At 57.0% G+C, this 279,336-nt stretch overlaps 4 protein-coding genes and 3 long non-coding RNA genes across 13 annotated transcripts; 2 read left to right on the top strand and 5 right to left on the bottom strand.

Moving 5' to 3' along the window:
• Positions 1 to 10,429: 10,429 nt before the first annotated feature.
• LOC137165375 (uncharacterized) lies at positions 10,430 to 12,178 on the bottom strand. Its single transcript, XR_010923353.1, has 2 exons — positions 12,053 to 12,178; positions 10,430 to 10,835 (listed from the first exon to the last, which is right to left on the bottom strand). It is a non-coding gene; the product is annotated as an uncharacterized lncRNA (long non-coding RNA).
• A 5,493-nt stretch (positions 12,179 to 17,671) lies between these two features.
• On the top strand, positions 17,672 to 18,543 carry LOC137165374 (uncharacterized). The gene is made up of 2 exons (XR_010923352.1): positions 17,672 to 17,848; positions 17,960 to 18,543. It is a non-coding gene; the product is annotated as an uncharacterized lncRNA (long non-coding RNA).
• A 28,123-nt stretch (positions 18,544 to 46,666) lies between these two features.
• On the bottom strand, positions 46,667 to 55,798 carry LOC137165373 (proproteinase E-like). Its single transcript, XM_067566622.1, has 8 exons — positions 55,759 to 55,798; positions 55,241 to 55,326; positions 53,611 to 53,708; positions 52,205 to 52,339; positions 51,302 to 51,438; positions 50,424 to 50,569; positions 49,083 to 49,235; positions 46,667 to 46,754 (listed from the first exon to the last, which is right to left on the bottom strand). Exons 1-8 carry the CDS (start codon positions 55,796 to 55,798, stop codon positions 46,734 to 46,736), a joined length of 816 nt encoding a protein of 271 aa, XP_067422723.1. The 3' UTR covers positions 46,667 to 46,733.
• A 7,924-nt stretch (positions 55,799 to 63,722) lies between these two features.
• Positions 63,723 to 69,323, bottom strand: LOC137165372 (proproteinase E-like). Its single transcript, XM_067566621.1, has 8 exons — positions 69,284 to 69,323; positions 68,313 to 68,398; positions 67,841 to 67,938; positions 67,106 to 67,240; positions 65,876 to 66,012; positions 65,037 to 65,179; positions 64,584 to 64,736; positions 63,723 to 63,809 (listed from the first exon to the last, which is right to left on the bottom strand). Exons 1-8 carry the CDS (start codon positions 69,321 to 69,323, stop codon positions 63,792 to 63,794), a joined length of 810 nt encoding a protein of 269 aa, XP_067422722.1. The 3' UTR covers positions 63,723 to 63,791.
• Positions 69,324 to 100,297: 30,974 nt separating this feature from the next.
• Positions 100,298 to 104,861, bottom strand: LOC137165443 (uncharacterized). Its single transcript, XR_010923369.1, has 3 exons — positions 103,877 to 104,861; positions 102,775 to 102,952; positions 100,298 to 100,760 (listed from the first exon to the last, which is right to left on the bottom strand). It is a non-coding gene; the product is annotated as an uncharacterized lncRNA (long non-coding RNA).
• Positions 104,862 to 106,568: 1,707 nt separating this feature from the next.
• HSPG2 (heparan sulfate proteoglycan 2) lies at positions 106,569 to 250,825 on the top strand. Of its 7 annotated transcripts, XM_067567004.1 has the most exons (98): positions 106,569 to 106,928; positions 142,598 to 142,736; positions 143,271 to 143,363; positions 153,204 to 153,313; positions 153,710 to 153,768; positions 154,310 to 154,470; positions 155,214 to 155,252; positions 156,730 to 156,855; positions 157,778 to 157,885; positions 158,498 to 158,788; positions 159,381 to 159,500; positions 160,823 to 160,954; positions 161,243 to 161,387; positions 161,629 to 161,780; positions 162,203 to 162,349; positions 163,052 to 163,215; positions 163,719 to 163,898; positions 164,650 to 164,846; positions 165,470 to 165,617; positions 165,992 to 166,119; positions 166,322 to 166,408; positions 166,783 to 166,841; positions 167,609 to 167,676; positions 170,647 to 170,787; positions 171,128 to 171,304; positions 171,786 to 171,965; positions 172,359 to 172,477; positions 173,666 to 173,777; positions 174,487 to 174,600; positions 175,290 to 175,417; positions 175,573 to 175,659; positions 176,559 to 176,608; positions 176,995 to 177,083; positions 178,777 to 178,917; positions 179,010 to 179,201; positions 188,341 to 188,433; positions 190,167 to 190,247; positions 191,209 to 191,439; positions 191,556 to 191,669; positions 192,073 to 192,200; positions 193,235 to 193,321; positions 193,948 to 194,006; positions 195,325 to 195,489; positions 196,440 to 196,550; positions 197,250 to 197,350; positions 199,548 to 199,728; positions 201,569 to 201,628; positions 202,124 to 202,246; positions 202,931 to 203,083; positions 203,976 to 204,118; positions 205,701 to 205,836; positions 207,085 to 207,236; positions 207,622 to 207,760; positions 208,450 to 208,589; positions 209,320 to 209,458; positions 210,401 to 210,552; positions 214,663 to 214,801; positions 215,760 to 215,911; positions 216,367 to 216,493; positions 216,860 to 217,011; positions 217,437 to 217,575; positions 217,771 to 217,922; positions 218,327 to 218,465; positions 219,169 to 219,320; positions 220,441 to 220,579; positions 222,011 to 222,162; positions 222,522 to 222,660; positions 223,118 to 223,261; positions 224,922 to 225,056; positions 225,623 to 225,804; positions 226,730 to 226,922; positions 229,069 to 229,248; positions 230,053 to 230,313; positions 231,653 to 231,830; positions 232,266 to 232,363; positions 232,681 to 232,947; positions 233,191 to 233,303; positions 233,837 to 233,984; positions 235,346 to 235,462; positions 235,804 to 235,821; positions 237,347 to 237,431; positions 237,843 to 237,987; positions 238,238 to 238,337; positions 238,602 to 238,711; positions 238,982 to 239,090; positions 239,481 to 239,579; positions 239,669 to 239,890; positions 240,518 to 240,762; positions 241,197 to 241,368; positions 241,724 to 241,846; positions 243,902 to 243,958; positions 244,308 to 244,383; positions 244,765 to 244,843; positions 245,817 to 245,858; positions 246,331 to 246,401; positions 246,913 to 246,996; positions 247,291 to 247,394; positions 248,076 to 250,825. In XM_067567004.1, the coding sequence occupies exons 1-98, from the start codon at positions 106,854 to 106,856 to the stop codon at positions 248,246 to 248,248; spliced, it is 12,858 nt and encodes a 4,285-aa protein (XP_067423105.1). In that variant the 5' UTR covers positions 106,569 to 106,853; the 3' UTR covers positions 248,249 to 250,825. The 7 variants fall into 7 exon arrangements, with proteins under 7 accessions (XP_067423105.1, XP_067423107.1, XP_067423106.1 ...); XM_067567006.1 differs by lacking the exon at positions 155,214 to 155,252; XM_067567005.1 differs by lacking the exon at positions 235,804 to 235,821.
• A 383-nt stretch (positions 250,826 to 251,208) lies between these two features.
• On the bottom strand, positions 251,209 to 268,553 carry LDLRAD2 (low density lipoprotein receptor class A domain containing 2). The gene is made up of 5 exons (XM_067566398.1): positions 268,487 to 268,553; positions 255,737 to 255,961; positions 255,441 to 255,667; positions 253,939 to 254,062; positions 251,209 to 251,312 (listed from the first exon to the last, which is right to left on the bottom strand). Exons 1-5 carry the CDS (start codon positions 268,551 to 268,553, stop codon positions 251,209 to 251,211), a joined length of 747 nt encoding a protein of 248 aa, XP_067422499.1.
• Between the last annotated feature and the right edge of the window lie 10,783 nt (positions 268,554 to 279,336).

Raw genomic sequence — 279,336 nt, 5'->3', positions numbered from 1 at the left:
AGTTGGAACAAAAACCTGGATGGTTGGAGATCCCTGAGGACATGAATTTGTCCAGTGTGGTTTAAAATTTAAACTGTATTTTACAGAACCTGCAAACGTTTGCTCAAGTCTTGCTTGGTTTTTGGGCAAACTCATATTTTTTGACTGTCAAGTATTCACACATACACAAACCCCGTGTAGCCTCCCTCTCTGCTCTTGCATGCACATATGGAACGCAGGCCTGTGTCTCCATGGTTAACACAGCACACAAGCTTGGAAAGTGGCTTTCCAAATTCTAAGCCCTCTGCCTGAGGCCCCACATGTTTATTGTTGTCTCTTTCAGCACCGGAGTGAAAACATTTTAAATCTTTATATATTTACTCAAAATGACTGAGCTGAGCTTAGGAATGGATGTGAAAGTGAGACAGCCCATTAAGGAGCGAATCTCACACCCCGTGAGTGAGATGTCTGTGCTGCCATGCTATTGTTGGCATGCTAGCTCCATTAAAGCTAGAGCACACGTCTACCTGAGCTGGAAATGACACCCCCAACCACCGCATAGAGATACCCAGAGTGTCAGGGAAACAATGGACGTTGAAAGTCCAGGAGAGAACACGGCATCGAGGTTTCCTTTGTAACATGCTGCACCAGCTCTGCCTCACACAATGGCTACTCCTACTGCAGACGATAGGCCGAGTCCTCAGAAGTGAAAGCTGCAGTACAGAGAACACTTAAGTCACACTGGTTACCTATGAAATGCTCAAGGTATTTGTGCAATTCTGTAGTAACGTTTCTTGTTGAATTTTCCAGGCCAGTCAGATATAGAGTCTCACAAGCTCAGATCTGGCTCAGGCAGAAAATACAGGGCAGAATTCACTTCACTGGTGTGGAAGGAACAGTTTTATATATTTTATTTTTTGTATTCTACTTTTATACCTAGTTATATATTCTTTTAAGACTCCATCTTGTATGCTAAAGATTCCATCTTGGATTTTTAGTAGCTTTCTCAGCCTTGAAACAGATACATTTTGCAGATGTTGCAGGTTTTTGCAGCTGACAGTAGATAACGGGACATTGCTAGCTAGCTTCAGAAGATAGTTGTTATGGTAATCAGGGGCCCTGTTCAATTAGCAATATGGAGGAATTTCTTAGTATATCTTAGTGTAGAAAAGGTTGAGCTAATGGAAAGGTACTGCAATACATCATCTTTTTCTTTGTTCTCTTTGTCTGAATACTGTATAAAACTTAGTGATGTGAATCTGTAAGATAGAAGTCCTCGGGAGCCTTAGGGTGACCGACACTTCTCCAAGCTGCTCGTAATAAACTGCTTCAAAGAACTATGCACTCAAGTCTTTATTTAGGAGGGCCCTGAGCTTTCCTACGACACTAGCCACTGGCATGCATGCTCAAGAATGCTATAGCTGCCAGAAGGCTCCAGTGTCTCCGTGCTCACAGAACCAGTGTGCCAAGCAAAGCAATCAGACCAGCAGCACATCGGAGTGATGCAGTTACAGCAGCAGAATGAGATGAGCTAAATTCCTATGGCTCTTTGTTCCCCCCTCCCCTCCACCAACGTGACCCCTGGAGTGCCAACTCTCCGATAATGCCTTTCACATTCAGCCCTTTCTTCACAAGCCATTGGGCAGCCAACACTTTGCTGTCCTGCTCTATTGCTCAGCAGCAGCAACAGGATGTGGTTCGCATTGTCTGAGCTTTGCCATGTTTAGGAGCCCTCGGCCAGGGTCCACCGGAACCCTCCAGTCTGAGGTCAGGGTCTGACAGAGGGCGTAGATGGCCTCTCTGTATCTTTTTTCGTCTTTCCCAGGATCTCCATGTCAGGGACAGCCAAGAATTATTGTTCCCCACCTCCTTTTGGCAGAAAGAGCGGTGCCTTGCTGCCCCTCCCCCACCACCCTCCCCCCCCCCAAAAGGACTGAAGCAGCCCAGAGTGGCGTGAAGTGGGTTTGCAGTGGTGATTACATAAAGAAAAAGCTGGTTGCTGAATAAAAGAAGAAATGCCTGCAGGTCTAGTGATGCAAGCAAGTCAGAACAGGGATGGGCCCAGGCCGCAGCTCCTTGCATGACATTCAGATGTCTCACAAGCTAATTACAGGCCTCTTCCAGAGCCAGCACCATGCAAGGGGAAGCCAATTGGAGCCAGGGAGCAATCTGTGCATGAACCTCGAGTCAGAACTGTGACACTAGGCCCAAAACAGCTAAGCAACTTTGCAAGTTGCATGGCCCAACTCTGACCTTTCAAGATATATTATAGGAAAATACAATGGTAGCGAGGGTCATTCCTTATAAGTGGAATAGAGCTTTGTTATGCAAGTGGATTGTTCGTAATTATTTGATGTTATTTATGGATCTCTTGTTAGAGGTTAGCAATGTAGATAAACTGCTTTCTGTCTTCACTGTTCTATTAATAGATTAGGAGTTCAAAAAGAACATATGAACATTTAGATGGAATTTTGAATGTAACAATACTATTGTTTGTATTTCTTTTTAAAGTTTAAGTAGTGAATACCTGTGAATGGTTGTAAATGGCCAGTTACCTTGTGCTAATGTAACTAGTTACCGGTATGCTCAGGACATGGGAGATGGTATTTCAGAGTCCCAAGTAATCATCTATTAATTGTTCAAGGAGATACTTGCTGTCAAGAAAGTATCGGTCAGCCTGCATGGATCTATAAGGACTGATCCTTTTATCTCAAATCTGTCCAAGCTTGTCAGGGAAAGTTTGGATCACAAGATTGAGATCCCAGCACCAGCCTGGAATCACCCTGCTAATTCTCATGGACGGTTTAAGTCTTCATTCCTCTGGATCGAATCATAGAATCATAGAGTTGGAAGGGACCTCAGGAGGTCATCTAGTCCAACCCCCTGCTCAAAGCAGGACTAACCTCAGCCAAATCATCTCAGCCAGGGCTTTGTCAAACCGTAGTTAAAAACTGCTAAAGATGGAGATTCCACCACCCCCTTAGGTAACCCATTCCAGTGCTTCACCACCCTCCTAGTGAAAAACTTTTTCCTAATATCCAACCTAGACCGCCCCCACTGCAACTTGAGACCATTGCTCCTTGTTCTGTCATCTACTACCATTGAGAACAGCCTAGCTCCATCCTCCCTGGAACCCCCTTTCAGGTAGTTAAAGGCTGCTATCAAATCCCCCCTCATTCTTCTCTTCTGCAGACTAAGCAAGCCTAGTTCCCTCAGCCTCTCCTCATAAGTCTGTGCTCCAGCCCCCTAATCATTTTTGTTGCCCTCCACTGGACTCTCTCCAACTTGTCCACATCTGTTTCGCAATGGGGGGCCCAAAACTGGACCCAAAACTCCAAATGTGGCCTCACCAGTTCCAAATAGAGGGAAATAATCACTTCCCTTGATCTGCTGGCAATGCTGCTACTAATGCAGCCCAATATGCTATTAGCCTTCTTGGCAACCAGGGCACACTGCTGACTCATATCCAGCTTCTTATACACTGTAACCCACAGGTCCTTTTCTGTAGAACTGCTACCTAGTCCGTCGGTCCCCAGTCTGTAGCTGTGCATGGGATTCTCCCGTCCTAAGTGCAGGAATCTGCACTTGTCCTTGTTGAACCTCATCAGATTTCTTTTGGCCCAATCTTCCTATTTATCTAGGTCACTCTGTATCCTATCCCTACCTGCCAGGGTATCTACCACTCCCCCTAGCTTAGTGTCATCTGCAAACTTGCTGAGAGTGCAATCCACACCATCCTCCAGATCATTAATGAAGATGTTCAACAAAACTGGCCCCAGGACCGACCTCTGGGGCACTTCGCTTGTTACCGGCTGCCATCTAGACATCGAGCCATTGATCACTACCCAATGAGCCCAATGATCTAGCCAGCTCTATCCATTTTATAGTCCATTCATCCAACCCCTACTTGTATTTGGCAAAAGCACATTCCAGGAAGCCAGGCTGGAGTGGACGCACTCAAGAGATGGAGAATCTGCCATGTCCCTTGGGATTTCGTCCCAGTGGTTCAGCGGTAGGGGGCTACTGACATCACGGAGACATCTCACATTTTTAGCGGGGTTGGTCACAGGTATCCAGGAAATTTGCTATATATAGGCACAAAAGGAACATGCCACCCTGACTTCTCTGCTGCTGCTGGCAGCGCCGCTGCCTTCAGAGCTGAGCACCTGGCCAGCAGCCACTGCTCTCTGCTCTGCCTTCATAGCTGTGCAGCGAGAGACCAAACTTCATGGGCCGTGACGCGATTTTCATGGCGGCGAATTTGGCCGACTCCTATTAATCACTTTCAGTGGTGAACATTTGGGCCTAATTTATAACTTGACTTTGTATGGCTTCAGCTTACAGCCCTTGGTTCTTTTTCTGCCTCTCTCCTCTCAGTTAAAGGCCTCATTAGTCCTCGGTGTTTTCTTCCAGTGCAGGTCCTTATACCCTGGTAATCGAACCACCTCTCAGGCTTTTTGATAAACTAAGCAGATTGAGCTCTTTGAGTCTCTCACTAGCAGCCATCAAATCATGTTTCTGGATCTTTTTTTGCACCCTGCCCAACTTTTCAATACCCCTTTAAAAATGCAGACCCCACAACTGTCTGTAGTGTTCCAGTCCTGCTCTCACCACTGCCTCCCTGCTCCCCTATCTATACAGCCAAAGATCGTCGCATTAACCTTTTTTGCCACAACAGGTTGAGTTGATACCCCTTTATGACCCCGAAATCCTTTCCAGGATACAGTCCCCTGTGCTGTAGGTCTGAGCTGCATTCTTTCTCCCTAGCTGTATAACTTTGCATGTGGCTGTACTAAACACTGTTTGAATAGACTCGGCTTACCAAGCGATCCAGCTCAACTCTGTATGACCGCCCTGTCCTCATCATTAGTTACCACTCTGCTGGTCTTTGTGGCCTCTGCAAATGTTATCAGCAGCTGTTTTGTATTTACCTCGAGATCACTGCTGGAAACGCTGAATAGTATTGGGTTTAGTACTTATTCCCATGGAACAGCACCAGTCACATCCCCATTTGACAATGATTCTCTATCAACAACTGCTCTGAGACCTGTCAGCCAGTTCTTAATGCATTTAATATGTGCTTTGCTGATATCGCATACTGTTCATCTTTTTAAGTCATAATGTCATGCAGCACTAAGTCAAATGCCTTCAAAAGTCTAAATATAGTACATCTACCACGTTACCTTTATCAACCACCTTTGTAACCTCAAAGAAGGTGTGTTTGGCAAGGTCTATTTTAATGCCATGTTGATTGGCATTAATTATATTCCTATTCTTTATTAATTCACAGATTCCCAGGCCAGAAGGGACCACTGTAGTCATCTAGTCTGACCTGGATAACACACGCCTTAGAACTTCCCCGAAAATAATCCCTAGAGAAGATCTTTTACAAAAAACATCCAATCTCAATTTAAAAATTGCCAGTGATGGAGAATCCACCACAACCCTTGGTAAATTGTCCCAATGGTGAGTTGCCCTCATTGTTAAAAATGTACACCTTATTTCTAGCCTGACTTTCAACTTGCAGCGACTGGATCATGTTAGACCTTTCTCGGCTGGATTGAAGAGCCCATTATTAAATATTTGTTCTCCATGTAGGTACTTGTAGGCTGTGATCAAGTCACCCCTTAACCTTCTCTTTGTTAAGCTAAATAGATGGAGCTCCTTGAGTCTATCACTATGAGACAGCTTTTCTAATCCTTTAATCTTCCTCTCTGAAACCTCTCCAATTTAGCAACGTCCTTCAATTGTCGACACCAGAACTGGACACAGCATTCCAGCAGCAGTTATCCTGGTGCCAAATACAAAGGTAAAATACCTCTCCACACCAACTTGAGTTTCCCTTGTTTATGCATCCTGGGCTCACATTAGCTTTTTTGGCCATAGCATCGCACTGGGAGCTCACTTTCAGCTGATTATCCAACATGACCCCTAACTCTTTTTCACAGTCCCTGCTTCCCACGATAACGTCCCCCCTCCTGTAAATATAGCCGACATTCTCTGTTCCTCAATTATACATTTACATTTATCCAAATTAAAACCAATATTGTTTATTTGCACCCAGTTTACCAAGCAATCTAGTCCTGAATCTCCTATCAGCTTTTCTATTATTTTGCCCAGGACTGATGTCAGGCTAACTGGCCTCTAGTTACCCTGGTTGGGTCAGGTCATAATTGAGAACCTGATACTGCTGTAATCATAAGCGGTACAATCTGTATTGGTCAATGCAGAGAGCTGGGCAGTTAATTACCCCAATACCCTCAGGAAGTGCCAACAGCTTTGGGCAGATGAACACCTAAGGATGGTAGTGCAAGAAATGCGATCAAAAGGCAGATGAGCAAATTCACAGTGTATTTGCCAACGACATCCACACAGGACAGATTGGGCCTTTCAGCTGATAACCAATCCAGGAGTGGAGCCCAGGGGGCAGGCAGATGGAAGGCCTCATCTGCACTGGCAGCTCCTGCAGCATAGCTGGTTCCAAACGTATCGACTCTTGTCCTTCCTTTGATCCAAACCAGTGAAGCCCAGAGGGAGACGCTGACACATGGGCAAAGCAGTGCCTTCATATTAATTGTCCAGACTATTGCAGCTATAGTACATGGAGAGGACACTCCATCCTTGCTGACAACATGGACACAACACAGCAGGTGGCAATTACGGGTTATAAACTCTCATTTGATTGGCGTAGAGGAGGGCACCAATGGTCACCTTCAATGGTGGGAGAATCATTGCATTCCACTGGGGTGAGCCACTGCCTGCCATGAGGCAGCCCCGGACAGTCAGATGCTGACCCGCCATGGTCTGTCTGCCCCAGGAGGTGCGTGGGGCTAGACCAAAAGTTGAAAGGCAGACAGAAATCTTGCACCAGAAAAAATAAGAAACCAAGAACTTTCCAGTTTGGAAGCTGGAATATTCGGACCGTGTCCCTGGGATGGACAGATGATGACAACCTACAATACACAAGCATCATACAGAAGTCAGATTTTAGACACAGAGTTGTACAAACTCAATGTTGACACTGCAGCACTTCAGGAAACAAGACTTGCAGATGCTGGTTCTGGCCAAGAGGCCAATTATACCTTTTTTTGGCAGGGTACAAGCAGTGAAGAAAATAGAATGCACGCTGTCGGTTTTGCTGTGAGAAGTAAGTGCGTAAAGCTCATTTCACGACAACATGAGAGCAATTGTCCAGTTTGATGCGTCTACTTTGGACAGCTTTGTGATTAAAAGCACAGTGAAGCAAGGATTAATGGTCTCAAGTTGCAGTGGGGGAGGTCTAGGTTGGATATTAGGAAAAACTTTTTCACTGGGAGGATGGTTAAGCACTGCAATGGGTTACCTAGGGAGGTGGTGGAATGTCTATCCTTCGAGGCTTGCCAAAGCCCTGGCTGGGATGATTTAGTTGGGGTTGGTCCTGCTTTGAGCAGGGGGTTGGACTAGATGACCTCCTGGGGTCCCTTCCATCCCTAATCTTCTATGATTCTATGATGTGTTCTTGCCCCTACACTCTTTGGAATCTTCTCTGTATTCCTGAACTATGCGTTAAGAATGTGAAAGATGGAGTGTATCTCCACACAAGATTGGATGGGAAACTCTTCAATCTCTCATGATTTACGGCAAAGACTAAAGTAAAAAAGGTGCTAATCAGGTAACTTCTATTTGCTGATGATGCTGCCCTTATAGCCCATGATAAAGATCTACTACAAGAACTCATGGACCGCCTTTCACATGCTTGTCAGGCATTTGCTCTCCCCATCATCATTAAGAAAATGGTTGTATTAGGACAGGGGGTTCCACAAGATCATTTAATCCCATTAAATGCAAACCAGCTAGAAGTAGTCCAAAAGTTCATGTATTTAGGTTCTATAGTGACTACCAACCTCTCACTGGATGAAGAACTAAATGTTCACATAGGAAAGGCTGCCACCACCTTTAGAAGACTAATTAAAAGAGCATGGAATAACTCAAAGCTTACCATCAAGCCCAAAATGCTAGTGTACCAAGCTGGCATCTTCAGCACACTCATGTATGGTGGGGAAACATGGACAACTTGCACTCATCAGGAGGAAAGGTTAAAACAATTTCCACTTACATTGCTCATGCTGTATACTCAACATCAAATGGCAAGAAAAAGTCACCAACACAGAGGTTCTTCAAAGGGCAAATGTATCCAGTCTGACAGCCCTGCTCAAGCAAAGATGACTGTGCTGACTGGGCCATCTGAGCAGGTTGGAAAATGGACACATACCTAAGGACATACTATATGGGGAGCTGTCAGAGGGAACAAGAACAACAGGACGTCCCAAGCTTTGCTATAAAGACACATGCAAGCGAGACATGAAAGAATTTGGAATCGATCCTGACGGATGGGAAACCTTGGCAAGTGATCGCAACAAGTGGCACCATCTCCATCAGGGCATTAAAGTCCATGACAGGAGCTGGCTCCTACAGCTTGAAGAGAAAAGAGCTTGTAGGAAGCAAGCAGCTCCCATCCAAAACACACATATTTGCAATAACTGCCAAAGATTATGCAAATCTCAGATTGGACTATTTAGTCACAGGAGACATTGCAAACCATCTACATCATAGGCTGCAATTTCCACTATCTCTCGCAGACAAAAGGATGCCAATCAATCCAATCCAGTTACCCAGGTCATCGCACTTGTCCTTTTTGACCATTATCACAATGTTAGCACGCTGCCAGAGTTTCCCCAGCATCTGATGATGGAAAATGAACATGGGAGAGGGGGATTCAGGTCCTAGCTTTCTGCAGAGCCCAGGCTGGCAGCAGCCGGCTGCACGAAGGAGGCAATCCACTCTGCTCCTGGAGGAAAAGGACATGGCCACCATCACTCAGCATTGGAGCCTCCAAGTGATTAAAGGAGCAATGCTATCAGCCTGTGCAAGGATGTCCCAGTAGTTAGGGCATTAGCTTAGGACTTAGAAGATCCAGGTTTAATTCCCTTCTCTACCCAGGCTTCATATGTGAGCTTGAGAAAGTTGTTCAGTTGCTCTGTGCCTCAATTTCCCATCCAGAAAAGGGGCTGTAAGGAGAAAGACTGGGAGGTGCTCGGATACTGCAGGCAATGGAAGCAGCTGAGACAGCTAGGAGAAAGTGAGGCTCTACAGGTTAGCTACAGTGATTATCAGACCACAAAGCAAGCAGGTGAAGGAGAGCTGCTGAGAGAGTGGGGCAAGGGGCATCACTGAACTCTGTGCACTTATGATGGCTTCTGCCAGCTGAGGTGGGTGTAACCAAATGCTCCGGGAAGAGCTGTCAGAGCAAAACATGGAGGGTCTCCTGCTCTGAGGTTTGAAAGGGGCGCCCAGTCCCAGGAACACTCCTGGCCATGGCAGAGGTGCTATTTGTAGTTGTGAGCACAGCATGCAGCAGGAGGTGTTTTGCAGGAATGGGCCTGTGTCACTCCCTCTCAGAAGGGTCTGCAAAAATACCCTAGATCTTCCCCTTGGGGCTTCAGTTAGGTCCCTGGTCAGAGTAAGTGCTAGACTGCCAGAACACGGGAGTATTTTGTCCACTATATTCCACAGATTTGTCATTTTGCAGCCCCCAGTTTCACTTTGAGGGATTTTTGTTAAAAGGCCCTTTCCACACTGACGTGTGTAGGGCAAGACTGCCCCAGTCAGGTCAGCACTTACACCTGTGCAGTGTGAATGGAGTAGAAAGTGGTGCCACTCTACTTTAGGAGTCTGTTACCCACTTCGTACTGCTCTTGATGATGACACTGGGTGCGGAGGGTGGGGTGGGGAATCAAGGCACTGGTGAAAGGGTGACTATTAGTGGTTTATTTGGCCTTGTCTATACTAGAAAAGGTTTGCTGGGATAGCTAGTGTAGACACAACTTATACTGGGAAATGTTACCAATTCCCCAAATGAAATAAGCTATACTGGCAGAAGGAGTTTGTGTAACTGTGTCTACAGTAGGGTTTTTTCCAGCACAGCTAGGATGGTAAAAAAATTCACACACACCCTGACCAAAATAGCTACGCCAGCAAAAAGTTTTAAGGGTAGAGCAGACCTGTGTGTGCACTGAGGGTTTGTATCTGTGTGCTTACAGTCATGCCTAGAATTGGGGCCAAACCCCGCTGTACACAGGGCTTGGAGAGCTGGTCAAAAATTGTCCATTTTTTTAAAAAATGGAGACTTGAGAGTTCAGCTAAATAAAAGTTTTCCTGCAGACAGTGTCTCCTTTCCCTGCACCTTTTCATTTTTTTTAAATCAAAAACCCCAAACCTGAAAATTTTTGTCTAAAACCTGACAATTATTCAGTTTGTGGCTCAAAGGTTTCCAAAAAAACCCCCAAAAAAACACTTTTTCCAGCAAACTTGAAATTTTCTGCTGAATGTCCCTGCGTGTGATCCTTTCCCCCTTCATATGTCACAATTTTCCCCACCAGCTCTTAAAACATGTCAAGGTTTTTACTGAAGATTCACATACCATCTGTGTGGAAACAGTCCCGTTGCTATACTCAAACCTGACCCAAAGCGGCAAAATGTCAGGGCTTTTTTTTTTTTTTTTTAAACTGGACCAAATTTCTCAACAAACATTAAAATAAAACTAGAAAGCCCCAAGTGTTGAACTTCTTGAACGTGGTGGCAAAATATTCCATGCAGTCCTGCCAGCCTCTCCAGCTGTCCCCAGTCCTGTTCCCATTGCAGTCAATGGGCCCAGTTCTATTCCCCAGCCCCTTTTGTCACACCAGTGCCAGCCTGGCAGAATGGCAGTGCTCTACATCCACTGTGTATATGGCACGAGCTGGGGAGCTCAACAACAGAGAATCCGGCCTAGTGTCTTGCCGTGGCTTCAGTGCAGCGCAGAGTTCACAGGCCGCCCCCTGTACGTGACACAAGCACATAATAGATTGCTCTGTGGACGGCTGGGAGTAATAAAGCTGTATTCCCAGCTCCCAGGTAAATACCACAACCAGTGTCAAATCCAGCTGAGCCTAGCACGCATTGATTCATGCTTTATGGGGGGAAATAAACCCGCCCGGCATGCACATTGCAACAGAACGCTTTGTCCTTGGTTTTTAAACAGCCCTTTGGCAGGAGGTTCCTGGCAGAGGATACTTGTCATCCACCCCCGGCCGCATTTGTTGAGCTGATGCTCCTCTGTGTACTCAGGCTTTAGCCTGAATGAGATACCAGGGGAGTTTGCAAGGCAGCGTCTAACTTCCAGCAACTATGTAAGCAGTAGTGTCAGCCCAGTGCAGGCATTGCAGCTGCTGTTTCACAGACTGTTCACAGCTATTCTGGGGGGATAAAATGGCTGAGCCCTGTCTCTGCTAGTGCTTAGGCCCCTGCTGCCAGCCACTGAAGCAGAGAAATAATGTTGGTGTTGCAGGCCAGGCCTGCCCTGGGAAAGCTGGAACCCAGAATCCTTGACTACTGCAGCTGCCCCAGTGCTAGCAAACAGGAAAGCTGTCCTTTGCATGTCCGCTCTGTGGGGCGTTCCATGTTTGTACAGCATCCGGCACAGCGGCGGCGTGGCCTGGCCCGTGACTGGGTTGCCTCCGTGCTCTGGTGTCGGTGATGTAAACAATAACAGAGTGAACACAGTCCTCGAACCATGCCTGAGCCCTGGCCACATTAACACTTCCCCCAGGGCAGCTGCACCAGTGGAGAGCCATGGGTTTTGTGTGGCACTAGTGCAGACATCATTGTATGCCTGGTGCCATGGGGGGGGCCAACCCCTGGCCTAGATCCACAGGCACAACCCCCTACTGCAGATGACATTAAGTGTTCTAAGACCAGATTAGCTCTTCCCAGAAATGGGATAAACGGCACGGGTGCAAATCACAGCTCAGCAGTTTAACACCAGGGGCTACAGTCAGGACAAATCCACAGTGTAGGCAAGAGGCTGGAGGTCATGTGTCAAGTGCTGCTGCCTATCGCAGAGTCTGTTCTCTGACATTAGTTGTATTATTGATTGTGTCAATGTGCCCAAAGGTCTGGGTGACGGGCACACTCTAGAAAATGAAAGCAAGCACGATAGCTAAGGCTGCTGAGCAGTTTCAGTTATTAACCTGCTTTAACTCACTGCGACATTCACCTTTTCAAATGAAGCTCTCTATGCCCCAGCTCCTCTCCTCTCCTCACTTGCTCATCAGCCAGCTCCGGGCAGCGTACGTGTCTAGCAGGCTTAACAGCCACTGAGGCATGGCTTGGCTAACTCCCCGTCCTCAGTTCCAGCAGGCCAATAGCAGCTGAAGTGTCATGCAGCTGCCCTCTGCTCTGCTGAGAGTGTTCCAGCAACAGGCCTGACACGCTAATGACCAGTAATAATACGAACAAAGGACAATCCAGCAGTGCACAAAAACAGGAAGACAAGTCTGGCTGGAGTAACTCGGCTCCCCTAAAACAAACGCGGAGAGGAAAAAACATCAGTGGATAATTTATCACTTAAAAACCATATAAGGCTCTTACTAGGCCTACCCCACAAAGTGATTGTACCTCCTTGGGCACGGCGCAGTGCTAGCACCTCAGCCTGGCACTGGGGGAACAGCATCTCCGAGGTGTCGGAACTCTGCAAAAGGAAAGAAGGAGGGCAAAGCATTAATGAATTTTAAAATTACAGTGAAAATACAGGCAGAGCAATCGCCGCCATGTGGGATTCCAGTAGGAATCAGTATAGAAAATCTCCAGCATTCAAAAATCATGAGTCAGGCTTCCAAAATCATGAGATTTTTTTAAAAAAAAAAGAGAATCAGTGTTGGATTCTCTTTATTTACCTTCTGTTTTGAAGCCACTAGGAATCACATTTTCAAGCTTTTCTCACAGCTATGTGAGCTAGCAACTTACTTTAAAGAAAAAGAAAAAAGCTGAGATTCTGACCTATTCACGTGACTCCAGGAGCTTGGGCTTTAAGAAAAACACCAAATATTATGATGTGTTTAAAAAAAATTAAAGAAAGAAAATCACAAGAGCTGGGCACTGTCATGGATCCACAGGATTGGAACAGTCTCTAGGAGGAACCATTGAGTGGGCCAGACCCCCACGGGGTCTCACTCTTCCTCCAGGGCAGCCTCCCCACCTCCTAAACTGGACCTCTGGGTTGACAGCACTCTGCTTCACTCCGTGATCTCTGTGCAGCGAGTCCAAGTGAGACAGACCCTGGGCTAGACGTGCCCACTCTGCAGGGATTGACGCACCCCGCCAGCGTTTGCGGTGATGCTCACACAGCGCTGGCACAGCAGTGGGGTTTATTTGCCAGCTGGAGCCCACCATGGGGAGTCCCAGGTTAGCACAGAGACCTGCAGGTTAAAGTAGAGCCCAAGTCCTGGGTCAGCCCAGACCCAGCCACTGTGCAGTGACCCCAGTGTTCAAGCTCCATCTGAGGCCTAGTCTGCACTAGAAAATTAGGTCGGTTTAGCCTACGTTGTCAGGGATGTGAGACCCTCCTCCCCTCCCCCAAGTGGCATAGTTAAGACTCCCTAAGGCCCCACATAGACAGCGCTAGGGAGGGAGAATTTTAAGTGTAAATAAATACTCAGGGCAAGTCTACACTACAAAATTGCACCGTCAGCGTGAGGCATTGAGGGATGGCCTCTGGAAGGCAGCAACAGTCGATGTGAGCAAGACAGCGCCTGCACTGACACTGCGTCGACCTACCTACATCGACAGAGCGTGGCGCCGCTCGCGGAGGCAGAGTTATTGTCAGCGTGGTGGGCGAGTTCCCTTGGTTAGAGCTGCATCTTAGTAGACACTGACAGAGTCAGATCGACCTCACTATGTAGCATAGAGCAGGGCTGAGTCTGACCTCTGTGGTCAGTTCTCAGGAGAGAGCCCTAACTCCTTCCAGCAACCAGCTCCTATCCCACACCTCATCTCTCCCAAAGTGGGGAGCTGAGAGCCCTGGGTGTCTCCTTTGCCCACTCTCAGCCGGGAACCAGGTTGCAGCAGCCTTGTCAATTTCATGGTTGAGCTGCCTGGGTTCCCTGCAGGGAACTGAGGGAGACCAGCTGCTCAGCTCTCCTGGGGGCTTGCTTATGAATTTCACTGCTCCAGCAGAGAGGTGAAATTGACAAGAATGACAGCCCCACCACAAACAATGTAAGGGACGCAGTGTCTACATTGACATGGCATCACCCTAACTAAACCGACATAAGCCCTGCACCTCTCCCTGAGGTGGTTTTATGATGTCGGCACAGCAGAGGAGTTACATCAGTGAGAGGAGCAGCTCCAGTGTAGAGCAGCCCTAAGTATCAATGTCCTGGTGACTGGATTTACCATTGTCTTCTCAGATGCTCGCTTGATATGGGGACTAAGGCCCAGACAGCTAGGTGATATCCATAGCCATGTCTTCTAGCCTGCCCTGAGAGCAAACAGTCCCTTTCCCCCACTGAGTAATAATGCAACATATAGGGGAAACTGAGGCACACCTAGGATTCATAAAAATATTGCAGAAAATTCCCACTTCAGTGCAGGCAGTAATGGGGAAATGGACCCAGGGCCTTTATTGTCAACGCACTTTTCCAGCACTTGGGCTTAAAAGGAACAATGCTGCTAGTAGTAGGCGCTTATCGTTTTTTGTAGATCAGCCACTAGAAGGGAACAACATGGTTGGCCAATGTATTCCCGACAGAAACATGCACTTGACTGAACTCAGATGATTGACTTGAACGGGAGTGAATCACACCCACCCACCTACCACCTTGCCTTCTTCCCCCTTTCGCAAGCCCCCCAGACAACCACTTCCTTTGAGCTGCGGTAGCTGGTCCAGCTGCCAGTGGAAGGTTGCTTAGAGGCTTTGCTTGTGCCTATTTGGCTCGCGTGTGCCCAGGCACGGCCAGTACAGCTCTGAAAACAGGTCTGTGCCCCATCCCTGGAAGCCACACCCACCACCCTGCCTTTGAGAATGACCTTCCTGAAACTCAGAGATCTATGGGTGAAAAGTTATAGAGGAGCCAGGGATTGCAACAAGGTTGGATACCACCCAAGTGCTCCCTCATGCCTAGCAGTGCTCTGCCCTGTTGTCTGCTTCCCAGGATTCGTTACACTCAACAGTCCAAAGGAAGTTAAAACATTCCCCACCTGGGGTCCAATTTATTAATTATTCGAGTACACACTGGGCTCCTGAACCCAGTTCAGTGTCTCTCCCCCCCTTTGCCAGGGAGCTCCCCAGCCCTCTTTCCTGGAGTGGGGCACATTTCAAAGTTTCCGTAAGAGCTACTCTTCCTCCTCTCTCTCCAGCCAGCCTCTCAGACCTCTGCTACGTGAATGAGCAACTCTCCTTCAGTCATCAGGCTTGCCCAGCCCTAGGCCCTCCAGCCATTAAGGGGGTGAGCAGCCTGTTACAGGGATTATTGATTATTTTCTTTAGCGCTCACTCACTCTGGATGAAATTCACCCAGCTGCATCCTAGTCTGCACAAGGGTTCATTTAATCTTTTGCGAGCAATTAGCCAGCCCCGCCCCCCCACACACACATACCTCCTGCTTGTGCCCTGGAATAACCGCACCTCTGGGAACATGCATCACTGCAAGATCGAAAACCCCTACTGCTGTATACATCTTAAGGTAGCCACGTGGTGCTGGAACTCTATGTGATCTCAGCCCTTGAACCTATCATGCCTATACCTGGTCCACAGATCTGCTATATTGTTCTGGCCCCGGTCCAGCATTCCATATATCAAGTCTTGGACCCGGTTCCAAGGTAATTTTCAAAGCCTGATAAAGAAAAGAATCCGCATTACCTTCCCTTAGCGCTTCTCACGTTCTTGATAGCACTTGGAGGGTAAGTGAGGCAAAAGCCAAGGATAAACACATGATCAGCTGTGCCAGCTGGATGAACTCCACCTCCTGAGTTGACAGAGGTGCCCTGCTTCCATTGCCCAGGGCTACACCAGCCTCTGTGGCTACTGTGCATCCAGTCCAGCCATGGGGTGGCATTTCAGCTTGCATAGTGGCAGATCCACCAGCAATACCCCCAGCACTGCCATAGAAGAAACATGCCCATCCTCCACCTGGCTGCAGATTTTCCACCTTTTCCCCTCCTCCATTCAATGGAACTGCACTGTTCCTGCTGCCAGCTGGGCCTGAAATCCCTGCAGAATGGGTAGGCTGTGTCCCTGTGGTGCTCTGCTGTGGCATAGCTGCAAGAGCCCTGGCCAGCCTGGAGGAGCAGAGCCTAAGCAGTATAAACCAATGACTTAGTGCTGTGTCCCTAGGCCAGTGACAGAGCCCAGAACAGAACGGCCCCCTCCTCAGCCCCACTCCAGGGCACTATCCTCTAGTGGATGCTGTTGCTCCATCCCTCAGGGGAATCACTTGGGCTGCATCCACCCACAGAGGAGGGCAAAGGGGTGTTTGGCTCAGTACCATGAATCACCAAATCACTGCAGCTGGCTCACGGTGAATCCATACACCGGGTCTCTCATGGGCTGGTTCATGTCCTCAGAGAGATGCCTCTGGTGTGAACGGAGTAGAGATGGAAACAGAGTGTAGATTCTACTTTCCCTGAAGGAAGGGTCCTTGACAAGAGTCTAGCACCTGGTAGGTTGGCTTGGTTTGTCTGGTGCTACCCATCCCCTCCATTTGTAATCAATGTCTAATGTGTAAGCTGAAGGCAAACCACACCTTTATCCTTATAGTGCCCCCAAGGATTGCGCACCAAGCAGCGGGAGGGGGAAGATTTCTGATTTTCCTTTCTGACCTTGGCTGATAAGCAATTTACTTCCCGAACCAGGAGTTTTCATTCTCCTTATCCTTATCTCCGCTTACATAACTGCTGCATCTAATAACAGTAAATGTGACCCACGTATTAGTGATGTGGAGACTGTGGGACATAGCAGCATTTGTTTTATCATTGTTACCCTGACTGATTAGCCAAAGCCTTGGGCCCTGCAGGTTGTTTCTGTTAAGAGGAGAAACTGAGGATGGGGTCAGGTATCTTTGACGCAATCCTGTGTCTCTTACAATGAATGTAGCAAGTCCTGTTCCCCTGAGCACAGAAGGAACCAAGCAACAGGAGACAGTTTCTTTGCTCACAGTTTCAAAGCCCCTTCAGCCAGCTCTCTGCCCAAAAGACCATAGAATATTAGGGTTGGAAGGGACCTCAGGAGGTATCTAGTCCAATCCCCTGACTAACCTCAGCTATATCATCCCAGCCAGGGCTTTGTCAAGTCGCAGCTTAAAAACTTCTAAAGATCTCTCTCTAGGCTTCTGATAAGGGCCATACTATCCGTGCTTGTTCTGCTGTCTGGCTTTCTGCTATCACTCTTGTGTTTCTTCTCTTCTCTCACACAGACACAAACACCCACAACAAAAAATACCCAGTCAAAGCCAGCTGCCCACACAGCCTCTTTCCCAAGCACACTATGACATATGCCTGTGTTTTTGTTTTAAGGCCCAATTATTTCTTACATGTCTCCCAAATGAAGAACTGCACTCACTCACTGCAGTGATTTTTTGCCCAACCCACACCAAAATATATTATTGTGGGTTTGGTGGTTATTGTGTGGCTGGCTAAAAGATAACAAAGGGTTAATTCTGTCCCAATTAGCTTTGGTCAGCAGGGACCCAAAGACAATTGCAGCTACTCTAACTGACAATAGGTGCTCATTTCTTTGAAAGCTACCTCCACTAATGTAGGGTCAGGAATCTGATTGGTCCCATGGTGAGCAGGGAAAGACCCCATCTTGAAACCTTGGCCTTTTAGGCAAGAACTGCCATAAACAAAGAGCTGAAAAGCAGTTAAAAGCTGAGATTCTGACTGAAGGGCCAGAGATTGAGACAGAGCAATTGCAGGGGTGCAGCCACAGCTAGCTCCATGCTGGGGATGTGTGACTGGGACAAAGTGGAGAACTACCTAAACTTTCAAGGAAAGGCTAAGTCATGGAGATGAGAATGTGCGTACAGGCCTTGTTGTTGTTTTAACCCATTTCCTCTCTGTCTGTTATATTCCTATGGATAAATAAATCATACTTGGTTTGGAGCAAGCTCTTTCTCTATCACTGCAGTTTCATACTGGTCCCAGGCACGCAGAGAGAAGTCTAAGCAGGAACCAAAACCCAGGTGGAGCTGATGAGGTACTAAGGATGATTAACAAGGATATTCTGACCTGGTAACCCCGGTGAATTGCAGGATTCCACCCTGAGAGAAGTACAGGCGTGGGCCCATCACTTGGCAAAGGGACAGAGTGAGAGGTCAGTGACACAGCTTGTCCTCAACTGCAACAACTGGTGATAAAATTATACAGCCCTGCTGTTTACCTGCATGATCTCTGGCAGTAAATTTCCACCACGGTAATAATATGCAACATAGCCCATGGTTTATCTTGGTCCTGCTCTCTAATCAAACCGACTCCTCCATGATCTGATGTCAGGGCACAGAATGAACAGGAGGGACTCATCAGTCTTTTCAAATTTGGAATAATTTGATCAATTCCCCTTTAACTCTGCTTCTTCCCCAATTGTAGACTCATAGGGCCTGATTCTCAGCTATGGCATTCCTGGAGCAGGGGTTGGATGGGTCTGGGAAAAATAGCCTTAAACCACCTTTGCACTTCCTATAGTCTGGGACCTGTCCCTCTCCCCAGTATAAATTGGAGAAACCTCAGGGCTATTCTAATTTGTGGTCTGCATCCTGTGGTCCTGCAAACCAGAAAACACCTATAATGGAGTGCACTCTGGCCACACCCCTCCTATGCAGCAGGGCAGCCCTTTCACCAGTCAGTGAGGTATTCTCAGGGGTGTCATTGGCCTGGTTCAGACCCCCAGGATGGACATTCACCAGGCTGCTGTGTTTGGGTCTTACACACTGAGCCTCTGGTCTTTAAGCTTCCTTGAGTCTGAGCAGAGTCCAAGCTCTGGATTTCTAAGCACACGTTTGGGATGCAGATTCTCTTTCTAGTATCCCCTTTGGAGAGCCGAGACCCCACAGTGCAACTGCCTAGGTCCTTAAACTACTTCTGGCTCCCTCAGACTTCCCAGTTGCTTAAGCACACTGTTCCCCAGAGCTCCAGGCTCAGGGCACTCTGGTTTATGGCTCGTTTCTTCAGAAACACTTGCTAGTTGAAGCAAACAAACCCAGGCTTTGCAGATAGTCTCTATAAGTGATCACTCTAGTTTAGACAGCACAAGAGATATACAGAGCCGTGGAAAATAAGAAACACCTGTACCCCATTCCCTGCCTCTGCTTCCTCACCAGCCTAAGCATTCTTGGGGGTTGGGAGGAGTCCAAGATCCCCCCCTCCTGCATTCACATGGCTTCTCCTCCCAACCATAGAGTTTCTCTCTGACCTCTGCAGTCAGTGTTCCCTTCAGCTTGGCTGGTCCTCTAACGTCCTGCCTAATAAACTCCTCCCTTTGGTTCGCCTACATCCCTCCATGTTTTTAAAAGGCTGGCCCAACACCTCAGCCTCTTTGTGCCCCTTCTGAGGAAATTCCACTGCTCCAAAGCCCCCTCCCTGCAGACACCTGGTGTAACTGGATCCTTCCATCTCTAGCATTCTCCTAAGCACCTTCATTGTCCTGCCAGAGCAGAGTCATTAAAACATTCATGATTCCTTTTGTTTGTTCTGTAGCTCCTTCCAGACAGCAGGGTGTGTGACAGGGCCCTGGCTGGTCAGCAGCTCATGGCTGGGTCACTCCATATACAGGGCTGGAGCTGGAAACAGAGTTCATAAAATGCATCAGAATTCAAAGCTGTATATAGAAAGATCATCATAGGAGGGCATTTCCACCCACACTGAGACTTCTGGAGGCTGCCAGTGTAAATGAACCTCAGGCCCCTAGATCTGCAATCTCTTCTCACTGCACGTCTCACCCATTCTCCTAACCCTCTTCCTCGTCCTTCTCTTCAGATTCTTATGCCCTGTCCCTCATGTGGCATCCAAGCACCATGTAGAATTAGGAAATTAACATCTCTGCAGCATCACCAACCTCAAGCGCTTAAAAATCATGAGTCAAATCATCTCCCCCATCATCAGACTAGCTTAAAATCAGGAGATTTGAAATATACTAAATTCTGGTTTCTTTTTCTTTGCCTTTTTTGTTGTGGGGCGCTCAGGGGTCAGGTTTTCAAGCTTTTCTCCAAACAAGGAGGGCTCATAATGTTTTTTCTTTATTAAGTGAAAGCTGAGAATTTCAGATAACCATGTGACTCCAGGAGCTAGGCTGGAAGGGATAGCTTAACAATTGGCTACACTGTTTCTGGACATTTTTGATCTTACCTAAAAGACAAGGCAACCTAAACTGGATAGATCACAGGCAGGAATGGTGTATCTGGTAGTGCAGGCCCCTCCAACCACCCCAGCTCAAAGAAGCTCCCCAAGTTTCTGTCCCTGTTGACTGTGTACTTCAGCTGGGAGATTCAGACTTCTGTGTAGCGACTCCATTCTCCCATGCAGTTGGGCTGGTGACTAAGAGGAAGCAAAGCTGATGGCCCTGGATTGCTCTGCCAGGATGTCTGAGCCATCATCAGGTCATTCAGCTCCAGGTCAAACCCCTGTGTCACATGGAGGTTCCACTATGAAATGCAAGTCACAGTCCAAATGAATTCACAGCTGGGTGCAGGCATATCCTACTTTGCCATATCCTTATTCAAGCAAACTGTGGTATATTGAGGATGGTATGGGAACTGCAGGCCAGGGGACTCTATAGCAAAGTCTGAGATCAGACCCAGTCTGGAAAGAGCCATCCTTTAAAGCAGGGTGGAATTAGTTGTGTCTCGCTGTCTTAGGGAGCAGCCTGTTTTCTCTGTGTGTGTGTGTGTGTACTTGGGTTCTTGTGTGTTCTGAATTCTAAGAAATACAGTCATGTTAGGTTGCAACCTTCCAGCGAGAGTGTTTATGTGTTTATCCAACTTCTTGGTGTGTATGTCATGAACATAACACAAACTCCTCCTTCTCCACTGCCCTGCCCCTCAGAGAGGAGGCAGGGGAAGAACAGGGTGTGCTGGTGAAGGGGAGGAGAAATGGGGGGACAGGCAGGAGAGAGAGAATGGTGGCAGGGCAGCTGGCAGAGAGAGGGGAGGCAAGGTATCCTGTGTAGCTTAAATCAGAAGGAGCAGGGCGAAGGACCTGGGGACCTGGTACATTCACTAACACATATGCTACTAGCCTGGGGAAATGGTGATTGAACCTGCAGTCCAGGTGCAGCTGGGAGCTACATGGAGTGTGAGCAGAGGGGAAAGGAGAGTGCGGCGGGAAAGCACTGCAGCCCCCAGTGGAAAAGGGACACCTAACCTGGCCTGGCACCTGTTCCCTGCACGGGGAGGGGCCAGCCCATGCGCCTTAGTGAGGCCTCTTCCTTCGCCTGCCTGGCAGAGTGAAGCAGCATGGACTATGCGACGCTCTCCCTCAGCCCAGCAGTGAAAACCGGAAGTAATTCCATCCCCACCAGCTGGGGACGCAGCAGGGCCCTGGTAACACACAGAGCCAGCGGCGCTCCTGGTGTGGAACAGTGATACTAACCTCCCTCCCCGGTCAGTTCCGGAGCAGCGCAGGGCCCAGGCCCTCTCTCCAAATATTCCTTTGATCCTCCCGCTCCCCTTGCCCAGAGGAATTCCAGGGCCAATGAGCAGCAGCACCCTGAGCTCCCCAGCCTATTGTTGGGTCGGGGCCTTTCCTCCCCCTTGCTAAAGGTTTTGCATTTCGTGAGCAGCGCGTCACCACGGGGCCCACTCTTTTTCTGACGCTGTGGGCACACCCAGCCCCGTGTCAGCCCCACGTGCCATCCAGCCATGGACACTGGGGGCCAAAGCATCGCGGAGCTTGTTTTGAAGGCTCAAGAAAGCAGCCTTTGTTCTCTCGTCACACGTAATAGGCCAGGCGCAGGTTGCGTGGAAACACACAGGGAGAGATTAACATTAAATGAGGAACAAAAGCAAGAGGCATTTGAGAAGTGCTCGGGCTGCCCAGCTGAGCCTGGCTCACTACCCAGCCGGGAAGGTGGGAATTTTCCACCCCATGTTCTGAGCGGGGGATGGGGATTGCCAAGAGCCCAAGAACATCCCCAGTGTTCCTCCAAAGCCAGCACAGCTCAGCCTGGTGAACCCTCCCACACACCGGCAAGAGGCAAGTGGTTATTGCTATTGCTGTTATGGTAGCAGCTAGGGACCCCAGGCAAGGATCAGGGCCCCATTGTGCTAGGCTGTGTACAGAGTAGTGACAGAGAGATAGTCCCTGCCTTGGAGAGCTCATCCATGACACACAGGACCCTGCAGGTGGGTGGGGGTTGGAAGGATAACAGTAATACAAAGTGAGGTTTGCAATCAAAGCTGTGCAGGGGCTGTTCCAATGAGGCAGTGAGCACAGTCAAGTGGCTGCTGGCCTGGAAATCGGCATCCCTGGGCTCTGTTCCCAGCTGTCCCGCTCATTTGCTCTATGACCTTGGGGCCAAGTCATGGCCCTGCTCTGTGCCTCAGTTTCCCCATCAGCAAAGTGATGAAGTAGGGCTGCTTCCCCACCAATGAGATCGACGGCTGAGAAATGTTGCTGAAGCATTATCATAAAAAGTGGGAGCCACAGCCCATCTCCCTGCCGGGGGAGGGGGGGGGAAGGAGGGGCACAACTTCCTGTTGTATTAACTTAGGTCAGTGTTTCTTTTAAGTAGCACGTACCCCCTAACTTCTGAAAATTTTAATAAGTACCCAACACTCAATTTTCCATGGAATTTTATATTTACAGACTAATGTGTGCCATATGTTGGAAGAAGGACTGAGTAGATAAGTATATGAGTCTGACAGATGTCAGATCTAGTGGGGGTAGGTTTGCCACCTTTACACCAGGGGTGCACAACTCAAGTATGTTCCTGGGCTAGAGGTGATGTTGGCCAAAGCTAGGAGGCTTTGAGTGGCATGCCAATGCTGGGGAATATAAAACACCCTGCAATGCGCAGCGTGCCAAATTTTTTGCCATAGATTTGAGAGGAGGAAAGGGTGAGCGAGAGACAGGAAAGAAGGGCAAGAGAGAAGATTGTGGTTGCTCTTTTTCTAAAAAGGGTATGTCTGCAGGAGTACTGTGGCGGCAGTGGGTGAAGGGAGTGTTTGGACCTGTAATTCAGAGATAAAAAGACACAAGGACATAGTCAGGCACATGCAGCGACATGCTGAGACACACGCACATGCAGGCAGACATGGAGGCACACACACACATAAATAGATATACAATCATTCCGAATATAAGATTTATTCTTTATTGAATTTTACAACAGTTTTTGAAACAAAATAACATGAATCAGAAAAATTATAGAATAGTAAAAACAATATAACTCAAACATTTGTATTAATAAAACTCTAACTATAGATATCTTTGTGACTGGAACTGATACTCCCCCTCTAGAATTGTTCTACAAATCAGGGACTGGACTGGACTTTTTGCTAGTTTTAACAAAATAACATAAAAATTAGTTCTTGTCAGAGTTGGATTTCATGAGAAACTTGGGCCTGTTTGGATAACATAAGCATTCCAAATCTCGGTTTTAAACTTCCTGCTATTATAAGATCATTTTCCTGGCACAAACGATTTCTTATTTTACTTTTTAGCCCAGTCAAGTGTGAGAAATTGGTCTCACACAAATATGTTGAGGCAAATGGGAGAAGCTCTGAGAGCCGTGTTCCTCAGCTGTAGGTATTCCCGTTTCATTTTCTGCCAAAAGCAGGGATGTCACCCAGTCCCATGCTCTGCATCCTCTGCAACATACTGTCCATGAAAAGCTCAAAAGATTTCCCTTCATGCTCTCTGGAATCCCTGCTTCTTCAATAGCGCTGTCATTAAATGGATTCAAAATCCACAGTTTCTGTGGCTCTTCATGCTCTTCAACATTAGGGAAAAAATGTTCAAAGTTTGACTCCAAATGTACCAGGTGTTCTTTAATATTTTCTTTCACACTTTCATTCAGAGTGATTTCGTTTTCTTCACAGAACTCTGAGAGCTGTGGAAATGAAACAAAGTTTCCACATAAAACTCGATTTTTTTCAAGAACCTCAGTTTTTTCTAAAAGCTCTTATTTTGTCATGCAAGATAAGTATATTTGTGTAGTATCCCTGAAGCTGAAGGTGCAAGTCCTTGATTTATCAAAAATGTCACAAAGATATGGATTTGCAAGTTCTACTTCATCTTCAAAATACTTTCAGATTTCATATCTCTGAGAAAGACAGAAATTTCATATCTCAACTCGAACAGGCGATTCAACAACCTCCCATGTGACAACCACCGAACTTCAGTGTGAAGAAGTACAGTAATATATTCAGATCCCATGTCACGGCAGAGCAATCAGAAAAGACGTGAATTCAGAGCCTGCGCTTTTATGAAGTTTACTGTTTTCACAGCCGTTCCTATCACGCTGTTTAAATCTTCATTCAGTCGCTTTGCAGCCAATGCTTGTCTATGGATAATACAATGGTTCCATTTGATTGAAGGATTTATAGCTTTTAAGTGAGTAACAAGACTACTTCATCGACTTACCATTGCTGCTGCTCTGTCTGTGCACACAGACACACACCACTCCCATGACAATCCATTTTTTACAATGTGTTCATTTAAGATCTTAAAAATGTCCTCTCCTGCTGTTTTGGTGTCCAATTCTTTGCAGCCATATATTTGTTCCTGTATTCCTTGTTTGTCTTCATCATCAATGTATCTGACAAAAATCATCAATTGTGCATAGTTAAATACATCTGGAGATTTTCAAATCTGTAAAACGAACTGTTTTTTTTCTGGATGATTTTTTTCTGAAATTTGTTTAATTATGTCTTCTGCCATGTCATCAGTTCTTCTTGTCATGGGGTCATTTGAATGTGGGATGGTTTTAATTTTATCTACTTCTGTCTTGCCAAACATGATTTCAGCAATTCTGATAGCAGCAGGAATGACAAGGTTATCAGGAATGGAATGTGGCTTCTTTGTTTTTGCCACCATGTGTGTGATTTCAAATTATGCTTGTAGAGCCTGGTTAGGGATCGCACAGTACAATTTCATAGCAGGATTTGATTTGTTCAAACTTCCACATTTTCTTGTGGAAAAATCTATTGATTTGTCCTTCAGATCAGGATGTTTAGTTTGAAGGTGCCTTTTCAAAAGGGAAGGCTTCATGCAGTGATTAGACAGATCACACAAAGTGGTGATGGAGGTATACCTCTATTTGCTGTAAACCTGAAAGCCAGATAACTGGGATCGTAGCTATGTGCTTTATGAACCTATGAAGATTTTGTACTTTCACTACCGATGCTTTTTTTTCTAAACATGATACTCTGGCGCCAACACTTGTTGCATATTTGTATGGGAACTGCTTTCTTCTAAATCTGAAGTCTTTCTTTTTACAAGAAAACGATTCATTTTAACACCCTCACAATCAGTAAAATTGAAACAGTAACACAAGTCCAGTTACATTCAAACACTAAAAGTGGAAACTACAGCAGACTGGCACGTGCTTAAACCCTGAGAAACACAATCTTTTTCCTTTTTACCGCTGGACGACTATATTTCTTATAAAGCAGGAGAGTTCTGACTTCTGCAGTGCTGTGTGTCTGTGGCAGATCACAAACCCCCTGATCTTTCTCCCCTCCTTCCTCCTCCCCATTCCTCCATATAGCAGCAAAGGTCAGCGACATCCAGTCACTATGGCTTGATGGCGGGGTCACGTGGTGTTCTCCTCACACAGGCAGGATCTTGTGAGGTCTGAGCAGGCACTAGTGGCCCAGAGTGGATAGCAGAGCTCCCATGGCCGTCGCTAGGGGGGTTTGGGCCTGAGGCAAATCACACTGTGTGGGTCCCTTTTAACATTTTTATATTGCTAAAATCTGGGGCTGTCACAGAGCAATGAAATTGACAAGTAAGCCTGTGGACAGAGCCAGGCTCCAGGACTGGGCAAGCCGCTGGGCTGTCAGCCTGGCTTTCTGGACACCGGGCTTCAAGCCGGGGAAGGAGGCTGCCACCTGGGCAAGTTGCAGGTGGCTGCTGCCCGTCTGCCAGCCCAGGAGGTGGGCAACTGCCACCTACTCTGAGCTGGGGCAGAGGAGGCTTCCGTGCAGGCTGGGACCTGGGGATGTGTGCAGGCACCTGCTGCCCATCTTCAAGCTGGGGCATGGGAAGCTGTCCCTCAGCTCCAAGCCGGGGCGCCGGTGGTTGCCACCCAGCTGCAAGCCCAGCTCACAGGACACAGGAGGCTGCCACTGGGCTCCTACCTGGTAGCTGGGACCGCAACTGCCACCCACTGTCCCAGAACTGAGGCAGCTGCCGCCCGGCTTTCCCAGAAGTCAGCAGCTTCCACCTGCCTCCCTTCACTGTGTAGCCTGCATACCCCAGGGGGTACGCATACCATGGGTTGAGAAACTATGATTGAGATGGAATATAGGAGCACAAAGATGTTACATAACCCAGCCACTGGCCAGCATTAAACAAGGTCCCGGGGTTGGTAGACAAAGCCTCAGCCTGCTTGGTCCAATAGAAAACATCATTAAACAGCCACTTCACCTGTCATTAAAGACAAAGAAAAAAAAGGAAAAGCATCTGCCATGTAAAGTATTCAATAGTATTTCCCTGGAAAGAGTTTTTAATGTTTGCAACACTTGTTTTAATGTTTGTTTAATGTTTGCAAGTCCCTGAGTTGGCGTCACAGATTTTGGTGATATCTGTCCTTATGGGGAAGGGAAGAAGTTCGCTGAGATGGGCTGAGCAGTTATTGTTACAGTCCAATTCCGTTTCATCCCAGGTGGTGGTTGGGATTCAGCTGGATCCGGCAGAGGTAGCGATGTTGTCCAGGTCCCTCTCTCTCGCTCGCTCTGGTCAGGACATCTCTCAGAAGCAGAATGACAAAGGCCTGGGGTCCATGGAGACAGTGGGGGGTGGGAGCCATAATGGTGACTGTGACGGGCTGTAGCCTGGAAACTGTGGGACCGTTGTGCACCTTCACCTTCCAGCCTGGGCTGTCCCTCGCAGTGCCTTGCTAGTGACAAGCAACAACGCCCCCTGGGCACTATTATCACTCAGCACAACAGCAGATGGAACCCCGCACCCAACTAGATTGCATGAATGTTTACCTGAGCTCCCTCTCACACTGTGATGCTGTCAGCAAGCTACAAACTTCTAGCAGGCACTGCAGTTACACAGGAATCCACAGCCAGGGACACACCCAACTGAGTTACATGAAGACTTTCCCCAGCAACTCATGAACCACAATAGAGAAGCACCAGCCAGCTTCTCCAGCACTGCACCCCAGAATTATACTGCCTTGACCTGGTCAGAAGCTTGGCCAGGATCAGTTCATTATCCAGTTCACCCCTCCCTCAGTATGGAGAGGATATACACCAGCCTTTGTTAACTGAGCTGAGATTTCTCAAACACTTTAATCAAAAAACACTGTTTTAGGTAAAATATAAAACAGATTTATTAACTACAGAAAGATAGATTGTAAGTGACTATAAGCGGTAGGCAGAAAAGAACAGAGTTAGTTACTCTGAGAAATAAAAGTACATTCGCAGCCTAACTTCTACAAACTGAACAGGATTTAAATCAAGCAGTGTCTCACCCTGATACTACAAACAGATCACAGATCTTCAATACACAGTCTGGAACACCTCTCCAGCCCGGGACCCCCCTCCCCCAGTTCAAAGTCCTTTGTTCTCCAGACTTGTTTCCAGGTGTTGAGTTGTGAGGGGAGTGAAGCCAAGTGATGATGTCACTTCCACTTTTTTATAACTTCTTCCAGCTTGCTGGAAAGGTCTCTGGCCATGATGTAGGGGTCCGTCCCCATTGGTCAAGCAGAACCCAATGCCTACGTGATCTCCCTGTGAAGTCTTCATTGTACACAGTTGCTGAGATAGTGGATTCTTCCCTTGTTGGGTGTTGCTAGGCCATTAAAGCTGTCTGGCTATTACATTGTTGTACCTGAAAGGCTGGTTGTGGGTGTTTCCCACCCCACAATAGATCTTAATAACATAGAATCACAGGGCTGGAGGGAGCTCAAGAGGTCATCTAGTGCAGTCCCCTGCACCCATGACAGGACTAAGTAATATCTAGACCATCCCTAACAGATGTTTGTCTAACGTGCTCTTAAAAATCTCCAATGATGGAGATGCCACAACCTCCTTAGGCAATTTATTCCAGTGATTAACGACCCTGACAGTTAGGAAGTTTTTCCTAATGTCCAACCTAAACCTCTCTTGCTGCAGTTTAAGCCCATTGCTTCATGTCCTGTCCTCAGAGGCCAAGAAGAACAATTTTTTTCCCTCCTCCTTGTAACAACCTTTTATGTACTTGAAAGCTGTTATGTCATAGAATCATAGAATCACAGAGTTGGAAGGGACCCCAGGAGGTCACCTAATCCAACCCCCTGCTCAAAGCAGGACTAACCTCAGCTAAATAATCCCAGCCAGGGTTTTGTCAAGCCGCAGCTTAAAAACCTCTAAAGATGGAGATTCCGCCACCTCCCTAGGTAACCCATTCCAGTGCTTCACCACCCTCCTAGTGAAAAACTTTTTCCTAATGTCCAACCTAGACCTCCCCACTGCAACTTGAGACCGTTGCTCCTTGTTCTGTCATCTGCCACCACTGAGAACAGCCTAGCTCCATCCTCCCTGGAACCCCCTTTTAGGTAGTTAAAGGCTGCTATCAAATTCCCCCTCATTCTTCTCTTCTGCAGACTAAACAAGCCTAGTTTCCTCAGCCTCTCCTCATAAGTCTTGTGCTTCAGTCCCCTAATCATTTTTGTTGCCTTCTGCTGGACTCTTTCCAACTTCTCCTTTTTGTAGTGGGGGGCCCAAAACTGGACACAGAACTCCAAATGTGGCCTCACCAATGCCGAATAGAGGGGAATAATCACTTCCTGCGATCTGCTGGCAATGCTCCTACTAATTCAGCCCAATATGCTATTAGCCTTCTTGGCAACCAGAGCACACTCCTGACTCATATCCAGCTTCTTACCCCCAGGTCCTTTTCTGCAGAACTGCTGCCTAGCTCGTCGGTCCCCAGTCTGTAGCTGTGCATGGGATTCTTCTGTCCTAAGTGCAGGACTCTGCACTTGTCTTTGTTGAACCTCACCAGATTTCTTTTGGCCCAATCCTCCAATTTGTCTAGATCACTCTGTATCCTATCCCTACCTTCAGGGTATCTACCACTCCCCCCAGCTTAGTGTCAGCTGCAAACTTGCTGAGGGTTCAATCGACTCCATCCTCCGGATCATTAATGAAGATGTTGAACAAAACCGGCCACAGGACCGACCCCTGGGGCACTCCGCTTGTGACCGGCTGCCAGCTAGACATAGAGCCATTGATCACTACTCATTGAGCCCTATGCTCTAGCCAGTTCTCTATCCATTTTATAGTCCATTCATCCAACCCATACTTCTTTAACTTGCTGATAAGAATACTGTGAGAGAGCGTATCAAAAGCTTTGCTAAAGTCAAGGTATATCATGTCCACCACTTTCCCACATCCACAGAGCCATTCACCTCTTCATAGAAAGTAATCAGGTTGGGCAGGCATGACTTGCCCTTGGTGAATCCATGTTGACTGTTCCTGATAACCTTCCTCTCTTCCAAGTGCCTTAAAATGGATTCCTTGAGGACCTGCTCCATGATTTTTCCAGGGATTGAGGTGAGGCTGACCGGTCTGTAGTTGCCACTCAGTATTCTCTTCTCCAGGCTAAACAAACCCAGTTCTTTCAGTCTTGCCTCATAGGTCATATTTTCTAGACATTTAATCATTTTTGTTGCTCTTCTCTGGACTTTCTCCAATTTGTCCACATCTTTTCTGAAATGTGGTGCCCAGAACTGGACACAATACTCCAACTGAGGCCTAATCAGTGCTGAGTAGAGTGGAAGAATTACTGCTCGTGTCTTACTTACAACACTCCTGCTAATACATCCCAGAATCATGTTCACTTTTTTTGCAACAGCATTACACTGTTGACTCATATTTAGCTTGTGGTCCCACTGTGACCCCCAGATCCCTTTTTGCAGTACTCCTTCCTAGGCAATCATTTCCCATTTTGTACGTGTGCAACTGATTGTTCCTTCCCAAGTGGAGTATTTTACATTTGTCCTTATTGAATTTCATCCTATTTACCTTAGACCAATTCTCCAGTTTGTAGAGATCATTCTGAATTATAATCCTATCCTCCAAAGCACTTGCAACCCTTCCCAGTTTGGTATCGTCTGCAAACTTTATAAGTGTACTCTCTATGCCATTATCTAAATCATTGATGAAAATATTGAACAGACCCGGACCCAGAACTGATCCCTGCAGAATCCCACTCGTTCTACCCTTCCAGCATGACTGTGAACCATTGATAACTACTGTCTGGGAACGGTTTTCCAACCAGTTTTGCACCCACCTTATAGTAGCTCCATCTAGGTTGTATTTCCCTAGTTTGTTTTAGAGAAGGTCATGCAGGACAGTAGCAAAAGCCTTACTAAAGTCAAGATATACCACATCTACTGCCTCCCCCTTATCCACAAGACTTGTTACCCTGACAAAGAAAGCTATCAGGTTGGTTTTACATGATTTGTTCTTCATAAATCCATGCTGACTGTTACTTATTACCTTATTATCTTCTAGATGTTTGCAAATTGATTGCTTAATTATTTGATCCATTATCTTTCCAGGTACAGAAGTTAAGCTGACTGGTCTGTAATTCCCCGGGTTGTCCTTATTTTCCTTTCTGTAGATAGGCACTATATTTGTAATTGACCAGTTTCTGGAATATCTCCTGTCTTCTAAGACTTTTCGAAGATAATTGCTAATGGCTCATATATCTCCTCAGTCAGCTCCTTGAGTATTCTAGGATGCATTTCATAAGGTCCTGGTGACTTGAAGACATCTAACCTGCCATTTCTGCATTTTCTGTGATTATTATTTCCCCCTCACTGAGTAATGGGCCTACCCTGTCCTTGGTCTTCCTCTTGCTTCTAATGGATTTGTAGAATGTTTTTTGTTACCCTTTATGTCTCTAGCTAGTTTAATATCGTTTTGTCCCTGGGCCTTTCTATTTTTGTCCCTGCATACTTATGTTATTTGTTTATATTCATCTTTTCTAATTTGAGCTAGTTTCCACTTTTTGTAGGATTCTTTTTTGACTTTTAGATCACTTAAGATCTCCTGGTTAAGCCAGGGTGGCCTCTTGCCATACATCCTATCTTTCTTATGCAATGGGATAGTCTGCTCTTGTGCCCTTAATAATGTCTCTTTGAAAAACTGCCGATTGTCTTCAGTTGTTTTTCTCTTAGACTTGCTTCCTATGGGATCTTACCTACCAACTCCCTGAGTTTGCTATAGTCTGTCTTCCTGAAATCCATTATCTTTATTATTATTGTTCTGTTCTCCCTCCTACCATTCCTTAGAATCATGAACTCTAACATTTCATGATCACTTTCACCCAAGCTGCCTTCCACTTTCAAATTCTCAACCAGTTCCTCCCTATTTGTCAAAATCAAATCTCGAACAGCCTCTTCCTAGTAGCTTTCTCCCCTTCTGAAATAAAAAATTGTTTCCAATAATTCCAAGAACTTGTTGGATAATCTCTGCCCTGCTGTGTTATTTTCCAAACAGATGTCTGGACAGCTGAAGTCCCCCATCACCGCCAAGTCTTGTGCTTTGGATGGTTTTGTTAGTTTTGTTGTTTTATAAAAAGCCTTATGCATCTCTTCTTCCTGGTTAGGTGATCTGTAGTAGATCCCTACCATGACATCACCCTTGTTTTTTACCCCTTTCATCCTTACCCAGAGTCTTTCAACAAGTTTGTCTCCTATTTCCATCTTAACCTCAGTCCAAGTGTATATATTTTTAATATATAAGGCAACAGCCTCTCCCTTTTTCCCTGCCTGTTCCTCCTGAGCAAGCTGTACCCTTCTATACCAATATTCCAGTCATGCGTATTATCCCACCAAGTCTCTGGGATGCCAACTGTGTCATAGTTGTGTTTATTTACTAGCATTTCAAGTTCTTCCTGCTTATTTCCTATACTTCTTGCATTTGTATACAAACATCTAAGATACTGTCTCTCCCCTGCTATAACAGCCTGTGCTCCCCCCAAATTCCAGCCCTTTTCCCAGGTCTTTCTTACTTACCTGTGGGCTTTGGTCACCTACCGCCCTTTGAACCTAGTTTAAAGTTCTCCTCACTAGGTTAGCCAGTCTGTATCCCAATATGCTCTTCCGCTTCCTCGATAGGTGGACCCCATCTCTGCTTAGCAGTCCTTCTTCCTGGAACAGCATCCCATGGTCAAGGAAGCCGAAGCTCTCCTGGCGACACCATCCTCGCAGCCAGGTATTTACCTCCAGGATGCATCTGTCTCTGCCTGGGCCCCTATCCTTGACTGGAAGGATTGAAGAGAACACCACCTGCACTCCCAACTCCCTCACCCTCGCTTCCAGAGCCCTGTAGTCACTTTTGATCTGCTGAGGGTCATGCCTCACAGCATCATTTGTGCTCACATGGATGAGTAGCATGAGGCAGTAGTCAGAGGGCTGGATGATCCTTGACAATCTCTCCGTAATGTCTTGGATATGGGCCCCTGGCAGGCAGCATACCTCCCGGGATGCCATGTCAGGGCAACAGATGTGTGCCTCCATCTCCCTCAGAAGACAGTCGCTAACCACTACTACCCTGTTTCCTCCTGGGAGTGGTGGCTGCGATCGTCCCAGCCTTGGGGGTACATGGTTTCTCCTCCTCCGTCTTTGGGGGGATTCCTCGTTGCTCGTTGCCAGGGCAGCATAGTGGTTCTCCATGGTGGGTGGGTTGGGAGTAGGGGTGGAGCACTGCCTGCTGCCAGAAGTAACCAGCAGCCAGTGTCCTCCCTGTGACAGAGCCACATCCTCCTCCCCACGTGGTGTGACAGCAGTCCTCTGTAGCTGCATAGCTGCCTCAGCCTTGGATGTCTCCATACGCATACTCTCAAGGAATTCCTCCTGGGCTCGGATGCTCCTCAGCCTAGCCACCTTCTCCTGCAGCTCTCCCATCTGCTTCCTGAGAGTTTCCACCAGCAGGCCCCTTTCACACTGGAAGGTCCCCCCAGCCTGGCTCTCTGTAAGTGGGAAACTCAGGCCAGAGTCTCTGCAAATCCACACCAGGATCTGGGTAGAAGCATCCATGGGTAGGTTCTCTGTCTGAGTACAGGTGCTTCCTGACCAGAGCGATTTTAATACGACTCCCTCCTACAGACACCTAGAGCAATAATTCATTACTTCACACACAATGGTAGCACATACACGCCAACAGGATAGTAATTTTTAGCAGATCAAGACTTTTAAAATGTTATCTCACAAGGCCTCCTATGTACAGAACATGGCATAACTCCATGACAGGGTCGTGAATGTGGAGTCCCAGGGTGCTGTTCTGAGGCATAGAGTGCCACAGTGACGCTCACTCCAGTAGCCAGTTTTTCTCCTAAAGTCTCTTTCTTTCAGGACCTTCAGAAGGTGTAGGGAGGGGAACAGCCCAGCCCCTCATTATTTGGTGCACTGATTAAGCCTATTTTCTGACATGCCAATTTTGGTTCCTCGTTTTTCTGGTTTATCAGGCATGATCTTAACACAATCCTTGAGTTCTGTCAGAAGGCCCCTTTGTTTGGCCTCATTCAGTCTCTCTGTCTCCCCTTCCCCATCGAATTGTGTTGTGATTGGCTATTGTGACAGCTTAGGAACTTTTCACAGCTGAGCTCACACACAGTTAGGATTCATTTGTCAGTCCAGTGACCACAACCCCCTGCAGTGCATTTGCTGGGGTTTTTCCCAGGTGTAAATTTCCAAAAATGCCTAAGTGACACAGGAGCCAAAGTCCCCTGACTTTCAGTAAGCCCCTGGTTCCTAAGTGCCGGCATCTCTTTTGAAAATGGGGCTGACAGCCCAGGATCCCCAAAGATATTATAGGCACCTAACTCCCATTGATTTCAATGGGAGTTAGGCACCTACATTTCTAAAGTTACTTAGACACTTTTGAAATATTCCCCCACTGGTCTAATTTCCAGTGCTCCAGTGCCAGGGCTCCCATCTCTTGCTCCAGATGCATCTTGCTGCCGGGATGTTTTTCATCCTAAATGTTCCCTTCCTTTATTTCACTCCTTCCTAGGGGCCAGCCTTTGCGACAGTGACTCCCCTCCAACCTCGGGCATGCGCCCTGCCGATATTTGCCACCTGTCCTCCTGTTCCTCTTTAGCCCAGCTCAGCACACGTCGTTCGTTTATCTTGCCTCACAAGCCAGGCCCCTCCTGACCCGGGATTAGGTTTGGGTTTGTTATCAGAACTCCCGTGCTACTGCAGGTTGATGAAGTTGGTTCACATTCACCCTGGGGGCAATGCTACTGAACTCAGTGGAGTTCCACCCGGGACAAACGTGGTCCAATGTTCCAGAACCACACCGGGGGACTCTCACCTAGCTGCCCAGTGCCCCCAGATAACCCCACACTTGCAGTGGCTGCTTTTATTGTCATATTGTCTTGCAGGCTCATGTCAAATTTTCCTGCACTCTGGGCCACCTTTGCAAGTTTGGGCATCGGAAGGAAGCCACGTAACTCCATGCTGAGACCCCTGAATACAAAGTCAAATCTCCAGTGGGGCTGTGTTCCCGCAGCCCCTGCTGTAATCAGCGGGGTCCCACCGGAGCTTCCTCCGGCCTGTAGCAGGTGCATTCCTCACACTAGCTGCTTTTCTTCCCCAGCCTGGCTTTGGAACAGCCTGTGCAGTCAGAGACGTAGGGACACAAATTCCTGCCTACGTCAGCCAGGCCGCAATGACAGCCGTGCACTGAGTTCAGTGGGGTTGCTCAAGGGTCACAGGGTGCAGAGCTCAGCCCACAGTGTTAGCTAGATTTAGCACGGCAAACTAATCCCCTGTCCAGCTTTCCCTGCCCAGCTTACTCCGGCTCCTTAGGTTAAAGTGGCTCCTTTTTGTGCAAGGAGATTTCAGTTCAGGACGTCCTTTGCCCATTTGCACCACGCTAGCAATAAACAGGATTCCACACTGACTATCTCCGGAGCTGAGATAACCACGGCCCCTTCTGAAAGGAGACTTGCACTAAGGTCGACCTTGTCTAATTAGCACACCCAGTGACCCCTACAAACCTATGTTCCTGCCACTGAAAAAAATGCCTGATCAGGACATTCTGCACCGGCCAACGTGGGTTATTAATGATTTGTATGTGCTCGTCACAGCCATCGCTAGGCCAGGACATTTGCTTCAGGGTAACACTGGGTTCTTCATAGATGGCCCTTTTGTTCAGGGCCCTAGCCCAGGCAGCTTCTGAACAGCTCATTAATCATCACAGCAGAGCGTTTATCTCTGCTAACAGCTCCTGATAGGGACTTATACTGTGGGAGTTCCTCTAGATTCCCATATTGTGCCTATCGATGGGGCACCGCCCACTATATTATCTTGCTTTCACTGTATCCCAGGAGGACCTACAGGCCTCTGCGGAGGTCAGGCCCCAGCGTGCTAGGTGCTGTACAAGCATGGAGGGTGAGCGGCCAGTCCAGACTGGCAGACAAAGGAAATGCCAGTATCCCCATTCTACAGAGCAGGAACTGAAGCACGTGGAAGAGCTGGAACCTGAACCCAAATCACTGACTCAGGCCAGAGCTTTACCCACAAGGCCGCCCTTCCTCCCTGATTGCCTTGAGCGCGCGAACACCTTTCCCGTGCGCGCTCCGGCCTATTGCTGACTCTGCCTGCTGTAGCAGGTGCATTCCTCACACTAGCTGCTTTTCTTCCCCAGCCTGGCTTTGGAACAGCCTGTGCAGTCAGAGACGTAGGGACACAAATTCCTGCCTACGTCAGCCAGGCCGCAATGACAGCCGTGCACTGAGTTCAGTGGGGTTGCTCGAGGGTCACAGGGTGCAGCTGTTTGTGCCTCTGTGCTCCCGGGTTCCTGCAGGTCTCTTCCACGGGCAGAGGCAGCCTGATCCCCAGAGGGCTAGCACCTTGTGCTGTCATTTCCACCTGGGCAGGTTGGGGGTAAAACGCTGCCACTTTGCGTTGCCAATGGAAGGATTCCACTCGGGCTCAGAAAGCAAAGAACGGCTGGCACTACAAGCCAGGGTTCAACCGGGAGGGCTTAAGGCTGGGCAGAGGGGTTAATAAATAACCGGGTGTGGCAAGTCCAAGCTGCATGCGCTGCCCTTCTGGTTGCTGGTGTCGCTGTGACTGAGCAGGCAATCGAAGGCCTCGCTGCGGATCTGACCCACATGACTGTGTCAGCCCATGCTGGGAAGGAGGCTGGCGGGCACTGGACAGACTCTGCCCCACGGCACTGGAGTGTTCTGGGCACAGCGCCCACTGCTGACATCTCAGAACATGTCTCCTGAGTGCTGCTCCTGGCACGTGCCCCTCCTCTGCTCTTCACCCGCCCCGATAAGCCCTGGGGGCTTGATAGCTGGGGACTGGCATCAGCAGGAGGGAATTAAGGAGACCATTTGCCATCAGCGCTGACAGTTGGGATGTTCTCTCCTGCCACACAGCAAAGGCAAAAAGCAGAGATGCACATGATTGCTGGTTTCACCAGTGACCCCCCCAGAGGGGCCCGATTCCCCAGCCCTGGCTGCAGATAAATCTCATTGGAGTCAGTGGGGAGCCACCCACTGATGGGGTGGGGGGGGTCAGATCGTTGGAGTCTGACTCTGAGCCACCACTGGTTCCGCTCCAGCCTCTTGGCTCAGTGCTGGAGTCTAGCTGCAAGCTGCATGCCACTTGCTGGAACACGTGCGCCTTGCCCCTGCCTGGGGGTGCACACACTTCTCCACACATGCCTCCTGCAGGGGCCCTCTTACCCCACGCCGTCCTGGCCATCCCTCTGGGCATAGGGGTGCCTGCTGTGGCGACACCGCGTGCTGCCCCCAGGAGGGTTTGCGGCAGAGTCACTGGGCCCGAGCCTGGCCAACGTGAGCTGTGCTTTAACAGCCGCACTCTGGCTGTAAGCAGGTAGCAACAGGCCAGCCCTGTTGCTATCTAGTGCCCTAGGCACAACCACATGAGGGCTCCAGAGCCCCCCCGACATGCCCCTCCCTTTGGGTGGGGGTGTCCGGGGTCAACCCCCCCAAGACTCCTCGGCCAGGCAGGCTGGAGGATCCCTCCTGAGTCCTTCCCGACCTGCAGCTGGGCTCTGAGCAGGGCACAGGTTGGGGAATGGGGACCCTGACCCGCTGCTCCCCCTAGGCAGCCTGGGGGTCCTCTTCTCCCTGGCCTGATGCCCCCTGTCTTCAGGCAGACTGGGGTCCACTGGAGCAGATAGCCGAATACGGGTGCCCCTGCTCCCAGCCCTGTGGGGGGGGTTGCAGCATAGAGCCCTCTACCGGGCTGAGTGGGCCTGGCAACCAGCCCTCGCCCGGCGCTCAGGGGCTCCAACTCTGGCGGTGGGAGGGAGAGGCAGCCTCAACGCTCATGTCACGTTGCCGGTGTACGAGCCTCTGGCTCGGGCCTCTCGCCACGTGGGAACAGGCCCCAGGTTTTAGCATGTGGGCTGCGGCCGGCAGGAGCTGGCGCGTCTTGTCTAACACACCCCCGAGAGCTGCTGAGCCGGATCCGTCATTTCCTTGGGCAGCATGGGCCGGAGCGAGGGACTGGTGCAAACCTGCCTGTCCCTCTCTGCCACCTTCACCCCACCCGCGATGGCTGGCTGCCAATCTGTTGGCAGTGACAGGCCGAGCCTGCAGGCCAGAGATCCTGGGGCGCTCAACCCATTCGCAGGGCAACGACGCCCGTTGGGCCGCTGCTGCTGAAGTCATTTTGTGGGTGTTCTTTGGGCGCCATCTGCTGGCGAACGGGTGAATTTCTCTCACATCTAAGCTGGGTGGCACAGTTTCTCCACCGTGTGCGGGGCAAGCAGTAACTGTTGAGTGTCTGCTTGCAAATGCTGCCTTTTTCAGGGTGACCCTGCAAGTTTCTGGAGGAGCTGTGCTCCCTCATGTACAACAGCAAACTGTGGCTTCGCCTGCACTGAAATTTCATTAGAAATATAGATAGCTGGGTGTGCAGTGATGGGGAGAACTGCATGGCGAATTGTCTGCCGGGTGTGATGGTTGCAGATCTCTTGAGACATCTAGACAGGTTTATGTGTAGTACTGGGGAGAAGCCAGTGGTCATAGTACCAAAACATAGCTCCGCCAAAACCAACACAGAACCAGACTGCTGGCATGTAAAATTAAAAAGGTCATAGAGCAGTTTTTAAACTAAGGGGTGGGGAAAAGCTGATTGATGTGGAGGAGCACACAGTTTGGACAGAGAAATCCCTTGGGGAGGATCTATTAATGGGGATTCTCTATATCTTAGTAAGGAAGAGAGAATGGAAGTTGATAAAGTGCAGGTAGGATCTGACAAGATACAGTCAAATGAAAAGGAGTCCCATTCCATGACATCACACAATGGCAGACAGCTAACAAGGGACAAGTTTTATAAGTGCTTTATACAAATGCTAGAAGTCTAAATACTAAGATGGGTGAACTTGAGTGCCTGGTATTAACTGAGGTTATTGATATAAGAGGCATCACGGAAACTTGGTGGAATGATGATAATCAATGGGACACAGTAATACCACAGGTACAAAATATATTGGAAGAACAGAATAGGTCATGCTGGTGGGGGAATAGCACCATATTTTCAAGAAAACAGTAAGTCCAATAAAGTAAAAATCTTAAATGAACCAAACTGTGCCATTGAATCTCTAGGGATAGAAATACCATGCTTAAATAACAAGCAATAGGGATATGTTACTGATCATCTGACAGGATGGTGATGGTGCCTGTGAAATGCTCAGAGAGATCAGAGAGGCTATAAAAATAGAAAATTCAATAATAATGGGGGATTTCAACTATCCCCATATTGACTGGGTACATATCACAGCAGGACAGGATGCAGAGATAACATTTCATGACACTATAAATGACTGCTCCTTAGAGCAGCTAGTCCTGGAATTCACAAGAGGAGAAGTAATTCTTGATTTAGTACTAAGTGGAACTCAGGATCTGGTCCAAGAGGTGAATATAGCTGAACCTCTTGGTAATGACAATCATAGCATAATTAAATTTAAGATCCCGGGGTGGGAGGGGAGAAGAGGAGGAAACACCAAAGAAGCCCGCCACAGCAACATTTAACTTCAGAAAGGAGAACTACACAAAAATTAGGAAGCCAGATAAACAGAAATTAAATGGTACACTCCCAAAAGTGAAATGCCTGCAAGCTGCAAGGAAACGTTTAAAAAACACCACAATAGAGGCTCAAATTAAATCTATACTGCAAATTTAAAAACATAGTAAGAGGACCAGAAAAGTGTCATTGTGGCTAAACAACAAAGTAAAAGAAGCAGTAAGAGGCAAAAAGGCATCCTTTAAAACCTGGAAGTTAAATCCTATTGAGGAAAATAGAAAGGCACATAAACTCTGGCAAGTCAAGTGTAAAAGTATAATTAGTCAGGTCAAAAAAGAATTTGAAGAGCAACTAGCCAAAGACTCAAAAACTAACCACAATTTTTTTTTAAGTACATCAGAAACAGGAAGCCTGATAAACAACCAGTGAAGTCACTGGACAATCAAGATGCTAAAAGACCACTCAAGGAAGATAAGGCCATTGGAGAGAAATCAAATGAATTCTTTGCAACAGTCTTCACTGCAGAGGATATGAGGGAGATTCCCACACCTGAGCCATTCTTTTAGGTGACAGATCTGAGGAACTATCCCAGATTGAGAAGTCATTAGAGGAAGTTTTGGAACAAACTGATAAATTAAACCGTAATAAGTCACCAGGACCAGATACATCCAAGAGTTCTGAAGGAACGCCAATATGAAATTGCAGAACTACTAACTGTGGTATGTAATCTATCACTTAAATCAGCCTCTGTACCAGATGACTGGAGGATAGCTAATGTAAAGCTAATTTTTAAAAAAGGCTCCAGAGGTGATCCCAGCAATTATTGGCTGGTAAGCCTAGCTTCAGTACCAGGCAAATTGGTTGAAACTATGGTAAAGAACAGAATTATCAGAAACAGAGATTAGCACAATTTGATGGGGAAGAGTTAACATGTTTTTTGTAAAGGGAAATCATACTTCACCTATCTATTAGAATTCTTTGAGAGGGTCAACAAGCGTGTGGACAAGGATGATCTAGCGAATATAGGGTACTTGGACTTTCAGAAAGCCTTTGACAAGGTCCCTCACCAAAGGCTCTTAAGCAAAGTAGCTTTAAACTAGGTTCATTGGAGGCAGGAGACATAAGCCCCTAGGAAAGTCAAAGACATGGAGATCTGGGAAGAAGGTTGGAATCTGGGGGAATATGGGCTCTTATAGCAGGGATAAGGGAGAGACAAGAGAGAACATAGGGAGGAAATGGGCACACACAAGAGGGGAAAGCAGGGGCATGCCCTCTCAATAATCATTGGGGGCTCAGAACTCTTCTGGCCCTAGAGCCCCAGGGGCGGGAGCAAGCTCCAGCTAGAGCTGGGGCAGGGGAGAGAGGGAGGAAATAGCGATCCAGGGCCGGGACTTGGATGGAGTGGGGGGAGGATCAGAATGAGCCCCTCCAACAGGGGTCAAATTTAAATTCCTAGATACACTCCTGGAGGGAAATCAAATCAGTATCTTAGATGTCTGTATACTAATATGGGAAATATGGGGAATAAACAGGAAGAACTAGTAATGCTAGTTAATAAACACAATTGTGACATAGTTGGCATCACAGAGACTTGGTAGGATAATACACATTAGTGGAATATTGGTACAGATGGGTACAACTTGCTCAGGAAGGACAGGCAGAGAGAAAAAGGAGGAGGTGTTGCCTTATATATCAGAAATGTATACACTTGGACTGAGGTTGGGATGGAAATAGGAGACAGACTTGTTGAAAGTCTCTGGGTAACGATAAAAGAGGTAAATAACGAGGGTAATGTCATGGTAGGGGTCTACTACAGATCACCAAACCAGGAAGAAGAGATGCATAAGGCTTTTTAATTAACAACAAAACTAACAAAACCATCCAAAGTACAAGACTTGGCAGTGATGGGGGACTTCAGCTGTCCAGACATCTGTTTGGAAAATAACACAGCAGGGCAGAGATTATCCAACAAGTTCTTGGAATGCATCAGAAACAATTTTTTATTTCAGAAGGGGAAAAAGCTACTCGGGAGAGGCTGTTCTAGATTTGATTTTGACAAATAGGGAGGAACTGGTTGAGAATTTGAAAGTGGAAGGCAGTTTGGGTGAAAGTGATCATGAAATGTTAGAGTTCATGATTCTAAGGAATGGTAGGAGGGAAAACAGCACAATAAAGATAATGGATTTCAAGAAGGCAGACTTTAGCAAACTCAGGGAGTTGGTAGGTAAGATCCCATGGGAAGCAAGTCTACGGGGACAAACAGTTCAAGAGTTGGCAGTTTTTCAAAGAGACTCTATTAAGGGCACAAAAGCAAACTATTCTACTGCGTAGGAAAGACAGGAAGTATGGCAAGAGACCATCACCCTGGCTTAACCAGGGGATCTTCAATGAGCTGAAGCTCAAAAAAGAGTCCTACAGAAACTGGAAACTTAAATTGGAAATGTCAAATTAAAAAGGATGAATCTAAACAAATAAAACAAGTATATGGGGACAAAATTAGAAAGGCCAAGGTACAAAATGAGATTAAACAGCTATAGACATAAAGGATAACAAGAAAACATTCTACAAATCCATTAGAAGCAAGAGGAAGGCCAAGGACAGGGTAAGCCCATTAGTTAATGAAGGTGGGGGAACCATAACAGAAAATGTGGAAATTGCAGAAGTGCTAAATGACTTTTTTGTTTCCATTCTCACCAAAAAGTTTTGTTGCAGTTGGACAACTAATTTACTGAATGCCAGTAAAAATGAGGTAGGCTCATAGGCTAAATTAGGGAAAGAACAAGTACAAAATTAACTAGACAAGTTAGATGTCTTCAAGTCACCAGGGCCTGATGAAATACATCCTAGAACACTCCAGGAGTGACTAAGGAGATATCTGAGCCCTTAGTGATTATCTTCAAAAAGTCATGGAAGACAGGAGAAATTCCAGAGGAGTGGAATAGGGAAAATATATTGTCCATCTATAAAAAGGGAAATAAGGACAACCCGGGGAATTACAGACCAGTCAGCTTAATTTATGTACCTGGAAAGATAATGGATCAAATAATTAAGCAATCGATTTGCAAACATCTAGAAGATAATAAGGTGATAAGTAACAGTCAGCATGCATTTGTCAAGAACAAATTGTGTCAAACCAACTTGATAGCTTTCTTTGACAGGGTAACAAGTCTTGTGGATAAGGGGGAGGCAGTAGATGTGGTATATCTTGACTTTAGTAAGGCTTTTGCTACTGTCCTGCATGACCTTCTCTAAAACAAACTAGGGAAATACAACCTAGATGGAGCTACTATAAGGTGGGTGCAAAACTGGTTGGAAAACCGTTCCCAGACAGTAGTTATCAATGGTTCACAGTCATGCTGGAAGGGTAGAACGAGTGGGATTCTGCAGGGATCAGTTCTGGGTCTGGTTCTGTTCAATATTTTCATCAATGATTTAGATAATGGCATAGAGAGTACACTTATAAAATTTGCAGATGATACCAAACTGGGAAGGGCTGCAAGTGCATTGGAGGCTAGGATTAAAATTCAAAATGATCTGAACAAACTGGAGAAATGGTCTAAGGTAAATAGGATGAAATGTAATAAGAACAAATGCAAAGTACTCCACTTATGAAGGAACACTCAGTTGCACACGTACAAAATGGGAAATGACTGCCTAGGAAGGAGTACTGCAGAAAGGGATCTGGGGGTCACAGTGGGACCACAAGCTAAATATGAGTCAACAGTGTAACACTGTTGCAAAAAAAGTGAACATGATTCTGGGATGTATTAGCAGGAGTGTTGTAAGCAAGACAGGAGAAGTAATTCTTCTGTTTTACGCTGTGCTGATTAGGCCTCAACTGAAGTATTGTGTCCAGTTCTGGGCGCCACATTTCAGGAAAGATATGGACGAATTGGAGAAAGTCCAGAGAAGAGCAACAAAAATTGTTAAAGATCTAGAAAACATGACTTATGACGGAAGATTTAAAAAATTGGGTTTGTTTAATCTGGAGAAGAGAAGACTGAGAAGGGTCATGATTACAGTTTTCAAGTACATAAAAAGTTATTACTAGGAGGAGGGAGAAAAATTGTTCTTGTTAACTTCTGAGGATAGGACAGAGGCAATGGATTTAAATTGCAGCAAGGGCGATTTACATTGGACATTAGGAAAAACTTCCTAACTGTCAGGGTAGTTAAGCACTGGAATAAATTGCCTTGGAAGGTTGTGGAAGCTCTGTCAATGGAGATTTTTAAGAGCAGGCTGGACAGACACCTGTCAGGGATGGTCTAGATATTACTTAGTCCTGCCTGGAGTGCAGGGGACAGGACTAGATGACTTCTCGAGGTCCCTTCCAGTCCTACAATTCTATGATTCTATGAAAGTAAGCAATCATGGGTTAAGAAGGAAGGTCCCTCAGGGATCAGTAACTCATTAAGAGACAGGAAACAAAGGGTAAGAATAAATCGTCAGTTTTCACAGTTGACAGACGTAAATATCAGGGTCCACCAAAGGATCTATACTTGGACCTGTGCTGTTCGACATATTCATAAATGATCAGGAAAAAGGGATAAACAGTGAGGTGGCAAAATTTGCAGACAATACAAAATTACTCAAGATAGTTAAGTCCAAAGCAGACTGTGAAGAGTTACAAAGGGATCTCACAAAACTGGGTGACTGGGCAACAAAATGGCAGATGAAATTTAGTGTTGATAAGTGCAAAGAAATGCACATTAGAAAACATAATCCCAACTATATATACAAAATTATGGAGGTCTAAATTAACTGTTACCACTCAAGCAAGAGATCTTGGAGTCACTATAGATCGTTCTCTGAAAACATCCACTCAATGTGCAGCAGCAGTCAAAAAAGCTAACAGAATCATTAGGAAAGGGATAGATAATAAAACAGAAAATATCATAATGCCACTATATAAATCCATGGGACGCTCACATCCTGAATAGTGCATTCTGAATACTTGAGTTCTGGTTGTCCCATCTCACAAAAGACATATTAGAATTGGAAAGGGTACAGAGAAGGACAACAAAAATGATTAGGGGTATGGAACGGCTTCCATATGAGGAGAGAGAAAAAAGACTGGGACTTTTCAGCTTGGAAAAGAGATGACTAAGGGGGAATATGATAGAGCTCTATAAAATCTTGACTGGTGTGGAGAAAGTGAATAAGGAAGTGTTATATACTCCTTCCCATAACACAAGAACTTGGGGTCACCCAATGAAATGAATAGGCAGCTGGTTTAAAGCAAATAAAAAGAAGTATTTCTTCACACAACGCACAGTCAATCTATGGAACATCGTTGCCAGGGAGATGTTGTGAAAGCCAAGATTATAAGAGGGTTCAAAAAAGAATCATATAAGTTCTTGGAGGATAATTCCATCAACAGTGCTTAATCAGGATGGTCAGGGTTACTACGCTCTGCTCTGGGTGCCTCTAGCCAATAATGGCCAGAAGTTGGGAGTGGACGACAGGGGACGGCTCACGTGATGACTGCCTGTTCTGCTCATTCCCTCTGAAGCACCTGGCACTGGCCACTGTCAGAAGACAGGACACTGGGCTACATGCACCATTGGTCTGACCCAATGTGGCCATTCTTATGTAACCCATGGGCCGTGGCTGACACAGGACATTAACAGCCCTTTCCCTATAATGTGTGTCTGAGCTGGCCAGAGAACAAGCCCATTGGGGAACCTGCCCAGTGGGCAAAGGGGCTTCCCAGCCACTTAGAATCCCATCAGCAGGGGGAGATAAAGGGGGCAATTGCCCAGGGGTCCAGAGGCGTACCCTCCTCGCCTCCACACACCCACTTCTCCCGAAACCCCCGCTGCTTGTGCTCTCTGACCCTCTCCTGAGCCAAGCTTATTTATTATACACCATGCAGGTTCCCGGGCAGTTGAGGAGGTGGTATCTGCTACTCAGCTTCCTGGTTCCTCAATAATCTCCCTGGGGAGTCCAAGGGACACGGGAAGCTGAGTAGCAGATACAGCCTTCTCAGCTGCCTGGAACCTGCATAGTACAAAATAAATCAGCAAAAACGTCTGGCGGAAGCCCACTCGGATCTCAGCCCTCCCTTTCTAGGGGGCCATTCACTGCTCTGCCCTGGGGCCTGGAATTGCTGTTGGTGACCCTGCCCATCAGAAAGGCAAATGTCTCTTTAGCTCCTTCTATGGCTCCAGCACCATATTCTTTATTACCCATCCATGCCTGGAAAGCCCGGCCCCGCTGCGTCAGGCTCCGTGCAGCCTAACATCTGAGCATTTGCAGATTTACCCACGGAGCTGGGTAGCGTTGCATGAAAGGGGATTAATATGTCCGTTGTACAGAGGGAATCCCATGTCACCAAAGGACTTGGTGACCGGGGAGAGTGGTCCCAGGCAGTGCCTGAACCACACAGCCAGCCCTCCACTGACCGCAATAGAAAGTACAGTCGAGTTTGTAGGGCTGGGGCCAAGTGGGCACTGGCTCCCTCTGGGCTCAAGGTGACCCGCCACAGGACTGTGTAACCCTTTTTAGCAGCCTATGAGCCCGTACTAATTTCCTTCACCTACCTCCAGAGACCTTAGTCCCACAGTCCTCACAGAAATGTCACAAGAACAGACTCCCCGAGAAGGCTCACATGCTCCTCTGGCTACAGCCGACCCACTAAGTAAGGGTGGTCAGATTTTGCCTGAGAATTCCATGCTTTGGGGCATTGGACAGGCGGTGCGGGTGTGGCACCATGAAACTGCCCTGCCTTTGTCAACTGGGCCCTGCATCCTCAAGCATCTAAAGAACATGCCCCACTGGCAGCACTCAGAAGCCGTTGGGTTCTCCAAGTAGCTGCTTCCTGCTGCTGAGGAGATGCACACACTGCGCTTTCCCCGAGAGACTGTAAGACCGGGTGAAAGGACACTGACAAAGTAAAGTCAGGTTCAAAGCTCTGTGCAAGAGACTGGCGCTCATCTGCAGCTGTCCCTCTTATGTTTCACACTCTCCCATGTGCCTGGCCGCACGCTCTCGACTGCGCTTGTGAGTGGGATACACAGCTGTGTCGGTGGGATACACAGATGTGTATATGTGTAGGTGAGTGGGATACACAGCTGTGTATACACAGATGTGGGATACACAGATGTGTAGCACAGCTGTGTATACACAGATGTGTATATGTGTAGGTGAGTGGGATACACAGCTGTGTAGGTGGATACACAGATGTGTAGCTGTGTAGATGAGTGGGATACACAGCTGTGTAGGGCCTGATTCTTGCTTGTCGCCCACAGAGACTAGCTTTTAATAAGAGCTCAGCATCCATCGTGCTCCCATCCTGCTGAGTTCTGAGTGTCACTCATATTAGTGCAATGTGAGTATGAAACACACCCAAGCCAGAATCCTCCACCCAGTCTCATCGGTGGTTGGGTTCTACGCTGGCCTAGCCTGGGGGTAAATGACAGCCCTGCAGGTAATGCAGGGAACACTCAGACCCACTAGGTGCATGTGAAGGGCTTTGAAGAATAGTCTCAAAGCTACAGGAACACCAGAGCATAGCAAGAAATCCCAGTAGAGAGAATTCCTTGTTCTACAGAACCATCCTCCACCACGCTGCCCTCACTGCAAAGAGCCTTGGCATTAGAGGCACCACGTTAAGCTCCACAAAGGGGCCCCCTGCCCCCCAAGAAATATGCCCATGACGGGATTTCTACAATAGTTTTATTATCTGCGCAGGGCAGCTTTGCCCGAGATGCGGCTCTTCAGCCCGTCACGCATTCTTAGCGATGGTCTGAAAGAGAAGGAAACCAAAGTACATCAGGACAGGACACACAATAAACTGCAGCAGAAACTGCGTCCTCAGCCCTTTGCATTGGTAACAGGATGGCCCGGTCAGTGCCAGGGCTCAAACCTGGGACCGCAAGTAACCCAACAACCAGTCTGGGCACCTTGGGGTCCTAACAAACCCATCAGCCTCTTGGGCCTGAGCTAAAAGAGCTGCCTCCATTAGCCACGGCTGGAGCAGGCTCATTGGCCTCGTCTGCTAGATCAGCAGCTCCCAAACTTTTTATTAAGACAACCTACCAATGGTATTTTTTCTTTTTTGGGAACCCGCCATTGCCCTTGTTACCCCCCTTCTCAGCTCTTCAGCCTCCTGCTCTCCCTCCCCTCTCCTGTCCTGTCCTCCAGCCCCTGCTCCCCCTCCTTTCCCCTTCTCAGCCCTCCGGCCCCCTGCACTTCTTGCTCTCACTCTCCCAGTCCTGCAGACCCTTTCTCCCTGGGCTAGGCCACAACTGCTCCCCAGCTGCTGACTGTTCACTCACTGGCTCTGGCCCCGTCCTCCGGGCACCGGCTGCTGCCCAGGCCCTGCTCTCCCATCCCTTGGGCGGCAGCAGCATGGAGGAAGTGACCGGAGCCAGCAAGCGGACAGTCTCACTCAGCCTCTCCCCATCGGCAGGCTCCTCACAGGCGCTTCGTCCACGCTGCGGCCCAGGAGAAGTGAGAGTGCGGGGGAGCCCAGGCCCTTCCCACGACCCACTGGGGGGTGAGGACCCACCAGTTGAAGAACTCTGCTCCAGGGGGCCTGGCCACCAGCAGGGTGGGGATGTCCAGTGTTGCAGCAAATGGGCGTGGCTCACACACGCCCCTGGCCAGGAAGTGTGTGCCGAGCGCCAGTGGTTACCCAGGTCAATGCCCTCACCTGCCACAATCTGCCCTTCTGACTGCATGCCCATCCCCCCCCCAATCCTCTGCGAGGGGAACTGAGGCCCAAAAGGCCTGGGCCTGCTCTCCGTGGCACCAGTTGCATGCTTGTATAGCTCATCTGGGCCAGTTTGTGCCCTGAGTTACACGGGTGTAAATCCAGGGTCACCCCATTCACTGCAGCAGAGACTCACTGCTGTAACTGAAAGGGGAGTTTGCCCACTGACTTCCATGGCACTCCCTCCCCCCATCGGATTGGCACGGGGAGAAGCTGGATCCAAACGTGACTCGACCAAAGCACGGAGTGGCAGAGCTGGGAGTAAAGTGCAGCAATTCCTGGCTGGCAGGCACACACTCAGCCCATTAGGCCAGTGGTTCTTAACCAGGGGCGCGTGTCCCTGGGGAGTAGGTCAGCTCATCTAGATATTTGCCTTGTTTTACAACGGGCTGCAGAAAAAGCACCAGCGAAGTCAGTACAAACTAATGTTTCCTACAGACAGTGCCTGTGCTGCTCTACACTAGGCACTGCAGCGTGAGGACAGGATTTATATTCCAATTGATTTATTCTATAATTATATGGTAACAGTGGGAAAAGGACGCTACCAAATTTGTCAGTAACCGCGTGCTGTGAGGCTTGTATTTTTATGTCTGATTTTGTAAGCAAACAGTTTTTAAGAGAGGTGAAACTTGGGGTACACGAGACAAATCAGCCGCTTCAAAATAATCTGGAAAGGTTGAGAGCCACTGCACTAGGCCATGCTGCCCCCAACGTCTCCCCACACGCTTCTCAAGCCCCTCACTTCCAAGGCACTGCTGGCTGCCGGGACAGAGGTCCCAGGCCCTAGCCAAACCAAATATTCTGTCTGAACTGTCCCTGGGGCCCGGGGATGCTGCTGTGCATCCTGCTTGCGGCTCTGGGCCATGTGCCCAAAATGCTGCCTGCCAGCTGCCTCCAGGGTCACACGTGCGTTGGTGGGGAAGCAATCAGCACATCCAAGCTAGCTTGCTTCCAGTATCTGTTGTGCCTGAGACCAGCTCCTCCAGGCTCCAGATCTTACACAAATCCCTCTGCAGGCCAGGCCCAGCTGTTCCTGATTTTGCTCTGCAGTGACACTGAGTTCCCAGCTGCCGGAAGAGGTGAGGCACAAGGGGAACCGAAGGTGACATCTCATGCTCTGAGGGGCCCCCCTTGCTCAGCACTCGCTGTGGGTCAGCTGTCTCTGATCTTTGGATGGGGCCCGTGGCACAGATCTCTCTTTACAGCCCCAGGAAGACACAAGCTCAAGGGGCCAGCCCCCAAACACTGTCCATCTGGGGCCCATCTCCCTTCCATTTACTCTGGGTGACCCGCCAGGACCTGGCCATTTGATTTCTGCCTCCTGCTACCCATGCAGTAACCCAGGGCTGACGGGCTCACCTCCTCGATCCAGTCATCGAAGGCGGAAACGCGGGTGAAGACGGTGGGTTTCTTTAAGGCGTTGCAGCCAAGGGCAGAGACGAAGCTGGCAATGCCATGCACCTGCCATCTCCCATCAGAGGCCAGGCAATTAAGGGGGCCACCGGAGTCACCCTGAAAGAGAGTCAGCCCCGCGAGCAAAAGTGCATCAGATCCCCAGTCCATCCCTCATTGCCTACTGGGCTGGAGTGCGGAAGCTACAGCCGTGCACCGGGGCTCCATGAGCACTGGGAGCAGAGTGCAGAGCATCACTGGGGCCATCTACGAGCCTGGGCTTTGTACAGAGTGTAACTGATGCCCTGAACTCTCTCCCGCAGAACTGGCTGCGAACTCATCCCGGTGACAGGTAGAGAGGAGGAAACCAGCCCACTGCATCTGAGTCTCACCTCTCAGCCCTTATCTGCCCTCTGGTGTTGATCATGGGCTCATGTGAGCAAAGTCGAGGCTCCTGCAGCAGCTCTGCAGGGATGTCTGAGCACACGAATGTTACCTGCGTGTGTGCTGGTGAACAGGGAGCTCTTAGCTCGGAGGCTCCTGTTCATCCAAAGCAAATTTTGAGACTTGAGATGTGTAACATTTACAATTCACACCATATTGGTGTCACAACACCATGTACTCTTGCTTCTCTTCCCTGACTGGCTAGCGTGTAACTAACCAATAGACCAGCCACCGTCAGTTTTATAGTCCAGTCTGCACTGTGCTGGTCAGCTCCATAAATCACAGCCCAAACTGCCTGTTATGTATCCACATGTGATAGCTACAGCCCAAAATGCAGGCTCAGGAATGATTAATGGGAGAGATTGGTGAATAACTGTGAATCACAATCACATTCAGAATTTTCCAATCCATCCTCAGGCAACTGACGACCGGAGAAATGTGGTGGACAAATCATTCACCGAACGTTCGTTGCTCAGCTATTCTAACAGGCCTTGCATGGGAGCAAGGACAGGCAAGTTGGGCAGCCTCCTGCCAAAGGGAGCCAAAGCTGGTTGCAAGCTGCACGGCTGAGCTGGGTTTCTGTCTCCTGTGACCTTCCTGTACATCACAAGGGGAGTCAGAAGGGGAAGCTCTTTGGTGGGTGCAGTGAGTTCTGCCATCAACAGCAACAAAGCATGGGACCCCACCACTGTATATTTGCCTAGCGGGTGCATTCATTAGATGCAGTAATTTGATCAGAGAGATCACGTACACACACACATGCACATACGTGCACACACTTGCATGTGCACGCACGCACACACGCTCACACTTGCCAGCGAAACACCAGTATTTTCCGCCATTCCTTCCTAGCACTGTACTCACGTTGCAGCCCGCTCTGATGTCCCCGCCAGCGCAGATCATGCTCTTCCTGATAGCGATGGGGCCCCACCAGTCAGACTGGGAGCAATGCTCGTAGTCCACCACTGGGAGCAGAGCCTGCTGCAGCTTGGCAGGGAGGGGCCCGCCCGCTGCAAATGGAAGATACACCTTGACCCAGTGACACCAAGCCCTGGTAGCTGGTTTGAGTCCCTCCACTCCTCTTGGAGCTCGATCCCATGCAGCGCTGAGCCACCCCTGGGAGCTGCTGAGCACCTTCAGCTCCTATGGACATCAGTGGGAGCTGCGAGCACTCAGCACCTTGCAGGATGAGGCCTTCGCTGGTATTATCTGGCTCCTGATGCTCCTGAGATGATCCCCCAGAACCAGAGAGAGCCTGGGCTGGTTGGAGGGGCTGGTGAAGAGCTAGGGGACCCTGTCACCCCTTCCACCCCAGCCTGACACCTGATCTTGCTGATAGCAGTCAGCGCTTGGTGCTGTCCTATGGCTGCTTGCTGGAGAGGCGGGCACCCATCCCGCTCTTCGAGGGGAGGTGACCGTGTCCCAGAGACACAAACTGGCAACCTCAGCAGTTTTCCTTGTGCCCCTGCAGGTGGCCCCTCAGGCCAGCATGGAGGCACACTGGCAGGGGGCAGGGCCTGTGGAAGAAACCCCGAGTTGCCCACGCTGTGCTTCATTTGGGGCAAGTGGCCTTCAGTCTCCGGGGCTGGGTCTCTGCCACCTCTCAGAGCCAGCAAAGAAGGAAAGTGGGCCTACCTCCCGAGGGACACCTTAACTAACTGCATCCCCACCCACCCCAGCGTAGCCGCCCGTGCGCCTTCCCATGCGAGAGCTCCCTGGGATGGAGCAGCCTGGCCACGTACTGGAGAGGCGTCCCCAGCCACTGATGTAGCAGGGGTATCCGTCGGGCAGAACCTCGCCCGGGGGCGGGAGGCAGCCCAGCTGCACCTTGTCGCTGAGCTCGGCGCTCCTGGACAGCTTGAGCAGGGCGATGTCATTGCTGCAAGAGAATAAGGAAGAGCTCACGAGAAGGGCGGGCATCTGGGGGGTCTGGCAATGGCCTGGGGAGACGCGGAGCTAGAAGCCAAGAAGGCCAGCGGAGAGCCGTAGCTGTTATTGTCTTCGGACTCTTCCATGGTGGGGCTCAGTCCAGTTCTCAGTGGGTTCAGAGCACGAGTGACCCCCCCTTGTGGGCAGCCTGAAGACTGCTCTCTGCACCGCAGAGGTGATGCCGCCAAGGGAGGGGGAGGGCCTATGTGGGGCACGTTCTCCGGTGCCAGGACTTGAAGACATCACTGCCCCGGGCTAAAACCCTGCCCTTGCACCCACACGATACTTCCCTGGCACGCAGCTTGGCAAAGAGAGCCCGGCGGAGCCCTGCTGCACCGGTCCTTCCCAACGGAAGAGCAGCGGGTGGGCGGAGATCGGGACGCAGCCCCCAGTCCTGCCAGGGCACAGGCCTGCCCCAGGGACCACTCTGAAGGACTTGTGAACTGGGATCTAGTGTGGAGATAATGCCGTGCTATTCCCTGCTGGCTTTCGCAGCCCCTCAGCGTCCGCCAGGCTGGATGGTTCTGCCCAGGCACTGGCAGTGGAGGCTGGTGACGGGCCGGGTTCATTCCATGGGGATGGATCTGTGGTTTATTCTGTCAGGGTGCAGCTTTCTTTCCCCAGCCGTTCTTATGAGCAGACTATTCCCCATCTACCACTGCCCTCTCCGGGAGCCCTGGGCAGCCGCAGCCTGGTGCACGCCTGCACCGACTCACCCGCAGGCCGCGCAGATGGAGATCCAACCCGGGTGGACGAAGATGTCGTTTGGATTCACCGGGATGCGCTGCTCAGAGCCATCTGCTTCACTCATGTCGTACTCCCCCAGCACCACCTCGTAGGTGCGGGATGCACTGGAAGGAAACCCCCGAGAGTCTGTGAGGGGCAGCCGGGGGCAGCGTGGGGGGTGGGGAGCCTGCGATGCCCCCTCTGGGCTCAGAAGGGATTGAGTCCCACACGCTGCAAAGGAGACATCACCCTGTTCCCTGTGTCAGCTCCTAGCCCGAATCAGCAGCATCAGCGCACTCCCCAGCTGGCACCGCCTGGCCCTGGGCTGGCAGCGAGTGGGGGACTTGGGGCGCAGGGGCATGGGGCACAGGGGCACACAGCACAGGGACACTGGCCCTTCAAGGAGAGGCAAGGCCAGTCTACCCATAATGGGCTTCTTTAAAGAGAATGAGCCAAGCCACCCATTGTAAGTAGCTGCTCAGTAGCTAATTGCTTAACGAGCATCTCGGCCTGTTAATGGGCTCCCAGAGCTCACCTGAAGGAGGCGCTCTTGGAGGGCGGCTGGGAGTCTTTTAACAGGGCCAGACCCTGACTAAGAAGCTGACACTAAAAAAACCAGGCCCCAGGAGAAGGGGAGTCTCTGAAAGACTCTGTGCCAGTGAGTTATTTCTGACCCCAGAAGGGGGGCTGGGGAAGCATGCCTGCAGGGCCTCGCCGTGCCAGGGGGGAGCGCTCCGGGACACCCCCTGCCACAGGCCCAGCCTCTGTGCGGGTCCCCCGCATGAGCAGCGCTAGCTATGAGCCCCGCACGCAGGTCTGCTGAGAGCAGGAGCAGAATCAGGCTGCAGCGACAGCGGTGAGGCCTGAGCACAGCAAAGCTGTGGGGCCGGACGCAGCAGGTCCCTGCAGGGTGTTTCTGGGTGATCTTCACCCGGTGCTGGTAACCGGACCGGACAGCAACGCAATGCTTAGTGCGTGTGCAGCGCTCGGTGGGCCACATCCTGCTCTGCGCGATGTCGCTGCCACCACACTGACGCTGGGCAGGCAGGGATTATCCCCCCCATGGCAGAGAGGGCCGTGCCCCAGGCTGCGCAGCTCGTCAGTGACGGGGCTCCATGTCATTCAAGTCCACCCCATCTCTCTGCTGTTCAGCATTAAAGCTGAGGAGTCTCCACCACAGCCCAGGGTGAGATTCTGGCACTGACTGCCGGTGCCTTGTCCCGGCTGGGCTCATCACCTGGGATGGCGCAGGCCTGATGGGGGCTTTCCTTGCAAGGAGCAGCTCACTAGCCAGGTGATCTCCCCACCAGGGCAGATCAGGGCCATTTGGCTCCTCCCCCGGCCACATGGTGCGTCGGCCACACTAAATTCTAGGCAATCAGAAGAGGAGGCTTACGAGATGCAGTGAGCAGCTGTCATGACCCAGTTGGGGGCGATGAGGGTCCCCCCGCAGGTGTGCTGGAAAGCGCCGTCCCGCAAGTACTGCAGGGAGATCTGCCAAGGGAGAAGACAGGACAGTGGGGGACCTGGTGGAGAGCTCCAGGGCTCCCCATCTTCCGGCCCCAACGTGGGCAGGTTCTGAACAGTGGGAGCTATTGGGTTTGCCCTGGTAACGTCTCATGTACCCCAGCCAGAGACCACGGCCATCAGAGTCACTGGCATGGCTCTCTGGGGGCTGTGGTTACGCATGGCAGGAGGCTGCTCTGTGAGTTCCCATAGCACACTGTCTGCTTGGACCATTCCCATCCAGGGCAAACACTCTCCCTGCCCATGCAGCCCGGGAGGGCAGGAGGCACTGCGGGGCTGCCGTGCAGACTGTCACTCAGAAATGCCCTGGGAGCTGAGGGGAGCAGCTGGTCTTTGTCTCCTGCCTGGCACAGGGCACTCCCTCCTGCCCACCCACAGGCAGGAGCTCTGCTCCTGTCAAGTGACCACAGAGGGGTTTGGACGGGCTCTTTGGGGCAGCCTCTGCCAAGGAGCTGCTGTCCCTTCCCAGAGAATTTTAGGGCTTTCCTGAGGCTCCCTGTGCCCCTCAGTGCCACGGTCTGGGACGTGGGTGCAGGCGCAGAGCTGCGATCAACTCTTCATGGAGAGAAGAATCTTGTTAAGAAACTCCCAGGTAAGGAATCCCCCGGACCCTCCCCCGGCTGCAAGCTGGAGCCCAAAGTATGATTTTCAGAGTGGGGGGGCTCAGCTCTGTCGAAAACCAGCCCTTTAAGTGTGCCTGGCCTTGGGCTGCCCAGCCTGTCAGCAGGGGCTGGGGAATGCACGGGGGGCCACCCCCTGCCCGCAAGGGGGTGTGTGCCTGAGTGAGGACTGAAGGGTGGGGCACTAAACCAACGGTGAGTTTTGCTTCTTCAGTGCAAGGAGAAGGGATGAAGAAGATGGAATTTCCCATCACTTTAGCTCTCCTTTGTTCCATTAACTGGACACTTATTAAATACCCGCCACCCCAACCAACTTTGCTTAGCCCTGTCCGTCTCCACAAGAGCTGGGTGGCCAGTGGAGTTTTTTAGTTCACTGGCTGCTCCAAAACCTTGGCGGGGGGAGTTCATTTCGGATTGAGATTTTTTTTTTGAGATTTTCAGCAAACCTAAACGTTTGAAGAACAAATTGCTAAGACTGCAGCAATGTCAGGGTAGGACCCTGTACCCGTGGTGGGACAAACGAAATATTTCATTTTGGTTTTGAGTGTTTGAAAATGTTTTTAATTTTTTCAAAATAAAATGGAAGTCGTTTTGAAAGAATCATTTTGAATTAAGAAATCGAAACATTTAGCTTCAAAATCGTCAGAAATGTTGGGGGAGGGGTCAGAATTTTTACCCCGGGTATTTTTCTGACCGATCAAATGCAGCAAAATCAACGCAAACCTGGGGAAAGTTTCAGCCAGCCCAAATCTGGATTTTTCGGTGGGAAAAGAAAGTTGACTGTGAACCCTTTCGCCCCACGCTAGCGCAGATGGCGCCATCATGTCGAGCCTTGTTGCTGATTTGCTCTTACCGCGTACCGGGGTGGATTTTACTCACCTGCCAGGGCCAGCTGTATGGCACGGCATCCTCTCCATTCACCACCCGTGTGTGGGGGTTGTAGACGGGTGTGCCACACCCGAGGGCTGGAGGGGGAGAGCACTGTGTGTTACACAGACGCAAAGGTGAGACATGGTGGTGCTGAGATTTGTGGTATTGCCGGGTCACCTTCTAGCAACCCAACCCTGGACTGCCCCATTTGCTCCCCAGTCCTTGGGTGGCAGGGCCTCACCTGGCCCAGGCTCTCTGTGAGATGGTTCTCTTGGCCCCTGTGGGTCTGCCCAGGGTTTCCTCCCCTCCTGAGCAATCCATCTCCTTATTTACAGAGGGGCAGGCACCAGGGCCCGTTCTCCCCTGGCAGCACCTTGCACAATCTCCGTGAGATCAAGGGGTGGCACCAGGAGCTGGGCACAGGAGGGCCCAGAAGATCTCTGTGTGTCTTGAAGGGGCCTTTTTCCTTAAGTATGTGCTCTGTGCATGGGGGGCAGGGGCAGAGGAGAGAGACCCCCATTTCTTACCACCAGCCGCAAGCAAAACAGGGATCAGCAGCCTCAGCATCTTGGCCAGAGGGACCCAGAAGGACACAGGACCCTTTAATACTCCCCCTTATCAGAGGTTGCAGGGAAGGGAGGCGCCTAAGGACTCCGGGAGCAGGTGTTGGAATATCCTGTCCCCTGGGCCAAGGTCACACCGAGGGAACAGCCGTCCTGTGGCTGCCTAGCCTTGGGCAGATTGGGCTGTGGCAAGGTGATGGATGGCCCTGAGCTGAGTGACAGCGCTGGAGAGGGAATGGGGGCCACTCCTCCTAGCATGAGGACCTGGGCACAGGGGTGGGTCCCTGGGGGCGAGAGGAATGGAGTCTACCCCCGCCCATCCGTGTAGCCCCCAGCTGTAGGGAGGACAGTGACCAGAGAAGCTTGAGCCAAGTTCCACTGAAATCAACAGGAGCCTCTGACTTCACGGGGAGCTGGATCAGGCCCCTCATAAGGATCCTTACAGGGCAAGGGGGACGCAGGGGCAGCCCATACTTTGTGCTGCCATTCTGCACGGGGTGAGCGTCACGCACAGCGAATAGTGATAGTAACAGTGCAGCTGTGTCAGGGTAGGACAATATAGCCGGGGAGGCCAGATCCCACCTGGGATGATGTTAAGGTTCAGATGTTAAATGCAGGAAATACGGTTACACTTTATAGGAAAGGTCTGTTAATCGATGGCTGGAAGAGTTCCTAAATTCTGTTCTGAACATGCCAGAGGCCAGCAGCGTTTATCAGGGGTGGTTAGAAACACGTCAGCAGAAGGGGGTATGGATGGTTATCGGCCAGGGTCACAGGCCACCCATGGATCAACTGGACTTCATAACAAGCTACAGCAACCGATTAACCAGTTATTAAAACATGCACTTCACCTTCCTTAGTGCTCCATGCACAGCATGCAGATAGCACCTTCCTGCAAGGTGAGTGTAAAATCAGTTCAGACTCAGGGCTCCCTTGCGACCACATTGTGCTACTGCTTCCCAGGGGGCTAATTTTAATGCCTTATTGACACAGGGTGACTGGCCCCTTTCAGGGGAATCAGGGCCCGGTCTGTACAGGACAGGCTGCGTTAAGGCGAACACGCCCATCTCAGCCCACCTGTAAGTAATTAACTGCCTGGGTGGCTGGTTGGCAGCTAATTGACTAATGAGCAAGCACCTGGACCTGATAAAATGCTAGCAGGGTTCAGTTGCTGGAGGGTGTTCTTAGAGAGAGGAGTTCCCAGAGACACGCCAGAGGAGATGCCTGCTTAGCTCATAGTACATAGGGCCCAGGAGCAGGGCAGAGGGATTCTTGAGCACAAGGCGGGTAAACCTGCCTGAATTATTACACAGACCCTGGAGGAGGCTGTGGGATTCCTGATTTTGGGTGGGGACCCAGCTCCCAGAGGGGGGTGGACTAGAGGGGCTAAAGACACTGTGCTCTGTACAACAGTTAGGAAGTAAGACTTAAAAAGGGGGAATCTTGATCGCGGTACTGCAGCCTGGGAGTAAATCCATGCAAGAGGGAGAAAGAGTGCAGCAGGGCTATGCTGTGTCACAAGGGAGTGTGTGTGTGTGTGTGTGTGTGTGTGTGTGTGTGTGTGTGTGTGTGTGTGTGTGGGGGGTACTGGCCTCCCGGTGGTGATCTCTGCCAGGGGAGTGCTCGCTGGCCTTCCCTGGCGGGTACATTTATGGAGTTATCTTGCATCAGGGCTTCTCTTGCATGTCATTTCCCTGCATTATGATAATGGTTGGATTTCAAATAAATAGGAAGGGCAGAGTGTTGATCTTCCATTCAGAGAGACATGGCCCCGAATTCCCCTGGTGGTAACTGCGCTGGTTTCCACAGTGTCTCCCAGGGCTGGATTTAGCTCATGTCTGTTCTCTGAATTTCAAATACATGCATGAAGTTCACTTCCAACTCATCCCACAAGGCATTTCCCACTAGCTGCCCTTCCCCCCAATCCCCCCCAGCACAATGGCAGTTGGGACAACAGGCACCTTTTCCTGCAGGGTGCTTCCCCTGTCTTTGACCTATGTAATGGGTAACCTCAGCTTCTCGATGAGTCTCCCAGGCCGACCCATCCCTGGCTGTCCTCTGCCTCTGATCCCCAGTTCATGGTGTCAGCATTTGAGCCAGTCACATTCCAACGCCATCCCAGGGCAACACGGCCCCTTTAAATAGGACCAAAATTAGTCTGGGAGCAAGAGCAGGTGGCATGAAATGAATGTTAATAATTAACAAGTGACCCTGGTTTAGAAGGGGATTTGTGTGTGTGTGTGTATGTGTGTGTGCGCAGACGGTCAGAGAGCAGCAGACATGGTTATACAAGGCTTAGTTGCTTTACAATCAAGGTGTACGACACAGCACAGTTTCTCCGAGCATCAGGATTATCCCACAAAGATCCACCATAGGGGGTCAGTCCAGTAACCTGGTGGGGAGTGAGGGAAATGGAAAACCCTCCTATGTTCTCGCTAGGAGGGTCAAAATTCCTAGTCAGCCTGTTTTCCCAGGAAGGGGGCTTGGGCGAAGGGAGAGAATTCCAGGGATCCCACCCCTCACTCAGAACTCCCTTTACTAATTAGGAGATTTTAAAAATAATAAAATTTGCCTTGTGATTTTTTAACCTTTTGGGGGTCAAATTTCTCTGCCACTGCCAGAGCTAGAAACTGCTTCTCCAACTACTCCTTTGTGTTCCAAACGAAAGCTGAGTGTCTCACCTAATCGTGTGACTCCAGGAGTCGGAGGCTTTCTGAAAAACACCGATTCGTGCTACAGTCAGGGGAGTTGCCAACACAGGCTCACACTGCCCCCCTCCCTGCCCTCCATCTCCAGTACGGAGTGTTAGGCTTATACCAGCCATGGCTGTTTGAGCTAGAGCGACGTCTGAACATGACCGCCATGCACCGAGGCAGAAGGTGCGATGGCCGCGCTTCTCTGCAGGTCATTAGATCTTTCTTAAAGACAGGAAAACGAGGGCATTGCTCGCTGTATTGCCTGGTCTGGTCTAGCCTAATCGGTTATAGATGGGTCCGTATGTAGCACGCCCCTGCCCTCTGACCTTTGCCTGCCCCAGGGGGAGAAGCTGTCCCTTTACCCGGTGTGTGGGCCTGACTCTCCTCTCTCGCGCAGTGTAACAAGTGGAGTAATTACAACGTACAGCAGGGGAGCGGAGAGCAGAACCAGGCCTGGACCTGGCCAGTCACATTGGACCGAGGGGCTGGCCAGAGATAAACCACAACCCTGAGTGGCTCTTTGGCAGCGGGGATGGTACCCAGAGTTGTGAGGCACCTCACCACCACCAGCCCTTAGCGTGAGAAATCTCTGCCCACTGTGGCTCAGCTCCCTGCAACCCCCAGTCTGTGGCAGCACTGGCCCTGCCTGCCAGGACTCTGCAGGCCTCGCTCTCTCTGTGCAGGCAGCGATAGGTGCCTGCCAACCCTCCAGTGCCCCGCAGCCTCCAGTCCCTTCTCCTCTGAACACTCCCAGAATGACCAGGCCGGCTGTTCCCAAAGGAGCAGAACACGCCACTTGTCAGATTCAGCTTAGGGCCAGTACTTTGCTTAGCACCACAGCAGGGAGATCTGTTTCTAGTGAAAACAAGGATACGTTTATTGCCCCAGAACAGACATCCAAGTGATAGCGGGTGAGAATATTGGAAACAAATGGTTACACATAAACAAAATCATAACACGCTTTCTAGAGACTAAACTTAACTAACAAGTTATCCTCTCACCTAACGACGCTCATCTCACCCAATTTCCCCCCAGCGTTCTCAGCCAAGCCTGGTTGAGACCCCACTTCCAGGAAGTGAATTTGCTGTCCACTTCTGCCTAGGTGAGGGGTGCCAGGGTGTCGTCTTTGTCCCCCCAGTATAGTAGAGCAAATCTGTGATGTGCAGCTCAAGATAGGGTTCTCCCCACTGTTTGCTTCTTCCTGTTATTTTTCTCTCTTTGAAGTTTTCACAACCCTTTGTTAGCTCTCGACTCAGACTGGTGACAGACCCATCGTGAAATACGCAACACTGAATGTACACGTAAACGACCAGATAGTGAGACATCCCATGTCTGAGACAAAACCTGGTTTTCCCTTTTGCTGGTGGCCAGTCCCTAGGTACGCACGTTAAGAACACAATTTTCCACCTGTATGAATAACTCCTGACATATCTGTATGTGCGTTTTGCAATGATATGATGACCAATAGGACATAGGTTTTCACCGGAGACCTCACGTGACACCCTTTGGCAAACTAAAATCTACAGGCTCGACCCAAGAGATCCCTGCAACCCCCTGCACCCTCTCTCTGCCCCTTGCCAGTTGGCACTAAGAGGTTCTGGATCTATGGCCCAGCCACCACTCGAGGGGTACAGAGTGGATGGGCATTACACCATTGGACACTAGGGCTCAGATCCTCAAAGAGGTTCAGGTGCCTAACTCCCATTGATTTCAAGGAGAGTTAGGCACCTGAATAGCTTTGAGGCTCTGGGCCTAGTGGACTAAAGTGACTGGAGACTAGGACCAGCTGGTTTCTTGTCTCTAGCTCTGCTGCTGATTTCCTGTGTGCCTGGGCCAGTCCCAGCCTCCTTCTGTGTCCTAGTTTCCCCAACTGTACAATGGGGATGATATTTATTTGCCACCTCCCAAGTGTCTGTGAGGGTTCGTTTGCTAACATCTCCATGATGCTAGGAATTATGGCCATCTCTGTCTCACAAATTTCCTGGCCTCTACTGACTGCTCCTTGGATTGGTTCCCATCTCTAAACAGGAAAGGGAAATAAACAGGAACCTGCATTTTCCATGAATCAGCAGGTAGCATACAAGAAGAGGAATAAGTTACAACAGACTTGGGCACCTTTATGTCAACAGAGTTGCATCCACAATAGGGGTGGTGATGGTACAACCACGTCGGTGAAAAATCCCACACCCCTAACCGACATAGTCACACTGGTACCAACCTGTGTGTAGAGCAAGACTTGGGAACAGGATCTGCCCTCAGAGAATAATCAGCCAATCCCTGGTTAGCAGATGATGTAACATCTCTATCTTGTTGCATTGGCTGAGCACTTCCAAAGCTACTAAGATTCATTCGTGCGCTATGTTTTTAAATGCCCTACCTGAGGGGCAATTACCGCTTTGCAGCTCTACCAACATCGCTCGTCTGAGAAAGTGAGGGCTGGAAACTTAGGTAAGACATTGGTTTAAAATCCTAATTGTAGATTAAAGCTACTGGGCCTCTGCTTTTGAGGACTGTGGAGAAAATTCTTCTCTTTGCTTATTTGGAGCACATCAATTTTTCAAGAATGCCTTGCTGCAATGAAGTTACAGGTGCTAACCTGCGGGCCTCATAATGGCTGTCTAAGGCCTTGTCTACACTAGCGCTTATGTTGGCAAAACTTGTGTTGCTCAGGGGTATGATGTTGCCCGATTTCTGGGTGTTTAGTAATTTAATGGGGTTATAGGCTTGCCAATTGATCTGATCAGAAGATAATGAGGTTCTAGTCCCAGAATCAGGCTCCAGAAGAGTTTTATAGGGACCCCCGAGGTGCACGACAGGAATGCTCACACTGATAACCGAATCTGTATAATTTTATGAGCTTTTATTAAGATAACATAAAATGATAGACAAATGACTGATTAAAAGAAAATGAATGATCAAATGGCTAATGGATAGGGTTACAGTCTTATTCTAAAGACACATGTGATAGATAGATAGATATTTCTACGGTATGCTTTGGATTAATATACTCACACCCTTCCCTGATGACCTGGTTGAAAGAGATGTCCGGTTCCTCACCTCTTGAGTAGAGGCGTGGAGAGCTAGGCAGTGCTCTAGAGCTAAGAGCTGCGAGGCTAAGACTCTCACTACAAATAATACTAAGTATAAACGAAGAACAAAAGATCTAAACGCAATAGCTAGAAAGTTTCAAGAAGGAGTAGCTGACGATTGCCCCAAGTAACCCTGAACAATATGGGTCCTCTTTCTAAGTCCAAACTTGGATTCTTCACTCCTAGATTATTAGGATGCACTTATTCTATAGGCTGGCAGGTTCGTGCGTATTAATAACATATCCACATCCTTGCCAGATGGTTCGCTTAGCTCGCCTTTGTTATTTCTGGCCCTTTTGTGGGATATCTGTGAAATTTACTTGGGGCATAAACTGAGACAGCCTCTCTTCCCATTCTCCCGCTCCCCCCAGTGCCTCCTGACTTATCTAGGGTAAAGGTTATAACCATATATGTCTTACCCTTTAACACATCATTACTTATTTGGGCCAAAGGTCCCGAACATATGTATGCTAACTGCCTTAGCTTTCATACAGGATGTGGCCTGTAAGGTACCTTGCATTACAGCTAAAATACTTTAATATGAATCTATGACTCCCGTCTAATAAAACAACAATACTTACATCTATAAGGAAAGGTATATATGTGCAAGCAAGCAGGCTAGTCCTATAGGCTACAATGAAAAAAACACACCCCGGAGTGACATACGTTTTGCCGGCATAAGCGCTTGTGTGGACAGCGCTGTGTCAATGGGAGAGCGTCTTCTGCCAACATAACATGGCTACACAAGCGCTACACAAGCACACCAATACAGCTGTGCCGCTGTAAGTTTTAAATGTAGACTAGTCCTTCGTGTAATTTGTTTATTTACACGTCAGCCAGTCGTAGGTAGCAATGGGCCCAAACGGCATGCAAGCAGCCTCTCTGAAACTCCATGTCTGCTTCTCAGGGCACTAGACACCCTCAAAAATTGACTCTAGTTTTCATAGATTGTAAGGCCAGAGGTGACTGTGATCATCTGGCCTGACCTCCTGCATAACACAGGCCAGAGACCTGACCTGCATTAATTCGTGTTTGAACTAGAACAGAGCTGTTAGAAAAACACCCAATCCTGATTTTAATATGGCCAGCGATAGAGAATCCACCTGGACCCTTTGTAAATTATTCCAAAGGTTAATTACCCTCAACTCACTGTTACAAAAACTGTGCCTTAATTCCACTTTAAATTTGTCTCACTTCAGCTTCCAGCCATTGCATCTACTATCTTGGTCTGTTCGACTGAAGAGCCCGTTATTAAATATTTGTTTCCCATCTAGGTACTTATAGACTGCGAGCAAGTCACCCCTGAACTTTCTCTTTGTTAAAGGGCCCAGACTGAGCTCCGGGAGTCTAGTGAGATTACGGCAGAGCGAGAACTGCTGATCTTTGCAGCAGCTCCCCCTGAAAAGGAAGATCACCACCACCAACCACCCACAACCATGCGGCATTTCACAGACTGGAACAATGACTCTTCAGGGCACAGCTGTATGCAGAGAATGCATTTTTCAGCACACCTGTGAAGAACTGGCCTGTCTTTGCAGTTCTGTGGCTGCCTCTAACTCAAAGCAGGACCTGTCACACCGCCCGGTCAGCCCTCTCTGCGCTGCCCTGACACCCACCCGGCGTTGGGGCTCTGGACAGTGGTGCTTAAGGAGTCGTCCTTGGTGCGCCCTGCTATGGACGTGGGGATGGATGGGCGCATGATGGTGTGGGCTGCAGGCAGAGGGTGGGCATGGAGTTTGATGGCCTGGGGGTGGGCACTGAAGAAGGCCGGAGAGGATAGCGCTGTCCTTTCCTAGCCCTGGAGGAAAGCCATCCTGCTGGGTGCTACACCAGGAGCACTGCAGCAGCCCCTCCCCTGACGTCTCCCAGCCCAGCCCAGCCTCTCCTGTTGGCTTTTTCTGGTGGGCACAATCCGGGCACTTCTCCTTGCCCAGACGGCACTGCTGCATGGGCCAGACAATGGGATTGTCCTCAGCCTGCCTTTCAAAGAGGGGCAAGACGGGGAGATCTCAAGCTGGCCACGCAGACACGTCTGGCACAGACCCCTGCACTGAGACACCCGCCTGCTTCGCTCAGGACACACGTGTGTGGGAGTGGAGCAGACTGTGACCCCGAAGAACAAGGCAAAGCTCACAAGTTGCATGCATAGGGCAATTGTTTTATTGGCTCCACAGGCAGACACTCCACCAGGATGTGGCTCGGCAGCTCGTGACTAATTATTAGTGAGGATCTGGAAGGAAAAATCAAGCGAGAGATCGGTGACTGTGCCGGGTACGTGAGCAGGGCAAACCGAGGGCAGTGCCTCTACAGAGCGATGTTCTGGCAAGGCCCAGGCTCTGGCATTTGAAGGGCTGCCCTTGGCCACACACGCTCCTGGGGCTGCGTCTGAGATCATTGGAGCAACCTCACAGCAAAGCACGGAGGCTGCATGACAGGGTGCATGGACTAGGGGTCCATTTCCAGACTGCGCCACTTCTTGCCAGCCTTCCCAGGGGAGAGGTCCCTGCAAAACCCACACAGACTGGGAGGAAGGGCTCTGCCTGCTCAGGGAATGCTCCCAGCCTCGGTGGGCTGCCTCCCTTCGCAGTGTCCTGCCCCCTGCTGGCACCCTGGGGGATTGCCTGTGCTGTGGTGCGTGGGTTTGATGGACACATCTCATTGCTGGTTTGCTGGGCTCTGCGATTCTGATTCAGATCTAAGCCACTTGGTGGGCCCAAGCAATGGCAGAGTTTCCTGCGGTCCCATACGTGACTATTAGCCACCTCTTTCCTCTGTTTGCCACTGACTGCCCCTCCCCTGCCCATGAGTGATAACGGATGGGGCAGCGGGCGGGGGGTCACTCTGGCAGCAAAGCGCATCTCCAGGGAAAGTCCCCCCAGAAGATCTGCACAATGGCATCATATCACCGCTCCCCAGTCAGAGACCTGGGCAGCCCTCAGAGCTGGGAGCCGGCACAGCACCCGTGGGCAGCTGCTCACCCCACCCATGTCCCCAAGTAAATTACCTCCTCGATCCAGGCATTAAAGGCTGAGACCCGGGTGAAGACGGTGGGTTTCTGTAAGGTGTTGCACCCCCAGGAGGAGACAAAGCTAGTGACCCCGTGGACGTACCATATCCTGTCCGATGCCTGGCAGTTGAGGGGGCCGCCGGAGTCTCCCTGGAATAGAATCAACCCCCCATGGGCACAGTGTGCAGGGCAGCTAACCCCATGGCCCCATCTGTGGGGAGCCAGGGCTGCATGGTCCAGCGGCTGGGATGCCCACAGCTCCTGGAGAAGGGAGCCCCCGTGGGAGAATGGGTTTGGTTCCCCGCAGTCCTCCAGGCTGCTGCGAGGTTGGTGCAGGGACTGGCCCAGTGCTTTGCCTGGCCATGCAGGAGATGAAACTCAGGTGGCCTCCCCTTCCCAGGACCACCGGGGCTCTGCCAGGTGCCCTTCCCTTTGCTGTTGGGCACTCACATTGCAACCGGCTCTGATGTCCCCGCCAGCACAGACCATGGTCGTCTTCACTATGCTCCCCCACCAGTCAGGCTGGGAGCAGTGCGCGTAGTCCACCACTGGGAGCAAAGCCTGTTGCAGCCTGGCAGGCAGAGGCCCACCCGCTGCAAAGGGAGAGATGCCCTGTAGCTTTAAGAGAGCTTCCGAGCAGGCTCTGATCTCTGCATGGACAGGGCCTCTCAGGTCCCCCCACCCCACTGCTCTCTCCTCTTCCCAAAGGCAGACTCCCCTCGGCCACAGCCAGGCTGGGGCCCATCTGCACCATCACAGACTCAGGGTCCTGCCTCCTGCAGCTTGCACCCGCTGGCTAGCTCAGCGCCTGGGCCTGCTTCCCCCTGCTGCTGAGCCAGCCTCTGCAACAGCAGACAGGAGAGGTCGCTGGAGGGCAGAAAAGAGGAGCACCCACCCAGTCACCATGCGGCCAGCTCCTCAGCTGATGTCAGCCAACCTAGCCCCACTGGCTGCAGCAGAGCTGTGCTGATTTACACCAGCCCAGGGTCTGGCTTGGCTCAAAGGTTCCAGTGCGGGACACTAGCAGTGAGCCGGTGACCCCGAGAACAGGCCCAGCCTCTAGCCCCAGCTCTCACGGCTCCCGCTAATGGCACACGGCAGGGCCCTGCGCACCAGCAAGGACAATCCGGTGCTTGGGGGAGTGGCTGCTGGGGCAGATTAAAGCCAGCTCGCCCTCATTGCCCCCTTGTAGCTGCCCCTGCCGTTACCCTGGGGAGAGCCCCACATCCTGCTCCCCACAGCAGCCTGCGGCACCCTGCAGCTCCCGGGACAGGTTCTCAGGCACGTACTGTAGAGACGACCCCAGCCAGTGATGTAGCAGGGGTATCCGTTGGGCAGAACCTCGCCCGGGGGCGGGAGGCAGCCCAGCTGCACCTTGTCGCTGAGCTCGGCGCTCCTGGACAGCTTGAGCAGGGCGATGTCGTTGCTGCAAGAGAAGGTGGGAGAGAGCTGGCACGGAGCTTGGCATCAAGAGGCCTGTGTCGCTGGGCAGGGGGAGAACACCCTGAGCCGACCCTATTGGCCAGTCCCAGGACAGCTGGGCATGGCAGCTGCTTCTGGCAGAGATGCTATACGATGGAACCCAGGGCAGGGGCAGGGCAGGGCAGGGGCCGGGCAGAGTGTTCTCCATGCAGGATCCATGGGGAGGAACCTGCTGCCACCAGAGAAGAGGCTGCACACAAGTCTTGACATAGACACATCTCTAAGGGATGGGCAGGTTCCCCCCACCCCCACGCCCCCGCACTCAGCCTTCAGGTCAGGGGGGATCTGCTCCGGGCTCCCTCCAAGGGCTGTCCATCATCATGGATGTGGCTGCCATGGCAACAGGTGCAGCAGAGATGCCCATAACAACATCCACCCCTCACACCTCTTTCTCAAGTCCTACTGCCTTCAAGGAGAGCTCGGGCGCAGGTGGGGCCCAGTGGGGCCCACGTTTCTGAGTACAGCCTGGTCTCTACAGAAGCCGGGCATGGGGAGTCCAGTCAGCCTGGCTCCAGGAGTGCTAAGCGTGACAGTCCCAGCTGACCATTGGGAGCAGCAGGTGCTCAACACGTCTGAAACCCAGGCCCTTACTCACCCTGCCTCAGTTTCCTCATATATAAAGTGGAGAGAGAGTAATCTGGTTTGCGAGTGCTCAGCCCCTCTGGGAGAGAGCATGGCCTAGTGGGCTGGGTTCTAGTCCCAGCTCTGGTGCTGAACTGCAGGGTGACTTTGGGCAAGTCCCTTCCCTGCTCTGTGCCTCAGTTTCCCCTCCTGCCCTTGCTCTGTCTTCTCTATTTCAACTGTAAGGCCTTTGGGTAGGGCTCTCATGCTGTCTGTAGTGCCCAGCACAGCGGGGCCCTGATCTCAGCTGGGTCTCTAGCACAAAGCAATAAGTGTTCCTGACAAGAGGACAGTCGGGGGAATGCCGGCTAAGAGCTCGGTCTCTCACATTGCTCCCTGTTTGCCATAGGCCCCCTGCTCCCAACAGGTCAGATTATGGGGAGCCCCTGCGCTTCTGAGCCGGACAGCACGCTTACCCGCAGGACACACAGCCAGAATTCCAGCCCGGGTGGACGAAGATGTCGTTGGGATTCACTGGGATGCGCTGCTCAAAGCCCTCTGCTTCGCTCATGTCGTACTCCGCCAGCACCACCTCGTAGGTGCGGGAGGCGCTGGAAGGAAACGCCCGAGAGCCTGTGAGGGGGCAGCAGCTGCAATGCCCCATCTGGGCTTGGAAGGGTTCACGTCTCATACCCCATATGGGAGACGTCACCTTACTCCCCGCATCACGACTGCCAGCTACAGTGGCCTGGCCCTGTGTAGCTGCGAATGAGGGACTTGGAGCACAGGGCCCTGGAGAGTCCCCTGGGTGCTGTGGGGGGCAGAGCGCAGGGAGTGTCCCCTGGGCGCTGTGGGGGGCAAAGCACATAGGGTGCAGGCCAGACCCTGACTGATTGGCCCTGGCTGCAGGGGAGTCGTGCCTGAGTCGGGGCAGCTTGGCCCCAGTTGCCCCCTCCCTTCACATTGATTCTGGAAGCTGCACAAGGGCCAGTGAGACGCCCCGGCCCATGGGTCAGTGGGATCTTTGCCAGACCCTCCCGGCAGAGCTAGCTCCACAGCCATGGATGCCCCACAGAATAGCTTCCTGGGAACCCCCTCCCAGGGCAGGACGGACACCGACAGCACCCGCTCCTGCCCTGGCAGTGCTGGCCCACAGGGCCTCTGCTGCGCACGGCAAATCTTCACCCGAAGAGAACGAGGAGGAGGCTTACGAGATGCAGTGCGCAGCCGTCATGACCCAGCTGGGGGCGATAAGGGTCCCCCCACAGGTGTGGTAGAAAGCGCCATCCCGCGCGTACTGCAGGGAGATCTGCCAAGGGACAAGAGGAAGGGGTGGCATCGCCCTACTAGGCATTACTGACCCCCACCGCCCCACACACGGTGCTTCGCTGGTGCCCCTCAATCCTGACCGCAGCCCGTGCTAACCCCTCCCTGGGGTCCCCCCACAGTTCTGCTGGGGCCCTTCCACCCCCACTCCCACCCCTTGCTCTCCCGCCCAGCTGGGTCAGTGCGCCTCAATCTTGCACCAGCCAGTCCTGGGGTTGTCCTGGGACGTGGGGCTGAAGCTTTGTTTAGTCCTGACTTGAGTTCTGTTCCCCAGGTGCGAGATGAGACCTCAGCCAACTGCCCGGCCCCCCCGCCCTGCCCCGCCCACCCAGCACAATCCCCAGGGGCCTGGCTCACCTGCCAGGGCCAGCTGTAGGGCACAGCGTCCTCGCCATTCACCACCCTTGCGTGGGGCGGATAGATGGGAATGCCGCACCCGTAGGCTGGGGGAGGAGGGCTGCGTGTTACCCAGACTGCCAGGGGCGAGGACACCAGCCGGGGAGCAGGGCCTCCCCTCGCCTCCCAACCCAGCCATGGATTGAATCCACCTCCCCACCTCCCACTCCCAGCCAGGGAGAGGGATCAGCCCATCATCCACCTCAGATTCAAGGCACCGTAGTGCCCGTTTCTTTATGGGGTCCCCGGTCCCATGAGCAATACTCAACCCCCCGCAACAAATCCCCTGGCCCCTTTGCAGGAGGGCACCATCTCCCTCCCACCCTGCCTCATGCAGGCCGTGCCCCTCCCCGCTGGCTGGTGCGGGGGGGGAAAGGAGGGGCGCTGAAGAGTCTCTTGGGGCTGGCCCCTGCCCAGAGGAAGAGGCGGCTGTTTCCCTTGTGTTTCTAGTCATGTTTTGTTCCCGCTCCTCCCTGGGTCAGGGTCCAACAGCCACGTTGCCCCTCTCTCCAAACAGGGCATCTTGCCAGGCCTGCAACAGGAGTGGATGTGGGGCTGGGCCCCCATGGGGCAGGAAGCACCACCTCCACCCTTTCCCTCCCTTCCCTAGCCAGTGCCATCCTACAGAGAAGGGTCTGAGCCCCAGTGGGGCAGCATCTCTGGCTGAAGGCAAAGTGAACGAGATGGGCACTGGGCCAGCTCCTCTGATCGCTGTGCTAAGGGGCAGCCATCCCCTGAGGCCAGTGGGGTGAGAGTGGCATGAGTGGGAGCAGGGGCAGGGGCAGGGCCACTGGTAGCCACTTGTCCCCTGCAGGGGGAGTTGGGCCCCAGGGGATCTGAGTGCGTCCAGGGGGTGCAGACCCCTGCCCAAGGGAGCACTCCACGCACTGGCAAAAGAGAGGGAAAAAGACCCCGTGGGAGCTGTTATTTACCACCAGCCGCCAGCAGCACTGTGATCAGCAGCCTCAGCATCCTGGCCAGAGTTACCTGGCGTAGCCTGTCCCAGGCCTTTAATAGCCCCTTTATCAGCAGGGCCTGGCAGCAGGTGTTGGAACATTCTGGCTTATCACAGGGAGGCCCAAGGACGCCTTGTGTAGCTGGCCGGAGGGACTGGTTCCCACTGCCTTGTGTACCTGGCCTTGGGGAAACCTTTGATTGATTGCCTCCTTCAATAGGAGCCAGCCACCATCCCGTCACCAGGCAGCCGGCCTGTGGGAGAGGAGGAGTCAGGGCCCCGAATCAATGCACACCTGGCACTCAGCTTAGATGCCTCCGATTTGGTGAGTTCAGATGGGGCCACCGGCCTGCCTCAGGGGTGCTGAGGGCCCGCAGCTCTAGACACAGCCGGCGGGAGGCGGGGACGCTCAGCAGCGCTGGGAACCCAGCTCAAGGGGTCTCCATCGGGCCCTCAAAATCCAGGGCCCCATTTGCCAATTGGTGCCAGAGCCAGCATTGCCAATGCCAGGAGCTAACAGCCGGCGGGGGGGCCAGAATATGTGATGAGACCCAGGGCTGGTCCAGCAGCTTGACACGGAGCACCTGCATCCTGTCGCTAGGTGCCCAGCCCCTGCACCGCTCCTGGAGCCCGGAGCGCTAAGGAGCTGCCCAGCACTCTGCCAGTGCCCGTAGGAAGCAGCTGTACTTCTCTTCGGGCCCCAGAGAGTGCCCTCCCCACACAAGCACTCTCTCACTTCCGCTGATGCCAAGGCCACTGGTCCCCTGCACCCAGAGTCGCGCCCCGGTTCCCCCGTGCTGGAAATCCTGACTCCCAAAGGCGGGGCTGGGGCAGCAGGAGTGGCCTGGTAGCTGCTGCTCACTCCTCAGGGACGTGCAGCTCAGCACCCCTTGGGCATGACCAGCTTCCCCTCCTAATCAGGGAGATTGGCCACAGGCGGGTCCAGGCAGCACATCTAACGCCCCCTCCCGCTGCGGTGTTCTGTGCCCACGGTGACTGGGCACGCCTGCTTGCCCGGCTAGCTCCACCCCAGCCCCATGCCTTCCCCTGCAACTGTGACCGAGCCACACAGCCAGCAGGGGACACTGCCCCCAGGGCAGTTAGTGCACCCGCTCTGCCCATGGTGCCATCAAATCACACACTGCCCCGCGGGGCTGCATGTAACAGTGGTCAGACAGGGGGTGATTTTTTAAATGAGCAGCCCCCCTGCCCACCCCCTTGTGCATCTGGGGGATAACATGGCCACTGCTTGGGCCTGGTTTTGATCTCACGCCAGTGTAAATCCACAGTGACTCAGGGAACTTAGTGGATTTGCACCTAGGGCTGCTAACCTGGCATGAGATCGGAATCAGGCCCATACTGTGAGAAAGGCAGGACGGCCAAGTGGTTAGAGCACTAGCCGGAGAGTTGAGCGTGCGGAGCTGAGAGCGCTGCTGAGCCCCAGCCTCCCTGTGTGACCTGGGGAAGTCGCTCAGCCTCCCTCGTCCCCAGCCGTCCAATGGGGACACGAGCCCGCCCTGCCTCGGAGTAGTGAAGGCAGATACCATGAGGATTGGGAGGCCCTTGGAGATGGAAATGGGTCAGCACAAAATAACCCCGGGGCAGCGTCTCATGCAGCCTTGTATCAGGGCACTTGTGGCAGAGTCTCAGCCCCTCATTGTCTGGCGAGCCCCATCCGGTGTCAGCGGCGTGGGGTGTCTTCCCCCAGCCATCGCTCTCGGGTCCGTGGGGCTGGCCCTGCTCAGCCCCTCAGAACACGCCTGTGGCGGCTCTAGCCTATAGGCTCTCCCTGTCCAGGAGGTCTGGCTGGGCCTGACACTGTGGCCAGCTGGGTTGAGGGTGCCCTAGCCATGCCCAGAGCTGGGTCTGGGGGCCCTCAGGGAAGGTCTCTGGGACAAGAGACAGGCCCCGCTCTGAGGGACGGGACTGGTGCAGTTCAAGGCAGCAGCACCAGCCTTTCCACACAGCGGCCCAGCAAGGGCGCCCACGCGGGCTCCAGCTCCCCAGCCGCTGCCTTTCTCGTGTGGAGACCCATGTCTCGCTCCCTTCTCCCGGGTGTCCAGGCTGCACAGTCCCCTGACTAGCCTGCGCTAGTCCCAGCAGAGACAGGGGCCTGCCCCAGTCACAGCCCCCAAGCTCGCTCTGTGCCAGCCTGTTGGATTCCCAGGGAAAACGCCTTGCAGAGAAACATGGCACACGAAAGAGGTTCACCAGACACCCCCGACCTGCGCTGTGGCTGGAGCCGTCCTTCCAAACCCCACCCACGGGTTCCCTTCAAGTTCATCCCAGCTTCAGCTCCGAACAAGTGCCCAGTGGGCCCAGTCCTTCCAACCCCACATGGCCCATGCGTTCTGCTGTTTGCTGGACCAGGAAGACGCCAGGAGTCTGTGCAAACCTAGGCTATTTATCCCCAAATCCTTTCTTTGCCCATTTTTCCCTGGTGAGCCCAGTATCTGAATTCCTGAAGGTTTGCCCAGGATATCGCCAGTCTGTCACAAAGACAACGGGGCACCCGCAGTGACCCCCCTCCCTGCCCTGCTCTGTCATGTGTCTTCTTCCAGCTTGTGGGGTGAGAAAGCCTGACTGAATGGGGGGATGCCAGGTGGGGCTGGAACAGGCTTGACCCCCAACCCAGCATGTCTGGGGGGCCCCCCACATCCCGACTGCCATCAGGGCACAGGGATGCCGCTGAGTGCAGTGTGAAAGGTGGATGCGTCCTGCAGGATGCGCCCACAGGAGGCCAAGGGGGTTGGAATACCATGGCAGAGGCTGCATGAAGGAGCGGCGAGTTCACACATCCACTCGGGGTGAAGCCCAGGGGCTGGCCCTGTCCCTAGGGGGCAGGCGTGAGCTGTGTCTCCAGTGCCTCATGGGCTTCAGGGGTCACAACAGCATGTGCAAGGGGCAGAACGTGCCATGATCCCTGAGGGCCCTGCTCCAAATGCCCGCCCTTCCTTCCTGCCCCTGCGCTCCAGCCCAAACCCCAACCCCACACAGAAACACTCCTGGGACCAGCCCTGCTGGCAGGGAGCAGCGTTGCCCATGAGCTGGAGGCTCTGTCTGGAAGGTTGCAGCGGAGATGCCCATGACAGGTCCAGGGGGCTGGGAGGGATGCCCGGGGACAGCCAGGTAGCAGCAGGTGTGCAGGGGTCACCAGCTGGAGGCCCTGGCATGATGCTGGTGACCAGTGAGCGTTCTCCTTGGCCTGGGAACTCGCTAAACCCTCAAGACGCCTGGCTCAGCCAGGGGCTGCCCGTTTTGGGGGCACAGGGGCAGAGGGCAATGCCATCGCAGGGGTTAAGCCAGCCGGCCAGGAGGCTGTGTGCTCTGGGCCTGGCCATGGGCCTGCCAGGAAAGGAGCTCCCAGGTGCGGGAGACAAGGGGTGGAGCTTGGAAACCTGCGGGAAGTCACCCAATGAATGGGGACAGTCGGGGATGGGGGGTAAGGCTGGCTGCAATATCAGATCCCACCATGCCCAGACCTGGCCTGCTAAGGGAGACAGGGAGAGAACTATCCAGTGATGTACCAAGCCCCCGTTCACCCAGTGGTGCCCACTTCTATGCCTGGGCTAAGCTCTGTGCATCTCCCCCAACCCCCAGGAGCACTGCTCAGCGGGACAAGCTGCAGGGAATGAAGGCAAAAGTGAAGGGCTAATTTCCCCTCCTCCAATCTGTGTCCTGCTCAGCCCAGCTCTGTGCTGGACCCGGCGCCATGGCCAGGCACTGGGAAGGTGGCTCATTGTTAAATCTTTCCTGAGTCGATGCATCCCCACGATAGCGATGGCTCAGGCTGTTCCGTGGGCGGACTGTGCACCAGGAAAGGGACGGCAGCAGCTCCTGCCCCAGCCGGCTCTGGCAGGAACATGTTAAAGTGAGCAGCAGGGGAAACCGGAGAGAGCAAACAGCTGGATCCAAATCTGCAGAGCGCTCCAGCTCCGGTGCAATCGGTGTGGGCTGCAGTGGGTTGGGGAATTCCACCCCTCCTCCCCACATTCCAGGCTTTCCAGCCCCCTCACACACAGGGAGTGTGGAATCACGCGTGTAGAAGCACAATCATGCCCCCACAGTATGAGCTCTGTCTCTCTCGCACGCACACTCCCACTGTGTAAATGGCTTTGCTCGCCTTGGGTGAGGAATGCACAAAAGAAAATCACTGAAATAGCTGGGAATTTCGGAGGCATAAATAATGTGCTGCTCTCCCCAGTCCCTGCCCTGCAGAGAGACTCAGAGCCATGGGGATTGTTCCACCTGTGTAGCCCCACTGAATTCACTGGGGTAAGGAGGAGCTTGTTTGGCCCCTTCGCATCCTCTCCTGATCCCCTGGCAAAATGGAGTGTGAAACACCAGCCAGGGCAGTGCTCACTGGGCCTGCTGTGCACTCCATGGCACCAGCTCTCTGCCGGTGAGACTCCATTGATGGTACAGGTGTACAGGAGGTGTACAGGAGCAGAGAGTGGGGCTGGCGGGTGCCAGAGGGCAGATGGAGCCGATGCTGAGGGCATGCGCCAATCTCTTCCCAATAAACTGGCCCTGGCAGCAGCTGGAGACCATGAAATCCTGCTAATGGGGCCACAAGGAGTGCTTTGAAGCCATCCCCAGCCATGAAAGCTGAAAGAGCTAAAGGGCTGTTTCATATGCAAGGCTTGTGTATGCTATAGCCATTGGCACGGGGCGGGAGAGGGCCACCAGGCCGTGAGAGACCACTAGCCGTGCTGCAGCTGTGAGCTGAAAGATGTGACTTCAAGGGGCAGTTTCCAGGGGATGCCTGGGCACCCACAGGGCACCCCACAGTGGCTACGCCTGGCTTCATGTCTGCCCAGTCTGTGGTGCAGAGTCGAGGGCCCATCAGAGTTGGTGTCTAGGCCTGCAGGATTGGGGAGCTATTGAGGGGGAAGATCTGCCCGTCTGTGGCTGGGGTGGCATCAGTCCAGCTGTCCACACGCTTGGCCGGGCAGGGGTTATGCCGGAAGGGCAGGGCTCCGGGATTGGAGGAGAGAAGCCGCGAGGATGCTGAGTCCTGGCACTCAACCCCCTGCAGCGATTCACCTCCAGAGGTCTTGGCACAATGAACTCCCTTGTTTCCGCTGCCTGAAGCTTCTCTGCCCCTCACCCCTCCGCCCATGTCCCATGCACCCCCCCTGCCTGCCCCACCCTAGCTGTTATCCGGGTTCTGCCAACCCAAAGCTTGTGGTAACTTTACTTAGTCCAAGGTGGGGTCAGGAAATCAGCCAGATGGGGACACGGCTGTTCAGCCCATAGATGGACGGGTAGAAACAGTGCAACACAAAAGTGCCCTTACTACAAAGCTATACTTAGGCTCACACACAACAGGAGAAGGCTCTTTGTTCTGTTAAATCCCTGGAAAAGACTTGTGTTCAGAGAGAAATCAGCACGGGACACAGCGATGCAAACCCAGGGAAAGTCTTCACTGAACTACACCAAAACCAGCCAGGACTGGCTCAGCTATCCCCTAATAGTCTAACTCTATTGCTATGGCAACAAGCTAAACTCTGTTGCTACAGCAACCTAGGCACTAAGGCAAGACATGAAATACACAACACTTACTTTGAAGCTATACTTTACCTAGGCTCAAGCACTTACACACGTCCCTCCCCAGCAGGTTAGTAAAAAACCTCAACTTTCAGTAAGTGCCAAAGTCTGGGGCGGCTTACGAGTTCTGACTGGCCTGATCTTCCAGCTGTCGTTGGAGGACCCAGAAGCTGTGTCCAAGAAGAGACCCCAACGAGTTCAAACCTCTCCCCCCTTATTTATCCTTCTTAGCAGACAACAACAGGTCAAGAAAGAGGGAAAAAGTTTCAAAAGTTAGACCTCAGGTTGCCAGAGCACTTAATTAATGAGATGGGTTCCTACAGAATCTGCATATCTTGAGGCCCGGACAAACATCTCCCCCCTCCCCCCGGCCTGCCTAAATAAGCATACTGGTCTTTTCCTGAAACACAGATCCCAGCACGTCCACCAGAGCATCAGGGAGGGGTACAGGGTCAGGCAAAGGTTGAGCAAAGGGCTCGGCTCTCCACCCCTCCTGGCTTAGTCATGCCAAGACTGCACAGGCCTGCAGAAAGGCCTACCAAGTTTGGCTGCTGTTAGCAACAAATCTGATAATCGATATTACACTATCACGTGGTCCCTGGCCCTTTTACTGATCTATCAAAATCTCCCCGTACACAGCACCCCTTCTATGTGCACCCTGGCCACCCCCTTCCCAGACACTGGGAGACAAGTTGATTTGCCCGGTTGCTTATTCTTGCCAAGTGTTTCCTTTAGTCCCCTTTCTCCGCTCTGTGCCCCACAGGCTGGGAGGGCAAGGCCATGGGGCAGGTCTGTGCTAGCTGAGGGCCCCAAAGAAGAGATTTCCATCTTGAAGCTGGCCACCCCCCCCGGAACCTTCCCTCTGCCATGGGGGAGTCCAACTCCCTGCTGCATTTTTCTACCCCTCCACCAACATCTCTCCCTCCCAGTATCTGCCCCTTGGCCCTTCCCAGGCCAGCCCGCCATTCTCCCTGAGCAGAACATGTTCTGCCCCGTGTCACGCAGCTTCCAGCCCCTCACACGGAGCAAAGGGGCAAATATCCAGCAGGCAAACCGAGGAACCAAGGGAATAAGGAGAAGGAGGGAAACCCCTCGTCCATGCAGCGTCTGGCTTCTTGGCGCTGCCCTCGGTCCTGGCTCAGGGAGGCAGGGGGCAGATCCTTAGAGCCCTTTGATTCCTGGGCCGTGGTTCTGATCAGGGAGGTCTGAAGCAGGTACACGTGCAGCGCCAGGCGCCAGCAACCCTGACCCCTGGCTGGGCCCGTAGGCCTGCTCTGAGAAATAAATAACCAGCAATGACTCCGCAGCTCACCCTGGCCTTGCTTTATCAGCCTTCAGCTGGTCAGTGACTCTCCAGCTGTTTTCTAGACCCCTCTCCCTGTGCCAGGTGCTTTCTAGCCTGTGCCTGGAGGGGCAGCATCATGCCACGTCTGCTGCTTCCCTCACCAGGGTAGCTTTCGGTGCAGCCAGAGGCCCAGCCAGGGGCAGGATGCGCTGGGCTCTGTGCTGACAGGTGCTGTGGCACAGCCTTGCCCTGCATCTGGCGTTCATAGCGGTTTGCCTCGGGTAAAGAGGGTCTGCCCATAATGGAGTTCCTGTCTGAGCCACGAGTGAGTCACTAAGGTGGAGTCTGGACCATTAACCCCTTGGTGACCTGGGCTCAGGTCCCGCTAATTCGAGCCAGGTCAATGCTTTCCCCAGAGCACCAGGATCAGAGGCCAGCCTTGCCCCAGGAAGGGGCTGTGCAGTGCTCCAGCTGGGCGAGGGTTAATGAGGGAGTGCCAGAGGAGGTGCACGCAAGGGGAGGACCATGCAGGTGTGGGTGTTAGCTGCACACTAGGGCACCCCACCTTTACCCCAATCCGCAGGGCTCAAGGCATAACCTGGTTAAGGCACCTCCACCCTTTCCCAATCCATAGGGCTCCAGGGGGAAAGGCACTTACCCGTACCCATTTCACACTCTTGGGTTCAGGTCACCCATTTCCAGGCCAGAGGGCTCCGGGTGTAACCTGGTTAATTGAAGTACCTGCCTTTCCCTTTCCAGAGGGCTCCGGGTGTAATTCTCTGCGGGTTTGCAGGATCTTTTACCAGTGAAGGAGCCTTACACAGTAATATCCTTATTCTCTATTTATTAACAATTACCAAATCAGAATCCACATGCTAAGCATGCAATGCTCACTATCCCAATAAGGCAGACAAACTTCTCCTGGGGGCTAGTCAGGATTAGATCATCTGGGGATTCCAGCTTCTGCACAGCATGGTTGGCAGGGTGTTGCAGTCTGGCAGCTCTGACCTTTTTTAGGCTGAGTCCTGAAGCTAGGTTCCAAAGAACTTCCTTTTGAACCCCAGTTTATATAGTGAAACTTGAGTCCTGCTTAGCTGTACCTTAACCAATCATTTTAAACCAAAGCACTACAAAACACCAGTCCTAGCCCATTGTGAAACGGTTCTTTAACCTCTCATTTCCCACCACCTTAATTGATTTAAATAGTACCCACTTAGTTATGCAACAGACAGAAACAATCAAAGAACCAGACAGAAATCTTTCAGATAAACAATAGAGAAGTGGGTACCATAAAGACAAAACAATAAGAAGTGTAGATTTTACAAGTGTTGATCAGTGATTCTTAAGATCTGTTTCTTTATCTGATGGTGGTAGGTACTATTAGGACAGTATCACCTTCTCAACAGCCTGATATTACATTCTCTTGAAGTAGTTTCAGGAATGTGAAGATCTGACTACCGGCTACTTAGCTTATGGCTGCTGCCTCTCCTGATATAAGCTGCTACTGCTTAGCCCAAGAACAAGGCCTTAGACCTTACATGGGCGTTGCGCAGGGCACAGGCAGGGGCAGTGCCTGCCTCTGGAGAGCTGAGTGCGAATCCCATGGTAGGTGCCCGAAGCGGAAATGAGCTTGAGGTGCTCAACTTGGTTCCCATTTCCCCATCCAAACCACACCCCTGGCTTTGAAATGAGGATGGTCTGGGCTCAGAAGCATCCCAGGCCAGGGATAGCAGTGGACTGTGAGTCAGGATTGAAGGGCACCAGCAGAACTGTGCAGGGATCCCAGAGCTAGGCTCAGGGGGGACTGCAGGTCAGGGGGCATTTGCAGAGCTGCGTGGGGAGCCCGGCACTGAGGTTCCTGGGCTGGGTCATGGCCCATGAGAAATCTCCTCTTCTCCCCTGGGAGGGAGGAGCCCTGCCCACAGGGGGATGCACCCACTGCAAAGGAACGGGGGCGTGTGTGCATTGGCTTTTTAGGGATGGGCGGTTGTGCGTGTGCTGAGAATTTTCTGGTGGCGAGGTAGAGGGCGTCCCGTCCCATCCCAGTCAGTCCCCTGCCCAGGAATGGGGCACAGGCCAGTACAGGGGAGCCTGACCCCCACCTGCACTAACAGGGACACCAGTAACTCAGTGGGCAAAGGTCTCTCCCCTGCGGTGTCAGAAACAGCCCCGGGGAGCCTTGGCCTCTCCTGCCACAGGGCTGATAAAACCTCTCCCTAGCCGATGCGCATCCCTGGAGCCGGCTAGAGCGAGGGATCTGTGAATCTGAGCTTTCCCCCACCTCCCTTGCCCAGGGTAGGGCTGGCGCTGCAGGGGTGCCCAGCTGGGATTGGGGCTGTGCTGCTTCTGGGCCTGGCTTCTCCTCTAGCCCAGCTTGGCCCGTGGGTTCGTGCCAGGGGCAGAGACCTGTCCAAGAGAGGGCGCTCCCTGGTGGGGCAGGGAGCAGGGTGGGCATGTGGGGCTGATGCTCCATTTGGGGGCTCTGAGGAAAGCTTGTGCCCCCTGGGTTGGAAGCAGCAGGAAGAGAGGAGGGCAGAGCCCCACCAGCAGCGGGCAGTGCTCACGGGCCCAACACTGGGCTCTGGGTCAGGCTGTGTCTGATCGGGGCTCTGTAGCTGCTTGGTTTGCATTGCCTTGAGTGGCCCTAGACCCAGGTGGGTGTGAGGCCAGGACGCTGCCCCACCTCAGCAGCTCCAGGATCTTCCCTCTCAGAGCAGCTGCGGGGCTCCCCCTGCCAGCCTGCCAGTTCCTCGCCAGGGGGACTGCAGGATGGGGGCCAGGCTGTCACTCCAAGTGGCACCCACCTTGGGGCTCGTAACCTCATGTGAGTGACCATCCCCATCACACCTGCCCTGGGCCCCTGGGCAACAACACGCAGGGTGGGGGGTCAGGGCTGCCACTCAGGCTCCCCCGTCGCATGGCCTGGCACAGGGCCATGCTTCCTGGCTCAGGGCTGCACGTCGTGGGGAAAACCTGAGCCTGGGTCCAAGTTCCCAGGAAGGTTCCTGAACCTGTGCCAGGCTCCCAGGCTGTGCACAGCTGCTGGCTTGGCGCCCTTGCCATGGTGCCCTGCCTGGTGCCCTCGGAGAGCAGCCACTGGCTGCCTGTCCCTCCCCAAAGTGCCAGGCGGCTGCTCCCCAGCCTCCAGCGTGAGGGCTCAGGGATGGCACCGCCACTCCAGGAAAAGGGTTTCTCTGGGGCACGAGGATCCCCTCATCCAGTGCAGAGCAGAACAGAGTACGAAGCACCCAGGCTCCCTGGATCTGCCCATGTCCGCGACTAGCCCCCCATTGTGGTAGCAGCTCTCCCCTCAGTGATCCTGTCATGCCCAAGACCCATCCCCGGGAGCCTGAGCTAGGGAGACCTGCCCCCCTGTGTCCAGGCCAAGGGGCTCTAAGAGTGCCAGGTGACTGCCCTGTCTTTGGGGGCTATAGAGGCATCACAGGGGGATCAACTTCCAGGCACCAGCCAGCCTCAGGGGGCTGCAGGGGAAGGAACCCCCAGGCACCATTCCTTGGGGGTCAGGCTGCTCCCCCTCTGCAGCCAGCTGACCCCGCCCCACCCGCTTTGAAGGCTCCTGCACCCGATGGCCACAGGGAGCTGGGCTCCGTTCCCTAGGAGCTGCCTTGCTCTCTGGCCATGCAGTGGGATGGGGGCTCAGCCCCATGCTAGGGGCATTGCCATAGAACATGGATCCAGCCCATTTTCTCCCGCAGATACCCCCTGGCATGGCCAAGACCCCAACTGCTGCATCAGGGGCTCAATGCCACGCAGCACATGGAAATGGCCAGTCCCTGCCTCTGCACTGCCAGCATCTGGGCACTGAAGGGGCCGGCCAGTGGTTTTGTTTGTCTGCTTGTTCCTGCTTGCGCACCGTGCTGCCAATGGTACGGTGAGCAACGGAAGGCTGCAGCTGATTCCCATGAGCAAAGCCAAACACCATCTAACCTCCGAGCCCCTCCCGGAAAGAGAGGCCGGCTGGAGCGCTCTGAGGGGCCCTGCTATTCCTGACGCTCGCACAGACATTTCTTCTGACACGTCTCCGGCAGCAGGGGCGCTCTTTGACTGGCCCTGCACCGGGAACTCCCAGAGCCCAGTCCTGAGTGTGGGGGATCCCTCGGGCTTCAGAAATCTGGGGCTCCCTGCATGCACCAGTCCCATGTTCTGTTAGGGAAAGCATGGCCCATCTCCCTGCATCCCTTTCATTTAGGTGGATCAATCGCTGCCTACTTACAATACGCAGATTAACAAACCCCATCCTGGGCTAGACCCTGAGACCATCAGTGCAAAAGCACAGGTCTACTGCTGGTGCTAAAGGAGGGAGTCTATTAGCCGATCAAAGTAGTGGGCTTTTATCCTCTAACCACTGGGGCAAGAGACACACCAGGCTTACTCGGAGCATCACATGGCCTTGGAAGGATTCGGTACTGATCGGTCAATGTCAGGAATCACCAGTTTCCACCTTCCACCCAATCCCAACCACACACGTGTTGCAAAGGCCCTGGCAGCACACAGTGTGTCGCGGTGCTGGGGTGTATAAATCCCACACTGGCAGTGACAGGGTTAAGGGAGCTGGACAGCCCAGTTAGCCGAGTCTGTGGCACCTGCAGGGGAGACACAATGAAGGCTCAAACCTGGCTGGGGAGAAGCCAGCTAGGAGGTTTCTGTGAAGGAAGGCCTGAAGGGCAATGGGAGAGAGGCCTAACTGGAAGTTTCCTCTCTCTGGGAAAGGAATCAGGGGGGCCTGCAGGAAGGAGCTTGTCCCTTGGGCCTGTCCCTGAAGGGAGAGGGCAGCTGGGGAGAAGAGAGCCTCCAGGGAAGACACCCTGAAAGTCAACAGCTTGCGAGGAGCAGGGCCTCCTGGAAGAATGTGGGGGCAGCACTCTGTGACCCCGTGAGGAAGAATGCAGCAGAGCCCAGGGAAGGGAATTGAACCTAGGAAGAGTTTTTGTTCCTTGGAGCTGGGCCATTGTTATCCCAGAAGGGCCAGGTGCGTTCAGTATCACCGGCCAGGAGATCACATCACAGACCAGAGACCACTGAAATACAGAGAAGGAGGGTGAGGCCGAGGGCGTTTATATAAGTTCTTGTCATGAGGAGGTGCTCTGGGATGGTGAGTTTATGACACTCACCATCCTGCCTCTGGTCAGGTCACCTGTGGGGACTGAACACCAGACCCCTGGATCTCACGTCACAACACGCCACTGCTGGAGCTAAAGAAGCGGCTCTGAAGCCAGCAGCAGACTTGTAAACCTCTGTCCATTCTGCAGCCACTAGATGGGGACAAGGAGCCACGTGGGCTAGCACAGGCTAACCTGGGCCCCGGTGCTGCTGTCGATCAGTTTGTAGGGCAGGAACAACACTACCCAGCCAGGAACCAACAGCGAGGGATTCCCACCCGGGCTGCACTTGGCATTTCTGGGGTGCCCAGCTTTCGAGTTCTAGCGGAAAGGCATCTGTTTGGGAGGGACTATGCTGAGCCCAGGGGCTGAGGGGGGAGGTGTTTGTTTTGTTTCAATTTCCAGCAAGTGCAAAAATTGAATTGGGTAGAAAGTCAGGAGCAAACTCACCTGGATTTTTATGGGTTCCTTCGCTAGCACTGGCCGCGCCGAGGGCCAGGGGAGGGTTGTACCGGGCTCTGAGCGCCTTGGAAGAATGCAGCCTTCAAACAGAAGACTCAGATAAGATCAGATTCGCCTCTTTGTTGTAGACGCCAGGCCCGTGTGCCTTATGTTCTACCAAAATCAATGCCACAGCCCCAAAGGGCACGCACACCTCTGCACACGCCTGGCACGCACACGACTGCACGTGTAAGCGTGACTTCGATTTGCACAGACAGGCACCCATCTGGCAGCGCCCTGGTTTACGCACCTGGTGGGTGAGTGACTGGGAGTGCAGCTTCCAGCTGAACAATGAGGCCCAGTTCTGCCCCTGCCTTGCAAACATTCGCCCTGGGGAGTGTTTGTACAGTCAGGGCTGTGTGTGTTCTTTCCCCTTGCTGCCGCCTGCCTGCCCGCTCCTCCACCCCAGGCCAGCCCTGGAAAATCCTGCTTAGACAGGAAAGAGCAGATAAGGCAGAGAGAAAACAAGGGGCCAGTTCTGACCCCAGGAAACACCCTCCTAGACTCAGGCAAAGCATTCCGCTCCTGTGAACCTTCCCAGCCATCCCAGGCTGGCCCCGATGGGCCTGGAGTCTCTCAGCTGCTGTAAGGAGCTGACTGCAGCCTCCATGGCCTCAGCCATGAGATGGGGGCTAGCAGACGCCTCTCTATCCCCATCACTGCCAGAGTGCTTGACCCCAGCGGGGCTTCTGGCTGCACCAGCAGGCAGGGAGCTGGAGGAAGCAGGATGCTGTTGGATGTGCCTCTCAGGGGGCTGGGGGGCTGAGACGGTCTCTGGTGCTGTAAGGTCCGTCTGCTGCCGATCTCCTGCGCTGCCCCTCTCTGCACCTTCCACCCCGGGAGGGTCAGCGCAGGAGATTGGCAGCAGACAGACCCCTTAACTAGCCTGAGCTGGATTCGAGCTGAGCACCTGCCCCCACACTGACATCAGGATGAGACCACTGCTGTCATGCTAACCAGGCCGTTCCCACTGCTTCCATGTGCTCTCCCCATGGGTCTGTCTGTATCACCTGTCATCTCCTCCTACACTTTGTGAGTCCTTCGGGGTGGGGCCCATCTCTGCGGTCTGTCTGTACAGCGCATCCTGGTCCCGGGCGCTACAGTAACACAGATAATAGGTCCTAATAATGGCATGCCACATGTGTACCGGAGGGGGCACTACAGATGGGCCCAAAGTGCCAATTCAGATCCTGACCTCGACTCTCCCAGACTCGGGGGTGCTAGGATCAGGGCTTTGGTCCCTCCTGTCAGGGATCCATCTTCACTAGGCAGACAAGTGTGTTCCGAACCCAAGGTAATTTACCAGAGGGAAGATCCGCGTGACACCCTGGCAGCGTGTGGCTTTCCCATGTGGCAACAGGATGAGAGAAGAGCTGAGGAGGAGCATGGGGCTCATCTCACCCTGCGAAAGCGCCCGGCTGCCTTGGCTTCCCCAGCTCTCCTGCCAGTTCAAGTCCGCATGTCGGCTCACAGGTGGGCAGGAAGAACGCGAGCCGGGCAGGAAACGGCTTTCCCGACCTGCGAACCTTTTCAGTGTTTCAAAACTGCGTCGGGACGAGCCCGGGACCTTTCCATGCTCTGGTTTTCATCAGAAATCCCGTCCAGGAACTGAGAAACCTTTGCCACAAATCAGCATTTTCCTTCACAACGAAAAAGGAGTGTTGAACAGTTCCCGGCATGCTCTGAGAGGATGCACGTTGGCAAACGGGAGGTGGGAACATGCTGTTATCTCCTTATGAGCACGAAGCCCAGCTAGCTTGGTCCCTGCCGGGGGTGGGGGGCAAAGTTCACAGCCAGCACCGCAGGCAGGGGTGTGGTTCCTCTCACCGCTCAGCCATTCACTACTGTGGGCCCCCAGCCAGGCAAACCCAGAGGTCACGGCTCAGCCGCTACATTCAGCTCTCTCCCCTCCCTACAGCCGCAGCCCAGCCTTTGCCAACCGACCAAGAGAAGCAATGGCAACTTACCAGGATCACGTGGCTGACGTACATGAAATGGAAACAATTGCACCTGCCCCCATGGGCCTGCGCACGTGGGGCCTGCAGGAATGCGGTTCTGCAGCCTGCACTGCTCCGGGCACAGTGCAGTACAGGGGCCTTGTGTGATGGAACGATAAGTGCATTACACAGTTCAGCCACTAAGGGGCACTGTGCAAAAATACCTTATTTCAAAGAACCTCAGCCAGACCTGGCAGAGCATTAAAGTATCCAGTGATGAACACAGCTGGGATATGAGCAAGCTCCCTGCCCAGCCCATACCTAATATGGAAATATATGACCTGGGGTCAGCAATAATCAAGAACAGAAACACCAGGAACGGCAACAAAGGTTGCAGAATCTCATCAACACGCCACTCCTCAATGCCCCAAAGAGAACCTAAACAGAAATTAAAAGGTCCAGTCCCAAAAGTGAAATGCCTGCAAGCTCTATGGAAACTCTGAAAAAACACAATAATAGAGGTTCAAATTAAATGTATCCCCCAAATCAAAAAACATAGTAAGAAAAGAGCCACCACGGCTAAACAACAAAGTAAAAGAAGCATTAGAGGCAAAAAGGCATCCTTTAAAACCTGGAAGTTAAATCCTACTGAGGAAATAGAAAGGCACATAAATTCTGGCAAGTCAAGTGTAAAAGTATAGTTAGGCAGGTCAAAAAAGAATTTGAAGCGCAACTAGCCAAAGACTCAAAAACTAACTGCAAAAAAAGTTTTAAGTACATCAGAAGCAGGAAGCCAGCTAAACAACTAGTGGGGTCCCTGGATGATTGAGATGCTAAAGGGGCACTCAACGAAGACACAGCCATTGCAGAAAAATTAAATGAATTCTGTGCAGTCACTGCCCACTCTTCCCGCCTTTGCTCAGCCTCTCCTGCAAAGCAAAGCAGGACTAGGGAAGAACAGCCTGCGGCCTGGGACTCGGGGTGGTTGGGGCCCGCTCTCAGGTCACCTGGCACTCCAGGGCTGGGACGGGCCGGCAGCTCAGGCTGGCTAGGGCAGGGCTCCTCCAGCTGTGGTAGGGGGCTCAGGGCTCCAGTAAGGGAGGAGGCAGAAGCGGTGGGGCCTTAGGCAGAAGGGGTGGGGGCATGGGCTCCAAATGGGATGTTCACGCACCACCCATGGTGAATCACGGGGTCCCCCATGGGTCTGCAGTTGGACCAGCGCTTTAAATATATTCATCAATGAGCTGGGAAAAGGGGTGAACAGGGAGGGGGCAAAATTTGCAGGTGATGCAAAATTACTCAAGATAGTTCAGTCCAAAGCAGACTGGGAAGAGTTACAAAGGGATCTCACAAAACTGGGTGACTGGGTAACAAAATGACAGATGAAATTCAATGTAGATAAATGCAAAGTAATGCACATTGGAAACATAATCCCAACTAGACATACGAAATGATGGGGTCTAAATTAGCTGTTACCACTCGAGCAAGAGATCTTGGCGTCAGTGCGGATAGTTCTCTGAAAACATCTGCTCAATGGGCAGAGCAGTCAAAAGAGCTAAAAGAACGCTGGGAACCATTAGGAAAGGGATAGTTAAAGCAGAAAATATCATAATGCCTTTATATCAGTGGTTCTCAACATGCAGCCCGCGGACCGTTTGCGGCCCAGTCAGCACACAGCTGCAGCCCGTGTGACATCCTCAGGGCCATCCAGGTAGTATTGGATGTGGCCCACAATGGTAAATAAGTTGAGAACCACGGCTCTACATAAATGCATTGTACACCCACATCTTGAGTACTGTGTGCAGATCTGGTCACCCTATCTCAAAAAAGATATATTAGAACTGGAAAAGGGGCAGAGAAGGGCAACAAAAATGATAGGGGTATGGAACAGCTTCCATATGAGGAAAGATGAAAAAGACTGGGACTTTCCAGCTTGGAAAAGAAATGACCAAGAAGGGGTATGATAGAGGGCTATAAAATCTTGACAGATGTGGATAAAGTGAATAGGGAAGTGTTATTTACTCCTTCACATAACACAAATCCTTTGACTTTACTGCAGACAGTCATAAAGGAAAGAAGACTATTAAAGGGTTTTCACTATATTTGATGCATGTTTTATACCCCAGAGAAATGTGGTTAATGAAAGAGCATGTTTTCACTACAGAATTCAATAATCAGAGGGAAATGCTAAATGTTTTAGAAAAGCTCTGCATAAACTGGCTGAGAACTGTGATTTTGGGAATGAAAGACATGAAAATATCAGAGGCAGGCTGGTTAGTGGGTTAACAGACAAAAGCCTTTCACAGCAGCTACAACTGAAGAGAGATTTAACCCTAGCCACAGCTGTACAGCTGGGGCTGTAAACAGAAACTTGAGTGTTAAAAGTCATTATCATAAAATCCCTGAGGCAAGGATCCCGAACTCCCAGGTTAAAAGGGACAATTCCCAGCCTAGCAGCACAAGGTGTGGAAAAAGATGACTTAGTGGGGGTTGATGCTACTAAGAGCAGGGGTGTGGACTAGATGACCTCCTAAGGTCCCTTCCAACCCTAATCTTCTAGGAATGTATGTGATATGTTTAGATCCTTGGAAATTACTTGTATTCAGAGGGAAACTAGCAGACAGAGACACGGAGATGTAAACACACAGACGCGTTTATTTAACTACTCTAAAGACCAGACAGAACGGCTGAGCAATCCCATAATATTCTACTCTGTTGCTACAGCAACAAGCCAGGCAGGATACAAAATACACACACTATGTCCAGCCAGAGGCGCAGGGTATAATAGGTGCATGCAATATGGACATTTTGTAACTGTTTGCCCCACCAAAGCAGTCAAGGAGTTAACTCATATTATAGGCAATCAAAACAAGAACTGTTATTTCTGGGATCTATCACTTGTGATGACACAGAACCTGCCTGGAGAGTGAAACTGACTATTCATGGTGAAAAGTTCCAGAGGGATAGCCCTGTTAGTCTGTATACAGTTAGTCTGTATCAGCATCTGACAAAGTGGGCTGCAGCCCACGAAAGCTTATACCCACTGGAATTTGTTAGTCTTTAAGGTGCTACAGGACTTTTGTTGTTTTGACTATTCATGGTGTGACTATTGACTTTAATATTGACTCACAAGTTGACATCATAGTCATCTCAGAAAGGATTTGCAATCGCCTTCCCAGAACAGAAGCCAGCTCTGACTGGCCCTGTAGGAATTTTGAACTGCATGGACCAGCTCACCACAGAAACAACTTACAAAGACCAGAGCTTTGTGTTCAGAGTGTATGTGATGAAGGACCACAGACCAACAGCCTTCGCAACCACAGCGAGGCAGCCAGGATGGGCCTACTGGGAAAGGTGGAAGAACTCGATGGAGGATTTGATGTTATTGGACTTTTGAATGGAGATCCAGCACAAATCAACTTCAAGAGACAATGCTGAGCTGTACAGTGTACACATACCCCTACCAGAGAGACCCTGGAAGAGCCTAGCTGCAGATTTATGCACATTCAGAGGACATCATTACCTGGACTATTTTTCCAGGTATATAGAAATAATGTAGTTGCAATGTCCTCGAGAAACTAAAGTTCACTTTTGTTCACTTTGAAATTCCAGAACAACTAGTGATGGACAACGGCCCACAATTCACTGCAGCAGAATTTAAATAATTCAGAACGAAACATGATTTTGATCATATTATTGGCAGCCCACGTTACACACAAGCAAATGGAGAGGCTCAGATAGAGCTGTACAGACAGCCAAGAAAATCCTACAGCAGGAAGATCCATTTCTTGCTCTTCTGAGTTACAGATCAACACCAAGAGCAGCTACTGGATACAGTCCAGCATGACTTCAGATGGGAAGACAACTCAGAACTACTGTTCCACCTTTGGAAAAGAATCTCTCTCTAAAGTGGCCAGACACGAAGAAAGGAGCCAAATCAGATAAAAAAGTTAAAAGAACTTATGAACATTTTTACAACAGACATCACTCAGTTAGAGAACTGCCAGGTCTAAAACCTGGTGACCGTGGTCATGTCAAAGTGGAGGAAAAGAATGGACAACTCCAACTGTTGTAAAGAAAAAAAATTCCACATCCAGATGACACGTGATGGAGACTGACATCAGGGAGCTGAGCAGAAACCATCCCCGTGGATGCTTTGTTCCTCATAGAAAACAGTCAGCAGAGCAAACACTACAGCTGGCCCATGGAAACAAGAAGACGACTCAAGGATTCCAAACCAACCACAGCCAGTCGTTGCAACTAATGGACAGCCAGATGACCAGGTTGTTTATGCGTTTACGCTGTGTAAGTAGAAACCCTGTACGACTCAGAGACACTGAAGAGACTGATATGTACTGAACTTCAAAGAGAGTGTGAGGTGTAAATACTGTAACTGGTGGGAATCTAGAACTTAAAGGGAGAGATGTGATGGAACGCTAAACTGTATTCCACGGTTCAGCAACTAGGTGGCGCTGTGTGTGACATACCCTATTTAAGCTAATCTCAGCCCTACCTGGTGGATCCTCAAAGGATCTCACCACCAACACAGCTGGGTCTAAACATGCTCTGTGCCCAGCCCACATCTAGTGCAGGGACCTGACAAACTGGACAGCCGGATTTGCAAATGAGCTCAGCTCTATTGGCTGCTGTTGGCACCGTGGAGGATTCCCCTTCCACCATGCAGTACAGTAGAAAATCCCCCCCTCCCATTATGAACAGGGGGAGCAGCTGGTGCTGAGCTACTCTGAAGTCTGGCCTGTGTGTTTTTGTGACGAACTGGAGATATTCTTGCGGTTTTCTCTGAGTGCTGTGTGTGTGCCTCAGTTTCCCCCCATGTGTTACTCATGTATGTCGGTGATAGGACCCAGGTATGTGATCATTGCAGAGGCCACTGGAGGGCGGATGGGCCTTCCCCGGCCACACGTAGGCAGACCTGGCCAGGACCCCCTGCCTCGGCAACAGGCTGGGCAGGTAAAGACCAGGGGGAGTGACCACCTAGCCCAGGAAGGAGACAAAGGACTGGAGAGGGACTAGGGGATGGGTCTGAGGGTGGCTGGGGAAAAGAGGTCAGTCCCCCGGGAAGGGCTGCTGGGGATGGAGCCGCCTCTCCAAGGGATCGCTGCTGTGATTCCTAGTTAAGCTACTAGCAAAGTCCTTCTACATTGTGATCGTGAGAACTAATGAATCCTTCTGACTTCCACGCTGGCTGTGAATTGTTCTGACTGCAAGGCGAGGTGCCCGGGCGGAGGGGGTGTATGTTGGGTGCGTGTGCACGCATATATAAGAGATGAAGGAGGAGACACATCCGTTGTCATTGTCTAGCTCAGTTTCCAGCATTTGGTCCCTGCAGCAGCAGCCCTGGTTACATGTGTTAGTTGTGATGCCACCTCCTGCAGCTCGGTACCACACGGAGCTGGTGCCGCTCATCACCAGCTGGGCATCCCAATATAACCTTAAATCCTGCTGCCCTGGTTTATATTTACCCCCCTGCGTGCTGGTTCAGGGGGAGACTGGCCCGCACTGCGCTGGGATCAGCGTTAAATCAACTAATTAAAATGTAGCCTCCGTTCTCTCCCCGGGCCTGCGTCTCTGCTCTCTCAACACCTCAGGCACAGGATGGAGACAGGCACTGATAGCAGCCAACCACTCACACCTGCGACCTTCTCAGGTAATCCCAGCCCTCCCGCAGCCAACCCCTCCCTGCCGCGCTGGGCACGGAGCCCATCTGGCAGGCTCCGCGCTGGAAGGAGTGACTCACCCGCTTGGCATCTCCCAGTGCAATCGGCCCGCGTGCTATTTAAAATTGCGAGCTAGTTTGCTGTCCAAGCTGCCATCATGCCGCTGGCTTTGTGCCAGGCCCAGCGCCTGTCCCTGCACGGCTGCTTGTTGTTATTATTTTAAGACAGGGATTTCGCTAGTCACAAGCAGGAAGTGCCAGGATTCAGGCCTCGGCAGGGGCGTGCAGGACCGTGGCACTGGATGTGCCTGTGCACGTGGAGCCAGCATGGTGCTACTCGAGCTGGCCAGCTGATGCGTCTCACTGGCAGACAAGCGCCCGTTCGCCTCTGCTGCTAGGAGACCCCTAGCTGGGATCACAGCTCTGCAGGACCAGCGTCATGGCACTGCCAGCGGATCCTGGTGCCGGTGGGGAACACGTCACAGCAAGCCACCCAAGCCAGGTCAGTTCCTGGCCGCGGGACTCCAGCAGCCGGTCTGGGTCACAAGCCGAGGATGGGCCTGATTTTCAGTCCCCGGGCTCCGTCGCCAGTGAGCAGGCACGGCGGCCGTAGGATCAAGGTGCTGACCTGGGATGCAGCAGCTGGTAGTTTAATTTCTGGCTCTGTCACGGACCTCCTGGGCTCCAGTTCTGCAGGCTGGGGTGGTGAGGCTCCCTTTGAACTGGGGGTCTCTCTGGGGCACAACCCAGGTCTCGCCCACTGTGCAAAGTGGGTGTGGAGCACCAGAGCACTAGAACACCCAGCTGGGTCACAGCAACACGGGCTGTCTCCGTTCTGTTTGTCCAGCACCTAGCACTGTAGGCCCTGCCCCACTGGACTGCTAGGCAATGCCGTGATGCAGATAAGGAATTCTGGTAAGGAGTGCTGAAGGAACAGGTTCAGGACTATTTAGAAAGATTGAACATACACCAGTCCATGTGGCCAGATGCAATGCACCTGAGGGTGCTGAGGGAGTTGGCTGATGTGATTTCAGAGCCATTAGCTATTATCTTTGAAAGCTCGTGGCAATTGGAGGAGGTCCCTGATGATTGGAAAAAGGCAAATATAGTACCCATCTTCAAGAAAGGGAAGAAGAGACTCGAGGGAACTACAGACCGGTCAGCCTCACCTCAATCCCTGGAAAAATCATGGAGCAGGTCCTCAAGGAATCCATTTTAAGGCACTTGGAAGAGAGGAAGGTGATCAGGAACAGTCAACATGGATTCACCAAGGGCAAGTCATGCCTGACCAACCTGATTGCCTTCTGTGAAGAGATGACTGGCTCTGTGGATGTGGGGAAAGCGGTGGACGTGATATACCTTGACTTTAGCAAAGCTTTTGATAGTCTTCCACAGTATTCTTATCAGCAAGTTAAGGAAGTATGGGTTGGATGAATGGACTATAAAATGGATAGAGAACTGGCTAGATCATCGGGCTCAACGGGTAGTGATCAATGGCTCCATGTCTAGCTGGCAGCCGGTCACAAGCGGAGTGCCCCAGGGGTCGATCCTGTGGCCGGTTTTGTTCAACATCTTCGTTAATAATCTGGAGGATGGAGTCGATTGAACCCTCAGCAAGTTTGCAGCTGACACTAAGCTAAGGGGACTGGTAGATACCCTGGAAGGTAGGGATAGGATACAGAGTGACCTAGACAAATTGGAGGATTGGGCCAAAAGAAATCTGATGAGGTTCAACAAGGACAAGTGCAGAGTCCTGCACTTAGGACGGAAGAATCCCATGCACAGCTACAGACCGGGGACCGACGAGCTAGGCAGCAGTTCTGCAGAAAAGGACCTGGGGGTAACAGTGGATAAGAAGCTGGATATGAGTCAGCAGTGTGCCTTGGTTGCCAAGAAGGCTAATAGCATATTGGGCTGCATTAGTAGGAGCATTGCCAGCAGATCGAGGGAAGTGATTATTCCCCTCTATTCGGCATTGGTGAGGCCGCATTTGGAGTATTGTGTCCAGTTTTGGGCCCCCCACTACAACAAGGATGTGGACAAGTTGGAGAGAGTCCAGTGGAGGACAACAAAAATGATTAGGAGGCTGGAGCACAAGACTTATGAGGAGAGGCTGAGGGAATTAGGCTTGTTTAGTCTGCAAAAGAGAAGAATGAGGGGGGATTTGATAACAGCCTTTAACTACCTGAAAGGTGGTTCAAGGGAGGATGGAGCTAGGCTGTTCTCAGTGGTGGCAGATGACAGAACAAGGAGCAACTGTCTCAAGTTGCAGTGGGGGAGATCTAGGTTGGATATTAGGAAAAAGTTTTTCACTAGGAGGGTGGTGAAGCACTGGAATGGGTTATCTAGAGAAGTGGTGGAATCTCCATCTTTAGAGGTTTTTAAGCTGCGGCTTGACAAAGCCCCGGATGGGATGATTTAGCTGAGGTTAGTCCTGCTTTGAGCAGGGGGTTGGGCTAGATGACCTCCTAAGGTCCCTTCCAATTCTAATCTTCTATGATTCTATGATGCCACCTGGGATACCAGATCCAGTTGAATTTCTGGGCACCACATGACACAGTGATGCCAACCCCAGCGTTGAAACACCGGGCATCAAATCACCAACACCAGGATCAGTCTCAGAACCATGACATTAAAATAAAGATTCCCCATTTTGCTGTGCTTGGGTTGATCAGCCTGAAGTCTGCTCTAAACAGACCCCAGGAGTCACCCCAGCTGCAGCTCCTGGCCCCTGGCCATGCCCTCTTTGCCCACCGCAGAGAGATGACCAGTACAGGAGCCAGCTGAGAAACACTCCCCAGTCCCCTAGACTGGGGGCTGGATCCATGGCTCCATGCACAACTAGGCCAGCGTAAGGCAGCCTTGACACACCGGGCAGCTGAGCCCTCGGGTCAGGGGCGGGGACAGACGACAGAGGCCTGTAACTTGCATCTGTTTCCCATGTGGTGCGAAGCGAGTCACTCACACCCAGTGAGCTGGAGGCTGTGCAGCCTGCCTGTGCACACAGAACCCCCTCTGCTCTTGTGAGTGTTTTGTGATCAGCCCTAGCACCCCAGGCCAGGAGCACAGAGGGGCTGCGCTGCCATTCCTGCCTGGCATAGCACTGGGCGGGGGAAGCTGGGAAGGGGTGGATTTGGTCCATCAGGCAGGTGGAGAGCAGGGCAGCCAGGCCTGCTGCCCCGTCCTCCACCCTGACAGCTCTAGTATCTGGAGGATGGCGCCCAGCGCCTGCCTGCTGTGCAGGGAGGGGAGCACATTGCCTAAACTGGCCTGAGTCCAAGCTTTCCGCATCCCCCAGTGTTTACGCCTGGGAAAGCATTGTGCTGCCAAGAGCCGCTGCCTTCTCCTAACTCCGTGGCTATGCCACAGCAGCGAGCAGCTGTCCCTGGGGTCAATTCTCCTCTCCTGTCCCAGGAGTCACTCCAGCTACCCCACAGGGTCACACTGGGAAATGAAGCCTCTGGGGGGAACCTGGGGCCGGATCATGGGGCAAAGTGGGGGCCAAACCCTATTGCCAGGGGGCCACACGAAACCCACTAGCGGTGCCAGGTGAATTGGGCCCCTTGTCTGCAAATGCTGGGCCCGATCCCAGTCTGCCAGGATCGTCATCGACCCTGGTGCGGAGTGGCTGCTGTTCCCTGGGATAGGACACTGTGTCCCCGCTTGCTCCAGTGGAAAGATGCCATTGGGTGCAGGGCCTCAGGGGATTGGCGAGGCTGGTGTCTGGACTGATTCCACCCCCAGGAAAACAGACGCCTTGCACCAGCTGAGCTGGAGGATGCAGTTGAGGGGGTGGGAAGACAGCTGGGCTGAGGAGAGCCCTGGTCTCACCAGCGCCTCTCACCGAGGCCTGACACTAGCTGGCGTCGAGACTGTAAAGCCAGGCCCAGCCCAGTCTCAGAGATGAGTTGGACACTTCACCTGGGCACTGCCATTCCCTGCATTCAGCAGTGAAACGAGCGTGTAGGCCTCAGCTCGTGGCAGTGTGTCCTGCGGGGCTCCAGCCCCCTTGTGCTGGTGTCACAGCCCCTTTGGGATCTGTGGGTGAGCACTAGGGAGAGCAACGCTGTGAGTTCCTAGGCACAAGGAGAGAAACGGAGACGCAGTGAGTGCGAATTCAGAGCCACAGCCTCTGCTCCTGCTCAACAGCAAAGCAGTGGGGTGCGTGGGGAAGGCGCCGGGTGGCAGGACACCTGGGTTCGATTCCTGACACTGCCATTGACTTGCTGGTTGTCCTTAGGCAAATCACCTACTCCATGCCTCAGTTTCCCCTTCTGTAACGCTGTGGTAAATACTGACCTACTCCTCTGGTGGAGGCGCTTTGGGAGCCTTGGTTGGAAGGCACCAAGTGTGTGCAATCAGCAAGGCGTGACATTTCCTCTGCCTCCGGGACAGGGATCCATTCTGGGCCAAGGCAAGGAATAACCGCGCCTGGTGCCCTTGCCCAGCAGGGCTGGCACAGGGGCCTCTGTGTGCCGCCGGATGACGGAGGAGGAGCTGGAGGCGCTGTAACTGACAGTCCCATTGAGCCCCTGCACCCGAGCTAGGCACTCACTGCACATCAAAGAGCCGGGGACACGCCGAGACGGCCCTTTGAAGATGGTCCCTTCCATGCTGGCAGGATGAGTAATGAGAGGAGGGCAGCTGCCTGGCTCTTACATACAACCGGCTCTCTTCAGAGCCCGGACCATTTGCTGCAGCCTGAGAGCTGGGCTGAGGCCAGCGGCACAGTGCACCGGCGGGGATAGATGGCACGGTCTTCCCGCTCTTCCCTCCCTTCCCCGCAGCTCTGGGAGCCAGCAGGTGCAACCGAAGGGCCCTTTGACCCTCCTGTCCCTCAGGTCCTGCAGTGGCTGGAGTTGCCTGGCTCGTGGGGGGGGGAGGAAGTGGCTCGTCATGTGGCTCACACCCCAGTGGACAGCAGGACCAGCTCAGGGCAGGTGCTGAGCTCAGAGGGGCATGGAGGAGGGGAGCTTGTTGGCATTGCTAGGGTGTATTGGGCAACGCCTGCGGGTGCCATGCTAGCCCCTCCGGGTGCCACACCACTGCAGTTCTGGGCTTGCAGTGACCTGACTGCATAGCCACTGAGCCAGGTAGGGGGCGTCCTCCAGTGCCCCCGGGGAGGGGAAGCTCAGGAGAGTTGGGCACCCCCAGGCCAGGTGCACAGATTTCAGTGCCAATCTTGGAGCCTATCCCCAGACTGACTCCTGAGCCCGGAGCTACTCTGAGCTGCATGCTATGCTGACCAGCCAGATCTAGGAGCCCTGGCTAGTCACAGGAGAGGAGAGGAGAAGGGGACACAGGTTCCATCTTCCAGGCCACACAAAGCCAGTTGCCAGGCAGGGCAGGGGCCCATCACCCTGGCCTCACGCAGCCAGTCTGTCATATGGGGTCTGGGCCTTAGGGGAGATGGCCCCCATGCACCTGGGACACAGCCTATTTGCCTGCCCAGGTGGAGGAGATGAAGTGAGTTGTGTGGCAGATAGTAATGTGAGTAAACCAGAGGTTAGCCAAGAGCCTGGCATGTGGACACTGGGGAGCCAGGCAGCAAGCAAATCCCATAGGCAGAGGGGCTGGGCCCTCTTGGAAACGGGTGAAGATGCAGCAGAGGGTGGCAGAGCACCCAGGGGAGCAGCAGAGGGGTTTGCGGCTGGCCTCTCAGCTGGCTGGCTGGGGAAGGGCCCTGGCAGGAGAGGCCTGGGAGTGGCTGCTTGAATTATTTTGGGCTTGGAGGATGGCATGAATTATTTGGAACGTTCTGTTAATGAACCAGAGCCCAAGAAGCGATGTTGTTGTGGGACTCGTGAAAGCCTTGTGAGTTACTGCGGAGTCCAAGAGGGGAAACTGAGGCAAGGTGCTGCGGAGACACCCTGGCCACAAGGGGGCATTCAGCAGGGGTGGGGACCCATCACCCTCTCTAGAAGGCCAGCTGAGGCCTTGCCTATGACTGGCATGCTGCACCACTGTCAGCCCCTTGTGCCGACAGGCTGAGCTGCAGCAAGCCAGACCTGGCACCAGTGTTGCCTAGCTCTGCCTGAAACCAGGGCAAGAGGCATCTGCTGCAGCCCTGCCTATCTGCACTGGTGGGGTTGCATGGGTGCAGTGGCTGAGGTTGGGGCACAGAGGAGCAACTATCCTTGCAGCCTTTGGCTCATGTGCAAACTGCGTGCCCCAGATCAAGAGCCCTCCCACATGGATGGAGATGGAAAGTGTCTGCTTTTGGTGGGATGGTCCCAGTGGGGAGTCTGGCTTCTCCAGGGGGGAGGCAGGCAGTGGTGTATGCCACAGGGGTCTAATTGTACAGGCTACACCATATCAAAGGCCTGTCTGGTTCAAAGGGCCCTTAGCTATGGGCTGGGATGAGGCAGGATGTGTCTGGGACACCCCCCTTCTGGAGCCACAGTGGCCTCTGTTCAGTTCCCACCACTTGGAAGCACAAAGGACAATGGGAGGTGGTGGATGGAGCCAGCTGGTGGGCTGGATAGAGGCTGCTCGTGCTGCGTACAGATGGAAAATATGTACCAAGCCTTCCTCTGCAAACAGGGCAAAGAAAATCACCCCCAAGCGGGACGGGGCCCCCAGGTCGGATGGGGAGAGAGGGGCCTTATCGCAGTAGCGTTGGTAGTGGGAGAGCTCCGAGAACGGCCATGCCCCTCCCAGGCGGGAAGATCTCACCAGAGGAGCAGGGTAGGGACGGGTACAGTGAGCCAAAGCAACCCCCCCCCCGCCACTGTACAGGGCTGGCTCAGTGCCAATGGGCCCGCAGCCCAGCTGTGGGGGCTGGGATTGTGGGCTAATGGTTCAGACATTTCCCTTGAGCAATGGAACTGGTTAGGAAATGAGGAGACCAACATTTGGTCCATTTTTTCCATTTTTTCACAATTTTTCTTTTTTAATTTTGAAATTCAAAATGTCCAAATATGACCGAAGTGCCCCACCTCCGTGGGTCAGCACATGGACCTAAACTAGGTCACACTGGGTCAGACCAACAGTCCATCTCGCCTAGTGTCGGCTCTCCTGATGGTGGCCAGTGCCAGGTGCGCCAGAGGGAATGGACAGAACAGGACAGTTATCTAGTGATCCATCCCGTCGTCCGGGTCCCGCTTCTGGCAGCCAGAGATTTAGAGACTCTCGGAGCATGGGGTTGCCTCTCTGAGCATCTTAGCCAATAGCCGTGGATGGACCTGTCCTCCTTATTTTTTTCAAGATTTATTAATTTCATTTTTCGGGGTTTATTTTTAGCCATTTTTGAGTTCTGGGTAGGTGTTCACAACTCAGAGGGCTCAGGTCTTTCTCTTTGTCTGCCCGTTAAAGTACACCAGCAGGGTGTACACTGACCAATTGGTGCACTGCAGAAAACACGATCACATAGTCTGCAGGACCACGTTACTGCTCCAGCTAGACAAGCCCTTAGATCTAAGCTAGGGAGAGGGACATCACCTGCCTAAACAAACTGCTGGGTAAGGGGTGAAGCCAACACGAACAAAGTAACAATTTCCATGTCTACTGAGCTCTTGATTTTTGGTTTTTTGTATCTAGGGTTTTTTATTGGTGTTTATTGGTTACATATTAAAATCTGAAGCCTCCCCATTAAACTAGGACCCCCAGGGTATTTGGGCAATGGCACCTTCAGTGGTTTATACATCGACTTGGACGGATTCGATTTTTATCAGTGAACATTGATTTGGCTGTACAAACACAAACCCACAGAAAAATATTTCCATTGGCAATAACTGAAATGTAAAGCTAGGCAAAGTAAGAAAAAACGTGGCTTGAGAACTTACTCGAGTTTGATTTAAGGATATTTACTTTGTATATTTTGACATCTGATGTTGACAATTTGTGTTTTAACAGTTAGGAAGTGTTAACGTTTCCAAACGCAGCATCTACTACCATGAAATAGTCATTGTCTAACCTCCCATTGTCTGACCTCCCCACCCCCCAATTCCTCACAATCAATAAAAATCAGGAAAAATATTGCTTCAAAATAAACATTGATATTATCCATCAAAATTATAAAAATACCAGCCAGTGAATTTTGCCCAGCTCACTTATATGTGAGGCTGGGCACTGGAGAAGAGACAGTGGAGTCAAAAATCAGAGGCAGTGTGGCCTAGTGGACACCGCAATGGCCTGAGACTGCTGTGACCTGAGATCTGTGCCCAGCTCGCCCTTGCCCTGCTGGGTGACATAGGCACGTCCCTTCGCCTCTCTGTGTCTTGATTGTGAGCTCGGCTCTGGCCCTGTGCAGCACCCAGCACAATGGGGTGCAGCTCTCAGCGGTAGTGGCTGGGTGGAAGCTGTTGGAGAAGGAGTCAAGGGCTCTGTTCAAGGCAGACGCCGGGCTTTGTATCTGGGCTGTGTGAGGTGATGGGCTGCTCCTGGCCGAGAGAGCGCTGGGGCCCAGGGCAGCACAGGTACTGCTTGGCCAGGCCCACGGGTGCTTCGGAAGGCTGTCTGGGCAGGGCCAGGAGAGACGTACTCAGCTTGCACCCAGACAGCGCTGCCTGTAAAGCCTCATCCTAGCACCAAGCACGGTGCCCTCCGCCTGCTGCCAGCCTTCTCCCTTGTCCTCAGGCTAAACTCCAACCAGTGTCCCGTCCTGAGCCCACAGACCTGAAACCGTCCCTGGGCCGAGACGTTCAAAAGTGCCGCACCTTTGGGAGCCCAACTCGTGACCCCTCAGGGGCCTGGTTGTCAGAGGGGAAGGGCTCGTGGCTGTCTGACAACCAGCCCTTCTCCTGCATCTCAGGCTGGACCCCGCAGCCCTTCACCACGTTAGTGCAGCCACTGCCCTGCCATGGCTCGGCCTGCAGAACCTGGCAATGCCGTCCAGGCTCTTGCTACCTCAAGTGCTTGCCAAGGCATCACAGCAGGCAGCAATGGGGCAGGAAAGGGGCACGGGAGCCAGGAAGTGGCCCCTGCCACCTACAGCACAGACCAGCCAACAGGAGGCACCCGATGAGCTCTGAGTCCCCAGGCTGCACTGGCAGCTCCTCAGCATCTGGGGCATGCCAGGGAGAACACGGGATAGTCCCAGCCAGGAGCATTGGGACGACCCCTCAATTCAAACAAGCATGGAAAAAAGCGCCCCTGGGAAGGGCCCATCAGTCGAATGACCCCAGGCTGGGTGTTGCACTTATCTGGTGCAGCCACACCTGTTTGCCAGCTCCAGTACCAGTTTGGCCACGTGTGCGCCCCGCCTACCAGCCACACCTGCTCAGGTGTGTGCGTCACCCTGCCCCTTCGTCACTGCAGCCCATGACCATGCGAGGTCCTAAGGAGAACAGGGACGAAGCCACATCTCTCTGCTCCAGTGGCCTGGATTTGGGTGCGGGAGGTCCCGCGTTCTGCAGCACGGCCAACCCCAAATATTCAAAAATGAATCGGGAGTCGGGCTCACCCAAAGTCATGAGACTGGCTTTAAAATCATGCAATTCTGTAAAACTGCTAGATGTGGGGTTCTTTTGATTTGCCTTCTGCTTTTTGAGCCGGTAGGGTGCACTGGGCTCACATCTTGAAGCTTTCTCCACAGCCACGAGGGCTAGAAACTTACTTTTCCTTTAAGAATGAAGACTGAAATCATCATCTAGTCACTTGACTCCAGGAGCTGGGGCTTTAAGGGCAACAATAATTATCATCAGACTCATGAGCAAACCATGAGAGCTGGCAACACTGGCTGCCATGACAGTGCATCTAGCGCTGGTGGGAGGGGTGCCCGAGAGCCTGAAGAGGCCTTTGCTTATCCACAAGTTGGGCAGCGGCCACACTAGTTTCTCCACTGCTGCTCAAACCGGACCTGGGGGCTCTGGGCCTCTCTGCTGAGCCTGCCAGCGAGGGGCCTCACACGCAGGGCTGGCTCTCCTCTCTCCTGGCTTGCTTACCTGGGCTGTCATCTCATGAGCGTCACCCCCTGCTCTAGCAGTGTATTTTCAGATGCTCCCTGCTTAACAGCTGTTTTCTAAAGTGCCTTGAACGTTAGCCCCAGCCCCTTGTCGCCTCTGACCCCTCCTTTAATCTCCCTGGGAATGGCAAAGGAACCCTGAATGGCAGAGCAGTTTAGCAGAAAATGATTGACCTGACCTCAGTGTTTTTCAACAATAAAAACACAGAGGCAGAACAAAAGGGGAAAATTCCCTTTGGAAAAAGCCCCTGGCCGGGACCCACCCAGCCGGGATCTAGGGGAGAGCAGTGGGGAGCCAGGGGGACTGCAGTACTGTGCCCTCTGCAGGAGCCGCTCGCTGGCCCTAGGCCCGTAGGCATTGCTTATATTATCTGGCTCATGGAGCCGCAGGCGGGCTGAGTGTCTGGGACAGCGGCTGCAGGGCCTTTCACCCCACAGTGACCCGTTCAAACCTCACCTGGGTCAAACGTCCATGCTGTGGCCTGCAAGGAATGAGATTGGCAGTCTGAGTCCACACCCCAGCAGAGGCCATTGGCACCCCAAGAGCTGCCATCCCGGTGGACCAGAGCAGGTCCCTTGCAGCCATGTCTGGAGTTGGAGAGTGAGATTCTCCAGGGTGGGGGAAGGTTGCTTTTGTGGCTCCGGCTCTGGGGGCAAAGGAATCCAGAGCCTGGGGCTGGCACAGAGCTCACAAGAGGTAACCTGCCCTCCAACCGCTAAGCCGCCACTTGGAAAGTATGCAAACCGGGGATGCTTGTGTCTGCTTTCCGAGCCATTGGAGCGCACTCAGGTCACCTCTTCAGGGCTTTCTCTGCTCCCAGGATGCTCAAAATGGACTTTTTTTTAAATGAAAGTGGAGGTTCTCACCTATTTACCTGGCTCCCAGAACTGGGGCTTTATGGGGAACCCCAAATACACAGCACATTCTCTCTGGGCGACCCTTTGTCAGCCTTTAATCTCAGACCCTCTTGTCCCCCTTCAGCCCCCTGGGCTGCATGCTGGTGTCTCCACCTCCCTCTCGTGAAACACCCTGCGCTGCGTGTGCTGCCAGCTCTCTCATCGGGGCTCTGGCAGTGCCCTCCTTCCAGCTCCACCACTGCCCTCCGTCTCATGTTCGGCACGGCACCCCTGAGTGGGGCACTCTCTCCCAATCCGCCCTCACCGCGTGGACGCTGGGCACTGGTGTGCCTTCGGGCAGCAGCCTGCCAGCAGCGAGCTGGGGCATGTGGGTAAGTCCCCGAGGGGCAGCTTGTGAAGTGCAGAAGCCTCGATCCAGCTGCAGCGACACTCGGGCAGCTGATTACTGCGCCATCCTGCCCCACGTGAAGTAGGTGTCAGATGAATGATTTGTATTGAGTGTGGGACATTCCTCCAGAGAAACTCAGGCCAGGAGCGCTTTGGAGGGCTGGACCTTCTCCTTCGGGCAGGTCAGGCGGTGACCAGTGGGGGCAGAGGGCTCAGAGCTGGTGCTGGTGGGGAGCTGCGGGTGGGGCAGAGGGGAGAGGAGGGGATAAGAGGCAGGGGATCTCCTTGCTTCTTGGTGACATGGGAGAAATCAGTGCTTGTGTGACCCACCCTGGAGCACATTTGTCTCCCCCCCCCCCCTCGGGCAGCGTCAGTCGGGCACAGCCTTGGCATCCGACACAGGAGAAGGAAACTGCCCTGGCCTGGCTTTGCTGCTAATCAGTGTCGCTGCTGCCGGGGCTTGCCCAGCCAGGGCAAAGGAACTTGTAGAACAATTGGGGGAAGTTCAAGATGGGAATGAGTCACAGAAATTCAGATGGGACAAGGTCACCTCCGGCCTGGCCTGCTGGGCCGCGGGGCGGACGGCCCCCCTTGGCAGACTGGTTGTGCCTGAGCCCTGACTTCGGTGACCCCCCGCAATCCCTGCTGGGAGAGGGGCAGCGTGCCTGGTCCTACCCCCCATGCAGGCCACTCAGCCCCTTAAACTGGCCAGGGGAAGATGCCAGGGAGTCAAGCAGCCGCTCTACCTTCGCTGGTGAGGCAAGGAACTGGGGGAGGTGGATGCAGGCCCCTCTGTGTGTCTATGGGGAGACTTTGCCGAGAATTGGGGTTTGACTTCCCTAGGGCTGCTCTGCCTTCCGGTCACCCGTCCCCTCTCCTTCTGCCTGCTCCTCCCCCTCCTCCTCCCCCCCCCCCCCAAAAAAGGGGGCTGCTCATTCCCTCAGCCAGGAAATTAACAGCGGCAGTTAGTCAGTGAGGGCCTGGAGCTCTGCAGTTGGGAGAGTGCTGCAGAGGAGGCGGAGGTCCCTCCCACACGGGGGTGCTGGGGAGGTGAAGCGAAACAGGCACCTTCGCGTTGGGGGTGGGAGAGCTGCACAGCCTGAGTTTTTGGCCTGCTTCAGAGATGAGCAAAAGGAATAGAAAATCCACAGGAAAAGAGGTTCATGATCCCTCCCGCCATCCCCCCACACCCATCCCCACGGTGTTGGGAGCATCTGGTGCCCTGTGCAGTAGGCGGTGCCCAGGCTGCTGTAGGAAGGGCTCCAGGGGTGGGGGGACCCAGCCTGCCAGCCAAAGCAGTGGGCACTGGCCAGGAGGGCTCCAGCCCTACCACTCTGACCTCTAGCCACCACTGCTGGCGAGAAGCTGCTGGCTGGCCCCGGATGCCTGGGCCACACCCCATCTGCCATCCTAGGCAGGACTTTGGACTAACTGAAGAAAAGCACAGTCCCCCAGAGAACCCTTCCCAGGTTTTATGCTGAGCCCAGTGCATGCAGGGCCAGGAGTTGGGATGTGAATGTGGCCACAGACCTCCCTGCTGTGTCCCAGAGCTTGCAGTAAGCTCACACACACCAGTGAGGTTCCCTGGGTGTCCCCTTGTGCACTGCAGTTTGCACCCAGGGAGGAGCCAGTGTTCGCAGGAGACAGGCAGGACAGAGATGGTTTCATGCACAAATCCGCTGGGCTCCACGTCCATTTGTTCTCCCCTCCAAGCAGCAGCATGGAGGGAACGGGAAAGCTGCCTCTGCTTTTTGTAGCAAACCCATGTGTCTCAACCTGTGTCTCAATCAGCACACAGCTACAGCCCATGTGACATCCTCAGGGCCGTACAGGTAGTATATCTATGCTGTGGATGCAGCCCAGGTGACATATAGAGAGCTGCATACACAGCCCCCAACGGTAAACAGGTTGAAAACCACTGGTCCATATGGTGTGGTGCCCTCAGTGCGCCCTCTAAAGTGCAGACTGGCAAACTTTGGGCGGAGCTCATCAACTCTTATGCTTCTGGGTGTCAGCTGATGGCTGCAGGGGTCAGGAACCATAGTCACAAGCGGGGGGGGGGGGGTGAATAGTAGAAAACAACTGTAGTAAATACTTGCCTGTCTGAGTGAAATATCTTTGCCCAGCCCCATTCCCAATTTGCACTCGCTGCCCATGCTCAGCCCCAGGAGCTGAGTTTGAGCAGCACAAGCTTCTCCAAAGAGGTGTCTTTGGGGCCACTGAATTTTTAATTTGTTTGTACTGCTCACCTGGTCAGAGAGTGGAACAGTGCCAAGTGATTTGTTCAGCCAATCACAGCTGATCAGCACACCTGAAATTTCAGCTATTGGCTGTGGATCCTGAGGGTGAAAATCAGACAGGCAGTTTGCAGAATAAATAGGATTATAGGCGGAAGTTGCGTTGATTGTGATCTGCCTACAGATGTCCCTGGAAGGGGGAAAAAAGCCGAGATTCAACCAGCAGATTGTTGGTTGTAATTTATTTGCTCACCATTATAATGCTGGGCTTTGATTAAATACCTGAGGTAGATAAGCGATAGCTTGGCCTGTCACTGAAATACAATCTCCTCTGGGGTGGGATGGTTAACGGCACACAGCAACGCTGCATGCCAGTTTGGGGCAGGAAGTGAAGAAGGATACTGTATTCTTTCGAAATGCCTGGGGTAGGCAGAAGGCACTCACGGGTGGTGGAAATGGGCCAGGATGCATGGTCTCTTAACACCATGGGATCTCTTATACCTCCAGTGTTCAGGACCTCGACAGGGTCCCCTAGCACCAGGCTGGGCATCGGCTCAGTAGTGACAGAGCGGAGCATGTTAACTGCTGAGTCACCCACACTGCTCCCGGCAGCCCCTTGAAGATCCCAGCCCCACCCTGCTTCCTTCTGAGCAGCGACAGGCCCCAGCCTGGCTGCAGGATGAGTGTTTGCTTTGCACAATTGGCCCTGGCCACGAGGGTGGTGAGGGGAGGAGTCACTTTCCTCCAAGGTGCTGGGGATCAGACAGGGCTTGGGGCTGCCTGCCTGCCTGGATGGAGCAGTGATGTGATCTGCAATGGCAAATTCTGTGTTCCCCTCCTGAGCCAAGGGAAACATCCTGCATCCTTCCCATGTCAGGAGTGGAGCCCTGGGCCACGTACAGCTCTGCCTGCTGTCTCCTGAGGAGGAAGGGACTGGAGGGCCTCTCCACCCCCTTTCCTCCCACATCCCCCTGAAACTGAAAGGGGTGGGGGAAAGTCCCTGTAGCTAGGGGATCCTCTCCTGCTATGGGAGAACTGTGCTTTGGATAGGTGCTGTCTGATGGTGCATGGGGGGAGGGTCTCCTGGGTGCAGACCAGTGAATAGAGCACTAACCAACAGGGCCTGCTCCCTGCTCTGCCCGGTGGCATGGCTGAGCATGTCTCCCTGGCGGTGCACGCCTCACTCCCTGCTGCGTCTGCCTCCTGTGTGGACTATAGGATAAAGGATCCCAGCTGCACAGGTGGAATGTCCTTGTCTGACACAGTCGCAGCGTGACCACATGCAGCACCAGGCGATATCTGCTGTAGCACTGAGCATCGGGCAGGCAGGGCTCCAGCTGGGGAGATGGGGCTGAGGCAGGGGGAGTGGCTCACACGCTCGTGGGCTCATTTCCTCAGCTCCATTCTCCCAGGTGCCTGCTCTGCTAGCTGTGGTTTGGGCTGTGGGCTGGGGCCACATAAGCGCTCCTCATCCCCCAGAGCCTGCAACAAGGTGACCATCCTTATCCAAAGGGGGGCTGGGTGTCCCTTTAGGGGGAGCTGCAGTGTGACTTGAGGACCCCCAAATGCCCTGAGGGTAATGCACAATGGCAGAATGTCAATCTTTATCTCCTCTTAGTGGCTGGTCCACTTAAGATAAGAGCCTACTACAGGTGCCAACTAATGGAGTTAGCTCTTTTAGCACAAGCTGAAGCAGCTCATACTGCAGAAAGTCCTGGGTTCAGATCTCAGCTGTGGCTCATGTGGGGACTCTGCCATGCTCCCAGCATCTCCTGACCCACAGAGAAACCTGGAAATCAAATCCAGGTGTCCTGTATAGCAGTGCAGAGCAGTAACCTCACTGTGGGCATGGACCTCCATGTGTGGTTCTTTTGCCCTTATTGGCACTATCACACTCAGATCATCCCCCAGGAGATACTCCTTTGTCCCTGCTCTGCTCTGCTCACTTACCCAGCAGCTGCCACTGCTCAGAGAGACCTAGCGGGATGTGAATAAAAGGCCTGCTGAAGAAACAATGGGAAAAGAGCCAATCACTGTGAGAAACAGTGCCCCCAGGAAATTAAAACTGCACACCGTGGTGAGCTGAACATGATGTTTGCTTTGCCTGCTACACACACCCCTGCTCCACCCCACACAAGCCTGGCCCTCTCTGCCTGGATCCAGGTAACTCCACCAAGTTCAGCAATGCAGGATCATGAAATGGAATCTATGGAAAAGATACCTGATGATCCTGATCCTGGCATGGGAGCTGCACCCTGATCCAGCCCTCAGACCCAAGGACCGATTCTATGATGGGATTTGTCCCTTGATCCTGCCATCGGATCAATATCCAGCCGATAGCAGGATCAGCACCAGTGTCAGTGAAGAAATGAATCTTGCACTGTTTTAGAGGGAGTCATAAGTTTCCACATTTCAACCAAAGCAGCTTGTTTTGTCCCAATTGACCCCTGCAGCATTCAGATCTGAAAACATCGCAGCCTTGTGCTAGGACATGAGAGCCCTAAAGTGAAAGGGACCAGAAACAAAGGGGAACCTGGGCAGTTTTACTGAACTGCCAGTGCAAAAAGGAAGCAAACAACAGAGATGGCTAGAATCATAGAAGATTAGGGCTGGAAGGGACCTCAGGAGGTCATCTAGTCCAACCTCCTGCTCAAAGCAGGACCAACCTCAACTAAACCATCCCAACAAGGGCTTTGTCAAGCTAGGCCTTAAAAACCTCTAAGGGTGGAGATTCCACCACCTCCCTGGGCAACCCATTCCAGTGCTTCACCACCCTTCTAGGGAAAAAGATTTTCCTAATATCCATCCTAGACCTCCCTCACTGCAACTTGAGACAATTGCTCCTTGTTCTGTCACCTACTACCACTGAGAACAGCTTAGCTCCATCCTCCCTGGAACCCCTTTTCAGGTAGTTGAATGCCACTGTCAAATCCCCCCTCACTGGTCTCTTATGCAGACTAGATAAGCCGAACAGTTGTTAAGATTCCTTCGTTTTTAGAATCTCCTGGCCTGTATCTACCCGGGGCAGGACTTTTTATTTTTAAATATGCAGTATTAACAACACCAAACCTACAAAAAATTAGGAGGCAGGCCCCCAAACTCAGGAGATCAGCTTAAAAATTATAAGAGTTTAAATAAGACTTTTTGTTCTGTTTATACAGTGCCTAGCACAATGGGGGGCCTGGTGCATTGCTGGAGCTCCTGGGCGTTACTGCAACATAGCTAAGTAACTAACTAATGATCGATTTTTGGGTCATTTTATTTGCCTTGCGGTTTGAGCCTTTCTAAATCCTGTTTCCAGGCTTTTCGCTGTACACAGGAGGGCTAGAAACTGACTTTCTTTAAAAAATGGAAGGTGGGAGTCACACCAAATCCCAGGATTCCAGGAGCTGGGTATTTAAGAACAAGCACCAAATCCAGTGATAAAATGGCAAGAGATGGAAACACTGGCAATGGGCTGAGAACTTCCAAAGCGACTAGCGATTCTGGGTGCCCACTTCTAGACATCTTTAAGGGGCCCGATTCTGTGGGCAGGTCCCTGGTGTAATTAGAAGAGGGGCAGGGGAATCAATGGCTTCAGCTCCTCCGGCCAGAGGTGCACAACACTGTCTGGTTGTGCTCAGTGGGGCTGTGTGGGGGTGAAGTCACTCACATGTGTCACTGTTTGCAGGATCAGTCCCTGCTCAGGATATGCCCCGGCTCCTAGAGGCCTGACTCTGACTTTGACTTTGCTGCTTGCAGGAGTCAGTCCTGATTTACTCCAAGTGGGAGCAGCCCCGGCCCCAGCTCCAGCCCCAGCCCAGCTCCCTTCCGGACTCCAGGCCAGGTTTGGCCGCCAGCCGGGGGCTGCCTGAGTGGGGAGCCGGGATTTCGGGGCTGGGACGGGGCACTGGGAGAGGGAGGCGAAGGGAAAAGTTCCCGAGGCCGGGCTCGGAGCGGGCGGGCGCCCAGCGGACCAGCCAGACAAAGGGAGGGACGGACCCTCTGCGCGGGCGGGGGCGGGCCGGGATCCAAGGGGGCAGGACGCCGGGCCGGGTCGCGCTCCGAGACTGAAGGACTTTGATTCCTGTCCCCGGCTGCGCTGCGCTAACATGGGTCCCCGGCAGGCTGGGCAGCGGCTCCCGGGGGCGCTCCGCGCTCTGCTGCTGCTGGCTGCGCTTCAGCGGGTAAGTCAGTCCCAGGGCCGGGGGGGGCAGTCAGTCCGCCCGCCCGCTTCCTCTTGCTCTGCACGGAGCCTCCGCCCGGCAACGGGCCCGATCCCTGCGGGCTGGAGGCGGCGAATTCCCCGGGGGGGGCAGGTTCGGGGGCCGGGGCCCCCCTTGGGCTGGAGCGGGGCCGCGTTTGCTAACAGTGCTCGGCTCTGCCCCACGCCGGGCAGGAGGCGCCCCGCTCTGTGCTGCTGGCCCGTGGGGCGGGGAGTGCGCGGTCCCGGGCGGCAGCGGGGCCCGCCCGCGGGGTCCAACTGGGAGCAGCGAGTTTCTGCGCGCGGAGCCTGGGACCGCTGCCCGGGAAGCGCCCCTGCAGGGAGGGTGGCTGGCGCTGGCCCTGGCGGGGACGTGGCCGCTGCTCTCGCTCTCTGCAGCGCCAGCTCGCTGACGGGCCCCAGCAGCGCCCGGCCCCAGACCGCCTGGGCAGACGCGCGTAAAAATAGCCGCCTTAAAATAAAGGCACCGGTCCCCCCCCCCCAAGCCGCTCCCCTGTGTAAATCGGGACCGGCGCCGTGCACAGGCGGGCTGGGCTGGGCTCGGAGTCCTAGAGTGCCCGGCTTGGGTGACCCGTCCCTGGGGGGGAGCCAGAGGATCGGTCCCAGGGCGCCCCCAGTGTCTGGCTCTCTGGACTGCGATCGGGCTTGATGCCGACCCAGCCCTAGCAGGACCGGCGGACAGGCGGCCGGGAGGAGCCGGGCCGGGCCGGGGGGCCAGGAATAGCGGGGAGCCCGGCACGGCTCGGACTCAGACCGTCTGGCTCTGGTCTGGACTGGAGCCCAGGCGTGGCTGTCAGGCAGCTCCTGTGTGCACAGGTTTGGGGCTCATGGGGCAGTGGGGCTGGCACAGGGTGATGCTGAGTCAGCTGCTGGAATCCTTCCCCTGGGGCCCCACCGGCTGCGAGGGGACTGGGCTGCTCCCCTCCCTCCTACAGCTGGGAAAGGATAAAGTGCCCTGTATATCAGCAGCCCCTTTCCAGGCATCTTTGGTAGCCCCTCACCTGTGAGATCCCCCTGGGGAGGGCACCGACGGTGCTTGATTTAGCCCAGGTTAGGTGGAGTTACCTTACTGCGAGCTGCACCCATGTGTAACAGGCCCCTACAGGGCACCGGGCTGGGGGGGGCATTGCCTGGGGCTACAGCTGGGCTTGGTCGCCCCGCCCCCCTGTTGGCTCAGACCACAGAGCCTGGGTGGGGTGTGTGCCGGGGAAGGTGCGGTCTGGCCCCTGAGGCTCCCTGCTGGGCATAGCCGCTGTGCTAGCAGTGGCAAGGGGACCCAGAGTGGGTGGGGGTGCCCAGTCCTTGATCGTCGTGCACGGAGCATTGGGTTTCGCCACGTGTTTGAGGGGCAGGGAAGCCAAGTTGAGTGAAAGTTGCCAGGAGTATTTTTAGGCCCTTGGCTCCCCCTACTATCCTCACTGGGCATCACTACCACCTCAGCACAGCTGGGTACGGTGCTTGGTAGACACTGCACCCACTCAGCGCTGCTGAGGCTGTTCAGTGCTGACCTGCAGCCCCCCCTGCTATCCCAGCCCTGGGCCCCCCAGCCCTGCCAGTGCCCCTCAGTTCTGACCACAGGCCTCAGCTATCCCAGCCCGGGGCTCCATCATAAGGTCTTCAGTGCAGGAGACCTCGGGGACTCTGGAGGTTGTTACATGGTCTCCCCTGCCTGCTCTCCACCCACACAGCTTCGGCTCAGTGCTGCGTGGGTAACAATGGGCAGCTTTGTGTCTGAGCGGCCACAGGCTCTGGGAAAGTGCAGGCGGCTTGAGAGACTCCTTGGCCTGTGCTGGGGGCCTGTTCCTTGAGGGAATCCCTCGAGCATGCCCATCTCGGGGGGCTGGGGCATGCCCATCTTGAGGGCACGTCTGCTGCAGGCCGGGGCAGCTCATCGGAGGGGCAAAAGGCTGTAGAACTTGGTGCTGCAGCCTTGGCCGTGCACTGGACACGATTCCCAGGTGTGGCCCAGGGCTCTGGCATGAGAGCAGGGTGCTGGTAGGAACCCAAGGGCCACAGAATACGAAGCTGGAGGTGGCAGGTGGCAGCAGGTGATGGTGGGCAGAGGCCTCTTGGGCCAAGGAGGAGCAGTGCATGCCAGGTAACAGGAAGGCGGCTGCACTTTGTTCCCAATTCCTCCCCCCTTCTCTCCCCTCCCCCGCCGTAGGCCTGACTGTTTGAAATTTCTCTGATCTGTGACCTCCCCCAGCCTAGCCTAGGGAACCGGGAGCCTGGCTGTAGCCTGCCTTCTCCCTGCGGGGAGCTGCTCCCACCCCCACTACCTGGGGCCGATTCAGGAGTGGCTGATGATTTGCCATTGCCCCTGTCTAGCCCGCTCCATCGCAGGCTCCCAGCCTCCCCCCCATGAGACCTGGAGCGGTGCTGGCTGGGGGGTTCTGCTGGGCAGCGAGGTGTGCGAATGGGCGGCGACTCTGGCAATGGGCAGCGGGGGAGGATCCCTAAGAGGCTGGGGGAGCTGTGGGGAGTGGGGGTGGATTGGGAACGAGGAAGGGCTTGCAGGATGGGTGCTGGGAATAGTGCATGTGGCCACCAGCCGCAAAGGGGCCACATTCCCCAGCGGAGCAGCTGAATGGGAGGGGCTCATGCGACTGGCAGATATCCCCCACACACCTGCCCAGACTTGTTCTCCAAGCAGAGGGTCCAGAGGGGGCGTGATATGCCCTGCCCTCCCAGGGAAGGAGGCAGCCAAGCTGGGCCAGGGGACGACCTGGAGATGGGATGGGGTGGCAGTGAGGAGAGGAAGTGCGAGGAGGCGGGATTGTAAACATGGCTCTAAATAGAACAGGGATTGAGTGTCTCCCCTGCGGTATTTATACAATACAGGAATCTCCGCGGCCCTCTCTTGCACTCGGAGTCAGGCTGCCCCATAGCATGTCCGATGGGGACATGTGGATGGGAGCAGGCCCAGGCTGTGGGATGGCTCCGGGGACCCTGGCCCAGCCACAGTGCAACTCCCAAAGGGGGGCATGCAGACTGCTGTCCTCAGACAATCCCTGGGAAGTGCGCTGGCTTCTTTGTGTAGCTAAAGACTGGTCGCTGGGATCGCCTCCTTTAAACTCCAGCCGAGGTCATTGCAGTGGATGAGCTGCCCCTCAGAAGGAGGGCTCTCAGCTGCCTGGAGGATCCCTGGCTGGTGGGCCCAGTCCTGTGCTCAGATGCCAACCACCCCATGTTTTCTGAAGGGACTCTCACCCCCCTGCACTGCCCCTTTCCTCAGGGATCTCTCCCTAGCTGGGGTTAGAGGATGTGGGGCTGATCCTGCCACCCCAGACCCTTTCTGGAGATGGATAGCCCCACAGATCTGTTCTTCGCAATCCCGGGTCTGTCGCTCATCTCATGCCCAGGATCCCAGTGCAGGGGACATCCATCCTGCTGGGTGGGGCTGTCTGGAGCTGTCCTGGGCAGCAGAGTTACAATGCCAGAACCCTGCAGGCGGAAAGCCTGGGCTAGGAGATGCTGCAGGGGTCAGGCTTCCAGTCAGCCACCCACCACTCCCCCCACCCAACTCCAACAGGATTTTCTTCCCATCAGGTGTCTCCCAAGGACACCTCCCTCCCCTGGGGGCATTTATTACCCCCCAACACACAGTTGTACACTAATGTGCTGTCCTGCCCGGGATGGCTGAATGCAGTTCCCAAAGTGACCAGAGGGAGCGTTATAGAGCAGCACATGGTGCTGTCCCCAGCACCTGCGTGGGGCACCCATTCCATGCTGGTGGCTTCGGTGCTTGGGTCCGGCTTGTTTGATTTTTAACCAGGAGGTGGAAACGCCCTGCAGGCAGCCACTGCACTCTGGGTGTTGTCCCATAGGTTCCTCAGGCGAGTCTCCGCCAGAACCCACAGCCTGTGCTTGGGGAGCCCTGGATCTGACTCTGTCGCTGGCGCCTCTGCACTAGGTGCTGACGGCTTCACAATGGCGGCTCGCCCTTGCTAAGAGGTGGCCGGTCCGGGAAGCACCAATAGATGGAACTGCCCCTTTGGGGGAAAGGGGCTGGGAGTGAAGGTGCTTGTCAGGCGGGGGAAGGGGAGGGAGGGAGGGAAGGTGTCCGCTGGGTGTCTCAGTTGTTTGCTAAGAAGCAGAGGCAGCTGGGTGTCTGGGCGCACAGGCACACCTCTCTTCATCTGGCCTCTGAGCCTCCCACTCTCCACCTGCTTTTCCCTCTGTCTCGCTCGTGCTCTCACAGGATTCTTGGAGCAAATGAAAGCTGACCATGGCTGAGAAATATGCCTGGAACTTGGGCTGTAGGAGCCGAGTTGTTTTCCAAGTGAGGCAGATTGTCAGAGCACTCCCGCTTGCCTTCTCCCCACTTGTCAATTGCTGCTTTGAGGAGCCAGGGTGAGGCGGGGCCCAGGGCAGCGAGTGTGTCAGAAATGCAATGGAAAGGCCAGGGCTTTGTGAGTGCCTGCACTCTGGCTCCCAGTGTGCTGAGGATGAACGAGTGAGCTGCACTGTCCCACTGCGCTGCAGAGACTTCCCCGTGCAGATCTCTGGGAGAGATGGATGGGGAGCTGCAGATGGTGATGTCGTGGCAGTGGGTGGTGATGTCGTGCTGATGATGTCACAATGGGCTGCCCTGGCAGAGCGATTTGGAAAGCTCTGTCCATGCATATTGGGTGCAGGCCCGGGTAGGCTTCTAGCAGCAGCATTGTTCTTGTGCGTGTGAGGCCTTGCCCCCCCTCATATCCAGCTCCACTCCAGCCCCTCTGCCCCTCCTAGTGTCTTCCGTCACGCTCGTGCTTGTCCTCTCCTGCGTTAGTATTGCTGTTAGGGTGGCTCCTAGGAACCCCATGCAGAGCTCCGGGTCCTGTTGTGCTGGGAGCTGGACGGGCTCATGGCAGAGCAGATGGCCCCTGCCCCAGAGAACTTCCTCACTCTTGCCATGGGGGTGGCCATTGCAGGGGAATACGTGTGCACTGGATGCCCACTCGCTCCCCTCCATGGGCACGCAGCACAGGCCACCATCTGCCCTCTTGGTACGGCTGCTTCCTGCTGTCCCAGTCTGCCAGGCCTCCGTGTGTCAACACGTTTCCCTCCAGGGCCTGTGAGCTGCAGCCCGACCCTCCCAGCAAGGGGAACTCCACACGCAGCAGGAAAATCAAACTGGCACACCCATGACTCGCCACTCACTAAATGCATCCAAGTGCCACCAGCCTGTCGCTGGCATGTGGTGTGCTCTCCCCTGTGCAGGTGCCGTAAGCTGGGTGGTGGGGGGTGGTGGTCAGTATTCGGTGTTGCTAACCCCAAGCATGTTGGGCTCCTCTCTCTTTGCCTTCTGGCTTCTGAGCCTTTAGGTTACCCTCAGGTCATGTTTTCTGCACAAACAGGGGGGCTAGAAATCCTTTTTAAAAAATGAAAGCTGAGATTCTCAGGTATTCACATGACTCCAGGAACTGGGGCTTTAAGAGAAACATCGAGTATTGTCAATGGCTCCCGATCAAATGGCCAGAGCTGGTGATGCTGGGTGTGGGGCTGGATTCCCCTCTCTCTTCTTCTGGGATTAAATCGAGAGTAAGTCAGAATCTCCTGGTGTGAGAGGAAAATTGTGCCCCTGGGCATTCTCCCTTCACTCTCGCACCTGGAGAAATAAGGATGGTCTCATTGAAACAAAGTGCCTGGGAATGGGCATTCGGCCAGTGGTGATTGCCCTCCCCCCTGCGTATCACTGCACCTCCAGGGCATGGGTGTAATCCTGCTCCTGGCTGGAGGCTAAAGCCAGACACATTCAGGCTAGGAAGAAGGAGCTAATGTTTGAGAGAGGGGCAGCTCGCCTAGGGACGTGGGGGACTCGGAGTGTCTGATTCAAGACCCGAGAGTCTTTCTCAAAGCTCTGTCCTGGTTCTGCCAGTGGGTCTGGGCAGGATTCAGGGTTGGATCGTGTGGAGGGGCTTCTCTAGCCTGTGCTGGGGGGGGGGAAGGTCAGAAGTGATCACAGGGCTCCCTTCTGGCCTTATGACACTAGCTGCAGAAGTGAGGAGGAACAAACGGGACTGTGCCGGTTACCCTTTGGCCAGTGGGGAACGGAAGGCAAAGCACCAGGAGTGACTCTGGAAGGCAGGGGGCTGTCGGTCTCACCCCTCTGTTCTCCCCGTATCTGAGCACTAATGGGTGTAAGCCGGATCAGCAGTGGTGCCCTGATCTCCAGCTTTCCGCGTGGGGAGCAGCTCAGCACAGTTATGAGTTCATGTAACTCTGCGAATGGCTGCTTGATGCCCCTCGGGACTCTGGCTCAGGTTCTGGGCTCAGTTATCCTGCCCCAGCTGCAGTGGCGTGGCTCCAATCTGACCCCTGTGCCGGGGCGAGCAGGAGAGGGCAGCAGGTCTGATGCCTGGTGGCTGTGGGCGTGTCCTTGTGGCCAGCCCTGTGTGCAGCAGGACACGTACCCCATGTGTGGTGGGGGGCAGGGTTGACTGACGAAGGAGGGGCAGGCTCTGACTCTGACCATTCACTCTCACTCTGGGTCGCTAGGGCCCCGGTTGAAACCCCCTGCTGCTCCCATCCCCCCTTCTGTAGGGACCCCACTTGTCATGGGCGAGCCCCTGGACATCCCAGCTCGGGTCTCTAAAGCCTTCCTAGGTCGTTGCGATAAGGGAGGTAGCATCACAGAGGTTACCAGAAGCAGTGCCTGCAGGGGCAGCACCCTGGAGGCCAGTGTTTGCCGGCAGGCTTGGCTGGGTCCCCCTGGAAAGGCCCTGCTCCTCTATTCCCGTGGCCAGCATGGACCACACAGAGCAGTGCCGCCCCTGCCTTGGCCTGGCTGTGTCCCACTGCTGCACCCTGGCTGACAGTGGGGACCCCTCCCTCCCAAGAGGGAAAGGCTATCAGGGAAGACGGGTCTTCTGCTGGTGGAAGGGGGCTGAGGAGAGAGTCCCTTTTGCTGCAGAAACCGGAGAGGGGACAGACTCCTGGTGCCTGTGGGGTGGGGAGTGTAGGAGGGCTGCTGCCTGAGGGAGATCTGGGGGGAGCTAGGGACTCAGAGGGTTAATCCAGGGGCTCCCAGGCGTGCAGAGCTGCCTTTAGTTGCTGCCCCTCCTGTCTGTCTCTGTGTGTGTGTGTGGTGAGAACATTCCTGTGGGCTACAAGCGTGTGTGAAGAAGGTTTCATCCCAGCCCCCATCTCCACCCTTCCCTGTGTGGTGCTAATCGCCCCTCCACCCTGTGCCCCTCCTGTTGGAAGGGGTTAACCTGCCCAGCCCAAAGCCTGCTCCTCCCTGGCTGGTGGGCAGGGGAAAGGTCAGGGGAGGAATGTTTTGTGGGTCCCGGAGCTGTGTGCAAGGCTTGCCATTCCCCTCGCTGAGCAGGAAACTCTCTGGGCGTCACAGGGCGGTGGGAGGGGGAGACATCAGGATCTGGCTGCAGGGTTTAAGGAGCTTTTGCTGGGGGCCGTGGCAGCCTGTGTGGTGGGCTCTCTCGGGTGAGGAATCCACCGCATGGATTCCGCATCTGGGCCAAGGGAACAAGCACCACACACAGAGAGGCACTTGTGTGCCACGGTAATCCCGTGGCCAGCAGCTGCCGTGCTGGGCCAGCCCCGAGGGCAGCCGTGCAGGCAGAGAGGGAATCTGCAGATTGGGGGCAGCTCAGTGGATTGTGCAGCACGGTGTGTCTTGCTGCGGATTCTTTTTCTTCTCGGCACACAGAGTCCTCCGAGCCCAGCGCAGTTGCTGTCAGGGGACTGCTGGCATTTACCGTCTAATTATTCCTATGTGCAGCTAGAAGGGGGATGCCTGGGGAATACCAGGCTCCAGGGGTCCCGTGCGTGGGTCGGACTGGAAGCAAAGGGCACGATGGTAGCTCCTACCAGTTCTGTGTGGCTTGGGACGCAGCCTCAGAGCTGGCTCTTGGAGTGTGGTTTGGAGACTCAGCTACGCCCTTGCTAAGAGATTGCTCCTGCTTTCCTCATTAACCCACAGCCCCGCAGTGCTCAGACTGTAAGCTGGGGGGCAGGGAGGGGGCGGCTGCTGCAGGGCTGATTCCATCTCTGCTCATGAGAATCCATCCAGGAAACCTGCCGGCTCGCTCGCACATGTGGCCAGGAGAGCTGGGCACAGTGATTTTTGGTGACAAATGATAGTAAATTTGAGAGAAGTAGGTATTTTTCCTGCTCTGGCTCTCTGAGTGCCCTCCTCTAGGGCGAAGGGCAGGGGAGATGGGAAGCGCCTTTGATGGCCCCTCTGCTGTGAGTCTGATGTACCCAGCCGAGCGCTGCACTGAGAGTCCTCTGCCCTGGTGCCGGCTCTGTGAGAAGGCTTGTGGGGAAACTGGGATTCAGTCTTGATTTTCCTTTAGCCACCAAAGGCAAGAGACCCTCTGGGAACAAACCAGCCGAGCCCAGCAAACCTAACACAAGGCCCTGGAGTGCAATGGCAGAGAGACCGTCCCGGGGCTATGATAAAAGGGGCCTTAAACCAGTGCTTAATTTGTAATGAAAGAGCTGCCAGTGCTCAAGCAATTTTTTTACATTGGGGGAACCCTAGAAGTGCTGGGCTCAGCCCTGGCAAGCCCTGGCGCTAATTAAGCACTGCTTTAAATCAATTAACCCTGCGGCATGTCTTTCTGACTGTGAGATATTCATGCCTCTTCAGTAGCACCTCCTGCTGGCCAGCTCAGGAGAGGCGATGCAGACTGGTTTGGACAGGGGAAAGTCACAGGGTCTGTGTGGTCCTGGATGTGTGTTGTGTACTTGGCTGTAGTAATGTTCCAGGAGGGCCTTACCTCCACAGTGGGTGTGCAGAAGGGGGCTGAGCGGAATTATTTACTGACAGGCCCTGAGATGCACTAAGTTAAAGCTTTACAGCTGCTAAAATCTATGAGCAATCACCTGTGAAAACAGACAGAGCAAATAGCCTTAAATCAAACGAGTTCACAGGCAGCATTTGGCTTGCTTTGCTTCTCTGTAATTCTCTGGGATTATCATCAGTGGAAATGTTTTCCCCGCGCGTGGGCACGTGTGTGTGCGCGCGCGCACACATGGTTAAATCAACATTTGCTGACACCTACCAAGAAAAATCTGACCCTTCCAAGCCCGGACACATGGGTGGGCTGAGGGATGCATGTGTCTAGGCCTCCCTAATGGAACTGGGAGCTCAGGGCTTGGGGGACCAGGCACCATACAGAGCTCCCCAGCCTCCAGAGCTGTGTGCTCTGCCCTCCCCACCTCATCTTTCCTCCCCTCCCGGCCACTGCTTTGGATGTTGCTCCTGACGCCGGCTGCTCCGACCTCTGGCGCTGGGAGGTGGTGGTGGTGTCTGTCTGGAGCCAGCTGTGCTCTCTCCCGCTCAGTCATGGTGACACTCACGAGAGGACCTTGGCAAAGGCTGATGAGTCTAGAGTTGGTTTGTGAGAGAAGCGGTGGCATCTGTGGCCTCCGGGGTATGGTGAGTTTGTCAGGCCTCAGCTGAGCTGTGCACACATGCTACTCCCTGGCTCGGAACCACCAAGGCCTGAAAGCTATCTCCAAAGCATACCTGGATAGGCTGAAGGCTTAATACCCCTCCTGTCCCAAGGGAAATGTGATTCCCTCCTGCCCATCTCCTGGGATGCTGCATATGCTGTGTATTTCTGTAGCCTCTCGCAGTGCTAAGCTTGTAGCCCCTCTAGCAGGAGGAAGAGGTTTGCCCAAGTGAGTTGGTACGAAAGCTGGGAAGAGAACCCTGAAATCTTGGCACCTAGTCCCCTGCTCTGACCACTAGGTGCCACTGCTCTCCCAGAACTGGGACGGCGACTCCCAGCCCGCCCTTCTCTGACCACTAGACCCCGTTCTCCTCCCAGAGCTGGGAAGAGAACCCAGGAGTCCTGCCTCGCAATCCCCTGTCCTTGGAGGTGGGGGGCTGGCCCTTGCGATGGGTGTTTTGTGCCAGCTGTTTGATCTCGAGGAGTCTGTGTGGGCTCCTCCTACCTGTTGGGCCCTGTTTCCACTCACAGTGTTGGTGATAAAACCAGCCTCCTCTGCTTCTTTATCCAGGGGCGTTTCTATCCAGGTCACCTAGATTTCCAGGGAGGGCCCGTCCCCTGCAGCCCCATGCCCGACTGGTCCTTGCCACCCAATCCAGGTTCCTGTTCTCTCTGCCAACTCTTTGGCCAGCACCTGGCCCTACCTGATTCCTCTATCATGGCCCTTACTGCTCCGTGGCTCCTCCTGGAACCTCTTGGGGCCCCACAGTGGGTTTAAAACCACAGAGACGTGGCCGGGTGAAGCAGTCACCATGCAGCCTGTCTGCCCTCCTTCCGGCCTTCCTGACCCCTGCCTACACGTCCCCTCCCAGCGCCCTTTGTGCCTCTCCGAAGGCTTCGAGGGGCCTGGTGCCGGCCCCAGTGGCTTGTGGGATGTAGTTGCAAGTGTCAGAGCAGGTGGGGAGGGAAGGGATGGCACATCCCAGCTCCCCAAAGAACCGCTGGAGACCGGGGCAGACTGAGCAGGGTTTGGGGAACCTGAAGCCTTGTGTGTTGCAAACTGTTGAGGGCGATGGGGGTGGGGGCTTGGCTACCAGCAGGAAACCTGAGGCCTCCGAGTCACCCTGAGCAAGGTACCAAACTCATCCAGAGCAGGCACTGCAGAGGAGCACCAGCCCACGCAGTGCCCCTGCCCCGGAGAGCTGGGTCCTGCTAGAGTCATTGCGTGGGCACTCTGTCCCTGTATCGGAACCAGCCCGGTCCTTTGGCACAGAGCCCCTCCCCCACCGTTCCTTGGCCATATCTGACCTTCCTGGGTCCCCTTTCCGTCGGGAGCCTGGCCTGTTTTCCTAGGACTCCAGGGTCCCCATCTCCAAGGGCAGTTAGAGCAGGGTGGTCTGGGAGTCAGGACTCCTGGGTTCTTCTTTTCCCACCCTGGAATGTTTTAATTCAAAGGGTCCAATCCTGCTTGTGCTGATCTCGATGGGGCTATTGCCCCGAATGCAGTGCGAGCAGAATCCGGCTCCAAAGCCCACTGTAGTGACCCCTCCCTCCCCCCGCCACAGACGACTCCAGCGTGCAGTGCGAGCCCCACTCCCGGCGCCCAGGCCTAGACTGTTTATTTTGGTAACGTTAGGGGTTTCCCCCCTTCTTTCTCTGCAGCGGCTGCTATTTTGAGCGCGCGCAGAGAAGGGAGCTGTGGATAAATTAGGTAATGCTGAGCTGGGAGGAATGTGCTAAGCGGCGGCTGAAGCCTGAGGCAGAGAATAGCTGCCGCGGGGGGCTGAGATGAGGCAGAGGGACCACACCGGAGCTGGGGAGAGCTAGCAGGAGCATAGCTAGGGGCTGTGGCACAGGCCTGCTCTCTGGGGCCTGTTGGCTGCGAATGGTGGCTTGGTGGGCCCGGGGTCCGGAACCGCCATGGGGCTGGGATGAGGGTTGGGTCCAGCTCATGCAGGGCTGTTGGGGCTGATTCTTGATGCAGCCCTGTGGTGATCTGGCTTTGAGGCCCAGTGGCTGGGAGAACTAGTTTCTTGGGGTCACAGGGTGGATGTTCCATGGTGCCTGTCCCAGCTGACTGAGGCCCAATGCCGGGGGCGTGTCTGGGTAGCTTCTGTGAGCTGGAAGGTCTCACTGGGCCCAGTAGCATTTGTGCTGCAGAGTGGAGGCGGCTGAGAAGATTTTGCAGGGCAGAAGCCCAGCTCGGGGGTGACTGGGGGATACCACGCGCCTGGTGTGATTCTGTATGGCCCAAGTCGGGGTGCTGTGAGGTTCCCTGAAACGAGAGGGGGCCTGGCCCAACCCTGGTGGAGAGAGACAGGGCAGGGAGCTAACGGGCATCTTGGGTCTCCTAGCACCTTGGGCAGGGGCCCCCTCAGGCTAAGCAAACGGGCCAAGCGGCTGTCAGCCACCCACCCAATGAGCTGTCAGTGGGGCCGGGACTGCCTGTGACCTGGGGAAAGGGGGCCTCTCCTTCCAGGCTGGCTTCCCTTTGCTCCCTCTCGGCTCTGAAGCCTTGTGATGATCACTGTCCATGCTGGGTGCCAGGGCAGAAGAAGGCTCCTCCCACCCCGAGGGTTGCTCATGTTGCCTTTCCCTGCCTGTTTCATGTGTGTTGGTGCATTGCACGGACAGCCTGATGTGCAGATTCCAGCCTGAGTTAGTTCCATTGAGTGTGATCCCGCGATGCACCTGTCTTGGACCCAGCCCCGGACTGGTGTCAAGAGCCTCTGACTAATGCCTTGTGGAAAAACTTCCAGTGCAGCTGGACAGTGCATTCCAGCTCCCAGACTTTTTGCTTTTCCCCCCCCTTGTTTTGCTGTCACTAAGGAGATTTGAATAACACAGTTCTGCCCCTTTTGGTGGCACCTACCGCCCAGGGATCACCACGCATTATACAGACGGGAGTGACTCGCTCCCCCCAGAGGGGGTGATGGGGACTGTCACATCTGGGGAAGCTGAGGCCCAGAGTGTCTCACCAGGTCAGATGCAGGTCTGGGAAGAGGACCCAGGAGTCCTGATTATCAGCCTTACTGCCTGAACCACAGCATCATGTTACCTCTCCTGAGGGAAAGCAGCATCTTGTTGATGTCTTGCCGTTCCTTGGCCTTCTCTCCCAGCTGACCTCCGCTGGACTGGAGGCTGACCATGTATGGCTGGTCCTGGCTCAGGGCTGGGGAGCCTCTCGTTTCTCTGTGCTCTGCTCCAATGCAGGCCTTGAGAGGAGTGGCTGGGTGGGGTTTCCATTTCCCGTCTCTCTGCCCTGTGAGGACTGAGAAGTCAAGGGAGCTGTCTGGAGCCGTGGTCAGCCAGAGAGCACATGCTGCGCCAAGGGTGCCGCCCGCGGGGAGGGGGAGAGACGGGGGAGGTGGGGCGAGTGATATGTTGGGTCTTTGCAAAGTGCTGTGGGATTGTCAACATGCTGTAAATGTTGGCTGAGCTCTGCACTGCTCTACAGAGCTGAGGCCAGTGGACCCCGCCCTGCCACTGTGACACTCTGGTTCGATAGTGCCAGGCCTGAATAAGCACGCCAGAACCCCACTGCAGCAGAACAGATGCATCTGCACCAGCAAAGGCCTGAAGCCCGTGCTTAGCCTAAAGCGCATGCGTACGTTCTGTTCTGGATAGCGACCGCTGCTGCCCTAGGACCCCGAGTCAGTGCTGCTAATGGCACAAGAGAGAGTCCAGCCGCTGGGCTTCATCTGGAGCTGTGTCCGTGGAGAGCGGACGGCGGTGAGCTGCCATGGGTGTGAGGAGAGCCAAAAGTCAGTCTATGAAACAGAGGAGAAATGAAAAGGTTGGAGCATGTTTGGAGACCCCTCCTTGAGCCCATGGATAAGTCAGAGCTAGAACCTGCTGCTGCTGGGCAGGAACAATGTAGCAGCTGGATTATTACACAGGCAAGTGCATGAAAAGCCTGGGAAGGTGGCAGAGTCAAGCCCTGCAGAGTTTGGAAATGCTAAAACTAGGCTTGCCTGTGCAACCCTAAACTGGTCCCCCTGTGCATGCGTGTGCTCTGATACAGTCTCGAATGGCGTGTATGTACTGTTTTCTCCATAGCACCCGCCTCATTCAGGGCACAGGACGGACGGTGCTCACTACAGGAGCAGCTCCTCCGTATTTCCTTTGATCCTCTTTGTTCTGAGTGTGGCCCCAGGCCTCGTTTACTGCACACTCTTCAACCCCTGCTCCGAAGACCAAAGTCATTTCCTCCTGGGCTTTTCCGTGGCCCTTATCACAGTATTAGCTGAGTGCTTCACAAACAGTGATGAACCTACTTCAATGAATTTATTTTCCCAACACCCCTGGGAGGGGAGGGAATATTAGGATCCCTGTTTTACGGGGGGAACTGAGGCACGGAGAGATGAAGGTCAAAAGCAGGGGTCCTACAGCACACACTACACAGCCCTGCTTCATCCCCAGAGCAGGTCTCTGTGCACGCACTGACCTGTGGAAAAAATAGGGTGTGATCATGTAATTAAAGACTTTATCATAAGTCTTACGCCCAAGGAGGCAGAAGTGCAGAGGCAACCTGAACTCTGGCAGTGCCTAATTTTGGACTGCTTGGCTTTGCAGCCTTAATAGTCTTGTCCCATGGTCTTTTGGGTTGTAATCAGGGTAAGAATGGTTTGCAGGTGGAATTTGATGAATGTTGAAGGAGGACATACAAGACAGGGCAAAACAATATGTCTACACCAAGCCAGGCCTGTGCTTTCCTTGATGTAGATGTTTATTAAGAAGAAAAGTAAGTAAATAAATATTAATGAAAAACAAAAAACCACAGAAACCAGATTTTGGAATGTTTTCCAGGATGTGCTTCCATGTGCAGCTGTTCTTCCCTCTCTAACTCCTGACCTGCCAAGTTGGCGTGGAAAGGGGCTATCCAGCAGGGATCTTTGCAGGTCATTCCTCACCAGAAATAAAGTGTCTGGGGTCTGAGCTGTGCTAGGCATCGTGATCACTGTACTGGGGTTGGGATCTCCCCTTAGTGAGATCGGCAGAGACCCTGCCTTCCTCTGCAGCGTAGGGCTGGGTCGCTTGCTGGTTTGCACTATCGTTGCTGGTGGATTCTCTGTGTCACCCAGCCAGAGGTTCTGGGCGTGCTGCAGGAGGAGTGGGTGAGGTTCAGTGGCCTGTGACATGCAGGCAATCAGGCCAGATGATCATGATGGTCCCTTCTGGCCTTAAAGTCTCTCTGAGTGCCAGAGTGGAGCCCGACTTGCAGGCGCTGTTGAGGGACTTGGCTGGCTCAGCAGCGCTGCCGGGGCAAAGAGCAGGGAGAGCTTGTATTGAAACCCGCCAGCCGGCTGCTGAGCTGGGTGAGATGTGGCCAGCGCTGCCCCCTAATAGAGACGACATCTGGCCTGAGCAGGATGCAGCCATGTGGTGGCCGCTGTGTGGGGAAGATGGTGTTCAATGGGGTGGGGTGGAGGGGCAGCTCATCCTTTCCCCCACTAATACCTGAGTTAGTAAATTAAGTGCCATCCTCTTCCCACCCCAGCGTAAGTTGTGGGTTCCTTCTGGCCCAGCCAGAGCCTGGTGTTTGGGGAGAGTATAACTGGGTGTTGGCAGCCCCATAGGGTGCCAAGGTGCCCCCTTCTCCCTCCTGCTGCACAGCCCACTGCAGCAGAGCACCTTTGTGCTGGCTGCAGCTCCGGGCGGGTCCCACCTTTCAAGGGTTCCCGTTGTGTCTCTGCTAGTCCGGGCAGGGAGCTGCTCCCAGATTCTGGCTGGACTGCCTATGGCTCTGCCCAGCACCCGTCCCCCCGTGGCATTGGCCGTGCCTCTTCTCTTGTTTTCCCTGCTGAAAGGGAGATTAGGTTTTGTTGTGACTGGGGTCAGTGGGCACTTTGCCCATTGCCTGAGTGTGGGTATCTAGGTGCCAAGTATTTGCTGTCTGCACTTGGTTAAGCCCCAGGCCTTGGCACTGTGCCCAACAGAATGGGCCATATCTGGCATCCTTTGATAAGAGGAGATATCTCACCTTTGCCAGCACGCCACCTCTGTGCGCTGGAGTCTTGATCCTGCTATGTGCTAAGTGCCTTCCGCTGGGTGCACAGCATCCTGATCTCCTGGCTGTCACAGCAGCAGGACAGGCGGATGGGCCTCAGCTGATCTCTGCTGTGCAGTATATTGTTGCGTGTCAATAGCTGTTCCCACCAGTATTGCAAAGCTACTGTAGGAAACAGAGAAGGAAACACCTTTAACTCAGCTGAAATCCGCTGGCCTTGTAGGACGAGTGAGAGTCTGCTACAGCCGGGAGTTGGTTGGTTTGCTTGGGAATGGAGATGCTATTAATAAAGCCTTGAGTCTATTTCTGGCTGAGCTGGGCTGCTAGGAGTGGAGACAGAGCACTAATTTTGGTCTTGTATATTGTGTGCTTAAGAATGTCAGCATGGACTAGTGCGTTAGCGAGAGAGGTGCTTTCATCCCTGTGGGGTAGATGGGGAAGAACCTACACCCAGGTCCTCAAAGGTATTTAGACACTAAATGCTATTGAAATCAATGGGAGTGAGGTGCCTAAATAGACAAGCAGGTAAAGGAAGGAGAATTATCCCCATTTTACAGAGGGGGAACTGAGTCTCGGAGAAATCCGAGGCAGGAACTGATCCCCACTGTCCTGATCCCAGCCTGATCATTTCCAGCAATGACTCATCACACAGCAAAACCTTTAATAAATAGATGTACTGAAGGAAAAACCCTACTTCCTGTTCCAAATCCTGCCACAGCCTCTGTGCGCCATCCTTCACGGTCCCCCTCTTTTTTTTTTTTTTTTTTTTTTAAAAAGGTGAGTTGCAAAAAAAGGCAGCCCCAGATGGGTAGGATTCCAGACCCGGTTTGCTCAGAGGTGTTTATTAATGGACATTTTCAAAAGAGACCACCCTCCTCCCCACGTGCTGAAACTCTAGCCACATATTCTGGGGCTTAAATGCGAGCTGCGCTTTCTTGGCAATGTGGACTTTCTTCTCCATTTTGTTGATAGCTATTGAAAAATTATTCGCCAAATGAAGGCCGACAATGTGAGAGAGGTGGCTGTACAGTCTAGTCCAATTGCACATCAAATAATAGCCCCTGAGATATCTGGGAATATCCCTCCATCCACGTAACCTGCCGATACAATGGGAATGGGAAGGGAACATTAGAGCTGTCTTTTGACCAAATTAGAAGCCTTTATCAACTCCCGAGGACTCTGTGAAATCAGAGGCTGTTTCCTTTGCCAGTGAGTGAGCTCATAAATGTAAGAGGCGGTTGTAACGCCAGCGGCTCTACTGTGATGTCAGCAATGAACATCTCGAAGGAGCTAGAACTCTTGTTTTAATGCCCTCAGAACTACTGCCGATATTTTCCCTTTGGGGGTGAAATTTTGCACACTCTCTGTCCCCATCCAAAGGTGAACTGCTTCAGACAGTGTGCAGCAAACCCACCCAGTCAGTTACCAGTCACACAAATGCACGTGTCCCCTTGCTGAGGGTTGTGCTGGGATAGCCGCAGGCCTCTGCAAGGAGACGAGGCTTTGATTTGTTGGAAGGGACTGGGCTGGCAAATGAAAAAAGCTAAGCGTGACTGAGAGTCTGAACTGGAATATTGCGCCTAGCCACTTGGTCACTTGTCTTTTCAGTTGCTTGCAGCTTTATTTCCATTTGTATCAGCAGGTTTCTCCAGGGTGAAATCTGGAGGGGAATTGAATGAATTAACCGAGGTTTCAATCACTAAAAAAAGAGGCTCTTTTTGACATTTAAAGTAGGCCGTGGTTTCCTGCTTATTTAACGCATGGCTGGGCCCTGGCTTGGCTGGAGTTTTCCAGACTTCTGGGGGGCACGCAAGGGCATGATCTCGGAGGCTGCAGCCAGGCCAGGATCCCTTGGTGCAGAGACATGACGAGAGACAGTCCCTGCCCCAAAGAGCTCCCAGTCTCAATGGCGAGGCCAGGGCAGGCCATGGTGTGGAAGGGACATGGAGACACAGTGAGGGGAAGTGGCTTTCCTGAGATCAGTGGCCGAGTGGGGAGTAGAATCCAGGTGTCCTGCCTCCCAGCCTAATGCCAAGTCTCCTAGACCGTGCTGGGCAGCAAGCCCCATCCCGTGCTGTCAGGAGCCTCTCGCTGATCTTAGCTGTAGCTGGGTCAGGTCCCTAGGCTGCAGTTGGTGTGGAAGTCGGGGTCTCCCAGGCGGCTTTGAGGCGGAAAGCTGGCCTGGCTGAGGCTCCTCAGTGCTGCCAGGGCAGCAGCAGCCTGGTGCGGACAGGATGTTCCCTGGGCCAGGGTGCGAGATTCCGAGGTGGGGCCGAGCAGGGACTAAAGAAATGTTCCGGTTCCAGTAACTGGAGTCTGAGTGAGGCAGCTTTTCCCTCGAGGCTCCTTCCGCTCAGTTCTCCCGGCTCTGCCCTGGCAGTCGTCACCCTCCCTCCCTTTCCCCCGCCCCCCATGACAGGTGTGTCTGCGATCACTGGAGCAGACAGCACGTGACCTCACAGCTCCTTCCTTCCCTGCCCAGGGTGTGTGCTGCGGAGTCCTGGCACAGGGCGGCCTGGACACGTGCTGGTGGATTGAGCCCCGTAGCACCCTGCTTGCTGGAGCTCCAGTCAGGGCCTGATCTGGGAGGGAGCTGAGTACCCACAAAACTCCCACAGGCCCATGTCCTTTCACTTCAGCAGCAGGTGCTGAGCCCAATGCAGGGTCAGGCCTGATGGCAGCCAGTGGGACTGCCCAAAGCGATCCTGCCCATTAACCTTCTCTCTGCCACTTGCAGTGCTGCCCCATCGGGCAGCCAGGGGAGTGGCGGGTGCCCTACAGCCTAGGCCTGCTGTGCAGCGCTCCAGGGGTTAACAGCCAGCGCCTGTTGCAGGGAATGAGCTGGCAGCCCCGGGAGGAATGTGACACCCAGAAGAGGGGCTTCTGAGTAGGTGCAGCCACCCCAGCGGGCGGAGCGGGCATCTGCTGCAGGGCAGTGTGTAACCAGGGGCACGGGGCCTGCTCCTGACTTAGAAGCAAACAGCTTATGGGGCCAGCTGGAGGGGCTGCTCCCAGGGGTCAGCGCTGCTGAGTGCCACCCACAGCTCTTGCTGCTGGTGGGGCAGGTGGGGGGGGCGCTGCTGGGAGTGGGAGGGGGCCGTGAGGGCTCGCTGCTGCTGCTTGGAGGGCGGCCAGGAGGAGGTGCTGTTGTTGCTGCTGAATGGGTGAGGGGCCAGGGGGGCGCTGCTGTGACAGGGAGGGAGCTGGGGCAAATGCAGCTGAGTGGGTGAGGGGCCGGGGGGGGGGGGTGGCACTGTTGCTGCTGTGCAAGGCACATCTGGGCTCCTGATTTTTCTCTCTCCCCATCCCAGTGACTGGCTCTTCCCCCGAGCCAGAATTTCATTGCGTTTCTGGCCAGCTCCCTCCACCAGCTCCCTGGAGCTCGGATGCCTGGCTGCGGCTAGCCCCACACGGGGTGGGACCCAGGCCTCTGAGGTCCCTGGGTTAGTCTCAGGCAGGATATCTGGAGCATTGCGTGGGGGGGGGGGGGGGGAATTCCTGCCTCGGGCTGGGCTCCCCACACGCTGGACCCTCCACCTTCCCCTCTGCCGAGAGCCCGGGGATCCCTGACTTGCAGCCAGCCAGCACAAAGGGCCCTGTGTGTCTGAGCCGGGCCTCGGCCATGCCGCTCTTCCCTTGTGGGCCCACTCCCTTGGGGCAGCTGCGCCATGCTTTATCATAGCCAGCTTTGGGGTCCATCCCGCTGCCTCTCTGGGCCCTTCCCTCGCTCATGACACCCTGGCCTGCCAGGGAGCTGGGCTGCTGGGCACCCTGCAGCTGGGCAAGACAGAGTTAATGCTTTCTAACCTGCCCCAGGCTTGACGCGGTGTCCCCCCCCCCCCCCCCAAGTGCCCCCATCCCCAGTGGTCAGGCACAGTTTCCTCTGCTGTGGTTCCAGCCATTGCTTGACCCCAGCCTATTTGTGATCTGACCCTGCTGTGGGCTGGGAGCTGAGCAGAGCCCAGCTTAGAGGAGAGACTGCTGATGTAACTCCCTGTGCTGCTGGCATTTCCTAGTAGGGGGCCCCAGTGCAGCGCGGGGGACGCTGTGCTTCAGGGAAGCAGGGTGGGGGGCTCCCCATTGGGTCCGTGGTGGCCGCAATGTCCCAGTACAGTGCTGGGGGGCGCTGTGCTGTGGTAGCTGCTGTCTGACAGGCTCTGGGATAAAACGGAAACACTGTAGAATTGGAAGCAGGGCGTTGCCAGGCTAAAGTGGGAGTTGCTCGACTGTGTGTGTGTGTGGGGGGAGAGGGGGGTATTCTGCCCCTTTAGTGCCCCCCCATGCTCCACTGTGAGCAGCAGTGCAGCATCAGTCCAACCAGGCTGCCCTCCCCTGGCCAGCCAGGGTCTGCCCTCCTTAGAGGGATACAGGTCCAGATCTGTGGCTGCTGAGAGGTGGGGCTGCCCGTGCTGGTGATGTGTGGCAGAGCGCAGTGGTGGGGCTGTGGCTCAGTGTGATCATAGAGTTGGAAGGGACCTCAGGAGGTCATCTAGTCCAACTCCCTGCTCAAAGCAGGACTAACCTCAGCTAAATCATCCCAGCCAGGGTTTTGTCAAGCTGCAGCTTAAAAACCTCTAAAGATGGAGATTCCACCACCTCCCTAGGTAACCCATTCCAGTGCTTCACCACCCTCCTAGTGAAAATCTTTTTCCTAACGTCCAACCTAGATCCCCCCCCCCGCAACTTGAGACCATTGCTCCTTGTTCTGTCATCTGCCACCACTGAGAACAGCCTAGCCCCATCCTCCCTGGAACCCCCTTCCAGGTAGTTAAAGGCTGCTATCAAATCCCCCCTCGTTCTTCTCTTCTGTAGACTGAACAAGCCTAGTTCCTTCAGCCTCTCCTCATAAGTCTTGTGCTCCAGCCCCCTAATCATTTTTGTTGCCTTCCGCTGGACTCTCTCTAACTTCTCCACATCCTTGTTGTAGTGGGAGGCCCAAAACTGGACACAATACTCCAAATGCGGCCTCACCAATGCCGAATAGAGGGGAATGATCGCTTCCTGTGATCTGCTGGCAATGCTCCTACTAATGCAGCCCAATATGCTATTAGCCTTCTTGGCAACCAGAGCACACTCCTGACTCATATCCAGCTTCTTATCCACTATTACCCCCAGGGCCTTTTCTGCAGAACTGCTGCCTAGCCCATCGGTCCCCAGTCTGTAGCTGTGCATGGGATTCTTCCTTCCTAAGTGCAGGACTCTGCACTTGTCCTTGTTGAACCTCATCAGATTTCTTTTGGCCCAATCCTCCAGTTTGTTTAGGTCCTTCTGTATCCTATCCCTATCTTCCAGGGTATCTACCACTCCCTCTAGCTTAGTGTCATCTGCAAACTTGCTGAGGTGCAATCCACCCCATCCTCCAGATCATTGATGAAGATGTTGAACAAAACCGGCCCCAGGACCGATCCCTGGGGCGCTCTGCTTGTGACCGACTGCCAGCTAGACATGGAGCCATTGATCACTACTCGTTGAGCCCTATGCTCTAGCCAGTTCTCTATCCATTTTATAGTCCATTCATCCAACCCATACTTCCTTAACTTGATGATAAGAATACTGTGAGAGACCGTGTCAAAAGCTTTGCTAAAGTCAAGGTATATCACGTCCACCGCTTTCCCCACATCCACAGAGCCAGTCATCTCTTCATAGAAGGCAATCAGGTTGGTCAGGCATGACTTTCCCTTGGTGAATCCGTGTTGACTGTTCCTGATCACCTTCCTCTCTTCTAAGTGCCTTAAAATGGATTCCTTGAGGACCTGCTCCATGATTTTTCCAGGGATTGAGGTAAGGCTGACCGGTCTGTAGTTCCCCGGATCCTCTTTCCTCCCTTTCTTGAAGATGGGCACTATGTTTGCTTTTTTCCAGACATCAGAGACCTCCCCCAATTGCCACGAGCTTTCAAAGATAACAGCTAATGGCTCTGAAATCACATCAGCCAACTCCCTCAGCACCCTCGGGTGCATTGCATCCGGCCCCATGGACCTGTGTATGTCCAATCTTTCTAAATAGTCTTGGACCTGTTCCTTTAGTACTGCGGGATGTTCACCTCCTTCCCATTCTGGGCCGCCCAGTGCAGTAGTCTGGGAGCTGACCTTGTCTGTGAAGATAGAGGCAAAAAAGGCATTGAGTACCTCATCTTTCTCCACATCCTCTGTCACTAGGTTGCCTCCCCCATTCTGTAAGGGGCCCACACTTTCCCTAATCTTCCTCTTGTTCCACGGCTAGGCCACAAACAAGGATAATAGCCTGCCAGTGCTACCAGCCATGGAGTTGGTCCTTTAGCTCCAGTGGTAGAGGCCCCGGCTGGAAGTGAGGGTTCAATCCCTGCTATAATGGTGCTGTCCCCACCAGCAGTGAACCTCCCCGCTGGGGAATGGGCTGGACTCTGGGGGGCACATCTTGTTGTGTTTGCCCCGCCCCCAAGGCCCAGCTGGGAGAATGGTCCTTTCTCATTACCGGCTCTGGGGGTTTCTGTCCCCGGGGGAGCCAGTCTGAATTGTTGCTGAGTGCTGAGGCAGGATGGGCGGGTGCCCTGCCCTCAGCTTCCATTGGGGTCAGGGTGCCCTGTTCTCTGGTGGGGGGCTGAGGAGACTAACTCCCAGGCCTGGGCCCAGCCCCCAGGAGAGCCCATGATAAGGGGCCTCCCTCAGCCTTCCCCCCCCGTGCCCCGCCCCATCCTCCTGCTCTTGTCCTCTCCCTTCCCCCTCCCTGGGTTGCCAGCAGCCTGCCCTGACGGCTCAGTGGGGCTCAGTGGCAGGCTCCCGTGGTGGCCCGAGCTCTGCCACGCCCAGTCTGCCGCCTGCTGCAGGGTATTTTGGGCTGGCTGGAGCCGAGTTATTTTAGGCCAATCTGTTTTCAGTAGCACTGACCTCCCCTCCTTTCCCCTCCCCACCACCGGCCCAACTCGTCCCAGTGGCGTGTCTCGGGGCCCGAGGGGCCTGTCCCTTCTCCCCGCATGGGCAGGGCTGGCGGAGCCCAAGAGGGAGGCTGCCAGCTAGGATGCCCCCTTGTGGCAGCGCTTTCGGATGCCCCCTCGTGATCGATGCCCCCCTTCTTGCCAGGTAGGGGCAGAGGGGTGGCAGCGCTCCATGGCCACAGCAGTGTGGGTTGCCATGCCAATGGTGCTACAGCTGGAGGCTTTGCCCCGTGGGCATAGCTGCATCTCCTGGGCGAGTCCCCAGACCGCTGCTGCCTTTTACCCTGAGCCCGGCACAGAGACGGTGCAGGGCCAGAAGGGATGGGGTAGGGGCAGGGAGGGGAAATGCTTCATGCAGAAGAATGTGGGTTTTATCCCCCAGTTTCTGCCTGTGGCTGAGGAGTGGGACTTGGCTGGACTCTGGGAAATGAGCAGGAGGGGGAGCGGGCCAGGGACTGTGGTTGCTGAACTGCTTTCTCCTGCTAGTAATGGTGCAGTGCCACGCTGGGCTAGCAGGGGGCTGATGGTTGTCAGTGGGGTGTTGGCAGACTGGGAGGTGAGGGGCACCTCTGGGGCTGTAGGGCCATGCGAGGGGTGGGAGTCGGGAGCTGAAATAAATAACTCACTCTCATGCCGGTGCTTGGCAAATCCCCAGCCTGGGCACAGGATGGGGCTAAGCATCCGAGAAGCAGCGGGGTAAAGGCAGGGCCGGGTTTGCTGCAGTTTCTCAACCTCTCCTGAGTTTGTCAAGTTGCCAAGGTCCCAGCCCTCCACCCTCAGAGCCACATTCGTTTCATTCCTGGTTCGCCTTCCCCCTCTCCCCCTCATCTATAACTAGAATCACTGTCCACACAACCGATGGACCCGGATGAGTCCTGCCGCCTGGTCTGCTGCCCTGCCAGCCTGATTGATGAGCACGGTCAGCTCCTGAAGCCTGATGCATGGGCCAGGTTGTGGGAGCAGGTGCCCACCGTAGGCTGGGGCAGGAAGGCGAGACGGCTCAGGGGGTATTTGAGCCAAACCAAGATCATTTGGCAAATGGAAACCCAGCCCTAGGGAATTTCCACCCATAGGCGAAAGCATGAACTATGGCAGGGAAAATGGCGGTGAAGGGGAAATAACCACAGACACTGTAGATATGGGGACAGGAATATGGGGACCAGCAAGGGGTCTGCGAGTCGGGATTGTGGGGCACTGGCAGAGCTGGGGGGGGGCAGGTTTGGGGCTGGAAGAGTGGGGGACTCCAGATTGGGATTGAGGGGCACCGGCAGAGCTGTGGGGCAGGGCAGGTTTGGACTGGAAGAGTGAGGGGCTGTGGGGTGGGATTGAGGGGCACCAGCAGAGCTGTGGGGCGGGGCAGATTGGGGCTAGAAGAGTAGGGGGCTCTGGGGTGGGATTGAGGGGCACCAGCAGAGCTGTGGGGCGGGGCAGATTGGGGCTAGAAGAGTAGGGGGCTGTGGGGTGGGATTGAGGCACTGGCAGAGCTGTGGGGCAGGGCAGGTCGGGGCTAGAAGAGTGGGGGGCTGTGGGGCGAGATTGGGGCACCAGCAGAGCCGTGTGTGGGCCGAGCAGCCCTGCAATAGCAGGGTGCTGCGGGGCGAGCGCTAGCGCCACTGAAAGCTCTGTGATAGCAGCCCCAGAACTTTGGTCTGGCCTGAGAATCGCAGGGAGCCTGGGGCGAAGAAGGGGGAGTTTGCGGGAAGGCTGGCGAGAAGCCGCCAGGTTGCTGGATGAGTTACAGGCTGTTAAAATGACCGTGTTTGCACCCGTGACTCCTGTTTGATGTTGGTTTAGGCCCCTCCTGTCCCCAGAGCCACCTGCACTCAGGAACTCAGCTGCAGGCCCCCGGGGAAAAGTGACTGTAATTAAGCAGTTGATCCAGGCCCCCGCCGGTGGGCAGAGCGGGGAGATGTTGGTGGGAAGCAGGGCCTGATCCAGGCCCCTGAATGGCTGGGGGGAGGATGTTGGGAATGGACAAGTCTGGCTGGGCGTTGGGGGGTTGCCATTGATTTCAGTGGCTGCAGGCTTCATGTGTTGTGCGTGAGAAGCTTCGCCCTGGCTGGCTGCAGGTTCGGTTCCTTCCGGGGTGGCAGTGGAGCTGAGGTTTCCTTTAGCTCCAGCAACAGGAGCCCCCATGTTGGGGCCTGAGATCTAGGCGCTGGGAGCAGGTTTCTTGTGGTGGGGGGACCTGTCCCTAGTTACGGTTCCCCAGGACTGCTCTCCGGCCCCCCTTGCTGGGATGAAATAGGAGTTTGTCTCCCTGATAAGAATCAGGCGTTCTGTGAACAGCGTTTCCTAATGTTCCTTGGCTGGGGCTTTGCCAGTGACCGAGAAGGAAGCACGTGCCCATCACTTGCAGCCATATGTGGTTTTCGATCGTGATTTCTGGAGTAGAGTCAAATGGCAGGAGCCTCTCCTGGTTGGGCTAGAAATGGAGGGGCTGCTGCACCACTGGGGGCAAAGGGGGCAGTTAAGGAGGGTGAAGACACTGTAGGGACGTTCCCTGATTTCTCTGTGCCAGCCTTCACCCACAGGGGGCTGGAGAGGCCTGGACCCACTCGCTGGCATCAGGGACAGTTGGAGCAAAGTGGCGCAGCAGATCGCCAGCGGCTGCTGCCCTGGGGGAGTCGGGTGACGTGCGCCAAGTATTGTGAAGCGCTGTTGCTGAGATCGGAAGGGACGTGGTAACAAAGCGGCTGAGCTGCTACCCAAACCCTGTGGCCCCTTCGCCAGTGCCAGCTCCCACAGTGGAGCGCTGGTGGGCAGGGAATGGGCAGTGACCCTGGGGACGGCTGCCCAGTGAGACTCACTGGCGCATTGGCTGTGCTGGCCGGAATCTGCTCAGTCGCTCTGATGGCCAGGACCTGAGAGAGAAACCGAGCAGCTGCTAGGAGGGAAATGCAGGCCAGGGCGTGGGCTGCCCCAGCTGGGTGCGCTAACGCAGAGGAGGGCAGCTCCCGGGTGCATTTAGTGGAGGAAGGGAGGTGAGATCCTGCGGCTTTGCCCAGGATTATGCCGCTGGCTGCTGGGAGGATGAAGAAACGTCCCTGTGGGCATGTCAACCCAGTCGCCCCCTGAGCAGGTTCTTGGCCCTCCCTTGGCAGCGTGGGTGCGGCTGCTGTCAGACGGACTGGCCTGGCTGGACCCTGGGCTGGCCCTTCTGGCAGTTGCAGGGTGTCCTTGCTGCCAGGGTCCCATGGGTGTGCGCTTGGCGCCTGTCCTGAGTCCCACGACCATCCTCTGGCATGTGAGCTGGGTTCCGCGGCACCAGCTGGGGCTGCCCCGACCCTCCTCTGCACATCCTGGGGTGGACTCCCCTGCAGCAAGGTTGGTGGCGTCTGGCTGCGTTGGGGCAATGAGAGGAGAAGCCTCCAAGCTCCTGCCTGGGGCCTGCAATCCTCCTGCCCATCTGGCCAGGCCACCGGCAGAGCAAGGCGCAGTGGTTGGAGACAGTGGCATGCAGGAACATCTGAGCCCAAGAGGGGGTGAGGGGCTGAATGGGCTGGGTGTGTTTGGGGCACGGGGTCCTCTAATCTCCATGCCGAGCCGTGGTGCTGGCTGGCGCGCTCTGTTCCAAGCACAATTTCAGGGGGTGTCTCACTGCTGCCAAGGCTGGGGGATCCCAGGGGCGGGGCGCTGCCCTGAGCTTTAAATAACCCCTGGGCTGGTTCCGGGCTTGCAAAGAGCTGCGGCTGTTCTACTGTGGGGGGAGCCCTGGATGCCTCATGGGGCCATGCTGTAGGGGTTGATGGAACCCCCACACCCACACCCTCCTTTCCTTGGAGTGCCTTTCCTGCAGGGACGGTGAGTGGGATTCAGGGGGGACGTGGGGATGCTGTGAGCCGCACACGGTGCATGGGGGTACATGGGTGTGACTTGTACTCTGGGGCTGGGGATGGGGTGTATGGACAGCGGGATCCTGGCTTCCCATCTCCCCCGTCTGCCTCCTTGATGTGTCAGTTACACTCCCTTGCACCTCCACCCAAGTCAGCTCTGCTGTTAGGCCAGGCCCTGGGTCGTGGCCAGGTTGGAGGGGGACAGCTGGGGGCGGAGAATATCCCCCTCCTGACCTGGTGTAACCCAGGGGCCTGGTGGGATCGCAGATCCCTGCGTTCAGCCCTGGAGTTTGCTCCAGGCCTGCTGTGAAGGATGGCCCCGCAGGCCATTAAGCACAGCCCGGATCTCCCAGTGATGTCAGCATTTCCTGGCTGCAGGGCAGGAGCCAGCGACACAGCGGCTTGTGTGTGTGAGCGTGCAGCCTGCCGGCTACGTGAGCACCCGCCCGTCTGCAGGCATGCCCTACCTGTGCACCTCTGCCCGCCTGGGCCTAGGCATGTGGCTGCGGTGCCCTGGCTCTGCCACTAAAGCTCTTTTGTGGCTGGCGCTTTGTGGGCTGCAGCGTCGAGGGCAGGGATCCCGCCTTGCGCTTCCGAGGCATTTCCAGCAGCTTCCTCACTCGCATTTCTTCTTCGTCCGTATTCACTGGCGAGCAGGGGCCCTTGGGCGGGTGAGCTTAGGGCCCCGTCGTGCGGGGCGTTGCACAGCCGTGTAGTAGGACAGTCCCAGCCCCCAGAGCTGGCCGTCTAACCAGACAAGACAGAGACAGGGCAGGAAGGGGCATCGGCAGAGCCGTGCGTGTGGGGAGCCCAGGGTTAGAGCAGTGGGAGCTGCGGGTCGGGAGTGAGGGGCATCGGCAGAGCTGGGGGGAACTTGCGCCTTGGTGCCCTTTGTCTTTTTCACCCAGTCGTCATTACCAGCTATTGCTTCTCTCTTGCCTGAACATCCCAGTGCGGGGCCTGGGCCCCGTTGTCCTGGGGCTGCCGGGGTGAGACCCACCCGAGTGGCACATCCTGGGGGGGTCTAACGGTGTGCACCCCTCCCTCACTGATGGTGCGCTCATGGGGGTCCCATGGCCCTCCAGCTGATAACATCCCGAGGGACCCCAGCCAGCCCCAGGGGGCCTCGCCCTCCTGCAGGGCCCTCCCCAAAGCCCCCGTCTCTGTCCCCGCATCTCCAGCACCATTTTGTAAACAGTTGCCAGGGCTGACGCTCGGCGCAGCACTGGGAGGACATCTTCTCCCTGGGCCCTGCCCAGTGCCGGGCACGGCTTCCTCCCCCCAGGGCAGCAGGGCAGGGCTGGTACCCTGGCACAGCAGGCACTGAGGGGCTCCACCCCAGGGCTCCTGCATCCCAGGCTGGGGCCCCGTCCGCAGGGTGCAGCTCAAACTTCCTGGCCTCCTCCCGACAGACCTGGCCCAGCTGGAGCCAGAGTCCCCTTCCCCCCTCAGCCCGTTGGCTGGCGCAGCATAGCCTGTCGCTCCAGCCCCAGGCACAGCACCCTGCGGGAGTGACTGAGTGGGGCCCGGCTTGCTGGGCTGGTGCTGTGGGAGCTGCGCCAGGCTGAGCCAGTCGGGGCCTGGCAGGAGGGCTGCACCCAGGGGGAGGGCGCAACTGCCTCCACCTCTGCTTTCCTCAGCCCCCCACAGGGGCAGCGCTTGCCTGCTGGGGGCTGGCCCCCATGTGCTGCCCCCAGACTGTGCCCGTCCCCAGCCAGCTCCAACCCTTTGCCAGCCAGCGCTGCCCCTGGGCAGGACTCACGCCCCATGCACACAGGGCTATGCCAGGTCTGAACCTGGCCCATTGACTGTATCTATAAAGTGTCAGCCCGCAGCCTCGTGTGGGCACGTCCCGCGAGCCTTTGGCTCCTGCGGCTGGGTGCTGAGGCCAGAGCAGGTCTGGAGTCCCCGTGTGGGGCGATGCCCCTTGCAACCCAGAAGCAGGGGACCAGGGGCGTCGGTGCTGGAGGGGCGGGGCTCATGCTCGCGCAGGGGGTGCCAGGGCTCTCCCCTGACCTCGCTTCCCCAGCTGGTGTCTCGCGCCCCCTCCCCTGCGCAATTGAAAGGGAGCCCTGGGAAGTGGGTGGGAGGGGGCGCCAGGCCAGCTGCTTCCCCACAGCGCTGCCAGATGGGGGGAGGGGAGGAGGCGCTGGGCTTGGAGGTGCTGACAGCAGGTCACAGCTGGTGCAGAGCTAATCCGCTTTGGCAGTGAGGGGGGTGGGCACAGCGCGGGACCTGGCAGTGATGGGACTGGGGTGCGGGACCCTGGCAGCGATCTGGATGGGCGTGGGGGACCACGGCAGTGATGGGGGACCCTGGCAGTGGTGGGGGCATAGGGGACCCTGGCAGCGGCAGGCTGGGCACGAGAGAGCGGTGCTGAGTGTTTCTGCTGTCCCGGAATGACAGGCCCGGGCTGGTGCTGAGCAGGTTTTGTGGCTGCCAGTGGGGCCCATGTCCTTAGCCGTGCTGTGGCACTGCCAGGACGCTCAGCCCAGACTCCTGGCCTGACAACCCGGCAGCTGCTGCCGCGGGCAGGGCGAGCCCCTGGCTGATAGAATTACTTGCCGGGGAGACCTGGCTGGTAGAAATGGGCCCATGGCTTGAGATGGGGGTTTAGCTCCCTTCTGCTGCCCCTTGTTTTACTGCAGGGCTCCTTGTAGATGCCCAGGCTCCTGTGCACCCTGCTGGGCTCTTGGCCCGAGTGACACCTAGTGGCAGTGAGTTCCACAGGCTGAGCATGCTGTGGACGGCATTGCCTTGCGCCACGTACCCTCCTGTCACTGCAGTGCCTTCTGCTGGCCTTGCCAGCATGGCGCTGGGGGGCAGCCCATCCACCACTCCTCAGCTGTGGTACAGGGGCTGGGACTGGGGGCTTCTGCTGTGGGAGCCCCCAGGAGCAGGGTGGATCCTCCCAAGGACGAGCCGGGCCAGATGCTGCATCGGGACTGGGGCTGTGCAGGAAGCAGGCTCCTGCGAGGAGACGGACCAAGGCCCAGGACCATGCCTAAGCCCAGCGAGGGTGCTGTACTCAGCTCCTGTCCCGTCCTGCCCTGAGCAGAGCAGGCAGCTGGTGCCAGGCCCAGTCCTCAGCATCCCTGGCCATGGCCCCACTCCCCAGAGCTGCCGCTTGGGAGGACTTTGGAAGCCCCGTCTGTGAGCCTTGGACTCGTCAGTGCAGCCCGGGCCCGGTGCCCCTAGGCTGCAGCAGATCAGAGCCTTCCAAAGGGGCTGCGGGACAAGACAGCGGGGCCCAGGCCAGGGGAGTGGGGGAAGCCTCTCTGAAGGGCCCCCAGGTGGGTTACATCTGGAGCAGCAGGGCACAGACCAGATCACCTGGTTCCGGCTGTGGGCCCGGCTGGCTGCCCCCTGGGTCTCAGGGTGACCTCAGTCGCAGTGACGTGCCCGCTGGTTTGTTTGGGTGCCCGGCTGTGGCTGACAGACTCTGCAGCGACCCCCTGCAAACTCTCAGCTACTGAGCTGTGGGTGCTGTGCCCCATAGCAGCTGCCTCCCTTTGAAGTGACCTCTGTGCCCACTTCCTTGCTGTGCTCGTGCCCGTTCGCTGGGTCAATGACCGCCACTCACTGGGCTAGTGTGCCCGGCGTCTCGGCATGTCCGTGGGCAGGTGGGGCATGTGGCCGCGCCAGGCTGAGTGGCACGCTGGTAGGGACCAGTGACTCGGCTGGCTTCAGCAAGGGATTGGCCGCTGCCCGGCCCTGCCTGGCTTTCCTCTGCCAGACGGCCATGCTCCAGAGCCGGAGAGCTGATCGCAGCTTCCTCTCTGCCCACCCTACCCCTGGTTCCAGGGCACCAGAGGCTGAGCCCCAACCGGGCATTGTGTCTTCATTCCTGCCCGCTGGCCCCGAGCTGGGGACTCCCATGCCAGGCTGTACGCCAGGTTGGGAGATCACGCCCTCGTCTTCGTCAGGTGTGTGGCATCAGTGCCCTGGAGGCCTCTCTGCCGCACCGTGTTGGCACTTTGCTGTAGGCGATCCTGCTGTTCCCAGCGCATGCCAGGAGAGATGCTGAGCTGGCACAGGCTGGAGCATGGCATGGGGGCACACGGGGACACTTGGCACTGTCCAGGCGGGAGTGCAGCCGTGCTGGGCTCTCGGGGGCTGTGTGCGTGGAGCCTGGCATGGTGCCATGCTGGCATTTGCAGACTGCATGGATCGCCAGCTCCTGTTTCCCCTTGGCCCTTTCACGCCCATTCAGACAGCGTGGTGTGATTAAACACCTTTTGTGTTTCCATCAGCCTCTTTGTCCCCATGCCGATCAGCCGGGAATAACAACACCGGAGTGTTTGCACAGGAAAGTGCTGCTGTGACGAATTCCTGCCTCATCCCAGTCTGATGCCCCAGGCCGCTGGCTGCCAGTAGGACGGGGGAGGGCAAGGGAGCTGGTGCCCAGGCAGCAGCGGGAGGGGACCCCAGGCGGGCAGGAGGGGCTGGCTGTGGGCACGATCGCTGTGCTGGGACAGTGGGGCAGGGCACTCGCCCTGTAATAGGATGGGCTGAACGTGTGGGGTGCAGTGGGGAGGCGGGGGTTGCTGATCTCTGGGGGAAGGGCAGGAGGAATGGGGGAGCTGGCCCTCCCTTGGGGCAGGGCCCACGCAGGGGAGTGTGGGGAGCTGCCCGTCCTGCTACCCCAATGCATCTTCTCTTTCTGCTCCTGTGGGACTGAGGGGGGGAGGCAGGGAGCTGCTTTGTGGGAGCTTCCCTCTTCCCTTACCTGCTGGGGTGGGTGAACCCCCCCCACCCCCCAAATGAGCTGGGCTGTGGCTGGTTCTCCCCCCCTCCCCGCTCTCCCTGCGCAGGAGCTGGGTGGCAGCTGCTCCGTGTGGGGCACATGGTGGCCTGGGCCTAGGTGTGCTCAGGGTGGGCATGTGGGCTCAGAGCCGGCTTTCTGCCAGGCTGCGAGATAACCCCCGTCCGGCTCCTTTCATGGGGCCTGCAGTCCTGGGCAGGCTGGTGAGGGATCCAGCAGGAAGCGCCCTTCCCTCTGCACCCGTGCAGAGTAGGGAGTGGGGCAGAGGGCTCAGTAGGGGTGCTCAGTGCATGCCGTGTGGCACGAGGGACATGGTGCTGCAGGGAGCGGGGCGGGTGCACCAGCAGGGGGGTCTCCCCTCTGAGCCGGTGCCCCCATGCTAAGTGCCGCTGTGCTGCAGGGGGGCAGGGGCGAGGTGCTGCCGCAGGGCGTCTTTCAAATGCCACGTGAAAAGCGGCTGTGTCTATTTGCCCATAGGGGGCTTGTGCCCTGCTAAGGACACAGGAGGGAAGTGAATCCTGCCTCTCTGAATCTCCCTGCAGTTTCTTCTCCACTTCCTGTCCTAAAGTAGCATGCCACGTTGCTGTGTGCTGTTCAAAACCCGCTGCCTCCCACCCTAGAGGTGGCTGCATTTCTGTGAGGTGAAGCAGTTTCTGCATAACTTGTGGGGCAGGAGGCTCTAGTGAGGTGAGCTCCTCTCCTTCCCACCGCCGGCCCAGGGCTGAGTGGAGGGGCGCAGCCCAAGCCCCCCCACATTCCCTCTGTACTGTGCCTGGAGATGTTTGATTTGCTTTACTCTGTAAGATGAGCCCTGGGCGGAAGTCAGCATCCTGCTGCTGGGAAGAGATGTGGCGGTGCCAGGAGCCAGGTCGGGGATCAACTCTGGCCAAGGGGCACAGGGCCTGTGCACAGGGCAAGAGAGAGACAGAGACAGTGCAGCCCACATGGCTGGCCCTGCCACCGCGGGCACCAGTGCTAGAAGCCAGACCTTGTTTCCTCCAGTCTGGGGTGGATGCCTGCTTTTCTGTCACCCCACAGTCATGGCACGCCAGCGCCCATCAGTGCTGCAGGGGTGTTGCTGCTCCCTGCTGGCCTGGGAGCTGGGGTACCCAATCATCTGCCTTGGGCCTCTTGCACGATGTACAGAGGGCTCGCTGCAGCCCTGCTCCCAGGGACACCCCCCAGAGCTGCTCTGTGTTTGCTGTTGGGCGCCGTTCCCTAGCGCCTTCCCGACCGTAGGATCCCAAAGGGCTGGACAGAGCATGGGCCAAACAATGCTCATGTTTCACCAGTGTAAATCTGTAGTGACTCCAGATTCTTGTCCCAGGGATCAATCCCCCACCATGGAAATGCAGCTGCCTCTGGGGTGGAGGCTGCTGAACAGTGCACAGCACCATTTGCCCACAGGGGAGTGGGTGTGAAGAAGACTGGCATACCCCTTGCATAGGGGTTACCCAGCATGTAGGGTGCTTGAGCTGGCGTTTGGCCAGGATGCTGCACCGAGCAGCCACCTCCACTCTGGGAGAAGCGCCAGGGAAGCCTGAAAGCCCGCGGGTGCTGTAGGTGCAGCTGGAGTGTGGCAGGAGCAAGCCCCTGGTGCTGTGCCCAGAGACGGCAGGCCTGATTCTCTGCTGCGTGGGACCTGTTGACCTGAAAGGGTTAAAAGGGGCCCCGCAAAGGCGAAATGGGCTGGTTGGGGACGTCTGTATGCTGCAGGAGGAAGGGCCAGATGCGGGGATCCCCCCGCATTGTCTGCCCCAGGAGTCTCTGTGGGAGCTGGAGACTCGCACCAGCAATGCGTGGGGGCTGCAGCAGCTGTGAGGTTGGGGAGGGCGGGGTCCCAGCCAGCGGAGCCAGTTTTGCGCTGGCGCGGAGGGAAGGAGGAAGGACCATCTCCGGGGCAGACTTGGGGCACAAGCGCCCAGCCCCGGCTCCTGAAAAAGCCAGCAGGACAAGGTCTGGCGACCAAATGCTTTCAGGCCTTCTCCGTCCTGCCTGGGCACCAGAGGTGTCAGAGATGCGTCTCCCTGGGGCAGGGGCAGGGGCAGCTGCGGGGCTGGGGGCGGCTGCTAGCAGCGGAAGTCCCCCCGGTGCAGTGGGAAGGGGAGGTGGCTCTGGTGGGGTGAGCCGGGCGCTCGGCTTTGGGTGCATCTGTGGGTTCAGCCTGTGCCATCAGCCTCTGTACTGTGCCTGGAGATGTTTGGGGTCACTTGGGGGGGGCTGGGCCTGTGGGGTAGCAGAGCCCCTTGGAGCTGCCAGGATGGCTGTGGGGGGAGGGGTGCTGCCCCCGGCCCCGGCTGTGCAGATGCTTTACGACCACCCCCCCCGTGGCAGGGAGGCTCCGACCCCCGGAATTCCATGGGCTGAGATCATGGCCACAGCACTGCTCAGCTGCGAGCACATGGCCCTGGGGGATTGTGGGAACACGCTCTTTCCTTCCCGCCAGCTGGCGGCTCCAGGCCGGTGAGCTTCTCCCCAGGCCTCCCAGGAATGTGGGTGGGCGGCTGGAGATGAGCTCACTGCTCCCCCTTCCCCTGTGCTGCCCGATCTCCAGTGTGACCTGACTGCGAAGAGCACCAGGCTGCGTGGGTGGGACCAGCCGGCTGCCCCGGCACTGGACATCGCTTTGCCAGGCTGTGCCCAGGCTGGCATTCAGAATCCCCACCTGAGGGAGGGAGGGGCAATGGGTTGCCCCAGTTCCAGGGAACTTCCCCTGCTCTGCAGGCTGCGTCTCCCTTTCCTTTGCTGCTGCTTGCACCCTGGCCGTGGACACATCTCTGCTCTTTACTCGTTTCAGTCAGTGGGCCTGGCACCCTGCAGTGCCCGTCAGCACGCAGGCTGGGGCTCCAGGCCCCCGCGGCAGTGAATGTTCCTCCCCTGGCACCCGACTCATGGCAGCCATCCTCAGCTGTTGATAGTAAAGGCTGATTGCTCTGGCCCCAGCCTGCACCATGTGGGTGAGACCCCAAGGTCAGGGCAGTGGGGAATCGGCCCTGCCATGGCCCAGGGCTGATGGCCTGGCTTTTCACCTCCTCCCTTCAGGCCCTGTCTGTCAACTGCAACTGCTTCCCCATTGCCCTGTGTTCTTGCTTTAATTAACACCCATGCCCCTGCAGGAACTAGTGATGTCATAACGACCAGCTCTGAGGAGCTGCCCCACACTGAGGGGTCCCAAGAAGAGGTTTTGGAACAAATGCATAAATTCAGCAGTAGCAAGTCACCAGGTCCAGCTGGGATCACCGTGGGATATCTGGAACTAAGATATGAAAATGCAGCACTGCAGACTGTGGGGTGGGACCTATCGCTTACATCAGCCTCTGTGCCAGACACCTGGAGGAGAGCTGCTGTGATGCCTGTTTTTCAGAAGGGGCTCTGGAGGAGATCCCAGCAATTACAGGGACCTAACTTCAGTACCAGGCAAATTGGTAGAACCGGTAGTGAAGAACAGAATTATCAGACACAAAGATGAACATGAGTTACTGGGGAAGAGTCAATAGGGAAATCATGCCTCACCAATCTATTAGAATTCTTTGAACGGGTCAACAAACATGGACTAGGGTGAGCCAGTGGATATAGGGTACCTGGATTTTCAGAAAGCCTTTGGCAAGGTCCCTCACCAAAGATTCTTAGGCAAACTAAGCAGAGGAAAGGGCCTCTCACGGATCTGTGACTGGTTAAAAGACCGGAAACAAAGGGTTGGAACAGAATGTTCGGAGCCAGTTGGAAAGGGCTAGATGATAAAACAGGAAATATTATAATGCCTCTGTGTAAATCCATGGTGCACTCACACCTTGAATACTGCATGCAGATCTGGTCACCACATCTCGAAAACAATATAGCGGAACTGGAAAAGGTTCAGAGAAGGGCAACAGAAAAAGACTGGGATTGTTCAGCTTGGAAAAGTGACGACTGACGGAGGGATACAATAGAGCTCTATAAAATTGTGACTGGGGAGGAGTCAGTGAATAGGGAAGTGTTGTTTACCCCTTCTCATAACACAAAAATCAGGGTCACCAAAAAAATTAAAAGGCAGCAGATTTAAAACGCACAAAAGGCAGTATTTTGTCACACAACGCACAGTCAGCCTGTGGAACTCATTGCCAGGGGATGTTGTAAAGGCCAAAACTATAACTGGGTTCAGAAAAAGAACTAGATAAGTTGATGGAAGCTAGGTCCATCAATGGCTATTAGCCAAGATGGGCAGGGATGCAACCCCATGCTCTGGGTGTCTCTAGCCTCCGATTGCAAGAAGCTGGGCACAGGCGAGTTATCGGGTGTTGCCTCCTGCGTGCGATGCTGGGTGGATCAAACGCAAGTGGCCGGGGCAGCATCGGTGGGTCCGTGGGGCCTTGTCTGGACTGGGGTGTCCTTGCACCCCGGCAGCTGCCCCAGTGGCTGCACTGAGCGCCAGGGAAGTGCAATGCCAGGGAGGTGACTGCGTTACTGCCAGCGCCGTGTGGCACTCAGGGATTGCAGGGAGGCAGCTGCGTTGCTTTAGTGAGCGAGGGGCTAAACAAGCCCTGAAGCTTCCCCTGCCTGAGGAGTCCCTGGGGCACAGGGCAGTGGGCCAGGTGTGTCCTCACACCCTATTCCTTGGGCCTTGTGCACCAGCAGTGCTGTGGGAGCTGGTCCAGCCCCGGTTCGGGTTTGCCAGGAGGAAGGGCCAGCCCCTGACTGATGCCATCTGGGCTTCTCTCCAGCAGGTCACCCTTGCTGCCAAGGGGCTGGATGAAGCCTCCTTCCCCGAGGACACCGAATCAGCCCCAGCGGGCAGGCCCTGGTGGAGCGATGCCGACCTCTCCGATGACGAGGACATGCTGGCAGACGAGGCCTCAGGAGGTAGGGCCTGCAGGGCCGCAGCCTGCCACTCACCCCACCTCACCTGCCTGCATGCCGGGATCTGTGCCTCACACCCGGCCGCTGGCCCCTGCAGCTGCTGGGAGAGCGCTGGGCCAGCTCCCTCAGTGCAGGGCTGCTCTCCTGCCTCTGCATCCCAGCTCCCGCCCAGGGCTGCGCCCCTCGGAGCGGCGTCAGTGCGAGCCGGGCCGGGCCAGCCCAGCTTTCCTGAGTGCTGCCATCGCCTGGCAGCCTGCAGTGCTGGGCTCCCTCCTGTGGCCAGGCTTCCCAGCACCGGGGAGGGAGCAAAGCGCCCCCTGCAGAGCAGATTTGTTAACCCTGCATGCCCAGGGAGCTGGACCCCGACACCCCTTCAGGCCCCAGCTCCCCAACTGCAGACCCCAGAGAGAGACGTGGCGGGGGGGACGGGACTGCCTGTGCGGAACTGCCCGAGTGAGCGAGGCCGGGTCTGCATTTACAATGCTGCATTGATGCAGCTGCAGCTCATCGCCCCTATCCCGTCTGCTTCAATTCCAGACGGCAACAGCAGCGGGGAGAACGGCAGCGGGACGGCGCTGCCCGAGGCGATGCTGTCCACTGGTACGCCGAGCGTCACTCTCTGGTCAACAGGTAAGGGCAGAGCTGGGCCTGGAGCCAAAGAGCGGCAGCAGACTGGGGTCCGGCTCTCTGCTGGTGGGTACCCAGGGCTGTGCCCTGGCCTCGCTCTGGGATGCTGGGATGGCAGCTCTGAGCGGGCTCTGCCATGCCCAGCATGCTGTGCACGCCGCATGGCGCTCACTCGCCCCGGCTGGGCTGCTTGCACCAGGCCTGGGGATGCTGTCTGTTTGTCTGGGGCAGGGCCCATGGGAGGGGCTGAGCGGGGAGGGGCTGGGGGTGAGGGTATCATGGGACCTGGATCCACGCTGACCCCACAGGAGTTACCTGGGATGGGTGCAAGCAGGCCTACCCCCAGTGCCCAGCCTGGTGCATGGCCTCTATCCGTGGGTGGCACAAGCAGGAGAAAGGGGGGCTGGCAACTGGGGCTGGGAAGGGAGGAGCCATCAGTGCTGACACTAGCCATGGCTCAGTGTTGTGGATTCCTGTCCCTGGGATCCCCGCCGGCCACCTCATTTAAATAAAAACCGGCCCGGCCCAGCCTGGACTGAACTGGCCCAGGCCACCTATTCTCCTGTGCTGCCTGTATGGAGCCGGCCTGCTCTGCCACGCTCCCCCCCCCCGAAATGTGGGGAAAGATGCCCCGGGCTGATTTCAAATGCTGACGGGGCCGCAACGCCGCACAGATTGGACCTGGCTGCTCCTCCATCATGCATGTCCCGTGTTTTGGGCATCCGGGCTGGCCCCGCTAGCTGTGGGCCCCAGACCCAAGGCCTGTGGCCTAGTGGGGGCTGGGATTTGGGGAGCTGCTGTGGTGCGGGAAATGTTTTCCATTTGGCTGTGGGGTGGTCGGCCTAGGGCACGCACCCCTGCCCGGTCAGGGCATCCTGTGCCGCATGGCAGGGGCTGGACTAGGAGTCCCATGATGGTCTCCCACGCGTGGGGCTGGAGCCGTGGTGGTGGCTGTGTTGACATCACAAGCAGACACCCCCTGCCCAGGGATCATAACCCTGACCAGCCCAGCTCTGCTGCGTCCAAGGCCTGGGCACAGCAGAGTCGCTGCTGCGGGGGGCAGCTCAGCTCCCCGGGGTGGGGGCTGCACTGAGGGTTGAGATGGGCTCAGAAAGCAACCCCCGAGCTGAGCTGGTGTTCCCAGAGTGACTGTGAGCTCTGGGTCAGGATTGAGGGGCACTGGCAGAGCTGTGCGTTGAGGGAGCCCAGGGCCAGGGCAGCAGGAGCTTTGGCTGAGCTGTGGGTCCTTTCCCCTCGGGTCAGTGCATCCCTTTGGGTGGCAGGTGTAGGCTCTTGTAGTCCCGACCAGGGGCCCTGCTGCCACAGGGAGGCTGGTTGGGGAGGGGCTGGGTCCCTTTGCCCTCTCTCCAGGGCTGAAGTGGGAAATGTGGGGCTGTTCTGCCCTGTCCTGTTGCAGTGGAGCTGGGCTGGGCCTGTGGGACGGGCAGAGCAGAGCAGAGCAGGCAGCACTGGTCACAGGGCAGGGACAGCGCCTCTCGCTCCCTCCCTCACCCAGTCTCTGGAGCTCTGGTTCGCCCCCTGAAACCCATTGCCAGTAGAGCTTAGGGGGCCTCCTGCTGCAGTGGGGGAGCCCAGTGGTGGGAGGCATGGGGGGCACTATGTTTGGTGGGGCAAGGCACGGGGGGCTGTTGGTATGAGGCTTTGGGGGCGGGGTGGAGTTGTACTATGGGTTATAGGTAAGGCCGAGGGGCTCTGTGTGGGGTGGAGCACAGGGAGGGGTTGGGGTGCGGGTTAGAGGTGATCCCTGGGAGGCTCTCTGGAGGCTAGGTGAGGCACTGGGGGATTGTGACTCTCACACAGCCCCAGGATGCCCCAGTGGAGGAGAGTAGTGAGTTCTAGAGATAGTGCAAGGGGCTGGGAGCCAGGACTCCTGGCATCTGGCTCGGGGAGAACAGTGGGGTCTAGTGGGGAAAGCAGGGGATTTGGGTTCAGGACACCTGGGTTCAGTGCCCATTCCGGGTGCTGCTCCCCTCCCTTCCCCCTCTCCACGGGGCACCTGCTGGCCGGACTGAGCTCTGCGAGTGGCTGGGGCGAGAGCCAAGACTCCTGCCTGTTGCCCCCTGGGCAAGGGGGCGGGTGCTGATCCTTCCCCCCTGGGCAAGAGGCCCAGCAAGGCCCAGAGCCTGCAGGCTGCTAATGCTGGGCCCTTCTACCAGGGATCCAGGAGGAGGCTGCGGCACCAGCCTGCACCTCATCTCTGGCTGCTAACGCCGGCCTGGAGCAGCTGAGGGGCCCATCCCCCTGTTTGGCAGGTGGGCACAGGGCATTGGCTTGGCCTGGCCTCCAGCAGCTGCCTCACCCGGGCTCTGGTGGGCACTGGCTCACAGCTCCTTGCCCTGCAGAATGGGCCTTCCTGCTGAGGGCAGCTCCTCTAGGGCTAGCTGTGGCTCTGGAGCTCGCCTGCTGCCCCTGACTGCGGGGCTCGGGTGGGTCTTTTCTGGAAGAGGTGGCGCCATGCAGTGAGTGTCCCCCTGCGCCGAGCACAGTGCCCTGGCTGGAGGGCTTGAGTTTGTAGTTGGCGTTCTGTGCCCTGCTGGGGTGGGCAGGAGGCGTCTGATGGCTGCCTCTTCCCTTCTCCCTGCAGAGGCAGCGTGGCACCGGGGGGATGGTGGCGGCGGGAGGCAGTGTGGCACTGTGGGGCAGTGGCCTGTGTTCTGGCTGGGGCTGGGGCTTTCCTCTTCTGCTCTGCTGTTCTCTGGCATGGTGGCGTCAGGCCGGGCTCTTGGGTGCTCTGCGGCCTCGGCTGTAGCTCTTTCTTCTCTCCCAGTAACAGCCACTCTTTCTCTCTTCCTTCCTCCCCTGTCCTGTCCCTCTCTGTGCTCCCTCTTCTTCCTCCTCCTGATCCTGGGGCATAGGCCCCCCAGCCCCGGCAGGGCAGCCCCGCCTGGCTGGTATGACTGTGGCTGACCTGGACGACGAGGCCCCGCTTAGTAAGTGAAGGGTTTGGGGGGGGTGCGGGCTGTGTTTGGGGATGGGTTGCAGGCTGGGCTAGCCAGTGGAGGGGAGTCCATTGTAAACTTCAGCATGGTGATAAAAATGTGAATGCCAAAATATTTTGACTCAGAAATGCTGCTATGGTGCCTCATGGGAGTTGTAGTTTGGTTGCCTCAAGCTCCAGTTCTCTATACGGCAGGTCCCTTGGGTCAGACTACATCTCCCATGATGCACTGTGGTCTCCCCTCTTGGTGCAGAGAGGCTGTGCAATGTGGGAGTCTCTAGTTATGGTGCATCGTGGGAGATGTAGTCCAGCTAAGAAACCTGGCCCATAGAGAAGAATCGGGACAATGAGGCACCCCAACTACAGTTCTCAGGAGGCACCAAGGCAGCCTTTCCAATTGCACTGTTGCAGTTTTTGGGCTTTTGGACAAAAAATCCTGTTCCATAGGTAGTCGACACTGTTCATGGAAAATTTCACTGAGTCGAAACCCAGTTTTCCATTGAGAAACAACTTAGATAGAACCTGCCATCCCTGTTGTCCCCATTGCACCCAGAAGCATGGGACAGCAGCATCCTGCCTGCGGGAGCAGGGACACAGTGTGGGGCACCAGGGCTGCCCCATCAAGGACAGGCTGCCCTGGCCAGTAGCTGCGGAGCCTGCACCTTCCCTGCGTTTGCTAAACGTCCCAGGACTGGGTTGGTTGGTAGGGGATAAAATAGGTTTTATTTTTTATCCCAATCAGCAGCTCTCTCCGCTGTGGGTTGCTGGCATGTCGGAGCCCTGCGCCTTCCAATCCCCAGCCCTCGAGCTACAGGAGTAGCTGCTGCCCGCTCTGAGGCACTGCTGCTAGCCAAGGGGGCTGCATGGGAATGGTGGTGACTAGGACTCCTGGGTTTGGTCCGTGGTTCTGGGGGGCAGGGATAACCAAGGCACATGGACTGAGGACATTCATTCTGAAAGGCAGCACGGCTGAGTAGGTCAGACTCGGGTCTGTCCCATTCAGATCTAGCCCCAGCTCTGCTTGATGTGCCCTGTATCACGGCTCCACTGGCTGCTGTGTATGGGGGGGAGGGGTTTTAAGGCTCTTCTGCCTGCTAGGGCCAGGGGCGGAGAACGTGGTGAGCAATAAGAGCGGGAGTTGCTAATGGCAGTCTGGAGAGGGGAGAGTAGAAACCATCCCCGCACAGCTCAGTGCATCTTCCCAAGCAGGGTGATCCCCGCTTGCTGGCAGAGCCTCCCGCTCAGCTCCTGGGAGAATGTTCTTCAGAACCAGGCCCTGCGAGAGCTGCGTCAAGGCTGGGCTCACTGGCTGAGCTGTGCTGGAGCCAGAGGGCGTTCACTGATTCAGATACTGCAAGGCCAGAAGGCCCCACTGTGACCCCCTAGTCTGAGCCTGGCTAGCACAGGCCAGAGACCTGCCCCGCCTGTAATTCCTAGAGCAGAGCTTTGTGAAAACTGCCACTCTTCATTTGGGAATTGTCAGTGATGGAGAACCTCTGCTTCCCCGGCTAGCGCCTCCCTCCCGTGGGCAGGGCCGAGCCCCGCTTCCCTGGCTAGCGCCCCCCACCTGTGAGCAGGGCTGCCACTCTGGTGCTAGATGGACACATTTACATGTAACGCTGTATCAAGGTGCGCAGTGCTTGCTTGCACCCAGTACAGCCTTGGCTAACTGAGGTGCGGCTGGTAGGTCAGGCAGGAGAAGCTCCTGCTGTCAGATCCTGAGATCCCAGCGCCATGCGGCGAGGGATTGGGCCACCCGCACAGGGTGCAATTTCCCGGGGAGCCTCTGCTTTTGCTGGGGTCATTGTGAAGCCGGCCTGCCCCAGGCCCCCCGGCCCCAGGCTCCTTGCAGCACAGAGTGGGCACCCGGGAGAGGCTGACTCAGCCGGAGCCGGACACGGCAGCAGGAAGCTGAGGGCTCCGCATTGTTCTGCACCCAGCTCCGCAGCGTGAAGTGTTTTTTCCATCTCCCTTCCCAGCCAAGTGCAAACAAAACACGGCCAGGAACTGAGGGCTCCTTAAAAGGAGGAAAAGTGGCTGCTAGGGAAGCCAGGCAGCGGGCTGGGCTTCCTGCCACAGTCTGCTCTCCGGCCCGGGGCTGAGCCAGGGCCCCAGTGCCACTACCAGTGTCTGGGGTACAAATGTGGCCGCCAGCCATGGGCACGTGGCTGCACCTGCCCATCCCTGGCATGGGGCATTGTGGGCACGATTCTTTGTGCCTTTTCCTGGGCCATGGGCCATGCCCATGTTTGCAGGGTGCTGGTGCCTGGCTTCCCGTGGGCACTCTGCCTATGCCCATTTTACTCCCCATCTGCACCCCAGGGGCACTCGTGCTTTTTTACGAGCAGAGAGCGACACAGTCTGATGTGAAAGCCCTTGAATTCTCGCTCTTGTGCACAGATGCCCGTGGGCAGACCCTGGGAGTGACAGAGGGCATGTGCCCGTCTGGGGCAGGGCTGAAGCTGCCCTCTTGAGCCTGTGGCCTGGGTGCAGTGGGCTTGGAGGGCAGGGGCAGAGCTTGGAGGGTAGGGTAGAGCTGTGCCTGCAGAGAGGGACGTGACTCAGCACGGGGCCCTGCTGCAGAGAGACCCAGCGCAGGGTGGTTCTATGGAAAGCGTCTGGCCCTGGCACTGCTTTCTCTGCCCGCTCAGGGTCCCAGGGCTGGAAAGGACATGCAGTCCCTGCCCTGGGCAGTGGATCCCACAGGGGCACAGTGGCAGGGCAGTGTAGGAGGGCAACTTGCCCTGCCCTGCAGCTGTTGCACTCGTTCTGCGGCTGCGTGAGGGCTTTCAAGCCAGAACCTCATGGCCACTCCCCACTAGGCACCTGAGTGCAGCCCCCAGCTCTCTCCCCACAGGCCCCGGAGCGGCGTGTCAGCGTCTGGGCCCCTTGTGACCATGCCCTGGCTCACTCCCAGCCTAGAGGCCATGTAGGCTGGAGCCAGCCATGCCCTGGGCTCACCCTGGGGCCTGGCACCAGCCCTGGGGGCTGGGCACGCCTTGGAGAGTGACCGCCCAGTGCCAGCCCCCCAGTGGCTGTGGGAATTAACCATCCCTCCTCCTCCTCCTCCCCCCCCCCCGTAAAGAGGCCCCAGTTCCCTGGTGGGAGGGGTGGGGCGTTGCCCTGCCTGAGTCCAGCATGAGGGGCTGGCGGGAGGGGAGCAGTGGCTGAGCTGAGAGCTGGGCTCTGGGCTGGCGGCCGCTAGCCAGGCCCAGCAGGGATGTGTCGCCAACTCCAGGCCGACCCTGCCCCAACTGCTGCAAGAAAAGGGGCTTTGTAGCGTGAGCTGCCCATTCCCTCCCCCCGAGCTGAGATAGGCCGTTTCGGGAGGCCGCCTGGCCACGTTCTGTGGGGTGAGCTGTGCTGGAGGGCAGGGCATGTGGGGCGACCCAACCCCCTGGTTGCCAGCCATCTCCAAGGCCACAGGGCCCTTTCAATGGGTCTTTGTGTGCCTGACAAGCACCCCTGTGTTCCCCAGGCGCTGGGAGGGGGCACCCAGGCAGGGAATGGCAGCGCCTCGCTGGGAAATGGGGCGCTGCACGTGGAGGCGCCCCTGTCTCCATACAGGGCCCTCCCCCAGCCCCGAGTGCTCTCTGGTGCCGCGCTCTCTGGCAGTGGTGGCACAGCTTCTCCCGCCCCTGGAGAGGGCCTGTCTGGGAGCAGAGGCAGCCCTGGAGCGTGGGGCGAGTGCTGGCCCTGTGTGGACCTGTGTGCCAACTTTGCCAGGTGGGGGCCACTCCGGGGAGCAGCTCTGTCCAGCCCACAGGCGACTCCAGTTCTGCTGAACTGCTGGGGACACCTGGGAAGGGGGGTGCGGCCAGGCAGCTGTAGGGAAGCTGCTGCATTCCGAAAAGGGGCCATGCCCCACACTTAGGACCCAGCTCCGTCCTTCCCCACCCCTGGACTAGTGCGAAGCCTGCCCTGCCCTAAGCTGTGGATGTGCAGCAGTTCCAGTACCCTGGAGCTGACCTGCTGGCACCCAGCCCCCAGACTCTCCTTGCAGACAGGCCACCACTTCCATGGTCTGACCCAAGGTAGGGGCAGGCAGGGTGACAACCCTGCCCTGTCCCTGCAGGGATCACAAAGCTGTGCACATTAACACTCCTCTCCCCCCCCCCCCCCCCGGACAGGATCATTCTCCCTGTTTCATAGCAAAATTGAAGCATCACACACCCACACACACACACACACACACAACCTACTGGATCCTACTTCCCTCCCCAAGCAGGATAAATAACCCAGGAGTCCTGCGCGCGCCCCCCCTGCTCTAACCACTGCACTCCCCTCTCCAGTCCTGGGGGAATTCTGCACCAAAACGTTAAAAATTCTGCACACATTTGAAAATTCTGTATATTTTATTTGTCAAAATAACACCCTATAATCATGCAAATTTCAACTATTTTGGTAATTTATTTCAGAATGTCTGTCAGCGCCTATGTCTGTAACAATACAGATGGCAAAAGGGCTGAAGGCAGAGCGGAGCGTGGTGGCTGTTGGCTGGGTGCCCAGCTCTGAAGGCAGCGCCATCACCAGCAGCGGTGCAGAAGTAAGGGTGGCATGGTATTGACTTACTTCTGGGCTGCTGCTGGCAGCTGGGCTGCCTTCAGAGCTGGGGGGGGCTGGAGACCAGATTTCACAGTCCATGATGCGATTATCTCAGGTGCAAATTTGGTAAATGTAAGAGGGAGGGCAGCACCACTAGTGTCAGACATGGAAGAAGAGGAAAAAGGAAGCATTTTGGTGGAAATCACAAATTCTGTATGAAAAAATAAAATTCTGTGGGGAACATTAATTCTTCACAAATTTGGCATTGTGCAGTGGTGCAGAATTGCAGCAGGAGTAACTCTCCTCCCAAAGCAGAATAAAGAACCCAGGAGTCCTAGCTCCCAGCCCCCACCCCCCTGCTCTAACTCACTAGACCCTACTCCCCTCCCCAAACAAGAAATAGAAGCCAGGAGGCTGGTCTCCCATGCCAGGCCTTTCTCTCCCTGGAGAAGAGCAGGTAGATTGTATGGCTCTGCCATGTGCCCAGGTGGAGTTTGTCAGCGTCAGACCCTGAACTGGGGTGTCTGAAGCAGGCAGGGCCCAGTTTCTCCCTGGCACCCTTGGGTGCCTCGTCATTGAGCACAGTGGGAGCTGGGTCCGTGTTACTGAGCCCTGACAGGCTCCTCTAAGCCTGAGGCACTGGGGGGGGGGTGGGGGAGGACAGAAGGGCAGGGCAGGGCCGAGCTGATTGGGTGCTGGTCTTTCCCTGGCACAGCCTCTCTCTCCTCCCTGACAAGGCCAGGCCGTGTGCCCACTTGGCACCGCAGCCCAGAGCATTTGCCCCAGAAAGTGAGCTCAGGGAGGCCAAGCCAGTGCTGCCCTCGGCCAGGCACTCTCTGTGGGCAGAGCCCAGGGGGCCAGGCAGTGCTTAGCCACACACTGGAGCGTGCACCCCCCAGTCTGCCCCTTGGGCTTCCGGTGCTGAGGGGCTCCATGGGCCCTCGCCGCTACCAATGTGGCTGAGTCTCCGGCCTGGAGTGAGTGGGGATTGGGGGGCCTGGAGCCCACCTGGAGCCCAGCCGTCTGGCCCCTAGCCAGACGCCTCGGCCCAAATGCTGGGAGGGGTGAGAGGTCAAAACCAAGGGGCTGGATCAACTCCTGATCTACGGTGTGAGCAGGGTCAGAACCAGGCCTGGCTCGGGTCTGGCTCCGTCTGGCCCAAGCTGGGCAGCCCCCTCCCCGGCGTCGCTGGGTGCATTTCCGCAGGCCTTCAGGGGGCGTGCGATCTCTGTGCGGTCGGGCTTTAGGGAGTTGGGTGCATTCCCTGACCTGAGGGCAGTTGGCCTGTGGGTGGGGCCATGTGCATCTGGCTGCTGTGCCCTCACTGCTAGGAGCTGAGCAGCTGGTGCTGGGTAGGGGCCCAGGGATGGAGGCGGCAGCTCCCAGCACAGGGCAGCTGCAAGCGGGGGATGAGCTCTGGCAGCCGCAGCCCGGTGCAGGGAGCTGGGGACCGCTCCTGGCACGGCGGGCGTGTGAAGATCGGGGGTGCAGTTAGCAGGACTCCACGGCTGGGACCTCCTCACATCCTGGCGTGGCGCTCCTGTGTGGGCCCAGCCCTCGCCCCACAGCCCCCTCCTGGGCTGCCTTTCACTCAAGGGCCACAGCTGGAATTGCAACTGGGGCTGAGGATTCTCGCAGGCCAGGTTGGTCCCAGATGCTGGGCCTGCCTCCCTCCTGCCTGGCCCACAGCCGTAGAGCCTGCCCCGCAGGGAAGGTCAGGGCTTTGATCCCTCTGCCCCGCATGGTGGGCCCCATCTCCTGAGGGAGGGCTCCACAGCACCGTCCCCCGCCCTGCTCTGATCCCAGTGGGTCGTGGCTGTTCCGGGGGAACCGCAGGGGTTGGGCACCTGTCACACTGGGAGGGAGGCGCCGTGTGCCGGGGCCAGTCTTGGCTGTTCAGTAGGGGGATTCCCCCCCACAGTCCGTGCTAGCTCCAGTGCCTTAGCCCAGCACTTGGGGGCGCTGTGCCGCACAAGATGCCATCTGTCAGGGAAGATGCAGCCAGGTCCTGCCACCTTCTGGTCATTAACGATACCTCGGCTCTTTTTGGCAGAATAAGGGTATTGGGCCCCACTTGCCTGGCCAGATCCTAACTCAGGGGGTGCCTTCTGGTGTCCCAAGGCCCTGCTGGTTTCAGTTGGATACCATATTCTTCTTCACTTCCCGTCCTAACTGTTACACTGTGTTGCTATGCGGCTGTAGCAACCCACCCCAGAGGTGGCTGCATCGCAGGGCTGGGTGAGGTGATCCTGGGATGTAGCCAGTAAAGCTGGTCAGGAGAGAGTGGCCATAGAGCTGATTTTCCTGGCTCTCATGTTGGTCATCTCTGCTCTCCTCAGTCTATTTTCGCGCTCTGGTGAATTTCACTCAGTCCATCGACTACAGCCCGCGCCTGGACGATGGCAATTCAGAGGAGTTCCGGGAGGTTTCGGAGGCCGTGGTGGATACGGTAAGACCTGGCCCCGCCCAGGGAGCTCCCTGTCAGCTGTCCCCTGCTGCTCCCCAGATGCAGCAGTCGCCTTGCCCCTGCTCGGCACCACACAGGCCTGTTGGAGCGGGCTGCCCAGGATGGGCGCAAGGGGCTTCAGTCTCTAGAGGGGCACGTAGCACACGGGGCCCCAAAGCCATTTCCATGCACGGTCACTGGCCCTAGGATAGACGGGCAAACTGGGGCACTGGGATGGGGGAAGGGTCTGGAGCCAGTGGTTGGGTCAGGTGGACAACTCCAGTGTCCTTGCTCGTGGAGCCTTGCACTCACCACTAGGCAATGCTGCCTGCGGGGCCCCCATGCTTCCCCAAGCTGCAGGGTGTGGCGCTCTGATGCTTTCTCTGCCTCTCTCCCCAGCTGGAGTCCGAGTACTACAAGATTGCCGGGGAGCAAGTGGTCAGCGTGGTGTTCATCAAGTGAGTCAGGTGCCCATGGCAGTGCCGTGGGTTGGAGAGGGCACTGGAGGCCCCTCTGCCCCTGTTCCCCTGGGCATGGGGCATTTGTGTCATAGCTGCAGCTCTCCCTTCTGTTGACGCCATGCCTCTGGATGATCGTGCCCCAGGCATCCTGTGCCAGTGCCCAGAGTGCACCAGGGCAGTCGCACACTGTGCCCCCAAGCCCCCTGCGCCCTCTATAGCCAGAACAAACAGCCTGTCATCAGACACTGCTGGGGGCAGGCGGGCATCACAGCTCAGAGCCCCCCGCAGACCACAGCTGTTCTCAAACAGGCTGAGCATGGGAGCTAAAGGAGAAGCCCCATTCATTCAGCAGCAGTAGGGCTTTTATCTTATCTTCTGGAGAGGGTGCGGTAACCAGGAACACACGAGATGAGCTGATTCCAGTTGGGATGCCCACGTGTGCATCCACATGCACACACGAATGGAGTGGCTGCCACCCACTAAGCAGCAGTGGCAGGAGCACACACATGCACACTCACGCCCCTCCTGCTCTCCCCAGGGAAATCGACGGCTACACCTTTGTGGAGCTGGACGTGGGCTCGGAGGGGAACATGGACGAGGAGAAGATCCGTGAGGTGCTCTACTCCGTCATCGAGAGCGGCTCCATTGCCTCCTACATCACCTCCACGCAGGGCTTCCAGTTCCGGCGCCTCGGGACAGGTGAGCGAGGCCCAGCCTGGACCCCGGTGGGGGGCTGGAGAGGGCGAGTGTTGGGCCCCTGGGTGCTGCCATGGGCCCTGTTGGAGTGTGCCAAAGGGGCACGGGGCCTGGGTGGTTTGAAAAGCTCCTGAGCATGTGGGGGTCCCACAGTTGAGCCCTGGCAATGGGGCAGGCAAAGGGAGGGGCAGTCCCTGTGCCCACGACGGGTGTGGTACAGGCCCAAGGCCGGTCTTCTCGGGTGGCTCAACCTGCAGCAACTCAGGGCAGCAGTTCAGAGGGGCTGACACACACTGGCCTGGCCTGCGCAGACAGGACCTGACTGGGTCCCGATAGCTGTCATATGGAGCCAGGCTGATCCCTGGGCCCTGTCCGTCCATCTGCAGCCACTGTGGTGCTCAGCTGCCATGATCTCGCTCTGGATTCCCCTGCCTGGGCCCAGTGAGGTCTGTGTGTTGCTGGGCCCTCAGCTCCTTCCACTTGGGGGGCTCAGCCAGCAGCCCAGATGACAGGTGAGGGGCAGAGGTCCATGCGCAGGGCTGCGGTAATGGCCCTGCCATCCATGGGGCTGACCAGAGGGGAGGCAGGAGGCAGGGAGGGTGGGTTTGGCTGGTCCGCTGAGCTGCTGTCTAGCCAGGGTTGGGCTGGTATCCCCGAGCCAGGGACCCCTCCTCTTGGGGCAGCCTGTGCGTAGGCCTGGGGGAACATCCCCTGCACCCCGGCTCTAACCCTCTGTTCGCTTGCAGCCCAGACCCCACCTCCCCACATTGCCAGGGAGTCGCCAGGTGAGTTGGGCGAGGTGGCATGTGTGGTGGGAGCCTGGAGGCCTTGGCAGCCCCTGCTCTCCCCATTCACGTGGGGACACAGGGCCTGCGCCCATAGCCCCTTGAGCCCTAGAAGTGCCCCCTGCTGACTGGTATGAGCTGGGTCTGGGTTGCTGTTCCCAGCACCAGGCCCTTCCACCAAGTGCCCGGGGCAGCCTCAGCAGCTGGCTGCAGAGGGATTAAAGAGCCCAGGAGAAGCCCAGCCTGTGGGTGAGCTGGTCTGGATTGTGCAAGAGGGTGCAGACAGCTCCTTTCCCCTCCCATCTCTGCGCCCCTGTGTGGGGGCTGCTGCCCACCTGCCCTTGGCTGGTCCCCCCGGGTTGGGCCGCACCTCATTGGCTCCCACGGCAGGCTCCAGGTTCCCCTGCGCTGCGCTGCGCTGCGCTGTGCTGTGCTGTGTGTGTTTGGGTCGGCTGCAGCGTGTGTGGCTCTGGTGCCATCGGCTGATGCTGCCCGGCTGTTGGCCCTGCAACCCGGAGCGTTGGCAGGTGACATTAAACGCTGCTGACCTGTGGCTCGGCTCCTCTGTTCAGGCGCATCGAACTGGCTGCCAGCCCAGCCCAGCTGCCCCAGGAGACACAGGCCATGCCGGGGCACCTGCTTGTGGGCTGGGAACCGGGGCCATGGGCACAGGCCTGTGGGGGCTGCTCCCGGGATTGGCCAGAGGGGGTGCTGCAGAGCATTGACACCTCCTCCTTTCCCCTCCCATGCCAGCGCTGCCCCCTCCTGGCTGCATTTTGCACTGTTCCCAGCCTGCAACAATCCTGCCCCTCCCAGCCCAGCAGACAACCAGCCTCTGAGCTGGTGGTTAGTGCAGGGCCCCGCCAGGCAGGAGGCCAGATCTACCGGGCTCTCTGGTTGTGGTGGGCGGTGGGCCCTGTGCTGTGGTGTGTGTGCCACATGGCATGTGCTGCGTGGCATGTGTACCATGGAGTGTGCCGCGTGGCGTGTGTGCAACATGGCAAGTACCATGTGGTGTGTATCCTGCGGCGTGTGCCACATGGCGTGTGTACCCACCTCCCCTCTATCGTGTGCAGTGGTTGTTTTGCTTCCTGACCATGCAGCTCATTGGGATGTCTGGCAGGGCTCCCGCCCTGCGCCTGGCGTGGCTGGGCAGGGGGCTGGGTGGGCAGCAAGGGGTTTCTGTGCAGCCAGGCAAGTCCGGGGTGGCGGGAGCAGGCCTTTCCCCCAGGTGCAGGGAGTCCCTGGGGCAGGATGGCAGCGAGGAGAGCTCTGGGGCCCCCGGTGAGCTGTGGAGGAGAAGGGGCTGTGAGCAAGCTCCAGCCATGCGGCTGGGATTTGCCATCCCAGGAGCTAGCGCCAAATGGGCCCATTTCCTCTGACTTCACTGGGCCGACGCCCTCCGCATGGCACTGAGTCAGCCTGGCCTGGGGGCAGGGGCACGTGGGCCACGGCTTTGACTCCTGCCCCTTTGCAGTGATCCCAGCCGTGCGGACCTGCACCGGGGCGGAGTTCACCTGCGGCAGCGGGGAGTGCATCGACCAGGAGTTCCGCTGCGACCGCCGCCCTGACTGCCGTGACATGTCGGACGAGCTGGGCTGCGGTACGTGCGGGGGATGCCCACAGGACGGGGCGGGGCCATTGACTGCGCCGGCTGGACCGCCAGCCCCCCAATAGCCCCCGTGTGTGTCTCCCTCCTCTAACCAGATCATCCCCTCTGAACCACTCCCAGCACAGATCCAGCTCCTCTGGCACAGAGATGGCCAGGAACCCTGGCACAAGTCCTCCTCAGTGCCTGGGGCTCTCTCGTGGGCTAAATGCCTCCCAGCAGCTTCCAGGCCTCAGCTTCCTCCCTCCCTGAGACCGCAGAGCCATGGGCAGTAGAAACCTGAGTAACCCCCTGCCCGTCCCTGGCACCTCCAGTTGAGAGGCTTGTCCACCTTGGAGGTGGGAGGGATTATGCTCCATGCTCCCTAGAGTGCTTTGCATATGGGGAAACTGAGGCACAGAGCAGCCAAGTTGAGAGCTGGGGCTAGAACTCACAGCTCCAACCCCCAGTGCTGGGCTAGAGTCCCCACCCATCCATAGCGATCCTAAGGAATAGAGAGTGCTGCTGCCCCGGCCATGCCCTCTCTGTCTGTCTGTCTGTCTGTCTGCAGTGGCCCTACACTGAGTACTACGCTGGGGGGAGCAGACCCCTTTGGGGCAGCGAGGGGGGAGGGATTGCTTGCAGCCAGCTGGTCTCCAGGGCTCAGGTGATGCCAGCCTGCACCTGGCACAGCCCCTGATGTGCCGCCTTGGCAGGCCCAGAACATAACTCCTGTAACCGGGAGCGACCCCAGGCCTCTGGGGAGCGCAGGGCTGGCCCAGTTGAGAGGGGGCTGCCCTGGCAGGCTTCGCCAGCTCCCCAGTGCACCCAGCAAGACCTGCCCCGACTCCTGAGAACTGAAGTTCCTGGGCACCCGTGGCCTAGAGCCAGGGGCTGCCCCAGGAATCAATTGGCTGCTCCTCTCCCCCCCGTGCAGAGTGCCCTAGCGAGGAGTTCCAGTGCGCCAGTGGGGAGTGCCTGCCCTTGGCATACCGCTGCAACCGCAGCCCTGACTGCAGGGACGGCTCCGACGAGGACGGCTGCGGTACGCGCTCTCCCCATCACCTGCTGCCATTGGGGGAGGGCTGGGCACCCCTTGCCCAGGCATCCAAGGGCCAGCTGTCAGAGCAGCCCTGGGCACAGGCTGGGAGGAGACGTGTGTGTTGTGAAGGCTTTTCCCATGGGGATGCTCTGCCCACTATCCCTCCCAGCAGGTGTGTGCCAGGGACCCCCTCATACTGCCCAGGGCGTCCCAATGCCAGCAAAAGGCCCAGCAGTGCCAACCCTTGCCTTGAGACCCCCACACTGCCATGAACCCGGGGCCAGGCAGCTGAGCTTGCATGGGAGGGAACTAGGAGTGCCCAGTGCCCCCAGCCATGGAGTCCTCGTCCCCTAGGGCTGGATCCCCCTCCTGCCTGCACTGCCTGCCTGGGTCAACCCCTCCTGGCAGCTGAACACCCTGTGTAGCCTGGCCTGGCTCTCCTGGTCATGGATCTGCCCCGGTGCCCCTGGCCTTTGATCTAGGATCCCACTGTCCCCAGCTCCCCTGCCCGGCCAGGCCCAGGCCCTCCGATCCTAGGGCTGGATCCCCTGTCCCCCGGCTCTGGCTCTCAGCCTGTTTCTCTCCTGTCTCTAACGTTCTCTTGCCTGGCCCCAGATCTGCAGGAAGTGGTGACGCTCTCACCCCTGCCCATCACGGCCGCTCCGTCGGTCACCACCCGGCCGCCCACCCCCACCCCCATGATGCCCGTGGTCACCACCAGGAGGGTGCCGGCCACCACGCCCCCTCGGCTTGTCACCTCCAAGCACCCGCCCACCCAGCACCCCCAGGAGCTGCGCCCCTGCCGCCGGGACGAGGCCGTGTGCACCAACAAGCAGTGCATCCCCCGGGACTACCTGTGTGATGGCGAGCGGGACTGCCTGGACGGGAGCGATGAGCTAAGCTGCGGTAGGGGGCTGGGCGCCGGGGACCAGGGACAAACGGCTGGGTATGGTGCTCGGCTCAGCTGGCTCCCGCAGTCAGCTGCTGGCTCCTTACTGGGGCAGTCTCTGCTCCCTGACAGGCTGGCTGGGCCGGCCCGGGCACAGGGTGACTCCTGCCAGCCTCCGGGGGGGCGGGAGAGGGTAGCGTGGCCCAGGGGAGCCAGCTGGAGCCATCCTGCCTCCTGCACGGCACCAGGGCTGTCGGCTCAGGTACCAACCCAGAGTCCCGGGGAGGGGGAGCAGCGGGGATTGCAGGCCCCTTGGGGAGCTGTCTGCACTGAGCAGCTAGAAACATCCCCTAGTGAGCTGGGAACGGAGCTGCTGGAGCCGGGGCCACGAGGGGGAACAAATAGGGCAGGGGTGGGGTGGTGGGGGGTCCCCATGCAGCGTTGGGGGTGGGTTGCGAGATGGCACAGTGCTGGGGTGCCTGGATCGGTGCTGGGGGAGGAGCTGTCACGTGGCATGGTGTGGGGTGCCCAACGCAGCAATGGGCGAGTGGCAGTGCCAGGTTATTGGCAGCGCTGGGACGCAGGCACACTGATGTATCCCCCCGACAGGCACCCCCATCCCGTGTGAGCCCAACGAGTTCAAGTGCCAGAATGGGCACTGTGCCCTCAAGTTGTGGCGCTGCGATGGGGACAACGACTGTGGGGATGGCTCCGACGAGGTGGACTGCCGTGAGTGTGCCGGCGTGGTGGGGCAGGGTGGGGCGGGGCGGGCGAGGTGTGGACTGCCGTGAGCGTGCTGGCAGGGCGCAGTGGGGCAGGTGAGGTGTAGATTGCCGTGAGCGTGCCAGCAGGGCGCAGTGGGGCGAGTGAGGTGTGCTGCCGTGAGCGTGCCGGCAGGGCGCAGTGGGGCAGGTGAGGTATGCTGCTGTGAGCGTGCCGGCAGGGCGCAGTGGGGCGAGTGAGGTGTGCTGCCGTGAGCGTGCCGGCAGGGCGCAGTGGGGCAGGTGAGGTGTGGACTGCCATGAGTGTGCTGGCAGGGCGCAGTGGGGCAGGTGAGGTGTGGATTGCCGTGAGCATGCCAGCAGGGCGCAGTGGGGCGAGTGAGGTGTGCTGCCGTGAGCGTGCTGGCAGGGCGCAGTGGGGCAGGTGAGGTGTGCTGCCGTGAGTGGGCCGGCAGGGCGCAGTGGGGCAGGTGAGGTGTGCTGCCGTGAGCGTGCCGGCAGGGTGCAGTGGGGCAGGTGAGGTGTGGATTGCTGTGAGCGTGCCGGCAGGGCGCAGTGGGGCAGGTGAGGTGCGCTGCCATGAGTGTGCCGGCGTGCAGACACCTCTGGGACCTGCCCACACCCTGCCACCTGGTGCCCTGCTGAGCTCCCCCCAACCTGGCCCCGAGGCTCCCCTGTGCACCAGCCCTTCCCAGCTGGGAGTGGGGACTTCCCAGACCTGCTCCCTGGTGGCCCTGGAAAAGCTCAGGCAGCTGCTCTGACCTCCAGGACGCGAAGGAGGCCGACCTGGGAGGGTGAATAGAGATGCCTCCTGACTCCACAGAGGCCCTGGGGCGGGGGGCTCTGGGTGGAGCCGAGGAGAAGGGCATGGCTTGTCCCTTGGAGCCTCTAACCCAGCCAGTGCTGTGTGCCAGGGCAGGGAGCGCCATGGCCAGAAGAGCCACTGTCACCCACTGTCACCCACTGTCACCCACTCAGCAATGGCCGCTGCAGCAGGGCCAGCTCTGCAGCTGGCGGGATGTCTGAGGAGAGCAGGGAGCCCACAGATGCCGCCCGCTGGCAGAGACTAGGGACAGCTTCCCATGGGCTGGGCACGGAGTCAGGGCTGGGCTGGCATGGGCCCAGTGCCAGCTGGATTCGCTGGTGCTGGGAGACTCCTCTGCGGGGGCTGGCCATGTGTGCATGTGCCTGGCCCCGGCTAGGCTGGGGCCAGCAGGGAGGCTGAGGGCAGCGGAGGTGGGGCAGGGAGTGAGGTGGGGCAGGCGGCGTGGGGTGGCCAGGCATTTGCAGGCTGATGCTCGCTAACCCCTCGTCGCATGTCCCCCCCAGCCACCAAGGGCCCCGGCGACACCTGCGGGCCCGAGCAGTTCACCTGCGTGTCCAGCCGCACCTGCATCCCGGCCAGCTACCAGTGTGACGAGGAGGCTGACTGCCCCGACCGCTCCGACGAGGTCGGCTGCAGTGAGTCTGGGCGTGGGGGGGCAGCGGGAGCCCTGGTCAGGCAGGGGGTGGAGGCAGCGGGGGGTGACGAGGTCGGCTGCAGCAAGTCTGGGCGTGGGGCAGGTGGGAGCTGGGGGACCCTTTCCCCCGTGGGGCGGAGGTGAGGGCTCAGCCAGCTGCCTTCTGAGACGGTGGGGTGCACAGTGGCCCCTCAAGTGCCCTCCCCTGGGAGCTGGGCAGGGCAGCCTCAGCCTGGGCAGGGCCTCAGGCGGGGGGTCGCCCGCCCACCTCACCTGCTTCCTCCCCCAGCACCGCCACAAGTCATCACGCCCCCCGAGGAGTCCATCCAGGCCACCCCCGGACAGACGGTGCGCTTCCGCTGCGTGGCTGTCGGTGTGCCCACCCCCATCATCACCTGGAGACTCAACTGGGGGCACATCCCTGCCAGCAGGAGGTAGGGTATGAGGGGAGCGGGGCACCCCAGGGAGCAAGGGAGCAGGTTTCGGGGGGGGGAGGACTCTGCAGTGGGGGAGGGGCATTGCAATGAAGGAGGGGGATTGGCGTGGGGTGCTGTGCTGTGACGGGTGCAGTGGGGGAGGGGCATTGCAGTGCGGGGGGCTCTGCAGCACGTGGGCCCTTCTTGTCAGGGCTCCCTCCATTGGCACTTGTGGGCACTGCCCTTCCTCCCCCTCCAGAGTGTCCATCAGCAGCGAGAACGGCCACGGGACGCTGACCATCCGGGACGTGAAGGAGGCCGACCAGGGCGCCTACACCTGTGAAGCCATCAACGCCCGGGGCATGGTCTTCGGGATCCCTGATGGCGTGCTGAGCCTCACGCCCCAGCCTGGTGAGTCTGGGGCCTGGCGCCCACCCTCCTCACTAGCCATGGCAGCCTCAGGCCTGGCCAGCGGACGCAGAGTCCAGGGAGCCTGCCCAGGGCACCCTCTCGGGGGAGAGGTTTGCCTGTGTGTGACCTGCCCCACCTGTGACCCTCCAGGGCCTGGGGAGGGGTGGGGTAGGGTGCCGGGGTCTCCTCTCCTGGCCTGGCGCGCGAAGCAGGGTGGATGGGTGGGTGGGTGGGTCAGGGCAGGCGGCTGGTACCCACCTAGGCTGGGAAGTTTCCCAGACAGCACTGGAGACCCCATTGCTGCATGGGGCTGGCTGGCAGCGGCGGGCACGTGGGGCCAGATTCGTTGCATGCCGCGTGGCCCCGGGTGGCAGGTGCCCCAGGTCTCCAGGGGCCCATCATGGTCTCTGCTCTCCCGGTAGGTCCTTGCCCTGAAGGCCACTTCCACGTCGAGGGCACCTCCAAGTGCCTGCCCTGCTTCTGCTTCGGCATTACCACAGCCTGCCGTGGCACCAGCCGCTACCGGGACCAGATCCGCCTGCACTTCGACATGCCCGAGGACTTCAAGGGTGAGGGGCCGTGGGGCAGCTGCCCATCAAGCCCAGGCTAGCCGGGCCCTGCCAGCGACAGGCTCTCTTGCTTCCAGGGCCATGGCCCCGTGGATTGCCAGGGTGAGAGCCTGGCTGTGGTTTCCCAGCTGGGCAACTCGTCTCCCTGGAAGGAAGCCCCACCCTGCCAGGGTGCCAGCCTCAGACACAAACTGGCCTGGGAGGGCTGACGTGGCCTCTGGCAGGCCGGCTCAGATTGGGCAACTCGCCAGTTGGCAGCATGGCCTCCAGCATGGCTGGCTGCAGACGGGGCTGGAGAGGGGGGTTGGTTGAACCCCCAGGGCCGGGAACTTTCTTCTCGGCTGGCTCTCAGAACAGGCCGAGGTCAGGTGAGCAGAGCTTGTCTGTCTGGGTCTGGCCAGTCAGCCCCCGGGGCTCGTTCCTGGCCTGTGCTGTGGGTGCCCCAGTGATGAGCTGAAGACTGGCGCAGAGCTATTCCACGGACTCACGCTGACAGCCTGACCAGGGGGGTCTCATTAGCTGCAGCTCAGTTCTCGGAGGCTGCGCATCGTAGGGGCAGGAGGGCGGCAGGTTGTGCGGGGACCCCTTGAAGCAGGTGGAAACCTGGGGAGGACTTGTCTCCCCATGCAGCCCTGCCCCTTCCCAGCAGGGTGAGCACAGTGCGGAGGGCAGGGGGTGCTGAGCCTTTCTCCTCTTGGCCAGGTGTGAACGTGACGACGCCGGCACAGCCTGGGACGCTGCCCCTCTCCTCCACACAGCTCCAGATCGACCCCGCCCTGCAGGAGTTCCAACTCGTGGACCTGTCCAGGAGGTTCCTGGTGCACGACTCCTTCTGGACACTGCCCAGCCAGTTCCTGGGCAACAAGGTGAAGGGTCAGGATGCAGCAGCCTGGGAGGGAGAGGTGGCAAGTGGAGTAGCCCATCCCTCCACTGGCGCCATCCCTGGCACGGGGAAGCCTCTGCTCTGCCGGGGGATGTTGGGGCAGGACCTGTCCACCGTGCATGGCAGCCCGGCCCGGCATGCCCAGGGGCCTGGAGACTGTGTGGCCCAGCTGGTGCCAGAGAGGGGAGGGGAGAGGAGCGGCCTCTGGCAGTACCCTGCTGCTCCACGGCCCCTGCAGCATCCCATGCTGGCTGGCCACACACGGCGCAAGCTGAGCTCTGGCAGGGGTCCTGTCCAGCGAGCAGCCAAGATGGCACCATGATGGCCTGAGGCCCTGTGCGAGGGCGAGAGGGGTCAGCAGGAGGAGGGACTGTCTCTGGCCCCACGGGGGGACCCTCTCTGCAGCCCTCACGGGGCTCCCCCGGGGCCGCCAGCTCCCGGCTGCCCATGGTGACCTGAACTCTGCCACGGGGCGTGTGGTTACAGGTGGACTCCTACGGCGGGTACCTCAGCTTCAAGGTGCGCTATGGGCTGGCGCGTGGCCAGTCGGAGCCTGTGCAGAAGCCCGATGTGGTGATCTTGGGGAACGGGCAGAAGCTCATCTACCGGGTGCGAGTGCCCACCCAGCCGTCGGTCGTCAACCAGCGCCAGGTTCACTTCACAGAGGTGGGTGTTGCTGAAGAAGCACCGGGCGCCGCATGCCCAGGGAGGGCTGGGGGCATCCATCCCCCAGCTCTCCCCACGGATGCTCTCTCAGCCGCCCATGCTGATGCCCGCGTGTTGGGTGGCGTTCTGCCCACTCAGCTGTGTTCCAGTAGGGCTCTCACACCACGCGGTGGGCGCTGTCCCTCTAAGGCAGCGCTGTCTTGCGGCTCGTGCCAGTTGGCATTACCATGCCCGGCTGGCGCCCTCGCAGTGGTGGGGGGGAGGCATAGCCAGGCAGCGGAGGTGTGGTCTGCAGCCTTTGCTGAAAGCTCAGCTCACCAAGCACCCTCGGTGCCTGTGGGGTGTTGGGGGCAGGCCCAGGCAGCGAGGAGCTGGGGTGAAAGAGACAAGACATGCTGAGAACCCCACACACCCTCGGTTCCTCAGCTGGGCTGCATCTCCCACTGACTTGATGCCCTCAGGAGAAGCAAAGGCTGCCCTGGCTTTTTCTGCCAGCTCTTTCCTGGGTGCTGATTGCCAGGAACACATGCTGGGGGCACCCCCTGCTCTCCAGGCACAAGGGCACAGGTATGTGGACACGATATGTTGCATCCAGGGCAGTTATCAGAGCCCTGAACAGGCACCTGGAGCCGCTCTGTGCCCGGCCCTCCAGGGGCGCGGTGCCAGGATGCCCTTCCCGGGTCCGTATTGCGTTCCGGGCATGCACTTGGGGGGCGAATGCACCATTGTCCCTCCCCTGGGCTTTTCCCAGGAGAACTGGCAGCACGAGTCGGGCGCCCCGGTGAGCCGGGAGACTCTGCTCCTGGCCCTGCAGAACCTGGAGAGCATCATGGTGCAGACGGTCTACGACAACAAGATGGCGAGCGTGGGGCTGAGTGACATCACCATGGACATCACCACCATGGACGTCACCAGCCAGGGCCTGGCGCTGGGCGTTGAAGAGTGCAGGTGCACAGGGCGGGCAGCTGCCTAGACGGGCGGGGGGCTCCTGCTTCCCAGGGAGCTCATGGCCCCATTCTTCTGGGCCTGGGGTGGCCATGGGCTGGCTGGTGCCTCTCCACCCCCTGTGTGCGGGATGGCCAAGATACATTGTCGCTGCAGCAAGGCCGGGGCCCAGATTCAGCGTGGCCCCTCATGACGGGGCTGTGCCTCTGCCGAGGTGCCGGGGGTACCCTCAGCGCTGGAGCATCCTGCTCCTGAACCAAGGAAGGGCACCTGCCCCAGAGCACGATCCATGGGCCCCGCTGCGGTGGCAGGGATCAGGCTGCAGCTGTCTCCCCGGCGTGGGACCCCTCTGTTCACCCCAAGCGACCAGTCTGCTCTCTCCAGCCCCTAGTGAGTGGGGAGGGGGGACGCTGGCTGGCTCCTTCCCCCACAGTGGAGACTCTGCCATTGCCGCTGCCTGTCGCCCCCCGTGCTCTGTTCTGGCTCAGGCTCCATCTGCCGATGGACCGAGGCTGTGGACCCCCAGGGCCTCCAAGGGGAGTGTCTGTGTCCATAGCCGAGCCCGGGGCTGGCTGTAGACTGGCCTGCCCAACTCCCTGCGTCCAGCTCCTCCTGCTCCCTTCCAGGTGCCCCATTGGCTACTCGGGCCTGTCCTGCGAGAGGTGCGATGCCCGGTTCGAGCGGGTCCCCGAGGGCCCCCACCTAGGCACCTGCACCGGCTGCAACTGCCACGGACACTCCAGTGCCTGTGACCGGGTCTTCGGCTACTGCCTGGTAAGGGATGGGGCCCGGCTGCTGTCAGACATCCCCAGTGACGGGCAGGGTGGGCAGACACTGAGTGGGCTGGAGTGGGGCACTGTGGATCGCCCCGGGTCTGCGCTCTCTCCTCTGGGCACATGCCAGCCAGGCCCATCGTTGGGCGATGCCAGGCAGGTGGCGGGTGGCTGTGGGCAGCGCCGCTCCTGACGTGCCCAGCCCAGTGCATGCGGGGACGTCCGTGCGCAGAGGGAGTCGCTGTGGGCGGCGGGCCAGTGCCCCCTTGCTCAGGGTACGGTGATGCACAGTGGGGGGGGGCATATCCTGGCAGGGGCACCAGGCCCCTTGCGGCTCCCTGGGCCCCGAATGACCCATCTGCTCCCCTCCCCCAGAACTGCCAGCACAACACAGAGGGGCCTCAGTGCAACAAGTGCAAACCCGGCTTCTTCGGAGACGCCACTAGAGGCACCGCCACAGCCTGCCGGCCCTGCCCCTGCCCCTACACCGACCCTGCGCGCAGGTGAGTGTGGGAGGGCACCGCCCCATGGCTCGAGTCCCCGAGCCCCCCATGGGCCAGAGAGAGCCCCAAGGCAGGGGCGTCCCATCGCCTGGCTGCCCGGTGCTTGGCTCCGTGCCCCTTTCTCTAGAGCTCCCAATGCTGGGTGCTGGTGGCTGCCTGGCTAATGTGGGCTCGGTGCCTGTCTCCACTTTGCTGCCTGCAGGTTCTCCGACTCGTGCTTCCTGGACACGGACGGCCAGGCCACGTGCGACGCCTGCGCCCCAGGGTACACGGGGCGTCGCTGTGAGAGGTGGGTCCCTGGCTCAGCCGGCCTGGGGCTCTGGGTGAAACGGGGAGACATCAGCCTGGGGTATTGGGGGTTCTCCCAGGTGGGGAAGGCTGCAGGGAGGGATGAGCTGAGGGGGCCGGGTCAGCCTGGCGTGTGTAGGGGGATGGGCAGCAGGGATGACTCTGGCCCCACGGATGGGAAAAGGGCAGCTCTGGGGAGGGCATGGAGCAGGGATACACCCTGGGGAACAGGGCACTGGGAGTGCTCCTGCTGTGGTGGATGGACAGGGTGCCCCTGGGAAGCAGCAGCTCAGGGAGCCCTGCCCTTCAGAGGGGATGCCCGAGGCCTGGCTCCTGGCGGGTCCGGCTGACCCCATGTCTCGCTGATCCCTGTAGCTGTGCGCGTGGATATGAAGGGAATCCCATGCAGCCTGGCGGGAGGTGCGTGAGAACCGGTGAGTATCCCATGGAGCGGTGAGTGCCCCCGGCCCTCGTGCTGCCCTGGCCTCCTCTGCGCTGCTCACGCATCCCGGGAGAGAGACCCAGATCCCCCCTCACCCATGGAGGGGCTCTGCCCGGACCCTTCAACAAGGGGATCGACGGTCTGGCTCCATTGCCCATGCAGGGCCTTCTGAAACAGCCCGTTCCCCCTTGGGTAGCCCCCAAACTAGGCTCCCTGCCTCGGGGTGCCCCTGCATCTGCTTGTCAGCCCATTGGTGCCAGTGGGGCTGGGGCCCGGGCACTAGGGCCTGGCCTGATGCCATCCAGCCCTGCCAGGTGCACACACGTAGCAGCCATCGGGTATACAGCCCCTCCAGGTTGGGTCTTACCCCGAGCCGTCCACTCTGAGAACCCTGGTTTGGCCCTACCGGGCCCCTGTTCTGTAGCTTTGGGCCTTGTGTTTGGGGGCTGGAGAGAATCACTGTGGCCCTTGTGACCCCTGAGCCCCCTGACCCCCACCCCCCGATCTCACCTGGACCCAGAACATCCCAGGTTAGGACGGGTACCGCAGCTGCTGAATAATGTCATCGTCCCATCTGATCTGGTGCTCTGGTTGCATAGAGACCCCCAGTGCCAGGAGCCAGCTGGGCCCCAAGGTGTGGGGTTGAGCGGGTGGCTGGCTGCTGGGCCAGGTGGGTGGGGAAGGGGGTCCATGCGGCTGGACATGGGCGGGGTGGGTGTGCATCTGGCTGGCTGCAACCCAACCCCTCTACTTCCCCAGGCCAGGAGATCGTGAAGTGTGACGAGCGGGGCAGCAGTAGCTCCACCGGAGGCGCCTGCCGCTGTAAGGTATGGTGTGGCGTGGTGCGATACCATATAGTCTTGTGCGGTGTGGTGTTATACTGTACAGTCTGGTGCGGTGTGGTGAGGTGTGGTGGTGCGGTACGGTGTGGTGTGCGGTGTCGTGCATTGTGTTGAGGTGTGGCTCTGTGGTGTGGTATGCTATGTTCTGGTGCAGTGCAGTGAGGTGCTCTGCAGTGTGTGGTGTGGTGCGGTATGGTGTGGTGCTGTGGTGTGTGGCACAGTGCGGTTCCGTGTGGTGCAGTGCGGTGCAGCGCAGCGCAGTGCAGCGAGGTGGTGTGTGCTGAGGTGCGTTGCCATGAGGTGCACACTTTGTGAGGTGCGGTGCGGTGATATGCGGTGCAGTGTGTTGCCGATGTGCATTGCAGTGCATTGCCATGAGGTGTGGTGCATGGTGCGGTGCATTGCATTGCAGTGAGCTGCGGTGCTGTGAGGTGGTGTGTTGCCAAAAGGTGCTGTGCGGTGAGGTAGAGTATGGTGCATTGCGTTACGGGGAGGAGTGGTGCGGTGAGGTGGTGTGTGGTGCGGTGCGGTGCAATAAAGTGGTGTGCAGCACAGTGAGACGGTGCGTGTTGCCGTGTGGCACGGCGCAGTGAGGTGGTGTGTGTTGCCGAGCGGTGCGGCTGTGTGCGGCGCTGTGCGTTGCCGTGAGGCGCAGTGCAGTGGTATGAGGTGTGGCATGGTGCGGCGAGGTGGTACGTGGTGCTGTGCGGTGTGGTGAGGTGGTGTGTGGTGTGGTGCGTTGCCATGAGGTGTGGTGGTGCGCGGTGTGTTGCAATAAGGTGCAGTGCGATGCGGTGAGGTGGTGTGTGGTGCAGTGTGATGCCGTGAGGTGCAGTGCGTTGCCGTGAGGTGCGGTGTGGCGAGGCGGTGCGTGGTGCCTTACAGTGAGCCAGTGTGCGTTATGTTGCGTTGCTGTGAAGTGAAGTGCGGTGCGGCATGATGCGGTGGTGTGAGGTGTGGTGCGGTAAGCCGGTGTGAGGTGCAGTGTGTTGCTGTAAGGTGCGGCGCGGTGGTGCATGGTGCGGCACAGCGAGGTGGTGTGTGGTGTGTTGCGTTGCTGTGAGGTGAGGTGAGGTGCATTGCGTTGCTGTGGCGTGCGGTGCGTTGCGGTGAGGTGAGGTGCGTTGCGTTGCTGTGAAGTGTGTTGCAGTGCAAGGAGGTGTGGTGAGGTGAGGTGCGGTGCTGTGCGGTGCGGCGTGGTAAGGTGGTGTGCGTTGCGTTGCATTGCTGTGAGATGAGGTGCGTTGTGTTGCTGTGAAGTGTGTTGCGGTGCTGTGAGGTGTGGTAAGGCACAGTGTGTTGCTGTGAGGTGAGGTATGTTGTGTTGCTGTGAACTGTGTTGCGGTGCTGTGAGGTGCAGCACGGCGAGGTGGTGTGCGGTGCATTGTGTTGCATTGCTGTGAGGTGAGGCGCGTTGCATTGCTGTGAAGTGTGTCGCGGTGCTGTGAGGTGTGGTGAGGTGCGGTGCGTTGCTGTGAGGTGCGGCACGGCGAGGTGGTGTGCGGTGTGTTGCGTTGCTGTGAGGTGAGGTGCATTGCGTTGCTGTGAGGTGTGGTGAGGTGCGTTGTGGTGAGGTGAGGTGTATTGGGTGGCTGTGAAATGTGTTGTGGTGCTCTGAGGTGCGGCGCGGCGAGGTGAGGTGCGTTGCATTTCTGTGAAGTGTGTTGCGGTGCTGTGAGGTGTGGTGAGGTGTGGTGCGTTGCTGTGAGGTGCAGCGTGGTGAGGTGGTGTGCATTGCGTTGCGGTGAGGTGAGGTGCGTTGCATTGCTGTGAGGTGTGTTATGGTGCTGTGAGGTGCGGCGCAGCGAGGTGGTGTGCGGTGCGTTGCGTTGCTGTGAAATGCATTGCGGAGCTGTGAGGTGTGGTGAGGCGTGTTGCGTTACTGTGAGGTGGGGTGCGATGCGGTGCGTTGCTGTGAGGTGGGGTGCGGTGCGTTGCGTTGCTGTGAGGTGGGGTGCGGTGCGGTGAGGTGCTGTGCGTTGCATTGCTGTGAGGCGCGGTGCGGCGGGGTGGTGCATGGTGCTGTGCGTTGCTGTGTGGTGGTGCATGGCGCCGTGCGTTGCTGTGTGGCACGGCCCCGCTGGCCTGCGCTGTGCCCGGTGGCGATAGGGCCCTTTGAAGAGTGGAGGCGAGTGCTGCCTTCTCTGGCTGGGGGGCAGGGCCTCCCCTGGGGGTGGGGCTGTGCTGAGGGGACTGGGAGATTAGGGGCAGGGAGTCTCTGGCCCCCGCCAGTGGGGAGACAGCTGCATTCAGAGCTCCCGGGGCTGCTGCGTCACCCCACCCTCAGGGCTCGGTGCCACGTGTCCGGGCTGGGTGAGGCGGGGGCTGGCTCCTGCCGGAGGCTCCATCTGGGTCCATTCTGGCTCCATCTGGGTCCATTCTGGGGGTGCTGCAGGGGCTGCTGTCCCATGGGGACAGGGAGGGGACCCCAATGCCTGCTTGGGGTCTGTGGCCCGGCCTGAGTACAACTGCCCTTCCCCAGCCACTGTGCCGGGTAGCTGCTGGGCAGACGGTGGCAGTTCTACCATCTCTGGGGCTCGCCTCCCGCTGCACCAGCTGTGCCCCTGCTGGCAGCTGGAGCTGTCCGGGCTGGTGCTGCCAGCATGCTCCCTGTGGGTGCAGAGACCTGGGAAAACTGTCCCGCCCCTCCCCTTCCCCCAGGGTCCTGGGGTCCTCAGACTGACACAGCTCTTCCTAGGGCCCATGGCACCAGGCGCCAGGGCTTGTGGGGGCCGTGCCTGCCCCAAAATGCAAGGAGCTGCTGGCCTGGGGCACGGGACAGCACTAGACATGTCAGATCCCTGTGTTGGAGCCAGGAAGGTCCCAAGGGGTGCGTGGGAGCCTCGGGCCCTGCCACACTGGGGCAGCATGGGTGAAGGTGCAGGGGAAGCAGCCCTGCTGCCGTGCCCGGCCGGCACCGCCTGGCTCTGTGCCATCCCTCTGTCTCTTCCACAGCCCAACGTGGCGGGACGTCTGTGCAACGAGTGCACGTCTGGAGCCTTCTACCTGAGCAACGAGAACCCCGATGGCTGCCTGAAGTGCTTCTGCATGGGGGTGTCCCGGCAGTGCGCCAGCTCCTCCTGGAACAGAGAGCAGGTACCCACTGCCGTGTCTCTGCCCCTCCCCCCCCCGGCTCAGCTCTGTGCTCCACCCCTCCCCAGGCCTGACCTCCAGCAGGAGACCCAGGGAGCCCCCATCGGGCAGAGGACACAGGCCCCATTAGCTAACCGTCAGCGGAGCCGGGCACCCACCCGGTCAAGTGCTTCTAGCAGGCAGAGCCGTTCACTGTCCTGCCCCAGTGCCTCTCCCCCGTGAGCGGCAGAGCCCTCGACGCAGACGGGGACCCCCCATGGGTCGCACTGGGGCCCAGGTGTCCTGGCTGCCCGGGGCTGGGTCCCCCTCACCTGTGTGCCAGCTGACAGGATTTGTGTTGCAGGTGCGGGCTGCGGACAGTGAACGGGCACACTTCAGCCTGGCCAACCTGGCCAGCACCCACAGGGTCAGCGAGGGGATCCGCTCCCTGGGCCACGCCGAGCTGGCCTTCTCCGCCTTCCACACCCTGCCCCGCGACGCCTACTACTGGGTGCTGCCCGACCGCTTCAAGGGCGACAAGGTGCCTGCCGTGGCTCTTCGTGGCTGAACGCTGCCTCTCTCGGGCAGGCTGGTTGTCACCGGGCCCTCGTGCCCTGTGACGAAGGGGGTGGGGGAGGCTCCGGGGACTGTTAAGGGGGCCAAGGGAACACACTGCTGCTATCGTGGGCAGGGAGAGGGGCAGGCACCTGGTTGGGGGAGGCATTTGGCTGGAGGAATCAGAGAGCTGGGCATCAGAGGCAGTAGGGACTGGCTTCCTGGGCCCGGCAGAGGGTTGGGATGGGGAGGGGTCAGGCAAAATAATGGGGGTGCCCAGGTGGGACAGAGGATGGGGTAGAAGTGCCTGTGCTCGGGAGGCAGAGATAGGACTGGGGTGGGGGGCAGAGGCAGGGTTGGGGGCTGGGTGGGGAGCCAAGGGAGGCTGTGGGGTGGGGGCTGGGTGATGCGGAGCAGCCAGGCTGTGTCCGTCCATCCATCTGTCTGAGCGGCGCTGTCCGGCACAGGTGACCTCGTACGGCGGGGAGCTGCACTACACCATCACACACAGTGCAATGCCTGGCGCCCAGCCCCTGCCCGGCCAGCCCGACGTGCTGCTGCGGGGCAACGGCATTTTCCTGGAGCATGTGGCCGAGGCCAGCCCCCAGCCGGGGACCCCCACCCCCATCACCGTCCACTTCCGAGAGGTGAGAGCGCGGCTGGCCCGCAGAGCATCCCCTGCAGGAGCTCCGCACCCGGGGGTGGGAGCCTGGGACCCCCGCCCAGCAGCCCCTCAGTAACGCAGAGCCCGTGCTGGGGGGGCAGTGCTAACTGATGGCACCCTGCCCTCGCTCCCCGTGACCTCTGCCCAGCCCATTGCCCACGCAGGTGGGGGGCAGGTCTGGCTACTGCTTGGGGATGGGCCCATGCGGCAAAGTGCCCAGAATCCCCTGCTCCACAGCCAGCAGCGACTGCCGGAGAGCCCCGGGCTCCAATGTGCCCTAGCCGCATGCAGGGAGTGGGGCTGGATTGGGCCCTGCCCATTGGCATGCAGATGGCGAAGCGGCAGCTCAGCCTGGCATGTGCTGTGCCCTCTCTAGCGCGCCTGGCGCCGGGTTGACGGGCAGGCCGCCACACGGGAGCACCTGCTGATGGCACTGGCCGACATCGACCTCTTCATGATCCGGGCGTCGTACACGGACTGGCCAGTGGAGAGCAGGTAACGTGGGCGCTGGGGACCAGCCTGGCGAGGGACAAGGGGGGCTCGGAGCGGGGCAGAAGCCTGCCTGGCTTGTGCCCCGGTTGTGCCCGTTCCATGGGGAAAGGGTCAGTCTGCCAGACTGAGAGAGCCACACGCACCACACACACACACACACACACACACACGCGCACCACACACATCACACGTACACACACACACCACATGCACTGCACGCACCACACACGTGCACCACACATACACACACACCACACTCATAAGAATGGCCAGACTGGGTCAGACCAACGGTACTCCCAGCCCAGTGTCCTGTCTCTGACGCTGCTCTCGGCTCTGCCAGGTGCTTCAGAGGGAATGAACAGAACAGGGCATTTAGCCAGTGATCCATCCCATCGGCCACTCCCAGCCTCTGGCAAACAGCCATCCCTGCCCATCCTGGCTATCAGCCATCCATGGACCTATCCAGGAACTTATCTAGCTCTTTTTTGAACCCGCTATAGTCTTGGCCCTCACAACATCCCCTGGCAAGGAGGATGCACTATACATGTGCACCGCACATGCGCACACCACACACACGCTCCCATCCCAGCCTCACACACGCTCTCCTCACCAGACCCCAAGCTCGCCTGCTTCTGGCAGTGCCAGCACAGCTCCCTGTTGGGGAGCCAGAGGTTGTAAGTTTTGAGCTCCTCCCTTATTGCTCCTGACCCCATCCTGCCCGTGACCCTGGCAGAGCCTCGGGGGAGCCCCTCCCTGGCCTGGCTGATCTGGGGGGATTGGAGGCTGTGTGCCTGGGCCTGGCGGGCATGTCCTGTTGGAGGGCAGTGCGACGGGACAGCCGGAGAGAGGCTGCTCTGAATTCAGCTGCGGGAGCTGCCTTGGCCTGCCTTCTTGGGCTGTTTGTACCCCTTCGAAAGGCATCCCCTCTGGGCAGGCAGGTGGGACAAGAGGGGCTCCCTTCCCATCTCCCCAGACAGGTCTGGCACATGGCTGCCCAGGCACAGAGGCTCCAGCTGGAGGGTGATCCTCGCTGATCATGTGCACCTCACCCGGGATCCTGCTATGTGTGGCTGGGACCCTCGGGAGACCCCGGCCGGGGCTGGGACCAGGAGCTGGCTGTGCCCAGGTGGCCTCGCCCAGGCCTGTCTGTCTGCGGGTTGCTGAGCTGCCTAGTGGCCTCTTGTCTCCCAGGATCTCCAACATCCTCATGGACGTGGCTGTGCCCCACTCCACGGGCCTGGAGCAGGCAGTAGAGGTGGAGGACTGCACCTGTCCCCCTGGCTACCGTGGCCCTTCCTGCCAGGTGAGTCTGCCCCACCCCGCACACACAACACATGGCATCAGCCACTCCCCCCCTGGCTCAGGGGCATCCATCCTGCCACCATGCCGCACGCAGTAGGGGCGCCTCCCAGGTCCAGAGGTGGCACTCCCTGGTGCTGGATGGCAGCTCTGGGACGCAAGGCTGCCGTTCCTCCCTCCAGCCACTGGGCAGCCCAGCTGGAGTGGCCGGTGCCAGGGCTGGGCGATGATGGGGCCCTCACCGGTGTGCGGGGAGGCAGGAAGCGGTCCCAGCGCTGGCAGGTGTGGAGGAGGGAGGCGTTAACCCTGTTGCCCCAGGGCAGTGTCTGACCACGTGATGGGCACAAGAGCTGCAGCCAGCCCATTTGGGCCATGGGGTTTCTAGGTCGTGCTGAGTCAGTCTGATCTGTGTGCCAGGCGGTGCTCTCATCGCTGCCCTGTGTGGCGCTGACTTGGGGGGGGCAAGTCCCCCGTCCATTCTGAGCACTGACCCTGGGGCGCCAGCAGGGCACAGCACCGGCCCAGGGACAAAGGACAAAGTGCCCCGGGAGACCTGGAGGGTGGCAGTGCTCTGAGCTGGAGGGTGGGCCTGGGGCCCACATGCCCTGCCTGGCACCGGAGGTGGGTCCTTGCCCTGCTGGGGGAGACAGGCCCTGCCGGGAACAGGCGGAGGGTGGATTTAGGAACCCATTGGACCGGTTCTCTCGCCCAAGGACTGCGACGTGGGCTATGCTCGCACCACCAGCGGCCTCTACCTGGGCACCTGCGAGCGCTGTGACTGCAGTGGGCACTCGGCCGAATGTGACGCTGAGACAGGAGACTGCCAGGTGAGCCCTGTTCCTGTGAGCTGGCGCCACTGCCCTGTCTGGTGCGGGTCAGCGAGGAAGACTGGGTCACTCAGCCAAGATGTCCCTTGCACGTGACAGGCAGAGAACTCCCAGCCCCCTCTGCTGCTGTGGGCGGCTGTTAGCCAGGCTGCCAGGCCAGGCACTGGGCCTTCAGGCCTTTGGATTGTGAGTGTGCTGAGATCCCTGCATGGCGAGGATCTACCACTGCCCAATGGGGGGTGGGCAGGAAATGCCAGGCTCTGCCAGCCTCAGAGCAGGAACCCCTGGCCCTGCCTGGCCTCTTGGCAAAGTGGCCCCAGCCAAGCACAGGATCCAATATGAGCAGCATGCTGCGCTCTGCGCTGGCCCTGCTGCTCCTGGGGGTTCCTGTGTGACTTGGAGCAGAGGGCCTATGCCTGGGGCCGTGCCAGCCGCTCCCATCAGGGACCCCTCTCTGAGCTCCCTGGCTCTGGGGGATGAGGCTAGCATGGGGCAGGCTGTGCTACCAGGGGCAACTTTTACCCACTGTCCCCAGCAGCCTGTGCAGCACCTGGGGGTATCTGGGACTCGAGGTCCCTGGGAAGGCGCCAGGCTGAAGTGAGAGGGAGGAGGGGGCGTCGGGGGCGCCGGGCGCTGGGGTGTTGCCGGCCAGGCCTGGCTGTAAGAGATTTCTCCTCTTTCCTTCTCAGAACTGCCGGGATCACACGGAGGGCACCAGGTGTGAACGTTGCCAGTCAGGCTACTATGGCGACGCCCAACGGGGGACCCCAGAAGATTGCCAGCCATGTCCATGCCATGGGCTGTCCACGGCCAGCCAGTACGTCTCCTGCCATCTGAGGCACCCCACCTCCTGTGGCTTCTGCCTCCCTCTCGGTCTTGGTCCCTGGGGTGGGGTGGGCTGGGAGGGCGGGCTGGGCTAGGCCAGAGGCAGGTCTGGCCTGGGTGTGACTCTTCTTCATCCTTTTCTCTCAGGGCCACAAAAACCTGCTTCCTGGACACGGATGGCCGGCCCACGTGTGATGCCTGCACCCCGGGCCACGTGGGACGCCAGTGCGAGAGGTACAGGGTGGGCTGCCAGGCTGTCCCCTTCCTGACGCCCTGCTTGGTTCACTTGAGTGCCAGTCTGTGCCTGCCCTGTGTGTCAGGGGAGTATGAAAGGGGCAAGGACCGCATGGTGCCAGGTGCCAAGGGGTGCCCCTGAATGCCAGTGTAGGTCACTGTCTGGGAGCCCAGCAGACTGAGTGGGATGTGCAGCTCCCACAGTGCAGGAGAGAGGGGCCGGGGCGGACTTCCTGGGACTGACACTGCTCCAGGCCTGTGCAGTGCAGAGAAGACGAGACGTGCTCAAGGGCTGCACTGTCCCAGGACACGAGCTGCTGCCCACTCAGTGTGTGCCCTGGGCTGCTCCTGGCATGGGCCCTTGGAGATGGGAATCTCTCTGGGCCCAGCCAGCCCAGCACAGTGGGCAGCAGAGTTGATTGGGTCTCACCCCCTGGGGCCTGGCTGTGGGGCTGACTCTGGCTGCTGCCCAGTGGGGGGGGGGGGGTAGGGCATTGGGTTTGGTTAAGGACAGTGGGGCTGGGGCGGGGGACTCAGCTCCTCCAGCCCTAGTGCTGAGGCCCAGCTCCCCAGCTGCTGCCCAGCAACCGGCCCCTGAGCACTTTGAGGTCCTGATTCTCCTCCCCAGGGGGCCAAGTAACCCCCATCAGGCCAGAAGAGCCCCTTGTGTTGGGTTAGGGCCAGTGCACAGCTCAGGGCACCCAGCTCCGGGCTGGGAGCAGCATGGGGGGACCAGAGTTACAAAGAACAAACCAGAGCCGGGGGGCTGTGGCTGAGGGGACTGTGTGGGTGCCTGGGGGTGGGGGGCTGCGAGGGGAAGGAGCAGGCTGGGATTTGGTGAGCCAAGGACTGGCAGTCTGCCCCCCGTGTGACCAAGAGGTCTCTGCCCCTCACCACAGGTGTGCTCCTGGCTATGTGGGGAACCCCAGCCTGGGACAGCCCTGCAGAGGTGAGTGTCATGGGAGCAATCCCTGGGGTGAGAGTGGAGTGCTGGGCCTGGTGCCAGGGCTGTGGAGAAGGAAGGGGCCCAGTGGGTCATGTAAAATCCCAGCGCCTAGCCCCACGCTGTGCCCTTGGGGTGATGGGGCCTAGTGCCTGGGGAGGGGACTCCTTGGGAGAGCCTGGAGGAGCTCCCAGCCTGGGAGAGCCCATCCTGCACCAGTGCCGTTGGCCCATGGGGGCAGGTACCCAGCGGTTGTGGCCAGACCCGGGGGGGGGCTGCAGCCCTGGGCTGGCTGCCCCTGGAACTGGAGGCCGCCAGGCGCTCGGCCGGCAGGTGCCCAGGTGCCCGGGCTCAGCAGTAACAACTCTTCTTTTCTGTCCTGCCTGCTCCAGACCCAGACGAGCCCAGCAGAGACTGCAGCTGTGACCCGCAAGGCAGCGTGAGCAGGCAGTGTGGTGCCAGCGGGCAGTGCCAGTGTAAGGTGAGAGGGGAATAGCTCCCTGCCGGCACAGTCATGACATGGACGTTCCTCTGCCATGGGTTGGGCTCACCCACAGCGCCGCCAGGAGCCTTAGGGAACCTAGCTCCGTGCTCCCTGATCGCCAGCCCTGGCACGTCTCTGTGGGGCTCTCATGCGGGCCCTTGCTGACCTACAGCCGCAGCTCTCACGCAGGCTGATCTGACCTGTGCAGCGACACACGGCGTTGGTGGAGCTGGGGCAGAAACCCAGGAGTCCTGGTGCCCAGCCCCCGCTCTAATCTCTTCTCCACTCCCCTGCAAGAGCTGGGAATAGAACCCAGGAGGGCTCACTGCTCTAACCACTAGACACCACTGTCACTGCTCCACGGGATCGGTGCTACAGCCCCAGCTTTGGAACAGTCTCTAGGAGGAACCATTGTGTGGGCCAGACCCCTACGGGGTCTCCCTCTTCCTCCAGAGCAGGCCTCCTAGACTGGACCTCTGGGGCGCCAGCACCCCTGCTTCACCCCATGAGCTCTGTGTGGTGAGTCCAAGTGAGACCGACCCTGGGCTAGACGTGCGCACTCTGCAGGGATTGACACACCTTGCCAGCGTTTGCAGTGACGCTCACACAGCGCTGGCACAGCAGTGGGGTTTATTTGCCCGCTGGAGCCCACCATGGGGAGTCCCAGGTTAGCACAGAGATCTGCAGTTACAGCAGAGCCTAAGTCCCAGGTCAGCCCAGACCCAGCCACGCTGTAACGACCCCACTGTTCAGGTGCCATCTGGCGCCTAGGTCAGACTCCAGGTGAGCCCCGACTCCTTGCAGCCGCCAGCTCTTACCCCACTTCACGCCTCCCCAGGCTTTTCTCCAGCTGGGGTCTTTGCCCAGCTTCCTGCCAAGAGGCGGGGAAATCCGTCTCCCTGGGGCGTTGGGTGCTAGGTGTCCATCTCCTGGTGCCTTCCCGGCACTCCCATACTCCACTGCTACGTGGTTGGCCTCGGCCAGTCCTTTTAATGGCCCACCCTGGCTCAGCCAGCCAGCGCCACTCGTACCTCCGTGTCCAGCCTGCCCTGAGACCACAGTCCTGTCTCTCCCCGAGGAGCCATGCAAAATACCGGGGAAGCTGATGCGCACACAGGGGACATCAAAATATTACAGAAAGCTCCAGTGGTGTCACACCCACTTGCTAGTCTTGTTGATGTGTTACAGGAAGCAGAGCTGGGTCTCCTGTGCCTGGCTGAGCCGCGCTCGGTCCCCCAGAGCTGGGCTGAGAACAGAATTCCCGAGTTGGGTCCTTGCCCTGGCTCGTGCCTGCCCTGTGCTGCTGTTAGCTTTCACTGTGCTGCCAGGCTGCTGAGTAGCTGGCCTAGGCCCATGTGCTTTAAACCTGTGCCCTCTGGCTGGCCCGTCCCACGGATGGCTAAGATCTCCACCAGTCTGTGCCTGAACGCACGGCCCTCCTGCCCCATCCCTGATGTGGGGGAGAAGGACAGGGTCCCTGGGGCAGAGGATCCTCTGCAGCTGCCCCAGCAATTCTGTTCCCCTTACTCCCTCGGTTCCATGTTCCTGGCCCAAGTTGTTGCTAGGGCGTGGAGCATGCTCTGGGGGACGGGCTGGGGCTGGTTGGAATCCCAGTAGTTTGGGGTCATTCAGTCATCCCCTGGCTGTTCGTCCGTCTGCTCAGCCCCTTGTCTGTCCCATTCCCTTGCAGCCCAATGTGGAGGGTCTGTCCTGCAGCAGCTGCCGTGCCAACCATTTCCACCTGAGTGCCGAGAACCACGAGGGTTGCCTGCCCTGTTTCTGCATGGGCGTGACCCAGCAGTGCACCAGCTCCTCCTACTACCGGCGCCTGGTAAGAGCCCATCTCCCCCGGTCCAATCCCGTAGGGTACCTCCATTGCGGGGGGCCCAGCTGGATTCATGTCCCCATGTCTGTTCCCTGCAGGTCACCAGCCCCTTCCTCCCTGGCGATTTCCAGAGCTTCGCCCTGGTGAATCGCCAGCGCACCACCCGCATCACCAGCGGCTTCGCTGTGGCGCTGTCGGCCGAGGGGCCGCAGCTCTCCTACGGGCGCTTCGGCCAGCTGGGCCAGGAGTCCTACTACTGGCAGCTGCCAGAGCTCTACCAAGGGGACAAGGTATGGCCAGAATGCAGGGCTACCCGCTGGGCCTGGGGCCCTTCCCGCCCACCTGCCCCACCCTGGCTGGAGCATGGCTGAGGGGCCCTCGTGTCTGTGCAAAAGCTCTGTAGGCCCAGAGCTGGAGCCTGAACCCAGCCGCTCCGGCTGCTGTCACAGTGATCCCCTGGCTCTGCCAGGCTATCTGCCAGCTCTGCCAGCAGCGCATCTCACAGTGCTTTACAGAGCAGGGCAGTATTGTCAGCACCGTTTTACAGGCGGGGAAACCGAGGCACAGGTTTCCTCCTTCCTGGCCTGCGCTGTCATGTCTCCTGGCCCCTGTTATCAGCGGGTGTTCCCTGAACCCAGGAATTTCCCCACAGCCCGGTGCAGAGGCCAGGTCCCTGTCTTGCCAGGCCAGAGCGGGTTCTCCTGGGCATGGCAGTGCCAAGCCTGGGCAGGGGATATCACTGACTCTAATGGGCACTGCCTCGAATGGCGCCATTCCTCACCTGTGCAGGCCGTCCCGAGATGAGCCATGCCGTACCAGACCGTGCCGTGCCATCGCAAAGCCCCGCAGTGCCCACCTCTCTCCGACCCCTGCAGCCGGGTCCCGCTGGCACAGACCAGCTCTGCCCGTCTGACCCATGGGGCTAAGTGAGCCTGGGAGCCCATCCCCCCAGGGATTCCAGCCGAAGGGGTCTATGAGCTCCCCAGGAGGCAGGGAGGTGTGAGGGGGCAGAGGCTGTGGCCACACATTACTGGGAAGGGAATTCTCTGGGGTTTGCTCCCTGGAGGCAGGGTTGCCTACTGGATAGGGCACTGAGCTGGGCCTCAGGATAACTGGGCTTGGTTTCTCTGGCCTTTCGTGTGACGTTGGGCAAGTCACTTCACAGCCCTGTGGTTGTTCTCCCCAATGGCCTGGGGCTGTTCCCCCCTTCCAGTGGGTGGGGAGGAGAAAGCCCACTGTAGGGGCATAGATATAGGGGGGCAGCACCAAGCAAGGACAGGGCTCCCTGGTGGCCTCCGTGGGTCTGTCCATACTGCACACAAAACCTGGGCTCTGACTCAGGTTTGAGCCCAAACGCCTCTTCCATCCACACACAAATCAGGCAAATTGAGTCAGCGAGCACTGCAGCCCTGGATCCTAGGACCCTGTGCGGGGTGACTCAGAGCCCGAGTCCTACCACGACTCAGGTCCAAGCTCTGTCATTGTGCAGTGTGGACACAGCTCAAGCCACACTACTGGAGTCAGATCTGTACAGTGCAGTGTGGACGCGTGAGCTCAGCTGTGAGATCTGGGTCCAGCTGTTGTAAGCCCAGCTTTACAATGGAGTGTGCATGCTCACATGCGGGCTTGGAAACCCGAGTCAGCAAGCATGAGTCCCCGCCCTGGATGTCTAGTGCAGTGTAGACACACCCTGTGTCATGCCATCCAAGCAGGTGAACCGGCACCCAACGTTCAGTCAATCTGCTCGCCGTGTGGTGGTGTCCCAGGATCACAGGGCCGCATCACATCTGGAATGGACTGTTCTTATCCAGACACCCTCTTCTCTGCATGGGGGACAGCCCTGGGCCATGGCAATGGGGGCAGAGCTGGGGGGTGCATTCCACACTCTGCTGCTCCCTTCTGGTTGGGCGTTTGTTCCAGGTCAACTCTGCTCCCCTTCTCTTGAGCGCCAGTAGGTCCCAGGAGAGGATGACTCTGCCTCTCCGGGGGGAAGGGGCTCAGTATACTATCTATGCCTGGGGGGACTTGTTCTTTCCGTGTGCTCGCCGTACCAGCCGTGTGCTGACAGCACAGCCCTGCATGGGGACCCGGCCCTGCCCTGGGCTCACAGGGGATTCAGCACAGACTGTGCTGCGCACGCACAGGGTCCCCTGGGGATAGCTGGGAGGAGGGCGTCTGGTTTGCGAGGGGGGTTGCAGCTGAGGGTGGGACGGCGGTACTCGGGGAGGGGTGGACAGAAGGAAATGGCAGGAGGGCTGCGGGCTGGGGGATTGGCAGTGAGAGGAGAAGCTGGAGCTGTGGGAAAGCCATGGATGGGAGAAGCCAGGTCTGGACTCTGCAGCTGGCTCTGGGGAGCAGGCTTCCAGCTGAGCCAGACAGGGCTGGGGGCGGATATCGTGTGGACCACCTGTCACCAGTTCCTGGGCTCCAGGGCTGGGGAGTGCTCTGTCCTGACCCCTCCTGTGTGTGGGCCCCATGTTGGGGCAGGTGCCCTGTCTGGGGGTTTGCTCAGTCCTGCGGTGGGGTGTCCATAACAAACCATGATCAGGGCCCAGCTCCCGGTCAGCACCAGGCCGACAGCTGCCAGGTGTGTGGGGGTGGGTGGGGGTGGCTCGGCTGCTCAGCCATCTGGAAGTAAATTCCTGCGTGTGGGTGATTTGGCCAGGTCACACTTGGTGCAGGTGGGCTCCTGGTGCCGCTCGCTCGTCCTCATTAACCTTGCTGTCTCCTCTCTCCCACCCGCTGCCTCCTCCGGTAAGCAGAGAGAAACCTATTTTGCCCGGATGCGTCGTGCGCACAAGGTACCGGGCACAGGCGCAGCATGGCAGTTGTGCGCAAGCATGGAGTGCGCCGTGGGGCTGCCGATCTCACCTGTGCGCAGTGGGCTCCTGGGGGTCCTGGAGCCAGTTGGCCTGGGCCTGGGGCTCGCAGCCCTCCTGGAAAGCCATGGAAATGTGGCTTACCTGCCTGCAGGGGGTGGGGAGGGAGGAGCTTATCTTAGCCCCCCACCCCTACCCCCACTCTTTGGGGCAGAGCTAATTATGTGGCATTTGCATGTTACTAAGCTCCTGGGGGCATTCGGCCAATCCCGGCACTGAATTGTCTGGGGCGTCCCATCAGGTGGGAAGGGGGAGGAGCTGTGTCCAAGGCAGCCAGGCCGGGGCGGGCTATGCCTGCCTGCTGCACCCGGTGCTTGGCAGAGTAGCGTCTCTGACACACCGACCCCGCGCCCCTGGAGCCATTTTCCTGCATCCACCGTGTCCTCGCTCCCAGGAAGATGGTGCACAGTCATGGGAGCCCCCAAGTGATGCCATTGGGATCCACATGGCACTATGCCCTGCTCACTGTGGGCAGGGGACCTGACGTGCCCCTTTCCCCTCTGACTCGCCCCTGCCATTGCCCTTCCCGGCCTGGGCATGGCTGAGCCTGGCACTGGGTCCCCAGTGTTCACGGGGGATGTGCCTGGGGTAACAGGATGTAGGCCCTGAGTGGCATCTCTAAGGGCATGGTCGCTTGTAGTGACTATGGCAGCGGGCACCTTGGTGCCAGTGTGGCTCTGAGTGGAGACTCCCCTCCCCTCCAAGTCCAGTCTGTTGGGGCAGTGCCACGGGGACTTGCCCACGGGGTCGCTGGGTGGAGCTGGAGCAAGCAGCATGTGGCGACTCCAGCCTGGGGCCTGGGCACAGCCGGGGGAAGGTGCGTGCAGGGGGTGACGGCTGCTTGTGCCCCAGCTGGGAGGGCCACTGGGTTCACAGCCCTTGTGCCTTCCATCAGAACGGCCCGTCCCTGACAGAGGAGCAGCTGCGGAGGGCAGTGGCTGCGGGTAGGATCCCGGTCTCTGGAGGTGGCAGCCGCTGGGCCAGGCAAGCTGTCAAGGTAACAAGGGGGCAAGGGTCGGGGCATAGGCATGGGCACGCTCTGCAGTGATTGGTGGGTCAGAATCCTGCTTGTAATCTGTATGGCTCGAACTCAAAGGGGGCGGGACTAGGAGAGGAGCCAGGAGGTACCCCATGATGCTCTTGAGCAGCATTGGAAAATGCTTCAATCTGTGCTGCCTGTGGTGGACAATATGCTGCCCTGCCCTGCCCCCGTGCCAGCCAGCGCCACACCCCGTGCCAGCCAGTACTTAGCCCTTCACCCCTCCCTGCCCCATGCCAGCTAGCACCGGGCATGGATGGGGCTAGGAGCTGCCTTAGCGTGGCCGGTAGACGTTGCCCCTAGACTGCTGGGTGCCCGACTGTGCTCTGAGGAGAGGCCCTGCCAGCGGCTGCTGCGGGGCACTTGAGCAGGGCCCTGCCCCCGAGACTCCATCTGCCAGCAGCCTCAGGGCGCTGTTTGGAGAAGGCCCAGCATCCCTGGCTCCATCCCTTGGTACTGCCCTTAGCTGGGCCGGGGCATGGTGCTGGCACTGCCTGTCCTAGTGGTGGGCGGGGGTCAGCGCTGTCCCAGCATGGGGCATTTGAGTCTGGCTCAGCCCTGTCTTGGCATGGTGTGTGAGGGATCGGTGCTGCTCTGTCCCGGCCTGGTGTGAGGGGCTAGTGCTGCCCCAGTGTGGCGTGTGTGTGGGCAGCATTTTCGTGGCCTTGTGTGGTGGGGGGGGAGGGAGGATGGCACAACCCCTGCTTGGCATGGTGTGTAGGGTCGGCGCTGTGCCCGGCGTGGTGTGTGGGGTAGGCGTTGTGCCCGGCGCGTTGTGTGGGGTTGGCACTGAGCCTGGCATGGCCAGTCACTCACTGGCTCTCCCTGTCCGTCCCTCCACTGCCCCCAGGCCGATGAAGTGCAGCGCAGGTTGGATGCCGAGATCTGGGAGCTGCTGTCTGGCTTCACTGTGGGGCAGCCGGCCTCTGCGCTCAGCACACCGCCCTCTCCGGGCAGGGCCACCCCCCGGCCCTGGCCCCGGCCCCGGCCCCATCCAGCAGGCCTGCGAGGCCCCTCCGCCACCGGGCTGGCTCACAGCCCCCCCTCTCGCCCTCTCCTGGATGCACCTCCCCACTTCTCCTCTTCCTCCTCAAGGGCATCTTCATCCCCTGTTTCCCAGGCTGCGTCGGGTTCACTCCTGGCACCTGGGGCCCTGCAGGTACGGCCGTGGCTGTGTGTGACACTGCTAACCCCCGGGGGCACAGGCAGGGCAGAGCCAGGCATGGGGCTGCCTTTGCTGGATGCCCTCTCCTTTCCCCCTCTCCCACCCCAGGATTTTGCTCTCCTCAAGCCCTGGCTCCCCAGCTCGTCCCTCTCCCCCCGATGCTCCGCACCCTTCCCCTCCCTGTGCCATGTGCCTCAATCTCTCTCCCTGGTGCAAGGACTGGGAGTGCTCCCTGGACAGCCCCCGCCCTCTCTGCCCTCCCCCCACCTTCGCCAGCCTCCCTCCACCCTCACTGCCCTCCCCGCATCTTCCCCGCCCTCTCCCAGCCCTGCTGAGAAGCCATGGCAGAGCCTTTGGGCTTGTGCAGACCCCTCCCTGGGCAGCCCTGAGCTGGGCGAGGCGGGGCTGGCCCCATGGGGATGCCACGTGTATTGAGTGGTCCTGGATTGGGCCAGGAAACTGTTTAAGTGTCTGCAAACGGACTCGGTCATTGGCTGCGATCCCCTCTGCTGCCCCTTCCCAAGACCCTTCCCAGACAATGGCCTGGACCCCCCGCCCCAGGGACCCATCTCTGGGGTCCATGGTCTCCTTCCCCCCCATCCAGTCAGCCTCTGATCCCCGGGCCTGTGGCTTTGCTCCTGACGTGCTGCCAGTGGCCTCCCCCCACTGAGCCCTCCCTTGATCTCGTGTTGCTAAAGCCCCAGCGGGAAAGATTGCCCGGACCTCGCTCCCTGGAGTCCAGCAACCTTCTCTCACAGGACCACAGGCTTGCTGCTGCGGAGAAGGTAGCACGAGGCGAGGGCCCGCCTGCCTGCATGACCCTGGCGGGGGCTGTGTGTGGCTGGGGCGTTTGGCTCTTTGTGAGGGGGTAAAATGACCCCGGTGTCCCTCCTGGGACACACAGCGCCTGGGCTGGCACCACATATCCCTGGGGAATCGCACCTGGTACCCTGCAGGAGCATTCCTTGGCCCCTCAGCTGTCTGTCCAAGGCGCTGCGGGCCGGAGGCCGATCTCACTTCCCCAGCGGGGCTGTACCAGGATGAGAGTGCTTGGGGACGAGAGCAGATTCCAGCTTCATTGACCCTCTGGGTACTATGGCACGGCAGCTCCCCTGGCATCCCCTGACCAGCCCTTCCCAGCTAAGCAGAGACCCTGCATGGGAGCGTGGGGTAGCCTGCCGGCGTGGCTGCTGCAGTGGAGCCACAGGGCCGGATTCAGAGCTGACGTAGATGGCGAAAGCCCAGTGCATTGCCCTACCAGTCCATTGCCATGCCCTGGGTTTCTGTCCCGCTTGGGGGCGATGGGGCCGTGTCGTGGCTCGGGGAGGTGGAGGCGCCATTGGGAATTCCTGTGGTTTGCTGTTGAATTCCTGTAACTGCTTGCGTGTGTCTGTGTGTATGTCCGTCCCTGTGCTGGTTTCCCTCTGCCGTTGAGTCATCCTGCCCCTTCCCCTGGCCATCTCCTGGGGGTTAGGCCCTCTCCGGGTGCAACTCCTGGGAGAGATTCTCAATGACTTCAGCCTCTCCCCAGCCCCCCCAGCGTCTTCCCCATGGGTCACCCTGCCCCCGCATTGACCAACAGGCTCGCCTGTGATGAGGCTGTGCCCTGGGTGTGTGCCAAGAGCACACAGCTGCAGCCTGCAATGCCTGATGGCTATATTTTTTCTGATGCATAGGAAATTCCATCCCTAGGGAGAAACGGCCCCTTGCAACAGGCCTTGCTAGCTTCATCTTCCCTGATGTGCCCTCGAGGCGTCGTGTTATGACAGGCGCAGCCTGCAGCATGGCCTGGTCTCACCCCCCTGGGGCCAGTGACAGTAGGTCTGGAGTGCAGCTTGGCAGTGGCCGGGACTGCTCAGGGAAGCAGGGGTATCCTGACACTGCTGGAGCCTTGGGTACAGCCTTAGCTCGGATCACAAGTGTGATAACTCCGCTAGGTCTCATTCTAGGCCCTAGTGGACCTTCCCCGCATTGTTAGTCTGCGCTCAGGGAAAGCCCAGCAGGGGGCAGTGCAGGTGGGATGGAAGGGCATCAGCAGGACTACAATGCAAAGGTTGTGCTTGCCCTGCGCCCCTGTCCGCGACGACCACTGCCTCGCAGCCCTGGGCATGGATTAGAAAAGCGCTGCAGAGCGGGAGCGAGGTCTGGTGTCCCCGGGACGCCCGGGAACTGGCACAGCACTCCTGTCTCTCAGGGCTCATGGTGCCCTTTCGCTGTGGCACAGGAGTCTGTGTGGGCTCCACCCCTGCGATCCTGGGCACACTCGCCTGCAGCCGTGCCCCTCTCCCTCTCTGACACCGCGCCATGTGGCTGTCTCTCTGTGCCTCTCCTCTCCCAGTATTCTCTCGTCTACAAGGGGTTCTCTCTGCTTCCGGAAAGCGTTTTCTACTGGCAGCTTCCCGACGCCTTCCTAAGGGACAAGGTAACTGCGCTCAGCGCTGGGGAGAGGGATGCACAGGCTGGCAGCAGCTACTTTTGATCTGGGTCCAGACTGGGGGTGTCGGGATGTGGGGTTTGGCTAATTCCGTGTCCTCTGTGATAAGCGCAGCAGTGAGAGCTGGGTTGTGTTGCTGAGCAGTGGCTGTCATAGCTGTTGATGGCCATGGCGGAGCGGCCCTGGGGAGCCCCCTGCATGGATGCCATGTCATGATGCCCCTGTGTTGTTCCCCACTCTGGGCTCCCCGGGGTCCAGCCTTTGCCGGGTCTGTTCTGCACAGGCCCTGTCTCTGGGCGCCTGTAGTCCTGGAGAAGGGACTGGCCTTCACCGGGGACCGAGGGACTCTGGGGCAGGGTCTGTCTGTGGTTGTGTCCTGAGACCATTGTCTGCCCCTCCAGGTGCTCCCTGGGGCTCTGCCCTGCGGGGTTCAAGGGGGGCATCCCACCTCTCCCTGGGGACTTCGAGCTCTACAGCTCTGAGCCAAGAAGTCCCTGTCATTTCATTGACTCCAAGGCCAGGAAGGACTTTTGTGATAATCTAGCCCAGGGGTCCCCAAACCTGTCCCCTGAGGCCCACCTGTGCAGCCCCACTAACGCTTCTGCAGGAAAATTGTTCATTTGCGTGATTACAGCCATCTAAACCAAGTACATATTACCTGGTGGTCCTGGTAGCGCACTGTCCAGGCAGAAAGAGAGTGGCATTGCCGAGCCCCAGTCCCCAGGGGGCCACAGGACTGATACTCCCGGGGGCCTGAAAGCCACGGATCCTGAGGTGCGGCGGCTCAGAGCAGGAATGGGTGCGAACCCTCCAGCCTCCTCCAGCGCCCTGGGAGCCACTGCCTCTGGGGGCCAGCCCTTTCTCCTCGCCCACCGGCCCCCCTTCATTTTCTGCCGCCCACTGGGGGCACTGGGCTCCTCTGGCCCTGGGCAGGGGTCATTGCCAGCCACCCCTTCACCAGCAGGGGGCTGGCTTCTGGTGCGGCAGGCAGACATGGCCCCCACTATCAACGTACAGAATTTGGGGGGCAATCCCCCCAAGCTCCACCCGGGAATGTGTCGTGGCCCACAGTTTAGGAACCCCGGGTCTAGCCTGACCCTGTATAGCCCAGGACAGAGCCCTGTCCCTCAGTAATTCCTCGAGCAGAGCTCACAGGGAAACAGCGAGGTGGGGTTTCAGATTGGCTGCTGATGGAGGATCGAGTATGCCCCTGGTGAATGGTGCCAACTGTTGATTGCTCTCACCATCCAAAATGTACCCAAACTTGCCAGGCTGAATTCTTCCAGCTTCCCAGCCACTAGAGCTCCCCTTGGGAGATCAACACACCCACTATTCAGTGGTGTTCCCCAGACTGGTCTCCGCTCACCCCGAGCCGCCTCTTTGGTATGCTAGAGAGATGGCGCTCCTGAGTCGAGCGCTGTAGTTAAGGTGAAGATTCTGTCAGGGTATCGTTGTTAACAGCCAGGGACAGGTCACAGGCAATGAACAAACATTTCTGGAAGCCACGACCTGTGGCTTGCAGCTGCTCCAGTGGGCTGGCCTGATCAGCTGCTCCGCAGCCCCAGGGCTGACTGGCTGATCCGCTGTTCCGTGGCAGCCTCGCTGATCAGCTGTTGGACGGCTGTCCTGGGGCTGACAGCTGCTCCAGTCCTGCCCCGGTGTCCCAGAGGTCCCGGAAAATCACGTGACCAAATCTTACCCTTAGCTTTTGGGCAGGTTTTCTGATTCTCTCTCCTGCTCAATCCCCTCCCCGTAGCGCCCCCGACCAGCATAGCCTACCTCTGCCCCAGGGTCGGCTCACTTGGGAGACCCTTGACCTGGCTGGTGGCACACAGCCCCACCCTGCATGACCAGGGCACCCCAGAGCCAGAGCTGATGTGCTGCAGCCGATGCTCTCCTCTTACTTTTGCAGGTCAGCTCCTACGGCGGGCGGCTGCGTTACACCCTCTCCTACATTGCCGGCGGGAGGAGCGTTCCGCTGCCCGATGCTGACCTACAGATCACGGTACGGAGCCTGCCGGGGACGGGGGACCTGTCTGGGACAGGACAGTGGGTACCAGGGCTGGAATAGCAGGGGGCTGGGCTGCAGGGGCATGGGGTGAGCTGGGGAAAGAGGGGCTGGGACGGAGGGTAGGGAGCTGGGGCGAGGAACACAAGCCAGAAGAGGGAAAGGTCGGGTTAAGGAGTATTTAGTTGAATGAAATGCATTGAAGTGAGCAGGGCCTGAGGAAAGGCACCCAGGGTACATAAGGAACTAGCTGAAGCAAGCTAGGAACCGTCAGCGACTGTCGTCGAGAGCTCATGGAGGACGGGTGAGGTCCCAGAGGACAGAGATGGGCAGACGTAGCACCTTCCTTTAAAATGGGGAACAGAAAGGAGAATTATAGACCTGAACTCTAATTATAATCACCCTAACTTTGATATCTGGAAAGATACTAGAACCAATTATTAACCAATCAGTTTGTCAGCACCTAGAGGATAATCAGGTGATAGGGAGTTGCCAGCATGGATTTGTCAAGAACAAATCTTGGCAAACCAACGTAATTTCCTTCTCTGGTAGGGTTAGTGATCTAGTGAAGGGGGGAGAGAAGTTGGAGATGTGAGATATCTTGATTTTATTAGGGGATCTGACATAGTTCCTCATGAGAGTCTCATAAGCAAACAAGGGAAATGTGCTCTAGATGAAACTACTGTAAGGTGGGTTCAAAACTGATTGAAGAACTGTCCTGAAAGAGTCGTTCTCAATGGTTCGCTGTCAGACTGGTGGGGCGTCTCATGGGTGCTGCAGGGGTCAGTCTTGGCCCTGGTACTGTTTGATATGTGGTGGCTTGGATAATGGAACAGAGAATACACTTGTGAAATCTGCAGATAACACCAAGCGGGGAGGGGTCGCAAGCACTTCAGGGGACGGGTTTAGAATTTAAAACTGTCTTGATAAATTGGAGAACTGGTCTGAAATCAACAAGGTGAAATTCAGTAAAGACAAGTGCAAAGTTCTGCACAGCTGTGAGGTGGGGACTGGCCGGCTAGCTGCTGGTCCTGCTGGGATGGAGATTTAGGGGAGACAGGAAAAGTTTGCTAACTCCAAGGGTGGTTAAGCTCCAGGGAGGCTGTGGAATCCCCATCACTGGATGTTTCTAAGAACAGGCTGGCCAACACACCTGCCTGGGCTGGTCCAGGTTTACTTGGTGCGACCTCAGCGGCAGGGCCTGGACTAGATGCTTTCTCCATTGCTTTGATTCTGTAACTGACTGGTCTGGGCAGAGTGGGCATGGAGGCAGGCTGGCATAGCAGGGAGCTCAGGACGTACAGGAGCAGGGGGGTGCTTGCATGCCCACTGTTTGGTGGGTGCCACCCTTTGATCTGCCCAGAGCACTGAAGAGAACTCACCCTGCGCTTAGAAAAGGACAGTGGCACTCCGGCACCAAGACGGTCCCTTGAAATCTCCCTCAGCACGGGAGGGAAGGGGCGCCATGCAGAGCAGGGTGGGGGAGGAAAAGCCAGTGCATGCCGGGGTGGGGTAACTCCCAGCACAGGGGGCCCTAGGGGAATGGAAGGGGGGTAGGCAAGGGGCATCTGATGGAGGGAGAGGATCAGAACAGGTGTGGGACAAGTGCAGGGCAAAGGGCTGGCACGGCATGTGCAGAGGGGAACCCCGCCAACCTGGATTGGCAGGTGTGTGGGGTGGGAAGCCCGGCCCAGGATCTGACTGCCCTCCTCCCCATGCTGTCTGTGCAGGGCAACGACATCACGCTGGTGGCCTACCAGCCCGAGCTGCAGCCACGGGACCGGCGGAGCTTCGAGATCGTCTTCCGGGAGGTGAGGCCCAGCCACTAACCCCCCAGCGTTGTACTGCCTCAGCCCCACTCTGCCCCCACCCAGCCCCTGCCTTGCCAGCGTGGTATTGCCCCTGCCCAACCCTGGCTCCACTCCTCTCATACCTCCCCAGCGTGGTACTGCCTCTGCCTTGGCTCCACTCCTCCCCCCCAGCCCCTATCCCCCCAGCCCTGGTACTGCCACCCAGCCCCCGCCTCGCTGGCGTGGTACCGCCCCTGCCCAACCCAGCTCCTGCCTCTGGCCTGCCCCCACCCCCGCCTCATCCCTGCCCCCACCCACTCCTTACCCCCCCCCCACCCGTGTGGTACTACCGCCCAGCCCCTGCCTCAGCCCCATTCCTGCCCCCACCCCCACGCTTGCCTTGCCAACATGGTACCACCCCCACCTCGGCCTTGTCCTGCCCGCACCCCTGTCCCCACCTCACCTGCATTGTACCACCCCTACCTTCTTCTCACTGGCATCATACCGCCCTCGTCCCTGCCCCCCTGGCATTACATCCCCAGCTCCTGACACTATTCCCCCTTCCCCCGCTCCCTCTCCCCAGCACACCCCCACCTCTCCAGTCTGAGCCTGCCCCGGCCATGGCACTCTCTGTCTCGGGGAGGAGCCTGGGTTCCAGCAACCCACTGACGGGTACCTTGGCCTGGGGAAGGTGCAATGGGGCTCCCTGTCAAGCCCACCTGCCTGTGCCAAGTGGGGTTCCAGCCCGCTGGGGGGCTGCCCCGAGAGGCTGGGCAGGGCTGCCCTCCAGCCCCACAGGACTGGGCTCTCGTCTGCACTGGGGTACCTGGCCGGGGGCTGTGGCTGCGCTCAGTCTCCCTTTGTGCCATGTCGTCTCCACCCGAGAGCCTCCCTCCAGCCCCTGCCGCATTGGCTGAGCCACAGCCCACGGTGCCACCCGTGGGCTGCCCCGCCAGGTGTGACTCTGCCCTCTCCCCCGCAGCAATACTGGAAGCGGCCTGATGGGCAGCACGCCACCCGGGAGCACCTAATGATGGCGCTGGCCGACCTGGACGAGATCCTCATCCGCGCCACCTACTCCACCGACATGGTGTCAGCCAGCATTGCCGGCGTCAGCATGGAGACCGCCGGGCCCACCTACAGCAACCTGCCACGGGCCCTGGAGGTGGAGGAGTGCCGCTGCCCGCCCGGGTACCAGGGCCTCTCCTGCCAGGTGAGGGGCCCCTCGCCAGCCCACATCCCCTGGCTTGGTGCCCATAGCTGTGCCCGCTCTGGGGATGAGGCCCCGTCCAGCGGTACTGCAGGCTGACGCTGCATCTCTCCCTGCAGGACTGTGCTGCTGGCTACACCCGCACCGGGGGCGGCCTGTACCTCGGGCACTGCGAGCTGTGTGAGTGCAACGGCCACTCGGACTCCTGCCACCCAGAGAGCGGCACCTGCTCGGTGAGTGTCCAGCGCTGCGCCCGGGGCCTGCCCACTGGCATGAGCAGCCCCCCCACTTTGCCAGGCTACTTCTGGGAAGGCCAGACACCCCTTTTCCTTCTGGAGTTCCCCACATCGTTTCCACAGGCAGGGGGTCCCTGCTGTGGGCTGAGATGGGCACCGCCTCCCTGCCAGGGCTGAGAGGCCCACTCTGGGCCCCCTGGACCTGGCTTCACTGGGGAAGAGCCTCTGGCTTCTGGAGCACTGCTCCCTGTGACTGGGGTAGGGACCCCCTCAACCCGCCTTCTGCCCCTCGCCACAGCCGCCCTCCCCCAGGGCAGGGTCCGAGCTCCCTCCACCCCACGCAGCTGGGTGCGTAGCTAGCCTTGGTGCCCAGCGCAGTGAGCTCCATCCCTCTCCCCAGAACTGCTTACACAATACAGCCGGAGAGTTCTGCGAACAGTGTGCCCCCGGCTACTACGGCGACGCCACCACCGGCACCCCTGAGGACTGCCAGCCCTGCGCCTGCCCGCTTGCCAACCCTGAGAATCAGTGAGTAACCTGCGGGGGGGCTAGAGGGCAGCAGCTCACAGCACAGGCAGAGTTAACAGGACTGAGCTCACCACGCGCCATGGGGCATCTCCATCTCTGGGCATCAACACCGGGGCTCCTCGAAGGAGTGAGGATGTAGGGAGGAGGCACCCCGCTGCCAGCCAGGGTCCGTCAGCATCTCGACCCCAGCCCCGCTTCTGCTGCCAGCTGGTGTTTCCTGGAAAGACAGCGGGTGCCTGGGGTCCCCTGGAAATCTACCCTGGGGGTGATCCCAAGGGCTCTATGGTTCGCTCCCCCTCCAGGCCTCACCCTGGTGTGTCTGTTAGCTCGGGGGCCTGTGTCATGGAAGGGCGCGTGGGCAGCTGGACCGCCGCCTGTCCCTGGCTGCTCCGGGGCCGTTCCCCTGGTCTGGGTGCCCGGCTTGTTACCAAACTTTGACGGGCAGGGAGCATTCCTGCCACTTGGCAGCATCCACTCTGGCCAAGCAGGGGCTATAGGGCATCCTGCCCTGCCTGGTTGGGGAAGGTCTCAGAAGCCAGAGGGCAATGATGGAGCGAAGAGGGCCTGGCAGATGGGCACAGTGGGGTCCCTTCAGCTGCCCGGACCCGGTGGGGTCATCGAGGTGATCCTGTCTCAACGATGGGCTCATACTGTGCCCAGCGCTTGGCGTAGCTGCTGCTGGGAAACCCTGGGGTCAATGCAAGTTTCCTGCTCCGGTGTGGGGTGGTGGGATCCCCTTCATGGGGGGACACCGGGGGAGTAAATGCACCTCCAAACTCCGCTTGAGAGATCTAAACTGGCAGCAGTAATGCCTTGTGAGCAGTGTGCCCCAAGGCGCTAGCTCTAAGGGGCTGGTGCTTAGTGCAGGGGCAGGGGGCAGTAGCAGGCTGGGCTTGGGACTCAGCAGTTACTGGGCCAGCCCCTGGTGGGGGCTCTGGGGCGGCTGAGTGGGGTGGGGGGTGCTGTTCCCGGCAGGTGCAGGCACAGGGGGCGCTGGTCCCGGGGTGAGCGTTCAGGTCTCTCTCTCCCTGCAGGTTCTCCCGGACGTGTGAGAGCCAGGGGACAGGGGGCTATCGCTGCACGGCCTGCGAGCCTGGCTACACCAGCCAGTACTGTGAACAGTGAGTGTGTCCCCGGCACACCCAGCTCCCTCCGCACAGGCCCCCGCGCGGCCCCGGGGCAGGGCTCAAGACACAAGGCAGCAGGGAGCTGGCAGCAGACGCCCCGCTCCCCCCATTGCTACTGGATCTGTGGGGCTGTGCACACTGGGGCAGTAACTGCTTCCTCATGCTCCTCAGTCCCAACCTGCAGCCCCCCCGCTGTTCCAACCTTGCCCCCCCCCCCCACACACACAGCACAGCTCTGCCGCTGTCCCTTGATCCTGACCCAATTTATTCCAGCCCTGCCCCCCCATCCACCCTTCCCCACACAGCTCTGCTGGTGCCCCTTGATCTTGACCCACAGCCCCCACTATCCCAGCCTTGGCTCCCCTCCCCCACCGCACTTTTGCCACAGCCTCCCCTGCCATCCCTGCCCTGGGCCTCTTCCAAGCAGCGATTGCCTGTTCTGCCCTGTGAAGCCATGCTGCTGCTCTCTGGACAAAGGCCCCCCCTCCGCCCCCCTTGCGGGGTACCCATCTCCGAGGCCCAGCTGTCACAAGGATTTTCATGCACACACAGACACACAGATAATCACGTTCCCCGGGAGATCAGTGCCCCCCTCACCCGTCTCTCTTGTTCCCCGACAGGTGTGCGCCCGGCTATGTGGGGAACCCCACCGTGCGGGGGCAGAAGTGCGTGCCCATGGGTAAGTGCAGGGCCAAGCATCTGTGGCAGGACTGAGTCCTGGTGGGGCTCATTTGTGCCCCCACAGCCAGGAGCAGTGAATGGCTCTGGCCTGGCCACTAGCCAGAAAAAGACCAGGTCTAGTAGCCAACAGTCTGTGAGACTGAATGTCCATTGCCCAGTACGGGGTCAATAGCCGGCAGTTTGCTACTTTACCTGGAGTGACCAAAGAGCTCGGGTTAAACGCAGAACAGGGTTGGTGCAGATTCCACGTAAGAGAAGTGTGTTTAGCGACAGGCTGATAGATTGGCAGTGAGTACCAGTATCAGCTGTTAAAGTCAGAAATGCTTACATGTAAAATGAAGATAAAAGATTTTCCAGTAGCTAAAACTTAACAAGCGAGGCTTGGTCCAAAGTGAAATCTGTAGCACACATTCCCAGCGGTGTGGCTGGCCATAGTCTCAGCTCTCATCTGCCCCCCCGTCAAAGGGCTGGTCCCTTTGTGCTCATAGGTGAGAGAGAGATGAACTGGGGTGTTTTGGTCTCTCCCTCATACAGCCCAGTGCCCCTTGGACGTGCATTCTCCAGCAGGGAGGAAGGAGACCTGGAGTCTCCTGGGGAAAGGTTCAATGCTGCTGTTTGCCAAGGCGCAAATCTGTTTGTTCTACCCCCGTTCCTTGCCGAAGATCAGCCGCTGGAGAGGGGATCGCCAGTCAGCTTTGCTGACACCAGGCTAAGGCGCTAGCTGGTCCTTTGTCTGAGAGAAGCAGTTCCCCACCTAGACATGGGCTCCGAATTTCAGTTGATGTTCAGAAGTCAGAGGATGCATGTCATGCAGATGTCCCCCAGGATCAGGGGGGTGAGGGCTCCAGTCAGCCCTCCCACGGCATGTTTTGCACAAAAATTATTTTAGTGACGTGCAGAATGTGAATCCAAGGGGTCAGGGTCTCCCCTTCTGCAGGACTCTTACTCTGGCCTCAGGGAACTGCCAGGGGAGCAGTGAGTGATGCTGATGCAGCTCCCAGCCCCCGGGGCCAGATTTCCTCAGCATCCAGCCCCCCATCCACATCTCTGCTCCAGTAGCAGGGATCAGCAGAGAGAACGCAGGATGGGTTCGACCGGGAGCTGGTGGAGGATCAGTCGCTGCATGCCCCTGCCTTTGATAGGTACAGCAGGGCATGGGTAGGATACGGCCCCTCATCCCTTGCTCACAGCCTGGACTTCCCACGTGGCAGCGCAGCTGGACACAGCACCATTGGCTGACCCCCCCTGCCCCGCTATGGGTCTGATGAAACCACCTGGCCCCACCATACTGACTGGCCCCCCCTCCTCTCCCACAGACCGAGCCCCTTTCGTGGTACGAGTCCACCCGCCAAAGACCACGGTCTCGCAGGGCGGCGAGGTGACTCTGCACTGCCAGGCCAGCGGGAGCCCGCCCTACTACTACTCCTGGTCGCGGGAGGATGGGCGCCCCATGCCCAGCACTGCCCAGAGCAGACGGCAAGGTAACCGCACGGCCAGGCATGGAGAGACGCAACGGCGCCAGTGTGCCCGACAGATGCTAGAAACCAGGCACTTCCCCCTCCTCTGAGGCCATGTCTGCGCTCCAGACACTCCAGCAGCGTCGCTCTGGTGCCTGGCTGTGCCAGCGTAGCCTCAGCCTGTGGCTGGAAGGATTCATCCATCGCTTGGGGAACTCCACTTCCCCGAGCACCAGTTGACAGAAGCTTTTGTCTGTTGACCTATCTGTGTCTGCCAGGGTCAGCTTGGCACATCTACCAGCTGAAGGGTCAGCCTGGGGGCTGTGGGTGCAGGTTTGATGGCTGGGTGTATCGTGATTCATACTGATGCTGGCAGATGCGGGGCCAACCCAATGTGACAATGGGGGAAGGTTTGAACAGCAGGGAAATGGGGTCAGGATGGGGGGCCCAGCCCTAGGTCCCACAGACGCAGGGACACACCTGGCGCTCAGCCTGCCCAAAGGCCAGGAGGTAACAGGGAGTCCAGGGCGGGGGCTGGATCAGGACACCCCTAATCTGGTGCAGATGCAGCCCCTAAAGGCCTGGGCAGGTCAGGAGCCCAAATGGACTGCTCTTCCATCCATGCAGCCGCAGGGGAGCGTGCCCCCCACTGGGCACCTGCAGCATAGCACCACCTGACACCACGCTGGGGTCTGCGCTGACTCGGGCACAAGCTCAGCAGCCGGGGCATCTCGGGGGTGCCTTCGAGGTCTCCAGCCAGATGTGGCCCCAGGCTCACACTGCCTAGCCGGGCGCGGTGATCATGGTGGGGAGTTGTGCCCTTGGCTATAAGCAGTGGGGTGGCAGAGACAGGATCTCTCGGATGCTCCCCAGGCCTGGGCATTTTCTCCCTGGCTGCCAGAGGGCTCCTCTGGCACACGCCCAGCCCTGGTGGGCTGCGTCTGGGTCTCATGTGTCCTTTGTCCCGGCCCCAGGCGAAGAACTCCACTTCCCCAGTATCCAGCCCTCTGAGGCCGGCGTGTACGTCTGCACTTGCCGCGGCCTGCAGCACAGCAACGCCAGCCGGGCCGAGGTCATCGTCACAGGTGAGCGGCTCCGTGGTCAGCCTGCAGGTTGGGGCAGGGGGCTCGCTGAGTCCAGACAGGCCTGGCGTCCTGCGCGGGGCCGCGGCTGGGAGCTGACATCTTCTGCCCTGGCAGAGCTGCAATGCCAGGGAGTAGCCGTTGGCAGGGTGGCCCTGCCCGCAGCAGCAGGTGGGAGCTGGCTGCACCGCAAAAGAGGCAGGGCAAGTGGCCCTGCTGTTCCCAGGCAGCCAGGGCAAAATCTAGGTCAGAGCCTTGCACCCCAGCCCTCACCAACCCCTCAGTCCTGGGCAACAAGATGGGCTCTGGTGGGCAGGGCCCAGGGGGTGGGCCAGGGCCTGCACCTGGGGAGTGAGCAGGGTCTTCCTGAGGCTGGGCAGGAGCTGCCTGGGCCCAGGGCATGGCAGTGCCTAGGTTGGGTCTATCGCAGGAGGGGTGTGGGAGGTTCTTTGGCCTGCGACGTGCAGGATGGGCCCTGGCCCTGAGTCTGTGTGTCTATGAGGGGGTCTCAGAGAGGAGGAGACAGGAAAACCTGAACTCGATCCTCCCTCCTGCCCTTCTTCCCCTGCCTGGCCCTGGCCCCCCGAGGCACCATTAACCCCTCGGGGCTGGGCCCTAGCGCTGCTGTCATGGCTGGCTGTGGCCTGCAGGGTGTGCCAGCTGCGTGCCAGGGCGGAGTCTCATGGCTCCTTGTTGGTGCAGAGGCCCCCGTCAAACCCATCACCGTGACCGTGGAGGAGAAGAGGGTGCAGACCGTGAAGCCCGGAGCCGATGTCACCTTCATCTGCACAGCCAAGAGCAAGGTACAGGCAGGGCAGGCGCCCAGGGGCTGCGGACACAACGAGATGGCCTGGGCGGAAGGAGAACCAAACTCTGGGCTCCATTCACCCACTTGGTGCTGCTGTAGGCCCAACACAGGCCCGGGCGAGGAACTTGAGCGCCTCCAGGTTCCCACAGATGTGCCATGGTAGGCAGCTGCCAGAACACCAGCTCCCGCGCAGGCCCAGGCGCACAAAGGCCTCGCATGGCACCATCAGGCCCTAGCCAGGGTCGGGCTGATCGTGCCAGGCGCTGCACGCACATCTGTCTTGGAGGGCACGTGATGGTAGTCCTGTGGCTGCTGGGGTCCCCACTGGAGCTTGTCATTGCTGAACACATGGTGAAGTCGAGGGTGGGCATGGCACAGACGTTGGCTCTACAGGGCAGCGCAGGCAGCTGTGGGTTAGAGCAGAGTTCACAGGCAGCTGACAGCTGCTGCATGGTAACACAACCAAAGCGCTGTGCCCACATTTGGGATAACAGGCAGCCGGCACGGCAACCCCCTCTCCCGTCCTGGGGTGGGGCCGCTGGATTCCAGATGCCCAGCTGGCGTAAATGGCCGTCGCCATGGAAGTCAGTGAAATGAGGCCCATTCGCCCCAGCCGAGAGTCCGAGGGGCGAGATTCCCCAGCGGGGCCAGCAGGGCAGAGCCTGGCTCCCTGTGGCAGAGAAGCAGACACCTGCTTTCCCCGCGCTGTGCCCCGACCATCAGGAGCCTGCCATGGGCTGCTTGCCAGGAGGCAGCAGAGCAACTCGCCGACCGGGCCCGAGCAGCCAGGCTGGGAGCCCAGGGCCTAGTTTCTCAACCTGCGGTACGTGTACCCTGGGGGTACGTGAGACACAGGCAGGGGCATGCGGTGAAAAAGCCAGTGAAGGGAGGTGCATAGCAGCTGCCCACTTCTGGGGAAGACAGGGGGCAGCCACCTGCTTCCCGCCCGGTCCCAGCTCCTAGCTGGGAGGTAGATGGCAGCCGCCCTAGTCCTGGGAAGCTGGGCAGCAGCCGCCAGCTTTTTGGGATGCCGGGCAGCAGCTGCTGGCTTGGGCAGCAGCCGCTGGCTTTCTGGGAAGCCGGGCAGCAGTCGCCTGAGTCCTGTCCATTCCAGCTGCCAGGTGGGAGGCCGGCGGCAGCCTCCTGCACCCTACGAGCTGGGCTCACAGCTGGGTGGCTGCCACCCGTGTCCCAGCTCTGAGCCAAGAGACAGCCTCCCCCGCCCTGGGTTGAAGACGGGCAGCAGCTGCCTGCCCACATCCCCGGGTCCCAGCCTGCGCGGAAGCCTCCTCTGCCCCAGTTCGGAGCAGGTGGCAGTCGCCCACCTCCTGGGCTGGCAGCCAGACGGCAGCCACTTGCAACTTGCCCAGTTGGCAGCTCCCCTCCCCGGCTCAAAGCCCGGTGCCCAGAAAGCCAGGTGGAGAGCCCAGCGGCTTGCCCAGTCCTGGAGCCGGGCTCTACCCATAGGTTTACTTGTCAATCTTACTGCTCTAGTTGTGCAGTGAAATGGACAACTTGGAGAGCCCCAGATTTTACCAGTATCAAATGTTAAGAGGGGCCCACACAGTGCGATTTGCCCCAGGCCCGCATCCCCCTAGCGACGGCCATGGGGAGTGCTGCTGTCCACTCTGGGCCACTAGTGCCTGCCCGCATGTGTGAGGAGAACACCACGTGACCCCGCCAGCGTTGACCTTTGCTCCTATATGGAGGAAGGGGAGGAGGAAGGAGGGGAGACACAGCAGGGGGTTTTGTGATCTGCCACAGCCACACAGCACTGCAGAACTCAGAACTCTCCTGCTTTACAAGAAGTACAGTCATCCAGCGATAAAGGGGAAAAAGATTGTGTTTCTCAGAGTGGACATTGAGTGTTGGGTACTTATTAACATTTTCAGAAGTTAGGGGGTACTTGCTACTTAAAAAGTTGAGAAACACTGGCCCAGGGGACGCAGCTGTCCCTGCATCTGTCTGTCTTACGTGACATGCCCATCACCGTGGTATCTGGCCTCTGACAGGGAGGCACCAGGCGAGTGGCAGCGTCCCTGGGGAGGCTCTTCACGCCCTCGCTGGGCTGTAGGGAGGGGAGCAGGATGGCGACAGTGGCCGGTTTAGTGTCCCACAGCTCAGTGCCCACTTAGTGCGGGGTTCGCTGGGCTTGCTGTCGCCTCACCGCCGTGTCTCTTCCGCTCCCGCAGTCTCCGGCCTACACGCTGGTCTGGACACGCCAGAACAACGGCAAACTGCCGCGCCGCGCCATGGACTTCAACGGCATCCTCACCATTCGCAACGTGCAGCCCGAGGACGCCGGCGTCTACGTCTGCACCGGCTCCAACATGCTGGACATGGCCGAGGGCACGGCCACGCTGAACGTGCAAGGTGTGCACAGCCCTGGGCTCCCTCTGCCCGCCCCACTGTGCCCAGAGCTAGCCCTTGGGGAGAGCTGGGCCTTGCATTGTCTTGGGACACAGGCAGTTAGTGGGGGCCTGGCTGCTAGAACCTTGCAATCCATCCTGTCTCTTCCAGCCCTGGGCGCCCAGCGGTCATCAGGGACCAGGATCCATCCCTGCAAGCAGGAGGCCTGAGTCATCTGCCCAGGACAGTGCTCTCCTCCCCCCCTCCCTGATTTAACCTTCTCCTAGCCAAGCCGCTGCACTCTGCCCTCATTTCCCTGGCACGAGTGGTGCCCATGTTCACGCCCCATTCCGGCCCTCTCTGGGTCCCAGGATCAGCGGGAAGTGCTGGCACTGCCCTCGCTGGGCGATTTTGGTAACAGGAAATCTACAAGGCGGAGGCATTCCCCACTGGCCGGGTGCCTGGCATGGGCCTTTATAAAGGTGGCTTCCCTCAGGGGTGATGGGAGAGTGCCAAGAGGGGACACTTAGAGCAATGGCATCATGGATTTCACCCTGTCCTGTTGGCAGATTCGCTCGGAGCTGCCATCCCACAGAACCTCAGCCGGGAGCAGTGTCAGGACTTACGGCCACAGTTTAGGTGTTTGGTTTCATGTGAAGCTTATTTCACAAAGTGGAACCCTAATCAACCCTGGGGCCAGGGGTTCAAAGGGAAGCTTCTGTAGTTGGGTGTAAGCCCAGACATCGTGTACTTTGCTGCTTCATGAGAACCAGAAAGGGAAACTGACCAGAAACAAAGTAAAATCAACTAATCTAGTTTCCTTGGCAAGATGAGAGAAATACAGGGCAAAAAAGCCGAGCAAGAGAAGTTCGATTTAAAATTCCTGGCTGTGTCCTGTCTGTTCCTACCAACGCAGGGACGGAAGCGTGGGCTTGCCTGTAGTTTCAATCTAATTTCGGACCCTGCCCACTTAGTATCGCTGCAGGAGGAGGAAAGATGGTTTTGTAGCCAGGACACCTGGCTGTGACTCAGCAGATCTGCATTCTTTTCCTGTCTCTGGCACAGGATGTGTGAGACCCTGGGAAAGTCATAGAATCACTGTGCTTCAATTCCTCTTTTTGAAAGATCAGGAAAATGATCTTTCCCTACATCCCAGAGGAGCTAAATTCATCCACAATCGGGAGGTGCTCGGGCACGGCAAGGGTCGGGGCCAGAAAAACAGTCATTTTTTTTGTTCCCTCCAGAGCCCTGCAGAAGAAGACGCCTGTTTTGTGGAGTGTGTTGGGGGTGGGATGGATTTAATTTTTTTTGCACCTCTCTTTCTTTCCTGTACTCGGGGCTTTCCTTGTGGGGAATCTGGAGGAAGTGACCTCATTCCCAGTGACGTCAGGGTCAGAGGGACATCACTCTTTGCTTCCCAAGCCACTTTCCAGGGAAGGGAAAATGGGTCTTGTGGCCACGTGGTTGGCAGGCTTGTGTGGAGTCCTCTAACTTCTCTCTCAGCAGCACACGGGCTCAAGTTCCAGCTGCCTCCCCCCAGTACAGAACAGCCTCTGTCAGCAATCACAGGGGCAGTCCATTCTCCACGAGGCAGTCATTCTGCAAACCCGGACACAGAAACTTGACCTGCTGGCTGGTGCCAAGTGGGATGGATTTGGTGCCCTTGGTCTGCCTTGCACCATTTGTGAACTGAGACAGCATGACTGTTGTCAGGGAAGACAGGCCCATGGCTGGGTGGCACTGCCACGTTATGCAAGTCTATGCTGTACAGAGCAGTCCCTGGATGGAGGTGCAGAGGCAGCTGGGGCCTGGAGTGGCTCAATTTTCGTGTGGATTGAAATTGAAACCTGTGGTTTGTTTGCAGCCCCTTCTAAGACTGAGATGTTTTATGGACCCATCGAAGTCCTGGAAGGCCGCAGCCCCGGTAAGTTGCACGGTGTGTGCTGCGTCCCTCTCCGCATGCCCCAGCCCTGCTCCATGGCATCTCACTCAGGAGTCCTTCAGTCCTGGACCCACCTGTGATGGCCTCTGGAGATAGACCCTCCTGCCTGGTTCTTTGCCTGCCTGGGGGGGCTTCAAGGTCGTTTCATTAACACACCATGAGCAGCTCTCCATGCTGGCCCCATGGGATGGGATTCAGGGAGTCAGTTCTGGCTTCCTACTTCTCAGCTCTGTCTTTGGTGCTGGTTGGAGCAACTTGGGGTTTGCTCTAAACTGCCCACCTGGCTGTGCTCCGTTATGGTCCATACACTGCACTCTGGGCAGAACGGGGGCTGCAGGTAGGCCAGGCCTGGGGTCCACACAGCTCCGGGGCACCCCGAGTGGGCAGCAGGACTAGGAGACTGGAGCCCCCCATCACAGAGCTCTTGGGGTGTCCTGCCAGTACAGTGCGATTAACTCACTGCCCATCTTGGCCCAGCTGCTCCCACCGTCCTGCCCAGAGCCACCATCGAGCCGACGCAGCTGACGGTCCAGCCAGGCCAGCCGGCCGAGTTCCGCTGCATCGCCACCGGGAGCCCCCAGCCGACTCTGGAGTGGTTCGGTAGGTGCGGCAGAGGGGACACTACGGGAGTTATGGGGGCAGGGCTCTGCCAGCACTTCCCCATCCCAGCTACACTCCCTCCTGGAGGGACCAGGACAGGTCAGATCTACCCGAGCACCTGCCTGTCGGGGCAAGAAGAGTCTGGGGAATTGGGGCAGGTTTCCGTGTTCACCTGGCCACTCAGAGACCCAGGGCCGGGGCGAGGCAGACAGAGGAGAGGAGAGACGCTCTGCAAACCACTAGACTAGATCCCATTGACAGCAGGAGATGCGGGGGTGGGATTGAACTTGGGACCTGCAGCCCCATCCCCTCCCTCCTGAGCCAGAGGAATCCCTCCATCAGCTGTGGGTAGACAGCAGGCTGCTGTTGTCACTGGGGCCGGCCACTAGATGGCGTCATGCTCACACTTACCCCCATTATGATCCCGCCACCCAGCATGAGTTGCAAGGGGCTGCTCCCCGGGACCTGGCTCCAGGCGTTGAGTGGCCAAGCCATGCCAGTCGTGACTGCGAGCCTGGCTGCTCTCTGGCCCCAGGCGATGCGTGGCCAAGCCATGCCAGCCGTGGCTGTGAGCCTGGCTGCTCTCCAGGCCCAGCTCTGGGTGAGACCAAGGCAGGCTGTGCCAGGCGGGTGCTCAATATGGAGCATTAACTGCTGTATCTCTCCTGCCCTGCCTCACTGCAGGAGGACAGGCTGGCGTCATCTCCCGCAAGGCCGTGATCCAGGGAGGGACCCTGCATTTCCCGGCTGTGGAGCCCTCGGACGAGTCGGAATATCTGTGCCGTGTGCGCAACAGTGCTGGGCAGCATGTGGCCCGGGCCTTCCTGCAGGTGCACAGTACGTACCGCTGCGGCTTGGCACTGCCCGTGGCCCAGGGTGAGGAGAGCTCCCGCAGCCTCCCCAGCCAGGCTCATGTGGGGAAAGCAGCTCTTCCATGGAGCTTTTGCCGGCCACGGTCCCCGCTGGGCTCTGGCTCCAGAAGCTCTAGCACCTGGGCCTCTTATCACAGGGAGAGCAGCAGCAAGATGGGCTAGTGGTTAGAGCATGGACTTTGGCACCAGCAAGGATCTGTTCCTGTTTCTACCACTGACTCACTGAGTCACTTTGGGCCAGTCACTGGGGGTCTGTGCCTCAGTTTCCCCAACTGTGAAATAGAGGGAGGGTGATCCTGACCGGTCCTAATGCAGGAATGACTGTAAATCACGTTAGACCCTTCTGGTGGGGGAGCAGGGAAGGGCATTTGGCATGGGCACTCAGTGTGTGCCATGGACAGTGCCCAGTGGGGGCAGGGATGGGCGCTCGCGTATGCCATGGACAGCCCATTTTGTTTTGAAACGCCTTATCATGCATCCCGCTGATCTTGGAGCACGTGCTTGGCTTTGTGACAGACCCAGGTGCAGGCGGGGAGGGCCCCAGGACCCATCCCAGGCCAAGGAGCAGGCAAGGGATTGACCCTGGGCCCAAGGGTGACTGAGCACTGGTGGCTGTGGGCAGGCTGGTCTGGTCTGGCTGGAGGGGAAGGGTGGAGTGGTGGAAGGGGCTCCCTTTCCTTTGTGTCAGGCTGGCAGCTCTTAGAGCGTCCCGGTCTCACGGCTGCGCCCCCAGCTGGCTGCGAAGGGTGGAGAGGTGCCATGGGGAAGGGCAGGGCGGGCTGAGAGACAGATGGTGTCACTCTACCCAGGCTGGCTCTCACGGGACCCCCACAGCTCCAACCTGCTACTGTTTGCAGGTGCCAGCGTGCCGCAGGTGCAAGTGAGCCCGGAGTTGGCGGAGGTGCAGGAGGGCAGCACGGTGAGACTGTACTGCAGGGCTGCAGGTTCCCCCACCGCCACCATCACCTGGGAAAAGCAAGGGGGCAGCCTTCCGCCACAGGTAATGTGCCCGGGCCTGCTGACCTTCCGGGGGTGGGGCTGTGGGGCAGGGTGGGGTGTGTTAGGGGCATACACTGGGGACATGGGCGCTGGGGGGGGGCGGGCACCAGGCTTGCAGTTTTGGAATGCTGTGAGCTGGTGAGGGACTGGCAGGTAGGGGGGTGCCGTGGGGTCCATCCAGCGTCAGTGCCACGGACGCTTTCTCCGCAGGGTGCTCTTGGTGTCTCTTGGGAAGCTGCCTCTTGTCCGTCTCTCCAGATGTGGGGAACCTGACGGGCGCGTCCTTGGTGACGCCCAGCCCGGTTGCCAGCGCTGGGAGGTGTGGGCGACCCCCAGGGCTGAGTTTGGGCGCTCGGCTTCAGTGGCTTCAGTGTTGGAGCTGCCAGGGCCCCGTCAGCCTGCAGGGCCCCAGGTCCTTGGAGGGGACCTGGAGGGCGGGGCCATGGGGGGCTGGACACATGGGGCCAGGATTCAACCTGGTGTTGGGGGCCGTGGCTGGCTAGGAGACAATGGGGCTGTGTCAAATGCCCCAGCAAGGCCAGATGGAGGCAGCCCATTGGTTCTCCCAGCCCCTGGGTGGGGACCTGGATGGGCTGGGGGCAGGCAGGGCTCGGCCATGTCCCGGGGCCTTTGGGTTAAGCGAGGCCGGGCTGGCTCCTTGGCCAGACGCAAGGCCCCGGGTCTCCAGGCTCTGCTGCCGGCATTGACTCCCGGCCCTGTTCCCACGAGGGAGCCGCTCCCCAAGGGCCAGGCTGGTCCCCTGGAGGGCACTCGAGCTCACACCCCACCCCCACCCCGGCTGCTGCCCCTTCCTCCTCGCTGTCACTCTGCCGCCCTCTCTCTGCCAGGCTCTCTCTGCCTACGGCTTCCTTCACTTCCAAGGCTCCAGCTTGGGGCAGATCCAGCAGCGGGTGCAGGAGCTCCGCCAGGTAGCTCGCTTGCTCTTGTGCTTGGCATGGCTGGCTGGGTTGGGCGCCAGCTCCCTGCTTCCCCTGCCAGCTGCTCGATGGCTCCTTCCACCCGCACCAGCTGGGGGCTGCAGCCTGTGGGTAGCCCAGGCCCTGGAGCCGCTGCGTTAGCTCCAGCAGCAAGCGCCACTGCCTGCCATGCGTCCATGGGCACAGCTGCTTCCCGAGGGGGTGGTTTGGCCCCTGTCCTGGTACTGCCTAGGCTGGCAGGAGATGCTTGCTGGGCAGTGGCTTAGCCCAGGAGAACCCGCTGAGCCCCTGTGGGAGGCCTGAGCCCTAGTGCCAGCAGGATGCGGCTCACGGGACCCAGGCCCTCCAAAGGGAGCCGCGCTGGCTCCCCTTCCCATCCCGTGACCCTCCACAGGGAGCTGTGCTGCCCCCCTGGCCAGCCCCTCCAGCCCTGCATGACACAGACGAAGCGCCAGTAACCACGATGGCCGCCCTTTCCTGCTCGGCTGCCGATGTCATCTTGGCTCTGATTAACGTCTCGTTGGGGGTTTGCTGCTTCTCCGCCCAGTGGGGACAGGGCTCCAGGTGCCCTCCCCGCGACCTGCCGTGTGTGCCCGGCGTGCGCCCTGGGGAGCGCAGTTCTGACGGCTCCGTTGTTGTCTGCAGTCCCGCACGGAGCGCACGGACATCGCCACGCTGGTGATCCCCTCCATTACGGCCGCTGACGGTGGGGTGTACCTCTGCATCGGGGCCAGCCCGGCCGGTGTGGCCCGCGCCAGGATCCAGGTGGTGGTGCTCCGCGGTAAGAGCTGTGCCACTGCCTGTCGGGAGCCCTGCCATTCAGCTCCAGCTGCTTCCCTCCAGCTGTCAGCACAGCCAGGATTTGAACAAGCAGCTCTCACAGAAATCTGCCCCAGTCTGGGCTAAGAGTAGGGGGGTAGCTGGGGGTCTGCCTTCAGGAACAGGCTTTGCACTGTGCCCAGGAGTGGAGAGTGGCCCCCTCTAGTGGCCAGAGCCAGCATCGCACCTTCAAGCATGCTGGTCACCACCAGCCACCCCAGCTGAGTTGTTCGCTGGAGCAGTTGATCGTCCCGCTGTGATACCTCGGACCCCCGGTTCAGTCCCAGCAGGGACCCACGCAGGGGCACAGCTCGGTTGCGGGGGGGGTTGTGGACCCCTGTAGTGGGGGGTGCTGGGGAGTGTTAACCGTTGGCACAGGCCTAGCTCCCGGAGCTGGGAAGTTGGCTGGCAGTGGCAGGATGAGAAGCGACGCTGGCAGAAAGGAGCAGCATTGCTTAGCCGTGATTGGTCTGATGGGTAATGGGGTGTGGTCTGCCCCCCCAATGGCCGGAGCCTAAGGCTGCGTATCCGGGCTTGGGTGCGAAGGCTTGAAGGAACCGGCTCGTGGTTTCTCCCCACGAGCGTCTGGGCCAGATGCTGGAGCTTGTGCTAGTAAAACCCGGTCACACAGGTGCGCGGGCGAAGGAAGCGTGGGCACAAGCAGCCCTGAGGCCTGCAAACCTGGAGGCGTGTCAGTGGAGCGGTCTCCAGCAGTGCTGCCTGGCCCAGCACTGCTCACACATGGTCGCTCTCCGGCTCGGGCTGGCGTGAATGCTGTCCCTCTGCCTCTTCACCAGGGAGGCTCTGGCACTGCCACCAAGGCACTGCGCGCTTGAAATAAGTGACCCATTGGGACGCCGATCTGGGGGAATCAATAAATGAGATCGGCTGTTGGCCTGCGAGACCCTGGCAGAGCTGCAGGAAAGTGAGCCAGCACTGTCTGACGAGTCGCGATTGCTGGGCCTGCCTTCATGTTGTGTCTGCAGCGCCTGGCACACTGAGGCCTGTCCCTGACCGGGCTCCAGGCACCTGCAGATAACGTGGATGATGAATAATTCCACATTAGGCCGTGGTAGCTGGGCATGAAAGCATGTGGGCTGCCCTGTGAGCCTAGGAGACAAGCTGTCATGTTTTAAATGGCCTCTTAGCCACTGATCTGTGCTGATCTGAGTAACCCAGCGATTCTGTACCCCTGGACTGACTCTTCCAGCCTTGGGCTTGGCACCCCCCGTCCGGATCGAGGCCTCATCGTCCTCTGTCGCCGAAGGACAGACCTTGGATCTGAACTGCCTCGTCGCAGGACAGACGCCAGCCACAGTCATCTGGTACAAGCGGGGGGGCTCCCTGCCGGCCAGCCACCAGGTACAAGACAATTTGGGGCAGATCCTGTGCTGCAATGAATCGGCGCGGCTCCATGGACAGCTGCGGCACTGTGCCCGTTTACACCAGCTGGCACCGCAGAGCCACTGTGTGGACTCCTTGGGTTCTTCGGGTTCCTCGTACAGAGACCCAGGGCTTCCAAAGGAGGCTTTTCCTTCCCCTGGAGGGCAGGCAGCTGCATCAGTCTTGGAGAACAGTGAGATGGGCAGAGGCAGAAATGAGAGGCCAGGAGATCTCAGGCTGAGGTGCAGCAAGTCCCTGAGACATCCAAGGGGCTGGGCAGGGAGCACAGTGGGGCTGAGGGTTAAGTTCAGGGCTGTTTGCTTCTCTTCCCCCTTCAATTTCCCCTCCTCCATCTCCCGGCCAGGTCTCCGGCTCCCGCCTGCGCATCCCCCGGGTCTCAGCAGCCGATTCGGGCGAGTACGTCTGCCGTGTCAGCAACGGTGCCGGCTCCAAGGAGGCCTCCATCCCAGTCACTGTCCAGCATGGCGCCGGCTCCCCGCACCGTAAGGCTGAGCTGGGTGTGCTGGCTGCCCTGGGCACAGGGGCTGCCTGTGGGCAATGTTCTGGTTTCTCCTGGGGGAGGGAAGGCTCTCACCTGCTGCGGCCCCAAGGATGTGCTGTCCAGACCCTGCCTTGCCCCTTGGAGACTCTGCCCACCCCTGCCTCCTGCACAGGGCAGGTTTCGGGGGCACCGTTCCCCTTTTGCACTGCATCCTGCCCATCCTCATGGAGGCGCGTGGAGGAGCCTGTGCAGGCTGGTGCACCCGTCCAGCGCCTGGCTGAGTGCAGGGATCCTGGCTGGGAATGTGCCGCAGGAATCAGCTTGCAGGGGCAGCTGCCCGGGCTGCTCTCTTGATGCCTGCACTTGGCGAGGGGAACCAGCCGCGCAGCAGCTTACCAGGCAGCACCGGGGGTTGCTCTTGGGGGGGTCTGGAAGTTTCTGCTGATCTCTGGGGTCAGGAAGTCCCCCGATGGACTGGCCATGGGGTGCCCTCCTTTCCCTTGGTGCTGCCCTGAGGACCATGCAGCTGCTGTGCCAGCCCTGGGGCAGCCGCACCCGGCGCTATGGGCTGTGCACTGGCAGGTCATTTCCATTGCTTGGGGGTCCTTGCCCTCCCCACCAGCCCTGCCCCGGCCTGGCTTTTGGAGATGCTCCACTCTTGGCTCTACCCCTCCCGCTTGGCTCTTCCAGCCCCTGCCGTCCAGATTGAGTCCTCCTCCTCCGCCGTTGCTGAGGGCCAGTCCTTGGACTTGAACTGCCTCGTCGCGGGCCTTTCACCAGCCACGGTGACGTGGTACAAGCGGGGGGGCCCCTTGCCGGCCAACCACCAGGTAGGGGCTATGTGGGACCCTGGCAGGCTGGGTCTGATGCTTTGGCTCTGCCGGCTCCAGTGTGGAGTTGGGCTGAACACCTGGGAGACGGGGAACTCCGTGGCCCCTGCCTCCCTCCCCATTGTCCAGCTTCCCACAATGCCTTTGTCCTCCTCATCCTACCGGAGCCCTGCCCCGGGGAGCCGTGGCACCAGGAGAGGATGGGGGAGGTTGCCAGTCCCAGGGCAGACCCCCCAAACCTCTCCAAATGCCCCCTCAGGAAAATCAAATCAGCGGCGCCCCAAGCTCTGCTGTCCCACCAGGTGTGGGTGGAGGGTGACAGTCCTCGTGTGGGCCTCTCAGCCCTGGTCCTTCACCTGCCTCCAAGGCTGGCCCCGATCCCCAGGCACTGTCCTGAACAGGGGAGGACTGTGTGGCCGCCAAGAGGGAGGCCCTGGAGAACGGGTGTCTCGGGCTCTGCAGCAGTTATGCTCAGGACACGTTTTCCTCGTTCTCACGACCTGCACAGCAAGAGACTGACTCCGTTAGCTGGGCACTGAGATCCTGGAGAACCACCAAGACACGGGTCCATGCCTACACCAGCTAGTCCCTTGCCCCATGCACTGGGCAACACTGCCTTGGCTGAGGGATGCAGGCATGGGGCTAGCTCCCCCAGCGGCTCCGTTCTGCTGCTGTTTCCACTCTCTCCTCTCACAGAGCCCCATTGCTTTCCCGCCCCCTTCCCCACCAGGTCTCCGGCTCCCGCTTGCGGCTGCTTCAAGTCTCGGCAGCCGACTCGGGTGAGTACGTCTGCCGCATCAGCACTGGTACCGCTGTCCAAGAGGCCTCCATCGTCGTCACCATCCACCGCGCCACCAGCTCACCCTACGGTAAGTGCAGGAAGTGCCTGGCCTAGTGCAGCCCTGGGCCCGGCCTAGGAACCCAGGCTCAGGCACGGCCTATGTCCTTAGCATTCAGGGCAGGTGCCTTTCAGCCTTGCTGGAAGCTGGGCCCAGGCTGGCCCAGCTGGGATGCACGGGGTGGGAGGGAGCGAGGGGAGGAGGTTGGGGGGGAGCCCAGCAGGGGGAGGAGGTTAGGCCGAGGCATCTGTCATCTCACGGGAGGAGAAGAGCAATGAGGAGAGTAAGGAATCTCCTGGGCTGGTTGTGGCCGTGAAACAGGCTAACCACAGCTGGGTGAAGGGAGTCTCAGTCCAGCTTCTAGTGGGCAGGTGCCTACGCCATGAAACCACATCCTGATTGGCACCCCCAGCCCTGGAAAGCAGTCTCAGCAGACGCTGACAAGCAGTTGGGCTGCGGGGGCGGATCTCCCCTCGCGCCCCAGAAGCCAGTCCTCCAGGGCAAGGGGAGGCACCTTTGTGGCCTGCTGGAGGGGAGGTGTTGCGCCAGCGGAGGCTGCGTGGCCTGAGCCTGGAGCGGGGCTCAGGAGACCTGGCTTCTAGCCCCACCTCTGCCCGAACTTCCTGTGTCGCTGGGGCAAGTTGCTTTCCCTTCCTGGGAATCTGCCTTGGGTCCTGCCGGCCGCCGGAGGGAGCACCACGACACTGCCGGTACCTGGGGACTGAGGCTGCTGCCGTCAGGCTGGAGCCTCTGAGCACGGAGTCCCCAAGTGAGAGGCCGCAGAGCATCATCCTGCTTGCCTTGACAGCCAGACCCTCAGCTCTCCAGCCTCTGCTAATGGTGGGGGGGGGTCTGCTCCGGCCGAGGGGTGGGGGAGGGACTAGCTGCTGTGGTGGGTGGTTTCTGTCTCCAGTTCCTCTGCTGTGAGAGGGGATCTCATCCCTAGCCTAACCCCTTCCCCGACTCCTCCAGCCTCGGGCCTGACGCCCCCCGTCCGGATCGAGTCTTCCTCATCCTCCATCACTGAGGGACAGACCCTGGACCTGAACTGCCTCGTCGCGGGCCAGTCGCCAGCCACGGTCACGTGGCGCAAGCGGGGGGGCTCCCTGCCGGCCGGCCACCAGGTAAGAGACACACCCGCCAGAGGTGGTCTGGGGTCCCTTGGGCCCCAGGAGAGTGGGTCAGGAGGGGTTGTTCACTGCAGAGAGCTGAGACGTGGCCCAGGACGTCCCAGCTCCCTCCAAAGTTTTCAGCCTCCCTCTTTCTCACCTTCGTACCTGGCGCCATTCTTCTGTGGTAAACACTTGGCAGCTCCCTGGGCAAATGGCCCAACCGCGTCACAGCCCAGTGCTGCTGTGACATGGTAAGATTCTGTCCCGGATCCACTGGCCTGGTGCTCCCACAGCTCAGGAACAGCCCCTGGGGGTCCCCTTCAGTCTGTCAGCCCCCCATAAGGTTACACTCACTCACTGGGCTCAGCCCCTGAGCTTCCCTGCCTCCTGGGACTGACCTCCAGAGCCTACAGCACCCTCGCTTCATGCCATAAGTGCTCCTCAGCCAGTCCCTGGATTGGATCCCACCCCAAGGGCGCAATGCATCCCCACCTCCCTGATCTGGAGTGACTCTTACCCAAGTGTGTGAACACAGGAGGGGTTATTAGGTATCTGGAACCCAGCATAGAAAGTCCTGAGTTAATATAGAGAACAGAAAGTTACAGTGTGGTCCATCGGGGTCAGCCCAGAGCCCTCTGACCCCTCTGTAGTCCCAGTCCCCAATTGTCTCCCCTGCCCTGCTCAGCCCCCACTTAACAATCCCACCTGGCCCCTCCCCAGTCTTTCTTCCTCCAGCTGGTCACAGCCACTGGCTGCCCGAGGGGGGCCCATCCAGGTTCATTTCTTGCTAGATGCCAAATGTCTGGGCAGTGGGAGCGGCCATTGTCATCTGGGACTCTCCATGGGCATGGGGCCTCAGGCAGCCAGGCGCTGTCTGGGTCACACCTCTGTCTCTGGGTCTCTGCACAGAGTAAGGCCTAGTCTACAGTAGAGTTTTGTCGACAGAACAGCGCTGGTGTACACGCGGCAATCCTCCTCCTCCCCCCTGCCACCGATAAAACTGCCCTGGTTTTTGACAAAACCACCTCGAAGAGAGGGATAGGGCTTTTGTCGGCATAGCTAGGGTGTCATCATATCAATGTAGACACTGCGTCCCCTTGTGGTGGTGGTGGGGCTGTCGTTCTTCTCAAAAGCCCAAGCCTGGGTGGCTGGATCCCGGCTCCCAACTGAGAGCCGGGACAGGAGAAGCTACTGGAGGCTAGGCTGAGCCATGAAATTGACCCAGGCAGACACCCAGGCAGAGGTGTTGGGGGGCCAAGAAGCCAGGGCATCTGGACCCCACTCCTCGGGAGAGAAGCGCCAGGGAGGGGGGAGGCCCCTGGCAGCTTCCCGCAGCTCCTGGTGGAGAACAAGGATGGGAGAAGCCCAGGGCTGGCTCCTGGCAGGAAGCAGGAAGAGGGGAGAGAAGGCAGCCAGCCAGGAGCCAGCTGTCTTGCCTGGTCTGTCAGCTGACCACTGTCCCTCTTAGGTAGAGGGAAGTGCCCTTGGTGTGGATGCACTCCATTAACCCAAGGAGGGCAGTGTGGACATCAGCCACGTCAGTAGTTACTGCAGTGGCTGTAAGCCGTCATATATTATGTCGACCTATTTTTTGAGTGTAGACAAGGCTGTGACGTTCCTCTGGTGCAATCCACCGGTGAATTGCTGTATCACCCCAATCCTCCACTTCTGGAGCCCGTGTTATTCTGCTCTGATGTGAAACCCCCACTCCTGGGCTGTTCACGCACAACCTCCAGCCTGTAAAATGCTCCCAGCTGAGTGAGTGAGTGCTTCGAGCCAGCCACTCTTTGAATTATATAACAGAATGACCCCAGCTGCTACCCCCCAATCCCAGACGCAACCTTCGGAACCTCTGTCTTACAATGTTCAGTGCTGCCCGTTAAACAATGTAAGCTCCTATAGGTTTGCCAATTTAACAAAGACATTGCTATGCACCAGCCTTGTCACTCCAAGTGGAGTCTCCCACATGCTTCAAACCAAACGCACTGCTTTAGGTAAAGCAAAGAAACACATTTATTAACTACAAAAGTGATTGTAAGTCAAAGCATAACAAGTCAGGTTTGATCAAGAGAAACAAAAATAAAATGCTTTCTAAATTAAGCTTCATACTTTCAGCTTACAAACCTTACAAATTTAGGTGATTCTCACCACATGCTGGCTGGTTTCCCTTCCGTCAGGCTCTCCCCTCTGGTCACCACTTCAGTTGCTTGTAGATGAAGGTGAAAGAGAGAGAGCATGGCAAATGTCTCCCCTTTTTATAAATTTCCATCAGTCTCCCCTTTGGGGCTTTGCCTTCCCGCCCCCAGGTCAGGTGACAAACAATGTCCTTGTATGGTTTCATCCACGTGCTGAGTCAGTGAGTATTAGCTCATCGTGGTTCTAAGCTGGCCAAGGGAAAGGAGGTAACTCGCTCGAGAGTCCGACTGATTCTCTTTTAATGCCCAGGTCAGCCCTTTGTTCATAGAAAGCTAAGCTGGGTTTGTCCTATACACGCCTTGACAAAGTGTGAACTGCCCCTCTGCTCCTGGAGAGTTTTGCCTGGACACATTTCAAGCCATGGGAACATTACATCATGAAGCCTCATAACCATACACAGGACACTGCAACAAACATATCACTATAACAGTAATGATCAGTACCACGTGAGCATACCAAACACATCTTATATGACTTACTTTGCAAAAAACAATACACAATTATATTGGAAGGCTGAACATGGGGTGCAGGACATCACAAAGGCCTAAATCACCTTTTCCCGCCACCTAGTTACCCATGCACCACATTGGGGAAACCGAGGCATGTGACCCGTCCCATGCCCAGGGTAGCCACTGGTAATGCCAAGGTCAGGGCAGGCTGCAAACGGCGAGCAGATTCTCCCAGCACTGGTGGGTGGCACTGAAGCCAGACTTCCCAACCAGCCACAAACTGCACTTCTGAATCCCACAGAAGCCAGTACACAAATGCACACAGCCCCCTTTTCTGCATATCAGCTCCTGGCTCCCAAATCAGCACTAGGTCCGGTAAAGAGACCAGTTATGTAAACTCTATGCTGTTTACTAAATAGGTTCCCTCTGACCCCAAGGGGTCAGCCACAGCACCAGTTCAATATAAGTTTGGATCTTACCTAAAATACCACGCTGCCAATCAATCCTTAGTAACTAAAATTAAAGGTTTATTGTAAAAAGAAAGAAAGAAACCATAAGAGAAATGTTAAAGGGTCAAAGCAAATCAGATACATACAAATGATTGAAAGTCTATGTACATCAGGTTTCTAAAAGAAATGTGGAGTTGCAGGCTTATACAGTTCCTGTGGTATACTTCCAACACCTGGATGGGCCTTAGTCCTTCAGTTCATTTGCAAGTGAATTGATCCAGAGGCAGATATATGTCAGTAACTGGACAGGAACAAAGGCAAAATGGTTCCTGTGGTTTGATCTCTGTCCCTGGCCATGTGGCCTTGTGGAATGTTACAAGAACTAAAATGGAGTCCAGAGTTGCATAGACCAATCCTGGTAACTCTTCAGGTATGCCTTTAGTTTCTTCCTGGGCCCCTTGCATCCGTGACTGTCTTAATGGGCCATTAAGCAGGCTATCGTCCTGCCACCATCCTATCTGGGGTGTTGCTCAGGCAGCACAATTTGAAATATAGATATATCAAATATATCTATAACTTCCATTTCACATACCACACATGAACATAAGTATTGTCATCTTACTTAGCATATTACAACCTTTCTAACAGTACCTGACATAGCATGTCTTACATGAATGGTTATGATTTTGACATATTGATGTTAACCCATATGTTAAATGCCCCCCCAGTCTACCCAGCATGACAAGGCACATACACTATTCATATGAAAAATTCCCACTCCATCACATATACATAGTTCCTGTCACCCTGCCAGCACTACCCACAATGCACGGCTGCTCCCAGGGTGGGACTTGGGTTTTTCTCCATTGCTAACAGGCTGGGATCGTGGCAGTCCCAGTGCAAAGGGCCCTTGGGGATGGAGGATGCCCCTCCTGCCCTGAGGCGATGTTACTGGAGCCATGATGTCAGATGGGGGGGTTGTGCTTTTCTCTCCCTGACTTTTGCTTTCCCGGCTCCTTCCCCACCAGGTCTCCGGCTCCCGCCTGCGCATCCCCCAGGTCTCGGCGGCCGACTCGGGCGAGTATGTCTGCCATGTCAGCACCCGCACTATGGTCCAAGAAGCCTCTGTCATTGTCACCATCGAAGGCAGCACCGGGTCCTCCTATAGTAAGTCCAGGCAACAGACAGCAACGGCTAGATGTCCAGTGTCCTACAAGGGGCGGCTCTGTACCTCTGTGGTAGGAAGCCTGGCCTAGTGGACAGAGCACTGGACTGGGACTCAGAGGAGCTAGGTTCTATGCCAGGCTCTCCCACTGACCTGCTAAACTTACCTGTGCCTCAGTTTCCCCTACTTTTTTCTATCTCGTCTGTTTAGCTCTTCAGGCCAGGGACTGTCTCTCACTCTGTGTCTTTGCAGCGCCCAGCGCAGTGGGCCCTAATCTCAGCTGGGGTCTCGGGTGGCTCCTGCAATAAACAGTATCATAATTAGCATGTCCCTCGCTGCTGAAGAGCTGGGGGCGATGGCTGCTGATGCACCTTTGTGGGGAAGAGCCGCCTCCCCCCGTGGCTGGTTGCCCGTGTATTGGAGCGTCAGCTGGCCCATGACTCAGGGCTGGGGCAGGATCGCTATTTAAAGCGGGGGTGCGGGCACTTTGCAGCCTCTACTCCGGTTTCCCCAGCCTGGCCTGGCCCAGCCCACGGGCCTTGGGGGATGGGCTTTAGAGTCAGCCTCCTCTATATCTGCCTGGCTGAGCTGTACCCCAGGATGCAGGCGTGGAGCTCTTCATGCGGGAAGCGGGGGGTGGAATCCAATCCCCTGCCCTCCTTTGAGATCTAGGGTGAGGGGGGTGCAATGTCCCGCTTGCCTTCTGTGCAGGGGCATCCTGCAGGGATCAGGCTGGGGGGTCATCCCCCCTTTAAATTTCGGAGGGAGAGAGGAAGAGTTTAGCACTGGGAATGTTTTCTGCCGGGGGAAGCCCAATCACTGGGCTGTTTACAGCTGGGCCACACAGCCGGGGTTGGCTGGGACCCCGGAGTCATTTCCATCCCCACGTGGCGTGGGGGTATGAAATGCCCGGAGAACTTGCTGTCGGCCGTGTCCATCCCCTGCTCTTGGCTCTTCCAGCCCTGGCCATCACCCCCTCAATTCAGATTGAGCCGTCATCCTCCTCCATCGCTGAGGGACAGACCCTGGACCTGAACTGCCTCGTCGCGGGCCAGTCGCCAGCCACGGTCACGTGGTACAAGCGGGGGGACTCCCTGCCAGCCAGCCACCAGGTACAAGCTGAGGCAGGCCCGGCGGGAGGTTCTATCCAGGTTCCCCTGGGCCTGGGGGATGTGGCTATCGTGTGAAAATAGCAGCTCTGCTCCCGGGTGTCCCTGGTGCAGCTCTGGGAATGAGCTGGCTCTGCCATGCCCCAGAGCAGACGCAGAACCCTGAGTTGAAGCGGCTTCCCATCCCTGGGAGCAGAAGGGTTGGGAGCGTACATCGATAGGAGGGTGAGTCCTGCTTTGGGCAGCTGACCAGCAGGGAGCAGCGGACTCAGGCCACCGGAAGCCAGGCAAGCAGCCCCGTGCTGCCCAAAGCAGGTTGGACACTCCGACTCTGTCCTCTGGAGCTGGGGGCAGCGGGGTCACCTGGCCTGCGCTGAGGAGGCATTGCTGGGGCTAATTCCAGACACCAGCCTGCCCTCCCCTCCCTGACTCCAGGCTCTTTGTGACACACCCCTCAGGTCTCCGGCTCACGCCTGCGGCTGGTCCAGGTCTCAGGTGCTGACTCAGGCGAGTACGTGTGCCGCGCTGGCACCAAGGAGGCCTCGTTTATCATCACCATCCCGCAGAGCAGCAGCATCTCCTACCGTGAGTCCGGACCGTGCATGGCCACTGTGCTTGCCACTTGCCAAGGATGGAGGGAGCCTGCTGTACCCCGAAGGGGCAGCTCTGAGCACCTGCTGGTGCTACAGTCCCAGGGGAGATCTCTGTCCCAAGGAGGTTACTAGAATTGATGGGATGGCTCTGAGCTCTCAAAAGGGGCTGTGGGGCAGGCCCCTGGGGAAGTGGCTGGACCATGAACTAAACCAGACAGGGCATTCAGGAGCTCCCTGCTGGTGCTGATCCGGCCCCAGCCCCGGGGGGAGAACTGGCAACCTGCTCCATCCCTTCTCCTGTGGTTCTGGGCGCAAGCCAGAGCCCCCAGCTCCAACCTTCTGCCCTTGGCCCCTCCAGCCCCAGGCGTCACCTCACCCGTGAGGATCGAGTCTTCCTCGTCCTCCGTCGCCGAGGGACAGACCTTGGACCTGAACTGCCTCGTCGCGGGCCAGGCACAGCCCAGAGTCATGTGGTACAAGCGGGGGGGCTCCCTGCCGGCCACTCACCAGGTAGGATACCCGGGGGAGCCAGGCGGGCGTTTATGGAGGGTGTTTCCTGGGCCTTGGGCCCCTTTGCCCTCCCTGGAGGAGGTCTTGTCTCGGGGTTTCCTTGGGCACCCTGTCCTCCTGATTGGGGCTGTGGGGCTCAGCTCTGGTACCTCAGGGAGCAGAGGTGGGAGCCTGTCAGGTGCTACAGCGAGAGGAGGACGATCGAGCCCCTTGGCCAGGAGAGCTCAAGGGACCAGGGCTAAGCAGTCCTCTCAGGAGACCCAGCCAGAGACACCCTCAGCACAGAGCCTGAGGAGGGGTCATTTGGGGCCAAGAGGGCGCGAGGGTGTGGGAGGGTCAGACCCTGCCCGCAGTACTAGCCTGGCCAGCTCCCCATGCCCCCTCGTCTCATGGACCTTTTCTGTGCATGATTCGCTGCCCGCCAGGTCTCCGGCTCCCGCCTGCGCATCCCCCAGGTCTCGGCGGCCGACTCGGGTGAGTACGTCTGCCGCCTCAGCACTGGCGCCATCACCCAGGAGGCCTCGCTCATTGTCACCATCCGGGGCGGCGCTGGCTCCTCCTACGGTGAGTCTGGCTGGGGCTGGGCTGCATGCTCCGGGCCGGGGGCGGGGGCTGCGGGCGCTGGTCTGGGCCAGGAAGCTGGCTGGCTGGCTGACGCACCCTGCAGCCTGATCGGCGCTTGGCAGGGCCTGGCAGGACGAGTCCTTCGCCGTCTCCAAGCTCTCTGTGCTGAGCTTCTGCTCCCCTGGGCTCTTCCAGCTGTGGGCGTCACCCCCCCGGTGAGGATCGAGACCTCCTCCGCGTCCATCGCCGAGGGAGAGACCTTGGACCTGAATTGCCTCGTTGCAGGCCAGGCGCAGCCCAGAGTCATGTGGTACAAGCGGGGGGGCTCCCTGCCGGCCAGCAGCCAGGTATGGGGGCTCACAGGGGCCAGGAATTCATGACAGTGGCCCCAGGGGCCGTAAATCCCCTGTTCGTGGCTGGGGCCGGGGCCGGAGGAAGGGGCTTCTGCCCGCCGAGTGGTAGGAAGGTTGGTGCCCTTGGACAACGAAACCCCCAAGGGGCAGCCGACGCTTTGGAAACCAAATGTCTGGCAAGGGCCATGGTGTCTCCAGTCCTGCCCCAGGAGGGTTGCATGGGAGCTGGGGGGCGGTGGGCGTCGGAGAAGCTTTGCCAGGACACTCTGTGCCAGTCTGGTGAAGGCTTGTCCCACAGGCTTTCCCCAGGAGACTAGCTCCCCGCGTGCCCTGCCCTGCTGAGCACAGCCCTCCTCATCCCCTAGCCCCATGGCCTCTGCCCTCTCTCCCAAACTCAGGTCTCCGGCTCCCGCCTGCACGTCCCCCAGGTCTCAGCCGCCGACTCGGGCGAGTACGTCTGCCGCGTCAGCAATGGCGCCAGCCCCCTGGAGGCCTCCGTCATCGTCACCATCCCCCGCAGCACCGGCTCCTTCTACTGTATGTCTGGGCGGGGTGGGGCCCACACCTGGAGGGGCGAATGGGCGTGGGACTCCGTGCCAGGGGCCCATGCAGGCAGGGGCTGAGGGCCAATGTTAGAGACCCCTGGGGAGCCAGTGCCCCCTCCCCTATTGTATCCTGCCCATCTCCATGGAGATGCGTGTTGAGACTGGCTCTGGGCCCCAGCATGGCTCTGGGTATAGCAGGGGCTTCACATGGGGGTGCCAGGCCAGGAGCCGAAGGGGGTTGGAATCCCAGTGCAGGGAGGTGGGCACTAGCCTCCTTGCTGTGGGTGGTAGGGTGGGGCCAGATGGGTTCTGGAGTCCTAGGGCAGGTAGGATCTGCCTTGGCTAACCACAGTGAATTCTGGGAGGGCACAGACTCTGCCCCAGTGCTGGGCTAGCCGTGTGCGGTAGGGGCCATGTGGGACACCCCCCAGAGCTGCATGGGGGAGGCTTCCCTGGGAGTCTGAGTGCTCACTTGGGACTGTGGAGGAGAGGAGCCAGGGCAATAGGTCCAAGGGAAGAACAAGGGATTGCTGGCTGTATGGTGGGGGAGCCCGGTGCCTGCGGGCCTGGGGTGCAGTCCCCTGGAGCTAGGTCCCCTGCGAACTGTCCTGCCATGGCTGGGCTCTGTCCTGGGAGCCCTTGGCACCATGGTGCGACATTGCACTCAGCGTAACTCTCCCCCTCGGCTCCTCCAGCCTCGGGCGTGGCGCTCCCCATCCGGATCGAATCTTCCTCATCCTCCATCGCCGAAGGACAGACCTTAGACCTGAACTGCCTCGTCGCGGGCCAGGCGCAGCCCAGAGTCATGTGGTACAAGCGGGGCGGCCCCCTGCCGGCCACACACCAGGTACAGCACCAGGCATGGCTGGGCTGAGCTCCAGGCTGGTTTCCCTGGGCCCTGCATTCCCTTCCTGCTCCTGGGAGGGCTGTGTTTGATGGCTTCCAGGCAGAGGAGTTGTCTGGACTTTGCCAGGGGTGAGGAGACAGGCAATTGGCAGCAGATGCCAACCACCGCACCCAACTCCTGGGAGCAGAGGGCCCCAGGGATGACTGGAGGCTCGGGGCTGGCTGCTACCTGTTTGCAGATGACACAAAAATTGGGGGCGTGGTAAATACTGAAGAGGACAGGTTACGGATACAGAGCAACCTGGATCACTTGGTAAACTGGGCGCAAGCAAACAGTATGCGTTTGTAAATGTAAATGTAACATCTAGGATCAAAGACCACACACCCTACGTACAGGGTGGGGGACTTGATCCTGGGAAACAGGGACTCTGAAAAGATTTGGGGGGTCAGGAGGGTAATCAGCTGAACTTGAGCTCCCAGTGTGACACTATGGCCATAAGAGCTAAAGCAATCCTGGGATGCATAAACTGGGGTATATTGAGTAGGAGCAGAGAGATTATTTTACCTCTGTGCTTGGCACTGGTGCAACCACTGCTGGAATCTGGGTCCAGTTCTGGTGCTAGCAATCCTAGAAGGGTGCCGATGAATTCGAGAGGGGTCAGAGAAGAGCCACAAGAATGATTAAAGGATTTGAAAACATAACTTACAGTGGTAGATTCAAAAACTCAATTTATTTCTCTTAACAAAGAGAAGGTTGAGGGGTGACTTGATTACAGTCAAAGGTATCTACACGGAGAACAAATATTTAATAACAGGCTCTTCAACCTAGCAGAGAAAGTTCTAACATGACCCAATGCCTAGTAGTTGAAGCTAGACAAATTCAGACTGAAAATAAGGTGCAGAGAGACAGTAATTAACCACTGGGACAGTTCACCAAGAGTTGTGGTGGATTTTCCATCACTGGCCATCTTTAAACCAAGGTTGGAAGGTTTTCTCACACTCTGCTCTAGGATTTCCTGTGTGGCAGGTCTCTGACCTGTGCTATGCAGGAGGTCAGGCTATGGCCTTTGATCTATGAATCTAAGTGTGCTCTGGTCTATCATGGATCCTCTCTCTGCTAGGTCTCCGGCTCCCACCTGCGCATCCCCCAGGTCTCGGCGGCTGACTCGGGTGAATACGTCTGCCGCGTCAGCATTGGCTCCATCACCCAGGAGGCAGCGCTGATCGTCACCATCGAGGACAGCACTGGCCCATCCTACTGTAAGCCTGCCCAGCCTGCTTGCATCCCAGGAGAGGCAGGGCTGTGCCCTGCAGCTGCTGCCCCATGGGCAGCTCATGAACCACCCTTCTGGGGAGGCTACCCCTGTCCCCACCCCTTCCTCCCGAAGCCCCACCCCTTCCTTCCCCTCTCCCATCAGAGCCCCACCGCGGGAGGCCTGAGCACAAGCCAAGTCGGCCAGGTGGCCCCAGTGCTGGACGGCCTGAGCACCGCTGGAGCCCACGCCCCAGCACTGCCCCACCCCAACCCACCCTGGCCTCAGGCTGGTGTCCTGCACCCCAGAACCGCCCCACTCCAGCGTCAACCTGCCCCCCCGCCAGAGTTCCAGCCCAGCCTGCCCCAGAACCAGCATGGACCCAACACACACCGGGCTGGCTGGTCCACCCCAGCCCCTGGAACATCACTGGCCTGTGCTGCGCCACGGCACCGGTCCATCCCACTCCGCCCCCACACTCCCAGCCCCCAGAGCACCACTGGCCTGCCCTGCCCCAGCACTGCGGGAGTGGCTGCTGGCCCGGCCTGCCCCAGCAGCACAGCGCTGACCCACTAGGCCTCGGGCGAGCTGGTCCACCCCAGCTGGTTGGCCACCTGTACCCCAGCCCTCGCCCACTTCCACGGAGAGGCTAAAACTGCCACTGTCAGCCCATGCCATGCAGCAGGAGGGGGCGTAGTGTGGGCAGGGCCATGCCAGGCTGTCAGGGAAGGATAAGCCTTCCCTGGCCTTATGTACTTGATGCTGCCTCCCAGGGGCCTTGGCATCTCTGGCAGGTAGCGTGCCCTCTCAGTCCCTGGGGCGGCAGCGCAGGGCAGAGCAAGGGAAACGTGGGGGGCAGCGCAGTATGTGGGGTGCCTGGGCGGAGGGGATCAAACGAGCTCCATTGGGAGACTGGGAATTCTGCTCCAAAGTGGCAGGTGGGGCTTCTTGTGACTGGTGCAGGCTCAGGCCGGTGGGGGAAGCAGTGTGCAGGGACCCCTCCCCAGCACTGTGTGGCGATGCCAGGACGAGGTCTGAGAGGCCCTTCTGGAGCCCTGAGCTGGGGAGTTCAGGCCGTCTTGCTCTGTCCCACCACCTGGCTTAGCCGACCCTGGCCCTTCATTCAAGGGGGTGTGCTTTCGGGCTGCCTGCTATCACCAGCTGCTCTGGGGGGTGATGGGGGATGGCTGGGAGTGGTGGGCTGGACCTGAATCAGGGATCCTCTAGCCCAACATGTCCCTGCCAGCGGGATGAAGGCTGCGGGACAGTTCCCAGGGGAAGGGCTACTGGCACCAGGCCACCTGAGCTGAGGGGCTGCTGCTCCGGCCAAGGGGTGGGGGAGGGACTAGCTGCTGTGGCAGGTGGTTTCTATCTCCAATTCCTCTGCTGTGAGAGGGGACCTCACCCCTAGCCTAACCCCCTCCCCCGGCTCCTCCAGCCTCAGGCGTGGCACCCCCCGTCCAGATCGAGTCATCTTCGTCCTCCATCACTGAGGGACAGACCCTGGACCTGAACTGCCTCGTCCCAGGCCAGTCGCCAGCCACGGTCACATGGCACAAGCGGGGGGGCTCCCTGCCGGCCGGCCACCAGGTAGGAGACAGCCTGGGGGTGGGGCAGGATCTTTCCTGGATTGGTTTCCCTTGCGGGATGCTGGAGCTGCTGCTTCAGTCTCTGCGGAGGAGGAGAGGGTGTGGCTGGCTCTCTGCCCAGCAGGGCTCCGTCTGTGGGATCCAGGCAGGACACAGTTGCCCGTGCAATGGGTGAGCTGAGCATTCACTGAGTGACCTCCCCGTGTCCGAGCCTGGTGGCCCGGGGAAGGATTGGGCTGGTGCTGCCGTGTCTCTGGCCCCTCGGTGGCTGTCGCAGCTGGGATTGGACTTGCCCAGGGCTAGCTGCTGACAGATGGTGCAGCCCTTCCTCTCTGACTCCTGGGCTCCTCTCCCTACCAGGTCTCCGGCTCCCGCCTGCGGCTGGTCCAGGTCTCTGCAGCTGACTCCGGCGAGTATGTCTGCCGCATCAGCACCGGTGCCAGCCCCCGTGAGGCCTCCATCACTGTGAGCATCGCCTCCAGCACCAGCTCCTCCTACCGTAAGTCTGTCTGGCCTGGTGATAGGGCGACTGGTCCTAGGGTCGGTGGCTCAGGGGCTCCCCGGGATAGTCTAACCAATGAGACTCAGACCGAGCCCCACGAACCGCCACTGGCACTTTAATGCCTCTCCTGCAGCTCTTTGCAGCACACAATATTAAACACTGTGTGATTAGCCAAGTTATTAGCCCAGCAGGAGGCTTTTACTGTGTTATTAACCAGTTGGAGTTGATAAAATAATACTGCTTGGTCAGTCACTTTGCTGTGAGAATTCTCGATACAAAAACTAGTATTTCCCCTGCCACCCTGTGTGAATACTGACACGTAGCACTAGTCACTGCAAGCGTGAATTCACACTGCTGTGGCTCTTTGGGATAATGCTGATCACAGGTTTTGCTTCTGAATCCCTGAGGTGTGAGTAGCACTGGTCTAAGCCTGCTTCCCTTCCCCACCTGGCAGGTCTGCAGAGCCCCATCATCTCCATTGAGCCGCACAGCACTGCCGTGCGCCAGGGCGAGGACGCCACCTTCAAGTGCCGCATTCATGATGGCGCCCGGCCCATCAACATCACCTGGAAGATGGCCCCGAAGCAGCAACTGCAAGGTATAGGGCGGCCCTGTCCTGCGCCCCCCACCGGGGCTGAGTTGCCCAGGGCTCCCTGCATCCCTTCGCAGGCCAGCTACAGCTGGCTTCCCTGCACATGGGCAGGACAACATAGGGATTGCAGCCAGAACTGAGCAATGGTCCATGCTACCGGTATCCCTGCCCCATGGTCCAGGATACTGCCCAGCCCCCGCCATACAGGGTCCAGTACCCCTCCACCCTACGGGATCCAATAACCCCCTCCACCAGCATCCCTCCCCTCAGACCTTGTTGTCCTCTCCCTGCCCCCACTTCTCTCCAAGATCCCACGAGAGGATCACTCGATGATTGCCTGTTCTGTTCATTCCCTCTGAAGCAAGGGTTCTCAAACTTTTTTTTCTGGGACCCCTTTTGAAAATATTTCAGGCTGTGATGACCCCAAAAAAGTTACGAACCTCCCCCCACCCCCCGTGCCATGCCACCCACCCCCCATGCCATGCCACCCTTACTTCTGTGTTGCTGCTTGGGGCGGCGCTTCCTTCAGAGCACCCGGCCAGCAGCTGCTGCTCTCTGGCCACCCAGCTCTGAAGAGCTGTTGCTGTCAGCCATGGCATGCGCAGGTGCTGACAGCTTGTCACCCCTCCATAATGGGTCCCGACCCGCAGTTTGAGAACCCCTGTGAAAGCACCTGGCATTGGCCACTGTCGGCAGACAGGATACTGTGCTAGATGGACCATTGGTCTGACCCAGTGTGGGTCTTATGTTCTTATGAGTGCTAGCCCTGCTCCCTCAGACCCACAGCTCCCAGTCTCCTGTGAGGGGCGCTCCTGTCACCTGGCCAGGAGCCTGCAGAGCATAGGCGTGCACACGGGCACACCATAATGCAGGGGTCTCATACATACCTTTTTTATCCAGCCAGCAAACCTTTTTGATGTGGCCCGTGGCTCCGTCTCGCTGTGTTTAAAGCTGCCGCCGAAAGAGTGGAGGGCGCACGATCTTTTGGCGGACGGAGCTGCGAGATTTAGCAGCAGATGGGAACACGCCACAATCTGCTGCCAAAATACCCTCTCTCGCATCATGTCTCGGCGGAGACTATGACGCGGCGAGAATTCCGCCGGCGGGTAATTCAAATGTTGCCTGCCGGCGGAATTGAGTTTGACACCCCTGAGAAAGATTCCCTGGGTGCACACCCTAAGGAAATGTGCTGCGCACGCCTATGCTGCAGAGCCTATGTCGTGCTCCCTTCTCTGTGGGACCTTCCACATGGGGCCAGGATACCTGCTGGGCTCTGCAGATCTGGGGTGTGAGCACCAACAGCCCGCCCTTCCCCGGGCCAAGGACACATGGGCCCCTGTTCTAGCCATGGGCCTGGTTCCCCGGGCTCACACTAGAGTGAGGGCACAGGGGGCTGCAGGGCACAGGGCAGGCTGCAGGGAAGCTCAGCTCCTCCAGTCCCAGCCTGGGCCAGCAGGAGGCACTATAGGCTAGCATGGGAGCCTGGGTGTTGCGGGAGCTCTCTGCTGTGCTGTTGCCAGCCTCTCCCAGCAGAGGGCAGAGGAGGGAGCAGGCTGGCGCCCCAGCCATGGGGGGAGCTCCCAGCAGGGGGCGCTGTTGGTGTTTTAGGATTCACAGCTCAGGTGCTGAGATCAGCTGTTTGCTCACCTGTGTCTGTCCCCTGCAGACAATGTGAAGATCAGCCCTAATGGCTCAGTGATCACCATCTCCAGGGCTCGCCCCAGCAACCAGGGGCCCTATCGCTGTGTGGCTGCCAACCGCTACGGAGTGGCCAACAGTGTGGTTAACTTAATGGTGCAAGGTGAGATGCCGTCGGCGGGGGGAAGCTGGGGCACAGGCAGTCAGGATGCTGGCCTGGGTTCCCAGCTCATCAACTGGCTCCGGAGAGCTGCTGGCTGGCACCCAGCATTGTCATTGTATCACACCGGTCCGGCTCAGCCGCCTCCTGCCCCGGGCAGGTGCTGAGAGTCCTGGCGGCAGGTCCAAACCAGGCTGTGCTACAGGAATGGGATTCTGCGCAGGCTGCGGTGCTCTGGAAGTGGGGCCAACACAGGCCACTTGCCCTGCAGCCAGCGGAGCCTGGGGATGTTCCTCATGCTAGGGGCTGGAGAGCCAGGGAGCCCGTGGGCAGGGACGGGGTGGTCTTGGGATGGGGCAGGTTTAACCCCCGACAGCCTCCCAGCCTGGATCGCATGTCCCTGTCGGCCCCTCTCCCATCCCCCTGACATGCCTCTCAGTGCTTGTGGCCCAAAAGCCTACGGGCTGGCTGAGCAGACTGGGGGGTGTCCACTGGCTGCCCCGCGTGGGCTGCATGCAGATTTCTAGCAGCACTGACCTTACCCCACCCCTCCCCCCGCACCCTCCCAGGCTCTCCTACAGTGTCTGTGATGCCCAAGGGCCCCGTGACGGTGAAGGTGGGCAAGTCCATCAGCCTGGATTGCCTTGGCATGGGCGACCCACGCCCGCTGGTTCGCTGGAGCCGCTTGGGCGTGAGGCAGAAAATAGAGCATCAGACCTTGTTGCCCCTGGAAAGCCAAGCGGTGCTACAGGTGAGCCGGGCAGCTTGGCCTTTGCCCTCTTCATGTGGCCCATGGGACTAGGGGTCACCAGGGGATACGCCCATGGTGGCACTGCAGCCTAGTCTTGCCCTGCCCTGCCCTTCCAGGGAGCAGAGGGCCCTTCCTCGAAGCAGGAGCTGAAAGCAAAGGAACCGCCTCTGCCAGCCCCCATCCCACAGTGCAGGCTTGGCGAAGTTTAGTGCCCACCCTGAGCCAGGGGGCAGCCCTCCATGACTGATCAGTCTGCCTGGATTGCACTGGGACAGGGACCTGGCCTGGCCTGGCCTGCCCCGCAGCTGCTGGGCATAGGCAGACCCCGGGTCCCACTGGCTCCATGCTGATTAACACGCCCCAAAATCCTGGCCTGGGCCTGGCGGATGTGGAAGGGCTGCTGCTGGCTGTGCTCCGGGGCCGTGTCTTGCTATCTATAGCATAGTTTCTCAACCTGTGGTATGCGTAACCCTGGGGGTACGCGAGACACAGGCAGAGGATACGCGGCAAAAAACCCAGTGAACGGAGGTTGGCGGCAGTCACCAGCTTCTCAGGGAGCCGGGCAGCAGCCACCGGCTTCCCGCCTGGTCCCACCTCCTAGCTGGGATGCTAGGCGGCAGCCACCAGCTTCTTGGGATGCCAGGCGGCAGCTGCCAGCTTGGGTAACAGCTGCCCACATCCCAGGTGGGGAGCCCAGAAGCAGCCTCCTGCGCCTTGCGAGCTGGGCTCACAGCTGGGTGGCTGCCACCCTTGCCCCAGCTCTGAGCTGAGAGACAGCCTCCTGCACCCTGACTTGAACATGGGCAGCAGCTGCCTGCCGCCTGCCTACATCCCCAGATCCCAGCCTATGCGGAAGCCTCCTCTGCCCCAGCTCAGTCACACCCACAGGCTTAGGCTGCCCCTGATGCTGTGTCTCTGCTCCCAGTTCTCGGCAGCCAAGCCTGAAGACGCCGGCACCTACATCTGCACGGCCCAGAACTCCATCGGCTCCGCACAGACCCAAGTGGATGTGAGCGTGGAAACTGCCCACGGAAAGCCTGGCGCCCCTGAGATCACAGTGAAGCCGACACTGACAGTGGTAGCTGGAGAAACTGCAACCCTCCAGTGCTCAGCCACAGGTATGTGCGTGCCAGGCAGGGTCTCTGGCTTCCATGGGGCTGCCCACTCGTAGGGCAAAGCTGGTTGTGGGAATTGGGGAGCAGCTCCATGGGGAGGCTGAAGTAGGTCCCACCTGACTTGGAACAGAGATCCATGCCTCCTGTTCCTGCCAGCTCCTGCTTGGCCTTCCCATTCCCCCTCCCTGGTCTGAGGCTCAGACCTGGCAAGCTACACAGGGTCAGGCCTGCTCCATCTGCAGGTGGGAGACTTCGAAGGGCAGCCAGAGTGCTGGTGGGCACTTCTCTCCCTGAAGCAATGCTCTGTGGGCAGCGCTGTGCTGCTGGCTGAGTCCTACCCCTGAGCACTCCCCACCTGGGAGTGCGTGTCACACATCCCAGGGCACTGGTGAACACCCACAAGCCCCACCCCAGCAAAGCCAGGCTCCTGCCACCCACATGAGCCTAGAGCCAGGCTGGACAGGTGACCAGCCAATGAACACCTGCCGAAACCACTGCTAGCAAGCCTGGCTTAAATGGGTGGGTGTCCAGGGGAGTTTCAGAGGGGGAAGCCAGACATTGGTATCCAGGAAAGACAGGCGAGAGCACAGGATTCCTTCCTGTGGTACGTAAGGTTGGGGTCTGCCATTGAATTAGAAGGGTTTGAATAGTCGGTTCAACTTGGGCTGTTAAGTCAAGTTGCCTCAACTACAGATCTGATGGCATGAGCACGGAAGGGCAAAGCTTATCAAGCCAGGATTACGAAGCCGGTTTGCTTTACAATCGACAGGGTTTTATGTTACTTGTTAGTTTTATGTGCTGATTTGTGGTTAATCCACTGACAGTTACACCTTTACCTTGCGGTGACTTGTTTCAAAGGTTACATTGCCATTATCCTGCACCTTTTCAGCTACAAAGAATCGAGACACCTTTAGCCAATTTAAACCATCTTAGTTTGGGTTTAAATGAGTGAATTCCCTGTGTGCTTTGTGGCTGAGTGTATTTTTAAATGAAACATTTTCCACAGGATGATTTATGTCTCCAATACTAACATTTATGTGCTATTAATTAACATTATTCTCTCTTTAACTTTTTTTACTTGTTCCTTTTTTGTGGTTTTATTATTACATTGTAACTTGTGATTGTAGTAGTCAAAGCCAATTACAGCCTCAAGCAGGCTGCCAAGCCAGGTTACAGAAACATTTTGTGCATTCACTTTATGAGCGGTTATTTTAGCTGCTGGTAATTTTGTTATATTTAGGCTTGGATTAGATTTATTATCTAGATTAGATTAGATTATCAGTAAATGTCAGTGAGTGTCGATTTCAACACACACACACACAAAATATTTCAATAATAACTGAAATTTACAGCTAGGCAAAGTAAGAAAAACGCTGCTTGAGAACTAGAGTTTGATTTAAGGATATTTACTTTGTATATTTTGACATGTGATGTTGCCAGTTTGTGGTTTAACCGTTATAAAGCATTAACTATTTGAATTTCAGCATTGACTGTCACTAAGTAATTATTGTCTGATGCCCCCATTGTCTGACTCCTCCATATTTTCCCACAACTGTGAAAATTTAAACTGATAAAAATTGGAAAAAAATGCTTAAAATTAACCATCAATATTATCCATCAAAATTGTAAAAACTTGCATGCTGCCCAGGCGACGTACATTTTCAGTAGCACTTGGTCGCACGGCCCTGTGATCCTCCTGCTAACAGTCTTTGAGCACCAGCCGTGAGGGAAGCTGGGAACATTATACTTACATGGAAACAGTTCCTCCAGCTCTGTGGCCGTATGATGCCATCCAGGTCCATTGTGTGGGCCCGCAATATCAGCGAGGTGAGGCTAGTCCTCATGGCAGCCCCGTGTTCTGAGGAGGGCAAAGGCGGTCTCTCCCCCTACCAGCAGTCTGAGGCGGAAGGAGAGAAGGGTTTACCTCAGGAGCCATCCAGTGGCACTATATGGAGGAGTTAGGTTAGGGATGGTGCCTGGGCTCTGTCTAGCTAGTGATCCAGTCGGGACCAGAGGAGCATTCATCAGTCACAGTGAGGGCAGCCATGCCTCATTCATCAGTTAGTGGCGGGCTCACCCCGGCCCAGCCCTGAGCCTGTTGGGATGGGGCCTGTGTAGCCAGCACTTCACTGTCTCTTTGTCCCCTCAGGCAACCCCTCTCCCACCATCCAGTGGTCCAAGCTGAGGGCCCCACTGCCCTGGCAGCATCAGGTGGTGAATAACACTCTGCTCATCCCCCGTGTGGCCCAGCAGGACTCAGGCCAGTACATCTGCAATGCCAGCAACGCCGTCGGCTTCACCGAAGCCTTTATCACACTGGACGTGGAAAGTAAGGCGCCCGTGCCACATGGGGAGCTAGCCCTGTGCCCAGCACTTTTGTGACCTCAGGTCCCCGTAATTCTGTGGCCATGCCAGCTGGCAGGGGAGTCTGGGGCAGGGCTGCCAAGTGGCATAGCCTAGTGGCTCAAACCGTGGTGTGTGCCATGAGGACGGGCAGGTTAAAGATGAGTTTGCGCCATGGGGATCTAGTGGCTGGGTTGTGTGAAGCCCCTGCCTGCACAGAGCAGCGCCTTGTGCCTTGGGGCACAGCGGGCTCACTTGGGCACCAGGCTCTCACTCAGTTGGTGCTGATCATTGCCTGGCCAGGCCTGGTCTGTGCAGGACTGGGGGACGGGCCATCCAACCCCCTCGTGGAGTGAGGCAGGGCTGCCAGTGAGGGGCAGCACACTGATCACTATGGGCCCCATGTGAGATGAGAGCTGTGGGCAACTACCCTGGCTGGGAAAAGCAGGGCCAGGAAGTGGGAGACATGCAGACCCAGGAGCGCCGAGGATGGAGACCTGCTAAGCCCCCATCACTCCTGCCGGCCATGCCTGCACCACAGCAGCGTTCAATGGCCCCGCCATGGGGCTCCCATCCCAGGGGAGATGTGCCACAGCCTGGCAGCTGTGAGCAGTCGCTCAGGCCTATCTGTCCCACGCAGGACGGGGGCGCGATGGAGTCATGGCTGTGGTGGCCCTGGGAGGGAGGGAACAGCCCCGTGGGAGCAGGTGGTGCCCCAGGTGATGGGGGAGACAGTGCTGTTGAAGGCAGTGCTCGGCTGACCCCTTAAAGCCCCCTTTCTGCCCCCCAGCACCTCCCTATGCCACCAGCCTGCCCGAGGAGGTCTCGGTGCAAGCAGGCGAGGCAGTGCAGCTGCAGTGCCTGGCCCACGGCACGCCACCCCTGCGCTACCAGTGGGAGAAAGTCAACGGCAGCCTGTCCAGCCATGCCGTCCTGCGGGAAGGCACCCTGCATATCAGCCCGGCTGTGCCCAAGGACTCAGGCACCTACCGCTGCCTCGTCAGCAACAGGGTGAGCTCTGCAGAGACCTTCGCGCAAGTCAGCGTCCAGGGTGAGTATTCGGGCAGAGGGCACAGACAGGGACTGGCACTGGGGGAGCTGCCCTGGAGAGTGTGCGGGTGGGGCCATAATGATGCTCCAACAAAGGGGGGAGCAGGTGTGGTCCAGGGAGGGGGACGGCCCAGGGAGGAGGGCAGCCCAGGGAGAGATCAATGGGGTGAGGGGTAGTGGCTAGGTGGGGGTGCAGCCCAGGATGGGGGGCAGCCCAGAGAGCAGAGCGATGGGGTGATGGTGATGTGGCCCCAGGGATGGGGGCAATGGGGCGGCCCGGCAGGGACGGGGCAGCTCCAGGGAGAGGGTCAGCCCAGGGAGCGGCGGTGCGGCCCGAGGGGGAGACGGGGTGGCCCGGGCAGAGGGGCGATGGAGTCACGGTGACACCCGCCATGTTGCCAACCCCAAAGCTCCAGAGATGAGTCAGACCCCAGCCAGTCATGGGACCGGCCCGACGCAGGCGAGTGTGACCAAGGGAACATTGTGGCTTTGCTCCGTCCGTGGCGCAGTGCGGGGCAGGCACAGCGCCAGGGCAGCTGGCCCCAGATCCGCCAAGCCTCCAGCTTCTGCCCAGGCCAAATGGCTCCTTAACTCTCCCCAGCCCCAGCCTGGCTCTGCCCCTCCTGCAGCTGCAGGCTCCCCTCTCTTTCCCTCCCCTACCCATGCCCTGGCAGGGTGCTGGGCAGGTGGGGATGAAGGGCGGGGGGGGGGGGGGGCAGATCGACCCACTGCTCACAGGACGGGGGCAGACCAACTCACAGCTCTCTTCAAGGGGAGGGGTGGGGGAGACAGACTGATCCACTGTTCATGGCGGGGGGAGCGAGGAACAGACCAACCCACTCCTTACTGGGGGGAAGTGGGAAGCAGACCGACCCATAGCTCACAAGGCGGGGAGTGGGGAACAGACCGATCTACTATTAACAAGAAGGGAGGGGGCGGAGCTTTCCTGACCAGCTGGCGTCTTTCTGTTCCCCCTTCCCCTCTTGTGAAAATGCCATGGGACTGCTCCTTCCCTCCTCCCCCACCCTGTGATGGCAATGCCAACCCCGCTGGAGTCATGCTGGATGCCAGCAGCCAAGAACTTTGGGGGCTGCCTCTTAGGTGCCAGAGGCGCAGGCTGGAGGGGCAGGACCGTCTGGCAGGGGCTCGGCGGGTCCCCTCGAGCTCGCCCTGTTGGCTCCAGCACGTGCAGGGATCGGAGCGGGGCCGACTGCCGTCCCCTTGCCCTCCCCCTGTGGCAGGTGCTGTGTTACTCATGCAGCACAGGTCCGCGGCAGCTCCCCCAGCGGCTGGGGTTTGGTGGCCATAGCTGGTACCCTTGTGTCTCGGCCCCCCTGCAGGATCAGCCCCCAGCGCCCCTCTGTCCGTGCAAGTCACACCTCAGAGCGACGTGAAGGGCGTGGGCGGGACGGCCGAGTTCACCTGCTCCGTCACCGGAGACTCCCGGGCGCGGATCGAGTGGTTCAAGGACGGCGGGGAGCTCCCTGCCAGCCACAGCGTGCACAACGGGGTGCTGCGGTAAGGAGGGGCATGGGGCCAACACATGCAGGGCTCCGCCCTCCCTGGGACATGCCTGGGAACATAACCAAAAGGATTCACCCCATGCCCTGCAGAGGGGCTGCCCCCTTCAGCCCAGGATCTCTGCTGAGACGGGCAGCTAGTGCTCATGGGGATAGGACTCACAGGGGCTCTTCTCCCAGGCTTCTTCAGGCCATGAGCTAATTGCCGAAGGATCAGGTGGGAATGCCCATCACTGCAGTACCGACTGGGTGTGCTGTATGGGACAGATCCACCCCCGGATCCTCAGGGATAAGCCGCTGTCTTCAGGGGTGCAGTGTGGGAGCTCCAACCCTCTGTGGCTTGGAGGCATGGCAGGGTGGCACTTCTGGGGGGCAAGGGGGCCTTGGTCAGGGTACGAGGGAGCCAGTCCATCTCTTTGCTGTTTCACTGCAGAATCCCAAACTTGGATCGCGGGTGCCAGGGGGTTTACATCTGCCGGGTGAGCAGCCCCTCTGGGCAGGCCCAGGACAGCACCAGGCTGGTGATCCAGGGTAAGTCGGGGCCCTGGCGCAGGGAGGGGGAGATCACAGACCCTGCCAGCTGAGCAGGACTGTGCTGGCCACACAGCCTGTACACTAGCCACCGCTGCTCCAGAATGCAGGCCAGGTGTTCCTCCTTGGCCTCCCTTCGGGCGCCCCCAGCCAGCAAGTGACACAGCTGCCCCAGCTTAGCCGCTAAAGGAGAGTTCCCCTCACTGGTGCTGTGTGTGGCCTGGCCCTAGAGGGCACCATTACTCTCTCACTCGCACCCTCTGTGGCACGTGGGAAGGTGCCCCCTTGCTCACCTCGTTGCCATCTGCCCCGCCCAGCTCTGCCCAAGGTGATGATCAACATCCGCACCTCGGTGCAGACCGTGCTGGTAGGCGCGGCGGTGGAGTTCGAGTGCCTGGCCATCGGGGACCCCCAGGCACGCATCACCTGGAGCAAGTTGGGCAGCCGCATTCGCCCTGAGGTCATCGTCCGCGGCGGGATGGTGAAGATCGAGCGGGTGGAGCAGTCGGATGCGGGGCAGTACCGCTGCACTGCCACCAACGACGTGGGCGCCGTCCAGTCCAACATCATCCTGCACGTGCAGTGTAAGTGTCTGCTCCCCCGCCCCTCCCCACTGCAGCTCACGATGGCCATGTGCCCTGTTACGTGCTGTACACACAGTGCCCGTTGCAGAACAAAGGGCAGAGCGTCCCTGCATATCGGCTGGGCTGGTGCTCAGGGGTCAGGCAGCGGCCATGCCCTCTACAGGGCAAGCTCTCCTGACTGTGCCCCACACGTTCCACCCCCCACGCTGATTGAGGCCTGAAGACTCTGTTCCCTCTCTGCAGCCATCCCCCAGATTGCAGGTCAGCCTGAGGTCAAGGAGGTCGCTGTGGGGTCGACAGCAGTATTCCCGTGCCTGGCATCTGGCTTTCCTGTCCCGGAGATCAAGTGGACCAAGGTAAATGTCTGATCTCTGAGGAATGCCACCCCCTTTGCCCTGGGCAGTTACTCCTGTGCTGGAGAAAGACCTCTAGGCTCCACTCTTCCGTCCTGCTACGAGGACTCTCCCAATGAGCAAAGAGGGCAGCCTGGGTCCACCAGAACCGCTCTGGGCTTCATCGCAAAAGAGGGAATCTGTGGTGCGAACGGCAGCAGGAGCCCCCGGTTGTGGGAAGTCTCTGGTGGCAGGAGGGCTTGAGTGTCAGGAGCCCCTGGTGGCTGGGCCACCACTGCTCACACCAGAGGGAGGGGGCATGATGGAGGGATTGTGGAGTGAATGCACAGATTGTGGGGGTGGGCAGCTGGTAATGGTTGGAGGGGTGGATGACAGATATATGGACAGATCAGTTGATGGGGGATGGGTGGGTGGATAGGTGGAGTGGTGGCCAGATGGGTGGGATGGGGGATGGATGGGTCGTGGACAAATGAGGAGATAGGTGGTGGTGGAGTGGGTGGCAGATTGTGATGCCCTGGTCTGGCATTTGGTTGCAGCTGGAAGGAGACCTCCCCAAAGTCATTCATCTGGAAAACAACGTCTTGACCATTCCCTCTGTGAAGCCAGAAGACGCCGGGATCTACGTCTGCACGGCATCCAACAGGCAAGGGAAGGTGACAGCCTTCTCCATGCTCAAAGTCCGAGGTGAGTGTTCTGGGCTGGCCTCTCATCTTGCACTAGGGCCCGCGCGATGTGACCTGTGTAGCTGGGAGGGACGTGTCCCTCATGTCTCCCTAGCATTACCACCATTGTCCTTGCGTCCCACTCCCTGGAGGCTCCATGGACGGATGGTGTCCTTCCAGCCGAGGGTGAGGGGACGGGATCCCTTCAGAACAGGCTGGCACCTTAGCAACCTCCCTCTCCTGCTGTGGCATGCACGGCACAGTCCCCACACTGACCCAAGAGAGGACAGGAGACTGAATGTCCTGTCGGATGGAGACCCCAGGCTGCCCTAGACCTGCAGTCCTGAGGAGATCTGCCCTTGGGCCCCTTGCGTGCAGCCAGCAGGGGCAGTGCTGAATGGGCCAAGGCACTCGTGTCTCAGGAGGAAACAATGCTGCCTACACGGTGTTTCGAGCCCTGCCAGGCTGTGGGTACTGGACTCAAGCCTCCGCCGGGCGCTGCTCAGCGCCAGCCTCCAGGTTGGGCTGCACCGTCGTGTGGCCGTGCTCTCCGGTGCCCTCTGCCCATCAGTGATACTCTCCACGGGTATTCTGAGCGAATGCCCAGGTCGTTCCTGCTGCGGTGGCCACGGCAGGTCTGGGAAGTAGTCCTGCTGTCACCGTGCAGAGACACGGCCACTGGCTGCGTAGGGTCATGTGGTGCCATCTCTGGACGCCCGGCCATGTCTGTCAGGGTCACAATAGCCACAGGAGGGGGTGGCTGTGGAAGTGCCTATCACAGGTGGGTGGAGGGGTGTTCCAACCTTCCTCCGGAGAGCTGTAACCACTTTCTGCTGTGAAGTGACCGACGCGGGCCATCACGGAGGTGGAATGGCTGGTGGGAGAGTCCACAGAAATGGCTCTGCCGTATTTTCCATGAGGATTGGCGCTAACAATGTTGTAGCTTCTTATGGTCACCTACTGGCAAGGGAGGGAGGTAATGGGGGTCTGCAGTTCTCAAGCTGGGGGCTGAGCTCTCCCTGTCCAGGGGAACAGGCTCTGGCATCTCTCCGACCCTGTCCCTGCGATTCATCACAGTGGAGGTGGCAGCCGCGGGCCTGCCCACGCACACTGCTGTGGACTGCTGTGCGGCCCAGCCCTTCCTGTGGAGCCGTTGAAAGCCACAGGCCCCTCTGGACTGGCAGGCCAGGATCCCAGAGCCCAGCCCTAGCAGGGAGCAGGGATCCTGCTCCCCACGTGTGGCTCTGACTCGTGACAGGAGCTGCCCAAGGACCAGTGTCCGTCTGCGCTGTTGGGGCTGGGGAGGCTCCAGGCCCTGCCCCCCCTCGGCACGACGCTCTATTCCGTCCCACGCTGACCTTCTCCCTCATTGCACAATTGCAGAGCGGGTGGTGCCATATTTCACCCAGAACCCTCAGGCCTTCCTCACCTTGCCCACCATCAAGGACGCCTACAAGAAGTTTGAGATCCAGATCACCTTCCGGCCAGACACTGCTGATGGTGAGCCGAGGCCACCCGCCTGGGGCGCTGCCTTGCCCTGGGCGCGAGGGGTGGGACCTGAGCCAGGGCAGAGATGGAGGGTGATTGTGGAGGAAGGGGGGAGCTGAGGGGCTTCTCACCACTGCACTGGTAGCCCCCGCCTCTGGGTGTAGCTCAGGGGCCCTTCTGGCACACATGCCACGCTCCTCTTTTGACTGCTCCTGCCTCTTCGCGAGCCGGGATCATTTCACTCACCCGCCTCTTTTTCCTCCCTTCTCTCTCCATCCTTGTCCCTCTTGCCTCCTTTGTGCCCTTTTCCATCTCTCCTCTCCGGCCCGCTGGGTTGCCCTCTCCCCCTCTAGCTCTCATTCTGTACTCAGGTAAGTCTGCACTCTGCTGCCTGATGCTCTCTCACAGCCACCCTGGGGCCAGGGGCGTGGGAGCCAGCACCCCACGGGTGGCTAAGCTGAAACTCGGCACAGACTAACTGAGTGACTGGGGCAGGCCGGGGCCGGGCGTGCCCTCGTGTGTCTAACTCCTACTAGCCACGGCTGCCGCTTAATCTCCATTGCATCGTCCCAGTGATGTCACTCGCCAGGAAGTGACATCATCCCGGGGCACTAGGTCCCCAGCTCTCCTGCAGGCTGGATGAAGCGGCTCCTGGGTTACCAGGTTAATCCACGCTGCAGCTCCCTGCCTGACCTGGTGGGCCTCAGGGAGTGGGCAGAACTGATGGGTTGAGTCTGTTCATGGGAACACCTTCCAGAGACTGCCATGTAGATACAGGATAAGAACCTACTACTGCTGCCAATGAATGAAACCTGTTGGCACGGGGGGTTAGAGCCCTGTGTTTCTGGCTCCATCCCCACCACTGAGACACGGTGGGCATGGCTCCAAAGGGCCCAAAGAAGCTGACAGCTGCAGAGGGTGGGTGTAACTGGTGCTGACGAGGCCCCAGGCTGCCCCGGGGCTGGACTTTGCTTGCCCATGGACTGGGCCTTCCTGCCCTTTGCAGCCCCTTTGTGGCTCGGAGTTTGGGGGTGAAAATCCAGGGGATCCCTGTGCCTCTGCTTCTTTCCCCCCTTCCTTTCCCTGCACCTGCCTCTCCCTTGCCCACCTCCGCTGGCTGGGGAGCTGCCTCCTTTATTGTGGGATAAAGGCCCTGCCACTAGAGGAATGAGAGTTAAACACCTGCCCCTGCCTGCACTCCACTGACCCCCATGGGCCACAAAGCCCCAGGGCTCCCACGGCGTCAACCCCTCTCCCTCCAGATCTTGCCTCTTCGCTAGCTGGGAATGCCCCGCCACTGCTGTGGGGGTACCCTGAGACCTAGTGCTGATCAGCATCTCTTGCCAGCAGCTAAGCCATGAGCAGAGGACAGGGACCTCTCCCTCGCCTGGGCCCTGCTTTCCAGCTGTACTGCCCTCACCCGGCTGGTCTGCTCCCGTCACCGCCCACCCAGTGTAGCAGCGCCAAGCCTCTGCGACTCACCCATCGCAGCTCAATGGGAAGCCCCTGTGGGCCCTGGCTCTGCTGATCTATAGGAAATGCCCTGGGTTGGGGCCTCTGCTGCAGGGGTACCTCTGCCAGCGAGTGGGGCTGCCAACGGCAGACACAATGCCCAGTGCTCTCCGTTCCCACTCCAGGGCATGCAGCTCAGTCCCCTCTGCTCAGCTGTGATCTGGGCCCCACAGCTCTGGTATTGCCCCCACTCCAGTCTGCCACAGTGCTATCACTGATGCCTGAGCATCTCTCACGGTGAGCTGGGGATGGGGGCTGAGTAGTGGCTGCTTCTGCCTGTGATCTGGAACCTCCCTGCCCAACATTTGTTGGCTCGGGTGTGGTGCTCACAAGCTCCCCCACCCCCCACCCAGCAACCCCTGCTCACCCTCTGTGCTTTTGCAGGGATGCTGTTGTACAACGGGCAGAAGAAGAGCACCGGTGCTGACTTCGTGTCCTTTGGGCTGGTGGGAGGCCGCCCAGAATTCAGGTGAGACCAGGTGATGCTGTATCCCTCTCCAGAGCCAAGCCCTTCCACCAGCGCTGAGCCCCTCCTGAATCCATGCCTCAAAACCAACGGGGCTCCCATCCCTCAGCCCAGGGTCCTGCCCACGGCTCCGACTGGCAGAGCTGTTGAACTGGCCACCTGGACCCGCTCGCTAGTTCTGAAATCCCAGCTGCCCCAACAGCGTCTCCCCCAGGATCTGCAGCATGGCACACACTGGCGATGTGGGGAAAGCCACATAAAGCACCTCTCATGGCTCGGGCTGCTTCACACCGACCCATCCTGAACCGCTGCTGTGTGCCGATGGCAGCTGAGCATTGTGAAGTGCCAGGGACAGGGAGGGTGGGCGGACGGCATCTGCTCCCTTCCCTGTCTCCAGCACGCTTGATGTTGCAGGTTTGATGCCGGCTCGGGCATGGCCACAATCCGGCACCCAGCACCGATCCGACTTGGGGAGTTCCACACGGTCCGGCTGTACCGGAACCTCACCCAGGGCTCCCTGGTGCTGGATAGCCACCCTCCTGTCAATGGCACGTCCCAGGTAAGAGAACGCTCATGGGGCCGCATAGCCTGGGGCCTGGCCTTGCTCCTGACGGGATTTGGGCCCTGGCCGTGCCATGCTGGCTCTGACACCTTGCAGGGGCGCTGTGCCTGGGACAGCTCAGCCGCGGAGACACAGGGAGGCCAGCTGGCTGGGGCTGTCTCTGCACAATGCACAGGATTCTCCTGGGGCCTGAGGCAGGCACAGAGGGCAGCCCTGACCTGCTTTGCCCACCACTCTGTGTCCCCAGGGTAAATTCCAAGGGCTGGATCTGAACGAGGAGCTGTACCTGGGCGGGTATCCGAACTACGCCGCGATCACCAAAACTGGCCTCAGCAGCGGCTTTGTCGGTGAGTACAGGCGGCCTGGCTCCCGCGGCCCAAGCTCCTCTCCCCATGCAGCCCCCCTAAAAGTCCCCCCTGCTGCCCCGACTGGGAGCCTGGCGTCACTGCCCTGTGATGGTGATGGAGGGCGGCTGAGACTCCCCTCGCCCAGCATGGTTCGTTCCTACGTTGCTCCCCGGTGCCCTGCCCTGGCTCAGGCCACCCCTTGGCTGGACGTGTTTGCTGGTGCCCCATTACCCAGTTGGCTCTGACTGTCCTTGGTCCCCCCAGGCTGCGTGCGCCAGCTGCTGATCCAGGGCGAGGAGGTGATTTTTAAGGATCTAGACCTGAGAGCTCATGGTGTCTCCAGCTGCCCCACGTGCCGGGACCAGCCGTGTCAGGTAACTCGTCCCTTATGGGTCTGGCCCCTTGGGGCAGAGCTACTCCTGGTGCCGACAAAAGCTGGACCCTGCAATCCTCCCACTGCTTCCCTGGGGTTGCACCAGTGCCCCGGAGGGGATTTGGTCCTGGGTCTCTGCTTTCCCCTGGCAGGTGCTCATGGCTGAGCTGGCCCCGGGGTGCTCCTTCTGTCGTGGTCGTGGGGTGGTGGCAGCAGCTGGGGGCGGGGCTCCGTCCCCTGCAGATCTAACCTGTAAATTGCTCCTCCCCAGAATGGAGGCATCTGCAGGGACTCGGAGAGCAGCGGGTACGTGTGCCACTGTCCACAGGAATTCACGGGGAGCAACTGTGAGGACTCGCAGGCACTGCATTGCCACCCAGGTACTGCCCCCAGCACCTGCCTCAGAGCTACAGCAACTCCCCCGTCCCAAGACCAGCCTGCTGCACTCACTCGTCTAGATACAGCTGGCAGGGGGGTCTCAGCAGGAACCTGCCAGCTCCCCCCTTGATGTGAGGAGGGCCTGACCATGCATTGGACTGCCCAGGGCTACTGTATGTGGAGCTGTCAGGGCTCTGCCGGCCCAGCCCCGGGAACAGTTGTGAAATACTGCCACAGTCTGTGTGCAGTGCGGGCAGCTCCGTGATCCCCTCCCCTGTGCAGAGCAAGGATTTGCCTGCTTCAGCCAGCGTGTCCCGAGCCTGGGGTTGGTGCTGTGCCCTTCGTGCCTTGTGCTGCTGGGCGCTGACGCCTCCTTGTGCCTGTCTCCCCAGGGGCCTGCGGGCCGGACGCCACCTGCATTAACCGTGCGGACCGGCAGGGCTACCGCTGCCGCTGCCACTTGGGCAAGTCTGGGGAGAAGTGCATGGAAGGTGAGTGGGTGGGTGGGGACAGCCCTCGCCCCGGTGGGATGGAGCCCGAGGGGCAGAGGGCAACCCTGAGTAACCCCCTCACTCCGCAGGCATCGTGGTGACCAGTCCTTCCTTCAGCGGGGGCGACTCCTTCATCTCCTACCCACCCCTCACCAACATCCACTACGAACTGCGCGTCGACGCTGCCTTCAAGCCGCTCTCCCCCGATGGCCTCCTCTTGTTCAGCGGGGGCCGGGGCGCCCCTGTGGAGGACTTTGTGTCGCTCGCCATGGCCCACGGCCACCTGGAGTTCCGCTACCAGCTGGGCTCAGGTAAGGGCGGGGCAGGACGCACTGCAGGGCCATGTGCTGGCACCTGTCCCACAGCCCACTCATTAGCACCCTGGCAGTGGGGTCAGGCCTGCCTGAGAGGGGCCAGCTGTCGCCCCAGGGGAGATCCAGATGCTCTGGCTGCCTGTGTGTTAGCTGCTGGTGCCAGCTGCAGGTGCTGTTCTGGGGCTCTCTGCCTGCTGGGCTGGGGACTCTGCCCCACCAAGTCATCTCACCCCTGGGAATCCTGTTCAGTTGCTGCTGCCCTGGGCCGCCTTTTGGGCCATACTCCAGCAGTGTTCCTCGGCACCCAGTGCCTGGCACTGTGCTGGCTCCCATTCCTCGCTGGCATATAGTGCACACAGGCTCAGCAGTGCTCCCTATGTCTTTGTAGCTCTGTAACCAGGACTTCACAGCCATCTGCCTTGTTTCTGGCTGCTGGGCATGGCCCCTTCGATGGCCCCTGGCAGGGCATATGGCTCTGAAACACCCGCCATCCTGAAATGACCTGACATGCCCTGGCAGGGGAGATTGCTGCTACCCAGCTGCTCCCTGAGAAGGAAAGACTCATGGGGCATGCCCTGAGGTTGGTGCCAGGTGGCGTGCCCATCTCACCGCTGTCTCTTGCAGGCATGGCTGTGCTCCAAAGTGCGGAGCCTCTCGCCCTGGGCCAGTGGCACAAAGTCTCGGCGGAGCGGATCAACAAGGATGGCACCCTGCAGGTGGACGGCAGCAAGCCGGTGAAGAGGTCCTCCCCAGGGAAGAGCCAGGGGCTCAACCTCCGCACGCCCATGTACCTGGGCGGGGTGGACAAATCTGTCACGCTGCCTGTGGACACCAGAGTCAGCGCCAGCTTCCGTGGCTGCATTGGGGAGGTGAGTCGTGCCCTTCTAGAGTTGGTCCTGAGTCCTGCAAGGAGTGAAGTCAGGGGAGATGGTGGCCAGGGAGCCAGGACTCCTGGATTCTATCCCTGGCTCGAGAAGGGGAGTGGGGCCTAGAGGGGTGAGCCAGGGTGGGCTGGAAACAAGGACTCCTGGGTTCTATTCCTGGCTCTGCCATTGACTCTGAAAGTGGTTCACAAATGTGGATACACCAGCCCTGTAGGTCGTGCAGCAAGTCAGTGTCGAGCGGCTCCCGGGCAGCTTGGCTCACATACACTGTGTTCTGTACACGGCTCTGACGGGCCGTTCTGTGCCAGCTCAGCCTGCCCAGTGTGCACATTGCCAGCTTCATCAGTGCAGGCCCCATAGCCCCTGGCTAAACCCAGAGAGGCCCCCCAATGATGCAGCATCTCCTGTCCCCTCCCCAGGTGTCGATCAATGGGAAGAAGGTGGACATCTCCTACAGTTTCCTGGAGAGCCGAGGCATCACCCAGTGCTACGACAGCTCGCCTTGCGAGCGCGGGCCCTGCCTGCACAACGCCACCTGCACGCCCACCGGCGAGTACGAGTTCCAGTGCCTGTGCCCGGATGGCTTCCGAGGTGGGCAAGCCTCACCCCGCAGGCAGAGCACGGGCAGCGCTGAACCACTTCTGTGCACCGGGCACTGCCACCTGCCCTGCCAGCCCAGGGACAGTTCACCGGGCTCCTGGCCAGGGCAGATTGCAGCCTCTCCAGTGGTGTGAGGAGGGACCTCCTGGTCTGGGCGTCCCGACTCGGAGGGTGCTGCTCGGGTCCCCGCTCCCCCCCAGTGGGGTCTCCATTGGGATCTGTGGCAGGGCAGGGGTGGGTGTGCATGCATGTGTGTGTGTGTTTGTCTGAGCTCACATGTGTGTGCCCACTCCTGGGGTGGCCCAGTGAGGCGCCTTCCCACAGCCCGCCTGCCGTCTCCCCACAGGTGCTCGCTGTGAGATCGTCGAGGATCAGTGTCTGCTCCGGAACCCCTGCCTGAACGGAGGGATGTGCAAGGCAAACCAGTGCCTGTGCCCGGCCGGCTTCTCAGGGATGTACTGTGAGCAAGGTATGCAGAGCAGGGCCGGCGGTGAACACGTGGGAGCTGTCTCGCCCATCCCTCGCGCAGCCTCAGAGCACCTCCCCAGGGATGTGGCTGGGTCTGCGTGACATTCCCCTGGGTGCAATCTGAACCGCTGTGTCCCCTTAGCTCTCCAGCCTGAGATGTCCTTACACTGTTTTGCTGGTGAACAATGGCGCCAGGCTCAGCTCACACACAGCCACCCGCATGTAAAATCACTGGAGTGCGAGGCTGAGCCATCCATGAGTTACATACAAGGCAATGCCAGCCTCGTCCCCCGGACATGTGTGTCTTGTGCTGTCCAGCGCACTACTGAACACGAAAAGCTCAGAATAGGGCCGTCGTTTCAACAAAGCAAAATGATGATGTGCACCAGCCCTGCTGACCTGAGTAGAGAATCCCAAACACTTCAACCAGAACACACTGGTTTAGATAAAACCCTAAAACAAGTGTGTTCGCTAGGAAAAGGCACAGAAGTCACAGCTGGTTACAAAAGAACGAAATGGATAAACACTCAAGCTCATTTTTAACGTTACCAAGGCTAGCACAGGAGAACCTCAAAGATCCAAACACCTGGAGAATGGAGGTTGTTTGTCACTGAACAAAACCTTACAGTACGGTACCCTTTGGTCAGTGTCTCCCAGCTGAGGCTGGCAGAGATCTCTGCACAGATGACACCTGGCAGCACTGCCTGGTTTGCAAGCAGCTCCCTGCCCTATTACTATTTCTTGTCTTTGGGCTGAACTTTGGGCACTACAAGCCCCAGCCCTCAGCCGCCTCTCCCCAAAGCTCACCCTGCTCAGTGCACGGCTTGCCATGCTCCAGAGGCAGCACGTGGCAGGGGGTTGGTGCCAGCCAGCTGCCAGTGCTCCTCCCTCCCCAGCCCCTTGCACTCCCAAAGGTGCTGGCAGGATCCAGGAGTGCAGCCATGGGCAAAGCTTGGGCCGCATAGATGCACGGGCTGTGGCCCTTTAAAACTCCCCCATGTCCCTTCACTCCTCCCTGGGACCTCACCCCCCTTTTCAGGGCCAGGTAAGAAAGGTGCATGGATCTCTCCATGTCCTGAGTCAATGAGCATCCCCTTATCGATGCTTAGGCCAGTCCATTGATCCTAGAAGGGCGGGGTTGTTTTGTGCATGCCTTAGTGAGGTGTGAACTGCTCTCTGCTTTGGAAGGTTTTACTTAGAGCTGCCTCAAGCCATGAGACACACCGCTGGGAATATTACATAGCAGAGCTTCATAACCACACACATGATGTTGCAAGAAACATGTCACTATCACAACAATGTTCAGTATGCCACAAGCATTCCAAAAACACCGCACAATGACACACTTTGACATGACATGCACATGACACACTTTGCATCAAGCAATACCCAGTTACGCTGTAAGGGTGAACGTGAATGATACACAATCACACCATAGGGGTGTACATGGGGTGCAGTGTGTCACAGGGTGTCCCAGCCTGCTCTAGCCAGCCCTGCTAGAGAGGCAGGTGCTGGCACTGGGAGCTGTGGGCACAGGGCAGAGGAGGGGCCCAGGGTCCTGTATGGAGCAAGGGAGTGAAGCCAAAGTTGAGTGTACAAGGAGGTGGGGGCTGGGGTTGGGGCCAGGGCACCGTGAGTCAGCATATCGGGAGCTGGGGGCAGCGTGTCTTGGGGCTGGGGTTCTTGGAGGAAGCAGTGTGCCATGGCTGGGGCTGAGAATCTAGGGGCCAGTGTGCACGGGGCGGGAAGGGGGGCAGTGCACTTGGGGCGGGAAGAGGGGGGCCAGTGCGCTCGGGGCTGGGGCATAGCGGGCCTTGTCTGGACGTAGCCCCAGGTACAATGTGGAAAGTGACTGCACTCAGTACCCCCGGCCCCGGGCAGTGGAGGGGTCAGCAGGGAGCTGGGCCATGGGCCCCCTGCACTAGGGGCCAAAATGGCAGGGCCACGCTCTCTACCCCCTCCCTGGTGTTGAGTAACCTGTGTGCCCGCCTGCATGCTGCTGTGATGTGCAGTGCATGCCCTGTAACCCACTTGTCTGTCTCTTTGCCCTGTGCAGGCCCGGCCCTGGCGGCGCTGGACCATGAGTGGGCCCTGGAGGGCAGTGGCGGGAATGGTACGGTGCCCAGTTTGCTTGGTGTCTCCTTTTTCCTCGTCGTGCTAGCGCCAGCCTTGGGCTCCTGGCCGGCGGCTCCCATGCTGCCCTGGAGGCTCTCTGTGGGAGGTGCTGGGGGGGCCTGGGCTCTGATGAGCCGCAGCGCAGGGAAACATCAGGAAGCAGCATTGGCTGTCCTGCACTTGCCCTGGGGATCTGTGGCCAGGCAGGCCCTGCTTCTGGCAGGGCCGAGGATCCTGGGCACAGCCGGGTTTGCCGCCGAGAAAGCTGATGTTAACCCCAGGTGGGACGGGGTGACCTGCCCAGCACCTCTTCTGCAATGCGTCTGACCCCAGCTCTCGCCCTGCAGATGCCCCGGGCCAGTACGGAGCCTACTTCCACGATGGCGGCTATCTCGCGCTGCCCCGGCATGCGCTGCCCCACAGGTGAGTGGCCTCTGCATGCTCACTGCACCTGGCGAGGGGGGCATTGCCCACGTGCCCTGTGCGTTCAGGAAGACCTGGAGATCTCAGCCATGGGGGTGAGCAGTGGCTCTGGTGCCCACTGCCAGCCATGCTGCGCTCTGCCTAGGCAGGGAGGGAGCCCGAGTCGTAAACTGGGCAGGCCCAGGCCTCCCAGGCACTGCATGGCCTGGCTATGGCTGGGCCCGGGGGAGGGGGCGGGTGTGGAGGAGGAAGGATGGACATTGGGGGGGGGGGAGATGAGGGGCTGGCGGGGGCAGGACTCGTGGGCACGCCCTGGTCTGGTGCCTGCCCCAGCCTGTGTCCCAGGGCCCAGGGCTGACAGCTGCTGCCTTCTCCTTGCAGCCGCCCCGAGGCTCCTGAGACCATCGAGCTGGAAGTGCGCACCCGCTCCCGGAACGGCCTGCTCCTCTGGCAGGGCGTGGTGAGTCGCGCTGGGGGCTCGGTGGCCAGCGCCTGCGGCCCTTTGAGCACGAGGGGGGAGGAGCTGGGCTGGGAGCCAGGCAGAGACTCAGAGGAGCCAGGCCAGGCTGGGTGGCTGGGGCTGGGTAGGAGGTGGGTGGGCGCCGTGGGTCTGGCTGGGCTCCCTGGCACTCTGGGATGCCCATCACAAGGTGCGAGGGAACTGGGCCAGATGAGGGTGACACGGGCCGGGATCCGGAGGGGGCAAGCATGGCCCCCAGAACGCCAAGCAGAGCTGAGGACGCAGCCACTTCCCTGGCATCTCCCCCGCTTGCTGGGTCCGGAGCAGCCTGCTGGTGAGTCAGGGCAGAGCTGGGGAGGGGCCAGGTGTCCTTGCTGGCAGAGAGGGCGAGGGGCACTGTGGCTACCAACTTCTCCCTGAGCATGTGGGGGCAAGTGAGCCCCATGGGGGCCTAGGGACTGGGGAGGCCAGGCTCAAGGGCAGGGCTAGGTGCGTGGTCTCTTAGGGCGGAGCGCGGAGAGAGGCTTGCGGGGCGCACAGGGCCTGCCTTCCTGACTGCCCTCTGGAGAGGGCGAGGGGCTTGTTCCCAGGAAAGGCTGTCGGTTGGGGCCACGGGCTGTGGAGTACGATCAGGACACCGTCCGCGACCATGGCGCGCCGGCCAGCATGTGGGGCCGCTCCCTCCCTGCATGGCCTGGGCTGGAACCCGGCTCCCCTCTGGGCTCAGACTGCAGGGGCCCATCCACCCGCCATTGTCTGACCTGCCTGTGCATGAAGCCAGCCTGTGCTGCCTGGCTCAGGCCATACTAATCTGCCATGCTCAGCTGCTTGTTCCATGCCGCGCCGGGCTGGCATCACCCTAGGCTGCCGCTCCGAGCCCCGCCATGGCTGCCAGGCTCCCATCACCTCCCTGGCGCATGCTGCTTCGCTGTCCCTGGGCACTTCACCGCCCTGTTGCACGTTTCTCCTCCAGGTGACCGGGCAGCCTGCTCTCAAGCCACATGCTACTAACAAGGTATTTACCGCAGTGCCCGCGGGTGGTGGGCCTGGCACCCCCGGGGAGCAGCTGTGGGGCTCGCTGGACTGTGCACAGGGCAGGGGCGTGAGCATGCGCAGGCACTAGCGTGCCCCACAGCCAGGGACACGTGGGGAGCCCCAGTGGCTAAGGCTCCCTGTGACATGCCCCCAGCTGCGCAGGCCGGGGCATTTCCCACGTGCTGTGGGCATTGCAGCCAGCTGCCCTGTGCTGCTTTCCCCGTTGTACGCACGCCGGCAGCGAAGCCCTGCAGGTGAGCCGGCTCTGCTCATCGGCTCCTTCATGGTCCCTGCGGGACTGGCTCGTGCCCTGGGCCTGCCCTGGAATCGCCTCCCAGCTCACCTGGACCCGTGCCCGGGTGGCAGGCAGGGCCCATGGCTCCAGGGGCCGGCTACTGAGCAGGGCCCAGGCGGGTGGGAGCCAGCCATCCTGTGACACCTCTCTCTGGCAGGAGGAAGGGCAGAACGGCAAAGCCAAGGACTTCATCAGCCTCGGCCTCAGAGATGGACATGTGGAGTTCAGGTGAGCGTGCCCCCCGCCCTCAGTGAGCCACCTCTGGGGCATGAGCTAGAAACCTCAGACCTCCTATCCTGGGCCCCGGCCCCTCTTTCCCAGCCCCTGGGACCTACCTTCCTCTCTGCTTCCAGGACACCAGACCTTCCTGCCCTAGGACCCCTCGGCCCCTGGGACCTACCTTTCCCCTACCCCTGGGATCCCAGACCCACCATCCCCCTGCCCCTGGGACCCACCTTCCCCTGACACTTGGACCCCAGACCTACCTGCCCCAGGGACCCCCAAGCCACCTTTCCACCCCACTCCTTTCATTTCAGTCCCACCCTCCCTCACCTTCTCCCAATACTTGGGACCCCCAGACCTGCCTTCCCACCCTACACCACACCCCTAGGATCCCAGAGCCACCCTGCCCCCTCTCCCCCAGGCCCTAGCTGGGCCCTAGACTCCATTCCCCAAGAACACTGGGTAGTGCAGGCGCGGTCCCCGGCAGTGGGGCTAAACTGGCCGTTCTCCCCTGCAGTTACCAGCTGGGCAGCGGTGAAGCCAGCATAGTCTCTGAGGACCCCATCAACGATGGAGAGTGGCACAAAGTGACGGCCGTTCGGTGAGGGGCTGGCGGTGGGACCCGGGAATTCGCTCAACGCCATCCTGCAGCCAGGCAGCCCCCCACAGACCCCGGGAATGGAGGGGGAGGGAGCCCTTCAGTCGTTCTCCCAGGGTCCTCAGCCCCGGCTCCCTCGGCTGGGCTGTGCTGCAGCTTGGAGCTGGGGATCCCAGTGGGGTGGGGTCAGTGGGTGCGGCTCCTGCAAGGCCGATGGTCCTGCCGCTGCCCTCCCGTCTGGGATTGGGGCCGGCCCCTGGACGAGCCCGGCGCTCACTCCCTGGCTCTGCCCTGCAGGGAAGGCCGGCGGGGCTCCATCCAGGTGGACGGTGAGGACATGGTGAGCGGGGAGTCGCCGGGCAGCAACATCATGGTGAACACCCAAGGCAGCGTGTACCTAGGTGAGGCTGGGCTGGCACCCACGGGGCCCTGCGGGGCACGGGCGGCTGGGCTGCATGGCACCCTAGAGGGACAGAGCGGGAGACCTGGCATGTGTGTGTGTCAGTGGGGGGCCTGGGGCTGCACGCTTCCCTCCAGGCATCTAATGCCCAGGAGCTCTGTCTGAGCCGGCACCCCCATGTCTGGAGAAAACTAGGAGCGACGGGGGCTGGCCTGGCCCAGGCAGGACACTCGCCACGGTGGGATGGGGCCAGCTGCAGAGCCCATGTGTGTCGAGCAGGGCCCTACAGCGATTCTGCACTGGGGAGCAGAGGAAGCAACACTCCCGGGTTTGGGTGAATTTCCACAAACCCCCACCCAAGAAAGGAGGGTTCTAGTGACTGGAGCAGGGGGGAGAGGGTTCCCTGTGTGTGTCCTTTCCCATCTCTGTGCCTCAGTTTCCCTACCTCCATATGAACAGAAGAGCTGCCGTGCTGGGCTGACCCTCAGTCCATCCAGCCCGGTCTCTGACAGTGCATCAGAGGCAATGAACAATACAGAGTGGTGTCGAGCAGTCCCAGCCCAATCTGGCCGTCGCAGCTTTAGGGACACCTGCGCATGGGGTTGTGGCCCTGCCCTCGGCCGCCCAGTGGGGGGGAAGCTTGGCATGTTTGGAAGCTGATGGTTCCTCCTTTCGCTCCCAGGAGGCGCGCCTGCCATCCGAGCCCTGACCGCCGGCAAGTTCCTCTCTGGAATCACAGGCTGCATTAAAAACCTGGTGCTGAGCAAGGGGCAGCTGGGCCAGTCTCCGCGGCAGCCCATTGACTTGCAGCATTACTCGGAGGCAGGCATTAGCACGCAGGAGTGCCCCTCATAGGCCACCCGCCTGCCGCCCACGTCTCAGGCCCAGCGAGGGACGGCTGCTCTTTTTATTATTACGATGATTCATTTTTTTAAAGAAACCCAGAGGAAAATGGTGCTTTGCTGCTGCCCAAAACCAGTGGGGGTGGGTTGGTTTGTGTGGCTGATGCGGGGGAGCAGTGGGGCAGCCGCCTCCTGCCAGCCCCATGGGACATCCGGTCCTTCGCAACTGAGGAGACGGCGGATTCGTGGGCCTGTGCCCCCACAAGAGAGAGCCGGGAGCCCAGCCCAGTGCCGGACCTCGCCATGCCTCGGAAGGGCCCATCCCTCTGCCTTCTGGCTTTAGCGCTCAGTGCATGTGCCTCTCAGCGGGCGGGAAGGAGGGTGCCAGCTGGTTCTGCTGTGCCCCATGCCCGCCGAGGGCCAGGGGGCCCTAACGTCTCGGAGAGGGGCAGACGGGATCCACATGAATCCATCCAGAGTGAGGGGAGGGAGGTCGCAGCTGGTCCCGCTCAGGGGCATCGACAGCAAACTGCCCCCTCCCTTCAGGAGCAGCGAGAGGGTGGGAGGGGCATGTCTGTTCCCAGCCTACTCACCCCCTGTTCCATGGGCCAGCCCTAGGAGCCAGCGGGCCAGAGCCTTTGGCTAGTGCCAGGGCCGGGGTTTCCTGGAGGATCTGGTCTGGTTACACTGCGGCCTCCCCCATTGCCCACGCTCAGGAACTCAGCCCACACTGCAGCACCCGCATGGCGGCTGTCCACAAGGCACTGACCCGCCAGCTGCGCGGTCTCCCTGAGCCCCGCCATTGCGTGTCCGTGGCTCCCACAGAGCGCAGCGCCCGCGGGGCAGGAGGGCAGGCGCTGGGAGCGAACCACAGCGCACACGACAGGGCTCCCTGACACGCAGCTGCCGCCCTGGGGCTGTGGGTCCGTGCAGAATGGCGTCACCTCAGCTCGCGTCAGGGAACCGGCGAGAGACCAGGCCTGGGTGGTAGGAGAATCCCATGGGCAGGGGCTGTTCCACGTCCCTGTGGGCATCCGTGCAGCTCCAGAGCTCAGGCCTGGATTGGGACCCCCCACAATCATTCCTTCCCCGTCAGACAGGCGGGCTGTGCATAGCAGGGCAACCGTAAGTGCCTTACTAGCAGCAGCAGCCGGTCCCTGTAGGGGCTGAGGTGCCTCTATGCAACCACCAGTCATCAGGCAAACCCTTGAAAGCTGCCTACCCCTGCCCTGCCCTGCCCTGCCCTGCCCTGCCCTGCCCTGCCCTGGCGGGGGGCGTTGCCTGCTCTGGAGCCATCTGCTTACAGGGCAAACTTCACCCCCAGCTCCTGCCAGCTCTGCCCAGGTCACATCTCAGTGCTCCCAGGGCCGGGCCCTGTGAAGCGCATCCCAGCTCCTTTCACTGGGGACAGAGACTCAGCCAAGGAGGTGGCAGGACGGGCAGCACCAACCACTGCCCCCAGCCCCCCGCCCTGCCTCGGCAGAACTGGAGCTGCAGGGCCCCGCTGCTGATAGACCTAGCACATGTGAGCGCCCCCTGCCCTGGGGAGAGGCGCCCTCCCGCTGCCCTGCTCTGACCCTCCTGCCGGCTGGAGCCCCCCCCCTCCCCAGAGCACAGCAGGGAGCCAGGCTGCTTTTGTTCCTGCCGCTCAATGACGCCGTTAATGCCCCCGACCCCCGACTGCGTCCAACTTGTGCTGTTTCATTGGATTCCTATTAAACGGACAATAACGCCTAGGCGCCGTTTGTCAGGGGTGGAGGTGTGCACGGGGTGTGAGCGAGTTACTTGCATTGTCCAGCGTGGCCGGGGGCTGGTGGGGGCCATACCAACCAAGCGAAGCCAGCACCTGGAGAGGCTTCTTGTGGGGTGGGATGGGGGCCCGGCAAGGCCCACGTTCCTCCTCGCTGGCACACGGGCTGGGGAGCAGCGTTTGCCTTGGCAGGTTTGGGCTGGAGCCACAATAGCTCCGGGGCTGTGATGAGCTGCGGCCAGTTTGGCCCCTTGGCCCCAGTGGAGCTGGGGTGGGGTGAAACCAGCTGGGATCAGCCTCTGGAGCTGAGCCTGACTGACAGCTGCTGCAGACCTGCCCCTTGTGTCTCCCAAACCCCACTGGCTGGCCTGGGCCATGGCCCCTGCGGCTCCCCTGGGAGGTTCATCTGCTCCAAGGTGCCAGGTCTGCAGGGATGTCCCTAGCCGGCCCTACAGCAGAGTGCTGCCCCATGCTCAGGGGGCAGAGGCGGCCTCATCACTGCCCGGACTGACTCTTCTTGCCCCTGCATCCCAGGGCCCGTGTGGCCCTGCAGCACCCGGAACAGAGGCTGGTTAGCGTTGCTGGCAGCCTGGAGTGTTCTGGAGAAGGGGGGAGCAGCTAATATGTCGGGGGGTTTGTCAGCCCCCAAACCAGCTGTGAGCTCTGGCCCCTTGGGATCAGGAGGTTCTGCCCTGCCCCCAGCAGAGTAGAGCCCCTCATGGCAGCCCCCAGGCTCCTGCAGCCCATGCCCAGATCTCAGTCACCCCTGGCGGGTGGCTGGGCCTGCATGGCGGGTGTGTTTCGCCCGCTTGGGAGGCCTGGCTGCGGACCCCGTGTCCACTCGCCCCACGACCTCGGTGTACCCAGGCTGCCCCACTCAGTGCTCATGGGAGGCAGGATGGGGGAGCCTCCACAGAGGGCCCTGGCAGGGGCGGTCTGTGACCCAGGCTCTCCACGTGCCTTGGGGCTGTCTGTGATCGGGGCTCTGGTTCAGCCAAACCACCCTTGGACTCCACCTACCTGGCTGGGCCGGGGAATCAGATCATGGCCACAACCGTTCTACTGGACCAGCCAGATCTGCTCGAACCGCACCGGAGCCTCCTTGGGGCTTGGAGACGCCCCACGCCTGCTCCGCTCAGCCTGAAACATCTCAAGGGCGGGGGCTACCCCAGAGCGCCGAGCAGGGAGCGGCTGGCCCAGCCTCAGCCGGGTCACTCAGGCCGTTAGTGGCCATTGGTGCCGGCTGGCCTGAGGCTGGGGAGCCACCAGGTGGCTGATTTCCAGAGGGTCCGGCTGCCAGGGGGCTTGGAGCCGCTGCCCAAGCCAGCTGTTGGCACAGAGCAGGCACTTGGAAAACAAGGCGCCCAAGAGCGGGTGCTTGTGACAAGGTGGGTCCAGCGCCCGGTGGGAATGGCCAGGCCTGGGCACCCCAAAGCCCTGGCAATAGCATGGCTCCGGCCGTGCATGCAGCTCGAGTATGCCCACGCACCCTCCCCCTGGCGGGACCAGCTCCGCACGGTGCTGGGCACACATGGCTCCAAAGTGAAGGGCGTGCCTGTTTTATTAGTCGTGGCCAAGCTGCTCAGCTCACGTCTCCACCAGTTCTGCCCTGCAGGGCAGGGCAATGCGTCTGGGGCAGCAGGCGTCACGCCAACGATCACACGCAAGGACCTGAGGGGGACTCAGCTTGCTGTGCCAGGGCGTCTGCCCCCAACAGCAGGGCGCTCCGGGGGGGGTTATGGGGCAATACAGCCTCGGCCGGTACATCAGGAGCTCCTCCCGCCTCTCCCAGCCCTGTGCAAGTGACGCTCGCTGCCTGCATTACCCGCGAGAGCTGCAGGATCGGGCCCCAGCCAGCCACCTGGGGCCTCGCAGCCCTTGGGGCCCTGGCGTTTTGGCAGCTGCCACCCCGGCGGGTCAGGAGGCTGAGCCGTTCACGATGGGAGGAGGCACGTGGGGCCTGGCCCTCATCTGTGGGAGTTGGGGGGGGAGGGTTGTAGGGAGCTGCCCCATCCCCTCTCATTTCTCTGCAGCCCAGCCTGCTCTGGCCAGGCCGGCGGAGAGAATCCCTGCAGCATGGACAGTGGGTGCCCCAGCAGGGCTGAGTCCAGCCAGGTCAGGCAGGCTGGCCCCGGCCCCGGGCAAGGAGGGCATGGCTGGCATCAGACAGGCAGATCAGCGCTGTGCTGAGGTGTGACGTGATCCCTGCGGGCACAGCTGCGGGGGCAGAGTTGGCACGAGGCCCACACTGAGTTGCAGCCAGGCAGGAACCGGCAGGCCCCGAGTCTCCAGACAAACCAGCCAGGGCACCAGCAGCACCAGAGCAGGAGGGCTGAGCCCACGCCCAGCCCCAGGAGGACAGAAAGGGCCAGCAGTGCGGGTGAGCCCCTCTTGTCTGGAGAGGAAAGAGAAGGGGGAACTAGTGAGTGCCGAGTGCCTCCCTTCTGCTCCCCAGCCACCCCCTTGCCGTGCTGGACCCGAAAGCTGCTTGTGCGCCGTGGCTGCTAAGCCGGGTACACCGGGCACAGGGACACCTGACACCGGGGACAGGCCCACTCAGGGGCCAGCCCCAGGCACAGCTGGCAATGGCTGCATCACGCGCCCAGGCACTGGCCCTTGGAGCGGCACTCGGGTGGGCTCCCGCTGTGGGGCCGAGCCAACAACTGACACCTGCTGGGGTCTGCGCCCGGAGCTGCCGCTCAGCGCACAGGGAAGGAGGAATGCACATGGCATAGTGCATGTCTCATTACGCATGTGTCATTGCACACACGTCTGCCATTACACAGGCATGCGCACGGCACAGTGCACGTCTGCCATTGCACACGTCTGCCATTACACAGGCATGCGCACGGCACAGTGCACGTCTGCCATTGCACACACGTCTGCCATTACACAGGCATGCGCACGGCACAGTGCACGTCTGCCATTGCACACACGTCTGCCATTACACAGGCATGCGCACGGCACAGTGCACGTCTGCCATTGCACACACGTCTGCCATTACACAGGCATGCGCACGGCACAGTGCACGTCTGTCATCGCATGGCTGTCAATCCTTTTGCAAAGTGATGGGGGAATCTTGGGCTTTGGCATCCCAGGAGCGCAAAGGACCTGAACTGTTCACAGGCTTGGGCTCCACACTGGGAAGGGCAGCATGGCCCAGTGGTTAGGGAGCTGATCTGGGACCTGGGGTCAAGACCCCTCAGCTTTCCAGTGTGACCGTGGCAGGTCCCGTATCCTCACTGTGTCTCAGACCCTGGCTGGGCCAGGGAGAACGGCCCTGCCCCAGGGGCTGTGGCTAGCCCCTTACCAATGTGAGGTGCTCACATCCTCTGGTGGGGGACGGGGGGGCTGGGCATTCCCCCCAGCTTGCCCCCACCCTCCGGCTGCCTAGTGCACTTCTGGGCCAGGCCCAGGGGTCGCACAAGGGGGCAGGTGCTGGCGGGAAGTACCTGCTGTGGATGCGTCCTGGAGCGCAGTGTCTGGATGCCTCAGCGCCCCACCACAGGCGGCCTCGCTGGGGGTGACGCTGGCTGCAGGGGTGCTTGCGGGCTGGAGAGATGCTGATGTGGGAGGGCGGCCTAGATGGGGGGAGGGGAAGGAGGTTTAACTGCATCAGCTGCTGGTGCTGGCATCAGCCCAGCACAGAGCCTGGCGTGTGGGGGAGCAGCCCTGAGCACCTGCTGCCCCCTCCCGTCCTGCTCACCCTTCCCAAGCTGCTGCCTCGGTCACACGCTTCACCTGAAGGCCCCACAGAGCCCCTCCCCCCCCCCCCCAAATCTGCCTCGGCCCACCCAAAACACCCTTCCAGGCCTCGGTCCTTAGCACACCGGGCAGGATCGGGCCCATGTTTTCCAATCCTCTTGCCCATGAACTGCTCTCTGGGGCACTCCCTCTGTGCACACAGCTGTGTGCTCCCCGCCCCGCCTGGGGCGCTCCCCACCCGCACTGACCTCTGCACCTGGCCGGGGGGTGGGCAGCCTGGTCCGAGCCGTCCCCGCAGTTGTCGATGCCCGTGTGGTCGCACACCAGGCTCGTGGGGATGCACTTGCTGTTCCGGCACTGGAAGTACAGCGCCTTGCTGCACTCGGGGGCGGTGACGCCTGAAATGGACACGGCCGGAGCTGACGGTGCCGTGGCTGCCTCAGCGGTGCCCAGCGCATCAGACACCCGGGGCAGCTACTGTGTGGGTGACATGTTGCCGTGGACACGTGACTTGGGCAGGGAATCGGTGGCAAGACAGGGCTCCCAGCCCTCTGCTCGAATCCCCTCCTGGAGCTGGCAATATAACCCAGGAGTCCTAACTCCCAGCCCAGGCTGCCCCCCACCCAGCCCCACTTGCTCGCGCAGTATGTCTGAGCTGGGCCTACCTACGCGGCAGCGTTTCACAGCCAGGAGCTCTGTGGGAGACGCCCTAAGCCTGGGACACGGGGCCCTGCCTGGCGCCCTGCAGGCAGGCTGTGAGAGGCAGGGCCGACCTGACAGGGCCAGATGCACCCTGGGGCTAAAGGAAATGGCAGCAGCAACTCCCCTGGTGGGGGGGCTCCAGAGCAGCAGGGGGTGGAACTGGGGAGACCCAGGTCTGGTTTCTCTCGTTGTGCCCCACTGGCTCTGGGGCCTGGCAGGGGCAGCTGAATGCACAGCCAGGCAATCGCGCCACCTGCCTGGAGGCGGGGGCCAACGCCCGGCTCACTGGCATCAGCGGGGACTCCTGGGCGCAGCAGGGCCACGATTTCACCCTGGCTAGCAGGCCCTTGGCAGCGCCAGGAACCCGTGGCGTGTCTTTTGCCCAAGACAGTCAGGCAGCCCTGAACTACCATGGCCACGGTGGGTGCAGCGCTGCTGCAGGGGAGGGGACGTGAGTGCGTGCAAGAGCAACAGATGAGGGTGTGTGAGACGGTTTGTGTTTGTGTAGGCCTGTGTGCAGATTTGTGTGTGGCGTGTGCAGCTGTGCGTGTGCAGCTGTGCGTGTGCAGGTGTGCGGGTGCGGGCAGGCATGTGCGGGCGGGCGCGGGCAGGGGGCACAGGCACATGTGTTTTATGTTCCAGGTGACTGTGGAGGCCCCCCCCCCCTGCTCGGATGAGTGTCCTGTGCCGTGCGCCATCCACGCACCTGCTGCCACGTCACTCCTGATCCACCCCCACCCCCATCACGTGGCCTTTTGGATCTGCACGTTTGCCCTCTCCTCCCAGTTCCTGTGTCAGCCCTGCCCCTCCTCCCCTGCCTGCCCCGATTCAGCCATCCCATGGCGAGGCTCCCAGGAGCCATGGGGGGGATTCAGCGTGTGGCACACATACTGTTTATTTCCTCCACTGCAGCCCTTTGCCACACGTGCCCTGGCACTGCGAGGTGCCAGTGAGCAGGCCCCAGGGCACAGCTGGCAACGGCCCCTGTGCATGAGTGGCTGGGGCTGGGCGACCTGGATCGGGCCTTTGGCTCCTGCCCCCTGCCCACGTCGCCCCCCTCACCGAATCGGAAGGAAGTAAAATCGCCCACGAAATCCACCCGGGGCTGCTGCCCCCGTGTCACCAAACGCAGGGTCAGGTAGTTCCCGCTGGACTGGACGGGCCTGGGGATGCTCTTTCCACACAGTGGGCCCCCCAGGGGCGTGGCGGAGCGCCCCCTGCCCTCGTAGAACTGCACATAAGAGCCAGCATTGCAGGGGTCCTGAGGCTCCCAGTCTCCGCCGGACGGGGGCTGCCCGGGTGCCCTCTGGCTGGGCCGGGCAGTCTCCGGGGGCAGAGGTGCACGGCTGGCGTTGGTTGGGGGCCCGCTGCTGGGGGACAGGCGCAGCAGGCTGTACACCAAGAAGAACCGGAACTGGAACTGGACTTTGTCCTGGGGCGCCGCGGCCTGCATGGTGAGGGTGCAGTCTGTCTCCACGGCCACGAAATAGTAGCGCTGGGAGTCTTTGTGCAAGTTGACAATCAGCCCATCATCTCTGAGGGTCTGGCCACAAAAATCCACCAGGTTAACTGAGGGGAGAGAGAAAAGAGAGAGAGAGTCGCCATCCAAGCCCCAGGCAGGATGGCCAACCCCTGAAGTCCTCTGTCCCTGCCTTGGGAGACAGTTCCACCCAGCACCCAGCTGCTCCACCAGTGCACCCAGCTAACACGGCTGCTGCCTGCTGTGGGGACACACAGAGGACACCACCTTCCATGATTGCTCCTCTGACCCTGTGGGCTGGGCTGTACAAACCTTCCACCACGCAGGAATCATAGCATTGTAGAATAGTAGGACTGGAAGGGACCTCACGAGGTCTAGTCCAGTCCCCTGCACTCATGGCAGGACTAAGCAATATCTAGACCAGCCCTGACAGGTGTCTGGCCAACCTGCTCTTAAGAATCTCCAGTGATGGAGATGCCACAACCTCCTTAGGCAGTTTATTCCAGTGCTTAGCTAGCCTGACAGGCAGGATGTTTTTCCTAATGTCCAACCTAAACCTCCCTTACTGCAATTTAAGCCCATTGCTTCGTGTCCTAGCCTCAGAAGTTAAGGAAAACAATTTTTCTCCCTCCTCCCTGTAACAACCTTTTATGAACTTGAAAACTACCATCATGCGTCCCTCCCTCCCGGTTGTCTCTTCTCCAAACTAAACAAACCCCATTTTTTCAATCTTCCCTCATAGGTTTTCTAGCCCTTTCATCTTTTTTGTTACTCTTTTCTGGACTCTCTCCAATTCGTCCACATCTTTCCTGAAACGTGGCGTCCAGAACTGGACACAATACGCCAGCTGAGGCCGTATCAGCGCAGAGTAGAGTGGAAGAATTATTTTCTCATGTCTTGTGTCATGCTGGGTAGATGGGGGGGAAAGCATTTGTTACATTGTTTGACATCAATATGTCAAAATCATATTAATTCATGTGAGATCTGCCCTGTCAGGTACTGTTAGAAAGGTTAGAATGTGCTAAGTAAGATGATAATGCTGATGTTCATGTGTGAGGTGTGAAATGGAAGCTATAGATATATTTGATATATCTGTATTTCAAAGTGTGCTGTCTGAGTGGCATCTCAGACAGGATGGCTGCAGAACAATAGCCTGCTTAATGGCCCATTAAGACATTCCCAGGTGCAAGGGGCCCAGGGGGAGAAGCCAGCATCACCAATGAGTCACCAGAACCTGCTCATGTGACTCTGGACTCCATTTTAGTTCTTGTAACATTCCACAAGACCACATGGCTAGGTTCAGAGTGTATATAAGGCAGAGGCCTTGGGAATCCATTTTGTTGTCAGGCACCAGCCTCCTATCCTGAACTTCAGTCACCTACCTACCTACCTCTGGATCAAGTCATCTGCAACTGAAGCTGTGTAACGAAGGACTGAGGCCCATCCAGGTACTGGATGTGTACCAGAGGAGGCTATACAAGCCTGTAACTCCACAGTTCTCCTAGAAACCTGCTGTAGATGGACTTTCAATCATTTGTATGTATCTGATTTGCTTTGACCCTTTAACGTTTCTCTTATGGTTTATTTCTTTCTTTTTACAATAGTTTTAGTTACTAAAGGATTGGCTGGCAGCGTGGTATTTTAGGTAAGATCCAAACTTACATTGGACTGGTGCTGTGGCTGACCCTTTGGGGTCAGAGGGAACTTTTTTAGTGAAGAGCATAGAGTTTACATAACTGGTCTCTTTACTGGACCCAGTGCTGATTTGGGAGCCAGACGCTGAAATGCAGTAAAGGGGGCTGTGTGCATTTGTGTACTGGCTTCTGTGGGGATTCAGAAGTGCAGTTTGTGGCTGGTTGGGAAGCTGGGTTTCAGTGCCATCCACCAGTGCTGGGAGAATCTGCTCTCCATTTGCAGCCTGCCCTGACCTTGGCATTATCAGGTGGCTACTCTGGGCATGGACGGGTCACATCTTGCTTACAACACTCCTGCTAATCCATCCCAGAATGAGGTTTGCTTTTTTTGCAAGAGTGTTACATGGCTGGCTCATATTTAGCTTGTGAGCCACTATGGCCCTGGATCCCTTTCTGCAGTAGGGGGTTAAACAGCCATGGGCTTGGGCAGCCCTGCCCCATGCATCTGCGCCTGAGCCAGGCCAGGCGTGGAGGAGGCGCTTTCCAAGGGAGAAGCCCAGCTCCAGGGCCCCAGGCTTCAGGCAACAAGCCTCTACCCCTCCGTTCGCAGAGACAGCCCAGTGGCTGGCGGGCTCCTGCGCACACTGGGTGCAGTCCAATGGCCGGGCCCCTGGCAGGACGGACAGCCCAGGGCTGGCTTCTATTGCCATTAGTTCGGTTTTCAGTCTTTGCTGTGGCAGTAGCTGGGACCAGGAGCCTGGCCCCAGGGCAGCTGCAGGCCGTTGAGCCCCTGCACCTAAGGCAGGCTGCTGCAGGACGTGGCCCAGAGAAGAAGCAAGAGTCTTGATGAGGCAGAACTTAAGTACTTGCTGCAGGGTCCCTGGGCTGCATGCCAGGGTGAGGCAGGGCCTGGGTTCCCGTAGGGGGCTGCGTGGAGGCCCCAGACACTGGGCCCAGAAGGACTGAGGGGCTGGGACCTGGTACAATGGCACGGCTCTACTGACCTAAGTGCTGGCTCACCCGAAAGGGCTGAGCGTTACTGTGTTCTGGCTGGAGGCTGCATGGTGGAAGGACAGGACAGCTGGCACAGGGGCTGTGGAGAGGAAATACCCTGCGACACTACTGCCAGCCACAGGTGAGCCGCACCCTGCCAGCCTGCACGGCCAACCTGCAGAGGGGCAGGTCACCGTGGCTCCGGGCTGTAGCCTGGAGTCTGTCTGGTGGAATAATCCCAGGTTGGCTGGCCTGAGGGTGCAGCCAGCCAAGTGCAGCGATCTCACTGTGGAGTGGGCAGGGCCTCAGGAGACCAGGGTTCTATTCCCACTCTGCCACTGGCCTGCTGAGAGACCTTGGGCAAGTCACATTGCTGCTCTGTGTCTCAGTTTCCCCTCCCACTTTTTCTCTGTCTTGTCTATTAGATTGGAAGCTCTTTAGGGCAAGGACTGTCTCTCCTTGTGTGTCTGTGAAGCGCCTGGAACAAGGGGGACCTTGATCTTAGCAGGGGTTTCTAGCTGCTGTTATAATACAAAGAATGAAATGGAAAAATCAAAGCCAGGGTGTGATGGAATGCTAAGCTGCATCACACGGTTCGGCCACTAGGTGGCGCTGTGTGTAACAAATCTGGGCGGTTCCTGGCAGAGCCTTAAAGGGTCTAGTGATGAACACAGCTGGGTCATAAGCAGGCTCTGTGCTCAGGCCACATCTGGTACAGGAACATGACATGGTGTCAGGAGTAAACTAAGCACAGAAACAGAAGGAATAGCAACAAAGGTTGCAGGATCTCATCAACACGCCACTCCTCAGTGCCCCAGACAACTTTGACAAATCTTCCCAGTGGACACTGGAAGCAGTAATTTGCAAGATTTTGAACTGCAAAAAAACCTCCACAAAGAAACTGGAGATATTCAGGTATCTTTTCTAAATTATGCTATGGGGAAATGGCAGAGAATATCTTTATATCTATTGACTTTTCTGCAGACAATCACAAAGAAGACTATGAAAGGGTTCTGACCATGTTTGATGCATATTTTATACCTCAGAGAAATGTGGTTCATGAAAGAGCATGTTTTCACCAGAGAATTCAAAAAACAGGGGGAAAAGTTGACTGTTTTATAAGAGCTCAGCATACACTGGCTGCTCCTGCAAAACAGGAAAATATCCGAGACTGGCAGGTTAGTGGGTTAACAGATAAAAACCTTTCACAGCAGCTACAGCAGAAGAGAGATTTAATCCTAGCCACAGCTATCCAGAGAGCAAAGCAGTTGGAATTAGTCAAACATCAGAACAAAAGGCAGGAGCAATTTAAAAAATCTGAAACTAGCTTAGAAGCTGTAAACGGACACTTGAGTGTTAAAAGTCATTATCAGAAAACCCCTGAGGCAAGGAGCGAGAACTGCTAGGCTAAAAGGGACAAATTCCAGCCTATATGCAGAAGGTGTGGAAAAAGTCTATCCGAAGATGATGAATGTCCAGCCAGAGGCTTAGGGTGTAATAGATGCTAGCAATATGGACATTTTGCAGCTGTTTGCCTCCCCAAAGCAGTCAGGGAATTGACTCATATTACTGACAGTCAAGAGCCATTGTTTCGGGATCTACCACTTGTGATGACACTGAACGTGCCTGGAAAGTGAAACTGACTATTCAGGGTGAGACTATTGACTTTAAAGTTGATTCAGGAGCTGACCACACAGTCATCTCAGAAGGGACTTGCAATCACCTTTAACCCCTCCCAGAGTGGAAGTCACCTGACTCAGCTCCGACTAGCCCTGGGGGGATTCTGAACTGCATGGCCAGCTCACCACAGAAACAACTTACAAAGACCAGAGCTTTGTGTTCAGAGTGTATGTGATCAAGGACCACAGACCAACAGCCTTCGCAACCACAGCGAGGCAGCCAGGATGGGCCTAATGGGAAAGGTGGAAGAACTCGATGGAATATTTGGTGATACTTGCACTGGATCTTCTTTCAGAAGTTCAATAACCATAAGAGATAATAGTGAGCCATACAGTGCACATGCACCTTGCAGGATTTACTTCACAAAGTGGAAACTGAGTTAGAGAATGGAGTGGATTGGCATAATCAAGGAAATCTCTGAGCCAACAGTATGGGGTGTGCCCCAATGGCACCAACTATAAAGAAAAATGGAAAAATACAAATCCATATGGATCTTAACAGACTTAATGAAGCAGTTGTGAGAGGAAAAATATCTCCTCCCACCACTCCCCAAAATGAAAGGAGCTACTGTACTCTTCAAGCTGGATGCCTCAAGCGGATTCTGGCAAATTTCTTTAGCCAAAGAAAATGCTAAAGTAAGTACATTTATCAGACCCTTAGGGAGATTTTGCTTGCAAAGATTACCTTTTGGGATTGCCAGTGCACCTGAAATTTTCCAAAGAACAATGGCAGAACTGCTAACAAACACAAATGAAGTTGTAGTTTTCATGGACGATATCCTGTCCTCACAGCAGATGGTAATTAGCTGCTTACAGACAAAAGATGGGCTGAGCACTCTGATAGTCTCCTGAATTGTCATTTCATGATATCCAATGAAGCCATCAACTCACTCGCACAGCATCCTGTCCTGGAAGGGCTGTCCGTGGACCCTTCTTTAGATGAGATTACTAAGGCCATCTAAGTAGACAGTAGCTGTCTACAGGCAAGTCTTCAGCCCTGATGGCGTTTTACCTGATGTGTACAAATTGGATATGCCCACCTGGTCAGGAAACTTTTCAAGAGAATATGGGAGCAGGGCACCGTGCCCCTGGAGTATAAGGATGCTTTCATAGCCTAGCTATACAAAAGGAAAGGACGCATATCTAGCTGTGAGAATCTTCATGGAATTGCACAGCCGTCTATAGCGGGGAAGATCCTTGCACAGTCCTCCACAAGCTCATCTCTCACCTAGTGGACTCAGGGTAGTCAGAGGCATACACAATTTGGTGTAGATTGGAGAGGGGGCTATTCAAACTACAGCAACTCAGGGCCTGCACCAAGGTAATCGAACTGCTATTAAAAGAGGTCCTCTTTGATAATGACTGTGCCCTCACTGCACTCACATTCAAGGACATTCAGCTTACTGTGGATCGCTTTGCCTAGGCCTCAAAATCTTTCAATTTCACAGTCAGCCTGAAAACAATGGAGGTCATTGTCACAACTGGCAACACAGCCCTCAGCTCGGTCAAGAAATTCTGCTACCTGAATAGCACGCTATCTGGCAACGCCACGCTGGATGCTGAGATCATGCCGTGCCTAGCAAAGGCCATCTGGGCATTTGGAGGGCTCACCCACCAGCTCTGGAGGGAGCATGGAGTCTGCCTTAGAACCTAGATAAAAACCTACCGCTCTGTTGTGCTCACCTCACTCCTCCATGGTGGCAACACATGGACATTCTACTGACGCCACATCAAACAGCTGGAGAGCTTCCAGCTTTGCTGCCTGAGATCCATCAGCAACATCAGGGGACAGCACAGGGTCCCAACACAGAGGTCCTTGCGAAGTGCCAAATCCCTGGCATCAAGAGTATGATGATCTGGGCTCAACTTCACTGTGTCGGACACGTGGTCCGCATGGAGGTCTCCCATATACCCAAAGTGGTGCTCTAATGGTTGATGCATCTTCAGATACAAAGACACCCTGAAGGCCAACCTCAAAGCATGAAAGATAGATGTTAAAACCTGGGAAGTTGTTGTACTGGACGGAGCTAGATGGAGAGGTCTGTGCCATGAGGATATATCCACTTGTGAGGAGTGGCGTGTGAGGTCCTTGCGGGGAAAGAGAACATGTTGTAAGGCCAATGCCTCAAAACTTTCCCCCAACAATGACTACACTTGCAAGACATGAGAATGCATTTGCAAATCCAGGATTGGATCATTTCTCATATGAGAAGCCATAAAAGCAAATAAACCCAGAATTTAAGTCAACACTAACGAAACACTCCCAATTGGGAGAATCCATAAGATTCTTTACATGGCTCTTCAGCTGAAGAGCACAACAAAACCCTCAACGAAGTCCTCAGCCTAGTCAGTCAGTCTGGCCTGACACTAAACAAGGAAAAATGCATCATCCGCCAAAAGAGTTTTTGGAACAGACAATAAAGAATTAATGAAATCAGTCCGAGCCCTGAGAAAGGAAAAGCAATTCTAGAATTGAATGTACCAATTAATGTACCAGGACTGAGAGGTATATAGAGGATGGTAAATTACCTTGGTCACTATCTATAAGCTCTTTCTTCAGTGACAAAAAAACTAAATTACCTGTTCAAGTCCACCACATCTTGGCTACGGGGCCCAAATCAAGAAATTGCCTTCAAAAAGGTCAAAGAATTATCTCAACAGCTCCAGTTCTCAAACCCATAGTGGTCAGTGCAGATGCAAGCACCTTTGCATTTTGCTCTTGCACATACGGTATGCACAGATTGAAAAGAAATGACTGACAAGCTGTGACGTGTCCCCCTCCCCCACCGCAATCTGGACTGGTGTGTAGCTGTGTCACCCCAATTCCTCACTCCTCAGCCCCAACACACTCCGCTTTGCTGTGTGAACCTGAATCAGCCCACACCGAGTCTCTTGCCAATAATCAGTCCTTGGCCCAGTGAGGGAGCGCTTCTGGCTAGCCACTTGTGGGATAGACTCCCAGCAAACATCCCAGCCCCACATGCACCCTGGGAACAGCCGTCTTGCAGGATTCAGTGCTGTACACTGCACCCTGCACGCTCATTTACATGTGCCCATCATTTTATCAAAGAAATGGATATGCACCAGCTCTGTCATTCCAAGCGAAGTCTCTGCACACACTCAGTCCACATGCACTGGTGTAGATAAAACAATGAATAAGTTTATTGCCTACAGCAAGATTTTAAGTGAATATAAATCAGGTTAATATAAATCAAGAGATTAATAATGTGTCCAGGAGTTGGTCACAATCAACTGAAAGGTAACTCGCATCCGAAACTCAGATTTATATTGCAGTAGCTTTTCAGTCTGACGTTCGCTTACCCACAGCTGGCTGTGATGCCGCTAGCAACCAGGCTCCCTCTTAGCCACCCCCCCCGGCTAGTTGCCAGTCCTTGGTGTTGCTTAGAAGATGGATTCCAGGGGAGAGCCCTGAGACAAAGACGCCTCTTTCTTTTAACAAGCCCCTGGGATCAGATGATCGGCCATGTCTGGCAATGGGCATGATTCCTTCCACTTGAGCCAAAGTGCTCACAGGTGCTGAGGCCAGGCCATTGTTCCTGTGTGCATGCCTCTGGGAGGAGAGGGGGATTGTACCTTCAGCTTTGTGTTTGTCTGCATGTATTCAAACCATGTGAGACACACGTTTGGGGATATGACACAGCAGAGTGTGAAATCTGTACATGTGTGTGACATTGCAGGACACATGCTCCTATAACAATATGTTCAGTATGTCATGAGTATTCCAAAACACCACACATGACACACTTTGCATCAGACAATACACAGTTACACTGTAATGGTGAATATGAAGGATACACAAATCACACTATGATGGTGCACATAGGATACAGTCTCGCACCTCCCCCCTTACAGAACTGGAGGGTTAGCCACTGGCTAATCCAGAGGCAGTACATCACAGTTCTCTTGATATTTAACCATCAAAGCGATGAGGCAGCCTGCCTCAGTTTCCCCATTTGCCATTCTTAGCATGATCAAAGGCTTTTTTCCAGAAATCTATGCATAATACATCTAACTACAAGGTTCAGCATGAGTTCAACAACGTTCAACACTCTTCTTCACAAAATTTAGTATCAGTACCCAATTTGTTATCATAGACGGGTGCTTACAAGTATGTTCATAATACCATGCCCTTTGTTCATGCAGCCTGGTTTTGAGGTTGGTTGGTTTAACCCTTCGTGCCCTTTAATAGCCTTATGGACCCTTCCATGGGGTTAGTCCCAGGCTTTCTTTCCATCCAGTGTTTCCCCTTGCTGGATCCTTGGGATTTTAGTGCCTTAGGGTTTGGTGAGATAAGAGTTTGGGGGGAATCTTGCATGCCCGTTGGTCCTTTGTGGATCTGTCCACCAGCCCCAGGACTATACATGTGTAGAAAGTCCCTCTCCTTTCTTGGGGTCGCTCGGTGGTCTTCACCCCCGGCACTGCATTCTTTCCCATCCCCTTTTCCTAAAAGGGTATCATGTGCTCTTCCTGGGCTGAGAATGTCTGCAGTTGGTGTTTGCAGCAACCTAGGTGCTGTCTGTGTGTTACCTGCCTGGGGAAAATTCCCGTCCCCCTGCCAGCAAGTTGATTCGAACGCTCATAGACACCTTCTTCTGCAGTGTAAACTGGATCCTCCTGTCTTAAAGAGGCAGAGTTCATTTCCACCAGCACATCAGGGTGAGCGTCCTAAAAAAACCTGGAAGAGAAGTTTGGGCACTTTCTGTCACCTCCTCTTTTATACCCGAGGGTACAATCATATGGCTGCTCCTCTCCGGAGAGCCAGTCACAGAATCATAGAGTTGGAAGGGACCTCAGGAGGTCATCTAGTCCAACCCCCTGCTCAAAGCAGGACTAACCTAAGTTAAATAATCCCAGCGAGGGTTTTGTCAAGCCGCAGCTTAAAAACTTCTAAAAATGGAGATTCCACCACCTCCTTAGGTAACCTATTCCAGTGCTTCACCACCCTCCTAGTGAAAAACTTTTTCCTAATGTCCAACCTAGACCTCCCTCACTGCAACTTGAGACCATTGATCCTTGTTCTATCATCTGCCACCACCGAGAACAGCCTAGCTCCATCCTCCCTGGAACCCCCTTTCAGGTAGTTAAAGGCTGCTATCAAATCCCCCCTCAGTCTTCTCTTCTGCAGGCTAAACAAGCCTAGTTCCCTCAGCCTCTCCTCATAAGTCTTGTGCTCCAGCCCCCTAATCATTTTTGTTGCCCTCCGCTGGACTCTCTCCAACTTCTCCACATCCTTTTTGTGGTGGGGGGCCCAAAAGTGGACACAATATTCCAAATGTGGCCTCACCAATGCCGAATAGAGGGGAATAATCACTTCCCACGATCTGCTGGCAATGCTCCTACTAATTCAGCCCAATATGCTATTAGCCTTCTTGGCAACCAGGGCACACTGCTGACTCATATCCTGCTTCTTATCCACTGTTACCCCCAGGTCCTTTTCTGCAGAACTGCTGCCTAGCTCGTTGGTCCCCAGTCTGTAGCTGTGCATGGGATTCTTCCTTCCTAAGTGCAGGACTCTGCACTTGTCCTTGTTGAACCTCATCAGATTTCTTTTGGCCCAATCCTCCAGTTTGTTTAGGTCCTTCTGTATCCTATCCCTACCTTCCAGGGTATCTACCACTCCCACCAGCTTAGTGTCATCTGCAAACTTGCTGAGGGTGCAATCGACCCCATCTTCCCGATAATTAATGAAGATGTTGATCCAACCGGCCCCAGGACCGACCCCTGGGGCACTCCACTTGTGACCGGTTGCCAGCTAGACATGGAGCCATTCATCACTATTCGTTGAGCCCTATACTCTAGCCAGTTCTCTATCCATTTTATAGTCCATTCATCCAACCCATACTTCTTTAACTTGCTGATAAAAATACTGTGAGAGACCGTACCAAAAGCTTTGCTAAAGTCAAGGTATATAACGTCCACCACTTTCCCCATATCTACAGAGCCAGTCACCTCTTCATAGAAAGCAATCAGGTTGGTCAAGCATGACTTTCCCTTGGTGAAGCCATGTTGACTGTTCCTGATCACCTTCCTCTCTTCCAAGTGCCTTAAAATGGATTCCTTGAGGACCTGCTCCATGACTTTTCCAGGGATTGAGGTAAGGTCTGTAGTTCCCCGGCTCCTCTTTCCTCCCTTTCTTAAAGATGGGCACTATATTTGCTTTTTTCCAGTCATCAGGGACCTCCCCCAATTGCCACGAGCTTTCAAAGATAATAGCCAATGTTCTGAAATCACATCAGCCAACTCCCTCAGCACCCTCGGGTGCATTGCATCTGGCCCCATGGACTTGTGTATGTCCAATCTTTTTCTAAATAGTCTTGGACCTGTTCCTTCAGCACTGTGGGATGTTCACCTCCTTCCCATTCTGTGCCTCCCAGTGCAGTAGTCTGGGAGCTGACCTTGTCTGTGAAGACAGAGGCAAAAAAGGATTGAGTACCTCAGCTTTCTCCACATCCTCTGTCACTAGGTTGCCTCCCCCATTCTGTAAGGGGCCCACACTTTCCCTAATCTTCCTCTTGTTGGTAACATACCTGTAGAAACCCTTCTTGTTCCCCTTTACGTCCCTTGCTAGCTGCAACTCTAATTGTGCTTTGGCCTTCCTGATTTCATTCCTGCATGTTCGAGCAGTATTTTTATAATCCTCCCTAGTCATCTGACCAAGCTTCCACTTCTTGTAAGCTTCTTTTTTGTGTTTAAGTTCACACACCACTCCCTCTCAAAACATGAGCCACAGGCTGAGTAGCTGGGTGCAGAGACCCTGAATCAGCCCCTCTGTCCTGGGCAATCCCTCCCAAGTGATGAGTGAGAAGACATTCCCACACCCCCAACAATTCTTTCCTAGCTTCCTTCTCTGGATTCCGCTCTGGGACACAGGCCTCCATGCCCTGCAGAGAGTGAGACCTGTCCCTTGTCCACCCGTAACTTGCTGGCAGCTCACCTCAGGGACTGCTTTCTTGGTGACAGAGGCCAGGTCCTTCCCCTCTGGCGAGCAGGAGCCAGCCTTAGCCCTCCCCCCACTAGGAGACATGCCAGCCTCCTCCATGGCCGGAGTTTCGCGCCTATCTCCTGGGCTCTCAGCATGGTATTCCTGGCCGCTGCAGGTCACCACCTGATAGTCCTAGCCCCCCGTGGAATGTCATTTCCAATTAGCATTTCAGTGGGCATCTCATCCAGCCCCCCAACTGTTAAATTACCGTCTAAGCCTTCACACTGTATGTGCACTGCAGCTACGGGCACACAGATCCTGCCCCGTCCCACTACTTGAATCTATGCTTCCAAGCCAGGTAACATGTCGTTCTCTAGCACCCAGCCTGGCCTGACTAGAGAAAGTTGCGTTCCTGTGTCTCTCCACCCGACAGCCTCCCTGCCCTTTGTCTTGACATCTCTGAGAAACTCCTTACTTCCCCCCCCCTGCGCCCACAACCCCCACAAAGCCAGTCATGTAAACCGTGGGTGCCTCCTGGGCCTCGGAGCTAGAATCACTGCATTCACCTGGGCTGAGGGGGAATTAACCCCTTTCAGCACCGGGGCACTGGTTTTTCCAATGCTCAGTGGAGTTGCATTTCTAACATCTTCTCGGACCCTCCTCCATCATAGGCGAGTTGTATTGGGTTTTTCTAGGAGAGGCAGGGCTTCTGGGGCGCAACTGTCTGTCTTCCCAGCCTCCCCCCCCCTTCTTCACAGGGGTAAAATGGGATCCCCCTATAGAACTGGGTTTCTGCCCCTCCCTCTGAGGCTTATGGCCCATAGACATCGGTGCTTGCTCAAAGGCATCTGCCATTGCAGCCATTTCTATCACAGATTTCAAATCCTTCTCCCACAGGCCATTCCTTACCTCATCCGTACACATGCTCAGAAATGGGTCTTGCACTATGAGGTCAAAGAACTGGTCATACATGTCGATCCCCCTACCCCTGACCCACTTCTTCAATAAATCACATAATTTATAAGCATATTTGCTGAGTCATTCCTGTATCCCTCTTAAAACACCTACATTTCATTCTGTACACTTCAGGTGTAATCTGAAACCTTTGCAAGACAGCCATCTTAAATGCATCATACCTGAAAGCCTCCTCAATTGGCATCTCATTAAACACAGACAAAGCTTTGCCCGACAACTTTACAATGAGAGTGAGAACTTTCTGCTCCTTAGGAATCTTGTGCACAGCACAAAACTATTCAAAAGTAGCGAAGTACTCCTCAGTGCAGTCTGTCTCTTTATAAGCAGGACACAGCTTATCAAAGCTGGGTGTTTTAGGTGTGGAAGGAGACGCTGGGGACATAGGAATACCTGGGATACTCTCATGTTTCTCTAACGTCTCCTGCTGATGTTTTTTCTCTCTCTCCTTGTCGTCCATAATTCTCTAGTGGGCTCTCTCCAGCTTCTTTTGGCTTTCTCCACTGTAGCAAAAGTTGCTTCCTGCTGCTTTAATTCCAAGGCACGTCTGTATACAGCTTCCTCAGTTTCCCTGGCTGCAATTGCCTCTTGCTATTTTAGCTCCAAGGCACGCCGGTGTGTGGCTGCCTCAGCTTCCCTGGCCTCAGCTGCCTTGTTAAGCGTCATATCTGCTTGCCATTTTAGAAATTCACATTCTCTCTTTCTCCTGGGCTTCCAGCCAACCAATCTCAAGTTTTGCAGCTGCCTTACTGGTAGGCATTTTTATGTTTCCCTGTGCTTATTTCCCTAACCCGAAATAAACAAATGGAAAATAACAAACAGTGATCTCCTCCTGCTTGTTCTTAGCCACTGTACTTAAGGCTCATTAAAATCACCAATACCAGTGCTCAAAGTGTGAACTTCATTCAGAGCAACAAGTTGTGCATATACCCTGCTCGCTGCACCACTGTGACATTCCCTTCCCTGCAATCTGAACTGGTGTGTAGCTGTTCCAGAGGGGTAGCCGTGTTAGTCTGTGTACAGCAAAAACATCGAGAGTTCTGTAGCATTTCAAAGACTAACAAAGTGAAATTAAATTTGTTAGTCTGTAAAGTGCTGCAGAACTCTGGTTGTTTTTGGTGTGTAGCTGTGTCACCCCAATTCCTCACTCCTGGGCTCCGACTCACTCCACTATGCTGTGTGAACCACCCACTCCTGGGTCAGCCCACGCCCAGCCTCCTGTGAGTAATTAGTCCATGGCCGAGTGAGAGAGCGCTTCTGGCTAGCCACTCGTGGGATAGACTCCCAGCAAACATCCCAGCCCCACATGCACCCTGGGAACAGCCGTCTTGCAGGATTCAGTGCTGTACACTGCACCCTGCATGCTCATTTACATGTGCCCATCATTTTATCAAAGAAATGGATATGCACCAGCTCTGTCACTCCAAGCGAAGTCTCTGCACACACTCAGTCCACATGCACTGGTGTAGATAAAACAAATGAATAAGTTTATTGCCTACAGCAAGATTTTAAGTGAATATAAATCAGGTTAATATAAATCAAGAGATTAATAATGTGTCCAGGAGTTGGTCACAATCAACCGAAAGGTAACTCGCATCCGAAACTCAGATTTATATTGCAGTAGCTTTTCAGTCTGACGTTCGCTTATCCACAGCTGGCTGTGATGCCGCTAGCAACCAGGCTCCCTCTTAGCTGCCCCCCCCGGCTAGTTGCCAGTCCTTGGTGTTGCTTAGAAGATGGATTCCAGGGGAGAGCCCTGAGACAAAGACGCCTCTTTCTTTTAACAAGCCCCTGGGATCAGATGATCGGCCATGTCTGGCAATGGGCATGATTCCTTCCACTTAAGCCAAAGTGCTCACAGGTGCTGAGGCCAGGCCATTGTTCCTGTGTGCATGCCTCGGGGGGATTATTGTACCTTCAGCTTTGTGTTTGTATGCACCTATTCAAACCATGTGAGACACACGTTTGGGGATATGACATAGCCGAGTTTGAAATCTGTACATGTGTGTGACATTGCAGGAAACATGCTACCATAACACTATGTTCAGTATGTCATGAGCATTCCAAAACACCGCACATGACACACTTTGCATCAGACAATACACAGTTACACTGTAAGGGTGAACATGAATGATACACAGATCACACTATGAGGGTGCACATGGGGTACAGCGGGTCACACAAGTGTATGGGCATGTGAGAATTTCTACAGATATCTGTGTGAACTGGATTCATTTACACTGATAACAGACTACAAAGCACCTGTAACCCTCCTAAATGGAAAAGGCTCAAGCACCGGAGATGCCAACCTTTAATGCTAAGTTTAATGCAGTTTAACCCAACTGCTAAATATGTTTCTGGAAAATATCTGGTAGTAGCAGACACTCTGTCACAGAGCCCAGAGCCCCATTCAGCTATCCCTTAGCTCAAAGATGACGTAAAGGCATATGTAGATGCTGTGGATTCATACAGACCAGTGTCAGAAAGAGCCTACCTGGAGTTTTGTGCACATTCAGAGAACATCATTACTTGGACTAGTTTTCCAGGTATGTAGAAATCATATAGTTGAAAGACATAACATGTCGCAATGTTATCAAGAAACTGCAGTTCATTTTTGCTCACTTTGGAATTCCAGAACAACTAGTGATGGACAATGGCCCACAATTCACTGTAGCAGAATTTAAATAATACAGAACGAAACATGATTTTGATCATATTACTAGCAGCCCACATTACACACAAGTGAATGGAGAGGCTGAGAAATCCATACAGACAACCAAGAAAATCCTACAGCAGGAAGATCCAATCCTTGCTCTTCCAAGTTACAGATCAACACCAAGAGCAGCTACTGGATGCAGTCCAGCATGAGTTCTGATGGGAAGACAACTCAGAACTACTGTTCCACCTCGGGAAAAGAATCTATCTCTAAAGTGGCCAGACAGGAAGAGAGGAACCAAATAGGATAAAAGCGCTTTTGAACATTTTTACAACAGACATCACTCAGAGAACTGCCATGTCTAGAATGTGATGACCATATTATGTCAAATTGGATGGAGAAAAAGGAAGAACTCCAGCCGTCGCGAAGAAAAATAATTCAGTGCCCAGAACATATGTGATCAAGCTGCCAGAAAGTTCAACAGAAACCATCAACATCTACACTTTGTTCCTCAAAGAACAATCAACAGAGCAAATGCTACAGCTGGCAGCTGCAGAGCAAGAAGATGAGGACTCAAGAGTTCCAAAATGACCACAGCCAGTCATTGCAACTAATGGACAGCCAGATGACCAAATTATTTGTGTTTGGGTTGCGTAATTAGAAAAGCTGTACAATTCAGAGACACTGAACAGACTGATCCATACTGAACTTAAAACATAGCATGACGGTGTAAATACTGTAACTGGTAAGAAAGTAGAACTTAAAGGGGGAGATGGGATGGAACGCTAAACTGTATTCCATGGTTCAGCCACTAGGTGGCGCTGTGTGTGACATACCTTATTAATCACAGCCATACCTGGTGGAACATTAAAAGATCTAATCATGAACACAGCCAGGGTCTAAGCATGCTCTGCGCCCAGCCTACACCTGGTGCAGAAGAATAGGACCAGGAGTGTCTCCATGGCCTGAATTAGAGGCACTCCCTCCATTTCCCTGTAGCTTTAGTGATCTCCATCCCCTGCTATTTCACAGAGCCATGGATTTGTCAAAGAACCTCACCCAGTGATTTCCACAGCCTGCTCATTACTTCTGCTGCAAGCGTGGCTTCACTTGCCCCCAATGAGCCAAGTCTGTGTCTGGTTCTCAGCGCCCTCTCTCCTATAGCACCTCTCTACAAGCCTTTGACCCTTCTCTTCCACTGCCGCTCCCCATGGAGACCTATAAAGCTTGCAGACATTTAACACAGGAGTTCCTAGGAGGCCCACAAGACAGGAATCTGGGTGCACACACAACGTGTGTGTTCACACTGTTCCCAGACTATGCAGAGGGCCTCACTCCTGCAGACACATTTTCCCAGCAAGCAAATTAAAATAAATAACAATGGTGTCACTTTCCTTTCCGATCAAAAGCAACAGAGATTTGCCAATTTAAATAAGTCTCCTGTGGAAATAATTCCATCCCAGCTGTCATGCTGGGTAGATTGGGGAGAGAGCATTAGTTATATTGTTTGACATCAATATGTCAAAATCATATTAATTCATGTGAGATATGCCATGTCACAAACTGTTAGGAAGGTTATAATATGCTAAGTAAGATGATAATACTTATGTTCATGTGTAATATGTGAAATGGAAGTTATAGATATATTTGAGATACTTGTATTTCAAATTGTGCTGCCTGGGCAACACCCCAGACAGGATGGCTGCAGAACAATGGCCTGCATAATGGCCCATTAAGACATTCCCAGGTGCAAGGGGCCCAGGGGGAGAAGCCAGCATTACCAATGAGTCACCAGAACCTGCTCCTGTGACCCTGGACTCCATTTTGGTTCCTGTGAAATTCCACAAGCAGCATCACCTAGTGAGTCACCAGAATTTGCCCATGTGACTCTGGACTCCATTTTAGTTCTTGTAACATTCCACAAGGCCACATGGCCAGGACAGCGGGTATATAAGATCAAACCAGAGAAACCATTTTGTCTATGTTCCTGTCCAGCTGCAGACACACACCTACCTCTGGATCAATTCATTTTGCAACTGAACCGAAGGACTTAGACCCATCCAGGTACTGGATGTGAACCAGAGGGAACCATTCAAGCCTGCAACTCCACATTTCTTCTAGAAACCTGATGTATTTGGACTTTTAATCATTTGTATATCTGTGATTGCTCTAATCCTTTAACGTTTCTCTCATGGTTTCTTTCTTTCTTTTTACAATAAACCTTTAGTTTTAGTTACTAAAGGATTGGCTGGCAGCGTGGTATTTTAGGTAAGATCCAAACTTACATTGAACTGGTGCTTTGGGGTCAGAGGGAACTTTTTGTGAAGAGCATAGAGTTTAAGTAACTGGTCTCTTCACTGGACCTAGTGCTGAGTTGGGAGTCAGGAACTGGAATGCAGTAAAGGGGGCTGTGGGCATTTGTGCACTGGCTTCTTGATAACCAGTGTGGGGAAATCAGAAGTAGTTCATGGCTGGTTGGGAAGCCGGGCTTCAGTGTCACCCACCAGCGCTGGGAGAATCTGCTCTCCTTTTGCAGCCTGCCCTGATCTTAGCATTCTCAGGTGGCTACCCTGAGCGTGGACAGGTCACACCAGCATTAGCCAAACTCTACTCCTCAGGAGCAGGCAGGGTCTGTGCCACATGCTGTTGAGGAATTTTTTTTTAGCATTTAAAATTTTTTTTTAACTTGTTCATCTATGATCAACCCTATAATAACAAAGCAGCGTGCACCTTCCAGTGCTCACGACCAACCCGACAATAACACAGGAGCATGCAGCTCAGCAGCAGCAACCCCACAATAACAAACCACCCCATCTTCTTCCATTTAACTAGTAATTTCCCATGTGAACTGATCAAATGCTTTACTGATATCTAGGTAGACTAGATTTACTGCATTTCCTTTGTCAAGAAAATCAGTGCTCTTCTCAAAGAAGATCAGGATGGTCTGGCACAATCTGCCTTTTGTAAAACCACGTTGTAGTTTATCCCAATTACCAGTGACCTCTATGTCCTTAACTACTTCAAAATTTGTTCCAAGACCTTGCGTACAACTGAAGTCAAACTAACAGGCCTGGAGTTGCTGGGATCACTTTTTTCCCCTCTCTTAAACATACTAAATTTGCAGTTCTCCAGTCATAGGGTATGAGTCCCAAGTTTATGGATTCATTAAAAACCCTTGCTATTCTTGGACGGAGATTATCAGGTCCCCTTGATTTGGTCCCATGAAGCTGTTTGAATTTGACTTCCACCTCAGATGTGGTAATTCCTACCTCCATATCCTCTTTCCCATTAGCAACCCTGCCACTGCATCTAAACCTTCATTATCCTTATTAAAAACTGAGGCAAAGTATTTGTGTAGATGTTGGGCCATGCCTAGATTATCTTTAATCTCCATCCCATCCTCAGCGTTTAGCGGTGCCACTTCTTCTTTCCTTGTTTTCTTCCTATTTACATGGCTATAGAACCTTTTATTATTGGTTTTAATTCCCTTTGCTTGGCTTTTGGCAGCTCTCACTTTATCTCTACCTTCTGACCTCCAAGAGGCAGCTTTCCTTGCTGATCCCTCCCATCTGCCAGTTCTCATCAGCATTCTGCTCTCTCTTAATCACCTGTCTGAGATGTTTGCTCATCCAGCCTGGGCTGCAGCCATCCCTACAAATGTTTTCCCCTTGCTCGGGATGCCGATTTCAGATAGTTTCTGCAACTTTGATTGAGAGTAATTCCAGGCCTTCTCCACATTCAGACCCTCGAGTTCTTCAGCCCACTCCACTTCCTTAACTAATTCCCTTCATTTTTAAAATGTTGCCCTTTCAAAATCAAGGATTCTAATCACAGATCTATTTTTATTTACCCTTCATTTAGTTTAAACTGATGATCATGTAAACCAAGATTGTCCTCTACAATCAGCTCTTCTATGAGCTCCTGGCTACTCACCAAAACCAAATCTAAAATAGCATCCCCTCGAGTTGGTTCGGGACTGGTGAAGAAATCTGTGGTTGTCACATCCAGGGATATCTGCGCCCTAGTATTGTTCATAGCATGTGTCCTCAAGGCTGTATCTGGGATATTAAAGTCTCTTATAATCACACAATGCCCAATAGTGTTGATTTCATTCAAACATTAAAGAGGTCCCTAGCCAGAGCCAGATTGGCTCCTGGTGGTCTGTAGCAGACACCTGGCCCCACTGATGCTCTGAGTCTAGCAATACTGGACAGAGCCTAGAGATTTTACCCTTGCTGGCATGCAAAGGCGAGACTCTCTTCATAAGGGAGTGTAGTTCCAGGGGTGAGACGAGCAAAGGGAAAAGGCACGCTTAGCTGGCTCCAGGAATTGGAGATTGGTTTCCGAGCGACCAAGCAGGCGTGTCCAGATCTCGTCTCGGGCTCCTCACAAGCATAGAAAGAGCTGCAATGGAGTGTGTCCACTGCCTCCTCGGTGCCTTCCCAGCACGGTCTGCATGGCACAGAGGGCAGGTCTCCCTCCTGCAGGGGGAGAAGCTCATGGCAAATCCAGCAGAGTCCAGTTCTCAAAGTCTTGCCACTTCAGGGACGTAGACTGGGCTCTGGGGAAGGTCCTATGCCAAGCCCTACCAGGTGCTGAGGGAAAAGTTCCCACCTGCTCGCAGCCCCATGCTGTCCCATGGGTCGGGCCAGCCGTCAGTCCCCATGAGCAGAAAGAACAAGGTTAGCTCCTGTATTGTGTGCCAAGACTCCCCCCACATCAAATTCCTAGGGGCTTGTTTAATGGCTCTTCTCCCTGTTACCCTGAAACCACAATGAGCAGCCCATCGGGCCAAGCACACACATAATTAGCCCACGTCCCCTGCCATGGAATTGCCATTTGCACACACCCAGACCTGAACATGCTGATCTGTGCGGCAGCGACTCGCCTCCGGGAGCCCTGAGCGGGATCTCACACAATGAAGAGTTACACTTCTGGGAAATGCCAGGGAGGCATTGTAGAGTGCCAGTTTCTTGCTTGTCAGTGCCAAGCGCCTGTCTCCTTGATGCCAAAACACTTTGTTTCCTATGCAGGCGACTTTAATCCATGTACACTGCAAACCATTGGCTCTGGACAGCTCATTTGGGGAAACAAGTCCTGGGGCCCGCAGGTGAACTCTCCTCTGAAGTTGTACAGTGCGCTTACGTTGTCAGAGGGATGAGGACATGGATCTTCCAAAGCCGTCAGCAAGGATCCGCCAGACACTCCATTGTGAGGGGAGCTGGTTAGCTTGTCCAAAGGCTTTCGAGTACAGATGAGTAGATCAGGCTTTTTAGATCTGGCGTCGCTTTAGGCTAGGATTTGGGGTCAAAGCCAAGGCAGGACTAGGACTTGTGTCTGGATTCGACTCACCAAAATCTCAAGAACTGATCTAATAAAATTTTGGCCAGAAAAGCATTAAACTGTCTGACCTGGTGAGATCGGAGCCATCTTGAGCGGTGCAGCTTGAACAAGAGCAGCTGTTCTCATAAGATTTCAGCTGGGTGGGAATTCGAACCAGAAGAATCCGACTCCACTGGAAATGCAAGGGGGGCTGGGTGGAGGTGCCAGTTTGGGTTCATGTCTGGTGAATCCTGGCTCCACTGACGTCAATGGCAAAACTGCCTCTGGTTTTATCTGAAGTTCGTTACAGCAGAGAAAACGAGGAATGGTGGGGAATGTTCCCTGTTGTGCTCAAGTACCCGCTGTGGGGCAGTCAGCACGCACAGTTACCCAGCGGAAAGGACATGGTGACGGGGGCTCTCCAAACTCTCCTGGGATCCATGTGGCCTGGCCCATCCACCCACCTACGTCCTCTCCTCCCAGTGTGGCCTGTGCCCTCTGCTGCTTTCTTGAGGAAAATGTCTCTTCCTGTCTATTGGCCTGGTTCATTCAGTTCCCAGGTGACGGGAAGGCAGGAGATGACACTGCAAAGTGAATTTCCATCACAATCCATTTCCTCTGGGTTTTAGTGAATTTCCTCCAACACCTCCAAACACTTCCCTCTCCCCCACTTTTCCTCATGGATGATCATGATTGTGTACTCAATCCTGGCACAATAAGAAAGCACCTACCGCTACTACCCCAGAGGATTTGACTCCTGGACTTCACACTAAAAACACCCTCTTTCTCTTTCCCCCTCATGCTGGGGAGACGTTGCTTCCAAACTAACATTCCTTAGGCCAATGAGATTCCTGGGCTGGTGAATTACATGCAATGAATGCGTTCATTCTCTATGCTAAGACAGGTATTGATCATTCTAGCAGCACCACACCATAGACAGCTTTCTGTCCGTGTGCTGCTAAGGCACCTATCTCTGTCTTGTCTAAACAGACACGGGTGTGACAGAGAGCCAAATGCAGCATGTGATCACACCCGTACAAGCCCAGTGAGCTTACTGGGACTGCACAAGCATGAGAGAGGGCTGCATGTGGTCACAGGACTAAGGTCTAAATGCTGCTCTCCAGTCCACGCTGCGGATCTCTTATCCATGCCTAGAAGAGAGGGGAGAATTTTGTTCCAAGGCGGGTTACTGGGTTCTACCTATTCATGTTTCCCTGGACAGAGGATGCCACGTAGGATTCATACTGCCTGGCTGGACTCAGTTGGCCTGATTTTCCTCTAATTTCCACCAGTTTCACACTGGTGGAACTCCATTAACTAGAGGAGTTACTCCTGATTTACACTGCATAAATGAAACAGAAATGATGGAAACAGTGTTTCGTCATGCACCAGCATTACATAGTGACAGGGCCGTATTTTCCATTAGGCACAATAGGCACAGTGCCTAGGGCCTACAAAACTTTCAGGGCCTACAAAAATAATTTTTATATATAATTTTTTTTATTTTAAAAACTATTTATTAATAGCTTAAAATCAAATTAGTTATTTCGGTCAGGGGGCCTACAAAGGCAAGTGTGCCTAGGGCCTATGAAGGTCTTAAAATGACCCTGCATAGTGAATGAGGGTTTGGCCTCAACTCCCTAGAAAAAATATTAATTTCAAACAATCTGTCAAGCAGCTGTGTGCGCCTGCAATTGGTCACTGAACAGGTCAACGCTACAACAGGGCCCTGGCAGCATGCCGAATATCTTCCACGCTTAGAAAGGTCGCAACTAGCCGTGCGCACGCACAGGCGTGTACAAACTCAGGACACAGCCAGTCGTGATTTCGGAAACTACCAATGGTCACCTGCTAACCACGGGTGCCTATCTCACCTTACAACATATAAATCGTTCAGCATTATGCAGCTGCCTTTGAGACCAGAAAAAATAGCAGCTTCTCTGGTATAGGCCATCCACATATCTCTACCCATCCTAGTCTAACCTACGTGCAGACAGGAAGGAGTGTGGCTACAGCGCATGTCAGAAGGGCACTTTAGATTCAAGTTTAAAGCCAGGTTTCTACTAGTAAACCAAATACAGAGCTCAAATTCTGGAGCAGCCCAACTGTGGAGCTAAGGAACCACCATACCTGTCTCTATGGAGGAGACCTCCAACGCCATGAAGTTCAGCAGAAACAGCCAGTTTGACAGCTGATGCAAGCATCCCCCCATCTTTGTGTTTCCTTTTCCAGGAGCCACAAAACCCCCGTTACAGAGAGAGATGAGGAAGCACTGGCCAAGCCAGCCGCAGCTGGGAGACTGAGGAACGCAGTGCAAAATCCAGTTGGAGGTTTCCTCAGCTTGCTGTGACATGGGAACAAAGGGAGCAGCTGACCTGCTCATTGCAAAAGGCAGCAGCCCTGGGTGTTAATTAAAAGGCAGAGGACTTTTGTTTTCTCTCTCTTCTTGTCTTAGCACAACGACTCCTAGAGCTTTACTTTTGTCCTTGCTTCACTCTGCTTTTTACTGTCAGGATTTGTGTTGGTGGGTAGTCATGGCAACTATGGGAATTTGATGAAGCCATGGAAGAGCTAGGGGGAACAATAAAACCTGCTGCCCCAGGAATCTCCAATCCATTACAAGACTAAAAGGCATCTGTGTGGTGACAGCATACCGACATGGACAATAGCCAGCCAATGAGGGGAGGGCACAGCTGCTGGGCACGGACATGCCACAGCATTAATGAAATAGGTTGTGGAAGACGAGACTGCGAACAACAGGCTTAGGACTGATTTAGACCTGATGAAAACTACTCAGGCCCTGGCGCTTGAGCACTTGAACACTCCAAGCAAAGCCGATGGAACTACTCAGGCCCTTCCGGAGAGGCACACGCTGAAACACCCAGCTGAATCCAGGCCTTAAAGAGGAAAATTATGGAACAGGCTCCAGGCAGCTATTTATCAGACTGACCTTGCCAGGATGGTGGGAGAAGATGCCCTGTTTAGGGAAGGGTATCGGGGCTGCAATGTTTTTGGGGAGACACAAATGGACAAAAGATCAATTTTATTTTCTTCATTCAAAACCTTTTTGTCCTGGTTTCATTTCCCCTCTTCCACTGCTGGGCCCACTTCCCCCCTGCTGTTCATCTCCACCCACCCCTAGTCCCTCCCCTCTCCCGCTAGTTGCTTGCCATCCTGGGTCCTTAGAGTGGAATGGAGCACTGTGGGTTACTCAGCCCATAAGACTTGCAAGCACTTTGTGCCTCTGGAACTCACAGAACTACTG

Source organism: Emydura macquarii, unplaced genomic scaffold, assembly GCF_026122565.2.
Source record: "Emydura macquarii macquarii isolate MOO-44397 ecotype Brisbane River unplaced genomic scaffold, CSIRO-AGI_Emac_v2 contig_2768, whole genome shotgun sequence".
NCBI classification, from domain to species: Eukaryota; Metazoa; Chordata; order Testudines; family Chelidae; genus Emydura; species Emydura macquarii.
This window is presented reverse-complemented; position numbering and strand designations above follow the sequence as displayed.

Coding starts and splice junctions, on each gene's coding strand:
- LOC137165372 (XM_067566621.1), bottom strand. CDS start 69,323: ATGCTGAGGCTGCTGATCACAGTGCTGCTGGCGGCTGGTG. Junction 67,939..68,312: donor CCTACAGCTGGCCCTGGCAG/GTGAGCCAGGCC, acceptor GTCCCTTGGCAG/ATCTCCCTGCAGTACGCGCG. Junction 67,241..67,840: donor ACGGCTGCGCACTGCATCTC/GTAAGCCTCCTC, acceptor GTTTCCTTCCAG/CGCCTCCCGCACCTACGAGG.
- LDLRAD2 (XM_067566398.1), bottom strand. CDS start 268,553: ATGGACGACAAGGAGAGAGAGAAAAAACATCAGCAGGAGACGTTAGAG. Junction 254,063..255,440: donor GATTCGGTGAGGGGGGCGAC/GTGGGCAGGGGG, acceptor GAGTGCAGCAAG/GCGCTGTACTTCCAGTGCCG. Junction 251,313..253,938: donor CCCCCCGGCCAGGTGCAGAG/GTCAGTGCGGGT, acceptor CTGTGCCAACAG/CTGGCTTGGGCAGCGGCTCC.
- LOC137165373 (XM_067566622.1), bottom strand. CDS start 55,798: ATGCTGAGGCTGCTGATCCCTGTTTTGCTTGCGGCTGGTG. Junction 53,709..55,240: donor CATACAGCTGGCCCTGGCAG/GTGAGTAAAATC, acceptor CTCCCTTGGCAG/ATCTCCCTGCAGTACTTGCG. Junction 52,340..53,610: donor ACAGCTGCTCACTGCATCTC/GTAAGCCTCCTC, acceptor GTTTCCTTCCAG/TGCATCCCGCACCTACGAGG.
- HSPG2 (XM_067567004.1), top strand. CDS start 106,854: ATGGGTCCCCGGCAGGCTGGGCAGCGGCTCCCGGGGGCGCTCCGCGCT. Junction 193,322..193,947: donor ACCAGCCAGTACTGTGAACA/GTGAGTGTGTCC, acceptor GTTCCCCGACAG/GTGTGCGCCCGGCTATGTGG. Junction 207,237..207,621: donor CCCTGCCGGCCAGCCACCAG/GTACAAGACAAT, acceptor TCTCCCGGCCAG/GTCTCCGGCTCCCGCCTGCG.